Source organism: Eleutherodactylus coqui, chromosome 8, assembly GCF_035609145.1.
Source record: "Eleutherodactylus coqui strain aEleCoq1 chromosome 8, aEleCoq1.hap1, whole genome shotgun sequence".
Taxonomy (NCBI): domain Eukaryota; kingdom Metazoa; phylum Chordata; class Amphibia; order Anura; family Eleutherodactylidae; genus Eleutherodactylus; species Eleutherodactylus coqui.
The window spans coordinates 104,900,601-105,188,958 of NC_089844.1; the positions used below are offsets into that span (position 1 = coordinate 104,900,601).

The 288,358-nt window shown below is 44.4% G+C and overlaps 4 protein-coding genes across 6 annotated transcripts; 2 read left to right on the forward strand and 2 right to left on the reverse strand.

Moving 5' to 3' along the window:
• The first annotated feature begins 24,110 nt into the window (after positions 1-24,110).
• On the forward strand, positions 24,111-149,652 carry ABAT (4-aminobutyrate aminotransferase). The gene is made up of 16 exons (XM_066576158.1): positions 24,111-24,201; positions 65,402-65,521; positions 101,922-102,019; positions 103,043-103,072; positions 111,824-111,941; positions 120,364-120,413; positions 124,306-124,386; positions 124,513-124,605; positions 126,299-126,361; positions 129,926-129,989; positions 132,714-132,862; positions 135,235-135,372; positions 139,241-139,408; positions 142,274-142,420; positions 143,886-143,997; positions 144,981-149,652. Exons 2-16 carry the CDS (start codon positions 65,452-65,454, stop codon positions 145,100-145,102), a joined length of 1,503 nt encoding a protein of 500 aa, XP_066432255.1. The 5' UTR covers positions 24,111-24,201; positions 65,402-65,451; the 3' UTR covers positions 145,103-149,652.
• A 6,606-nt stretch (positions 149,653-156,258) lies between these two features.
• Positions 156,259-160,275, reverse strand: TMEM186 (transmembrane protein 186). The gene is made up of 2 exons (XM_066576161.1): positions 160,263-160,275; positions 156,259-156,999 (listed from the first exon to the last, which is right to left on the reverse strand). Exon 2 carries the CDS (start codon positions 156,986-156,988, stop codon positions 156,284-156,286), a length of 705 nt encoding a protein of 234 aa, XP_066432258.1. The 5' UTR covers positions 156,989-156,999; positions 160,263-160,275; the 3' UTR covers positions 156,259-156,283.
• Positions 160,276-160,412: 137 nt separating this feature from the next.
• On the forward strand, positions 160,413-191,701 carry PMM2 (phosphomannomutase 2). 2 transcript variants are annotated; one of them, XM_066576159.1, is made up of 8 exons: positions 160,413-160,557; positions 162,143-162,254; positions 163,686-163,762; positions 163,849-163,940; positions 164,255-164,354; positions 165,421-165,496; positions 165,644-165,759; positions 189,726-191,701. In XM_066576159.1, the coding sequence occupies exons 1-8, from the start codon at positions 160,495-160,497 to the stop codon at positions 189,828-189,830; spliced, it is 741 nt and encodes a 246-aa protein (XP_066432256.1). In that variant the 5' UTR covers positions 160,413-160,494; the 3' UTR covers positions 189,831-191,701. The 2 variants fall into 2 exon arrangements, with proteins under 2 accessions (XP_066432256.1, XP_066432257.1); XM_066576160.1 differs by having other exon boundaries at positions 160,441-160,553.
• Positions 191,702-192,149: 448 nt separating this feature from the next.
• Positions 192,150-241,269, reverse strand: CARHSP1 (calcium regulated heat stable protein 1). Of its 2 annotated transcripts, XM_066576163.1 has the most exons (5): positions 241,123-241,191; positions 236,521-236,558; positions 206,891-207,091; positions 198,968-199,090; positions 192,150-193,585 (listed from the first exon to the last, which is right to left on the reverse strand). In XM_066576163.1, the coding sequence occupies exons 3-5, from the start codon at positions 207,076-207,078 to the stop codon at positions 193,423-193,425; spliced, it is 474 nt and encodes a 157-aa protein (XP_066432260.1). In that variant the 5' UTR covers positions 207,079-207,091; positions 236,521-236,558; positions 241,123-241,191; the 3' UTR covers positions 192,150-193,422. The 2 variants fall into 2 exon arrangements, with proteins under 2 accessions (XP_066432260.1, XP_066432259.1); XM_066576162.1 differs by lacking the exon at positions 236,521-236,558 and having other exon boundaries at positions 241,123-241,269.
• Between the last annotated feature and the right edge of the window lie 47,089 nt (positions 241,270-288,358).

The following is a 288,358-nucleotide window of genomic DNA, read 5'->3' on the forward strand; positions in this document are numbered from 1 at the left end:
AGAGGTCTCTTAGAATCACTGCCAATGTCACCAGAGTTAGGCCGGCTGAACACGGCCGTGACGGGCTTCGCCGCGGAATATTCCGCGGCGAAGCCCGTCACGGCGCCCCCCCAGAGACCCCATACTTACCAGCGGATCTGGCGTTCCCGCTCCCGCATGACGCTTCCCCGCCCACCGCCGCCGCGTCTTGTGACACGCCCACCGCGTCACATGACGCGGCCGGCCGTATCGTGACGCGCCGGCCGTGTCATATGACGCGGCGGCGGTAGGCGGGGAAGCGTTTTCACGCTATCTTCCGCTGTGCTACAGCGAGAGATAGCGTGAACGGACGGCTTCCATTGACTGCAATGGAAGCCGTCTGCGCGTACACTCGCGGCAAATAGAGCATGCCGCGGGTGAGGACGGGAGATTTCACAGTGCAGAATTCCGCAGTGGAATTCCGCACTGTGTGCCCTGAGCTATTAGGTTCAATAGAACCTAATAGCTGCGGGCAACGCAGCGGATTTTCACCGCGAATTACGTGGCGGAAATCCGTTCGTGGGAAGGAGGCCTTAATGCTGTTGGACTTTTATCTCAGGCACCATTTAAAAATCCCTTGTGTATGTGGAAAAAATTTGCAATATGGGTGACTTGAAACGACAAATACTATAGTGCTGTAAATAATATCACCTGCAGTTCTTCAGCATGTTCACAAAGACTGGATTAAAAATGTAAGATGTGTATACGGTAGAATGGTGCACATTGAACACATCATGTAAAGCACTTTGTGAAACTTTGCCCTCACTTTTTAAACAGGTAAATATAGAGCAAAACTCACACTTCCAGTGTATTTCTAAGTATATTCTAGCCAAGATTGATATATCACATGACCCTTTTCCCATTAGAAAAACCTAAGCTGAAATCAATATGACAGAGTTTAAAAAATGGCCGCCAAAAACATCTCCATCGAAAAATGCAGCCTCCCTCCCAATTAATATTTTCACGCATTAGAAGTCAATTTTCTCATTATTAAACCAGTTAAATGGGTATGTCCAGATGTTTGCCTCACCCCGTACTTATATTTTTTTTATTATTCTCTTTAGCCTCCTGGAATTAAATTAAAAAGTAAACTTATTCTACATGGACATTGGGTGCACTTTTTGCATTGTCCATCATGTTTCTTGTACTAGTTTAACAAGAAAATAATAGCGGGGCCAAGGGGGACGCTTAATAGGAGATTTTGTATTCCTCTGATGGAGCTTTTCTGTATGCCGGTCGTAATTGTAATGATTTATAAGACCTATAAACAAACCAAAGATTTCTGGTCAGTTCAGGAAGAATGAATTACAGTATTCTATTATGTTTGTCACATTTCACAGCCAGGATAATTCAATTTCATTTAATGATAGAAAGTATAACATTTTTTTGTTGTAAATATTTTTATGAGTATTAACAAAATGACAAACTCACAATGTACAATTCAGAAAAGTATTTTTTCTGAGAAACGTCGTGCTTTCTTTTTATTTGAAGTTAGAGTTTATATCAATTAATTTTGTAATCTTTTTTTTCCTGTAAAATGGTGAGAAATAGGAAAAACAATTTCACGGACTATTTTAAAGTGACCCTCCAGTCCAAAAACAAAGATGGCCTTACCAGTTTCTTTAACCGCCTCCGAATTAGTGTGCATCATTAGTCTAAGACACTGTACACCTACTTTGATTGACCAGGGCTGCCCACACGAGTATCACTGGGCAGTTACATCAGCATGTAGTGTCTTAGACAACTGGTGCATACTATTGCTCAAGGTGCATCAGGTAGTCAGAGAAGCTGTTTGTCCATTTTTGTTTCTCGATGACCAGAGGGTTGCTTTAAGGTAGTTTGTTCATATTTAGTTAAAAAAATTGATCCTCTGATTCCCTGTGTATAATGATGTAATGCATGTGTACATTGTGTAATGTATGATGGCGCTATGGCAACGAGAACAAAAACTTTATTTTAGCTTTAAACATATCTCCCTCCCTTAGCATTAGCTACAGCCCCTGTACGTGGATAGGCCTCCTTTTTCAAGTCACTCAGTGCTATGCAGGATGTCTAAAATTGGTGTAAATCAGCTTGGAGTGACATGTACTTTTTGAGGGAAGGCTATGGCTTTTTTATCTTTCTCATCTTATGTATTTTTATTTTATTTAGCTTTCTCTTTAAATTTTACTAAATTAATTATTTTACTATTGGGGCACAGGTTAGCAGGGAACACATTATGTGTTCCCTACTGGCCCCATATGCAGATCTCTGATAAATAGTGATCTAATGGCAACTGCACAGACATGCAGGGAGGAGCCCGCTGATGTCTCCTCTACTTGCCTGTAAGCCCCCACATGCACAGGAAATCCCTATGACATCATTACTGACATCATAAGCTTTTATAACAACCATCTAAATGCATGCTAAATATTAGCACTACTTTCAGTGAGTTTTTTTGCAACAGAGAACTGATTATTTTAGTTAATTATTACACAACAGAGAACTGATAAATCATGGAAATATTCTGTATAATTGACTGTGAGGTGCATGGCTCTCTGGCACTAAACTAAGGTTAATCGAATGATTTCCAACAAGGAGTTAATTAACCCCAGACACACATACAGGAAAGATAGTAACCCCCACACAAGTGACCAGTAAGATGCTCTCTGGAAGCCAAGGTACATGTGGGTATGGGACTTTGCTGAGCCACACCGTCCCATGGTTGGTCACGAAGGCCTTCTGTTCTTAAAATAACAAGGATGTGACATAAAAACTGACCAGTTCTATATAGAGTTTAACATATACTACAAGATCTGTTTTTTCGCAGCTGGAACCTGCACATGAATACATGGCTTGCCAACATGCTTTTGGGGGTATTCACAGTTCTGTATTTATTTAGAATGATTTACTAGATCAATAATTGCTTTTAATGTGCCACGTACTCAGATGATGTATTTTATATAATAATATTTTTATATCATTTTATTTGTAGTAATGTCTTATTAAATATTTTGGATGTAGAAAGTAATAGGTGTGAACGCTGAAGAGAACTTTATATACGAGGAGATTTTATTTTCATCAAGATGGCGCACCTCTGCATTTATACAGAAGGCTGGATGTGCAGTTCCATGGGCACTAGGATTTGGCATAGAGGTCTGGTAGACTGGCTACCAAAGTTCCCGATTTAATGCCTTTGGACTTTTATCTCTTTAAATTCTTTGTATATGCAAAAAAAATATGCAACATTGGTAACTTGAAATGTGAAATCCTGCAGTACTATGAAAAAATATCAACTGCAGTTCTTCAGCATGCCCACAAACACTGGATTAAATATTTAACCATGTGCATCCAGTAGAATGGTGGATACATCGAACACATTGTACAAAACACTTTGTGAAACTTTTGCCCTCAGTTAGGCCTCCTGCACGCAGGCGGGTCAGACCCTGCATGCTGGATTCCCACAGCAGAGTTCGACCTGGTGCCAGGCCTGCTTACCTGTCCGGTGTCTTCTATGTTTTCTCCTGTGCTGTCAATGTGCGCAGTAAGGACACATGTGCAGTTAGGGGATGCCACAGCGTCCTGTGCTGCGAATGTGTCGGCTGGCACATGAGCAGTTGAAAGAACGCTGCGCTGTCACCATAGCGATGACATGGCTCCTGCGGCCATTCCGCAATGATGATTGTGGAATGGCCACAGCGTGGACGGCTTCCATTGAATTCAATGAAAGCCAGCCGTGCATATCCCATGGCAAATCAAAGCATGCTGCGATTTCTTTCCCGCGAGCGGAAAATCACAATCTATTTCCAATCGTGGGGAGGAAATCATGTTTTTCCATAGCATGCTATGGGCTGGATTTGCTGCGAAATCCGGAGGCAGAATCCCGCTCCGGATTTCGCAATGCAAATCCGCCCATGTGCAGGAGGCCTTAATGTCTAAACAAGTAAATATAGGGCAAAACTCACACTTCCAGTGTGTTTCATAGTATATTCTAGCCAGGATTAATATACCACATGACCCTCTTACCATTTGACTAACCTGAACTGAAATCCATATAGCAGAGTTCAAAATGGCCACCAAAAATGGAGCCTCTCTTCAAATTCATACATTGGAAGTCAATTTTCCCATTATTAAACCAATTAAATGGGTATTTCCAAATATTTACCTTACCCCGTACCTATATTTTTTTATTAGTCTCTTCAGCCTCCTGAAATTCAATTAGTAAGTAAAGTTATTTTTTAATTAAAAAGAACTGAACTTTAATTATATTATAGGTGAGGCAACAGCATATTAGAGTGACATCATGAGCTCCGGACATTGCCTTCCACCTTTACTTATAAAAATTATTTTGGTGATATACACAAGAAATATTAATTTCTTTGGACTGAAGGTAACATCATATAAATAAGGAAGCTGTTCACTCTAAGCAGTGGGATATACTGTATCAGTATTAATGTATAATATCGTGGTGGTACTTTAATCTTCATTAGTTAGTTGATCCATTTTTATACTAATTGCTGGAAATAAAGGCTGCCTTTAAAACCCGCTAGACTATTGTTTGGGTTTTAAACTTATATTGGGCATTTATATAGTTTTACACTTATATCGGGCTTTAGAACACAACACCGACTGTGAGTTGAACAAATATTATGGGTAGATTGCAAATAAAGAGGAATATGTACTTGTTATTCTCCTAAGAAAGGGGGGAAATGTTCCTGCAACATCTGAAACTCAGAAAATGTTACATACATAACATAAAATATATTTCCAATAGTCATTGGTGGATATTAGTGTAACAACACCATCAGAGACCCAATTTTGGATTAGACTTAAAACACATACTTTGAGGAAGGCAATGGAAAACCACCCTGCAAAAACAGTCTGCCAAGAAAATGTCACAATGTGACATCACCCTAGGAGTCAGTCAGGACTTGGTGCTTGCACCAGGGGACTTTACCCTTACCTTAAAACACAAGAAAGGAGTTCATTGATTGAAATATTGCTACGCCTCCATGAGAGGTGAGGCCATTGTTTCTTTATTCCATTATTGTGATAAACAGGAGTGTAATTTAACACTGTCCTGGTATATAATTTTCTTGTTTATAGTATTGCTATCGATGAGTGGGATAAGTTGCCTTGCAAGCAGCTAATGGAGGTAAAGAAGTGGAGCATCTTTAGGTGGCATAGTAGTCAACAGAGATGAACCTTCATTGTTTTATACTCAACATGGCCCAAACATCTAATGGCATTGGTTCCTGCTGGTGTCATGATCAGACAGGCCTACCAGAGTACTAGAGGCTCCTACAGTTGTCCCGGACTCTGACAAAATATTGGGCACCGAAAACCAAGCAGGTGACATCCAAATTTGGTGTTGACTTTGAAACATTTATTATAATTCTTATTTCTAAGGGTCCTTTTAGACGAGCCGATTATCATATGAATGAGGGAACAAGTGCATGATGTCATCGCTAGCCAGTTCGTTCTCGTGCAGCCTGTTTAGACAGGCAGATACATCGTTGGCTTGTTCATATGAGAAATCGTTCAGAATCATTGTTTTTCGCATTTGCTGTATAAGCGAATGAGGACTGAACAAGCACTGGTTAAACTGAACAGTAAGTGAACAAGCTAGCAATAATTTTCTGTTTTCATTAGACTCTTTGATAATTGATGATTATCTGTTCAGTTACTCTATGGTACAATGTAATCCACGAGTTTCTGTCTTTGGTGAGTGTGTTGGCCGTTTTTCAGTTCCCTAGAGGAAAAGCTGGAATCTGATGTTCCTCTTGGTTGGGTGAATTGCTACGTATACAGATAAGTGCTGTTGTTTGCTATCTGTTGTATTTTGGTTTCCCTTATTGTTGTTGCTTGCTGGTGTCAGTTCATCTCTCCAGTGGTTCCTATAGGGACAATCAGGGCCCAGGAAGAAGACAGTGGGGCCACCTCTATCGAGGCGATGACTCCCCTTTAGGCAGGGACCCGTCACCTCCCTTCTAGGTTAGGGCCAGGTTTCCTCCCCCCCTGGAGTGGTGCTAATGATCTTCATAGTGTGGTGTTTTCCTATTTTCCTGCAGTGTTTATTATCCTGCGCTGTGCAGAGCATGGGGCTCTTGTGCCACATGAGCTTTACACACTGGCTTTCAGATTTCTGGTGGGGCGTGCACTGCTCTTACGTTCATAGTGTTGCAACTGCAGTAGTGTGAACATCACGCTGCGTCCATGCTGAGCGTGGTGCTCGTGTGCCGCACGGACATGACAGCTAGCTTGAACGTCTGTCAGCTCCCGTTCAACAATTGTCACAATGCGTTTTTGTATGATCTTTAAAAGAATTTTGCTCACGTGAGGTATGAGGGCGATAGTGCAGTAATTGGAACGGGCCACGATTTGGAGCTCTAAATCTTTTCACATAGGTCGGTTAGAATCTTGACTGACACTGGTTTAAGCAGTTTGGCTGGTATGTGATCAATGCCCGGAGCTTTCCTTTTTGGTCGTTTTTTTAGGGCCCATATGGCTTCTTCCTCCAAAATGCCCGGTTCTTGTTCTGCTTGATGTACGTGATCCAACGGGTTGTCTTTTTGATTGCCTGCATACAGCTCTGCTGTATCTTCTTACACCTATGTTTGATTTGATCTTCTTTTTGTAATAACTTGCCATCCCAGTCTTTGATAGTTCCTGCCTTGCATGGTACAAACGGTGCCTGGGTCTGCTTCACATGGGTGAAGAGAGCTCAGGTGTGGCCTTGCTGGTTTACACTTTACAGAGCTCCTATTACTTTCAGTGAACAGTGACTGCTCATGCACGGCCATGGTAGCGAGTGCGACAACTATCCCATTCTTGTAAGCACAGTTTTTGCATGATCTGTTTATATCATAAAACACTATCATTGGATAACCCCTTTAATTACCATGAACCATTACTTATAGGGTTTCATTAAAAAAAAGCAACTTGACCTTTAAAGCTACCCTATCTGAAGACATCATAAACTAGAGGCAGAGACTTTGATTATAGCACTGGATCACTTTTTTATTTCAGTAGTTTCCACAAAACCACTACTTCTGTGCTGCAGCAAAAGCTACAGCTGTAATCCTCAACATTCCTGATCTGCCATGCTCGCAATAATTTACTATTTTTTTTCCTTCACGGTACATAGGAGGAAAGCTGCCAATTGCTAGGGCAAGCCAGCTGCTCATATAATTCAAAGACTATAGAGCATGCATGTAGCACTGAGTAGACATCAGCATTTTTCTCGTGCAGCACCACAGTACAAACTCTAATTTTATGTGAACTGCTGAAAGTGAGAAAGTAAGTGAATCAATGCTATAATCAGGGTTCCTGTCACTGGGTTATACTGTCCTCAGATGAGGCTGCATGAATTTGGTGGAAATTTCCATTTAAATGCTTCGATGGATAACTATAGAAACAGTAACATTTCATTTACCTTCTCCTGGATTAGTGGAGGCATCATTTATTGCAAATTATGGGTATTATATTTTATGCACAATTTATATTGTAAACTAAGCCAACTAAAAGGTAGTATAAAGTTAGAAAATACGGCCTTAGGCTGCATTCAGACGAACGTATATCGGCTCGGTTTTCACGCCGAGCCGATATACGTTGTCCTCGTGTGCAGGGGGGGGGAGGATGGAAGAGCCAGGAGGAGGAACTGAGCTCCCGCCCCCCTCTCTGCCTCCCCTCCACCCCTCTGCACTATTTGCAATGGGGAGAGGCGGGCCGGGGGTGGGGCTAAGCTCCGTTCTCAATGCAGTGGCCAGTCTTGGTAGTACATGCAAAGCTCCCATTTACTTCAGTGGGAATTTGCCTGCAATAACAAGCCTGGTCACTGCAGTGAGATTGGAGCTGTCTGCTTCCTGCAGAATCAGCTCACTGCACAATTGCTTTGTCCTGGTGAATACCACATCTGTGTGGATCCTGGATGGCAGACTGATTAACTATTAATGGCCTATTCTGCGGATAGGCTTTCAATAGTTTACAACTAGAACACCCATTTAAAATTTGACAGCTTTTTTATTTCAGCACAGCTACTGTGATAAACCGGAGCATTTTAAGACTATCTAGTCTAAGGGCGCCTACCCACTTGCGTTGCCGATTTTCACGCGTGAAAAACGTGGCGTTTTCACGTGTTTTTTGCGTGTTTTTCGTGACGTTTTTTGCGTGTTTTTTGCAGCCCTCCATTGACAATCATGGGTGCATTAAGAGAAAAATAAGGAGACATATGCAACTGACAGTTCTTATGTGAAAAAAACCCACGAAACGGAAAAAAAACCCCAGATGGACAAGAACACATTCTATACTAATTGCTCTTGAGAAAAAACGCAAAACATCACAGGAAAAAAAAATCGCAAGTGGCTAGGCACTAGAGATGAGCGAGCACCAAAATGCTCGGGTGCTCGTTACTCGAGTCGAACTTTCAGTGATGCTCGAGAGTTCGTTTCAAGTAACGAACCCCATTGAAGTCAATGGGCGACTCGAGCATTTTTGTATATCGCCGATGCTCACTAAGGTTTTCATTTGTGAAAACCTGGGAAATTCAAGAAAGTGATGGGAACAACACAGAAATGGATAGGGCAGGCGAGGGGCTACATGTTGGGCTGCATCTCAAGTTCCCAGGTCCCACTATTAAGCCACAATAGTGGCAAGAGTGAGACCCCCCCCCCCCCTCCCCGCACTGTCAGCATAAAGATCGTTCTCCTCTGCCACAGCTGTAACAGCTGTGGCAGAGAAGAACGATGTTAGCCCATTGAATTCAATGGAGCCTGCAATACAGCTGGCTCCATTGAAAGCAATGGGCTGCCGGCGATCGCGGGATGAATTGTCGGGAAGGGGTTAAATATATATGCCCTTCCCTGCAATTCATCCAGAAATGTGTAAAAATTAAAAAAATATATACTCACCTTCTCCCGGCAGAACGATGTTAGCCCATTGAATTCAATGGAGCCTGCAATACAGCTGGCTCCATTGAAAGCAATGGGCTGCCGGCGATCGCGGGATGAATTGTCGGGAAGGGGTTAAATATATAAGCCCTTCCCTGGAATTCATCCAGAAATGTGTAAAAATAAAAAATATATATATATACTCACCTGGTCCCGGCAGACGGAGTTCAGCGCGGCCAGCGGCAGTCCTCCTGAACTGCTCTGAACAGCTGTGAGTAGTATTCAGCAGCCGGGGATTTAAAATCCCCGCCTGCTGAATGAGCTGCCTCTAATTGGTCACAGCCTGACCAATCAGAGGCAGATTCCACTCACACACCCATTCATGAATTTATGAATGGGTGAGTGACTGCTGCCTCTCATCTGATTGGTCCCGCTGAGCCAATCAGAGGCAGCAGTCACACACCCATTCATAAATTCATGAATGGGTGTGTGAGTGGAATCTGCCTCTGATTGGTCAGGCTATGACCAATTAGAGGCAGCTCATTCAGCAGGCGGGGATTTTAAATCCCCGGCTGCTGAATACTACTCACAGCTGTTCAGAGCAGTTCAGGAGGACTGCCGCTGGCCGCGCTGAACTCCGTCTGCCGGGACCCGGTGAGTATATATATATATTTTTTTTTTACACATTTCTGGATGAATTGCAGGGAAGGGCTTATATATTTAACCCCTTCCCGACAATTCATCCCGCGATCGCCGGCAGCCCATTGCTTTTAATGGAGCCGGCTGTATTGCCGGCTCCATTGAATTCAATGGGCTAGCATCGTTCTGCCGGGACAAGGTGAGTATATATTTTTTTTTTTTACACATTTCTGGATGAATTGCAGGGAAGGGCTTATATATTTAAGCCCTTCCCGACAATTCATCCCGCGCTTGCCGGCAGGCCATTGCTTTCAATGGAGCCAGCTGTATTGCCGGCTCCATTGAATTCAATGGTCAGTGCTCGTTTAATCGAGACGAGTACCGTGTGGTGCTCGTCTCGAGTAACGAACATCTCGAGCACCCTAATACTCGAATGAGCATCAAGCTCGGACGAGTATGCTCGCTCATCTCTAGTAGGTACCCTTAGTTTGCATTGTCTAATTATAAATCCCCATTGTATTTTTGTGTGCATCATACTTTAATAGTAGAAGACATGGTGCACATCGAGGTCAGCACATTTAGTAATTTATACAAGCATAAACTGGATGATCTGAAACATGTTCTGGGTAAGCTTTTATCGACAAGAACGAATGTAGGCAAATGAATGCATAATCTAAAAGGACAAGTCAAACAAGCACAAGAAAAGGCAAATGAACCAAAAGTCAGAACTATCCATCTATTTGTGGATATTCGAAAATAGGTCACCGAACTTGAGAGCCAAGTCTTGGATGAGTTCAGCAGGCAAAGTGATGGAATTGGAGAACAAGTGGCTGAAAAGATCCAAGAGTTGAAGATGAAACACATGAAGACTGGGACATACAACTGCAAATTAGATGACGCACTTATATCAGTTACATTGCAGAGCAGTCTGAACAATTTGGTACATTGTCTAGCTAAACTGAAGGCAGAGAGTGAGTGGTTTTCAACTTGTAAATATGATAATCGATTGTAACAAGCTGATAATAAAGTGGTTCTTTCTCAAGACCTTAAGGGTTATTTTACAAGGGGCAACAGTTGCCCGGTAATCGGTCAAACAACCGATTACAGGTGACTGTTAACTAGAGATGAACGAGCACCAAAATGCTCGGGTGCTCGTTACTCGAGTCAAACTTTCAGTGATGCTCGAGAGTTTGTCTCGAGTAAGGAACCCCATTGAAGTCAATGGGTGACTCGAGCATTTTTGTATATGACCGATGCTCGCTATGGTTTTCATTTGTGAAAATCTGCAAAACCCAAGAAAGTGATGGAAACGACACAGAAACGGATAGGGCAGGCGAGGAGCTACATGTTGGGCTGCATCTCAAGCTCCCAGGTCCCACTATTAAGACACAATAGCGGCAAGAGTGAGACCCCCCCCCCCCCCCCGCACTGTCAGCCTAAAGATCGTTCTCCTCTTCCACAGCTGTAACAGCTGTGGCAGAGAAGAACGGTGTTAGCCCGTTGAATTCAATGAGGCCGGCAATACAGCCGGCTCCATTGAAAGCAATGGGCTGCCGGCGATATATAAGCCCTTCCCTGCAATTCATCTAGAAATGTATAAAAATTGAATTCAATGGGCTAACATTGTTCTGCCGGCACAAGGTGAGTATATTTTTTTTTTATTTTTACACATTTCTGGATGAATTGCAGGGAAGGGCTTATATATTTAAGCCCTTCCCGACAATTAATCCCGCGATCGCCAGCAGCCCATTGCTTTCAATGGAGCCGGCTGTATTGCCGGCTCCATTGAATTCAATGGGCTAACATCGTTCTGCCGGCACAAGGTGAGTATATATATATTTTTTTTTTACACATTTCTGGATGAATTGCAGGGAAGGGCTTATATATTTAAGCCCTTCCCGACAATTCATCCCGCAATCGCCGGCAGCCCATTACTTTCAATGGAGCCGGCTGTATTGCTGTATTGCCGGCTCCATTGAATTCAATGGTCAGTGCTCGTTTAATCGGGACGAGTACCGCGTGGTGCTTGTCTTGAGTAACGAGCATCTCGAGCACCCTAATACTCGAACGAGCATCAAGCTCGGACGAGTATGCTCTCTCATCTCTACTGTTAACCCGTGTAAACCCTAAACCTGAGAGGGCAAGTGAGCAAGAATCGCTCACTTGTCAGAGAAGCTTGGCTTTTACCTCACCTAAACACCAAGCGACTGTCAGACCATGTTAGCAGGCAGTCATTCATCTCTCAATAGAGGCAGCAGCCAGAAGCTTAAAGGGGTTGTCCTGCGGCAAAATTGTAAATTTTTTCTCTGCCCAGTCCCCCTCCTAAAGCAAACATAATAATCTACCCGTGGAAAGCGATTTTAAAGAGAGTTTCTACTCACCGTTAGATCGTTTCATGAAGTTATAAAAGTTCTTCTTTCAAGATGGCCGCCTTCATTTCCCAAGGTGCACCGCTGGTCTTCTCCCATGGTGCACTGTGGATGTTCTTCTGCTGTCTAAGCTCCATTGCCGATTCCAGCCACCTCATTGGCTGATCGGCACCATGTGACGGGGCGGAGATACGCGATAACGCTGAGAAGGGGGAGGAGCCAGGACGCAGCTCGTGAGAAAGGACCTTACAGAAGGAGATTCCTGTCTGCGCAAGCGCGACTGTATCAGCGACCAGAGAAGCAGTTTGCTCGTCGCCATGGAGACAGGGACGCCAGCACCAGGAGGGGTAAGTGTATAACTTCTGTATGGTCAATATTTAATGCACGATGTACATTACAAAGTGTATTAACATGGCCATACAGAAGTGCATAACCCCACATGCTTCTGTGGGACAACCCCTTTAAGCGTCCGACAGTCGTATTTTATAAAAGTACCCCAAGACAACCTCCTTCATAAAGACATATGTCAAGTAACATTCTTGATAGATTTGCATCCTCTCAGGTCTTGAACAAAACTGGTTTTAAATCTGGAGAGCATTCCTTGGAAGTACAAGTTTGGGTCCTTTTACACAAATTAATATATCATTCAGCGTAAATGCAGTCATCGTCTTAACGATAAATTTGTTCATCATACAGTTTATGCTGCATAAAAACCGACTGATGAAAAGGCCAGTGTAAACAGGCAGTTGATCATCTATGAATGACTGCCTGTTTACGGTGAATGGAGGCGGGCACACCGGAATTATCACCGACTCGCTCCGCCTCCATTCATTAGCGATGATTGTTCCTGTGTAAAAGCACCCCATAGGTCCCATCTAAAAGCACCCTTAGTACGACACGGTACTGGGCTGTTGGTATGTCCTATCCTACTAGAAAAAAGGAAAAAATGAAGGGGGCAAGCCTGTGAGGGGCGGTGTCAAACACTGTGGCCATTTTGAAAGCCGTTATCCTGGAACAAATCAATATTTTCAAACGGGAAGGGGTGCATGTGACACATGTAATAGAGTATTTGATGAGGAATCCAAATCTGTGCTTAAATATGACATACATTTTTTTCTACCAAAGTTTTTAGGAATTTTCTCTTTGTTACAGACACAGAAATGGCTGTGAGATAAAAACGTGAGGAGACGACAGAGATTGTACTAATCTTCAAGGAGCGCACTACCTGCGTCATTGCAGAAGTTTTCAATGGTCAGCATCCTAACAGACCACCCATCTGCTATGGCACAGTTGGTAAATTGCTTGCCAAATTTCACCAAATAGATTCTATGTTGAATCTGCCAAAAAGTGAATGCAACAAAAGTGCCACAGATGAAGCAACAACAATGGCCGTCCTGGTGTCCACCTGTAAGAGCCCACATCATATCACCCGGTGTCTGTAACAGGAGAGTGGGGTGAGTCAAACCAGCATAGGGCGGATACTGGCTACACACAAATCACACTCGTTCAAGATCCAGTTGCTGCATCATCTCAATGAGGATGATCCCGAATGTTATGGAATGGGAGTCACAGCAATTACAACGGGACCCATATTTCACAGAGTCTGTACTGTTAGGATATGAAGCAGACTTCTACGTGGACAGGGAGGTGAACAAACAAAAGTCCAACACAAACCTGCACTGACCAGATGCTTTTAAGATCGTTGGCATATAGAAACTCATGGTATGGTATGGTGTGTGGGGTACAAAGATGGGGGTCCATGTTTTATAAATGACAACCTTACTGCTGTCAGGTATCTGCAATTGTCATGTGACAAGGTGTTCCTGTCGCTGTGCAATGAAGGTGGCATATTTCCATTGTGCCTCCCACATTATAGACTCATAGACTGGTAGAGTTGGAAGGGACCTCCAGGGTCATTGGGTCCAACTCCCTGCTCAGTGAAGGATTCTCTAAATCATCCCAGACAGATATTTGTTCAGCCTCTGTCTGAAGACTTCCATTAAAGAAGAACTCAATACCTCCCGTGGTAACCTGTTCCACTCATTGATCACCCTCACTGTCAGAAAGTTTTTTCTAATATCTTATTTGTGTCTCCTCCCTTTCAGTTTCATCCTGTGAGGGTATATGTATATATTGCCATATGTTTTTTATGCTTTTATACCTGTATGCAAGTTCTATTCAAAGTTAAAATGCGAAAAACTTAAAGGGGTTGTCCCGAGGCAGCAAGTGGGTCTATACACTTCTGTATGGCCATAATAATGCACTTTGTAATGTACATTGTGCATTAATTATGAGCCATACAGAAGTTATAAAAAGTTTTATACTTACCTGCTCCGTTGCTGGCGTCCTCGTCTCCATGGTGCCGACTAATTTTCGCCCTCCGATGGCCAAATTAGCCACGCTTGCGCAGTCCGGGTCTTCTTCTTTTCTGAATGGGGCTCCGTGTAGCTCCGTGTAGCTCCGCCCCGTCACGTGCCGATTCCAGCCAATCAGGAGGCTGGAATCGGCAATGGACCGCACAGAAGCCCTGCGGTCCATGAAGACAGAGGATCCCGGCGGCCATCTTCAGCAGGTAAGTATGAAGACGCCGGACCGCCGGGATTCAGGTAAGCGCTGTGCGGGTGGTTTTTTTAACCCCTGCATCGGGGTTGTCTCGCGCCGAACGGGGGGGGGGTTTAAAAAAAAAAAAAACCGTTTCGGCGCGGGACAACCCCTTTAATCTGTCGCCTTACATCAGATATTCTAAAGGCCTTGCAAGGCGAAGACAAAATGTATCTTGAACACCGCAAGGAAGAACCGGATACGAAGGCCGTGTGCTTGGCTGTTTTCCCAGAAGCGCCGTATCTAGATAACGACTGTTCAACTACATATATGATTATCACTGTTTCAGGCACAAATGCAGACTTTACATATATGGTTATGCGGTGAATTTGAGCCAGTGAGACCATTACCCATTCCTAGTGATGTGACCAAAGGGTATAAGACCCCATGTAATCTGTAATTTAGGCCGCCTGCACACGAGCGGAAATCCCGCCGCGGGATTTTCCGCGGGATTTCCGCCGCTGAAAGTCTGCATAGGAGTGCATTAAAATACGCACTCCTATGCAGACGGCCGCGGCATGTCCTAATTTTCTGCGGGGCACGCAATCACCCGGCCGCCGGCTCCGGTCTGCGCATGCGCCGGCTGTGCGGCAGCCGGCACATGAAAGAGCCGGGGCCGCCAGGCGCGGGTGAGTACGCGCTCGTCCCTGCAGGCGCTCGGGTCGGATCGCGCTGCGAGAATTCTCGCTGCCGGATCCGACCCGCTCGTCTGCAGGCGGCCAAAGTGCGCAGTTATGTCCCCGTGTGAGGAACTATACCAGACCTCCGTGTTTGGTGTCTCTTCTTTACCGCCGGCAGCGGGGCATTGGGGTGGGCCTGATTGGTGCTGTACGCAAAATTTCCCTGACAATCCCATTGCTTCTAGTCTTTCCTTGTGCAAATGAGAATAGGGCTGATCCCTCTGCACTGTGACAGCCCTTTAGATATTTGCAGACAGCTCGTATTAAGTCTCCTCTCAGCCTTCTTTTTTGCAAGCTAAACATTCCCAGATCCTTTAACCGTTCCTCATAGGACATGATTTGGAGATAAATGTTTTCCTAACATGCAACGCAATACCTCCTCCCCTTTTTTTTGGTCTGTTTCTTCTAAATAAGTTGTATCCTTCAAGCCTTGCATTGCAATCATGTGTATCATTCTACCAAGTTTCTGTGATGCCTATGGCATCATATTTCGCTTCCTGTGTTAGGAGCTCCAATTCTCCTTGTTTGTTTCCCATGCTCTGTGCATTTGTGTAAAAACATGCTAGTTTGTGATCGGTGTCTCTTGCTTCTCTACTTGCCTTCTGAATTTTTGGTCTTTGTTCTTTCTTTCCACTTCTAATGGCGAGATTCTCAAATGTATTAATTAGCTGTATATTTTTACCTGGCCTTTCACTTACCTTTCCATGTTGTTCTAGTTTAAAGATCTCCTAATGAGTGAAGCAAGGCGCCTGCCAAATATATGCTTACCTGTTTTTGCAAGGTGCAACATGTCTCTAGCAAGCAGTCCATCATATAGGTAATTCACTCCATGGTCTAGGAATACAAATCTTTGCTGACAGCACCATCAATGTAGCCAGTTGTTCACCTTTAGAATCCTGTTCCATCTTCTTATTCTATGGCCATCCACTGGGAGGATGGATGAGAAAACTTTCTGTACTCCTGGTTCTTTCACCTTTTTTCCTGAGGTCTTCAATGTCTCTGCAGATAGTTGCAAGTTTTTTTTTTTTTCAGTGTCATTTGTCCCTACATGTATTAGTAGGAATGGGTGATGTTCTGTAGGACTGAAGAGTCCTGACAGCCTATCAGACACATCTTTGATTTGTGCACCTGGAAGACAGCACACCCCTGTGAGGTGTCAGGTCTGCAGATAGTGGCCTCTGTTCCTCTCCATAGGGAATCCCCCACAACCAGCACTCGCCTTTTCTTCTTCACAACAGCACTTCTTTTTCTCCATTCAAGAGGACTCTGTGTGCTTACTACACAGTTCTTTGTGGGTAAAGTCATTTCTTGCTGTACATCTTTCTCCTCTGCTCTGTTCTTTGTGGGTAGAGTCATTTCTTGCTGTACCTCTTTCTTCTTCTGGTCAGGAGCCAGTACCAGGTACCCCTGCGGGAGAACCTCGTACTGTTTCCCGAGCAGTATGGGTGCTGACTGACTCCTGATCCTTCTGCTTCTTTGGGTCACATACTTCCATTTCTCTGCTTCTGCAGGTACACTGGACATTTCTTTTCCTTCAACATTTTGAGGACTTTCTTCTACTCTTTCAAGGAAATCCTCACCTTCCTTAATAAGTTTCAATGTAGCTTATTCTCTCCTAAAGACTATGCATCTTTTCCTCCAGTAGAGGCACAAGCTTGCATTTCTGGCAGGTGAAGTTTAGCTTTTCCTCTGGTAGATCTGTAAACATATAGCATACATTGCAGCTCACCATATGGATCCTCTCCTTTACCATGTTGTCAATTGATGTCCACTTCCAAACTTCTAAAAGTCAAGAATTGTAGTGAATATATATAACTTGTAAAATACTACTAAGTGTACAATTTCAGAATGCACAAGGAATATGCAAATGACCTTCCTGCAGCTACAATCTCTGGTTTGGTGATGTCCTGCGAGCAGCTAGACCCAGCTAATCCCAGCAATCTTCCAGTTTAGAGTGATTATTTGCTCTTCCCAGAATGCATAGAGAATATGCAAATGATTTTCCTGCAGCTCCAATCTCTGGTTTGGGTGTCATGACCAGGGGAAGTGCCCCCCCCCCCTCCCCTGTGCTCGCTGTGACCATCAGCTTTTGTGAATGGTGGATATATACACACTGAATAGCCACTTTATTAGAGACACCTGCCCTTTCACAGTTAAAGCTTTCCTGTATAGAAAGTAGACATCTGACATCGGTGATAGATTAGCTGGGGCCAGTATATTTTTAAAATGCTAAACTTTAGGAGTTTTCTCATACAACAGTGTGAAGAGTATACAAAGAAAAAACATCCAGCAATTGGGATACTGTGGATGTAAACCACTCATCAGCCAAAGAAGTCAGAGGAGAATGTCAAGAATAGCTCTGATGAACAGGCGGTACATAGTCAAGGAAATTGCAGATGAATAAAACATTGGTGCTCCAAATAATGTGCTCGAATACACAACTTGTCATTCTTTAGCACAGATGAGCTCTAACAGCAAGTAACCAATTTGAGGGCCACTGCTGTTTAAGAAAAGCTGAAAGGCCCATAGCTCAATCCTCCCAAGCCTAGAGAACCAAAATGTATACGAATCTGCTCTAGAGTAACTGGAGGCACAATCACCCCAGATCTTCATCTAAGACCCAAAGCCCAATCCTCCCAAGCCCAGAGAAAGTAATAAATTCAAAGCAAAAAAAATGGCAGCAAAGCAGCCCTGATGGTGGACTAGCTGCCCCAATTACATTGGACCTCTGCGTCACTGGGCTTACATCCAGTGGAGGTGGGAAGCATACCGACGTCACAGGTGGCAGCACCAGTTAGTGACACTGTTTCTGATGCTACGGGGGCTCGCCCTTCGGACCTATTGCTGGCTGGGGGCGTACTCTATTGACCAGCTCATATAACGGGTGTTAGAGGGCTATTTACTCTCATCGACCGCATTAAACTACCGATGCAAGTGAATGTACATATGGAGGGGCACTGTCAGGTGTTCACTCCTATAAGATTTTAACCAAGGGCACATTCTGAAGGCGTGGGATGTTGCCCTCCAGTGCTTGAGTGGGTTGACACTTCCCCGACTTCGGGTCAGCCAATGGATGCACCATCTGGACTGTGTATATGCAATATGGCATCCTTGTTTCCTTGACAACTTCCACCTCATTGGCCTAATGGAGTGAGAGGTGTGGCATACAGGTCAGCCTACTGGGAGGTCTTAGATAGAGCTGAGCTTTCCTCAGTTCAATCATACAGCAGGCATTCCACCATCAGGGCTGCTTTGCTGCCACTTTTATACCTGCACATACATCTATTTAAGGCAGTGGCTTGGCTGACTACTAACAGCCAGGCTCCTGCTCTAACTGCCATAAGCATAGAAACTTCAAGTCCTGGCAGTTTAACCTCTTACATGCCAATAGTATGTAATCAATAGCAACTGCAGCATGTACGCAGATGACCAGGGGAGGGGGCACTTTTTGTCATCCATCGGCACCCACCAATGTGACTGCAATGTACCAATGGGTCCCATGGCCGGAGGCCTGACAAGGTCGTCCATGTCTGCCATGTAGGTTCCACCTCCTACAGAGTCTAATATACTGCTGTCATAGGCTTATTAGACTGCACTACATAAGTAATGCAGTTTACTATTCAAGCGATTAACAGATCGCATCTTTAAGCCCCCTTTCAGGAACTAAAAACAGCGTAAAAAAAGTTTAATATTAATTTAAAAAAGAAAAATTCTGTTAAAAAAAAATTCCTCATGAAAAAACATTTTAAATGGATAAAATGGAAAAAATATTTTGAAAAAGCAATACATAATAGGAATTACTGGGTTTGTAATGATCCAGAAAATATAAATATTTATTTCGCACGGTGAATGCTGTAAAAATAATTTTTAAAAAGTAACACCAGAATTGCTATTTTTCAATCCAAAAGTCATATGTAGCGCAAAATGGTACCAATAAAAACTACAACTCTTCTCGCAAAAAAACAAAATCTAAACAGCTCCGTTGACAGAAACATAAAAATGCTATAATGCAGCAATGCAAATTAAATTGTTTTTCTTCCAAAATGTGTTTTTATTTTATTTAAGTAGTAAAAATTAAAAATAATAATATATACTTGGTATTGCAGTAATCATGCTGATCCACATAAGAAAATTATGGGGTTTTTTTATCGAATGGTGTATGCTGTTAAAAAAAACAATGGCAGAATTTCAAAATGCTCTTTTCATCTCCCCTCCAAAAAATGTAATAAAAGTTACACAACACATTATATTTAACCCAGAGTGCTGCCATTAAAGAAATAGGACTTGTCCCCAAAAAACAAGCCCTCATATGGCTATGTGAACAAGTTATGGCTCTTGCAATGCAACAATGAAAATCCCTTGGTCCTTAGAGCACAAATAGACTGGTCATTAGGAGTTAAAATAAAAACTTGATTTAAATAATAAGTAATTTTCTGATAACACAAATCTCTTAATGCCTATGAAAGGCAATACCAAAATACACCACTAGATGTCACAAAACAATCATATAGTAAAGCAGAAATCCTAAAAATTAGAGTAGCATAAACTCTGCTTAGAGTAGGCTTGCTGTTTTCGTCCTGGACTCCTACAGAATTTTCACACTCCTCTTTGCTGGTCTTATGGACCCTGAGCCATTGAACACAGGGGGCACAGCATATCGTATAATTAGTCTGGTATTAAAAATGTAGTTGGTGCTAGAGTAGCTCTGGTCATAACAGCCAGGTACAATGACTATGGTCTTGCTATATCGGAAGAAGACTGCCTTATTCAGTTGCGTTATTACTTTATGTGTTTGTTTTGATTTCTGTTTATCCTTTAACATACATATTAATATTGCAGGAAAGTAAAGACCTCTTGTACGCTTAAAGGGGTTGTCCCGCGCCGAAACTGGGTTTTTTTTTTTCCAACCCCCCCCCCCCCCCCCCGTTCGGCGTGAGACAACCCCGGTGCAGGGGTTAAAAAGAACACCGCACAGCGCTTACCTGAATCCCCGCGCTCCGGTGACTTCTTACTTACCTGCTGAAGATGGCCGCCGGGATCTTCTCCCTCGGTGGACCGCAGGGCTTCTGTGCGATCCATTGCCGATTCCAGCCTCCTGATTGGCTGGAATCGGCACATGACGGGGTGGAGCTACCAGGAGCCGGTCTCAGGCACGAGCGGCCCCATTCAGAAAACAAGAAGACCGGACTGCGCAAGCGCGTCTAATCCGGCGATTAGACGCTGAAAATTAGACGGCTCCATGGAAACGAGGACACTAGCAACGGAACAGGTAAGTGAAAAACTTCTGATAACTTCTGTATGGCTCATAATTAATGCCCAATGTACATTACAAAGTGCATTAATATGGCCATACAGAAGTGTATAGACCCACTTGCTGCCGCGGGACAACCCCTTTAATAGAGATGAGCGAACGTACTCGGTAAAGCACAACTCGTCCGAGTAATGTGCTTTATCCGAGTACCTCCCCGCTCGTCCTGAAAGATTCGGGGAGCGCCGCTGCTGACAGGTGAGTTGCGGCGGGGAGCAGGGGAGAGCGGGCGGGAGAGAAGGAGAGAGATCTCCCCTCCGTTCCTCCCCGCTCTCCCCTGCAGCTCCCCGCTCCGCGGCGCTCCCCGAATCTTTCAGGACGAGCGGGGAGGTACTCGGATAAAGCACATTACTCGGACGAGTAGTGCTTTACCGAGTACGTTCGCTCATCTCTAATGCTTAACAAATCATTAAATGTATCACTTCTGATAGGGACCTGTAGCTCCCATTGCATGCTGCCTCTTCCAAGTCTTTCAATCTGAAGTTTTATAACCTGCATTGCCAATTTGAGATGTACTCAATAAAATGAGATTGATTAAAAAAAACCTGAGGCTCTGCATTCCATTGATGGAAACCCATAACTGTAAGTGATCCTTTGCTCAGTCAGTAAACTCCTAGTACTTTTATTGTACATTGTTAAACTCCCAAGTTACAGGTGAATATAGCTCTCTGTGGTCACAGCCAGAGTTGGCCTGGGTCTGTAAAGGTACAAGCACATGGAGTGTAAATGCTGGGGATTGTCTACGGCAGAACTGCATGCTGAAAGGGCTGCCATGGATGTTTACCTATTTAATCCTGCCCATGGCAAAGGCTTATTGGATTCCTGTGAAAATAGAATATACATCAATACTGAAGTATTGCACTATATTGTATAAGTGTTTGTAGGTTCAAGTCCCCCATGAGGACTAAAAATAAGAATAACACATTTTTTTTAATCATTAGAAAATTGTTTTCAATGGGGGGGAGACCTTGCATTGCGCTCGCCTGCACCTAGCGCGCAGAGTGATGACCCATTGAAAACAATTGGCGATGCGGGAAAGAAAAAGTCGCTCATGTGTATTCAAAATATTGGGGTTCATACTCCTACGAGATTTGTGCGTCTCACAATGCACAAATCTTGTGTGATTTTCTCGGCTACGTGAAAATGGACTTTTTACGTTTTTCAATACATTATATGGTATGATAAATGGTCCCATTGAAAACTACAACTCCTCTCACAAAAAAACAAGGCGGCATTGCTGGAAAAATAAAAAAGTTATGCTTCGCAGAATGTTCTATTTTTGTGCAGACTCCATATGGACGCTTCCATTAAGATCAATGGAAGCCATCCGATCTGTGGCCCTTCTGCAATTACCATTGCGGAAAGGTCGCAGCATCCGCGTCATCGCCTAGCGACAGCCGCCTGCACATGACGGGGAAATGACAGGTACTCGGAGTCACCAGCCGGGCACTAGGTCGGATTCCAGAGCAGGATCCCACATCCGGAATCCGATCCGGTCGTGTGCAGCCGGCCTTAACCCTTTGCAATCCAATTTTGGATTCAGGGTTTCCTAGGGGGCTTTCTCTTTCTGCCATTTTACAATGGCACCATCTGCTGGCTAGAGCCAGTACTGCTGTATGGGACATGCCGGAGAGGCCCCCGACAATACAGCAGCCAGTAATATACAGTAAGAATACCCTGCCGGACATCTTCCAACATCGGAACTGTACAGCCTTCAATCAGAATGTCTTTAGACATCAGACAGTGGATTGGAAAGGGTGGCCCCAGTTTCCCATGAGCGATAAAATCACTCAAGATTTGTGTGTTGCGAGACGCACAAACTTTGCACGAATATGAACCCCATTCTTTTGAATGGGGTCATACACACATGAGCGACTTTTTCCCGCATCACACTATGATGCAATGCGGGAAACAAATCGGGGCATGCCGTATCTGGTGTGTGCTCTTGCATCGCATCTCCCACTGTTGTCAATGGGGCCGGCGGCAGCAGCATTGCACCATGTGCACGGCGCACACAATGTGATGTGAGGACTCCCATTGAAAACAGTGGGAGAAACTCTACGATCCTCTGCTGCGAATGACAGCTGCAGCGGAGGATCGCTTATTCCCCGGAGTAATGTGAGGCAGTTTTACTATAAAATTCCTTGCATCGGCAGGGAAAATGCATTTTTTCCTCCCCATTTAAAAAAAAAATCACAACTTTTATTTATCCATCAATGTAGCTGTCTGAGGGGGGCATTCAGACGACCGTTTATCAGCTGGGTTTCCACGCCCAGCCGATATACGGCTTCTCTCTCTGCAGGGGGAAGAGGCTGGAAGAGCCGGGAGCAGTGCTCTGAGCTCCCGCCCCCTCTCTGCCTCCTCTCCGCCTCCTCTTCACCTCCTCTTCGCCCCCCTGCACTATTTGCAATGAGAGGAGGTGGAACGGGGGCGGGCAAAGTTTTTAGAATTAGCTTCGCCCCCGTCCCGCCTCTCCTCATTGAAAATAGTGCAGAGGGGTGGAGAGGAGGCAGAGAGGGGGCGGGAGCTCAGAGCACTGCTCCTGGCTCTTCCAGCCTCCTCCCCCTGCAGAGAGAGACTCCGTATATCGGCTGGGCGTGAAAACTCGGCCGATATACGGTCGTCTGAATGCCCCCTGAAGGCTTGTTTTTTGTGGGACAAGTTGAATTTTTCAGTGGTACTATGTAATGTGTGATATAATATACTGAAAAACTTTTAAAAACTTCTAAGTGAAGTAAAATGAAAAAAAAAAAAAGAAATTCCGCCATCTTTGGGAGGAGGGAGGGAGGTTGTCTTGTATCTACAGTGCACACACTGCAGCAAAAAGGACATGATAACTTTATCCTGTACAATTCTGACAAAATTTTATATAGTTTTTTTTTTCTGTACTACTTTAAAAAGCTGAAATATCTTAGACATTCTTTTCTGCCGCCGTGTTCTGACAGCAATCATTTTTTTATTTTTCCGTCCACATGATTGTGCACAGGCTCCTTTCTTTGCAGGACGTCCTGTAGTTTCTACTAGTACCATTTTGGAGTACAAAGGACTTTTTAATCGCTTTTTATGAACTTTTTCTTGGAAACGGGGTGACTGAAAAAATTCAGCTATGACATTGTGCTTTTTTTTCTGACAACAGTCACCATACGGGTGAAATAATACATTACTTCAATCGATCGGACTTCTATGGTTGCACTAATTACTTCTTTTTTATTATAAACATCGGAAAAGTGGGGTAAACTTTTGTGACCTTTTATTTTTTTAAATAGTTAATAAAACTTTTTAACACTGATTTTTACATTTTTTTAGTCCCGGTGGGGGGCCAGAACCTGCAGTAGTTTCATCGCCTCTGCAGTATGATGTGATACTTTAGTATTTACATGATACCACGTTCTGAAATACTACTCGTCCCACACAACAAGCCCTCAGACATCATCCATGTTGATGGATGAATATGAGTTATCTTTTTTTTTTAAGCGGGGAAGATTTAGAAAGAAATGAAATGAAAATAATAAAGGGGGGCCGCGTCTTTAAGGGGTTAAACTCTAATAGTGACGCGCTCCCCCCAAATACGAGCCCGGTTCGCCACCTGCCCCATGTGACTCGCTCTGTCACGTGTCTCGTGACGTCAGGAGGCTGAGGAGGAGAACTAGCGGCTACGGATAACTGCCCGTTAGCGGGGGGCGCTGCTCGGCTTCTCCGGGGGTCTCCGCAGCTGGGAGGTAAGGAGCCCCTCACACCGGCTCACTGGTGACTGGAGTTGCCCCGCACCTGCTCCCGTTACGTGGGATGCCGCGGCCGTGCTGCGGGGCTGTGCGGGCTGAACGTGTCTCCGCCGCGGGGTAGCACCGGGCAGCAGCGTCCTTGACAGCCGTCACACAGGCTGGGATGCTGCAGCTGCTGACGGGGCTCGTACACGGGGCTTACGGGCTTGTCAACCCAATGGACCGGGGAGCCCGCTGATGTGCGGACCGCGTCCCGTGCAGAGCAGGACTCTCCCGGCTGCACCAGGGCCGGCTGCATGGTGGGGTGTGCGGATGCGGCTGTCAGTGCGACCGATCGTGCCTGCCTATGGGGGTACTGCGACATACTGTCATTTGTACTGGTCGTGGGCATCAATGGTGAAACCATGGAGCCCAGTTGTGCATGCCAGTGGGGCACTGGATGGGTACATGTTATGTGTCAATGGAACCTGCATGTGCAGCGTGTCGTTCACCCCCCTCCACTGCCACACATAAAACCTGCAGTATGTCTACTAGGTGTAAACACACTCTTACAGGTTATTGGGGCTGTTCTCCTTGCCAGTGGGGTACATGCCCAGAACTTGCCCTATGCACTGGTTATTTATACTGGCGGGCCCAGCTGTGCTTGGCAGTGGGTAACAAACTAGAACCAGCCAACCTTGTATGAAATGAGGCTTCAATTTGAAGTCACCTTAAAAGGGTGCTATAAGGTGTGCAGAGTCACACCTGACAGGTGCGCTGCTGGAACTCCTGCAACAAATCGGTTTCTGCAGAATGCAAATAGATTTCCACAAGGCCGAATCAGATGAGCGGGGCATCGTGGCAACAAACCCATCACCGGGATTAATCGTGTCGGGAAGGAATTTTTTCCCCATTACATGGTAAAAAATTGGCTTCCACCCTTTATGGATCAACATTGGGGGGTCACTCTGGAACGCAGAGAAGGTGAGTAGAAGGGGAAAAAAATAGACTCAACTGAATGGATATGGTTGGTTTTTTTTTTTTTTTTTTGCCTTACATACATTACTATTAATATAGTGTACCCTTGTGGTTTTGGCCCACGTCCCCTTACACAATCTGATTGTAATGAGGCATGTATGTGTCTTGTGAACTGGTATTAGAATCTAAAGAATCTCATGTAGTGGCATAGCTCTAGGGGTCGCAGTGATCATAATTGCAGCAGGGCACCTAAGTCTGGGAAGCCCACAGGTTTCCTTCACCACTCTGCATCTTGGCACCTTTGTAATCTGCTTGCATGCATGGCACTGGTGGGCTGCGCATGCCAGCGTGTGCAGGCTGCATCCTCCATCTCCTCTACTTTGGGGAAATGCTGTACAAACGGAGGGACTGCCACTATATTTAAGGGAGGAAAACCATGCACATAGGGACCACTATTGCTCCCTGGAGGGGTGAGGGAACAAGACACAGTGGGAGCACTACTACTCCTGGGAGGGGGGTGCAGAGATCTTGACTACACTATGGACTTGGTGCTGAAAGCTTTGTTAGAGACAGATTCCCCTCTAACTTTCCATTTTGGTTTTAATACCACTCAGAACACACAAATGTCTGTTCTTCTGGGAAGCATCCAGCCTGCAGTGTGAGAATCCTCCTTGTACAAGTGGGAGGTATTAGAGTAGTATTGCTGGACAGCGATGGCCAAATCGTTACATACACGTCAGCAGAATGCAGCGTTTCCAGCGTTCTGTCGTCTGTACGAATGCCTGTTACATTGCCCTCTCCTAATACAATAGTGACAAGTGCAAATGAAAGTCATGTCTGTATATTGGAAACATCTGTCCTGTTGCCTGCCAGTAACATCCATGCTGCATAGTTGTGGTGTTTGTTTGTTTTTTGCTGACAGCTGTATGTAAATACATGTATCTGTTTGTATCAATGCTGAAAAAAATGGTTTTGTATCCAACTCGCTTTCATGTTGCTCTGAGCCGAGGCCTGCTGACAACATTTGGCATCTAGTGTTGATGCGTGAGCAACTTTCACAGATTTTACTACAATCCAGTGCTTGAGGACTAGCAGGACATGATAGTTGTACCTTGCTAATATCCCTAATAATTGGCTTTATAACTTGACCTATCTCTACCAAAATAGGTGCATAAATTGTGTATTAGCTGGGGCACAAGTTTTGCGATACAGAGCTCCAAATCCTTCTTCTCTTCACACAACCATCCAGCTTCCATTTTGGACCATATACAGCTAATAATGTAAGCCTAACACCTAACCATACCCTCACTCTAACCCTCCATCCAGGGCAAAACCCACTCCCAATGCTGCTAGGACCTTCCTGCAGGCAGCCAATCGGGACCTTAGGGGCATACCCTAGCTCTAAGCTGTCACTTTTGGTCTTCACCCATTATTCCGGTGGTGACGAGGTACAATAATACCCTAATGGGCATTAGTGCCGATTAGTACTTTTATGCAAAACGATCGCTAAAACTTTAAATCGTTTGAAAGATGTTTGCGTGTAAATGGGCCTTTACTCGTGAAGATTGCGCAGCGCATGAAAATCTGATACTTTCCATGGATGCGCTCTGCCATGGAATTCAGATTCCTGTGCGTGCTCCCCCATAGAAAAGTCAGCTTTTAGTGCCGTGCACCTATTTTACTGGGTGACAATACTGTCTCATAAAGCAGGGGTAGTATAAGAGAAAAAAAAATTCCATCACTCAGCTTTGTCACCTCTTTTAAAAGCACCATCACTTAGTATATGGTGATGTGACTGTTTCACTTTAAAGCACTCCTATTCATAGATCTTTAGAGAGACCTTTACCGGGTCGAGACAGCTGGACCTGGCCCATTCAATGGTGCTGAAAATCATACGGAAGGTGTTTTTTACACTGCATTTTTTTGTATAAGCTCAAACAAGGACTGCTACGTGGAGACCCAGTGTTTGTAATGGACTTCCTTGATTGAATAGAACTAGACAGTTCCTAAATTCCTTTTAGATGTGTCACAGTGCTACGTTGAAGTCGATGAAAGCCATCTGACTCTGTCCACAATGAGCAATGCAGACAGGTCGTGGATTCAGTGTCACCGCCTAGAAACGTCGTGGGAAAAAGCCATTGAAGAAAAATCTGTACTGCGCATGTGACGGGGAGCCGCCAGGTCCATCCGCAGTACAGAAAAGACGGAGCAGGTACGCATGGATGCCGCTGCTTTCTTCTAGTTGACAAGTTTTTATTTGTATTACTTTTCAGATAAGGAAACTAAACACGCTGATTGTACTGAATGTTTAGTCAGACTATTATGAAAAAGGAAGTAGATTTACTCCTCGATTTGCTTGTTTGATAGAATTGATGGTGAATTGCATTCTGCAGCTGGCTATATATTAAAATACATGCAAGCTGCAGAAAGCTAAGCGGTCCAAAAACTTCAACTTACTAAAAGGACTTTGGCCCATAATGCATACAAATCGGTACATTAAAATTGATCCAAAAGCATCTATAGCATTTAAGCTTCTTTTTTTATTCTTCCCCCTTGAAGTTTGAAGTAATTCATTCTTGTAATGTCATCTTGGTTTTTGTATTAAACTTTGACTTACGAAGTATTCCTCGTATTCCAGGAATTCTATGAATAACTTTGACTCTCTTGAGCAAGAGGTTTTATTTGGACACTGTAAAACAATTACTTTCAAAGTAAATAATTTGCACTGTTCTTTTAATTCTGCTGCTCTGGGTATTGCATGTCCACCCATTGATTTGAGCTAGCGATGTAATGCATTTGATCCTGCAAAGTAAATGTAACAGCCTCAGCTTCCTCAATCAATTACCTTTGACTGCTGGGATTTACAGTAGCCAGACCAGTGATAAGCTGATAGTCAGAGGTTCTGTCATTGGGGAGATTGTGGCCCATATGGGAAGTGACTTTATACAAAGCCCATGTTTGGTGAACAAAAGATTGAAAAGTTTGGGTCTATGGCCAGGAAACTCCCCAGATCTCGATCTTATTGAGAACCTGTGGTCAGTCCTCGAAGCAGGTGGACAGACAAACACAGAAACTGTGATACACTCCAAGCACTGATTAGGTAAGAATGGGTTGCCATCAGTCAGAATTTGGCCCAGAAGCTGATCACCAGCCTGCCAGGGCGAATTGCAGAAGTTATGAAAAAAAGAGCCAACGCTATAAATTAATCTTTGCCTAAACATGTCTTTAGCTTATGAAATGCTTATAATTGTACTTCAGTGCATCGTAGGAATATTTGGCTAAACGCTGAAGAGGCAAACTTCTTGTGATAACCAAAATCTGTGTTTGTCAACTTTTTGCCACGACTGTTGCATATCTGACAGTGTAGCAAGTACTGGGCCCAGTTGGTTTCATGTGTGTAGCCATACTGGAACATTAATGTAAGTCTTTGAAATACGCAACTGGCAGCTAACTTTTTGCACTGTTTTCTAGTAAGTTTCTCTTCAGAGACAACACCTTTTATAAAAACCTGTCCCTGGTTCCATTCCGGTCATCCCTAAGGCCACTCTCACACATGCGGTCAGCAGAACGTTGCGATTTCGAGCGTGGCGTCTTGCCGCCATATTTTTACTTTAATTTTTGGGCGCAGGTTCCTGCCTCCGACAGCGGGTTTTGGCGCACCCCATCAGTGTGAGTTTTGAAGTGCACTAAATGTGGTGAAATAGAGCAGACAGCACGCGATTAAGTGAGGCCCTATTGAAATCAATGGGAGTGTTTTAATCACAGTAAAAAGTGCATGTGTGAGAGTGGCCTAACGGCCAAGCTTGCTTGGGGAATCTGTGGCCAGCCAGGCATTTCTTCTACTGAATGGTCACCATGAAATACAGTTCCCCCTACAGTGACCACCAATGAATGGCAATGCATGTGATACCAGGACGACTCCAGTCTATCAGAATAGGAGCCACTTATACAATGTGGCTGTCTGTTCTGGTTTGCAAATCTGCAGGGTTGGTTGTCATAAGACCACCTCTTTAATGTCTGCAGAGCTTGTGTGACTACAGGAGTGGCCTAACTGGCTGACAAAGACTACAGTAATTTTTCTCCTTATGATACGCTCCACATATACTCTGAATAATCCCTACATGAGGAACAGCAGCATGTGACCTCCTGTGATCAGTAATGCGGTACCACGTGTTGGCCGCCTCGTGATCTGCTCTCAGGTAATGTGCTGACCCTTTCCTCTTCACAGCATTTGGCAGTCAGGGGTAAACATGGTGACTTGAGTGACCACGGGCAGATTGTTGGTGCCTGGAGGTCGGGTGCCAGTATTGCTGAAATGGTCATACTTGTTACTGTACCAAGACTGGATGAACAATGGACAGATACAACAGCGAGTTGCGTGTGTTTGATCGTAGAGGACACGCCTGGTATCTCAGCAATGACTTGTCACAGTGGTCCAGCTGACCTAGCAGTACAACAGTGGGGAAGTTAGACAAACTTCCACAATGGCTATTCAGTGTACCTTGTGTTGTCTGGGGTTCAATAGCTGAAGACTTACAAGGGTGCCACTGATGACCCTACATCATCGCCAACAATGCCTCACATGGGCCCAGGAAAAACATAAATGGACACTTGACAGAAGGTTGTGTGGCGTGATGAGTCCTGTTTCTTGCTAAACCATACAGATGGCCAGGTCCACATTTGGCATAAACAGCATGATGCCCTATCCCATGGATGTACCCTTGGGGCTCAACAGGCTGGTAATGGTGGTGTCTTGGTCTGGGGAGCCTAGGCCTATTGGTGATCATGCTGAATGCTACAGGGACCTGTTTGTTGACCGTCTGCACCCATACCTGCAGGAAGTCTGCCACAGCACAGTCTTTCAACAAAACAAAGTACCATGACGTCAAATTCAGAACATGGAAGAACATGATGAATGCTTGGCCCCACCAAGCTTGCTGGACTGTAACCCCATTGAAGAGGTTTGTGATATGCTGGAAATGGCTGTGAGATTTTTTTTTTTTTCCTCTCCTAATTTTACCTGCAAAATATACAACAACTCGTGGAGCTGCTGGAACAGACATGGGTTGAATATGGAGTATGTTTGCCACCTTGTGGAATTTGTTTCCAGACCTTCTGAAAGCTGTGATTGCTCAAAAAGGTGGACCAGCTAATTGAGTAGATGTTCCTAATACAGCGATTGTATATCCACAGTAGGCAGAATAATTATGTTCAGCATTGTGTACATTAGAGATTGGCCCATCTACCATTCCACATTCCACAATCTTACCCTTTTCCAGAAAATCCCTACTAAGACTCCTACCTAAAGGCCCTTTTACACACAACGATCGCTCAAAATTCGCTTAAAAGCCATCTTTTGAGCGATATTCGTGTGTAAATGTGCGCCCATCATGCACTTTTCGTCCATCGCTGACTTCAGGTCCGCATGAAATCATTGTCCCTCAGGATGATGAGACGAACCACATGCTGAGTTCTCCACTGGCAGCATTTATAACCTTCTTTAACAGGCGTTGTCCAGCTGAAGAACAATAGCGATGTATTTAGGGAACAAACCACCCGCTGTTCTCTAAATACATGCATTGAAGTACTAAAGGGCTGATTTAGCTCGTTAGTACCTATGCAAAATTATCACACAAAACTGTCAGTTTCTGACAAATTTTGAGCGATCTGTGGGTGTAAATGCACCTTAAGAGAAGCATGGTATGGGGGCGGGCAAACATTCCGCATTTCCCAGCCAGTGTCATGTTTTGAATGAGAATTCTTCTTTTCTACCTCCAATATTAATTTCTGAGTGGCTCAATCTGTGTCTAATCTAGTTGAGAAACCCTTTTGCAGACCAAGTATCTGCATTACGCGATGTGTGGTAGTAAATTATGCTAGATCTTTTTTTCTAAGGCCATAAGGATCTTTTAGATACAGAGGTTATTTGCTTTTCTTGGCCAAGAACAGAACGATGCTTCAGGCCATGGAGGGGGATTGCGTAGATAATGGAGTCGCTCATCTGTACAAGTGCTCCATTCAGACATTAATCCTTGGCTACACTAAAGTCACTTTTTAATGTAATGGCAAGAAAATGTGCATCAAGAAGAAAGATGAGTGGTCGCCTGCATCCAAAGGCCCATGAACGCTAAGGACGAATGTCCAACTTGACAAATTCAATCCTGTGTCTCCCCCTTGATTTACTGCTTTATAATGTATTGCAACAAGTATATTATAATAGGAGCCTTATATGCATTCATAGCAAGGCACACATCTGTAATCGAGCCTTGCATATACTATACAAATAGGGGGGATTTGAGTTTCCATGATGGCGGTGAATAAATGACATGACCTATTTTTGTTTAATGGAATCAAAAATAAAAAAAATACTAACCCATCGCTCACCTTCATTATCACTCTACTGGTGCAAATTGTCATGCAGAAGTTAACCCTTTCCAATCCAATTTGTATCCTGGTTTTCCTAGGGGGCTTACTCTTTTTCTGCTGTTTTACAATGGCCCTATATGCTGGCTAAAGCCAGTACTGCATGAGGTGACACATTGGATAGGCTCCGACAGCACAATATACAGTAAGGTCCCATGTCCACGGGGAAAATCAGGCCCGCCGCGGATTCTCCTTGCAGAATCCGCAGCGGGTCCCTCCTTTCCCGGGGACATGAGGCCTGAAAATAAGAATAAACTCACCTGTCCTTGACGCCGCGTGTCTCCCCTCCGTCGTGGCCGGATCCTCTTTCTTCGGCCCGGCGCATGTGCTCAGCACGCCGGCAGCGGGCCGGGCACATCCGCCGGGCCAAAGAAAGAGGATCCGGCCGTGACGGAAGGGAGACCTGCAGCGTCCAGGACAGGTGAGTTTAATTATGGTACGGGTGTTCCGCGGAACCGGATGACGTCCGTAGGCTTCAATAGAAGTCTGCGGGAGCCATCCCCGCGGTAGACCCGCCCTAAAATGCAGCATGTCCATTTTTTTTTCTCCCGCACGCGGATCCGCGCCTGAAGGGAAAAATGACATCCGCAGGTATTTAACTACCTGCGGGTGTCCAATGCATCCCTATGTGGCGCGGATCCGCGTGCGGGAAAAACGCTGTGTATTTTAACCCCGTGGACATGAGGCCTAAGAGAACCACGACGGACCTCTTCAAACATCGGAGCTGTACAGCCTTAAATCATAATGTCTTTAGACGTCAGACAGTGGATTGGAAAGGGGTAAGAGCTTTCAATCTTCTCAAAGCTTCCCCCTCAAACACTACTGTTACACTGATCATCAAGAACATTACAATGACCTTCCTAATCTTGTGTAGGCCCCCTTAGTGTCACAGAAAATGCTCTGATATGTAGAAGTTTGCACTCCAAGATCTTGGAAGGCATTCCATAGTATCTGACACAAGGACGTTGGCAATAGATACTGTAGGATGTGATGTAGGTATGTGAATTTTCTTTTTTGTGTTTTGGGGGGGGGATTCTGAGATTGTCATGTTTTTAATGGGCTCTATCTAAATGAAGGAATTTTCTAGGGGAGCATATCGCTGTAGAGTAACTTATTGTGGCTGCGACTCTGGACAAGGAGCAGTTACAGGTTTTGTGGACTGCCGTACTGTCTATGTACCCCTGCGCATAATACCCTGTGGTCTAATTCCGTGACTGTTGCTGTCCTTCTATCCCATGGTGCTAGAAGTCATTTTCCAGGTACCTATTTAGGGATAGAATTGAGCAGCGGCTGTTGTACACTTAAATAAACATTTTAATTTTTTCAACATCGTGGAGTTTTTTTTTTAAGCTTATTCTTTTTGTGAGGTAAGGCGGGGGGCAATTTCTTATATGGACATCTTGTATCTTCTGACACCCAGCAGTGTGATTGGTGTGCTGGCATAGATGGACCTGCTGGACTGTTCATGCTGGTGTTGACACAGTTCTTTTATTTGTTTATAGACAGTCTCTACCAATCTCTTCGAACTAAACCTAAAACCACGTGTGGTCATGTTGGGGATTTACAGACCAGTTTTCTATATTCCCTCCTCTAGGTGAGAACTGTACTTGTGTTGCTGTGTGAACCACCAGCAGCTGATCCAGGTCATAATCAGTTGTAAGCAATAACACAACTTATCCCATAGCTTCCTGTAGGGTTACTTTTCATGTGGCATCAGTTGTGTGATCGGATGTCTCCGCAAGCAGTGTTGCATGCAGCACTTCTTTATCCAGCTATAAACTCCCTACAGGTGCCCATTCAGTTATGTCTGGCTCAGTCAAAAACTCTCTGAAACCAACTTGGTCTCCCTTCACACTGCTGTCAGATTCATTTGAAGCCTCCATTGGCAGGTTTTGATGGCAATCATGGCATTGTGTGCTCAGCACTATTCCCATCCAAATGATCAAAACCACCCTTATAATGGGTTCCATCGTGGTTTCACATCTGCGTTGGAACCTCCTACTGAAGGTTCCGTCACAGATGTGGCTGGGGATACCAGAGGGAAAATGCTGCTTGCTGCGCCTTTTTTTTTTTTTTTTCCAGTGGGTAGACCCCATTAGTCAATATGGTCCACCTGGCGCTATTCGGTTACATCCAGAGACATAACTTGTTGGGCCTAGGGGATTCTCCTTTTCTGCTCTCTGAATGGAGCAGGAAAGCAGAATCCCCTCGGCCGGTATGAAAGCACCCCCAAGTCAGAGGTCCATTGGGCACTAATGGTATGGTGTGACCAATCCAGGGCAGACTTGTAGCTTCTTTTCTCTATAATGGGAGCCACAACCATATTGTTAGCAAAGTCTTATCTATGAATGCACTGCAGCAAATAGTGCCGTACATATTTAGGGTGTTTTTATTGGCTTTCCTAGATCCTGTTGAGCCACTATTTTGTTAATCAGTGAAAGAAGATCCCAGATGACCTCAAGGTCTCGAGTGTTAGGAGCCCTGCCAAACAGCTTGGCATATCTCAGTTTCCTGGAGCGCTGTACGAGGTTGAGAAGGGACAGTAAAGTGGGACAGGGAGGTTAACGGCAGCCTTGTAGTAGACAGTTACATGTCTTGGTATAGTAAGCCAAAATCTGAATAGTGTTGGTACGTTGCTGTTTGACTTTCCCACAGGCCATCACTGTTTATCAGAAACCATGTAGTACTTTAGTTCCTTGGGGTACTTTTACACAAGCTATCGGATGAAGAATCTTGACCAATAGTTGTATCGTGTAAATGTGGGACCCAATGGGGTACTGAGCAGGAAATTGCTCATTAATTTCAGTTAGCAGAAACCAAAATGGCTAGTGAGCAACTTCTTACGGAGTATAAAAAGTCATCTTTGAGTGAGTGCTGTTCAGTGACTCTGCAATTTAAATCAGTTGTGTGGAGGTCGCCTTACTGTAAGTATTTATTTCCCTCTTTTATATAGCACGTGCATATCCCACAGTGCTGGGACTGAGGACAATCTAAAGTCACGTATCTGCCTGAGGATGAGGTGATGGCGGATTTGGGGATTATTCCAAATGCTAGAGTTGGCGTTGGGAAGGAATTTTGGCTTCTACCTCACTGGGTGGGGGTTTGTATGTGTTTTATTTTCTGCCTTTAAATACTATGTTACTATGTGTTGACGTCTGTGTGCAAACTGGAGCACAGCAATGTGAACACGAGGAGAATATACAAACTTGTCTAGCCGTTGAGTTAAAATCCAACAGGCCAGTGCTGCAAGTCCACAGTGCTAACCACTGCGCTGCTGTTAGGGCACAAATGGTTAAAAAATTTGAAATTATGTATCATTTGACATGTGTGCCACTTGGTTGTCACACGACTGTATGTAGCTGATAAATGAAACCTGTGTAAAGGGAGGAGTGGCACATTTGCTGGTTTGGGAATGTGTTGTGGGAGCAGGCTGGTGATCCAGTGTTGACATTGATTTGCAGTGCTGGGGTGCAGGATTTGCATTTACGTACATCTGCATGGAGTTTGTGGGTATTAGTGCGGTATGTCTCCACCAGACGTACAGGTTGGCCGGGCTGACCAACAGGTAACGCCCCAGTGGAGACATACTACAGTATCGTTGGCTCACAGAGCAGCAGCAGGGAGGAGGGGGTTTCACTCCTCACTCTGAACGGCCACTGAATCTCCAGCCTCACTGCTGAGCGATCCAGCGATACTCACTCCTGTGCAGCAGCACAGGAGCGAGTACGCACAGGGAGCAGTGTCGGGCATCAGTTGCCCAATGTTCATAGAGTATAAATGACCCTTTAGTGTAGTATGTCTCCACTCGGGAGCTTTTGTCAGCTTTGAGCGTTGCCTGTAGGTCAGCCTGGCCAACCCATACTTCCGGTGGAGACATACTGCACTAATAGTTTGTTTTCCCTGTCTGCTTGGGATTACTCTCACTACTTGATTTGCCTCTCGGTCTGTACACCTACAAATTGTAAGACCCAATGGGTACAGGGATAATGAGGGCAGTAACACATTCAGTGCTGCAACTACACATTATCATTGCATACTTGCATGTGACACGTCAGACACATGGTCATGTGAGCCTGGCCTCACTGCCACAGATTGTGCAACCTTTTTTGGAGTTTTTCCTTACTTTGTTGAGTGATATTGCACTTCTCTCCTTCTGTATATAAACACTGGCAGATTTGTTGATCTGCTTTGCAAAGCTGTCTTTGGATAGTGGCCAGGCTTCTCAGTTGGCGGAAGTGTTTAGTGAAATCTACACACTATGCTTTTGATTTGAGGATATTGCTATATTTATCTACATGGCAAAATCTATCCATTGCACCAGGTGTAGCTCAGCCAATAGTGTAGTGAGCGCTTGTGCATATCGCGCCATTTAGCCTTGTTCAGAGATGTACGTATCTGTGTGAAGAACCCTTCTTCTGCAGATTGGGGGGTGGCTTTAGCTGGAACCTGAATTAATAAAAACTATTGAGCATCTTGATAGTATGTTGAAATTTTCTGATTACTATGAGACCTAACAGATGGTGACTGGTGGGTGGTCCTGTGTCTAATGCAAACACTTCATCTATTATGCCTGTTTTTATGGGGTTTTTTTTTTTGGTTTTTAATTTATTGACCAAAACAAATTTATAATTGGGCTCCTAAATCCTTACTTGTTAAAAATCTGAGATGAGTAAGCCATGAAAGTCACATGGGTGGAACCACATCTATCCTAGTTGTGGCACCCACTGCTCCTGGCCTGGCTGTATAAGGTGGTCAGGATTATGGAAACAACCAGGTGGTCTTCACTACACTGTAACTCCTATAGACCTCAATGGTAGCTATGTAAAGCGCGTTGCACAACATGCAACTTTTGTTTCCACAACTCTTCCGATACGGAAACAGCATAGCTTGCTCTGCTATACTGTTGGCTGTTGGCATTCCTCCCGCTGACTTCTACAGAAACGGTGTGGCTCAGCTGCTTTTGGCCACTTTATGTATGATCGTAGCATGTCCTATCTTTGGGTGTTCCCTCAGAACACCTTGCATTGACCATCGTTTGCAATGGGGCCAGCATGGTTATTAAATGCTAGGTTTACCTGTTGAAAATGATCAAACACTCTGTGCGATTAGCCGCGGCGGAGGATCACTACTTCCCTGAAATGATGTGAGGCGGTTTTAGCACAAACTCCTCATTCTCAGACATCACACACTGGCTAGTGCGATATCTGGCCATGTTTCAGGTCCCGATATCGCACTCTGCCGTATGAAATTGGCATAAGCCTGGAGCTCTTTCTATGATGAGTTGACAAGCGTAAATTTCTGAGTGATTTGATATGAGAGCACAAGCCAAGAAACAATTTATACAGATATAGGAATATTTTTTTTCTATAAAGTGACTAGTGGGTCCGTTTCACACAACTGTATTATGGGTGCTATTATGTACAGATAAGTGTCCTGACTTCATCCCTGATCCACTGACTCACACACACCATTATAAATTGCATTGGGTCAGGATGCTCCTTCATAATGCCGATGTATAAATCCACCCGCAATACACTTGTGTGTGAAACCAGCCTTAAAGGCTAACTAAACTGTTAAAAAAAAAAAAAGCCTTTTACATGTCAGTGCGATTAGACTTTGATTGATGGGGAGGGTCCAACTATTGAGACACTCTGATCGATGAAGAATGGGCAGATATACTCACTGATCTTGCTCTGATACTGTAATTACTCATATCTGTGTTGCAATCGCTCATAAAGTTTAATTTTTGATCCTTACAACTCCATATATATTTTTTTTGCTCCCTCTTGTCAATGAGTGTATAAAGAAGGGACTCGTACTTTTGGGTTTGGGAAACCTGAACCATGCGGAGATTGAACCTGCAACCTTCAGGTCGTGAGCGAGAGCTTAGGACTGCACTCTGTCTATATAAAAGGCTATTGAAAGCGGCCTTAGGTTGTGTTTACAGATGTGATGGGAGTTGTTCCTGAGATACTCGTGCACAGAACACAGATACTTCATCTGTGTGCTGTCTAATGTGCAGGACACCCAACTTTACATGTCCTAGTCCTGGGAGAGCCTCTCACAAGAATAGCACATGCCGTTTATTTTTTTATTTTTGAAAAACCGCTCTTATACATGAAGCATTCTAATGAATGGGTTCTCTTCTCGTATAAGTAATGTCAATATTGCAATCCAACAGAACTTGTACTGGAAAATCGTCTGTGTAAACTCTTCCTAAGGGCGACTACCCACTAGCGTTTTTTTTTTTTGCTGCAAATTTGCTCCTATTTTTTTTCTTCCAATTGTCAATGGGACTTCCTAATGTTAAAACCGCGTCGCAACGCAACTTTGCGTTTTTAACATTAGAAAGTCCCATTGACAATTGGAAGAAAAAATAGGAGCAAATTTGCAGCAGAAAAAAAACGCTAGTGGGTAGTCGCCCTTAGGCTGGGCTCACACGGCCGTATGTGGGATGGGGTTGCAGAGGCCCCCAGCGGATTCCAGCAGTTTGGGCTGCAGGCATTTCTGCGGCCAGAGAGCACAATGGCCTCTGTCGCAGACTCTGCAGTAAAATAGAACGTGCTGCGTTCTAATTTCCGTGAGCGGGTTACACAATTCCAACCCACTAATGTAAGCGGGATTGTGTAACTCAATGCATCTGATCTGCGCTCAAACGCTCGCGGAATCTGCAGTTCCTATACGGTCGTGTGAGACGGGCCGAACAGTGAATATTCTTTGTAGCTTACCAGGTCCTTACACATTACATAAATCTGAAGTAGTTTGTATTGGCCAACCAAACCTGGTGAACCGTGATGACGAAATCCAAAGAATCCCTTTCAGTTGTGCCAAAACCTTCACCCTTCCCCAAATCTCATATCTGCCATGTTGCTGCATTTAAAAAAAAAATTCTGGATGGTTCGTGACAGTTGGAATCGCTGCAATGTGCTGATTACTGAACTGGGAAACGTCAATTCACCCTCCTAGTAATTACAGATTTCTGTTGAGATTTCCCCAATTGGTTACTATGGTAACTATGTAATGGCTCATCTGAAAAGCTGTCACGGTGATTTAAGAGTATTTGAGCCTTTCCAGCACATTGCTTTGCTCTTTCCACTTTCCCACCCACTAATCAGTTTCTATGACAACTGCTTAAAAGTAACCCAAAAAAAGCGTTTATCCCATAACGTACTGCAGAATTCCTGTGCAGCTTTCCTCCCTTGTACAGATGGCTGGAGTGAGAACTTGAGATTGGTGTCCTGTTGAATTTTTAAGCGTCAAATAGTCTAGGCCCAAACTTTCTTCCTCCAGTCTATAGTACTTGTACTCGGTATTGTATTTCAGAATTTGATCCATTAAAAAAAGAAATGCAGCACTGCTCAAATGTAATCATCTCCAAATTCTGTAAGTCTCATCAACTACTGTAAAAGCACAGCAATTGCGACAAATTGCGTGTACGCTTAATGTCGGGGGGGAAAGTTGCAGGACTGTTTTTGGTTTTTTTTCCATGGTGAAAAGGCTTGTGTTGGTGACTTCCAATAATGGCACATCTTACCCTGACCTGAGAACAAACAAATGTGGCCATGAACGTAATGAATCGGCACCAATTAATAAAACTGGCCATATCTTCCCCTGCCATAATGGCTTATTACTTGGTTTACAGAAGTCAGACCCACTACCAATAAGACTGAGGCAGTTGCATCCTGGGAGATGGTTTCCAGTTTGGGTACTCCCTTTTATGGCCTTGTTCTTACTAGCGTATTTGCAGTGCAAAGGATGATGTGGCAAAATCCACATGTAACGCATCTGTAGTAGGAACGCATTATTGCTAGTTGATTTGCAGATGTTGGGTTTTTGGTGCATTGGCCCTTGCATTATTCTTTAGGCCTACCTAAGGAGCTCTTTGAGCAGAACTTTTTCCAATTCTTCTTCTAAAAGCCCTTCCTGACACTTTCAGAAACTCCTCTGCCTGGACCCATTTTGATGTAATACGTTTTGGCACTGAGGTAAGATAAATGATACACATACAGGACTTTGCAAATCTCAGGAGGCAAGTAACCAATGTATCTAAAATTAAAGGGGTATTACCATGTGACTTTTTTTTTTAATGGAAAATCCATGCGAGGCTTTTTCCAATAAATAAAGGCACTCAAAGCCTGGTTACTGACAAATTTTGCAGATTCAAACCACTTTCGAAGACTTGTCATAGAAATGTAAAGAAATCTAAAAGCCTTGCTAAAGACTCGGGTTTGTCTGTTTTTGCTCTTTGAGTGGTTTTAAGAGGTAGCAAAAGTCCTTAATTTTAATCCAATTTGTAGTGAATTTCTCTGTGGATTATGTTCACTCAGTAGATAACGGCAGAAGACTCTGTGTACAGCAAAAACCTTCATTTGTCCACTACTAGAAAAATTGCTTACAAAAAATGTTAATGGAAAGCCATCATGAAGGAAACTGCTATTGCCCAGAAAGTGTTCATCTCAAGTGATCCAGAGACCACCTTGGATGTCTCAACGCTTTTGGGGAAAATGATGTGAACCGGTCAGGCAAAAGGGGGAAGTTCTAGCACTGTGGTATGTTTGTACTCAGTTAGGCTGCCTGTCCACTGGCATTGCGGTATCCTACGGCGGAGATGCGCCTGCCGGCTCCTGCTCCCGGGCGGCGGTATCCCGCGGTGGATCTCCGCCGTCAGCCTATCGTGGTAAATTCGCAGCATGCTGCGAATTGCCGCCCGCAAGCAGAGATTCGCAATGATTCTCTGCTCGTGGACAGTGGGGAAGCGCTCTCCATAGCAACGCTATGGAGAGCTTTTACTGCGTTCCCCGTGGCCGAATTATCGCTGAGGGGAATGCAATGAAAACCCGCTTGTGGACCAGCAGCCTTAAGGGGGTTTCTTTTCCTCCAAAGAATCTGCAAAATGCATTACTTAAACAGTTACGCTACCTTCACACGGGTGAGCACCATATGGGGCTCTGAATTACGCCCCGATATTGCGCTCCCCACCATGTGAAATTCCCAGGAATGCGAGGAGTTTTCATGTGAAAACAGCCTCATCACTTTGGGGATGAAGGGAACCTCCGCTGCGGCTGTCATAGCAACTGCAGAGGATTGCTGAGTCTCTCCCATTGCTTTGAATGGGGCTGCGATGCAACATCACGCAGCTAGATAGAACATGTCGCGATTTTCTCTGCCATGTGAAGCCGATCTTAATCATGCAATTTAAAGGTGTAGATAACCCTAACCCATATAGTACTAAAGCATGTCTATAACGTGAAATGTACAAATGCCTTAAATGCTTCAATCGCCAAGAATATGATTACCATGGAGCATAGAACAGATGTCTTCCTGTATTGTAATATAGTAATTTTGGTATATAATTTTTTTTTTTTTTTTTTTATTGGAACTTTCCTCCTTTATAGTGTTTGAAGGCTCAGTAGGAGGTTCCAGCACAGCCCTGCCCACTTTAGGGTGATTGATTCCTTTTTTTTTTTTTTAAATTAGGATTCTATTATAGAGCAATATCTTCTATGCTATATGGTCCTCTTCTTCCCAGTCGTTGAAGCATTTACGGTATTCATCAATTTGGCATTTTTTGCAACCTTTTGACTGCGCTCACAAAACGCTGCGTTCGAAATCGTGGCCTTTTACTGTGTTTTGGAATGCACCCCATCATTGTGATACTCTAGTCCACCATCAGGGCTATGAGTGTTTTTTTTTTTTTAACTTTGTTGAGAGTTTGGTTTCTATGAGGAGGCAATACCAGCTGCTCTAGCAAGTATGAATTGGGGGCTTGTCAGAAACCAGAGAGGTGCAAGCACTATCCAATAGCTTAGGGTAGACTACATCTATTCCACCATATTATAGCTTAGTGGTAGATCTTGGTGCTCTGATTTGGGTGCGAATTAGATAGCAGTCAGAAACACTGACTCTTTTATAGAGCACCGTTACTCCCTCCCCTCACTGCAAGTGCACACTTATGTACACCCTATTGCACGTTTTCTACCTTGCACAGCTTTGTGTAAATTACACTAGCTGGCAGGTGGTTTATGAGCCCCTTTATCTTGGGCAGCTATTTAAGTCCTGGATATTTTGCAAATCATTACTTCCTGATGATCCGTGTCATTCACTGGGAAACGCGTTGAAGTTCTAAGTTGAAATAAGCACACAAACTGATGTTATAGCAGGCTCAGCCAATCACAGCCAGCGCTCGATGCACCAATCGCAGCCATTCATCGAATGGCTGTGATTGGTGTATCGAGCGCCTGCTTTAATTGGTTCGGGAGTGCTGGCTCCACTAATCAAAACAATCTCTCGATGGAAGGCGGGGATTTCAATCCGCGTCACTAGCAATAGATGCTTTGGGAATACGCAAAAGTCTTTGTGCTATTCACATCCATGCATGCTGCGGCTATTTTTCTTATAGCAATAGATGCTTTGTCGGCTTCACAAGTGCCTGGCAGCCTGCTGGGAGGTCTGGAGAACAGTGGGGGGAACCCTGATGGCGTCGGCTAGGTGAATGAATTTATTTATTAAACAGTTTTTAAGGTAGTGCAGCTAGAACTTGCGTTTTAGCGCTACCAAAAACATGGTACCAAGTTCTGCCACATTTTTCAGCAACACTGAAATCGCGGCCCATTCATTTCAATGGGCAATGCACAGCTGAAAATGGCCAAAAAAAGAACGTGTTTTGAATGCGCTGTGAACAGCGCCATTGAAATAAATCGTAGCGTTGTACAGAGTTTAGCACAGCACTAAACGCTGTACAAAAACATCTGTAAGGGAGGCCATTAACGCAGAAAAAAAGCCTGTATGAGTGTGGCCTAATTAATGTTTATAAGAGGTGTAGACAATCTTCATAGATTGCATGGTTAAGGCTGCCTTCCACAGGCGATTCTTCACTGCATTTCCCACGGCAATAATCCGTCCGCGGGAAACACAGTGAACTCTTTCCATAGACTTCTATGGGAAGCGCAGACCTACTGTCCACGAGCGGAGAGTCATAGCAATTCTCCGCTCATGGGTTTTAAATCGCAACATGCTGCAATTAGGCTCAACGCAGAGAACAGCCAGCTCTCCCCGGCGGCAGAGATCCACCGCAGGATATCGCTACACCCATGGACAAGAGCCCTAAGGCCTCATGTCCACGAATGTGTCTTGCTACACAATTCAGAGCGGGCGTTCCGCTCTGAATTCCATAGCAATAACCCTCCATAGCAGGCTATGGAAAAATGATTTTTAAATTAAGCAGCATTCTCCATTTTACTGCAGTTCCCGCACGGATTGCTTCCAATGGAGTCAATGAAAGCAGTCCGATCCATGGCCCGTCCGTAATTGAAACTGCGGATTCCGTGGTAAGAAAAAAATTCTGTACAGCGCATGTGCATCGGCTGGCACTTCCGTACAGAACTTTCAAAACACAGAGGCACGCAGGATCGCCGGCACAGGCGGACTCGGTGTGTGTGTGTTAGGGTGCATTCAGACGACCGTGTATCGGCCGGGTTTTCACGCCCAGCCAATATACGGCGTCTCTCTCTGCAAGGGGAGGAGGCTGCAAGAGCCGGGAGGAGGCTGCAAGAGCCGGGAGCAGTGCTCTGAGCTCCCGCCCCCTCTCCATCCCTCTGCACTATTTGTAATGAGAGGAGGTGGAACTGGGGCGGGGCTAAGTTCCGGCAATTGGCTCTGCCCCGTTCCACCTCTCCTCATTGAAAATAGTGCAGGGGGGTGGAGAGGGGACGGGAGCTCAGAGCACTGCTCCCGGCTCTTCCAGCCTCCTTCCTATGCGGAGAGAGACATGAAAACCCAGCCGATATACGGTCGTCTGAATGCACCCTTAGTTATATATTTTCTAGTGAGCTTGCACTCAGTGGTGTGAATTTTAATTTGTTGATAAGATACAGGTTGTTTCAATTATATGGAAAAATACTCCATGGCGACACCAAAAGCTCCTTCCAACTGAAGCATGGTGGAGGAGCGCTTTGCTGCCTCAGGGCCTGGCTTGGACACCTTGCAATTATTGAAGAAGCCATTCTAAAATATAAGAGCAGTAGTCCATGATCTCAAGCTAAAGTGATATTGGGTGATAGCACCAGGCAAGGACCTGAAACACAAGTAATACAATAAAGAATGGTTGAAAAAAGTTTTAGAATGGCTTCCTATGGAGTTGCCATGATATTGTTACCGGCTGCAAGAATTCTCCTGCTGCAGCTCAAGCGTGCTTAGAGAAGATTTCCTGGTTGGTTAGCTACTTAAACTATAACCAGCAACACATTGTAGAAGCCATGTGTATTTTAATCCAGTATTCCCAGTTTGCTTTTAATATCTTTCCTAGTCTAGCCTTTTTTCTTGTCAATGTGGTTTTATTGCTTTGGTTATTTCTAGTCCGGTACCTGCTTCTTGGACAAAGACAGATCCAAAAAATAAAAAAACACACAAGGTTAAAGTGGTTTTATCATTAGAAAAAAATAAATTTTATACTTGCCTATTCTTTCCCAGATAGTCTTCTTGCCACATCTTTTCCTCATTGATCTTCCCTCCAGTCCCCAGGGTCCTCTGACCGCAAGCCAGCCAGATCCTTTTCTTCCTGTGATGTAGCGTCCGTTCTCGGCATTTTGCTTCCTGCAGGTCAGTGTACGCTATGTCACTAGTGATGTAGCGCTCCCTGCCTAGCAAGAAATGCCGGGTCCTTGGCAGCCTGCTTTAGCGTGCTTGCTTGGGGTCCCGCCACTAGTCTTCATATAGTATCTGAACACTTGCGGCAATACCCTGCATTGGCAGTCATGGCAATGGCCCACACCTGCATGCTAAAGCAGGCTGTCAAGGATTGGGTATTGCCTGCTAGGCAGTGAATGCTACATCACTAGTGATGCAGCTCACAATGACCTGCAGGAAGCAGAAGGCTGAGAATAGATGCTACATAACGGGAAGAGGACCTGGCCAGCTTGCAGTGACGTGACCTAGGGGACTGGAAGAGCCAGGAGATCGGGGAGGAGAAGATGTGGTAAGAAGGCTGCCATTCAGATTGCATCTCTTAAAAGTAAGGCCTTGCATATTGCAGCAAGGCAATTCTAAACCACATACTGCATCCATCACAACTTCATGGCTTTACAGAAGAGTCCCCTTTGCACTGAATGGCTGTGATTGGCTGAGCCGCTGCACTCTGGTTCATCAAGTGCCACAGTGATTGGTTCTCATCAGATATCGCTTGCCGGAGGCGGGGTTTACAAACTCAATTACCAGCAAGCTATTCTGTTGGCGCTGATAATCTGCAATGAAGCCTGCTGTAACTGCGGTAGTAACACAGTATAAGATTGAAAGATATGTCTATCCAGTTCAGCCTATTACTCCACCACCACCCCAACAATGTTGATCCAGAGGAAGGCAAAAAGACCAATGAGGTAACATAGTATGTTAGGCTGAATGAAGACAATGTCCATCTAGTTCAGCCTGTTTTATCCTCCCCCTTGTTGGTCCAGAGGAACACAAAAAAACAACCCCAGCAAGCCAATTGACTCCTATGGAGAGAAAAAAATTCCTTCCTGACTCCATAATGGTAGCCAGAGTAATCCCTCAATCAACATCTGAGATCAACAACCCCGCTGGTCACCTAATGTCTATATCCTGTAATATCACAGCACTCTTAAAAGGCTTCAAACACTCACCCCCCCCCCCCCCCCCCCACACACATCACCACGCCCTCAGGCAGAAAGTTCCACAGTCTCACTGCTCTTACAGTAAAGAACCCCCTTCTATTTTGGTCATGAAACCTGCTTTCCTCTAGACGTAGAGGATGTCCTCTTGTTACCGTCACAGTCCTGTGTATAAACAGATCATGGGAGAGGTCCTTGTATTGTCCCCGAATGAATTTATACATAGATATTTGATTGCCTCTTGAGGCCTATTTACACAAGCCGATGATCGCTAAAAAATTGCTAATCGACGATCATTTTAGCGATAATCGGTGCATGTAAATGTGCGCCCATCATCTGGGCACTGTTAGCTGGTTGTTAAATTCAAGCTAACCTAAAAATCATTGTTCACTTTTATCAGTAGTTCTCCACGGGGAGTGCTGATAACATTGTTTCCCCATGAAGAACAAAGGATCTGAGCGCAGATAATAACCTTGGGGTATTAACTGCGTTCAGGGAAGGCTTCATTTGCACACCTAATTAGTATTTAAGTAGCTGAGAAGCTGCTCAAATACCAATGACCAATGATTTGTGCAAAATGATCGCTCAAAGCTGACACTCAAACTGTCATTTGAGCGATCATCGGCCCATGTAAACCAGCCTTAAAGGGGTTGTCCCGCGCCGAAACGGGGTTTTTGTTTTTTTTAACCCCCCCCCCGTTCGGCGCGAGACAACCCCGATGTAGGGGTTAAAAAAACAACCCGCACAGCGCTTACCTGAATCCCGGCGGTCCGGCGTCTTCATACTCACCTGCTGAAGATGGCCGCCGGGATCCTCTGTTGCCGTGGACCGCAGCTCTTCTGTGCGGTCCATTGCCGATTCCAGCCTCCTGATTGGCTGGAATCGGCACGTGACGGGGCGGAGCTACACGGAGCCGGCATTCTGCACCAGCGGCCCCATAGAAGACTGCAGAAGACCCGGACTGCGCAAGCGCGGCTAATTTGGCCATCGGAGGCCGAAAATTAGTCGGCTCCATGGGAACGAGGACGCTAGCAACGGAGCAGGTAAGTATAAAACTTTTTATAACTTCTGTATGGCTCATAATTAATGCACAATGTACATTACAAAGTGCATTAATATGGCCATACAGAAGTGTACAGACCCACTTGCTGCCGCGGGACAACCCCTTTAAGCCATCTTTTTTTTTTTTTCTAGGGTAAATGATCCCAATTTTGATAGCCTCTCTGGGTATTCCAATCCTCCCATTCCGTTTATTAATTTAGTTGTCCTTCTTTGAACCCCCTTAAGCTCTGTAACATCATTTTGAGCAGCGGTGTCCACAACTGTACACGGTATTCCATGTGAGGCCTGACAAATGCCTTATATAGTGACAGAATAATGTTCTTGCCCCTATACCTGTTTTAATGCACCCTAAGACTTTATTTGCTTTTGCAGTAGCTGATTAGCACAGCTGCACCCTGTCCATTAAAGGGGTTGTCCCGCGCCGAAACGTTTTTTTTTTTTTTCACCCCCCCCCCCCCCCCCCAGTTCGGCGCGAGACAACCCCGATGCAGGGGTTAAAAAAGATCATCGGACAGCGCTTACCTGAATCCCCGCGTTTCGGTGACTTCTTACTTACCTGCTGAAGATGGCCGCCGGCATCTTCTCCCTCGGTGGACCGCAGGGCTTCTGTGCGGTCCATTGCCGATTCCAACCTCCTGATTGGCTGGAATCGGCACGTGACGGGGCGGAGCTACACTGAGCTACACGGAGCCCCATTGAGAAAAGCAGAAGACCCGGACTGCGCAAGCGCGTCTAATTTGGCCATTAGACGGCGAAAATTAGACGGCAACCATGGAGACGAGGAGCCAGCAACGGAACAGGTAAGTGAATAACTTTTGATAACTTCTGTATGGCTCATAATTAATGCACAATGTATATTACAAAGTGCATTAATATGGCCATACAGAAGTGTATAACCCCACTTGCTGCCGCGGGACAACCCCTTTAAGGTGCAGCCCATCCCTATGGTAAAGTCTGTAGCCAGCAGTCAAGTCAGCCCAGTTCTCCAGGAACCCAAGCCCCTCCTTACACAAACTCCGGAACCACTTGTTTACCTCCCTAAGATCCTGCTGCCTTTCTAATGTGGCTTGTGGTGCAGGTAGTAGTTTTTCCGAGACAACTACCTTGGAGGTCCTCACCCTAAGCTTGGATCCTAGGTCCTTGAAATTGTTCTTGAGGGCCCTCCATTGACCTCTAATTTGTTCATTGGTGCCAATGTGCACCATGACCGCTGGATCCTCACCAGCCCCTCCCAGTAATCTGTTAATTCGATTCATGATGTATCGAACTCGAGCACCAGGAAGACAACATACCATTGAATCCCCCACCACTAGGATCTGTCTAACCTGCTCTGTGCTCCCTGATGACTCCTCACTGGAGCAGTCATCTCCCTGGCATTCCGAGGGCATGCCGTGCTACTGCGGTGCTGGCTCTGTAATGGCATCCCCCTCATCTGTTTACAAACCCAATTACCAGCAAGCTATTTTCCGTACACCCCCATCAAAATCGGTAATCAGTGCAAAAATACAGGTAATTCCAAAGGGATCATTAACTGTTTAAGCCTAAAAAGTGAAACCCAAACTTTGTTGGCCTTACATTTGTTATAGCTGCTCTCCTGGTTCTTCTCTGGAAGATTTCCAAAATGTATTAACAATTAAAACTAACTACTACTACTTAGTTGAATGTTAAAATAATCCCTCAGCAATGAAACTTTCAGCAGCTATTAATGCTCAGTAAACATCGTCTGTCACTTGGCATTGTCCATACACAGGCTGTATTTACTTTAGTATTTGATATGCTGACATAATAAAGGGCTTTGTAAAGACTGGAGGATATCGCTACAAATCTGTTGCAGATTCTTGGAACAGCAGAGTGTTCTTCTGAATGTGTGAAGTTGTTAATAGATTTTCATTTACTCTCTGTTAGAAGGGAGCATTTAAAGGGATTATGTAAGGAATGGCTCGCACTGTCTTGCTCACCCTGTCCCTGTTGGTACTGTTTAAGAAGAACAGAATGTGCTTGGATCTTGCCGGCTGGAGTCTGGACTACAACAAACCGTTCGGACCAGCGCTCTCAACTCCAGTGCTCAAGTATCCCAAACAGGTCATCAAGTTAAGAACTACTTTAGGACTTTCTTAATATTGGCAGGGCCTCAGAAATTGCCACTGGCGCACTCTATAGGATATCTTTAAATCATGACATGCTGAGGGTACTGAGGACCTTGACGCTCATTTGTACATTTGGTGCATATTTCCTTCCCTGCTCCCCCATCTAATCTCAATTATACCTCCTTGTTGTAGTGTTTAGCTTCCTAATAAATACTACTTTCCTGAAACTAATTTATACTTTTTCAAAAAAATTTTTTAACATATATATTTTTTTAATGGTCTCCATGGCCCACTTTCCCTTTTCTAGTGCAGGGTATACAGATTAGTCTGAGTTTCGGGGATGTAAGGCTAATATCACACAGGCAAGTGCGATATCTGGCCATGATTCACGACCTGATATCACACTTGCGAACCTGCAATTTCACCACAGATGCAAGGTGGTTTTGTGTCAAGAATGTCTCCCTTCCTTTCTGGGAAGTGGCGATCCTCCAGTGTGGCTGACAAACGTGGCTGAGGTTTGCAGAGTTTCTCCCATTGTTCTCAGTGGCAGCTGCCAGCCTTACTGGGGGCAGTATGCGAGGGCATGCCCAAAGATGGGATGTGCCAAGATTTTTTTTTCCTCCAACACACACACACACACACACACACACACACACACACACACACACACACACACACACACACACACACACACACACACACACCATTACGATGCAGGGGGGGAAAAAATCTGTGTGTGTGTGACCCCAGTCGAAAGAATGGGATTCACATTTGTGCGTCATGCAATACACATCTCGCATAACAATCTCGCCTGTGTAAAAAAACTGCCTAAATTATACTTCCCTCCCCTGTCATTCCCCCAAAGGGAGCACTGGAAGCTGCTACTGCAGTGCATTGAGCAGTGGTGACAATGTGGAAATGACAGGGAAGGCAAATGTAACCCCTCCCCAGACTCGGAGATTTTCCTGCTTTCAACCCTTTAGCCTGGCTTATGTGGCTGAAAGTATGTGACAAATTCCCTTTAAGCTTTTGCCCATATAAAGTAATGAAAAATAAGCAATTTATCACTTTTTTTTTTTTTTTTAAATGGGGTTGTACCATTGTAGTGGTGCAAATGCCTGATCGTTCCACTCGGAGCACTCTTGGCAAATGGCTGATTTTTCTGAGGGAAGCGGCAGACAGCCAAAAGCCAAAAAACACACTCAGAACTTTAAGGCCTCATGCCCACAGCACACGTGGATTCTGCATGGGGTATCATGCACGCAGTGTGTGTGTATGTCTTCCTGGTGCTACGTGCAGTGCAAGAGATTTAAAAAATATATATATTAAAAATTTCTTTTCTTTTTTTTTTTAATCTCTTGCACTGCCCGTAGCGGAAAATCTGCAGCCTGTCTACAATGTCAGATGGCTTCCATTGTCTTCAATGAAAGCTGTCTGTGCAGGAACCGCAGTAAAATGGAGCATGCTGTGAGCGGAAACCACAATTTGTTTCCGCTCGTGTGCATGAAGAATCATTTTTCTATAGCACGCTGTGGAGCGTTATCGCAGCAGAATCTAGAGGGCAGACACCTGCTGCGGATTCCGCAGCAAAAATCCACCCATGGACATGAAGCCTTAGTCCAAACTTTTTTTTATTTTTTTTTCCCCCTAATTTTCAAGTCTTGGCTTTTTGCAGTCCATTTTTATTCAGTGGGTTCTAGAACTTGCTAAAATCTTTGGCCTTGTATAGTCTGGTCATAAGCTTTTGATGCTGCCCATTAACAGAAGCGCAGTTTATTGTACATTATTGCTATTTTTTTTCTTTTGCTGAATTACTAGTTATTCATATAGTTAGGCATTTGCAAGCTTTTTCTTCAAAAAAAAGCCTGAATTGGTGTCCTAGTAACTGAACACAAAAGCCCTATAAACAGCTGAAGTGTAACTATGGTGACTAGAAAATGGTGTAATACTGCTATTTTCTATTTCATTCCAGTTCTCCGTTACTTAAACACAACAAATAGAACATACTGCCTTACATGGCTTTTATGAAACTGAAACTAGTAATTTCCTTCAATTCTCTTCTAAATATATACTCTTGTCTGACTGAAGCAGAATGGCAGATGCTAGTATATTCCTATAACATTGTGGTATGTTTTGACCCTTTCTGTTCTCCTCTGCAACTCTGATTAGGTGTTTACAGGTATTGGTGTAATATGTCTCCACCTGAAGTGTGGGTGTGATCGGGCTGAGCTAGAGGTAACAGCCAAGTCACGCCCACAGCCCCCGATTGGCTGTGAGACGCATATGCCTTCACCAAGCTGGTAAGGGTGAGATAGCTCAGTGGAGGCAACAGAAAAGCAGGACACCTGTATCTGGCGTCCTGTTGCCACGGCGATTCGTCACCCCTCTGCGATTTTTCTCGGGGGGGGGGGGTCTGATTAACTCAGAGGGAGCGTCCCTCGTTGGAACACTTTACACTCCACATTCTACATAGATCCCAGCATGTAAGGGGTTAACAGCGGGGGCTCACTGCTCCGATGCAGCAGGACAGCTATTGCTGACAGCCAGCTCTCTGCCGGAGCTCGTCAATGTCAGAGCTGATGGCAAAGCAGGACATCTGTATCTGGTGTCACGTTGCCAAGACAACCTATTGGGCCTCCCCTTTTTTTTTTTTTTTTTTTAAATCATCGTGGGGGTTCAATGATGGAAAAATGGAGGGAGCTCACTCCCTCTATGAAAAGCCTTTACATGCCGCGATCAACATACATTGCGGCATGTAAACGGTTACTGGCGTCCCTATGATGCACCGACCTCTCAGCAGCTCAGTCAAGCTGGGTTCGCCGCAGCCAATCAGGAGCTGTGGGTGTTCTGGGCGTTGCCTCTGACTCAGCCCGGGAACCTCTACACCTCCGGTGTCGCCATATTACACGAATATCGTGTATATATGTGATCTTCACAGCAATTTTCTCAAACTTTGCAAAAGAATACATTTTAACCATGTGAAGCAGAGATTGGAAATAAGTGGTCAACACTTACTGTAGTACCTGCCCTTCTTCTGTAGAAACGTCACATTTCTGCTTTTTATGTAGGTGGTGCAATCCCACTTTTTAACAAACTATTTATTGCAATTGCAGTCTAGAGATGTAACTTTCTGGAAATTTTGAAGCCATGAAAAAAAACTTGTGTTTCTCTCCCCCCCCCCCCCCCCTTCCCTGTTTCTTTCCAGAAAAATGAACTTTTTGGATAAGATTGACGAAAAACTTGGTGTAGAGTAGTTTTTACAAATTGCATGAAGTGCCGTGTATATAAAAGTACTAGCTGATATCCCGAAAGGCTGCCTTCACATCTGCGGCAGGGTTCAGTTTTCTTGCTCCATTACGAGAGAAGGAAAGCGGAATCCCCTGGCTGAACAGATCCGTCCAATTGCAGAACCAAATGGCCCCAAACAGACCCCATTTACTATAATTTGAGTCCATTCAGCTGACTGACATTTTACTGGACAAAGTCTTGTATGTTGGACTTTTTCTTCTGGTTTTGTGCCAGATCTGTGATGGAACCCCTAGCACAAACGTGAGCTCGCTGTACCCGTATCTCTACTACTGATACGTTATCCTACTAGAGCAGCTATACCCGTCTGAAGCTTCATAATGGAGTAATTTATCTAGTGCATTAGACACAGAAGAAAGTACAATTTAGCAGTCTGTCCTCTTGCTTTATTTTGTAGGCTCCTTGGTTTTATGTTGTTGCTCCCCCTTCCCTCTTTATTACAGCCGCATTTGTAATTACAGATAAGATATTGCAGTGACCTACTTTATCTATGTCACTGTTCATGGAACATATCCTGTTTGATCTCCATCTACAAGGCACTAGATGTGTTTCCATATATTGCATTTTCTCTCTCTTCACTAACCTCCTCCCAAGCTTTTATTAGCCATTTGTATTTGCAATCTATAAACTGCAGTGCAAATAGAAAACCAAAGACCGTTTTATTCTGCTGTTTGTACCACTCTGAGGGTTTTCTTCACCCCCCCCCCCCCTCTTTAAAAAAAAAATAAAAATCTAGCTGTGTTTTTTTCTCATTCAATATTTACCCATAGTGGATAAAGAGAGGTAATCTCGATTTCAACTCTTCGGTCCTAAATCATTGTTAGATGCCAGGCTGCAGTGTTTTCTGAATACCTGCTGCATGATTGTGGATCATTCTGTTGTTCCTGGTTAAATGGCCCGGAACGGACTATTTGTTCTGAATACAAAAAGGTTGTTTTCTCCACCGTTTGGGCAGGGATGCGCAACGGGATTGCAGTCTAGTACTGATTAATCTTAATTGACTTCTCTTTCAATTTATTGGTCTGCTGCTGTCACTGCCTATAATTCTTGCTTCTGTTTTTAGATTCAGCAGTGCAGTTTTTGAAAATTCTGAGCTTTTCTATATTTACATTTTAAGCAGCTTTTTGTAATTTGGTACAAGTGTATTTAAAGGATGCATTAAGACTATATGGTTCAGTTCACTCAACACATCTAAAGGCCCATTTAGACCTAACGATTCTCAAAAAAATTGCTCAACGCCGTCTTTTGAGCGAGAATCGTTGGGTCTAAAGGCACGGACATTGTGCAGTTTTCGTGCACAAGTCGTTCATCGTTCAATTCTAGTTTTCTCAAACTGAGTGATGAACTCTTATCAGCGGTGCAGGCTGTTATCATAGTCGGCAGCGCTGATGAGATTCTTACAGCCTGTGTCTTGCTGGTAGTTCACAGCGGGACGCAGCTGTAATCATGGAGAACAATAGAACAATAGAGCTGTTTGCTTATGCAGAACAGCTGTATTGTTCGCCCAGTGAAAGCGGCAGTATCCAGCTCTGCCTATATAGCTCTTAAGTAGCTACTGTAAACTATGCAAAGAAGATTGCTCAAAACTGTCACTCAAACTGTTGTTTGAGCAACTTTTGAGCGATTGTCTGTCAGTGTAAATGGGGTCTTAGACTTTATTCACACAAGCGTATATGCGCAGCTATTTACCCATGTAAATACCCAGGCCATCTGAATGAATGCATTGAATCCAATGCATTCTTTCTGCTGTCTGGCATATTTACGTGAGTAAATATCTGCGTATATAAGCTTGTGTTTAATAAAGCCTAAGCCTTTTTTTTTTTTTTTTGAGTTGAACTCTGCTAAAAGTTCTGTATAGAGTGAACCTGATCCTTGGGCAGTTCTTCCTGGCTGAACCCACGAAAAGAGGGTGGTGGCTCAATGTTTAGCACGTATTCACCTAGAAGTGTGTTTTTGGAGTGAGAGGAATGTAATCTAAGAAAAACAAACGCTTAATGCATCTTGCGGCTCCCCTATTGCCATATTCCACCAGCCAGTCTGACAGGATAGAACCACCATGTGTCCACTATAAATCTTGATCACTGCAGCCAAAAGAGAGCACCAAAACGAGATGTTTTTAGTGATTTCTTGTAATTAGGCCAGGGCCTACATAAGCCAATGTGATCTATTCATGGAACATCAGGGCAGAAAACCTGGAGATGTCACATCATATGGTGCTATGGTAGGTGTCAATTATTTGAGGCTGGTTGGGGTTTAAAGTAAAAAAGGGGGAATAACTTATTGTCACCAGGATAATCCCTTTTACAGTGGGACTCTAGATTTTAGCCAAGCTAGAAAGCTTAAATTTTTAACATGGTATAAAAAGCTTATGAAGAAGATTGTATTATTTATCCAGAATTACTGTATTGTTATGCTGTACCGGTAGTGTTGTATCTTGTCTCCACCACAAGAACGGGTGAAGACAAGATGCACACCCACGACTTGATTGGGTGGCCATCATCTCACCTCCCGCCTAGTGTCACTGACCTCCTTTTGCCACTGCTCTCACTTGTTCCCTTACCGCCTTCTGCACTGTCATTTTCCTCGCTGGCTTCACATATTGCAAGCATTATGCGAGGCTGGCGAGGAGAATGACAGCGGGTGGCCGACTGCACCAGAGCAGTGACTGGAGAAGGCAAAGCGGTGGGGGGCGGTGACACTCAGCCGCTCTTCCTGGCTCCTGCGCTGTCACTCGCCCTCATGGACTGCTCTATATGGTGTAAGGCCTGCTGTCGTAGTCCGCCGCTGAAAGCCACCGCACGGTGCCTGATCAGATCTCCCAGGCGCACAGCTCGTATCAGCAGGTGGAACGTCTGCCACAGCTTGGATGACACTCGTCCACAGTGCCAGCCATGCAGCCAGCTCCCAGCATTTTAACGGCTGAAAAGCGCTCCAGACACATCAGACAGGCCATTAGGGGGCCAGAGAAGCACAGTTGCCGGACAACCCATTTGGAAACTACTTGGGACTAGGTACTCCAGCGGGACTAGGAAGACAACGAGGAACATACTTCTGTGCAGGTGTGTCTGCGGCAGCCAATCCAAAGCTATGGGGCGTTCCCTCTGGTGCCTTCAGCCCAGCTCATGTCGCCAACCATAACTATGGTGGAGACAAGATGCAACCTGCTGTACCATACAGATCAGTGTCCATTGCCTCAGATGTTCTCTATGGAATATCCTGAAATCCTGACCAGTCAGGGATGCTAAAGCTGAGGAACACTGGTCTGAATTACAGTATGTAGATAATATGCTGATTTTTGTCCCTTCTATATCTTTTATAGCTGTGTTTTTTTTATTTTATTTTTTTTGGTTTTTTTTTTCCCCTAACCTTTTAATTTGTCCTTGGTCTCTTGGGGTCATCTTTGTGATCTTTGCCTCTTTGTCAGAATGCCCGGTTCATTAAAACCATAAATCACTGTAAACTAGTTGATCATTGAACACTATGTAGTAATAATAAAACTTAACATTTATTGCATGAGGCCAAAAAACACCTTGTGCAATTTTGTAAGATGAGAGGTCGTAAGGAGTCAAATCTGTTCTAGTTAAAATTTATATATATATTTTTTTTCCCCTTTTGTGGCTTCCCCTCCCCCCCCTATTGCTTATCACACCAACATACTGTATTTAGCAGCCCTTCACTTAAGAGTATTGGTAGTCAACCTGCCTCATTAGGGAAGCCTCAGAGGGATGAACACCGACATGTATATGTATGTGTATTGCATACATTCATACATCGTAACCCTGAGAGTTGAGAAAAGTATCTACTTGTAGCAAATGGTAGGCTAAGGCCTCATGCCCATGGCCAGGTCTAATTCCGCCTGCGAAATCTCGCAGCAGAATCGGACTCTGCGCCCGCCCAGAGACCCTATACTCACCTCTCCGGATCTGCCGCAAGTGTCTCACCCGGCGAGCCAGCGTGCATGTGTTGGACTGTGACATGATTTCCCGCGATACTTCCACTGTGTCCACAGCGGAAGTATCGTGGGACAGGCGGCTTCTATTGACTGCAATGGAAGCCGTCCATGCATTTTTTTTAATTTATTTTTTTTAATCTTCTTTCCTTTCTTTTTGAATATTGCTTTTTGTTGTGTTTTTCTTTAAGTTCCTTGACTGCGTTTTTCAGCTGTACTGAAAACTCAGCCAAAATGTTGCCAGAAACACACAACGCTGCTGAAACTGCAGCAAACGCCTGTGTGAGGGAGGCCTGAAGGTCCTTTTACACTGAAGGTAATCCTTTTAGATTCTCACTGAATCTGATCATTTAGTGTAAAATGCTGGCAGCAACTGAATAAGTTTGTTTGCCTAATATTCATCGTTCATAAATTTCAGTTTTTTTATGTCGCTGAACGACTGCCTGTATACTGTAAATGGAGGCAGGTGGCAGAGTGATATCTGGCTCGCTCCACCTTCATACACTGAGTGATCCTTGATAAAGTGTGAAAGTACAGGAGTGATTAATCGCTGGGATGATGTATAAAAGGCCTTTGAGAGTAAATGGCATTTTGTTTGAGTATTTATTTCCTTAACCCCTTAACGACCAGCCCATAGTGTTTTTACGTCCTGCCCAAGTGGGCTTTATTCTCTGAGGACGTAAAAACATGCGTCCTGCAGAGACTAAAGCCACGTGGGCTCTGGACGTGACAGCTCCATGCTGTCGGTGCCCACAGGTAGCCGACAGCATGGAGCTGTCATCCCGGGATAGCGCCGATCGCAAAAAAATAAATAAAGCAGTGAAAAAAGATAGATATTCAGCTACCCTGATGGATCGGATCCATCAGAGCAGCTGAAAATTCTTACCTGGCTTGTTGGCGGTGGCCCCCGGAGATCTGGTCCTCCCGGACCCGCCGGCGGGCTTCTGCGCATGCGCGTCAGATGATTACGTCAGGCGCATGTGCAGAAGCCCGGGAGCCCCCGGCAAATTCAAAACCTCCCGGCTCCTGAAGATAGCCGGGAACCAAGAGGTGTTACCGGGGACCGCGGTGAGCGGTCCCCGGGCCCGCGATCGCCGCTATCCATTGGATAGCGGCGATCGCGAAAAAGTTTAAAAAAAAGTGCTAGTTTCACCTCCCCTCATGGATCGGATCCATGAGGGGAATCACTGAAGAAGAATTAATTAAAAAACTAACTTTATTAATAATAATTAAAATCAAACTGGACAGAACACAACATATATCTTAGGTTGAGGTATTAGGAAAAACCCTTCACTCCTCTGAACCGAAGTAGGTCCCTCAGCAATGACTTCCACTAGTAATTATTAGGTGTCTCAGTTCTTATGTGCAAATTTATGAAGCACATGAGATGACAATCTTCCTTTATTGATGTGGTATGAGTCATTGAAGTGAGTGAGGTTTAAACCACCTCCTGCTGATAAATAAATAAATTATGGGGTTACCCTCATGATAGGTCCCCAAAATCAGACAGAAGTTCCAGATAGAGAACAAGGTGTTATGTATATTGCTCAGACACAACACTGTGCTTAAATATACTTGAGTTGAGACCCTCCTCCGGAGATATATAAAGAGGAGGATTAAATTGTGAGCACAGTGTTTAAATACTCCCTATATAACACTTTTATTCAGATGTAGTAAATGGTGGTTATTCACCACTCGAGGAGAGGATTAAGTGTCAAAGAAAGGACCAGCTGAGAGAGCCAAAAACTGATATTAATAAGAGTGGGGTAATGGAGAGCCTCCACTTTAAATACCAGTATAGATGTGTAATATAAGGCCCAATTAAGGTTCAGAAGGTCCAGTTAGCAAAGGGTTAAATAGTGCCAAGAAAGAGTGGATAGGAAGAACCAGTGATAAATACAGAGAATGAACTGGTTTTTCTCTCCTAGTTATATATGCTCCTCATTCAAGCAACTCCAAATTATAATCAACCAAAATAGGTAGATCAAAAAGAGGAGAGGGTTAACTAGTATATAGAGAGCCCTTCCACTCAAGAAATATATGGCACCAGTTCAAAACTACTACCCTGAATATTAATACACAATTCAGGGAGTAGTTGCTAACTCTTGCCCCAAACCAGCACTTAAAGGGTTAAAAGTGCCTGAAAGTCTGCAGTGCTAAAGAGTGCTGTTCCTGTAGTACAGATCACTTTAAATACTAATGAGGATGCAGGACTCTGGGTGAAAAAACCCTGTACTTGTACACAGCAGCGCTGTGAATAGGGAGAAGCTAAGTCGGCACCGATGTAGCTGCGACAGAGGGTATTGGGCAGCCGTCTAGTTCTAACACCTGAACTAACTATCTGGAAGGTTACTGACTCACTAAAACCACGTCATCGACGCGTTTCTACAGTGCACTTTGGTGTATGCACTGTTTCATCAGGATGCATTAGTAGGCAACAGAGGGAGCAGCCGTGATATCTGGCGGCATCCCTGTAGTGAGTGCCGCACGTCTGACAAGTGCAGCGCTTATATGTGTGGAGCTCCTCCTTCCCTCTCTTATCCCATCCAATCCCAGCAATTGGCTATGATTTGGACAATCCCCCTTGCTTTCTCACGATACAGGCTGGATAACACACATTATCACAGGTGCTTCAGTATCCGACAGCTCCCTGCTGTCGGGATGTCGGGCATCAGTGTGCAGAGGGGAGGTTCAGCACTGGACAGCTCCCTCCTCCCTACTAGAGCCCTGTAAAGGATTTCACGAGTCTATATGAAGGCAGGGGGTTTCATATGTTCAGATAAAGTTTTATAGCTCTCTTCTGGGGAGAATTAGGAGGGATTATTTTATATGTTTTTAGAGGGATGATTACAGTTAGTTAAAGTATGAAGCAAAGAACGCATACATTTCTCAGATGTTTAATCAAAGACTTGGGGGGGGGGGGGGGGGGGGGGAGTTTTAGGAAAGTGAAGGGGGATTGGTGCCTGGGATGAAATTTCAAATGAAGGAAGTGTATGATAACTGTTCATTCAAGCCTGTGGGTGAACAGGTCTTGAGTCTATGAATCCACATGCATTCCTTCTGTAGGAGTTTCTTATCTATGTCTCCCCTTCTTCCATTGTACCTGATCAATTCAATTCCTTGGAACTTGAGAAGGCTTAGGTCATTGTCGTGATGGTCTCTCATGTGTTTCGCCAGGCTTGTATGTTCCCCTCTTGTACAATCCCGACATGGGCCAAGATCCTCCTCCTAAATTGCTGTTTGGTCTTGCCTATATATTCAAGGGGGCAAGGACAAGTTGCCAAATATACCACTCCGGGTGTCTTGCAATTTATGAAGTCACGGATCTCGTATGACCTCCTAGTGTTGACGCTCTCAAATGTTGGTCCCTTTTTTATGAATCTGCACGCCTTGCAGTCAGAGCAGGGGTATGTGCCCTTGATCTTTTTCGAGGTCAACCAAGTCTCTCTGGGTATTTCAGGGGCCAGATGACTATGTACGAGATGGTCTCGAAGGTTTCTTCCTCTTCGATAAGTAATAGAGGGCTTGTCTCCCAGGCATTCCACAAGGTCCTTGTCCTTTAATAGGATGTACCAATATTTTTGTAAAATTCTGTTTACATTTCTTGATTGGTCGTCATACGTACCAATCAATCTCACAATGTTCTTGGTGACTGGTTTTGGTTTAACAAACAGTAGGCTCTTCCTGTCTCTTTTTTTGGTCTCTACAAGTGCTTCCTGGAGAATGTCATCAGGGTATCCCCTATCCTTGAATCTTTTAGTCATGTCTTCAGCTTGTGTTTCAAATTCACCTTCTTCGGAACAGTTCCTCCTCGCCCTTATAAACTGTCCCTTAGGGATACCTTTTTTTAAAGGACCTGGGTGGTAACTTTCCCAGTGCAGGAGACTGTTTGTTGCCGTTGGTTTTCAGTGAATTGTAGTCTCTAAAGTCCCCATCGGGGTCTTGGAGATGTTCAAATCCAGGAATGTAATTTGTTCCTGCTGAATTTCTGACGTGAGAAATAAGCCAAGGTTGTTCTTGTTAAGAGACTCCACAAATTCTTTGAATTCCGAGACAGTTCCGGACCAGAGTATAAAAATGTCATCTATGAACCTCACCCATAGCTCGACTAGGTTGATCCATTTGAGGTTTTGTTCCTGGAAGACGTGTTTATCCTCCCACCATCCGAGAAATAGACATGCATAGGTTGGGGCACAGGGACTTCCCATCGCGGTCCCCCGCTACCGATGGTAATAGCGCCCGTCAAACAGGAAGAAGTTATGTTCAAGAATGAATTTGAGCAATTCGAGAACAAAGGTATTGTGAGGTCTCATATGAGTTCCCCTCTGGTCCAGGTAGAAACGACTCGCTTCAATTCCATCTTTATGGGAGATGTTGGTATAAAGCGCCTCTACGTCCATACTGGCTAGAAATGTACCACTTGCAATCGTGATGCCCTCTAGACGTTTGAGGGGATCTGTGGTATCACGTATATAAGATGGTAAACTCTCTACGAATGGTCTTAAGATGACATCGATATACTGACTTGCTCCCTGTGTCAGGGAGTCTATCCCCGAAACAATGGGCCTCCCCTTTAGTGGGGTAAGGCCCTTGTGGATTTTGGGGAGCGCGTAGAAAGTCGCCGTCTGGGGTAGAGTTGATCCATGAGGGGAGGTGAAAATACTCACCTAAGTCCTCCCCGATGGTCCGGGACCCGAAGTCTCCCTCTGCGCATGCGCGCCAGATGATTGACATCGGGCGCGTGCACAGAGGGGCTCGAGCCCCGGGAAATTCAAAATCCCTTTGCTCCTGGCTGCCATGTGTAGCCAAGAGCAAAGGGATGTCACTGGGGACATGATCACTGTCATCCAATGGATGACAGTGATCCTGTAAAGTTAAAAAAAAAAGTGTGAAAAAGTAAAAAAAAAAAAGTTAAAGTTTTTTAAAAAGTTAAAGAAAAGTTTAAAAAGCGTACGTTTCACCTCCCCTCACGGATCATATCCGTGAGGGAGGATGAAAGCACGCACATAAGGCCCCCAGATTTATCCGCGGACCTTACCCCAGCTTCTGTGCACACGCCCGTCGCCAAAATGGCGGACGCATGCGCAAAAGCTGTGGATTGCCAGGATAATTGAAAATCTCCCTGCTCCTGGCTACACAACTGAGCCAAGAGCCTGGAGATTTCACGGGGGGCCGCGGTGAGCGGTTCCTGGTCAAGTGTTTGCCGTTATACAATGGATAATGGCGATCACGTAAAAGTTTTTAAAAAAAATTTAAGTTTCATCTCCCCTCACGGATGCAATCGGTGAGAGGAGATGAAACTTTTTACCGGAGGCCTCTGTATTTGCACCCCGACGCGATCCTCATCCGTGAACTTACCCGGATTCTGCACATGCGACCGCCGGCAAAACACCGGACACATGCGCAGGAGTCGGGGAGCCCAGGAAACTTAAAATCTCCTTGCTCCCAGCGACCAACGATCGCTGAGAGCCTGGAGCAGTGACCGGTGGCCTCATTGAGCGGTCCCCAGTCATGTGATTAAAAGGTAGAGATCTACCTTTGGCCGGTCTCACATGACCGGATAGGAATTACGGATTCCGCATGCGTCTGATTTGTGGTAATACGCAGATCAATCGCATTGGATTACACAATTCTGCTCACATTAGTGGGTTGGAATTGTGTAATCCACTCGCAGAAAAGAGAACGCAGCAGGTTCTATTTTACCGTGGATATCCGCAACATAGAGACAAATTGTGCTCCGTGGTTGCGGATATACCCGCAGCCCATACGCAACTACGTTGTATACGGGCTGCGGGTACCCGCATCATCGCTAAGCGACGGTGCGGGAAATACAAACAAAAAAAAAAGGTACTGCACATGACCGCCTGTGTGAGTAGGCAGTTATGCGCAGTACATTACGCGGCCATACGCAGGGTCACAGCCGGGCTCACAGCTGGGATCTGCTGCGGGCCTCCGCAAGCAGATTCCGCCTACGGCTGCGTGAGCCTGGCGCTATTCAGACCGCTACCTGCGATACGTATTTTACAAGAAGCCCCAGGAACGCTCGCCTTCCTGCAGTTCCAGGAGCAGCTTGTTGAGCGCCTTCTATGTGAGACCGGAGCACCTCATCAAGCTTACAGAGACTCATGGAACGCCACTTTTTACACCCCATACCCGCTACTGAGGTCAAGAAATGACCCCCAAAAAGTGTGTGTGTGTGTGTGTGTGTGTGTGTGTGTGTGTGTGTGTGTGTGTGTGTGTGTGTGTGTGTGTGTGTGTGTGTGTGTGTGTGTGTGTGTGTGTGTGTGTGAGAATTTTTAGGGAGTCAATTTTTATTCCGTACAAATGAACAATGGGGCCTGGTATTTATTCAGTTGTGCCCTGAAATCCAACGGATGTTCCCTCCTTTATAGGCCTTGCCATGGGTCCTGTAAGTAAATTAGGGTCACAATGGGTATGTTTCTGAACACGGGACAAACGGGGGTATCCATTTGGGGGTGACCGGCTTCATTCCTATGTGCACTGTACAAAAAAACTGTTTTTAAATTTAAAAAATTGCCCAAAAAATTGAAAATCGTAACTTTTTCCTTCTGCTTTGCTTAAATTCATTCAAATACTGTGGGGTCAAAATACGCAGTACACCCCTAGATGAATTCGTTAAGGGGTCTTGTTTTCAAAATGGGGTCATTTGTGGGGGTTCTTTTATAGTTTTGGCCACTCAATGGCTCAATAAGTGGGCAATGGGGCCTGGAATTTATTCAGTTGTACCCTGAAATCCAACGGGTATTCCTTTCATTGTAGGCCTAGCCATGTGTCCTGTAAGTCTATTAGGGCCACAATGGGTATGTTTCTGAACACGGGACAAACAGGGGTATCCATTTTGGGGTGAAAGTCTTCATTTATATGTGTGCTGTACAAAAAACCCTGTTTTTAAATTGACGCAATAGCCCAAAAAATGAAAATCGTAATTTTTTTCTTACTGCTTTGCTTAGATCTATTCAAAAATTTTAGGGTTAAAATACACAGTACATCCCTAGATAAATTCGTTAAGGGGTCTAGTTTTGAAAATGGGGTAATTTGTGGGGGTTCTCTATGGTTTTGGGCGCTCAAGAACTCTACAAGTGGGCAATGGGGCCTAAAAAGACTTCAAGCAAAATCTATGTTCTGAAAGCCACCGATTACTCCTTTCATTTTGGACTCCGTTGTGCATGCGGACATAAGATTAGGGCCACAATGGGTATATTTCTGAAAACAGCACAAATAGGGGTATCCATTTTGGGGTGCAAGTCTTCCTTCATATGTGTGCTGTACAAAAAAAGCCGTTTTTTTAAAATGACAGAACTGCCAAAAAAACGAAAATCCTAATTGTTTCCTTTTTGCTTTGCTTGAATTTATTCAAAAACTGTGGGGTCAAAATATGCAGTACACCCCTAGATAAATTCCTTAAGGGGTCTAGTTTTCAAAATGGGGTCATTTGTGGGGGTTTTCTATGGTTTTGGGCGCTCAAGAACTCTACATGTGTGCTATGGGGTCTAAAAGGACATCAAGCAAAATTTCTGTTCTGAAAGACACTGACTACTCCTTTCGTTTTGGGCCCCGTTGTGGACTCGGATATAATATTAGGGCCACAATGGGTATATTTCTGAACACGGGAGAAACAGGGGTATCCATTTTGGGGTGTAAATCCTCATTTTCATGTAAACTATAGGAAAAAATATGTCTTTAAAATGATAGAATTGCAAAAATATGAAATTTTACTTTTTCTCCTCTAAATTGAATTAATTCTTGAAAAAAAGCTGTGGGGTCAAAATACTCAAAACACCCCTCAGTGAATACACTAAGGAGTGTAGTTTTTAAAATGGGGTCATTTGTGGGGGTATCTATTATTCTGATACTTATGAGCCTTTCCAATCTTGGCTTGGTGTAGGAAAACAAAGTGTTCTTCAAAATGCTAAAAAGTAATGTTAAATTTGTACGTCTCCTAAATGGTTAAAAAAGCAAGTTTTTCCAATGTGCGCCCAAAATAAAGTAAACGGGTGGAAATATAAATCTTAGCAAAAATTTCTATATTATGTTTGCACAAATTTAAGATATTGCAGTTGGAAATGTGAAAAAATGATGCTTTTTTCAAAATTTTCCCAATTTTGGTGCTTTTAATAAATAAACACAAATTGTATCGTCTTTTTTTTCCGCCTAAATGAAGTGCAACATGTGGCGAAAAAATCCAGAATCGCTTGGATATGCAAAACCTTTCTGGTGTTTTTCCATGTTAAAGTGATACATGTCAGATTTGCAAAATTTGGCCTGGTCATTAAGGCGCAAACAGGCTTGGTCACTAAGGGGTTAATGTTCCATCATACATTCAATGTTTAAAAAAAACCAAAAAAAAAATACCTAGGAGTTCGCAGAATCTGACTGCAATATTGATATATGGGATTATAATATTGGAGCAAAAGAATAATTTATTGCTGAAAACTGAGCCATTGAAGGGTGGTCTAGTACCCTGTTGTACTGCCTCTAGCTTGGATACAAGATGTGATACGGGTGGGCGTGGAGGCTCTAGTACCGTCTTGGGCCCCTCTTGCTTGGATGTAAGATGTGATACAGGTGGATATAGAGGCTGTAGTACTCTGTTGTACTGCCTGTAGCTTGGATACAAGGTGTGATAATGGGTGGGCATGAAGCATACAGGTTCCGTATGGTATCCTGCAGCGGGTATTAGTGTATCTTGATGCCACCAGAAGCTAGGGGTTTGACAGGAGGAATGCCCCTCTCACACCCCTAGCTCCCGATTGGGTCAAGACGTCAAGGTCCTGGAAGGAGGTAAACTGCAGTACAGCGGGAAGCGGCATTGGAAGTGAGCAGCCGTCTGTGTATGTTAGCCGGCGTTCTACTGCAGCGCTGTTGCCGCAGGTCACCGTCTTTTCCGCCGCCCTCCCAGCTGTCCTGCTCTTCATGCTGTCTGTGGCCGGTTCCCCCGCCAATGCCGCTCTGTTCCAGCGCTGTAACTGCAGCTCCCCACCTCTCCCACAGCCTCCCAGTTGTGTGCGGCCGGTGGCTGTAACTGTCACTCCCCCGCCGATAGTGGTTCCCTGCTGTCCAAACGCTTTGTGCGGGGGAACCTTGTGAACAGCAGTAGAGCGGCGGTCTTCTGCTGCTGTGGAAGGTCGACATCTGGCATGTAGTGGAAAGCCGTCGCTGTGTCCTCCCTGCAGCCGAGCAGAACCTTATACACATCTGGGGGATGGGGCAGTAACGGCACTGTCAATCTTGACTCCGTCAGGGCTTCCTGGTGGCGTCAAGATACAATAATACCCCTGCAGCATATCACTACACACTTGCTGTAACTGAGCTTCTATATTGTGCAAACATTTAGGCTGTAGATGTTGGCATCTCAGATCGTCCCATTCATGTTCTATTGGCACTAAATCTGGTGACCCGCTGTCTTCAGTTGCTGAGGATGAGTTTTGTACTGACTGATGGGTTTCTGAACTTGCACAGAGCATTTTAACAGTGAAAGGAGAACTACAGGCTGGTTGAAGACTATGAAATAGTGGCTTTACCTTGAAAAGATGTATTTGCCCATTCCATATGTACTACTAATTTTGTACAAATCTATACAGTATATTAGGAACATACACAAGCGGCACCAGAGCAGGCAGTCAAGGGTGCATGTCCATAGGAAAGAACTTAATGTTTAACTTGTAGAAAGACTGGCAGCATGCAAAACCTAATGGAAATAGATGCTTATTTTTATTTGCCTATTAGTGGTGAAATGTCTCTGAAGTCAACTTTTCTTTTTTTCTTTACAGGACAAATCGGGCATTGGGCTAGTGGTTGCTGACTTCTTCCTGAACAAAAAATGGCTTCTATGCTGCTTAGCAGACACATGGCACAGGCCCTACAGCCGAACTCCAGACTACTTGTACCTTGTAAGTAAGCCTACATTCACCTTGCACAGACTGTGCCATATTTATTATACATATCTAATTCTTCAGTCTTTGGTGGATCATATTAAGTATTAATCTTCACAAATTCAACCATCTTGGGAAAACCCATTTTAACTAAGCTGCTACTAATAGTTCAGCTGTTTTATCTGGGTGGGCTGCTTGGTATCTGACCTCAGGCAAAAGCTGTTGACAGCGCCCATTAAAATCAATGGCCATCTGATTAATCCTCCGAGGTCATCTGAGCTCTCTGGAGTGTAACATACATGTGTTCGGTTAAAACAACACTTCCTCCAGGTTCAATGATAGACTTATTCCAGATTAATAATTAAAATAGTGTTATGTAATGCTCTTCAGATCTCATGGCTTGTCATCCTGCTGCCAAGATCTTTTCTCTTAAACTATTTCTTTGTCTCTTGGTAAATGAGCCGGCTGATGGAGAATACATTATTCCCCTGCATTATTAGATCAGTACTACCTCTCAATAGAACTAATGTGGATTTGTATTTCTACACTGACTTACCTTATTAGTTACTGCAATGTTAACTGTCTGCATTTGGTGTAGTCTTCTTTCTATTGACTGTGCCAACATGTTAGCTAGACCCCTGCACATGACTGGGTTGGATCCAGCATTGGGGATCTCACAGCAGGATGCAGTGTCTTCAACTTGGAGTAGATTTTTAGAGCATAAGCTATGATTTTTAAAACTATAAACAAAATTAGGAAAGGCTCAATTGGAATACAATATGCTACTTTTTGTTTAACCCCTTCAGGATCAGAGATTTTTCATTTTTCTCAGACACCATAAAGCCTCGGGAAGTGATTTGTATACAGAAGGTGTGTGTGTGTGTGTGTGTGTACGTGTGTGTGTGTGTGTGTGTGTGTGTGTGTACGTGTGTGTGTGTGTGTGTGTGTGTGTGTGTGTGTGTACGTGTGTGTGTGTGTGTGTACGTGTGTGTGTGTGTGTGTGTACGTGTGTGTGTGTGTGTGTGTACGTGTGTGTGTGTGTTTGTACGTGTGTGTGTGTGTACGTGTGTGTGTGTGTACGTGTGTGTGTGTGTGTGTGTGTGTGTGTACGTGTGTGTGTGTGTGTGTGTGTGTGTGTGTACGTGTGTGTGTGTGTGTGTGTGTGTGTGTGTGTGTGTGTACGTGTGTGTGTGTGTGTGTGTGTACGTGTGTGTGTGTGTGTGTGTACGTGTGTGTGTGTGTGTGTGTACGTGTGTGTGTGTGTTTGTACGTGTGTGTGTGTGTACGTGTGTGTGTGTGTGTGTGTGTGTGTGTGTGTGTGTGTGTGTACGTGTGTGTGTGTGTGTGTACGTGTGTGTGTGTGTGTGTACGTGTGTGTACCTGTGTGTGTGTACGTGTGTGTACCTGTGTGTGTGTACGTGTGTGTACCTGTGTGTGTGTACGTGTGTGTGTGTGTGTACGTGTGTGTACGTGTGTGTACGTGTGTGTGTACGTGTGTGTACGTGTGTGTGTACGTGTGTGTACGTGTGTGTGTACGTGTGTGTACGTGTGTGTGTACGTGTGTGTGTACGTGTGTGTGTGTGTGTACGTGTGTGTGTGTGTGTGTGTACGTGTGTGTGTGTGTGTGTACGTGTGTGTGTACGTGTACTAAGGAGAACATAACTGACCTCTGTGTGTATACTGAAAGGCTTTAAAGTACATAAGGAAGCTGCCATGGACTGCAGGGATGAAGCATGCTTTTAAGCCTAAGAAGGTGCTGCAACTTCCAGTTTGGAGGTAAAGTTGAATAAAAAAGTTGAGGCCTTGAGGGTAGGCCCTGTCTCATACACACTCAGACAATACGGTCCGGCTACTTGGAGTGACGCCAAAGTCAGTATTTGGGTTTTTGCCCTCATCCAGATCTTCTACCGTGAGGCTCTTTTTGTTCCTGATGATCCGCAACTACGTAGCCGTGAAACGCGTTGAATGAAATAATCAAGCACCTAGCGCTTGAAGTATAAACCTCCAGAGCTTGAATTTTATCTAACATAAATAACACCGTATAGTATCACTGGAAGGTCAAGAACCAAAGTAGATTTGCTTTCAATAGGAAAGTATCTATACAGTATATGAGCGTCTTGAAAATCAAAAACCATATCTATACAGGTCTCTTACAGGTCAGCTTGAATAATTTTACCGTTTAGTACTGCATAGCTTTGGTGACAGGTCACCAGCTCTGACCTGAATTTTGGGACCTTATTCGATATGGTTATTTTTGTCTGTTAGCATGTCTGAGTGTTAAGTGTGGTTTCTCTTCTGCTCAATCAATTGTTCCTACCGTCAAGTGGTAAATGTGCCCATTCGTGTATATGTTTTTAACCAAGTAACCAATAAATAGTTATTTTATTTCTAGTTTATTCTGTGAAGGGCAATTAATAATATTCAAAGACTTTTCTGCCTCTGTGAACTGTCCATATAAAATGGAGGCCTGCATAGCTTTCCATTCACGTGATGGAACAAGGAATGGGAAGCATTTCAAATGGATACGGTAGATCTTCTCGAGAATAGACCTCTTTACTGTATTCACTCTGCCAGATAATGAAAGTGTAGATTATGCATATGATCTATTGTGTAAGGGATACAGAGTAGTAGGCTTTAGTAAAATTAATGCCCAGGTATTTCAGTGGTGCCTCTCGGCAATAATGGTGGAAATTACTTTAATGAAGCAAGATATCATGCCATGGTATTAATGGGTAGAGCTTCCCTTTTTCAATGTGTTTGAAATTTTGGCTACTTATCTAAGATGGCTTTTTCTGTTTAAAATCACAGAGCAATCCCTCCTTTAAGTCTTAGACTTCAGTGAGCTCGATGGCTCACCTGGTGTCGCGCCCCTCCTGCCTTGGCAGCATTAAATGAACCATACTTGATCACTGTGTAAGAGTTGCAGTACCATATTGATAAGCAATTGGCAAGGATTCAAGTGAATATCTACAAATCAAAGTTCAAAAGTGCAATCTGCTAATAACTGCCACATTCCATCAGGTCTTTTCAAGGTTGAGGAACTAGAGATATAGTGGTGGGAATCGGCATGTTTGTAAAGAAAGGGGTCGGAAAAGTTTTACTAACTTTGAAGTTTTATAATTAAGATAAAAACATAAACTTGTAGCGGGGAGTAAAGGCAGCGATTGATAGTTATCCACTCTCCATAAATCCTAAAGAGAATTGCCAAATTTGCAGAATTCCTTACAAAGATTATCCTGTGACCTCCCAGAGGGATTACAATAATCTGTCAATTGTGGGAGAGAAAATAACTGTTGGGGGTAGGCAGGAGAGTTTAAGATTAGAGATGAGCGAACGTACTCGTCCGAGCTTGATGCTCGTTCGAGTATTAGGGTGTTCGAGATGCCCGTTACTCGAGACGAGTACCACGCGATGTTCGAGTTACTTTCACTTTCATCTCTGAGACGTTAGCGCGCTTTTCTGACCAATAGAAAGACAGGGAAGGCATTACAACTTCCTCAGGTGTCACCCGAGTATTTAAATCTGCCCCGCCAGCGGCTCGCCACAGATGCATTCTGACAGAGATCAGGGACAGTGCTGCTGATGCTGCTGCTATAGGGAGAGCGTTAGGAGTTATTTTAGGCTTGAAGAACCCCCAACGGTCCTTCTTAGGGCCACATCTGACCGTGTGCAGTACTGTTGAGGCTGCTGTGAGCAGTGTTGCACTTTTTTTTTTTTTTTTCTATATCGGGCGTGCAGAGCATTGCGTCCTCAGTCTGCAGTAATTGTACATAGTATAGGGCCAGTACTGGTGAGGCAGGGAAAGAGATATACTGTCTATATAGGCAGTGGGCTTTTTCAAACAAATTTGGGAAAAATACTATCTTTGGGCTGCCTGTGACCGTCCTCAGTGTACTGCGTCTCTGCTGGGGGTAGTAGTCCTAATTAATACGCATCTAAGTGTTACAGCAGGCTTGCGCAAAATTGTTTCCTGGCTCTGCGTTGCCTGTTACATCACCGCCGTCATCCCGTCCAGAGGGAAACGGTATACATATATACGCTGCCTACAGTATCTGTCTGCTGTCTCAGCACAGCCTTTAAAAAAACAGAAGCAAAATACTTAAGGCCTACTAGTGGCCTTTGGACACTTGACTGCTTCTGCGCTGTGAATTCCACTAGCTCAGTCATACGCACCTACGTCTCACTACAGGCTTGCGCAAAATACTTTCCTGGCTCTGCTGTGCGTTCCGTAAGCGAAGTCAGCCTCCAACCACAGGCCAATAAGCGGCACATTTAATTACAGCGTTCTGTTTCTGCACTACTGGTAATACAGCATGCTGAGGGGTAGGGGTAGGCCTAGAGGATGCGGGCGAGGGCGCGGAGGCCCAAGTCAGGGTGTGGGCACAGGCCGAGCTCCTGATCCAGGTGTATCGCAGCCGACTGCTGCGGGATTAGGAGAGAGGCACGTTTCTGGCGTCCCCAGGTTAATCTCACAATTTTTGGGTCCACGCGGTAGACCTTTATTAGAAAATGAGCAGTGTGAGCAGGTCCTGTCGTGGATGGCAGAAAGTGCATCCAGCAATCTATCGTCCACCCAGAGTTCTACGCCGTCCACTGCTGCAACTCTGAATCCTCTGGCTGCTGCTCCTCCTTCCTCCCAGCCTCCTCACTCCATTACAATGACACATTCTGAGGAGCAGGCAGACTCCCAGGAACTGTTCTCGGGCCCCTGCCCAGAATGGGCAGCAATGGTTCCTCTCCCACCGGAGGAGTTTGTCGTGACCGATGCCCAAGCTTTGGAAAGTTCCCGGGGTCCGGGGGATGAGGCTTGGGACTTCTGCCAACTGTCTCAAGAGCTTTCAGTGGGTGAGGAGGACGACGACGATGAGACACAGTTGTCTATCACTCAGGTAGTAGAAATTGCAGTAAGTCCGAGGGAGGAGCACACAGAGGATTCGGAGGAAAAGCAGTTGGATGATGAGGTGACTGACCCCACCTGGTTTGCGACGCCTACTGAGGACAGGTCTTCAGAGGGGGAGGCAAGTGCAGCAGCAGGGCAGGTTGGAAGAGGCAGTGCGGTGGCCAGGGGTAGAGGCAGGGCCAGACCAAATAATCCACCAACTGTTTCCCAAAGCGCCCCCTCGTGCCATGCCACCCTGCAGAGGCTGAGGTGCTCAAAGGTGTGGCAGTTTTTCACTGAGTGCAGACGACCGACGAACTGTGGTGTGCAAGGTTTGTCGCGCCAAGATCAGCCGTGGAGCCACCACCACCAGCCTCACCACCACTAGCATGCACAGGCATATGATGGCCAAGCACCCCACAAGGTGGGACGAAGGCCGTTCACCGCCTCTGGTTTGCACCACTGCCTCTCCCCCTGTGCCCCAACCTGCCACTGAGATCCAACCCCCCTCTCAGGACACGGGCACAACCGTCTCCCGGCCTGCACCACACCCTCACCTCCGCTGTCCTCGGCCCCATCCAGCAATGTCTCTCAGCGCACCGTCCAGCCGTCGCTAGTGCAAGTGTTGGAGCGCAAGTGCAAGTACGCAGCCACGCACCCGCACGCTCAAGCGTTAAACGTGCACATAGCCAAATTGATCAGCCTGGAGATGCTGCCGTATAGGCTTGTGGAAACGGAGGCTTTCAAAAACATGATGGCGGCAGCGGCCCCGCGCTACTCGGTTCCCAGTCGCCACTACTTTTCCCGATGTGCCGTCCCAGCCCTGCACGACCACGTCTCCCGCAACATTGTACGCGCCCTCACCAACGCGGTTACTGGCAAGGTCCACTTAACGGACACGTGGACAAGCACAGGTGGGCAGGGCCACTATATCTCCCTGACGGCACATTGGGTGAATTTAGTGGAGGCTGGGACCGAGTCAGAGCCTGGGACCGCTCACGTCCACCCACCCCCGAATTGCGGGCCCCAGCTCGGTGCTGGTATCTGCGGCGGTGTATGCTTCCTCCACTAAACTACCCTCCTCCTCCTACGCAACCTCTGTCTCGAAATCAAGATGTCAGCAGCAGCACGTCGCCAGCAGTCGGTGTCGCGTGGCAGCACAGCGGTGGCCAAGCGTCAGCAGGCCGTGCTGAAACTACTCAGCTTAGGAGAGAAGAGGCACACGGCCCACGAACTGCTGCAGGGTCTGACAGAGCAGACCGACCGCTGGCTTTCGCCGCTGAGCCTCCAACCGGGCATGGTCGTGTGTGACAACGGCCGTAACCTGGTGGCGGCTCTGCAGCTCGGCAGCCTCACGCACGTGCCATGCCTGGCCCACGTCTTTAATTTGGTGGTTCAGCGCTTTCTGAAAAGCTACCCACGCTTGTCAGACCTGCTCAGAAAGGTGCGCCTGCTCAGCGCACATTTCCGCAAGTCCAAGACGGACGCTGCCACCCTGCGCACCCTGCAACATCGGTTTAATCTGCCAGTGCACCGACTGCTGTGCGACGTGCCCACACGGTGGAACTCTACGCTTCACATGTTGGCCAGGCTCTATGAGCAGCGTAGAGCTCTAGTGGAATACCAACTCCAACATGGGCAGCGTAGTGGGAGTCAGCCTCCTCAATTCTTTACACAAGAGTGGGCCTGGTTGGCAGACATCTGCCAGGTCCTTGGAAACTTTGAGGAGTCTACCCAGATGGTGAGCGGCGATGCTGCACTCATTAGCGTCACCATTCCTCTGCTATGCCTCTTGAGAAGTTCCCTGCAAAGCATAAAGGCAGACGCTTTGCGCTCGGAAACAGAGGCGGGGGAAGACAGTATGTTGCTGGATAGTCAGAGCACCCTCCTGTCTATATCTCAGCGCGTGGAGGAGGGGGAGGAGCATGAGGAGGGGGAAGGGACAGCTTGGCCCACTGCTGAAGGTACCCATGCTGCTTGCCTGTCATCCTTTCAGCGTGTATGGCCTGACGAGGAGGAGGACGAGGAGGACGAGGAGGATCCTGAAAGTGATCTTCCGAGTGAGGACAGCCATGTGTTGCGTACAGGTACCCTGGCACACATGGCTGACTTCATGTTAGGATGCCTTTCTTGTGACCCTCGCGTTACACGCATTCTGGCCACTACGGATTACTGGGTGTACACACTGCTCGACCCACGGTATAAGGAGAACCTTTCCACTCTCATACCCGAAGAGGAAAGGGGTTCGAGAGTGATGCTATACCACAGGACCCTGGCGGACAAACTGATGGTAAAATTCCCATCCGACAGCGCTAGTGGCAGAAGGCGCAGTTCCGAGGGCCAGGTAGCAGGGGAGGCGCAGAGATCAGGCAGCATGTACAGCACAGGCAGGGGAACACTCTCCAAGGCCTTTGACAGCTTTATGGCTCCCCAGTCAAGGCTGAGTTGGCGGGAGCACTGTAAAAGGATGGTGAGGGAGTACGTAGCCGATCGCACGACCGTCCTCCGTGACGCCTCTGCCCCCTACAACTACTGGCTGTCGAAGCTGGACACGTGGCCTGAACTCTCGCTGTATGCCCTGGAGGTGCTTGCTTGTCCTGCGGCTAGCGTCTTGTCAGAGAGTGTGTTTAGTGTGGCTGGGGGAATCATCACGGATAAGCTTACCCGCCTGTCAACCGATAGTGCCGACAGGCTTACAATCATAAAGATGAACAAAGCCTGGATTTCCCCAGACTTCTCTTCTCCACCAGCGGACAGCAGCGATACCTAAACTATACGTAGGCTGCACCCGCGGATGGCAGCATTGTTCTCTATCACCAAAAACGGGGACCTTTTAGCTTCATCAATCTGTGTATAATATTCATCCTCCTGCTCCTCCTCCTGAAACCTCACGTAATCACGCTGAACGGGCAATTTTTCTTAGGCCCACAAGGCTCAGTCATATAACTTTTGTAAACAATGTTTATACGTTTCAATTCTCAATTCAATAAAGCGTTGAAACTTGCACCTGAACCAATTTTTATTTTAACTGGGCTGCCTCCAGGCCTAGTTACAAATTAAGCCACATTAACCAAAGCGATTAATGGGATTCACCTGCCCTCTTGGTTGGGCATGGGCAATTTTTCTGAAGTACATTTGTACTGTTGGTACACCAATTTTTTGGGGCCCTCGCCTACATTGTAATCCTAGTAATTTTTAGCCCACCTGCATTAAAGCTGACGTTACCTCAGCTGTGCTGGGCACTGCAATGGGATATATTTATGTACCGCCGGTGGGTTCCAGGGAGCCACCCATGCTGTCGGTCCACACGGAGTTGTAACTCCATGTGTCCACTTCTAAAGAACCCCAGTCTGACTGGGGCATGCAGTGTGGGCCGAAGCTCACCTGCATTAAACCTGATGTTACCTCAGCTGTGATGGGCAATGCAATGGGATATATTTATGTACCGCCGGTGGGTTCCAGGGAGCCACCCATGCTGTGTGTCCACAGGGACTTCACATTAGGGATTTGTACCTGCCAGTGTCTATGTATTAAAAACCCCGGTCAGACTGGGGCATGCAGTGTGGGCCGAAGCCCACCTGCATTTAATTGGACGTTACCTCAGCTGTGATGGGCAATGCAATGGGATATATTTATGTACCGCCGGTGGCTTCCTGGGACCCACCCATGCTGTGGGTGCACATGGAATTCCCATTGCAGAGTTGTACCTGCCTGTGACTATTTATAAAAAACCCCGGTCTGACTGGGGCATGCAGACACCTTGACAGAATGAATAGTGTGGCACATGGGTTCCCCATTGCTATGGCCACGTTTGCAGCTCCTGATGGAGGTGGCACAGGATTGGATTTCTCATTGCTTCTGTACAGCATTATGGGCTATCGCCCTGCCCCTTTTAAAGAGGGTCGCTGCCTGGCCGTGCCAACCCTCTGCAGTGTGTGCCTACGGTTCCTCCTCAAGGCAGACGCACATATAAATAGACATGAGGGTGGTGTGGTTATGAGGCCAGCGTGTGGCATGAGGGCAGCTGAAGGCTGCGCAGGGACACTTTGGTGTGTGCTGTGGACACTGGGTCGTGCGGGGGGGGGGGGGGGGTTGGGCAGCATGTAACCCAGGAGAAGTGGCAGCGGATTGTCATGCAGGCAGTGATTGTGCTTTGTTGGAGGTAGTGTGGTGCTTAGCTAAGGTATGCATTGCTAATGAGGGCTTTTCAGAAGTAAAAGTTGTTGGGAGGGGGGGGGCCACTCTTGCCGCTATTGTGGATTAATAGTGGGACCTGGGAACTTGAGATGCAGCCCAACATGTAGCCCCCACCTGCCCTATCCGTTGCTGTGTCGTTCCCATCACTTTCTTGAATTGCCCAGATTTTCACAAATGAAAACCTTAGCGAGCATCGGCGATATACAAAAATGCTCGAGTCGCCCATTGACTTCAATGGGATTCGTTACTGGAAACGAACCCTCGAGCATCGCGAAAATATCATCTCGAGTAACGAGCACCCGAGCATTTTGGTGCTCGCTCATCTCTATTTAAGATGGACATGGGTAATTAACCTAATTTGGGACTTGTTGGGGCAGATATTTTTTCATTCTATAGGGCACATATCAAGGTATTCCCATAGTCCTTTGCAATGTTTATGCACCTAAGGGTCAGATCTAGGGAAAATTGTAGCGGACATGACTTAAAGAGGATCACTACATTTTTTTATTTTTTTTTTAAACACCACCATGCACAGTCCTTGGGTAGTGCCCCTTAGCAATGTTGAAATTACCAGTGGTGTCAAACTGCATCTCTTAAAGGAACGTTATCTGTCTTTTGCACCCATAACTCAAACTGGGTCAAGTGTTGCTTCGTGTTGGTATTTAGACCTTTTAAATAAGTCACTTAATGTTTATCATTCTTGTTGGCTGTTTAGTCATTCACGACCCTAAAGGCGAGCTCCCTCCATGTTTTTCTGTTTTGCACGGCTTCTTTCAGTTGTGTGATATCCATGCCAGTATCAGCTCTGACAGTATCGGCCATCATGTCCTTTGGCGACCGGGTCTTCTTTTAACAAGGATCTGTCCAAGCATTATAGATTTTTCTAACGACTTTGCCTGCATTACATGGCCAAAATACATGAGCCGGCCATCTTACCCTCCAGTGATTTATATGGGGACTTATACGATTCAGGACTTCTCTGTTTGTTACTCTCGCCATCCAGGGCATACGCAGCAGCATTCGCCGGCACCACAGCTCAAACACATCAATCCTCCTATCGTTTTTTTTTTGATAGGCCAGCTTTCACAACCATACATGGCTATGGGGAATCGGTGGTTTGCACTTTCCTGAGTTTAGTTGCTATACTGATATCCCTAATTTTCCAGATTTTGTCCATGTTTAGCATTGTGCTTTGCCCTAATGCTATCCTACGTTTTATCTCTGGCATAGGTTCTGCAGCCCGTTCAACTTTTGAGCCAGGGAAGATGAAGTCTCGCATGCATTTTACGACTTCATTGCCGCTTTTGAATCCCCCCCCCCCCCCCTTTTTTTTATTTTATTTTTAATTTTTTTTCTTGCAGTTGTCATAATTTTAGCCTTTTTAGGGCACTAGCGATTGGTTTGCTTGCGATGCGAGGGTGAGTGAAAACGCATGATTACGAGACCAATGATTTTCAATGGTTTCATACTCATTTGCGTTGTGTGCACTCAAGCCTCGCAGCGTTAAGAAAAACCTACACTATCGCTCATTGTTTTCAATGGGTCCAGTGGCAGCAGTACTGGCCCCATTTAAAACATAGGGAGTACTTTGCACTCCCCTGACACAGCTGTCAGAGCTATGGCAGAGGTCCGTGATGCTATCCTATTGCTGTCAATGGGGCCAGCGCTGTTGCTGCCCCATTAATGGCAATGGGTTTCAGGCAAACCCTGCAGTGATGATTTTCGGAAAAGGGCTTGAAATATAAGCCCTTTCCTGAAAATCATGGCTAGCTGTAAAAAAAAAAAAAAAAAAAAATTTACTCACCTGCAAGAGCCATCCAGCTCTGGCAGTCATCTTCTGGAGGCTGGAGACTGAAAAATTTCGGCTTCCAGAGTGTGCTGCCTGATTTCAATGAATGACGGCTGAGCGCTTTGACCAATCACAGGCAGCGCTCAGCTGTCATTTACTGACGGCTGGGCGGTGCCTCTAATTGATCACAGTGCTGAACCAAACACAGGCAGCTCTTTCTGGAGGACAGGATTTTTCAATCTTCGGCCTCCAGAAGAGACGACTGCCGGAGCTAGAGAAGAGCCGGACGGCTCTTCTAGGTGAGTAATTTTTCTTACAGCTAGCCATGATTTTCAGGGAAGGGCTTATATTTCAAGCCCTTCTATGAAAATCATTGCTGCGGCTTGTTGCCTGAAGCCCATTGCTTTCAATGGGGCGGCAGCAGCGCTGGCCCCATTGAAATCAATGGGATAGCATTGTGGACCTCTGCCATAGCTGTGACAGCTGTGGCAGGGGATGAAGGAATTCCATGCTATATCAGCTGCTTCAGACCAGCTTCTATTTCTGCAAGCAGAGTTGTATCATCCGCATAATTGAGATTGTTGTTTCTTCCACCTATTTTTCACCTCGATTTCCAATTTGTCTAGGTCCATTTTCCACATGATCACTTCCGCATATAGGTTAAACAAGAAGGATGAGAGGATGCAGCCCTGTTGGACACCTTTTCCGATCCCAAACCAATCTGTGTCTCCATACTGTGTTCTCACAGTGGCTTCTTGATTGGTATAAAGTGATTTTATTACCTTGACTAGATGTGCTGATATGCCCAGCTCTTGTAAGGTGGGCCATAGCTTGTCATGGTAGATGCAGTCGAAGGCCTTGATGACTGAAGCATATGTAGATATTCCTCTGGTATTCTCGAGCTTTTTCCATAGTTAATTTGTCTGCTGTGGTGACTTAGAACAGTAGGCCTTTATGGGAAGGAATACTCTTGTCATGAAGAAAACTTGATGATGAGCAAACCAGGCTAAATAAGAGTACAGAAAAGTAGACAGAAAACAGAGCACCCACTGTGAGGAGAAGCTAGTGGACTTGAGGGGATATAATCTTAGAGCCCCTCAGTGTCTGGGGGGTCTGCTATCTTGATTGTCAGGAGAACTAGATGAGGGTGTTCTTTTCCGTTTAGACTCTATTTGCCATATGTTGGTGGAACCAGTGGAGGTCCTGTGACCTGGCATGGAGATCTCAAGTGGTGCAAGAAGCTTGAAGGTCAACATAATATTGCAGAGTGGCCATTTTTAGTTCCGATTTAAAGCAAAGGGGGAAAACCCATCTATAAGATGCCCCATTGCCTTCTATACTTAAAGGGGTTGTCCCGCGAAAGCAAGTGGGGTTATACACTTCTGTATGGCCATATTAATGCACTTTGTAATGTACATCGTGCATTAAATATGAGCCAAACAGAAGTTATTCACTTACCTGCTCCGTTGCTAGCGTCCTCGTCTCCATGGTGCCGTCTAATTTCAGCGTCTAATCTCCCGATTAGACGCGCTTGCGCAGTCCGGTCTTCTCCCTTCTGAATGGGGCTGCTCGTGCCAGAGAGCTGCTCCTCGTAGCTCCGCCCCGTCACATGTGCCGATTCCAGCCAATCAGGAGGCTGGAATCGGCAATGGAACGCAGAGAGCCCACGGTGCACCATGGGAGAAGACCTGCGGTCCACCGTGGGTGAAGATCCCGGCGGCCATCTTCGCAAGGTAAGTAAGAAGTCACCGGAGCGCAGGGATTCGGGTAAGTACTATCCGGTTTTTTTTTTTAAACCCCTGCATCGGGTTTGTCTCGCGCCAAACGGGGGGGCTATTGGAAAAAAAAACAAACCCGTTTCGGCGCGGGACAACCCCTTTAATACAAGAGGTTTTAAGTGTCTTTGCTTTTGTAATATTATCCAGAAAAGGTCTGGGGGTATCGCTGGATCTGTGCAAAATCTAACTTGTAAAGCCAACGCATTTGCGTCACTATGTTCTTTAGTGCTAATTGCCCTTGTACACAGGTCAACAGTTGTTTAAACAGCTGCATGAGTGCTGATGTTTCGTTAAGGTTGTCTGCACAGAGTGTTTAGACTGAGACATTGCTGGCTTTTTGCTCAGGGCTTCACCTAAATGAAGCGCTGAGCAGGGAGTGTTTACCCACAACGAGAAGCCAGCGACCTTTTTTAATTTTTTTTTTTTTTTCCATCAGCGATATTTAACCTACTACAATGATACAAATCGCATGTATGAGAAGTCCATGTTTTCCTATGGGTTACTTTACACATGCGATGTTTTGTATCATTCAACAACCCGACACATAAACCTCACGGATCTGGCGATATGCCTGCTACTCGCAAGGTTTTGTAGCCCATGTATCTCTATGAAGCCTTTCTCTCTGTTGCATCGCATCAAAATGCAATTTTTGTGCAATGCAACTTTGACAGTAAATCCTACTGTCAAAGCCAAATCAAAGCCCTAGCTGTAGGGGAAAAAAAAAACAAAAAACACATACATCACAGCGCTCACTGCCACTGCCGCAGCTTCTCCCTGGGGCCCGGCACTGTTTCCCTTCATCTTCTGGCCGGGGATTGAAAATCCCTGCCTCCTGAAAGCGCTAGCTGTGATTGGCTGACGCTTAGCCAATCACAGCCAGAGCTTGATGAATGGCTGTTATTGAACCAATCACAGCCAGTGCTTCCAGCAGCCAGGGATTTTTCAACCTCCAGCCAGAAGATGAAGAAGAGAAGCAGTGCTGGGAACCGCAGAGAAGCTGCGGCGGCGCCCCAGACGGTGCAGGAGAGGTGATGTATACTTTAAAAAAAAATTTTCTCCTCTTTCAGCTACAGATTATTTTTGGGGTAGGGCTTATATTTCGAACAGTATTGGTGCTCTCCAGTAGTATTGGTGCTACCCTATATAAGCCCCAGCAATGATAGTGACACCCCATCCCCCAATACTATTAGCACTCCCCCTATACTTGCCCCTTCCTAGTCTTCACCACGCTAGGGCTGCTGCCAGCGGGCGGACGTTTGTGTGCCCGCAGCAGCATTTCCTCTATTCTCCTCTTGTGGAACCCAAGAGGAGAGGTGAGGGGAGATGGGGCTGAAGATCCCAGATGCACACACTGCAGTCAGTGTGTACATCCAGCCTGCGGCACTGTAGAGGGATTACCAGCCAGGAAGCTGCGGCAATCACTAGAATAGTGACCTGACGTCAAAAAGCAGGACAAATGGCTGTCCTGCTAGGGTCCCGGCAGTAAGTAGGACACAAGGTTCCAAAATGGGGCTGTCCCGCCACCCTAATTACGAGTATCTAATTTCTCCTGTAATTGCCTCACATACTGGCGGGTGTCATTGTGTGCCTCTTCCAAACATTCAACTCTCTGGAATTAACTGCATTACACCATGGTCTTAAGTTGCCTCAGACCTACAGGTTTCCTTTTACCTCTGAAACAAGGTACTTAAAGTCTGCTCTAGTGGGTAAATGTTTTATTGAATTATTCCATGCAGGATGGTCTGTGGGCAGTACTTGGGCCCCATGGCCCCCGTCACATAAGGGTTCACAAGAAGAATGCTATGTCTGAGAGATTCGTGTTAGTCAGGAATGTGTTCTGGAGGCTCAGTCTAGTTAAGTGGCTTAGCTGGGAAGACTAAAAATCTCTTCTGAAGGGGTCTCAATGTTTCAGCATGATTAAAGTGGAATAAGCCTCAGGTTAAACTAGTTTTAGCTTACACGCAACTTTCTGTACCTACAGTGAGATCGGGTAAAACTCCAGCACTGTGGCCAAGAGTGAGGCTATGGTCTGCCACTGAAAGTGGAAGTGTGTGCACCTCAGGTGTTGAAGGGACCTGCACATGTAGTCTCCACGCTCAGTCCCTCACACAGTTCCAGGAGGTCTGTTATACGCAGCCCAGACTACTTTTTTTTTTTTTGCCCTCCTCCTCTTGGTGTCTGCAGTACGGGGAAGCCGCCACAGCAGGACTCTCCCACTGTCCGTGCAGGTCCACAGGTGGAGTTTCTGCACTACGGGGTCGCAGGCCTTCCAGAGTAGTGGTCAGCTGGGAAGGATAGGAGTCCAGAGTATTAGATGGGTGTTGCTGGGAGCAGGATGGTCCCCCTGCTTCTTTATTGATTGACTTCCTGTATTTTGTGGCTAGGGTTGCTATTTACCCCCTTTAGGGCTAATGCCCACGGCCAGATTTACACCGCCGTTCACTGCAGCGTTAATGTTCTATTGAATCTAATAGTTCAGTGCACACGCTGCGGAATTCCGCAGCATGAAATTACCCGCGGCATGTCCATTTGCCGCGGAAATACGCGCGGACGGCTTCCATTGTAGTCAATAGAAGCCACCCGTCACGCTATACTTCCGCTGTAGTTCTGCGGACGTATAGCGTGAATATCTGCCCTTCCCACCACCGGCCGCGCCGTGTGACGCCGCGCATGGTATTGTGCGACGTGCGCCGGACGCGTCATGCAGGAGCTACGCAGCGGATCTGGAGGAGAGTATGGGGTCTTTGGGGGGGCGCGGTGACTAACTCCGCTGTGATATTCCGCTTGCGGAGCCTGTCACGGCCGTGGGCATGAGGCCTTACTGAAGCAGTGAAAGGAGGAGCCCTCTCAAACTGTTACATCTTGGTTACATACCCTCCTGCCTAAACATATCTGACCGATGTTTGCAGTGTTTCACCGTTGACCATTTGCATCCCTTCATGAACTTATATACCTCCACAATGATGAGATGTTGTAGCAATCTTGCCCAGAATTAGTTCAAGGAGCATTCTGGAGAGTGCCTATGAATGTTGTGGTCCCCATGTTTGTCCAAAAGGAGCCTAATCGAGCATTGATGGGATTCGTTGAGAGATACATTCACACCAGAGATCTTTCACCTACAAATACCACGGAGCTGTAGGTAGCTATCCAAACGGCACAGATCATACCTTTTTAGATGTCTTCCTTGTGAAATCTATGCCAGATCAAATTACTGCACTGGAGGTGTGGGTCTTGCGTGATGGTTCCGGTCCCATGACCATTGGCGTCTTGGTATAATGCAGCATTAGAGTTGTCAAGCAAATTTTATGTTTGTGTAAATATTTTAAATTATTGCCCAACTTTGTAGCATGTTTAACTTTCTTTTTGGCATTAACTGCAGCAATTCATTGTGGCATAGGTTCGACTAGGTGTTGAAATTATCCCGCAGGAATATTTGCTAAATTGCAGGATGGCTTCTTGCACTTGCCACCATGGTCATCAGTCACATAGTCCAGGAGCAGCAAAGTCCCTTTCAAATGAATAGGATTGTGCTGCAATACCTGGCATAGCCACTATAGAATGCATGGCACTGTGCCTATTATAGACTAAAGTGACAACAGCATTTACGCTGAGGACAGTTCATCAATGGTTTACTCCTTGAAAACCACTAATTTGGTGTGCTATATTTAGGACCTGCAGGATGGCGTAACATCGGAGTATAAAATGCAGGCACTAGAGATGAGCGAACGTACTCGGTAAGGGCGATTTCGCAATCGAGTACTTCACTACTCGGGTGAAAAGTACTCGGGGGTGCTGTGGGTGAGCGGGGGGTTGCAGCGGGGTGTGGGGGGGAGAGAGAGAGGGCTCCCCCCTGTTCCCCGCTGCTACCCCCCCCACTCCCCTCTGCAACCCCCTGCCCCACAGCGCACCCGAGTACTTTTCACCCGAGTAGTGAAGTACTCGAAAATCGCGGTGCTCGATTGCGAAATCGCCCTTACCGAGTACGTTTGCTCATCTCTAGCAGTTATTTTCTTCACTGAAGTGCATTTTATAATGGAGTGTGTATGTATAGTCCTGGAATATCTGGGAATAAACTACTTTTTTTTTTTTTTTTTTTATATTATAAGCTGGATGGGACTACACAATATTTTTCCTGGAACGACCCCTTTAAGTTGCTATCTTGTCAATATCATATGGTTGTTGATTTTTCATACGGAGACCAGTATGACTTTCTTGGGATCGATTGGTTACATTACACTTTTTGGACTGTTTCTGTTTTTATAACAAGCCATGCATTTAGAAGTCAAATTTAACTGCAGAAAATGTAACCTGTCCCCTTTTTAGCATTATTATATTTTACAACCTCCTAACAGAAAGACATTTGCCATATTTCCAATATTTGAACAAGCAAGAGAAGAAAACAAAACCAAGACTGCCTGATGAAGCACACTGAGAACATAGACTAAAGGCTATGGAAACCTTTTGTGCATAAAAAAAAAATCAATATACATTACCAAGTCTCTGCTGAAAAAAAATTATGCACGTATCTAGTTTTAATTCTCATGCATTTATAAAGCCCCATACTTAGTTTGCAGACTTTTTACACAAGTTTTTGGCCGAACATTCCCAGCACTGATCAGTCTCTCTTATGAATGTACATAAGCTCAGTTGAGCCCCTGGTTTCCTGAGAGAACTTGCCTTTTTTTGACATGAAGGCTGCTATCGGTGTGGCTGGATCAGTAATGTAGTGTTCTTAAAAAATAAAATAAAAAACATCAAAGACTACAGTGGAAGTATTTCAAAATTGGTTTTAACCTCAACATCTTAAAGATGAAGAATGCTTGAGGGATGCAGTGTTGTATCTCATGAATAAAAATGAACAGTGTGAATCATCGCACTTTTTACAACTTTTGTTGTGCAGAACAAATGGCAGATTAGTAACCTTGGAAATTCCATTCAGGAAATTAACTTGGAAAGCATAAAGCGGAAAACCTGAGGATAAGGGTGCAGTCCAGGGGAAAGTGGGTAAACAACCACGTCAATGCTAATATGTTGCAATCCTTAACATTCTCGAGCAATCTTTATAGTACGGAATGTCTGCAGGATTGTGCATTTATGAATAAATGCAGTTTAACCCTTTTTTTGTTGTTTTACCTGCTTCCGGACCATTGTTTGTTGCAACGCTAAAGGAAGCCTGCCTGTCCATGGGTGTATTCTCATTCGGTTCCCCGCGGCGATAATCCGACCGCGGGGAACGCAGTGAAAGCTTCCCACCCCCTCTCCCCCCTCCATGCTGCGAATTGCAGCGATTCTCCGCGATGAGCCTATCTGTCAGATAGGTTCACCGCGAGATCCGTCTGCCGGGATATCGCAACGCTTGTGGACAGGCAGCCTTAAAGAGGGCTTGTCTTGAGTACCTGGCTCCCTAAATCACTACTAGCTGTTATCTATTGCAGTGACATGCTCACAAAATGATGCTTTTAGATGCCAGTAAGGAGTCACCGGGGTGGAGAGCTTCTCCTGAACAATCAAGCAGGCCGGTCCCATTTCTGGCTTTGTTGATTTCCTCCAGACTAGGTACATCGAAGCCTCCTTTGGCACATGCGCAGTGTGCAGATTAGCTGAGGCTAGTACATCTGACTTCCTACACTGTAGATAGATTGTCAAACGGCCATAGATACTGCTTGCAGTGCTTTCTATGTGGCCCTTGAGTGGTAATCTTAATGTATAACTAAATAATCCCAGACAGATTTCTATCCAGACTTACGTTTGAAGAAGAACTCTCCACCTCCTGTGGCAACCTGTTCCACTCGTTGATCACTGTCAGAAAGATTGTTTCTAATATCTAATCTGTGTCTTCTCCCTTTCAGTTTCATCCAATGCTTCTAATCTTTCCTTGTGTAAATGAGAATAGGGATGATCCCTCTGCACTGTGACAACCCTTCAGATAGTTATAGACTATTAAGTCTCCTCTCGCCCTCTTTTTTTTTTTTTTTGCAAGCTACAACACTGGATTCCTGGATGGACCCTCCAAATGTATGTTTGAACAGAGCGTTATATAGTATAGGCTACTGCTTAGTCACCTTCACTATTGGTTGACTCTACTAAATCTGCATACTCTGATATATTCATCTAGACCTACCAGTGTGAGCTGCAGGTTAACAAGGGGGTCCTGTTTTGGGGAGCTTTGGTGTAATTTGTAACACCCCCTATCCCCTTTTTTGTGCTGTTTGGTTGGGCAGAGGTGGGAAACAGGCAGTCAACGACTCGTACTACCTGACTCCCATTTTAACCACATAGAAAGCAATGAAAGGTTTTATACTCCAACTCGCTTCTATGGGGAAGACTTCATAGAATTAGAGAGTGGTAGAGTTGGAAGGGACCTCCAAGGTCATCTGGTCCAACTCCCTGCTCAATGCAGGGTTTACTTAATCCTCCCAGACAGATGTCTATCCAGCCTTTGTTTGAACACTTCCATTGAAGGAGAACTCGCCACCTTCTGTGGTAACCTGTTCCACTCATTGATCACCCTCACTGTTAGAAAGTTTTTTTCTAATATCTTTGTGTCTCCTCCATTTCCGTTTCATCCAATTGCTTTTAGTTTTTCCTTGTGCAAATGAGAATAGGGCTGATCCCTCTCGACTGTGACAGCCCTTGGAGTGATTTCTTCACCATACCCAATAATATAGGTGGGCATAAGTAAATCTATATTTGTAACTTATTACCCAAAGTGTGGATAGCTTTTGTTTTACTTTCTAAAATAGTATCACAAAAAACAGAGGTTTTTCCAAGCTTTAGGTGGATTTAGTTGACATCTCTAGGTTTAGATTTTGAGGATGGTTTGTTCTACTTCAGAGTCTGTAGTGGGAAAAAAATATTGCTAGCACTCAACGTTTTCCATTAGAGAAGACCATTAACCCCCCGCTATGTTTAAATACACGTTAAATTAATCTTTTCCTGTTCACCAGGCTATTATGTAGGTTAATGTGATTATATCAAGGAAGAGCAGCCTATTTAAAGTCTTATAGACTTGGTGTAATTGAGAGCTACGTCTCTACTTGGGAAGCAAATCCAGGACCCTGGCACAGATGTAGCAGACTTTAACTTGTTTCACCAAATTAGCATAGACAAATTAGGCCGGTCTCATACAACCTGATTTGGATTGCGGAATCTGCGATTGTCACCTGCGCGGCCGATCTGTGTTATTTCACATCAATTAACAAGAATAGAGTATTGGCGTGTCCGCTCACATGAGCGGACAGTAATCCTGAATTCCGCTCGGAGGTAAAATCGCAGCATGCTTTATTCTTGTGTGGATTCTGCACGGATAGCTTCCATTAAAGTCAATGGAAGCCGTCCGACTCGTGGCCCATCCACAATTAACATTGCGGGTAGGTTGTGGGTACCGGCGGCGTCAGCACGGGGGAAAAAAAATTGAGAAACATCCGTACTGCGAATGTCTGACCGCGAGCCATCCGGACCATCTGCAATACAGATTTAAACACTTCCATGCGGATTGAAGAGATGTTTTACTGCAAACGTGATTGACTGTATACCTCACTCATATCCCAATAAAATATATATTGAACCTTAATCCCTTCCATGCAGTTCTCGTCCGCTGGAATCGGAGCTAGATTCCACTGCCGACTCCCACATGCAGAATCCTGACCATCTGTGAGGTCAGCCTTATCTTCAGTCATTTAAGGCTGGGTTCACGCAGGACGCATTTGCCACGGAAACCATGTCCAGAAGTCAAATCAGAGAAAAGAGTGGCAGCATGAATTGGTGAATAACTTCTAATAGTACATGGCAGGTTAGGCGCCCAATCAAGGAGTACAGAATTGAATTAATCTAATTTATGAAATCTAAGTCAGTCTTGTCTTCTACCCCCCCCCCCCCACACACACACACACACACACCACTTCCTTTTCCCTTCTTCCTACGATGGATTTCTGTGATGCAGATTTTTATCAAGAGTATTTGATCCATCCCTTGAAAGTTCACATAAACCATATAAAACCATATACTAAAGCTACTCTGTGGATTTTCTCTGGCAATGAACACATTTGTACTTTGAGGGATGATGCGGGCAGCATGAAAGCTTGATTTAAAATCTTTTTTCAGTATTACAGAAACTTAAAAACCTATCCCTTTGAGCCCCAGGATATGGCTAGTTTAATACTAACTGGGTGCCCCATTCCAGTGTGGTGTTCCTGCAAAGTTGGCATGTGCTCACAGCATGACGTCTTCAAATATCTGTCCGAAAAGAGTCAGGCTCTGTGCGCACGCCAACATTGCAGGAAAACTGTGCTGGAAGGGGGCACCCAGTGAGTGGGAAACAACTCTCCGGACTCCCTGTTCCCTTATCTTTGAGCAGTGCATTGTAGTTTATGCGGCTCAAAGGTGATGACGGGTTCCCTTTTAATAGGGACTCTTATGGTACACAGAGAGGCTATCAAAATTGGGATTATTTACCCTGGAAAAAAGATGTTTAAGGGGCAGCCAAATAACTATGTATAAATACATTAGGGGACAATACAAGGATCTCTCCCATGATCTATTTATACCCAGGACTACAACGGTAACAAGAGGGCATCTGCTACGGTTAGAAAAAAAAAAAGGTTCCCACGCAGAAGGGTGTTTACTGTAAGAGCAGTGAGACTGTGGAACTCTCTGCCTGAGGACATAGTAATGGCAACATCAATAGAGGAGTTTAAAAGAAGACTAGACTCCTTTTTTAGAGCACTATGACATTACAGGATATGGATATTAAATAACCAAAAGGGTTGTTGATCTCAAATGTTGTTCCAGGGATTATTCCGACTTCCATTATGGAGTCGGAAAGTATTTTTTCCCCCCAAAATAAGGGTAAATTGGCTTCTGCCTCACTACGGTTTTTCGTCTTCCTCTGGATCAACAAGGGGGAAAGGGGGTCAAAATAGGCTGAACTGGATGGATATTTGTCTTTTTTTCAGCCTAGCTTACTATGTTTGCAAAAGAGGATTTTTTTTTTTTGCTAGAAATGCTGTAAATTGCTTTAAACCTTGAGTAGAAGACTACACTGCAAAATAGTTTTTGGGGGTGTTATTTCCTGAGTCACAGGTGATCCTGCAGAGGGAAGCTGGACGTCTTGCTGCTGTAGTATTACATGATAGCCATTCAAGTGAATGGCCATCCTGGAAAAGGACTGCACAAAGCCCACCAGAACAGGGTGTAGAGGGGCGTCCTAAGCAAGGGACCTTGCTTGAAGATGTTAATATAACCTAATGGGTTACACGAACAGGGGTTACCGCCTTAGCATAGCCTCTTTTAGATTACACCAAGCCGAAATCATTAATGCAAAATTGACTCTAAAAATTCCAGAATGTTCCACCAATAAGTAACAGCTTTACCATCTATCTCTGAGGAGCAAATATAAGGGACAACCAATATGGCTGTCCTTTCTGTTACTTTGCAGAAGTCTGCGTCAGTCAAATAGAAAACTGCTAGTGTCTTTGTAAATTCTGAACTTTTGGCTCCTGTTCTAACGTCTGATTTACTAATATGGCCAGTTTTATGTATGTTCATGGTAAGTGTACTGATGTCTGCTAAATAGACTCTGAATTCAGCGCAAGTCGCAGTAAAAGCCTACGCTTGCAATGTGCGCCCTTCTGCCCCTATCAGAAACAGACATTAACACCGGGTTGAGGTGAAGACACCTCTACCTAAGTGGAGCATTGTGCATGCATTGGAAGCCATGTTGGGCAGAGCATTGCACCCAGTGACGTAGGCAAAAGTTTGCACAGCAAAAAGCATGAGATTTCACTGCGCCTTTCACAGTCTACACGGGAAAGCTACGTTCACGCCGTGCCTACCTCGACATGAATAGATTAGCGTACATGATGTCACAATAGAATGTTCCTCAGCCTGAAAACTTACATTTGTTTCAACGATATATCTGGGGTGCTGTAAATGTGAGCGATAGCGCTATGGTGGCAGTTTATGGTCAAAAATCCTGATGACAGGTTCCCTTAAAATATAGGAATATAATATTGAATGTTCATTACAAGGGCCATTGGTACCTAGACGTGTAAGCTTTGTCAAGTCCAAAGCATTTTGCATTATTGCTTTTCGATCATTCTCATACCAGTCTGTTTGTTCTGCAGATTCAGTAAGCTAGGTTAGTAACCTGGCGACATGAATTCTGCTGTTTTGTTCGATCTAGACCATGTCACAACCTTTTGTACAGCAGTAAGAACACTGTACACTGCTCTGCTGTTCATTATTGATTTATAGTTAACCTGGGGCTTGCAAACCTACTTGTAGATTGTGTATGTACACAAATGATTCCATTTAGAAGTGTACCTAGCTTTTCAGGTGAGTTTCAGAATAAACTGCTGTGTATATGAGGAATAACACTATTTGGCCACTGTAGAACTTGTATTCTGCATTTGTATTTTTTTTTTCCTGCTGCAGTTTATCTCTAATTTGTCTTCTCTTCTCTGGTGGGAAAAGATTAGTTGCTTCCATGACTCATTAGTAGACTCTACTACTTAGATCTCTGTAGCACACACAGAAATAACATCATAAAGGACCTTATACAGCAATACTGAGCAGTGTAGATGTGATTTCAGTAACAACTAACCTGTTAGGTATAGTAGCCTCTGTGTGACACTGTCTGCTTCTGTTTCTCTTTCTACTACTTGTGTAACCCTCTCTGCAGGACACACTGTCGGCATCCAATTGTATATTCCCAGCAAGTACTGAGGAAGAGGTTCATTACCTTGAAATGTGTATACATGCTGGTTCTAAATAAAGAATTTTGTGTAATTGCATTATGTCTGGAAGTTGCACCACATACTGAAACTTTTTTTATTAAATCTTCTTCTGTTGAAATGCTTACCCAGTTGGGTACAATGGTATTTGGGTTGAGCTGAACCTTCTATATATGGAAAATCCATCCCTTTTTTTTTTTTCTAAACCCCCCCCCCCCCCCCAAAAAAAAAAATGTTCCTAGCTTACCTTCTTCCAAAAAAAGGAAGCTGCACAAGTGAAGACTTCCCTAAGAACACTGTTGCTTTTTGGTCACATACTAATAAAAGTATAGTTATTCTTCGTTCTGACAACTACACATGCAAGCTGATCAGATACATATCCTCTAACTGCTAGGATGCCCAGCAATCAAGAGAATCACTCATTCGCATTACAGCTACAATAATTTCTGTGGTACTACTGGAGATTGCCAAGCATTTGTACTAGGCTATCCCCAGCAGTCCTGAGTACTAGTGTTTTATGTTGCCACCGGAAGTAAGGGGGGTGACATAATACACCTGTCAACGAATTTACCAACGTCCCCAGCTTCTGATTTGCTAGGGGCGTGGTGCTCGACAGGAGGAGAACGCTGAGGCTGCGATTGGCCTGAAGTCCGGTTCTGACATAGCAGCAGGAGGACATCGGCAACACTGTGAGCGCTGATGGCTGTGGGGGTCCAGAACAGCCTCCGCATGAAGTACCCGCGCCCAGGGCATATTCAAGTGTGCCACGGAACAAGGACTCAACACACTGCCAACGCTGAGGGACTCTCAGCGCAGCGGGCAGCAAACTTCAGAGGGTGACTGTCAAGACTGAGTCGCTGCACGTGAGGAGCTTGCTGCTGGCGGCCGCATTGAAGTGACGAGGCAACCCTTGTCTGTGTCCCCCCGGCCAGCCATCCTTCGATGCCTGCCTAATTCTGTGACCAGCGGGAAGCAGGTGAGCTGACACATGGCAGCCAGTTCTATTGCCATCCCCCATACACTGCCTCCTGCTCGCTTCCCTGACCCTTACTGCTGTATTTTGTCAGCCAATCCGAAGATAGGGGAGTGACAGGGGCATTCACTCCTGGTGACAGCTGTCACACCCTTTAGCTTCCGGTGGCGTCAAGATACGCCAGCACCACAGTCCTGTTCACTTCAATGGGAACTCTGCGGTGGTCCAGTTTGGTATTGCATGCAAAGTGTACAGAGCTGTGCGCTTCTGGCTCTGGACCCTGATGGTCCCATGGTCTCCCACTGATCTGCTATTGATGAGCTATCATGAGGTTAGCACATCAATCTTTAGAGATGGACAACCCATTTAAGTTTTGGACAACCTCATTAACTCTGACTATGCAGGGAATTTGGAGTTCTCATCAGAAAACTGGAACATGGTTCTTATCAATGAAGAAAGATACTTGATGGATTAAATTCGGAGTTTGACAAAGGTTCAGAGGGGGACATTCACTTGGATAGCTACAGTATATTCCCCAATATATGTACTGTATGTACTGCACAGACCCTTTTTCATGTTGCTTGGACCCATGGAGATTTCTGTCACGGTTTTCTATCTATCGTGCAGCTTCAATTTCTTTCCTAGTTTTTGTTGGCTCTTTAAATGGGCAGAAATGGGGTTTTATTCATTTTGTTAATTTGTGTTATATGCAGGAAGTGGAGAATGTATTGGAACTTTATCTGTGTTGCAGCTGGTGGTAGGGGACAGTAACTGGGTCTGATGGATCGAAAGGTGCATCCTGATAGAGTGGGTACATCAGCTGGAACCTGACAGGTTGGATAGAGGTCACTTCATCAGAATATGGCCTGGAAGGTGAAGTAAAGGGGTTGTGTTGTGATGCACTTGGTCTCCGGAAGAGTGCAAGACGGAGCTAGCGATGGAGAGCTAGAAAATCCACGAGAAATTGTAATATGAATATTGTGCAAACAAAGTGTATTGTAAGCAAATGGGGGTGGGCCTATCGGTACCTGAAACACTTCAGTTCTTGTCCTAGAAATCTGTGGAATGAAACTGGAGAGTAGTCATGTCCTCTTGGACCCTCGCCATCTGCTTATAACCTGGTATCCTCTTTAATTCAGAGACTATTTGGTTATTGCAAGAAGCTGCAGTAAGGTCACCTCTTACTGTCCGATACCATGGCTCGCTATGCCTGTGACCACCTCTTCTATAGCCAGTTTGGAGCCAGTAGCTGGTGTAGGCCTTGACTGCCTGCAAGAGTTATGTTGGCCACCCCTACATAGTGTTAGGGAAATTCAGCAGTTTCCTGATATGCTGTCGGGCTCCAAATTATAGCGGTAACCGACTGGTCAGGAGGATGCAGACACACACAGACCATAATGCTATGTGTAACGCATTCTGGTTTATTATGCCATACACACAATCTTGATAGGATTTTACAAAGCGGGTTGCTTTATGTCAAATACGATTTAATAGCCGGTTTCTTAATACATCAGTTTGTTTTTTTTTGTTTTTAATCAATGTGTAACTAAATATAACAGACAAGCAAGGAGACATCATGGAGTCCATCATTTAGGTCATCTTTTAGGCCTGCAGCCTTCACAAATCCCCCATTTGAAACAGTTCATCATGAGAAGAGTCTATATTTGTGGTACATTCTAGGGTTCTACTCCACCCATCAGACTTATTTATTAATTTATTGTTTCTTTGGGGTAGATTCCTACCGTCATGGCTCTTTACAAGCGACTGTTTCAATGATATCGCAGCGGGAGAGACTCCAAATACTTTGCTTGTCTCCGTATTCCACAGAACATCCAAAAATTGCAGATCCTCAAAAGGATAAATAAAAGACAATTACAACAAAGTAAAATAACAGATTACATTATTACTTCTGCTTTTTGTATAGTTAAGCGAAGAGTTTCATCAAGACTCTTTCTGGCGTGCCCAAAACATCCCATACATAGAGATATTATTAAAGGTATATATTGGCACCAACACTATACAAATGGCATGTAATATCACAAGAAAAGACTCAAACTGTAGGTAGCTTGACATCTTTAACCCCTTAATGACATGGCCTATTTTGGCGTTGAGGACCAAGCGATTTTTTTTTTTTCGTATTTTTCCATTTCCATTTTTCAAAAGCCATAACTTTTTTATTTTTCCGTGGACACGGCCGTATAAGGGCTTGTTTTTTGCGTGGCAAGCTGTAGTTTTTAACGGTGCCACTTTTGGGTACGTAGACAATATCGTAAAATTTTTTAAATTTTTTTTTTTTATGATAACATGGAGATAAACCGCATCAATTCTGCCATAGATTTCTTTTTCTTTTTTTTACAGCGTTAATCATGCAGCATAAATGACACACAACGTTTTTTCTGCGGGTCGGTATGGTTACAACGATACCAAAATTGTTGTTTTTTTTTTTTTAGGTTTTTACACTTTTTTGCAATAAAACCCCCTTTTTTTTGGAAATCTTTTTTTTTTTCTTTATAGCTGCATTCAAAGTCCTGTAACTTTTTTTTTTTTTCTATGTACGGAGCTCTATGAGGGTTTATTTTTTGCGAGACGAGCTGTAGTTTTTATTGGTACCATTTTGGTGAATGTACGGCTTTTTTGATCACTTTTATTGCACTTTTTGGGAGGCAAAATGCTAAAAATTAGCATTTTGCCTCTGTTTTTTAGCTTTTTTTTGGACAAATGATGCAGCAGCTACAGAGAACCCAGGAGCCACCCATCCTCGTTCAAGTGTCGACCTCATTGGTGCTTTTGATAGGTGCGTCTTTGCGTGCATCAGCTGGACAATCATGGGGTACAGGGACCGTAGTAGGCAAGTTCTGTTGACTATTTACCATACGTCGTACTGTCCTGCTGCTCCCATTTTTTCTTTTCTTCCTTGCTGGCTTGTAACTGTAAAGTTCTTAGCATACCAATATCCAAATTTTTATCATTGTCCAAGTTTTTGTCTCTGACTTGTGTTGTCAGTATCTTATTTCTTCCACAGCTTGAGGGCCGCTGCCTTTTGCTGTGCTTTCCGTGAGGGCGTTGCCTCTTGCTTCTCCCGTGCAGGAATTGTCATGAACTTTTACCTTAAAAAACTGCCACTTTGTCAGGTAGAAGTAGGGCCTCCATGAGACGCTGCACCATTCTTAATTGGCTGTCCTGCTGAGATAGGAAACTGTCTGGCCTTCCATATTAGGCCGTAATCATGAGTTATGCCAAATGCATACCGGGAATCAGTGTAAATATTTGCCATCTTACCTTTTGCCACTCTACACGTCTCAGTGAGGGCCTTCAGTTCCGCTTCTTGTGCTAAGACATTCGGAGACAGAGCTTATGCTTTTAGGACATCTTGTTGTGTGACCACTGCATATCCGGTGTGGAGTCGTCAATCTTCACCCTGGTACCATCTACAAAAAGCTCAAAATATGCATTGTCAACAGGAGTTTCAGTAACTGATTCAAAGCCTGAAGTTTCTTGTTGCATCAATGCTAAACAATCATGCAGATCTTCTACTTCAAATAGATCAGAATCTTGTTGCAAAAAAATGTAAAATGGCTGATCTGCAATACCTAGATCAGCTAAGCCTCCCCCTCCCCTATTTGAACCAGGGTACTCGATTGGAAGAAGAGTAGCCAGGTTCAAGGTAATACAATGTTGAAAAGAGATGCTAGGAGGCATGAGAAGGGCACATTGTAGCTGGATCTAACAAGCCAGAGATAAGTGCTTATGTTGCACTTGTGAGTATGCTCTGGATGTCACGAGGGGTGAGGACCGACCACTAAGGGGTAGTCCAGAAACCGTAACTTTGTTCCTCTTGTGGAGATCATGGACCATGCGGTAGGTGTCCGGCTGACCTTTTGTGTGTTTTTTCTTGACCGGAAAAAGGAGTGTTTGCTGGAGAATGTATCTCACGCAAAGCCCCCATTGCACCCAAGTCTCCCACTTGTTCTCCAACGCATTTTCCTGTGGGAAACGAAGGGGATGCTGTTTGATCCAGGAGTGTGTATCCTGGTTTCAGATATACCATCATAGGGGGTAAATCCAATTTCCCCATATTTGGCCCACCATTTGTCAGGACCCACGAAAAGATAAGTTTCTGCAGCAGCTGTGAGGACAAACACATGAGCCGGATCCACTAAGAGCAGTTAGTTTGCAAAACTCTTCTGAACTGGCACCTGAGGTCTCAACCCGTACTGATCCATCTGGTGCGAATTTGATGGATGCAGATGGGGCTTGTAAGATGTCAGTGCCCATAACAGAGACATGCGTTACAACAGGGCAGAAAAATCCTCATACATCTATCCACATTTGAAGTGTGAAATCCTTTAAGCAAATTCATTATTAATCTGATCCAGCCTGCAATGTCTAATCAAATTTGGAAAGAAGAAAACTTTTCCTGACTGCCCAATATTCTCCCCACCCCCTTTTGTGGACAAAAGTGATGACTTGAGATGAACGAACGTACTCGTTTCGAGTAATTACTCGATTGAGTACCGCCATTTTCGAGTACTTCAGTACTCGAGTGAAAAGTACTCGGGGTGGCCGGGGGGGCGCCGTGGGTGAGTGGGGGGTAGCAGCGGGGAACAGGGGGGAGCCCTCTCTCTCTCTCCCTCCCCCCCCCCACTCCCCGCTGCAACCCCCCCACTCACCCACGGCGCCACCCGAATTTTTTCGCCCGAGTACGGAAGTACTCAAAAATCGCGGTACTCGGGCGAAAAAGGGGCGTGGCAGAGCACGTTCGCTCATCTCTAGTGATGACCCATTACGTACTTTTACATCATCTAGCTCCACTCTTTTAATTCTGGCTATTCGAATGCTGCTTCGTGCTTTCATTTGAAATTTGTAATCTGCATGTGCAGAGCGGGGAGAAAAACTTTTATCCCCAGTCAATATCTGCATCACACATTTTGCATCACACATTTTACATTCATCACAGCCGGAACACTGGTCATTACCTTCATCCATCCATGCGATCAAGTCTGTCTCGCTCATATAAAAAGAACTATATAATCCTCCACAGTAAGGCTACAGAACATGCTCACAGAGAGTACAATACTAACCACATTAAGGAAGTTATACACACGTCCAACCAATCACTGAACTGACATATACACAGATAACCGCAAGAAAATACCTTAAAATTTATATATTTTCTATTTTTAAGACTGTGAAATTCACTTAATTCATTTCAAGTTTCTTATTCCATTCACGCTTGGCTTCCTTCTGTCTGTGACCCTGAACAAAGAGTGAAGTCTGAGAATGACAGCCCCCACCTTTTCTAAATAACTCTGTTATCTCTCTGTGAAACAGCATAATGGCTATTTCAGCACTGCTACATCAAAAGATATTAGAAAGCAGCCACAATATTCAAACAACTTTAAACCATATTAATCATTAGTAATTACAAGTACATCACAGAAGGGGAAATGTAGAAACATAAAAACAATCATAGAAAACGGCCATATAATTACTAAGGAGTGCATATAGATGCATCCTCTCACCATGCAGGTAGCAGACTACCAGATGAGGGAGCTAATTGCACCTGCGTGGGACACCGATGAGACAGCCACTCACACAGCCTCTTGATATAGAGGGGGGTAGCTGCTTGGTGTATACTCCCACACAGAGTGGAAACAAAGTGGCAGACCATTCTGATACATGTAGTTCACCATGCAGACCAGCAACCTATTAATGATGCCATAATAATTTGGCGTGTTGCCCTGCACTTCAAATAGTAAACTACATTGGTACTGCCACCCTGGGCTCCCCCTGGATTCTTAAAGCCACTCTGCATGTGAATGATAGATAATAAATGCAAGGCATTAGTTGGATTATGGCTAACCATGTCTCTGTTCCTTGCATGTAGTGATTGTTTTTGTTTCTATATTTCCCCTTCTGTGATGCATTTATATTAGTGTAGGGACCCACTACGTGCAAGGAACCGTGACTTGGTGTTATTTGTCAGTAGTGGTGGTTATTTGTCACATAATTGTCCACAGATTCTGCATGAACTTGCTTCATGTCATAGGGGAACACAGACTATAAAAGTCTTCCCTTTCTCTGATAACCCAATACTGCCGAACCTACACTTGCCTTAATCCAACTGTCCATTATCTTTATTATTTCTCTAGCCGTTTTCCATATTGTCTGTTCTTAGTGCACTATAACTCCATCTCTCTTATCCTTTTCCTGACTTTATTTTTCCTCTTTTACAAAAGAGGAATTCCCCAGGAGCTACTATTTTAAAGTTAGTCCTGTTCTACCTAGGCTCCTTGCAACCCAAAGCTTGTACCTATATAGAGGTCAGTAAGGGGATTCCAGGGCTTACTACTGCCCCTTTCCACGCTTTCTGCAAACCTGTTCTAATGCTGGGGGTCTAATGCCTGATACCCCGCCTGCTCCAACAATTTAGTACATCCTTTACCTACTGCATCCTTGCAGTCTTCCATACCTTATCCTCTTTACTAGCAATATTGCCAGTGGCTGGCGGCTTATGTACACAGAGGGTTATTGTTTTTATACATTCATACACCTAAAACAATCCCCTGGCCACTAAAATATACAGTGAAAATGCAGGGGGCCATGTCCAGACTCATTGCGCTGGTGGCAGGGACTTCCTTACTGCTTTGCTAATCTGATAATTCTGTTAACGTGGGACACAGAGATTTATATTTGCATCCTAGAGGTCAGGTTTCACAGATCAGTTCAGCTTATCGCAATCACTCACTCATACGCAAACAATCACGCAATAAGGACAAAACAGAAGCATACTGTGGTTCATTTTGGTTTTTACTCACCCCCCCCCCCCCCTTCCCCCAATTCCAGCCTTTACCCTTCTTCCCTCCGCCTCTACTACTTCTCTTATACCTGTAAGAGGCTTACCAGGGGTTCCTAAACTTATTATTTTTTTCCCCTTTTTATTATGGCTTTCTTGGTTTTTACACTGTGCCATTCAGAGGTTGGTCAAAGGGTTAAATGAGACTTTTCCCATATTTTACAGGCTAACCATAGGACGAAACAAAACCAGAAACAAAAACCCACTATCATGCAACTCTATTACCACCCAGACAGCATATTCAGCCTGTAGATTCTTATGGACTCGAGATATTACAAGGAAGCATGCACACCTACCCTCAGATCTGGAGAAAAATCAACCGGGAAGCACAGATAAGATTGGCAAGATAATGTCTTACCGTACAGCACTGTTTTTCAGTCTGTTGTTCCAGGTTGCTCTCCTCCGTGGTCTGAGAATTGGCGTACAATGATCATCCTTCTGTCACCTCGAGCCCCACGTTGGGCGCCCAGTTTGTTAGCATATCAGGAAACTGTTGAATTTCCCTATCAGGCTCCAAATTATAGCAGTAACTGACTGGTCAGGAAGATGCAGACACACCCAGACCATGATGCTATGTGTAACGCATTCTGGTTTATTATGCCATACGCTCAATCTTTATAAGATTTTACAAAGCGAGTGGCTTTATGCCAAATACAATTCAAAATACAATTAATAGCGGTTTCTTAATACATTAGTTTTTTATCAATGTGTCCTTCTCTCTGCAGATGTTAGCCTTGAGATACATCCTGTAAAGCTCGTTAGTAAGTTTTGGCAAGAAATATTTTAAGATAAGAACACTGTACAGGAAACTTTGTGGTGGTCCAATTAATTTCTCCAGCTGGATTAGTCAAGGTGAAATCTAGCATATGTCTAGGTGAAAGTTGAAAACCATACAAATATATGTATGTGTAACTAAATATTATAACAGACAAGCAAAATACATCATGGAGTCTTTAGGCCATCTTTTATGCCTGCAGCTTTCACAAATGTCTGTTTTTTTTGTTTGTTTTTTTTCATATATTCCATATTATATGGTCATATATTTTCTATTATATATTCTGTTAATGACTAGCAGCACACATTCAGTATCTCGACAAGGCTCTCACTTAATACGTCTTTTTGATGAGCATCTCTGTATCACTTATGACAGTCCTGATTAGTCTATCACTCTATTATATATATCTTATACAAGCCATACAGAAATCTGCATGTAATGAGGCAAGATATATTTAGCAGAGCTAAATATATGCAAGGAGTAGAGGCAAATAATGAGGTTAACTCAAGACGAAGATTGTGTGCTCCCTCTACAAAATATTGCTTTTGCTCTTTTATTTGCTTTTGCTCTTTTATTTGCTTTCTGCTTATATGTAGGTCTTGTGCTCTGTGATAAAGGCTTTATGAAAGAAAACAAGTGTCGTTCTGCATCAGGAGCAGTTGGCTATGGCACAGTGCCTGCAGTGAATGCAGCATTACTTCTGGGCTCCTTCTTGTAACCCTTTCTGCATATTCTGTTACATCACTGGCACATTAGTAGTCCATTCATTGTCTGAACTGTTTGTATGACAATAGCTCCAAGAGTTAATATTCCATGTTTAACTTTTTTTTTAAATATTTTTTGAGGCTTTCAGAGTATTGACCTTGTTTTAAACCAAGAAAATGGCATGTTGATGAAATGGCTTTTATTTCTCATCTGACAGCATTGTTCACATCCGCACATCTTTTACTAACTACATACATCATTATTTTCATTCTTTTGTATATTGGTGTTTAAGTACTTTAATACTGCTTGTAATCCTCCTTGTCAGTGTTCTCAATACAAAGACATGATTTATTAAGACCTAGATTTACTCTTTTGTAGTGGAATGGTTAGAGGAAACAGGTTTCGGTCTGTCCTATGGTACCATAGACTTTATTGGAAAGTGCTTGTACCGCCATCTTTTCACCTGAGGGCCACACGTACTATTCGGTGTCCTGTGTTTCCTAGCAGGAGAGGCTTCCGACTTCATGAGGTTGCCTTAGCTCTAATGGCTGTCTCCCCTTTAAAAGATTGTACCAGAATTGCATGTTCTTTCATATCCACAGGATAACTTGCTGATCGGTGGGGGTCTCACCACAGAGACCTGAGAATGGGGGTCCCTTGTCCTCCTGTTCTCGTACCTACAGTGACATCCCATTGAATGAAGTGCTCACCGCACATGCTCTGTTTTTCTTGGAGGATATACATAGCAGAAGAACTAGGATCAAGGAGATGTTCCTCCAATATAGCAAACAATATAACTAGGTGATGCTGCTGAAAATGGGGAAACTCCTTACTTCACTAGGCAGGTATCCCCAACAATCTCCCTATAATTCCAGGTATGTATATCTCAAATCCTTGGAGAAAACTAATATGAGCCCGTCGGTCTGGAGATCCAAAGGCTTTATTACCAGTTCAGAAAGCCAGGAACATGGGTAACAAAATACTGTATTGTGGTTTGGGGGTAAAGTTCGACGGATGCTACCCCCTTTCTCAAGCAGGTATAAAGGTATTTGCCTGCTTGCCTTTGTTCTTGCCCTTCCAGTGGTGGTCTATCGTAGGTCTGTAAGCTAGTATCACCGCACCAGGTGAATGAATCTGGCATATTTTATTTGGTTGTCTCTCCTGTTTTCAGAGCACTGTCCTACTTATTTTTAATAATATAGATTTTTTAATTTCAACAAGCTGTATCACCGGCAGTCACATTGAAAATGAATGGAACAGCAGCGTGCTTGCATAACTCACTTCATTCAATGTTCTTCTCCCTGCAGGATAACTGCACCACCCCTTGCAATGAGGAACAGGGGCACAGGAACTTTGTTCTTGTTCTGGGTCTCAGTGGTGAGAACCGCACTTCCCCTTCACTCACACCGATTTGGCAAGTTATTCCCTATCCTGTGGATAGGGGATAATATGAGCATTCTTTAAAGGGGGTGTACCAGAATCGCATAAAGGATTGTGATTTACAAAAAAAAGCATGAAATGTATTTTTGAAGAGTGTGCCATATCTCTGGCATGTGTCTGTAGGAATAGCAATAGAAATTATATTGTCAGGTCCACCAGCATATGGAGTTGATGGAGCTCCAACTCGTGCCGTGACTTCTTCCATAGTAGACCATCTACAACTAGGTTTCAGTGAGAAATTCAGTTGTGTGAATTTATAAAGCAAGTAAAAGAAAAGAGTTTGTTTGGCTCACCTTCTCAAAAGGGACCTCCAACTGCCTGATGCTCTAACTAAGAAGGCCAGAGTTTGAGAGTTTTGTGAGAATAAAGTCAAATACCTTAGACCAGAATTACCATAAGTGGCAGTCCTTTATGGATTCCCTAAAGCACACACACATTTTTCCCCCACCTATTCACCCAATAGTCTCAGGTACTAAGTCTATCAATGAACGACTCAGCGCATGGATAGACTGTGCGCCACAACCGTTGGTGCAGAGGACACCAGGTTCCCTTAGGGATAGTCCAAGTGTCATAAACAAATTGGAGGCCTTTCAGTGGCAAGAGCACTGAGTGGATGAGTTGTAGTCTTACATGCCACACCACACGGCGATACAGGCTGTAGTTTATTTACACAAGCACAGTAATTTTGGCAAGAATGTAAAAATTCATTCTGTATTGATTTTTTTTTAATTTATTTATTTATTTATTTATTTTTGCTTAAACATCATTTTGTTAACCAAATCTTTTTGCTGGTTATGGGAGCCCCCAGAGACTACCGTTTCTCCCCAAACTTGGCTAACTTAAGGCCCATTTACACTGGACGATTATTGCTAAAAATTCGCTAATCGGCGATCGTTTTAGCGATAATCGGTGCATGTGAATAGGCGCGGGGCACCCGCATTTTGGGCACTTTTTGGTGATCCTTAAAATCAAGCTCACTTGATTTTAAAGATCACTTTTATCAGTCGTTCTCTGCAGGGGAGTGCCAATAGCATTGTTTTCCCGCGGAGAACAAAGGATCTGAGCACAGATAATAGCCTGGGGCTATTAGCTGTGCTCAGTGAAGGCTTCATTTACATACATAATTGGTATTTAAGTAGCTGAGTACATACTGTAGATGCCATCTTAATATGGGATAAGAAAGCAATTCCTTGAGGGAATCTAATGGTCTTCATAACTATAGTTCGGATCTATTATACTTTTATTAAGGATAGAAATATTCCAACTTGGCATTAACATTATGTCGCTTCTCGTGTGTGTGTGTGTGTGTGTGTGTGTGTGTCGCTTGTATATTGAATGTGTATCTGGGAGGAACATAATGTCATTTTTAAGACAAGGAAGAAGGAAAAAAAAACGGCATTTTTTTCTTTGCTGCAGTTGCGTATATGCATATACTAGGATATGGACCTGCATATGTAACAGCTAGGCAATACGCCCTGTGGATTGTGTAAGACCCTGATTATTTAGCCACATGATCTTTTTTTAAAATGGCATGCATACAGTGGGTCTCTACCATTTTCATTAAGGGTGCATACTATTTTGCCATCCACACATAAATTGGGAATATCCTGTTACACGGTTTGTGATTCGATGGTTGCATTCCTTGAAGTAGTGAATTACTTAATGGGAAGCACTCATAATATTCTAAATGACATACCTGTACGCACTTGTGCAAGGATTCATTTATTCAGTGTGTTGCTTGGACTAAATGTATTGCACATTATTAGGACATACATTTTCATATGGCATTTTATTTCTACAATGGAACACTATTTACCCTCTAATTTGAAAATGGAGTCATACGGTTATTGCTTGGCTGTGGACAATTTATTGGGCACAGGTTACCCTAAGTGCATAGATATATCACGCTGTCATGATATTGCACAATGTTATAACCATTATAGATTCTATAGGATGATCCTCCTAAATTCATGAGGTTTATTTTTAAGTACTAGAGCAATGGGACATAATGGTATTTGCATACATGATCAGTGTTGGTAATGCAAAACATTGACCGGAATGTGGTATAACATGCACGGATCATGATGAATACTATACATATGAGACCATGTATTCTTACTACCATTTGTGGATTGCTTATGCATGGATTTGGCATCCCAGGACAAAGGGCTTTTACAAACGGGTAAAGAAACGTCAAGGAGGATTACCTCACGTGGAGCAGACTCTTGCTAAAGATTATTTTGCATGAAATTAAAGTTTGATCACTAATGGGAATGACTTCTGTTCTTTTCAGGTTGCAGGTATATAAGTCAGGCTGCAGCTAAGAAGAATGTTGATTTTGAGTACGATGCTCCGTTAATGAAGACTGAAGTCCCAGGGCCAAGATCAAGAGTAAGCAAAGAGCACTGATATTTGGGTGATGTGTGAGTTTGGTGAATGACCGTTACCAGGTAGTTTGGAAATGATGGCATGGCCAACTGGTGGGATAGCGATGAAATGTAGATTTTCTTTGCCAATTGATTTTGTTAATTTACTCGAGAATTAAGTGCCAATCCTTTGGCATCACATTAAAGGGCTTTTCCCACCAAACACTTATGTGATTGGTGGATGATCAACTGCTGGGACCCAATGGATCCTGATAGCAGTGATATTCAGTGGTAGTTTCCCTGTCAGAAGTTGCCTTTTATCTAGATCTGTCCAGCTGTAAACTATTGATGGCCTATCCTATGGATAGGTGAATTAATAGTAGATTGGAATGGGTTTGCCACCTACGACCCCCCCCCCCCCCCCAGCGATTAAAATATTCACCAGGTCAATGTGGTTGTACATGGAGTGGATTTCTACAGGAAGCATACAGCTCCGTTTCCACTGCAGTGGCCAGGATTGGTATTGCAGGCACAAAATAACACAGGAAGGCCAAATTGATGTGACTTTTTTTTTTTGTTTTTCACTTTCTCCTGGCAATGTATATAAAAAATGCAGCACACATGCATGTAACATCTGTTTTGAGTCTTTTTTTTGTAATTCTCCCATAGACTTCCATGGGTGATTTTGGTCAGTGAATATCATTCAAAATGTAGGACATACTACAATTTTTTTATTTATTTATTTTTAAGCGCAACATCAGTCCATATTCAGCCATGGACACAACTGGTGGGGTTTTTATATGGACAGCACATTCCAAAAAAAAGCACGCGGACAGAAAATACCCCTGTGAATGGGCCCTTTAAACACTACAAATGTTCTGGATGCAAATTTGTGATGGAAAATACACAGCATATCCACGCCCTGTCTGCATGCCCAAAATAACTAGGGCAACAGTATCACTTTTCTTGTCCTCCGCTTACACTGATGCAAGACTCACTGCTGTTTGTGTACAGTACATAATGTTTTTTTATTTTATTTTTTTTGTAGGAGTTGGTCAAACAGCTGAATGGTATCCAGGTAAGTTACAGTGCAATGTTTTGTTGCTTGAGATTGGAACTTAATGGAGGTAGAGAATTTAAGTATTGCCTAAACCTGTGTAAAATCCAGAAATTATGTGAAGCCTAGACCTTTGATGGGCTACATTCACATGGGTGAGTGAGATATCTGGCCTGATATCGCGCTTTTTTCCCTCTTTCACGGTAATGCACAGCATTTTTGAGTAAAAATCTCTCTTGCTTCTGTGAAATTGTGATCCTCATGCATGTGAAAGGATTACAAGTGGTTTCTTATTGGCTTGAACTGGAAGCATTGAAGTTACATGCACATCGCTAAAAGATACTTTTTATTAATTCACTTTAAAAATGTATAGACATGGGGCACATATAATGCCAGATGGGGAGGTATACATCAGGTATGTGTATACTCACTCCAGGAGCAGAAAAATGTATAACTAAGGGCTCCTTCCCACGGACGGATTTCCGCCGCGTAATATGTAAGTACAATGCTTACGGTGCGGAATTCCACCGCGGAATTCCGCACAGTAAAATCACCCGTCCTCATCCGCGGCATGCTCTATTTGCCGCGGGTGTATGCACGGACGGCTTCCATTGCTGTCAATGGAAGCCGTCCGTCACGCTATCTTCCACTATAGCACAGCGGAAGATAGGGTGAAACTGCTTCCCCGTCTACCGCATCATATGACGCGGCCGGCGCGTCATGTGACGCTGTGGGCGTGTCATGACGCTGCGGCACGTCACGTGCTCTATTGCGCATGCGCGCCGAAGCGTCCTGCGGGACGTAGGGCGCCGCATCCGGAGGTAAGTATTGGGGTCCCTGGGGGGTGCCGTGACGGGCTCTGCCGTGGAATTCCGCGGTGGAGCCCGTCATGGCCGTGTGAAGCCAGCCTAATACTCAGACAAACTCACATTGAACATGAACGTTACAACCATGATGTTTAATGGCAGATAATGAGTATGTAGCAGTGCTTGCTGTTCATACAACATTACCATCCGATAAGTGATACATATATATCATCAAAGACTGCTCTCCTAAGTAATGCCTACGTGGCTTGAATACTTGAAGTGTCGCTAGTCTGATAACCGACATTATCTACGCTTGAGTGGTCGCACACACATAAAGTGCAAAAAACTACTGAAACGCTAGTATATAGTTCAGTAACCTTTTGAAGATGAGCATCACGAATATGCCATTTGCACATGTTATGGAATTTATAGATGCCCAACGTTAGAGGTATTGGCTCTCCAAGTGGACACCTTAAATATATTGGTTTCACTTCAGGCTCGGATGTACTCGACATTCAAGATATTAGGTCTCAAATTATACGTCCTAGATGTCTCCAATTTTTAATCTAATTTCGACGCGTTTCACCGCTGATGTTGGCGGATCATCAGGACAAAAATTTTGGAGCTCCTTGGTAAAACCTAATTATGAGGACTGCTTCCCTAAACTGGTAGTTGGCTCAAATTTAATGAGTGTCTGAGACACAATGCAATAACTAATCTTCTCCATACAACCAAAAACCCTTTTGGTTCAGATTCTTTTAGGGATCAGTGAGCAAACAGTCTGGTAGTAACCATTTGTCTACCAGACAGCAGTAACTCCAAGATTGGAGCCGGTTGTCAATGTGTATCTTTAACCGTCACTGACCATGTATCAACGTGCAGTGTAGCAACACCTTAACATAGTAACTGAAAGTTGTAGCTGGGTCTAGCACTTCAACTTATATGGACAGTGAGCAAGTGGGGGAATTTTGCTCTGCTTAGAATTACATGTGCAGGACTCCCTGACAGGGATTTCCTGGACTGTCATTCTGTGGATACACGCTGTTTATTCAGAATGACACATTGATAACTGGCTCCAATCTTGGAGTTAATGTTATCTGGTAGACAAATGTTTACTACCAGACTGTTCACTGATCCTAAAAGAAGTTAGCTGAACCAAAAGGGTTATTGGTTATATAAAGATTAGTTATGCCATTGTGTCTCAGACACTCATTGAATTTGAGCCAACTACCAGTTTAGGGAACCAGTCCTCATAATTTCCAATGAGCTCCCCAAAAATTTTCCTGATGATCTGCCAACATTAGCGATGAAACGCGTCAAAATTAGAATATTAAAAATTGGAGACATCTAGGACAAATAATTTGGGACCTACTATCTTGAATGTCGAATACAACCGAGCCTGAAGTGAAACCAATATATTTAAGGTGTCCACTTTTGAGATCCAATACCTCTAACGTTGGGCATCTATAAACGCCATAACATCTGCGAATGGCATATTCGTGATGCTCCTCTTCAAAGGGTACTGAACTATACACTGGTGTTTCAGTAATTCACTGTTTCTATGCCTAAGTGGTCACGTAATCTATATTATCAGACTATCGACACTTCAAGTATTCCAGCCACATAGGCATTATTTAGGAGAGCAGTCTTTGAGGATCTATATGTATCCCTTATCGGATGGTAATATCTGCCATTAAACATCGTGGCTAGAACGTTCATGTTCAATGTGAGTTTGTCTGAGTATTATGTTTTCTCGTCCGTATCCTTGGGGGACCCAGCCAGACCATGGGATATAGCCACTGCCACTAGGAGGCGACACTAAGCAAAAGTGTTAGCTCCTCCCACCAGGCTATATCACCTCTGCAGGCACTCAGCTAATTAGTTTTTAGCTTAGTGTCTGCAAGGAGGCAGACAGGTCAGGTCCAGGAGGACTTCATGGCGAGAATACAGGGAGTCGGAGCTTTTCCCTGGCTTTCCTGTCCTCCCGGGGAGGGCGCAGGCAGATGGTGTCTCCGCCACTCTGCGGCGCCCTACCCAGCGAAGAAAAGGTGGCACGACCATGCCTATGTGCATTGGCGTCGTTGCCCGCCAGCAATAGGGTTCCCCCCTCTGGAGCAGCGCCCCTCTCGGACGGCGAGCGCAGGGGGGAACACTGCTGGAACGCGGATGGAGAGAAGGGAGTGTATCCGGAAGAAGGGAACGGAACTTCAAACCTCCCTCCAAGTCTGTGGTCGGCTGCCAGGAACCCCTTCAGAGGACCCCCACCACGTTGGAAGGTCCTGGGGAAAGGAGTTCAGGTGCATTCACTCCTTCTCTTTACCTATCTCCTCCTCTGCCTAGCTCATTGCATATGGGTTTATGCCCTCCCCCCCCCCCCCCTCCCCTCTCCGCCCTCTCTATCCAGAGACACTGCTGAACAAGGGGGGCTGGCTGCTTACCGGCCAAGGCTGGGAGGGGGTGGATGCTCGCCCACAGAAATGTATGGTTGCGGGCGACCGCGGGTGACTGCTGCGGCCGCGGGCGGTGGATCACGGCTGTGGGACAAGGAGCAGGCTGCAGAGTGAGCTGCGGGGTGCCGGCCGCGGGGACGCATTAGTGTGGTGCACCTAGCACTTCCGGTGACGCGTCCGGACTTCCGGGGCAGGCCACGCCCACCCCGGCCGCACGGGACTTTCAGGGAGGCGGCCAGCAAAGATGGCCGCTCCCAGTAGCTCTTGCAAGGAACTACTTGCTAGTGAGCAGCTCCACTTCTTGCCATTGGCACTTACTGCGGCAGGTTTTTTTTGTCTCCAAACTGCAAGCACCTCCTGGCAGTGCGGTTTGTTCTACAATCAGCAAGCACCAGTCGGTCAGCAGTGACGGCAGCTTCCAGTGTTTTTACCACAGAGAAGGCCGCCAGGACCCAGAAGCTCCAGCTGGGCCAGGAGAACCACAGGACGGGGTAAGCCCTGCCAAGGCAGCTCTCCCCTGTGTCTTTTTCCCCCCTGCGGGTACTCGCTCTCAGCAGTACACGGAGACACCCTACCCCTATTCCCACCACTCCCTTGCGGTTATCTATAGGTGTGGATTGCGTCATGTCTGACCCTAGACCAGAGGGTTCCAGTCAGGCTATGGGGAGGGCAAAATAGTATGCGTGCACGTTATGCAACGCTAAGTTCCCAAGTGGTCAGGCGGAATCCCGCTGTGTAGCCTGTAACCCAGTGCGTTCAGCTCCAGGGACCCCGGTGCCCCCCGCCGCCCCTGTAGAGCAGGCAGTCGAGCCTGAATGGGCTAGATCCCTGGCCGCAGCGGTGTCAGGACTAGCTAGCTCGTCGGCAGCGATATTGCGCCGCTTAGAATCCGATTCGAAGGTTTCTTCCCCGGAGCGTTCGCGGGGAAGGTCGCACAAGAGGCGGAGATCCCGCAGCTCTGAAGGGGTTTCTCACAGGTCTTGTCGGTACAGAAGTTCGTCCAGATCTTCTAGGTCGCAACACTCTAGAGTCTTTTCACGCTCCTTTTGGTTCCAGGGAAGCATTCCGGACGTATCATAAGTCAAGGGAAGCTTCTAAGCAGTCTCTGCATACAGGGAGATCGGTTAGATCGGATCCCTCACGGGCCTCATGCTCCTCAACATCTCAACAGACCAAGATCAGCCTCCGCGCGGTTTTTCGGGGGGGGGGGGGGGGGTAGTAGCGGTCTGGAGGAGGAGGAAGCGTTCGTCGTGTCATCACTGTCAGACAAGAGATTATTGGGCCCAAAACCCGACGATCTAATTAAGGTTGCTACGGGCGCAAGAAAGGCGCCACCTAGGAAGAAATCTTTTTTTCGTTCCTTTCGGCAGGTTACATCCCGGCCCACAACAGGACAGTCAAAAAGGGCCCCAGCAGAGCAGAGGAAGAATCCTTCCTTTAAGACCAGGCCAGCCTGGCGAGCTCGCTCCAAGGCACCTAGGAGTGCAAGTACAGGAGTATCATTTTGAGGGGCTTTTCCCCACCCGCTATTCACAGGGTGGGGGGCAGGCTCTTATGGTTCCAGAATGTATGGTTAGCCCGCGTGACCGACGCCTGGGTACAGGAGGTCGTCTCATGAGGGTACGCCATCGAATTTGCAACATTTCCACGGGAGCATTTTGTCAGATCCAGGATACCGAAGGACCCAGGGAAGGCAACACAGCTGCGCCAGGCAATAAAACAACTATTGGCGCAGGGAGTAGTGGTGCTGGTGTGTCAGCACGGAAGGGGTTTTTATTCAAATCTCTTCATAGTTCCCAAGAAGGATAGCAGGGTCAGACCGGTCCTCGACCTACGAAGGTTAAATCATTACGTCAAAGCGAGACATTTCAGGATGGAATCCTTCAAGTCGGTAATAGCATCTATGGAACCGGGGGAGTTCCTGGCGTCAGTGGATATCATGGATGCGTACCTGCATATTCCAATTCGCGACTCTCACCAGCAGTTTTATGCTTCGAGGTCCAGGGGAGCCATTACCAATTTGTAGCGCTACCATTCGGGCTCTCGACATCCCCGAGAGTCTTTACAAAGGTGCTGGCAGCGGTAATGGCACTACTCCATACAAGGGGGGTGATAGCCATCCCTTACCTGGACGACATACTGGTGAAGGCTCCAGACCAGGAAGGCAATCTAGAGAGCCTGAGAATCACTCTTCAGACTTTGGAGGAATTCGGTTGGGTCATAAACCACGAGAAATCCTGTCTAGTACCAACCCAACAGTTGGAATTTCTGGGGATGGTGTTCAACACCAAGAAGCACTAGATTCGCCTGCCGCAAGCGAAAGCAGTAACACTGGTCAACAAGGTGCGCCCGCTACTTCAGGGGAGGCAAACGACCATTGGGTATTGCATGAGAGTACTGGGCATGATGGTAGCCTCCTTCGAGGCCATACCATTCGCACAGTTTCATTCCAGGGAGTTCCAGCATTTCACTCTGGCACACTAGAATAGGTCGCAGTGGACGTTAGACCAGCGAATCTCCATAACACCAAAGGTTCACCTTTCCCTGAGATGGTTGACGAGTCTCAGGAGAATCCAAGGGGGTTGGTCTCTGTTTCCAGGACAGTGGAGGATACTGACCACGGACGCCAGTTGTTACGGCTGGGGCGGAACTTTGGAGGGACACTCCACCCAGGGGAGGTGGTCACAAGAAGAGGCAAGGCTACCGATAAACGTCCTGGAGCTGCGAGCCATCCGGTGAGCACTGCAGTATTTCCATCCACGGCTCAACAGAAAGGATGTGAAAGTCCAGACAGACAATGCCACGGCAGTGGCATACATCAACCGGCAGGGGGGCACAAGAAGTGCGAGAACAATGACGGAGGTATCCGGCATACTCAGCTGGGCGGAGAAACATCTTCGGTCCATATCGGCAGTTCACATCCCGGGGGTAGAAAACTGGGTAGAAGATTTTCTCAGTCGAAAGACAGTTGACCCCGGCGAGTGGCAGCTGCATCCGGAGGTCTTTCAAGCGATATGTCAGCGCTGGGGCACCCCGGACGTGGATATGATGGCTTCCAGACTAAATTACAGGGTTCTCCCTTTTGCGGCACGCTCAAGAGATCCTCAGGCGGTAGCAGTGGACACCCTACTGGTCTCGTGGGCAGGGTTCAGACTACCATACGTGGTTCCCCCTCTTCCACTCATTCCGAGGATATTAAAGAAGATCAAGAGGGAAGGAGGACCAGCAATCCTGGTGGCTCCGGATTGGCCGAGGCGAGCATGGTATCCAGACATAATCGAAATGTTGGCCGACGCTCCGTGGCCAATCCCAGAACGGGAGGACCTACTATCACGAGGACCTACTATCACAAGGACCAATCTTCCACCCGAATCCAAAGTAGTTTCGTTTGACGGCCTGGCTGTTGAGACCACGATATTAAAAAGCCGGGATTCTTGGAAGCAGTTATCCGAACTATGGTCCAAGCCAGGAAGCCGACGACATCGAGAATTTATTATCGCGTATGAAGACGCTTTTTCAGCTGGTGTGAAGACCACCATATACATCTCATGCGTTTTCTCACTAGCAAACATTGTAGCGTTTTTCTACAGGCGGCAGTCCCCTGACTGCTGGGGACCTTTTTTTCTGGGAATTCCCACCCTTTTATTTCCAGGACTGCTTTTGTACGTCCCATGGTCTGGCTGGGTCCCCCAATGATACGGACGAGAAACGAATATTTTTGGTATAACTTACCGTAAAATCTTTCTCGTCACGTTCATTGGGGGACACAGCACCCTCCCAAGGATTAATTTCTTTATAGCAGGGCGGAGCCCTTTGGTCTTGGGTCACGGATGACGAGATATATAGCCAGAAGACTGGTATGTCTTTCCTTGGTTTACGTTAAAGTGTAAATAATTTTTTGGTGTACTCCCACTGGCTGTTCCTACTGCTTGCATACAAACTAATTAGCTGAGTGTCGGCAGGGGTGATATAGCCTGGTGGGAGGAGCTAACACTTTTGCTTAGTGTCGCCTCCTAGTGGCAGTGGCTGTGTCCCCCAATGAACGTGACGAGAAAGAGATTTTACGGTTATACCAAAAATATTCGTTTTCTGCCCCAGGAGTGAGTATACACCTACCTGATGTATACCTCCCCCTCTGGCATTACATGTGCTCCATGTCTATACTGTTTTAATTTGAATTAATAAAGAGGATCTTTTAGCAGGTCTATTCTGTGAAGGGCCAATTGATTATATATAGACTATTACTGCCTCTGTGAATCCCGACATGCACATCGCACAGCTTGTGAGTGTCGTGTAATGTTTTCTTTAAGGTCCCATTGAAAAAAATTGCTGGGGCATTCCAAGGGAACGCTCAAAGAGGACGTACTGTGATTTACACCCACCGCAGCGCGTGAATGAATCCATTCAAAAGCAGGCCTTACAGATGCAATTTTCTTTAGCTTGACTCTTAACAGGACGTGCAAGAAGAAGCGATGAGAGAAAAGTTGCAACATATCCTACTTTTGGGCGATTTTGTTGAAGAATCGCCCATTCTTCCCTATAGGTGCAGAAAAAAAAATCACATCACGTGCATGGAAATGTGAGTTTACTGCAAGTGCAATGTGATTCTTTCTTGCTCTCATAGGGAATAATGGGAGTGTTTCATTTTTTACGTACATGAAAATCAAGTGTAGCGATGCTGTTTTTTTTTATTTTTTTTATCACGAAACGCATCTCACTTGCATGAAAATTGTGAGTTTGCAAGTGTAATCTCATTCAGAGTTTCTTGGACCGACCTTGACCTCATCCAAGTAAATGAACCCTTAGGGCTTATTCAGATGACCGTATATAGGCCGCGTATATTGGCCGATATACAGCATCCCTCTCTGCAGGGGGAGGAGGCTGGAAGAGCAGGGAGCAGTGCACGGAGCTCCTGCCCCCTCTCCGCCCCTTGGCACTATTTGCAATGAGAGGAGGCAGACGGGGTTGGAGCTAAGTTCCGAGTTATCTCCGCCCCGCCCCCTCCCATTGCAAATAGTGCCGAGGGGCGGAGAAGGGGCAGGAGCTCAGTGCACTGCTCCCGGCTCTTCCAGCCTCCTCCCCCTGCAGAGAGGGACGCCGTATATCGGCCGGCGTGAATACCCGGCCGATATACGGTCGTCTGAATAAGCCCTTGAAGGGTGGTTTTGAGTGCAAATCCAGTATGATCCATGGCATAATCTGCTAACCTTGATGAACATCTGTTCCCCAAACTTCAGTCCTCTTGACCCCCCCCCCCCCCCCTTCCCCAAAAGGTCATGTTTTCAGGATTTTTTCAGTATGCACAGGTGATGTGATTGCCAGTGCCTCAGACATTGCCGCAGGTGTGTTCTCTATAGGATAAGCTCAAATCGTGACCTTTTGGGCAGTTTTGAGGACTGGTGGTCGGGAAATACTGGTGTACATCTTGGTATACCAGTGGGCATTTTATCTTGTCAGGGCTAGAATTTTCCACTTTGCAGTATATTTGAATGGTTGATTTACTTTATTTTTCCTAGAATGCAGACGCTGTGCACTTTTTTTGTAATTATGAAGAAAGTCGAGGAAATTATCTTGTTGATGCTGATGGGAACCGAATGTTGGATCTATATTCTCAAATATCTTCCATTCCTATTGGTATGTAGCATCTGGCCTTTTTTAGGTTTTATTTTGTTCTTTTGCTTTTAGTTGTGTTTATGCTAGGCACTGACTAGTGAAGATGGCAGACTCCATGCCAATGGGCCTGAGCAATGTGTGCAGAACTATTTTGCGATTAGACTATAAATACAAAGTAGAAAGATCTTTAGATCATAGATCAAGATGTTACTCTGGCTGATCAGAGAAATCGTGTGGAGGTGATAATGAGGTAAAGTCAGATGTCCTGATAAATTTTGGACGGAACAGACTAGTATCTCTTCTAAATTCTAATTTAAAGCAGTTGCGCAGGAAACGGAAATTTATTCTCCCCTATAGTTCTGAAAAAAAGGAAGAAGGTAATGAAGAAAAATGTTAATTGTGAATAGAAGAGAAATGTAAGCTTCCTGGAAGTCAGGAATTGACTGCCTTTCATAATGGGTTATTTAAATGTTAGTTCTCTGTGCATCATCCTTTTGAGCTGTCTACCCTTGATAACGGAAGCTGAGTTGATGAGGGTGGATTTAGATGGCGGGGTTGTGGATTTCACCACAATCTCTTCTAAAACCCTGTCAAAACCATGGTTTTTTTTGGTTTTTTGTTTGTTTGTTTTTTAGTGCATTTGATACTTTTTACTTTTTTTTCCTGCTTTTAAATTAGATTTTTTAACAAAATCTGCAAAGTCTGAATGCACCTAAAGTTTTCCTAGCATGGTGGCTCAGTGAGCATATCTGTATGAAGTTTCCAGTCTACTCCCACACTCCAAACAATTTCGTAGGAGACCAACTAACCTGTCAGAATGTTTTTGAAGTGTATGGTCAAATAATAAAACTCTTCTTCATACATCTAAACGTCAAATTAAATTGCCTGTTTGTAGCATCTACCCTGCAGTGGTATGGTGAAGTAAGAGGCCTCACAATGTCCATACTATGCACAGCGTGTTGGGAAGAATAGAGGGATGCGCTGTTACCCCACAAATTGTAATATTTTTTTTTTTTCCCATAGTGATGGACAATGTGTAAATTCCTGGCCAGGGTAATTATATATTTGAAGTAAAATACATCCTGCATGATTTTAAATCAGTGGGAGCGATGCCTTCTATTACACTTCCAGGTCCGGCTCAGCTTCACTGGCAGTGGGCCGGAGGATCGGCGGAGATCCCGAGCGTCGGAGTCCCAGTAATGAATGGCTTATGGCCTATCCTGAGGATAGGAAGAGGTTGAAATTGGATGGATCAGGGATCTGAAATTGCGATCTGTTTCTTTGCAAAATGACCGCTCAGAATGTCCTATTCTCACTAACCTTAGGTTAACCCCTTACCAACCTCCTAAAACGGATGGCCTATCTTCAGGACCAATATCTAGTGAGGGTCCACTGCTTGGGATCCCCACCGATCAGAGCTGTAGTTCAACTATTGTGAATGGTGGATCCTGTGTTCTCTATATACAGATGTCCCCTTTCCTACGAGGTCAGCTGGGACTTATCTACTCCCCCTCTCTGCACATGTCAGCCTCCCATAGAAGTCACTATGTCATCTCCTGTCAATTTGTGAAAATGGCCTAAAATCAGCTGTAAAGTATATCTCTAAATGCTGTTGACTGCAGTTCAGGAAAGATGGCCGCCCCCTCCTTCCCACCCCCAATCAAATTACTAACGACCACTTGTCTGTTTGTATGTGAGTGAGTCTCATAGCTCCGCTCCCTGGTGAGGTCATAGCCCTGCCCCTGATGATGTTGTAGCTCCGCCCCTGGCACAGTTATGGTGGGGCCTAACACACTGGGAATACAACTAAGCTGTTATATCAGACATAAGAGCTGAGTTTGTAATGTGCATGTACTGTGGCACAGCAGTGTCTATCACTCACGTATAATGTAGCAGACCTGTTTGTGCCATGCACATGTCTTGTCTGTCAGGCGCATGTCATGTAACAAAGCTGTGTCTGTAACGCCCATGTCATGTAGCGGAGTTGAGTTTGTAACATGCGCATGTACTGTGGCACAGCTGTATCTGTCACGCGCATATAATGTAGCAGAGCTGTGTTTGTACCATGCACATGTCTTGTCTGTCAGGCGCATGTCATGTATCAAAGCTGTGTCTGAGCTATTGTCAGGCGCATGGCATGTAGCACAGCTGTGTGTGTCTCACGCCCATGTACCACACCTGTGTGTGAGATGTGCATGTGGCAAAGCTGTGCGGTGCATTGCACCACCAGAAACACTGGTACTATAGTTTCCTAATAATTGCTATTAGTTTTGTACAAACAGAATAAACAAAATCTAATCAGAAAATAAAAGGCAGATAAGAAAAATGGTGAATCGCACAATTGACTAATTCAAAGCAGAGAAATCTATATTCTACATATCTATCACATTATGTGATTTTTTTTTTTTTTTTTTTAAATAACGCTGCCTTTGCTTTTACAGCATACAGGATATGTGTTCAATGAATGCTGAATGGAAAACCTGCCTTCCCCATCCGCTCTGCTTGGCATTTTACAAATGAGATGATTTGCATTAACTTGAACAAACACTTCAGGATGTCAGCACGGCTCCATAAGAGCTCCGCAGGTTTCCTGCTATCTTTTATATATTGGTTTCTGATGTACTTGAGAGGGCTGCAGAGGGGGGAGATGAATAATAGATTTTAAATGGAGGAACATAACCTTGCCAAAGTGAATGCATCAACACTATTGTCTGGATGAACCATTGCGTCTAAAGCCGGGTCATTTATATTAAGTATGTATGTCTGTTCAACCAACTTTTTTTTATTGCTTCACTGCACCCAAAATGAACAGTACTGGATCAATACAAATGGTCTGAACTAAAAATGTCCTAAAGATGGGTCGTCTTAGGAGCTGTGAACACAAATGACTTCATGGTTAGACTACAACCCCTTTGTAGTCTAACCCGTTAATGACCACCCACACGTCTTTTGACAGCGGCTGTTAATGGGCTTTATTCTGATGCAATGGCCTTTTTGTGGTGGTTGCATCAGAAGCCTACCATAGGAGGGCATAGAATAACAGCCGGGCATTTGCTTAAACAGTGAAGTTTAACACTTTAAATACGCGCAGACAATTCAACTATAGCATGTAAAAGGCTGACATTGAAAGTGGGCTCCCTCTGTCACCCATTGGACCCCTGTGATGTGATCACAGGGTCCCGATTGGTTCCAATGGCCTCTAGGTCTACCAGCTATGGTGTTTGCGTTTGGTGGGCTTAATGCACTACTATACTTTATCATTCTTATCATACAGTGATATATTTAAAATATGGTGATCCTAAAGTCCCCTAGTTGGGACAAAAAGTAGTAAAGAAAAATGAACACCAAAACCCCACCTTCCCGCCTTTTTGTACTATAGAAAAAAATCAGAAATCTGGTATTGCCACGTTCGTAATGACACAGAGAAAGGTTAGTACATTTAATCCACACATACACGCCATGAAAAATAAAAAAAACATGGTGGAAATGGCTAATTTTGCCTATTCCTCCTTACAAAAACTGAATAGAAAGAACAAAATGTCATATGGCTCAAAAAGATTATTCTGCAGATTAATAAAGTTGATTTAAGATGGGCCTCTTTCACTTACCCTGGCTTTGCTTTTAACCGGGTTTTGTGTAACTCACTGTTAAGAAGATAGGTCCCAAACTTTCTCCTCCACACTGCTATTGATTAGGAAGCTTGTTAATCCTTGCTTCCCACTCCAGGCAATGCGATTTCTCTGCACACACTGCAGTACACCTCCTGCATGTTCTCCTCCTCTGACTACCTCCTCACTACTCCCTCTAACTCCTCCTTCACTTCCTGTCTTGATACACTCACTTTCTCTCTGCACCTCCCACTAACAACCTGCCTCACCCTGCTATTTTCCCGCTGTGGACTCTTACACCATTCCCCTCTACCAATCAGGGTTTGGATGACAAGCAGCCAATCAACAGCCAGCAGTTGCCAAGCAGTCGGCTTTAGCTTGTGAAGAAAGGGAAAAAAAACTAGGTTTTTCTGACATACCGCACCTTCAATGTCTCCTAGGAGCACATAGCTAGGTGTTACAGGACAGATGATTGTGTGGCTACCCTGGAGGACCTTCCGGGCCACTACAACTACAACTTAATGACCAACTAATTTTTTTCAAACTGGCTTCATCACGAAGGGTTGCTCAAGCCGCTATACTTTAATCTGTCCCTTTTTGTCTTGCTTAATTGCATGGCTGGAAGTGGGGGACAGATGCATGAGAGTATGAATGCAGGACCAGACTATAGACTGGTTTAGTAGCGTTTGGGACAACATGGACACAGGTTTTCGTAGGAGCTGCTGGCATAAAGCATTAGGACATATATTTTTATTGAATACAGTTTACAGATGGAATATCAGTAGCAGAATTGCTGTAACTATCCACTTGAACCTAATTTTTTTTTTTTCCCCACCCATGTCAACCTGGTAAATGGTACACTTTCCACACCAGTTAAAGCTTCTATATGGTTCTGTTCACACTAGCAATATGGCCTGTATTTATATCTGTAGCTACCATAATTAGCTATGTCATGCAATGGATGCAAAAAGTCACTGATAGACCCCCATTGACTTAGAACTCTGGCAAACTTCATTATACCTACATTTCCACCATTTTGACTGTAAATGAAAAGTGCCGCATGCTGCAACCTGAACTGAACACCTGACAGAGGTCTACAGATTTGATTAGACCCTCAAATAAAAATACCTGCTGCCAAACTACTTTTTGCTAATCTGTTCTTGGCACAAAAAAGGACAAAAGGCATTGCTCACCTGGGCCTCACAGATATATAGGGGCTACATATTGGCATATTTTTCACGCACGTAATATGAAGTACAGTTACTCATGTAACATGCGTATTTAATGTGTATTTTAAACTCTGATGGCCTATAAAGCTGTATTACATATTTTAGACATGCTGCGTTGTTTTTTTGTTTCGTTTTTGTTCGGACTCCACACACGCACCTGATACATTTGGGCATTCAGATATATGTAAATAAATGGGCGTGTAAAATATGCAGCCCCCATACATGTGTATAATAAGTGAGTCCTTATAGTAATCAGATTTATGCTAAATCGTCTGTATAGAACCCAATTTGAGTTTACCCTTGCCCATTCTGACTACAGTGTTGTATATTGCCCATGCCTCCTACAAGTAGATGTGTATACTGGTACTCTCCTCTATTAGCGTCTTATTCACCGGCTAATCAAAAACGACGTAGACCTTGCATACATTGGTCAAAGCTGGCTTATAAAAAGTTAGCCTGCTGCACAGAGATAAGATTCAGGAAGACATTAGCATGAAGAAAGCGCTTCAGAATAAAGCCGAGCGCTCAGATTCCACATAATGTTACAATGACTAGGAATTAAGAGTCGTTCACACTTGAATATTTTGACTTGCTTATTTGTAAGCCCAAACCAGAAGTAATGGCTACAGAGCAAGTATAACTGACTGTAGCACTCTTACATTGTGTACTCTCTCCTGAGTTTCAGCTTAGAAATACTGAAGGAAAATCCAGACAGGTGTGAATGAGGCCTTGAAGGCTCATGTCCACGGGAGGGTTTGAATTACAGGGTTCGTGTGGGGTACCCACGCGGATGATCCGGAGTTCAAGCCGCCCAAAGACAATTATGGGCACCTGCAGCTTAATTAAACAATGCGGATTTGTTTGGACTGGACTGGAAGGTCCGGAAAACCTATCGCAGCATACTCCGTTTTGCTGCGGGTCCCACAGGAACGGCTTCCATTGAAGTCAATAGAAGCTGTCCGATCTGCGGCACATCCAGAACGGTCACTCTGGGTGTGCTGCAGATCCCATGGGAAAGCAGGAGAATTTAAAATCTCCACTGCGCATGTGCTGGGGGCATGCCGGCCACATACACGGAGGAGACGCCAAATGACCCGCATGCATCCGGACTGGTGAGTAATGTCCTCATGCCACCTGTGAACATGAGGCCTAATCTGTTTTTTTCTTTTTTTTTATTCTTTTTGCCCAATTTTGATGTGTTCTCCCTGGTCAATTAATGAGACCTGATGCAACATAAGGTACAGTTTTTTTTTTTTTGTTTTTTTTTGTTTTTTTTTTAACATGGGATAATTACACACTGCAACACAATAACAGATAAGCAGGTAGGCGGCTTATAGTAACTTTAGTGCGCTGAATTCAAATATGATATGTTTTTTTTTTCCCTGCCACGTAAGGTTTTCCAGTTATGGGGAATAATGATATCCCATTGTCGTTGTATTGCATTTTTTGGAAATATGCCTATACAATTAATTCAGTAGGCTTGCCAATAACCTTGCTTAACAAAAAGAATAACAAAAGTGATTGTGCAACTATTTTGCAATCAGCATTACACACCGCGTGCTGACTGAACACTATAAGGGTATGTTTATGTAGCATATGGGTTATGTTTCCACGTGGCGTAAAATTCTGCGAATCATCCACCAGTAAGTTGTAAAAGCCCTTTTAGATGGGACCAAGGTTGGGCAAATTATGCCTTAAACTCGTTCCTGGATATAGTAGCTCTTGTGCTTCTGCACGGGAGCTAGTATCGTTGGCTCTCGGCGGGGAGGCTGCAGGAGATTTCTCTCTCTTCATTGACATAACTTGGCAATAAACGATGGACAATGAGCAGATTAATCAACATTCAGTGTAACTAGCGACCGTTCAGTACTGAACGGCTGCTATGTTAAGTCAATGGAGAGGGGTGGGGGGAGCGAGAGGAGAGAAATTTCCTGCAGCCTCCCCCACCACCCTGCTGGCCGCTCTGCGAGCCAGCAGTGCTAGCTCCCGTACGGGATGAGGACACACAAGGACGAGTGTCAGGCATAGTTTGCCTGACATTCGTCCCGTCTAAATGGACCCTAATTAATGAACTGTGTTTTTACAGGTCATTGGTCAGACTAAATAAAAGAATCCAAATCCTAAGACAAAAACACATGTTTATTATCGCTGCATCTGTAGAACTCCGATCTATCAGTTATACATTATTTAAACCTCACGGTGAACGTCTGGAAAAAAAAAATTAACAACGCCAGAAATGCGCTTTTTTGGTCATTCTGTCTCCAAGAAAAAAAAATTTCAACCAAAAGTGATCAAAAAGCCATATGTATTCCAAAATGGTACTAACGCAAACTACAGGACGTCCTACAAGAAATGAGCCCTTACACAATTATGTGGATCAAAAAATGGTTATTGCATGCAGAAAATCGCGGCAGAAAATAATTTTAAAAAAATTTGAAATTACTTTAGAGAAAAAAATAAAAGTAGTACAGCAAAAAAAAAAAACTACATAAGTGTGGTATCACCGTAATCGTACTAACACATAGACTGAAGTTTTCATGTCATTTTTGTTGCAGTTTGTGGGCAGTAGAAGACACGCTGAAAGATGGCGGAATTTTCTTTTTCTTTTTTTTTTTTTCCCCTCTTACTCAGCTTAGAACTTTTAAAAAGTTTTTTTAGTACATTATATGGTACATTTAAATAGCACCATTGAAAAATACAACTCGTCCCACAAAAAACAAGCCCTCATACAGTGACGTCGATGGATAAATAAAGGAGTTACAATTTTTTAAAACGGGAAAAATGCTTGGTCATTAAGGGGTTAAATAACTTTAAAACGAGAGATGCTAGCTATTATTCAGTTTTACCACTGTAATCAGCTGGTTTTAATTTACAGCAACATATCAATTACTTTGTTACGAAAAATCTTTAAAAATTTGTTGCACACGGTTATCTTCTGAATAATCGCTCGAAAGCCCAAGTGTAAAGAAGTTGTTCTGAGTAGACGCTGCCACCAACAGGGTAATGAGTGATAATTTGGTTAACTGGTCGTTACGTTCCAGCTCACCTAAAAAATAATGTAACCTAGCCGATATTCGCTGGTCAATAGTAGTCTGGTGTAAAGTCAGTTGTTCTAATAGGTCCATTACTGCCAAAGATCCTGTTCAGGGTAATAACTTTTGAACCAATTTATCCCATATATTCCCTAACTTATGATACGTTATAGGGGGATGACAGGAAGAAGTCTAGTCCATCCGCAAAATGCACATTCCATCTGAATTATATTAAGAAATAAAGCTCACAATTCAGATGTCTCTTGTTCCCATCTTCCTGCCACTGACAAGTTCTCCCCTCACTTCTTATCTATGGTATACCCATGTACTATTGAGAGATTAGTCTGACTATGCTCTCTAAAACATTGTCCTAGATCCCTGGCCTGACTCTCGGATAACTCCCCACTAGAGCAAATTCCTCTACCGCCTTCCTCAAGGCATGGACTCCATAAAAACCCTGGTTTACAGCTGCCTGGGCGGCATGAATGGGGCCTACAGAATATTAGGCAGGTGGCTTAAATGTGTTGGTGGCTTACTATATATGTTATGTAATATAGCATTTTATATATTTCAGGTTATAACCATCCAGCCCTAATAAAAGTAATGCAACAGCCACAAAACCTGGTAAGTACAAGAGCATCTTGAACATGTTCATATGACCATATTTTAAGTAAATCCGATATTTCATTATAATGCCTATTCATCAGACATGGCATAATTGAGGGGAAAGGGAAATGATTGCAGTGTGCAAAACATCGTAAAAAATAATGAAAATAAACTAGCATCCATCATGGAGATTAAATGGATTGTCCAATGTTTTTGAGTTGACAGAAGAGGGTTTTATTTTTGCTAAATCTATGCAGTAGCTATCTTATTTGTAAAAACTCCCCTGGGGATGGCTATATTGTCCATATGTGCTTCCTTCCTGCATTGTCCTAATGTACCTGTAGGCTCCCATTGATTGTTTTTGGCCTGTTAATGGTACAGATCAGGAATAATGTGTCCCCCCCCACCCCCACCTCTCCATATGGAATAGCACAGTAAATTTCAGTGTTACCGTATATACCGGCGTATAAGACGACTTTTGAACCCCGAAAAATCTGCTCTGAAGTCGGGGGTCGTCTTATGCGCCAGTAATACAAAAAAAAAAGTGTAAAAAAAAAAATCATTACTCACCTCCCCCGGCGTTCTGTCGCGCCCTGGCAGGATGTCGCTCGCTCCTCGTGCCCGGCGCAGCATTGCTTTCTGAATGCGGGGCTTGAAATCCCCGCTTCCAGAAAGCTAATACACACGCCGTCAGCCGGTACAGCTATTCAATGACAGCATTGAATGGCTGTGATTGGCTAAAACACACGTGGCTTCAGCCAATCACACTATTCAATGACATCATTGAATGGCTGTGATTGGCTGAAGGCGCACGTGTGTTAGCAATCACACCCATTCAATGATGTCATTGAATGGATGTAACTGGCTGACGGCGTGTGTATTAGCTTTCTGGAGGCGGGGATTTCAAGCCCCGCATTCAGAAAGCAATGCTGCGCCGGGGACGAGGAGCGAGCGACATCCTGCCGGAGTGCGACAGAACGCCGGGGGAGGTGAGTAATGATTTTTTTTTTTCTCCATTGTAATACCGGCGTATAAGGTGAAAGTTGGGGGGTCGTCTTATACGCCCCGTCGCCTTATACGCCGGTATATACGGTACTTATACTGCTTTTTTTTTTCAAATTGGTGATGAATGCAACTCGATGGCATCGTTTTTGCCGTATATAATTAAGGTTTCTGTTGGGCAATCCTTTCAACAAAGCCCTGGAATGGACACTATAGAATCCAGTATGATAAGGGCCTGATCAAGACGTGATTGAGTACAGCCTATCGACTAGAGACCAGGGAATGACAGGGTAGATGCATGTAGAGACTACTTTGTGTAAAGTGTTTGCAATTCTACCTTGAGGTCCTCTTACACGGGAGGATTGCTGGACGCAGATGCCTGGCAGGCTATCACAGCTATGATCATTCCTGAGCTTTTACACGGGAATGCTTGGCGCTGAGGGAGCGGAGCTGATCAGGGATCGTTCTAGCTGACCCGCCTCCATTCACAGTAAATGGCAATCGTTCAGAGATGCATGCATAAACTGAACGATGAGAGAACCAATTCTCATTTGCTGTTCAGTAAGGGCATGAAATGATATTGAAAGAGAATTATAACCATAAAAAGAAAAAAAAGATCAGCCCGTTTTAGATGGAAGTCCTAGAACACATTCACAATAATGTCTGATTTTAAAATCACAATAGTTTACAAGCAGGGAAAAAATTGACAGATGTTTGGAAAAGGACAAAGTGAGCTCTCTTTAATTATTGAATTTGTTTTCGGCTTGACTTCTCTGAAACTCGCATGCATTTCAACTAAAACTTCTGAATCTGAGAGAACTTTTAAAAATATTTTCCACAGCATGAAAAAAAAGCACTGCAAGTTCATGTCCCCCTCCTGGGACTAAAAAAAAATTTTTTTAAATTGATGCTGCTTTTTTATGAATCGTTGACCAGCTCGTTGACATATCCTAGACAATAACCATGTGTTGTATAAGGCTAACCTCACATGAGGAAGTGCAATAGCTAGTCATACATCACTGCCCGATATTGCGGACTCCCACATGTGATATATTTTTTTTTTTTTTTTGCCCAGAATGCAAGGCATTTTCTGTAACAAACTTGCTCACATCACTTAGGTGAAGTAGCAATCCACCGCTGTGGCTGATAGTGGAGTTCCTCCCATCGTTTTCAGTGGGGAAAACCTTGCATGGCACATGGTACAATGCTGCCTCTGGCCCCATTGAAAACGATGGAAGATGCGATGCGAGAGCACGCACAAAGATGGGACATGCCGCGATTTGTTTCCCGCATCACATCGTAGTACGATGTGGGAAAGTCGCTCATGTATGAACCCATTCAAAAGAATGGCGTTCATATTCGTGCCTCTCTCACTCGATTCTCTTGCCTGTGTGAAGGCGACCTTACTCTTCACATCGTCTCTTCTATTTTAGTACAATAACAGCTTCTCTTTTATATTAGTTTTCCAAAAGCATAGAAACCAAACGTGTCATCTCTTTTGATAACCATCTCTGTCTGGTGTATTCTAGACAGGATATGAGGAACCAATATGACAGTTTATGCCTTAAATATCCTATTTCTACTGATATCAAATATTGGAGATGACACCTGATAGTAACTTAATTAGCACTTTTCAAATAAGTAATCGAAAAGAATGGAAAAGAGAGGAATAGAGAACTAAGTAGGAAGATGGAGAAGGCAAGTATAAAGAAGTATGGTGTACCCATAATGGTTATCCTTTTAAAGGGTGTTATCCCACAAAAATTATCCCCTTTCCACTGCATAGGTGATGAATGATTGCTGAGGGTCCAACTGGGACATCCAGGGATCACAAGTTCAGCACGACTTGAGTCTGTTTGATGAATGGAGCAGTGGTGCACATATGTTACCAACTCTCCATTCACTGTCTGTTGGCTTCATAGAAATGGATATGAGGTGCGCTCTTTCCAGTGGTCGGACCTTCATGATGAATCATTTATCGCCTATCCTGTGGGTACCTATACTTTTTTAATGTTCAAAATAGGCAATTATAAGCATTTTTACAATAGGTTTTATTAGCCTATTCTGCCCATCTTTCTTACAAAATCCTTCTATGCAGCAGCTAGGTGAAGACAGAGCTGCGAAATCTATTTTCACCTAGCTGCATAACTGAAGAGGGCGCTCCAGATGTGTCTGCAGATGTTCTATAGACACAACTGTTTGCATATAAAAGTTTATTAAAAGCCTTTGTATTATATAGAATTTATTTTTGAGTGACTTGCGTTCCACCATCCATGGGTCTTACTCCTCTCCCTCTCCTGTCTCGCTCATATGCTGCCATTTCTGGGTGCGCTGGAAAGGGAAGCTGTTCTTTCCTACAGACTGGTTTTCTCCCCTTACAACACTCTCTCCCTGACAGACCCCATGCACTGACAGTAACTCTGTGCATCAGGTGTACTATATTTTGTAACCCGATGCACTGAGGAGCGAGCGCTGTGAGGGGAGAAGCAGTCTGCAGAATAGAATTGCTTCTCCTTCACGGCGTGCTCGAAGATGGTGGTATATGAGCTGGATGGAAGAGGAGTAAACACGGGTGGTGGGATACTGGGCGCAGGACTCTTGAAAGAAAATTCTACATAATAGACACTTGTTAATAAACTGGTATATACGAACGGAACAGTGGTCTGCAGCTGTTCTATAGAGAACATCTGGAGCGCCCTCTACTGTTGTGCTGAGGTGAAGACTGATTTCTCAGCCCCATCTTCACCTAGCTGCATCGAAAAGGCTAACTGCAAAAAAAAAAGTTTAGAATCACCAATTCTATACATTTTTTTAAAAATGTAATACTCGAATGAATGTAAAAGGGTTTGTCAAATGAAAATCCTTCAAGTCTGATATCCGCTAAACTGAAGGGTGTAATGTCTTCTAGAGTGCGTTTATAAACAGACCGGCACTGGGTATCCTGCCTCCGGAGAACTTCACAGAGAAGTTGGAGGAGTCCTTGTTATCGGTAAGTGTCTTCCAGTCAGTATAGTGCATTCTCTGGTATTTGTATGGTGAGCGAGTTATCGATGGAGAATGTATTGTTGAGGTTGGTGGGTACATGGCATTATGTTTAACTTTATGTTTTTAATAGATTGGACCAAAAGGATTGACACAAATAATGACCATGTCTTGTGGATCGTGCTCCAATGAAAATGCATTTAAATCAATATTCATGTGGTATAGGGTAAGTAAAGTAAATATTCTGGGATAGAACTCTTAAACCCAATGCTAGAATAAAGCCTACTTGTGTCATCCTATTCATCCTTTTATTTCTCTTTCTTTTACTTTGTAAATCTACTTCCATAAAGTTTACCAACATTCCTTTAAGACCAATCTTTTCATATTTCAGCACTTTTTTTTATATTAGAAGGCACCCTGATAATAAGCTAATCATTGGATTATCTTGCTGCTGTAAGGGCCCATTCACACAGGTGTACGTCGCTGTCTGTGTGCTGTCACTATATATATATAGAGATAGAGAGATAGATATATAATTATATTTAAATTTTTTTTTTTTTTTTTTTTACTGACTGAATACGAACAGCACACACCTTCTAAAGTAAATTGGTATATTCAGACGTGTACTTTTTATGCAGACCGATGTGTGTCTAGATGAAAATTGCAGCATGTCCTATTTTGGCGAAAACAAAATGACAGTTTTTTTTTTTTTTTTTTTTTACAAACAAAAAAAAAATACAAAATAGCCCAAACGGATGTAAAAAAAAAAAAACACACAACAAAAGTGCATGCAAAATACGTACATACTGTAAAAGCAGTCTATTTTTCACGGGCTGACATTGCATAGACCTGTGTGAGCCATAACCCCCAGTGCTCAGCTGTTCTCAATGAGAGAACCTAACAATAAGGGTGGCTTCACAGAAGAGTGTTTTTGTGCGTACATAGGTGCGCATGTATGTACGCGCAAAAACACTCGTGTTTTGAAGGTCCGTGCATTGCCTTCAATGGAGCCGCGGCTGCATTGAAGGCAATGGTCTGCCGGCACCCCTGAATTGTGTTTTAGGGAAGGGCTTATATGTAAAACAAAAATTTTAGTGTTAAAAAAAAAAAAACTTACCAGTCTGCTGCTGCCGTGTCCCCTGTCCCCGTGGGGATGAACACATCTGCCACCTGCTGAATGGGCTGACTCTGCTCTGATTGGCTGAGCACTGTGACCAATCAGAGGCAGCTCTCAGCTATTGAATGGCAGCTGAGAGCTGCCTCTGATTGGTCCCTGTGCTCAGCCCGCAGGGATGAAGAATTCCTTTGCTGCATCTGTCACAGATGTGGCAGGTGCAGCATGAAATTCTTTTTCCTCGCGGGGATGAAGGAAACATCTGCCGCATGCGACAGATGTGTTCTTCATCCCCGCGGGGACATGGCAGCGGCGGACAGGTAAGGTTTGTTTGTTTGTTTTTACACTAAAATTCTTGTTTTTCAGGGAAGAGCTTATATGTAGCCGCGGCTCCATTGAAGGCAATGCGTGCATTCCCTATGGTGCACTCGTCCTATCTTTACAGGCACGCACCTGTAAAACAAGGACATGTGAACACACCATAGGGAATGCACTGGTTCTAATAGAACCCTAAGTGTTCACTTTCCCTGCAGCACCTCTACAGGGAAACAACATTCTTGCAGTACATTGTTTTTAATAGGAACTGTGCAATTCTTTTAAGTCCTTCAGAATGAGACCCTGTCTGTATTTGCTCCCCTCTTCTCAAACTAATAGATAGGGTGCCTGAACAGAAAACCCCTTTTATTAACTCAGAATTCCCTAGTATTTGAAAATTTTATGAAGAAAAGTACCATAATTCCAATATTGTAAGAATAGTACATTTGCCCATAGCACTGATTTTTCACTATTTTATCAAATGTTTCAGAACAAGGAAAGGGGAAACAGCAAGGTAACAAAGGAAGAGTTGGAGTCATGCATGGTGAACCAGGTACAGTAAAGCAAAAATGCATCTTAACCCCTTAGTGACCAAGCCTGTTTACACCTTAATGAACAAAGCCAAATTTTGGCAATCTGACATTTCACCTTAAAATAGATATGTAAAACCTTAAACTGCGTTATTCTAAGTGATTCTGACATTGTTTCTTTGCCACATATTGTACTTCATTTAGGTGGTAAAACTAGACCAATAAAATGTGTTTTTATTAAAAGTGCCAAAATTGGAAAAATGTAGAAAAATTCTCTTTTCACATTTTCAATTGCAATATCTCAAATATGTGCAAACATACTGCACAAATTTACATAAGATATATATTTCTATCTGTTTACTTTATTCTGGACGCACATTTGCAAAACTTTAGTTTTATTTTTTTAACCATTTAGGAGACTTACAAATTTAAGATCTATAGCCAAGATTGCAAAGGGTCATAGGTGCCAGAATGATAGATACCCCCACAAATGACCCCATTTTAAAAACTACACCCATTTTATATATTCACTGAGGAAGGGGTCATGAGTATTTTTGCAAATGTCATTTTAAAGGCAGTATTTTTTTATAGTACACATAAAAATGAGGATATACACCCCAAAATAGATACCCCTGTTTGTCCTGTGCTCAGAAACATACCCATTGTAGCCCCAATCGACTTATAGGACACGTCGCTAGGCCTGTAATGGAGGGAACACCTGTTAGATTGCAGGGCACAACTGAATAAATTCCATGAACAAAGGCCCCATTGCACACTGGTGCATTAAAAAAAATTCACTAAAAATGATCCGCCCCTCCTTTTTGGCATTTCCTAAATCTTAGATAAAAGTAGTAATGTAAACTATGTGTTAATTACGGAGGCCAGTTGGGATGGGCACATGGAGCAATAAAGCCAGGTATCCCTCCTCCTCCCATGATTTTTTGGGGGTATTTCTTGACCTCCGTGGCAGGGATGAAGTGTAAAAAGTGGTGCTATGCGAGCCTTTGTTAGCTTGCTGAGGTGCGGCGGTCTCACACAGAAGGCGTTCAACAAGCTGCTCCTGGAACTGCAGGAAGGCGAGCGTTACCGGGGCTGCTTCTAAATTGAATATTACAGGTAGCAATCTGAATAATGCCAGGCTTACATGGCCGTATGTGGAATCTGCTTGCGGAGGCTCAAAGTGGGTCCCAGCTATGAGCTGGTCGTGGCCCTGCGTACAACCATGTAATGTACAATGCATAACTGCGTACTCGCAGGAGGTCATGCGCAGTACACCTTTTTTGTTTGTTTGTTTGTATTTCCCACGCCATACATCATGTAGTTGGGTATGGGCTGCGGGTATATCTGCGACCATAGAGCACAATGGGCTTTGTTGCGGATATCCGCGGTAAAATAGAACAATACAGCATTCTGTTTTCGGTCAATGGATTACATAATTCCAACCTGCTATTGTGAGCGGAATTGTGTAATCCAATGTATTTGATCCATGAATGAAACACTTGTGGAATCCGCAATTTCAATCCACAATTCCTATCCGCTCTTGTGAGACCGGCCTAATGGTAGATCGCTACCTTTTAATCATGTGACTGGGGACCACTTAACGAGGCCACCTGTCACTGCTCCAGGCTCTTGGTGACCTTTGGTAGCTAGGGGTAAGGAGATTTTAATTTTCCTGGGCTCCCTGGCTCCTGCGCATGTGTCTGGCATTTTGCCAGCGGGTGCATGTGCAGAAGCCAGCGAAGGTCCATGGAGGAGGATAGTGTCGGGATTCAAATGCGGAGGCATCCAGTAGGAAGTTTCATCATCTTTCACTGATTGCATCTTCAATTTAAAAAAAAAACAACTTGTACGTAATTTCCGTTATCCATTGGCTAACGGCGATCACGTGACCGGGGACCGCTCACAGTGCCCCCCCTCTGTGTGACATTTCCAGGCAGGGAGATTTAAAACTTCCTGGGCAATCCTTGACTTTTGCGCATGCATTAGCCACTTTTGGTGACTGGCGCATGCGCAGAAGCCATGGTAAGGTCCACGAATAAAGATCCCATAATGGGACAAATCCGGGGACCTTGGGTATGTAATTTCATCTCCCCTCACAGATACGATCCGTAGTGGGAGATGAAACTTTAACTTTTTAAACTTTTTTTTAATTTCAACTTTTTATATGATCGCTGTTATCCGATGGATAACGGTGATCATGTGACTGGGAACCGCATGCAGCAGTCTCCAGTTACATCTCCCTGCACTCGACTATTTTTCAAAGCCGGGTGCAGGGAGATTTTAGAATTGCTGAGCTCTCCAGCCTTCTGCGCATGCGTGCCACATCGGCGCATGCGCGGAAGCCCGCCACAGGTCTAGATTGCCGTAGGACATCACAGAGGACGGAAGTGAGTATTTTCAGCTGCTCTCATGGATCCAATCCATGAGGGGAGCTGAAACTTTACCTTTTTTCACTTTTCTTCGATTGCTATTATCCATTGGATAATGGAGATCACTTGACCGGTCAACATACCATTGTCCCAGGTGACATCTCCTGCCTCCCGGCTACCTTCCGTGGCTGGGAGCCAGGAGATTTGAAATTTCCCGGGCTTTCTAGCCTTCTGCGTGTGCTCTTAATGTCATAGTATGGCACGCATGCACAGAAGATGTTGTCGGGTCCTTTCTGGACTAGATCGCCGCGGAGGACAGGGGTGAGTACACTCAGCTGCTCTCATGGATCCGAACCATGAGAGTAGCTAAATCTTTAATTTTTTAAAACTTTTTATTTACATTCATGTGATCGGCGTTATCCATTGGATAGAGTCGATCGCATTACCTAAGGTTCCTAGGCCTGGGTGCAACCGAATCCGCTATAGTTACACCAGTGGTAGGACCACTGTTGGGCTGAAGATAAATTTGGCCTCCCTTTTCAATTTTGAATTTCCTTGTGGGCCAAAATTAAGGACTTCATATTACCACCATGCATGTTCATATGCCTAGCTAGTGGAGTGTCTGCTTTCGTTGTTAACAAGCTAAGATGTTCTACATATGTGTCTTAATTCTTGTAAGTTCTTCCTGCGTAAATCTTCAGACAAGGACATTTTGCCACATATATAACCCCTTTACTCCTTCGGTTAATATGTTGTCTGATGGTATATGTCTTATGATCCACCAGGTTGGTAAATATAGTACATTTTGCCTATAGGGCAATATCTGCGTGCCGAAAGAAATTGTTCCGATATGCTGTTTAAAAGGGAATGTGACTCTCTATCTCGCTATCCCACCATTAGCCTCAAAAAGGCCTATAGAAGAACATGAGGACCATAACAAATTCCTGTCTGACAGATACAACCCCCACCCCCACAAAAAAAGGAATAATTAGATGTATTGGAACATAATGTATGGATATATTCCAGTTGAGAAAATAGTGTCCCATTCTCCTCATTAATCCACATTTAAAACTTATCTTGTAAACTGGGACCTCTTCTGTAGGAGACACGAATATATGTTAGTACAAAGTCACTTCTCATGACGTGTGCAATTCAGAAGGGTCCATTTTACCTGTTGTCTGCCTATTGTAAGAATAAAGTTATTTCTTGTCTTTTTAGTTTCCAGGTTGTCCAGACTACAGCATTTTATCGTTTATGGGAAGTTTTCATGGACGAACAATGGGTGAGAACAAAGTGCTTTGTTTCTTTTTTTTTCCACCCCCAACCCCAAAAAAGAAAGAAAAATCGCAAGTATGTAAAATGTATTAGGGAAGTGCACTGGAGTGTTTAGAAGAACAAATAGGCTATGAAAGACAAGTCTCCATCCTGCAGCTCCAGACTGCTGCCTCTCAACTTGGCAAGCTGTCATAATTGGGTCTCTAAAACACATAATTACTTAATTTGGCCAGAAGGTGGCAGCATCACACATCAGTGCTTCTGATTTTCTGAGAAGAGATCGAAGAGGGTTAAATATTCTACATAGGAGGAGGGTGCACGTGGCTAGCCTGCCAATGTATATAGGATATGTGTGATGGTGCATCCACATTATGCACACTATAGCTATATGCCTCCTGTATGTAGGAGTTATTAGGCAGCTATAAAGCAGAAGTGCGCGTCTTAGCACTCATGCACATGCAATGTTATTTCCATATTAAATATTGTATGTAGTACCCACATAAAAATGCATGATTCTTGACACATTTTTTTGATCAAAGCATGTAGGCCCATCCACATCCAGATGACCATGTTTTTGGATGGTTCCTAACGCTTAACCCCTTAATGCTACAGGACATGCCATGGCTTGATAGAATGCCTATCAGACCGCGGTATAATTGAATGCTATGGCATTACATCATACTGCAGGAGTGATCAAAACATCACAAGCATTACATCATACTGCAGGAGTGATCAAAGCATCACAAGTTCTTGTTCCCTCTGTGGACTAAAATAAAAAGTAAAAAACTTTAAAATTTCACAAAAAAAAAAATAAAGTGATAAGTTTATGAAAAAAAGAAAAAAACTTTTGCCATATTTAGAATATCTAAATAATAAAACAAAAATACATATTTGGTATCGCTGCGTTTGTAAAATTCAGATCTTTCATTATTTACCCCCCATAGTGAATGTTCTCAGAAAAATAAATGAACGACGACTAAATTGTGCTTTTTGGTCACCCTTTCTCCAAGAAACAATGTAATAAAAAGCAATCAAAAAGTTGTATGCATTCAAAAATGGTACCAATGGATACTACAGGACGTCCGCACAACATGAGCCCTCTCAACTATGTTGATGGAAAAATTTAACTTACTGCAGTCAGAAGATGGCAGAAAATTATTTTAAAAAATAAATATCTTTTGAAGAAAAAAATAAAAGTAGTACAGCAAAAAAACTGTTATTGTAGTAATCATACTGCCTCATAGAATAAAGTTATCAGATCATTTCTGTTGCAGTGTGCACGCTGTAGAGATGCACCCAAAAATGGCGGAACTTTTGTTGTCTCTCTTTTTCCATTTCTCTTCACTTAGAGTTTTATAACAGTGGTTCAGTACATTATAAGGCACATTAAATAGTACCATTAAAAATACAACTCGTCCTGCAAAAAACAAGCCCTCAGACAGCGACTGATAAATAAGAGTTAGAGATAAGGGGCATGTCCTTAAGGGGTTAAAGATACCTCCTCTATTTGACCAGAGGCTCCGATTGATTCCGGGTAGTAGGATACCAGAGTATATGGTCAAATTAGAAAGACTTGGGAAATATGGGTTTCCTACCTTTAGCAGACACTTTTCTCTTTGGGCCTAAGCCTTCAAATCAATCGAGGGAAAGTAGAATACCAAGCGACATGGTCCAATTTAAGTAGGCTTGGTGCAGATGGGTGAGAGGTGGAGGCAGACATTGCTATACAAATGCAACAGAAAACACAAGGTCATTAAATTGAATGTGCAGGTGTATGTAAACCAAGGCTGTGACAATACAGTACAAGCACATGGCTGCAGCACTCTTACACATTCCGGTAATATCGGAATACAAAATACATAGATCTTGTATATACTAACCACATAACATGAAAGGTTCCTGACATGCTTGTACTGCATTGTTTACATGCACCTGGATTTGCTGACATTGTGTTCTTTGTTGCATTAGACTGCTGTAGGCTGCACTAATGTGAAGCAGATCGTTGCACTGAGTGTTGCTGACATTCTTATTAGACTTAGCAGGGGCAGTCTAGGCCCACCTGCTGCTCTCTAAATATAATTGATTGGCTGAGCAGCGGTCAAAGACCCAATGAAATCCATTGTTTTGCGGAGGTGAGTTTTATTAATTGGCTGAGCTGGGGCATTGACTGGCCAATTCATAAATCTCACCTCCAAAACACGATGGCGGTGACTGGCTGAACAGCTCTTGAGAAGCAATCATAGCCATTGCATTGATTTATTGAGCGCTGCTCAGCCAGTCAGAGCCATCGCTTCCTGGAGGCGGGATTTATGAATCCCATAACCAGTAAGCAATCCTCTGTTGGCGCAGAGGACTGGAAGCAAGTGTGCTGGAGTTTTGGGAGAGCCATGGGAGGACCCAGATTGCGCCTGCTAGGTAATGTATTGCTTTTTCCCCCCCATGTAATGCAGCTAAGGTTTATTTTCGGGTTAAGGCTTATATTTTAAGCACACGCACACTCCCAGCCCTCCAAAAAACTCATCTTATTTTTAGGGAAATAGAGTTTTAAGCAATTCTCTTATATTGTGATACATTTCATGTCTATTCCACATTGTTTAAATTCTTTTAGCTCAACATGAAATTTAAAAAACTTTATAAAAAGTATCGGTCTGTTTTCTTTTATAAAGAAGCAGCCTTTTTCGTTTAACTGCTTTTTTTTTTTTTCTTTACTAATTGATGTTCGTTGTTATAGGTTGCTTGGCTACAACCCATTCTAAAGCTATACACAAATTAGACATTCCTTCTTTTGACTGGCCGATTGCCCCTTTTCCAAGACTAAAGTACCCTCTTGAGAAATTTGTTAAGGAAAACAAAGATGAAGAGGCACACTGTTTGGAAGAGGTAATGTGATCATATCAGTATTTTAAGATTTATAAGCTTGCAATCTGCTTTATGCAGTTGAATGTTAATGTTCTATGGTGGGAGCCACAATAACATAGAGTTGGAAGGGACCTCCAGGGTTATCAGGTCCAACCCCCTGCAGCAATTCGTCATGGCTTCCAATCACAGGTATTGTGGAACACCGAGAGTGCCAAGGAAACTTTCCCCACAGCATTACTTCCACAAGCTTGAGCTGCTGACGCCCGACAGGAATTGTTTATCAGTTCATGTTGTAGAAACTACAGCCTCACCTGCAAAGATCAAGCCTCACACAATTTCATCAGTGGGAAACCAAAAAAGCTGTGGGTCTCAAAATATGAAACCGCTAACCAAGCTTAGTAGAACAGAACTATATAAACTTGGCATTACAATAATCCTACTTAAAGGGGTATTTTGGTTAAGCAAAGTTGCTGCCAAATGAATGCTGATCAAATGTTAAAGTTTGCAGTATGGTTCTGCTTTGGATATTGTCTGTAGACCTATAAGCAATCACCTTCTCCTGGCACTGCAGGGGTGTTTATTCCTAGGTTGCCCTGGATACGTCCTGCAGGCATTCCAGCACTACAGGTCGAGCTTGGTAGGAAAGGTCAGATTCCTGACCAATCGCAAGGCAGCACTTAGTGGGGGCGCACACAGGAAAGAAGTACAGAGCAGGAAATTGTGTAAATGTAATTTAATGCTGCAAGGATGCGGCAGCCATATAGTAACGTGGGGAAACCTCAGAAATGAAAGGACAGGATAAAAGGGCAATGGCTGTGCAATTAATACCCATAAACCTGTTTATAAACATGGTGCAAAGCTCTCTCATGTCTGGAATTTTTGAGAATTCGCTTCACAATTGAACACCCCAGTAATTGAAGAATAAGGATGACATGTGTTTTTTGTTTTTTTTTTCTTCTTTTTTTTTTTTTTTACAGCGATCACTGCAATTAAACGCCAAAAACTTTTTTTTCCCCCGTAATCCACACTTTTTTCTCCACTACATTGTATGGTACATTAAATGGTGCCAATAAAATATCACAAACAAGCCCTTGGTTATGCCAACAAAAAAATAAAGTAGTGGCTATTGAAAGGCGTAGATGAAAATACTAAAAGCGAAATTTTGAAGAAAAGACAAACTAACCCTTGAATTTTTAATTTTTCTACCTCCTAGTGTTTGACATTATCACCTTATTTAAAGAGAATTGATCCCTTTTTATTGTTTCTGTATGTGTCTTAAAGGGGTGGTCTAATTGTAAACCATTGCTGGTCTATTCTCAGGGTAGGTCAACAATAGAGTGGGCAGGGTCTGCTGCATGGGGCCAGTGCCAATCAGCTGTTTGCTGGGCCAGTTCCTGCATTGGACCAATTTCTGTAGGAAGCAGACAGCTCTGTTCCCCCTGCAGCGGTCAAACTAGGTATTGCAGGCCATGTTCTCATTCATTTCAATGGGAACTTAGCTTGCAATACCAAATTGGGCCACAGTAGGGGGAACGGAGCTGTCTGCTTCCTGCAGAAATCTGCTTAGTGCACAAGCTCACCAGCCCTGAGAACAGCTGATCGGAGAGTGTCCCAAGCGGTGGATACCCACAGATCTATTATTGATGACCTATCCAACAGGATGATGACCTCTTAAAAGCAAGCTAATACAACAGTGCTTTTTAACCTGTACCCACATCAGTATTTTTAATGACTGTCGCAAATATACAATAGTTGCTGCCATTTTTAATGAGCAATAGGCAGGCTTAGGAGAAGTTGCACTGATTCTGCCTCACTTCTTCAAGTTAGAGTGTACACAGAAGAAAACATTTAGGAATGTGAGGGGCTGCTGAGCAGGTCACTTGTCTCAGACACGGAAATATCACTGTTTTGTGGGGGGAAAAAAAAAAGTCTAATCCTTGTAAAGTATGGAATTTCGTAAGAATTTTTTTGGCTGAATTGGCGTACTTTTAACTTTTTTTTCCTTACGTGCCAGGCATTGAAATAGCTAATTAGACTGAGTTCCAGGCGTGCTTTAACTGCACAATTAGGCACTGTTTCACGCATCTGCTGGTGTATTTTGCATGCATTTGCGCGTTTCCTTTGACCCTGGGGTCTTTTGGTGTGTAAATGTGCAGGAAAATGAAGCATGCTGGGGTTTTTTTTTTTGCCACCAAAAGGTACAGGAAAGATGCAGGCATGTGAATGAACCCATTGAAATCGATCGGTTCTATTCCCTGCGTATTGCGCACATGAATTTTATGTGTAAATACACCCATGTAAATTTTGGCCTAAGTTGTCTAACACATTTCCACTTGGATATCTAAGTACAGTATGTTTTTGTTAGTTTTTTTTTTCTCCCCTTTTCTGTTTAGGTGGAAGACCTGATTGTAAAATACAGGAAAAAGAAAAAGACTGTTGCTGGGATAGTCGTGGAGCCAATTCAGTCAGAAGGAGGAGACAATCATGCTTCTGATGACTTCTTCAGGAAGCTGAGGACAATCGCAAGAAAAGTAAGGGGAATGTGGCTGACAGTGGCATCTAAACACTTCCAGGAATGTCTTTACCTAGGGCCTCATGTCCACGGCACGCACGTAATCCAGCACTGCCCACTGCCAGTGAGCCATGTGTACTTGCATTTCCCCGGCAGCGGCGTCCGCGCGAATCCCTTCACTTCCCCGGTGCACTGTACTGCGCATGGTCCTCATGGCATGCTGCTGGACATGCGCAGTACAAGTTTGTCTTTTTAATCTCCTGCTTTCCTGCAGATCCGCGGCACTACCGCAGGGTCAGCTGCGGGTGTGTCACAGATCGGATGGCTTCCATTGACTTCAATGGAAGGTGTTTGTGCGGCAACCGCACAACAATGGAGCATGCAAGGATTTGTTTTCCAGACCAAAAGGTTCGCAAATTAAATCCACATGTTTTAATTCATTTGCGGACGCCCATGCATCTCTATGGGCGGCTTGTTTTGCTTGTTCTCCCGCACGGGTGCCCCAAATCAAATTTGCTGGTGGACATTGGACCTTAGGCTTTAAATATTAAAAAATAAACCAAAAAACTGCGCAACTATCACCACATCCTTAAGGTAACTCTCACACATGGTGCCGACAGAACGCCGCGATTTTTATCGCTTTCAAACGTTGCCTACTGCGTTTGATAGCTCTTTTTAACACACCCCATCATTGTGATGGGTGACGAGGTGTGGTTAAAAGCACGAAAACATGCCAAAATACAGCAGACGGCGCTGGAAAATCGCAGCATTCGGGTGCAGGTATGCAAGGCCCTATTGAAATCAATGGAAGCATTGTACCAAGAATGGAACGCTGCTGTAAAAAGTGCATGTGTGAGAGTGGCCTAACAAGTACTATAAAATATTACATTTATTCTGTTGAACAGAAAATGGCTAGTTTTATATACCTCAAAATGGTATCAATAAAAACTACAAGGTCTCAGGAAAAAACAAGCTCTCGTACAACTGACTGAAATAGAAAAATGCCCGGGTCCTGGGGTGTCCTGCCAGTCTTTTGAAAAATGTTTGTTATACCACAACTTTAAAACAGAATAAAACCTGTATTCTACGGATCTATATGAAGGACAAGAAATTTATAAAGATAACCGTATTTATACCGCATACGGAGTGCCATAAATATAAGGCCTCCTTCCCACGAGCGTGACGGGCTCCACCGCGTAATATTACGCAATGAAGCCCGTCACGGCGCCCCCCAGAGCCCCTATACTTACCTGCGGGAGATAGCGTGAAGCCGCTTCCCCGCCCACCGCCGTCGCGTCGTGTGACACGCCCTCCGCATCACGTGACGCGGCCGGCAGTGTCACGTGACGCGCCGGCCGCGTCAAATGACGCGGCGGTAGGTGGGGAAGCGTTTTTTCACGCTATCTCCCGCTGGTTGCAGCGGGAGATAGCGTGAACGGACGGCTTCCATTGACTGCAATGGAAGCCGTCAGCGCGTACAGCCCGTCCTCACCCGCAGCAAATAGAGCATGCTGCGGGTGAGGACGGGAGAAATCGCGGTGCGTAATTCCGTGGGGGAATTACGCATCGTGAGCATTGTGCTATTAGGTTCAATAGAACCTAATAGCAGGGGGCCACGCAGCGGATTTTTGCCGCGAATTTACGCGGCGTAAATCCGTTCGTGGGAAGGAGGCCTAAATCCTAATAAACCAAATGTGAAATTGCATTTTACCATTGCCTCCAGGCAAAAGATGGGTGGTGGTCAACGCATTATATGTACCTGAAATTGGTTTCTATAAAAAATAAATAAATAGAAATAGTTCCACAAAATACAAGGTCTGGTACAGCTAGACTGTCGAAAAAAATAAGTTACGACTGCTAGAACACTAAGGCTGGGTTCACACAGGGCGAAATTTCCGTGCGGACAGTCCGCAGAGCAATTCCGCCCGCGGCTCCTAATCCCAGGATAAGCTAGCCAAGTGGACGAGACTTTGCAAAAATCTCATCCACACGCTGCGGCCAAGTTGCACGAAAACTGACGTGGCACGGTATTGAATTCCACACCATGTAAATACTTTTCTCTTTTCCACAGTGGCCTCTCTCCTCTCTGTGGGGAGAGAAAGCTGCAGCGGAATGCCAACGGCGAAACTGCTCCAAAAACTCGCGGCTAAAGGCCTCGGGTTTTAAAGCTGCACTTTTCTAGCGGAATTCTTGTGGTTTTTTTCGGTGCGGTCATTCTGCAAGAATTCCGTTGGAATTCCGCCCCATGTGACGGCAGCCTAAGGCCTCCCTCACACAAGTGTTTGCAGAAATGCAGCATTTTTCAATGCTGCGTTTACAGTGTTTTCAGCAGCCAAGGAAGCTGAACAAAAAAAAAAACGTCGTCGGGTCCCTGCCGCTGCTTTCTGTAGCTTTGTGCAGGCTTCCCGGCACTTGTAATCCCGATGGACCATCTTTTGCTGGTAACGTAGGTTGAAGACCACACCTCCAGCAGGAGATTGCTCTGATTGGCTGAGCCATTCAATGAATGGCTGTGTTTGGTCAAGCGGCAATTCTGACAGCGGCATTTAAATCCCCCGAAAAACATTCGGGGGAACCGTACACCCCCCAACGTGAGATCGTAAGGAGCCGTGTGGGTGTCATGGCAACCGGGGTCCTTCTGAAAGGCCCCGAAGGCTGCCTTAGACTGCCTATGAAGCCATCTCCATGGGACTGCCTATCAAATCACAGTATTATGTAATGCTATAGCATTATATCCTACTGCAGGATGGATCAAAGCATTACTAGTTCTGGTCCGACCCCAGGGGGCTTTAAAAAAAAAAAAAAAAAAGTAAAATCAATAAAGCTGTTTTTTTCTTTAACACACAATTAATAAAGTATTTTTAAATCACCCCCTTTGCCATACCTATAATAATAAAAAATCTAAATCGTAAAACAAAAGTACATAATTGGTATCGCCGCGTCCGTAAAAGTCCGATCTTTCAAAGTAGCGCATTATTTACCCCACACCGTGAACGTCGTCCGTGGAAAAAAAAAACTCCAGGAATGCACTTTTTCAGTCACACTGTCTCCCAGAACAAATGCAATAAAAAGCGATCAAAAAGTCGTATGTATTCCAAAATAGTACCAAAGTAAACTACAGGACATCTCGCAAAAAATGGGCCCTCGCACAACTACGTCGATGGAAATATAAAAGTTATTGCTTACAGAAGATGGCGGCAGAAAACTTTAATAAATTAAATGGCTTAAAAAAACTATATATCGTACTACTTTTATTTTTTTTTTTAAGTCTGGTACCGTAGTAATCGTACTCACCCATAGATTAAAGTTATGTCCTTTTTGTTGGTTTGTGCGTTGTAGAAACAAGATGGAAAGAAAGATGGCAGAATGTCTTTTTTTTTTTTTTCCATTTAACTCCACTTAAACTTTTTTAAACATCTTTCAGTACATTATATGGTAGATTAAATACAACTCGCCCCGCAAAAAAGAAGCCCTCATACAACGATGTCTATGGATAAATAAAGGAGTTTCTTTTTTTTCTTTTTTTTTTAATCGTAAATAAAGAGAGGGGAAGAGGGCTGCATCATTAATAAGCATATTTAAGCGGGGACTGGCAGCTGTGGAGCCGCACATGAATTTCATGTCGGGAAGGGGCCCTTTTCTTCTTTTTAGATGACCAGATCGAACAATCTGTAGCAGATTCTGCAGTGTGACCACGGCCTTACAACTTTGTGCTGTGCAATTAGAACAAATGAAGCTGTTTTTTTTTATATAGACCCTCAAATCTCATGCTTCAATGTTTTACCATCAAAAAACTATGTTTGATCATATTTTCAGATTCCTTTCCATTAGGCCTTTCTTGTATGTATATTTGGTGGCTCTTTTATTATTCATTTTTTACTTTCCAGCATGGATGTTCTTTTTTGGTGGATGAAGTTCAAACAGGAGGAGGAGCTACTGGTAAATTCTGGGCTCATGAACACTGGGGCATGGATGATCCAGCTGATGTAGTTTCCTTCAGCAAGAAAATGATGACAGGAGGCTTTTTCCACAAGGAAGAATTACGGCCTGATGCAGTAAGTATGCAGTCTTATCCTCCTGTGTCTGCTCTCCTCTTGTTGCTGTTAACAAACATAAAAGCAGCACTCAAAATCCTTTTTAGACTTGTATGTATGCACCTTGAGCCGCTCATGATGTACTAGGTCATTGGCTGTATTGCCTGTTGGTTTTCTTTTCAATCTTGTAGGCCTGCAAGTTCAGAGCTCAGTGAGTGCTTCCTGTGATGCAGGTTTTCCCTTCTCTCGGAAAAATGGTGTATATGTCTCCATCTTCCCTCTCAGAGAAGGAAATGGGCTCAAAAAGGTCTTCAACAATGTATACTATGCTAAGTGTATACCTGCAGTGACCACATATGCCTCTACATTGCTCTGGAGTGGGTTGCATTAAAGGGGTTTTCCAGGAAGAATACTATTGATGACCTATGCTCAGGACTGGTTATCAATAGTTGGGAGCCCGCTTTTAGCAGCACAACACACAAGGATCAGAGCAGAAATTGCTGCCCTGAACCCAGTGTAGTGGCTGGTGCTTGTAACTGCAGGCACAGCTCCCATTGATTTGAATAAGACCGCAGCTTGCAGTTACAGGTGCTGACCACTACACTGAGTTTGCAGCAGTAGCTTCTGCTCTCACACCTGTGTATTGTGGTGTTGACACTGGGTGCCTAATCAGCTGATTAGCTAGGATCTTGACCAGTGGACCCCAGCCGATCCTGAAGATAGGCAATTAATATTTCCCTGGAAAACCCCTTTAAAGACTCATAGGCTCCTATGGTAACATCTAGTATACGTTTCTTTGTAGGATTGTCCTGTATTAAGAACTCATACTTGTCAGTACAGCTGAAAAAAAATGCACAATGGCAGTCTATAGCTCTAGAAGTATTCCCTGCATATACACTGTTCACATCACTCCTTTGGGTTCGGTTCAAAGTCTCTAATATGCTGCAAAATGGAAATGTTTTACCTGAGTTGTGATTTTAGGTATTGACTGTTTTAGAAGTACCCAATGATTTTCTTATCTTGTAGCAGCAGCTTGTGCAATGCAGTCTCTTCTTGGTCTTTTAGACGACTTGATGGAGCCAAGATTCTGTCTTTGTAGGCTTATAGTTCAATTTAGATTCATCCAGAGTAATAAACGCAGGCTACATAATGGCAAATGTCAGCATAACATTGGCGTAGATAAGATAACAGATTGCGCACTGCTTATGTATATGTGAAGCTGAACACATAATCCATCATTTCAGCGGGAAGTTCTTATCCCGTCATGAACATCGCTGCATATTTATAAGTAAAGGGCACCAGAGGTCGTTTCCGGTCCAGAGCCGCAATACATTGATCCCACCTGCAAATAAAATATATACTCTTGTCAAATATGGGCTTCTCAAAGGGGTATGGAAGACCAGGGCCTGGCACCAGAGACCATAGTACTGGTGTATATATCACTGGTTCATGGCCTATGCAAACACTTAGTAGAATTGTGATTGATAACCCAGTAACGGTATTGGGAGAAAACGTTTGCTATATTTCTTAAGTTTACTTTAAGATAACTTTGGTTTTTGGTTCTTTTCCTATATATGGCCACATAAACATGGTTGGTTGCCCATTCAATTACCTCTTAACCCCTTGAGTGGCGGGTTTCCTACCACCCTGTCGTGCCCACCAGGGCAGGTTTTTTAAAATGGTCTAATCATTGAATTTCAACTAATTTTGCAGTTGCGTCTCAAGAGCCATAACTTTTTCATTTTTCCATTGACATGGCCATATAAGGGCTTGTTTTTTGCGGGACAAGTTGTGATTTTTTTAAACGGGGGAGGAAAAAAAATGGGGAAAAAAGAAAAAAAGGGGCCATGTCATTAAGGGGTTAAATAATGCATTAACTTCCTTCTCTGGGTCATTAAGACGCATGGATACCACATGTGTGATTGTATTTTTGATTTTTTTACAAAGTAAAGGGAGACAAGTTTTTTAATTATTTTTTTTATAATTTTTTAACTTTTTTTTTTTTTATTTTTTTTTTGTCCCTTTAGGGGACTTCCACAGGGACCCATCAGGACCCCCTGATCACATTCCGGGGGTCCGATGGTGACAGCCCTTTACATGCTGCAGTGACAGCCCTTTACATGCTGCAGTCACATAGACTGCAGCATGTAAAGGGTTAACACAGCAGAGATCGGAGGTTTTCTCTGATCTCTGCTGTAAGAGCAGGTACCCTAGCTGTCCTCTGACAGCCAAACACCAAGCTCTCCCTGCCACAAAGACCATCGGCTTGCTTCTGACAAGCCGATGGTCTCTATGGCAACCTGTAAACAAACCAGGAGATTGCCGACATACCGGCAATATCTTCTGCTGGTATTTCAAAGCCCTTGCTTTGTTCTCTGTGGGTCTGTGCAGGCAGAGCACACTGTCACATCTTGGGGCATTGTGCTCTGCAGCTCCCATAGTGATACATAGGGCTATGTCACTATGAGCAGTGGAGCTCGTCCCGGAAAATTTCCGGGCGTGCCACTCAAGGGGTCAATAGAGAAGTCCCAGAATTAAGAGCTGTATACGTGTCCACAGATGAGCGGCTCTGGTGGCGCATATCTTGCTGGGAGCAAGGAATGAGAAAAGGTTATATCCATTCTTTTAGAACAGATACGGTCTCCATAGCTATAAGATCGATGCAAATGGGGAGCATTTATATTATACCAGTCTAGGCGAACGTACGAGTCTACCAGACTGCCATTTTTAATTGGACACACAAGAGGATTTAAAATGCCATTTTAGGGTGCCATCTCCACTTCACCATTTCTTTTTTTGCCTGCCTGCTTTTATGTATGAAAACCAAATTGCTTATTGATTGCTGTTCAATTAATTTCTGTACTTCTGTTTCTCGTATCCCATTAGCCATACCGAATTTTCAACACCTGGCTTGGAGACCCGTCCAAAACACTCCTCTTGGCTGAAGTTCTAAATGTCATTAAGCGTGAAGACCTCTTAAACAATGCTGTCCAAGCAGGAAAAGTTCTTTTAGATGGGATTCTAGATTTCCAGGTGACTATTTTATCTTTTCCAGTGGAGAATATCTGGAGTCTTTGAAATATATTTTATATCCTTTTATTTTAATTAAGATGGATAAGAATCAAATCCCTTATTAATGTCCATCTAATCAACCGGTATGTAAGATCCACTCTGAAGACACCAGAGGAGTGTGATCACTTCTAGTCATCCTTGTACAATTCCACTAATATCTAGCTCAACAGGTAAACTACATGGATTTTTAAGTAGCCTGTAGTTACTTTTTGTAAAGTGCTTCTGTTTGTTCAGATCATGGATGCAGCTGAGCCTTGATAATGTTTCTTCTTTTCTTAAGACCTCCTGATCTCTCCCCCCCCCCCCCCCAGGAGATTTATCGCTGCAGCAAGGGATTGCATCTTGCGTGGCCTGCAGCCTCTTCCGCAGCTCATGTTTTACTTCCATTCAGAAGCCTTCATAGTCCATTGAGCTGTAACAAAAACATAGTGCCAGCAGATAATGGCTTATTGATTTGTATACTCTGGCCTGCATTAGATGATGGTTGGCTTCCTTTTATGTGCCTGATACAAGCACACCAACTGCTGTCCTGCCTGCCATGAAGGATGCGTTTACAGGTGCTGCAGTACCTGGGAGTAGAATGAGAGGGACGCTTTGACGGTTTTATAGATTGGGTCTCTTCCACCTGGAAAGAAAGCACAGGTAGAAATACAAGTGCACAAAATAGGGGAACATCTTAGGTTTTACTACTTATATAAAATATACAGGGTGGCCCAAAATGATATATGCGACGTTTGTAAATGTGTTGTAGACTTCAGATGTGAAAGAAGGGTTTATTAAGGCTCATGCAAAGAGCATGAAATAAGAATCCATTTCCAGCATAGGTTATTGCATGCAGGACATGGCAGCAGACTAGTAGAATTTGGAACAGAGTGCCACATTTGTTCTAACTCGCCAACAGTTAATGGAGGTTACACCATATGGACACAGTTTGGGAACCTGGGACAAACTTCTTGTTCATATCCTTGATTGTTTTCAGGAAGTGTGCAGCCTATGCAACTGCATCTTAACAGACTCCTTTGAGTCTGCACCTTTCATGCGCAGCCAGCCATCGCCATGGAGGGCCACCTGGTTGACCGTGCCGCGGAAACCGGAGACAAAAAACTGTGCTTTGTACAAGATCACTTGTACAAGGAAATTCACTTTGGTACATCCATAGCTGCATGTTACAGATCGTATATGTAATTTTGGGCCACCCTGTATGTGAATTAGACTTGCGGACCGTGGCAGCAGCTACTGGAATATATACACCTTGTAGAACTGCACTCACCATTTGGGCAAATGCAAACACCCAGTGTGGTAAATATGGATTTCTTGACCGCTGTAATCCCTAACTAAAAATCTGAAGTTGTAAGTGGAATCATGTGGCACTTCAGACACTTTTCAATACTTTGTGTAAAATAACGTGAAATGTATGTATTTACAGTCCCGCTATCCACATCTTGTGAGCAGAGCCCGGGGCAGAGGCACATTCTGTTCGTTTGACGCTCCAAATGATGCAATTCGAACCAAGTTGATTACGCAAGCAAGAAACAAAGGTAACAAAACCAAGTTGTCTTTATAGTCCTCTTCAATGTGCCCAATTCTTCTTCATCATGGAAGAGGCTTAAAAACAAGTCTGAAACGTGGAGAAGCGGGTAGTTTGTGCAGCAGCAGTGCATGCATTGACATGATGACTACCTACAGGGAGTAGGGCTGCTGCTATGTAAATGGCATACCCTGTTGAATACACTAAAGGCATGTGCACACGTCTCCACTGGGCATGTTGTCATTTATGGCAAAATCCACATGTTGCCCACAGATTTATCATGGATTTTGCTGTATCTCTCACCCTGTGCATTGCACTGGGTAAAATTATGCAGTCAGAATCTGACAAATTGGCTTGTTGCAGATTTAAAATGCCCACCGCGTATCGGTTTTCTTAAAATGTCATCCAATTTTCCAAACTGAATCCACAGTTTGACAATAGCAGAAATGTCCCATTTAAGATTAGAAGAGGTAGCACCGGGTACCTGACAGACGAACCACTGAAGTTTAAAGAAACGCTCCAAAGTAATTTATAATGTTGTGTAGGCCCTGAGGGGGCAACAGCAAAGGGACCCTCTCTTTGTATCCTTGTCATACATTGGCCCCTTGTCGCTGCGCTAGATGTAACACAATATATACTTTTTTTTTTACCAGAGTATGCTTGGGCACAGCTTGCATCAGGCAGTCCACGGACATCCCTTCTGTGCGATACAGTGGACATTGCATGTCCTAATCTCGTCAGGAAAATTGACTAGAATAGGACATAGTGCAATATTCTTTTTTTTCCCAATTAATTGGTTCACATACAGTATATTAAAAAAAAAAACTTTCCTCAATATAGCCTCATTGATTTTAACAGGTCCTAGTTCACAAACCTGGACAGAATTTGAATGCAAAACTCATCTGTGTGAATTGGGCCCTAAACGGTGGGCATGTATACATACGCATAGTACTTTCTTTAGTAGTAAAAGAGTATGTGTTTGTTTCTTTTCAGGTATTGTATTAGGAGGTTGTGGAGATCGGTCCATTCGGTTCAGACCAACCCTGGTTTTCAAAGACCACCATGCACACCTGTTCTTAAACATCTTCAATGACATCTTGGCCGATTTCAAGTGATTTGTATTCCGCTTTGTTGCCTTAGCCCAAAGGGAGGAGGAGGTCACAAAATAAGTTACAATTATTAATCTCTACTACTATATACGCACAGTTCAGGTCTAACTATAATGGATGGAGATTATTTTTGCGCTCAAGCCAAAATCGAGTCTCCATGAAAAGTTCTAATGTGCCACAATAATATATTTTCATAGGAAAAATTATACTTTTTTTTTTTTTTCTTCTAGTGTTCAGGGATGTTGTGTAATACGAACTATTAATTATGGAACACTCAGACTGTGAAATGAATACAAATACTTTGATAATGTCCAATCCGTGTTGTGTTGTCTTGTATTAATGATTGAGGAATTTTTGGGCCCGCTCCCTACACCACGTATCGTCGCCACAATGTGAGCATTTTGTATGTGAGGTAACTTCCCTCCACTACTTGGATTTTAATAGTTAGATTAGGATATATCTGTCTAATAAATACCACCCTACAGCCTGTGGTTTAAGGTAATCTAGGTCTGCTATTAATGTACTGGCTGTATCTGCATGTTATAGTGTACATAGATATTTCTTAGGTTCTAAGTATAATCTGAAGTATTTCTAAAGGCAAGACTGTCTTATGTGGCCACTTGTTTTGGGGGTCTTCTAATAAGACTTTTTTTGTACACAGATGACACTGAGCCATATATACAGATTCATTTAGCGTTCTACCTTACATGTGGAGTTTAGTGAATGGACAGGAGAGTCAATGTTTAGAAACGTTCTCATTTAATACAATCTGAATCGTCACTATTAAGTCAGTTGTGTCCTCCATGTAAACTGCCACTAAAGCAGGACTACCCATGCCACTTCCACATAATGCAGGCAGCCATAGTGTTTGCTGTAGATTACACATTTTCAAGATTTCTTGAGGCTTTAAGGAAGGTTTTCAGGAAAACTACTATTGATGACCTATCCTGAAAATAGGTAATCAATAGTTGATCGGGGCTCTGAGCGGCAGAACCTAATCAGCTGATCAGGTGCCCACTGACAGTGCCAGAGTGAAAGTCGCTGCTCTGACTCCTGTATAGTGGATGGCACTTGTAATTGCAGATGCCGCACCCATTGATTTCAATGTAAGCCACACCTGCAGTTACAAGTGCCAGTTACTACGTAGGAGTTGGAGCAATGACTTCTACTCCAACCCCGGTGTATAACAGCACTATCAGCGGGCGCCCGATCAGCTAATATGTCGGGGTCCTGAGCGGCGGACTCTGGCAATCAACTGTTGATGACCTATTCTTGGGATAGGTCATCAATTATATATTTTTTGGAAAACCTTTATAGTAACCCTGTGTTTGGTTTTGATAAAATGTTGAAAGTGTCTTAAGATGGGCTTACATCAAACGATTACTAATAGCCAAAGTGGTTGTTCTAAGCTTGTATGCAAGTTTGTATGTATGAGTAAGTTACAAATGTTTGTGTGCACCTTTTTAGAAACGTGATCCACTTGTTCCTCTGCTACAGGCGTCTCGCACAACCAGTGTTCTGACCTTACTTGCTCCACGGGCGCTCACATGATGCTGGAGTCTCAAAATTGCAGTCGCAAGATCTTTAAACCTAATTCTATGCTAAGAAGGATATTAATATTTCTGCCTATTTGATTCTATAGAGTATTTAAAGTGTATTTCTTCTATAGCAACCCCGTATGATACAGCTGACTGGTAGAAGTCTGGTGGCTGAGGTAAGGGAGTGAATGGATCCTATTGCTGGTATGTTTTAGTATATGTGCTGTCACTTTCCATTGATGTGGATGAGAGCAGTTGGAGGGATCTGTCCCTACCATCCACTTTATGGTGGACTAACCTGAGAAAGCTTTCTCTGGACTGTTGCAGAAACCAGACTTTTCCCGGTCATACTTTTAAAATAACTTTTTTTTTTTTTTTCTTTTCTTTGCTGGATCTGCATTTAAATACCCACACCCCTGTCTTCAGGTGAAATGATCACAATCAGTAGATTTCAACTAACTTTTTAGGCTGTTTTCTCAGACAAAATTACAAAGTTTATACACAGCAGGTGTGACTGACATCAATGTACTGCAGTGCTATAAAGCAAGCAAGTAATGATGCGTGCCAGCTCTGTTAATGCTTGCTACAGTACATCTGTACTTCAAGGGGCAGTCTGCTTTAGTTAACTCCTTTTTATGTAAACGTAATGGAGGGGAGACCCTGCATGGAAGTCTTCCAGTAACTGCTTTCTGCTCTTGTTAATTAGGCCTTATTCATAATGTGAGTCTTGTGTGATTGCAAGAGGCCCAGGACTCACATGTTGTAATAAACCATTATTTTCAATTTATGTACAAGAGTGGGGGTTTTTTTGTGCTTTTGTTTTTTTAAGAGAAAAAAAACGCAATCCTATGAAGACGGCGGCGATTTGTCTGCGTGAAAACATGCGCAGAAAACAAATCGCGGCATGTTTTATTTCTGTGCGGGTCTCTCGGAGGCCCGCACAGAAATGTCACTACCGACGCGCTGGCTGGGCGACAGCTGGCACATCGCAGAGCAGACTCAGAAGCAGGTGAGCCGCACTGGTCGCTGCAGGGGCGCGGGTTGGATCCCGCTGCGAGAATTCTCGCGGCGGAATCCAACCCAGCCGTCTGCAGGTGGCCTAAGAAATGTGTAAGGGTGGTTCTGCATCTGAAGGCACATTGCTGAGGAACATTTATATAAATGGGAGTTGTCTAAACTGTTACTGCCAACTTGTTTTGGGCATTTTGCACCTCCGGTGGCCAGAACAATTTTCAAACCTTGCATGTAAAAATGAATCCCAGGTTACCACATGGGGTGGGGTGGGGGGTGGAATGTAATAAACCACCACACCCATATTTTCTGAAAGGCTTGACAGGCTGACAACGGTCTACCTTCACGTAACTTTGTTTATGAATTTTAGGTGCATGTATGATGCATTTAAAAAAAAAAATATTCACAATCTCAAGCTGTATTGTTAGTGTGTTAAAACCAAGGTTTTATCTTTAAAACAAGGCTACAATCAGTTCTTTCTGCAATACAGCCTGAGATACAGGCTGTAGAAATAGAAGTGAGTTGCATATTAACTGCAGCCCTTAAATTCAGGCTAATGGCTATTTCTCACGCTGTATTGCAGATGGAGCTTTGGTGGTGGTCTTGTGTTACAGCTAATTATCTTTGCTTTAAGACCAAAATCTAAGCTCTATCTGCAATACAGCCTGAAATAAAGAAAAATGTATAAGTCTCTGGCTGCTAAAGTGCAGTTCAGCAAGGATGTAGGAGATCCTGGACATGGAAAGGGTTAAATTTAGGTAGTTGGTAAAATTTAAAAGGGTTGAACTAAAATTTCAAGTTATCACCTATCCACGGGACTATCATATGCTGACAGGGCTGATCTCTGGGGATTTCACTGCTGAGACCCTTGCTGATCTCAAGAACAGGAGTCCTGTGTCACCTGCCCTCACTGCAGGGTTACTGCACCCCACAGCGAGGAGGAGACTGAATGGGGTGCACCAGCACCACAGAAATTAATGGTGTGCTGATTGCACATGTGCGCCCAGCGCTCCAGTCAGTGAGGTCACTGTGGGAGAAGAAGTGCCCACTCATTAGAAATTCTGGTACTCCCTCTTTTTAAGTTAGTTGAGCTTATACTTTGACATCTTCTGTAGGAGTTTGGTCCTCTGGAGTATTGTGTGGTCCTGCAATAATCTACCAGAACATATGTCACACAGTGCAAAACATGAATTTTCTATTTCCCCAGTGTTCTTTATACAAGACCAGAGAGTGTCTCTAGGCTGCGGTGTGCCCCATTCACTGGTTGTGCTGAATGCAAGACATTGCATAACCAATCCCTGAGAGGATTATCTGCATTTAAGGAAACATGATTACAAATCAAATGAATTACTTGTCTTTGCAAAATCTGCAGTCTGAGCCATATTGTATATCCCAAGATGCAGCACATTCACTAACAGGCCCAATGAATTACATCAAGGAAACAATCAATGTTATCAAATGCCACGATCGTATCTTTTTTTTTTTCTTTCATTGATGCACGTACGCTCTTTATGAAGCCTATTGGCCCACAGTTCATGCACTTTCCATTTAGATGATGGCAAGTCTATACTACTTTTAAACTAGCTTTTCCAAAAACAATGACCTTTTTGATATATTAGTGGTGTAAGGAATAGCAGTAATTGCCAGATGTGTTTAATGGAATACTCTATTCTGCTGACGGATTAATTTGTATGTAGCATGTTCAAGGCTTGTAACGAGTGTGTCCTTTCCAAATAAGTAATTACCATACTTCTTTTGGATAACTTTACTGTATATATCATTTCTACTTAGAAGCTGTTTTCTGTACACCAAATATGTGAAACTTCTACAGTTGACACAAGACTGATTAAACTAGGTGCTTATGAGAAGCAAGTGAGCCGTTTACAGTATTCTAACAGTGCCAAACATCTTAAGACTAACTGCACTTTTGTGTTCATGTCCAGAAATCAGTGGATTTAATTGCTTAATGTGTTAATTAGTAAGAAATAAAATGTATTTGTAAGTTTATCATGGTTGTCCATTTATTTTCAACAAAAACATACTATCAATATTAGCCTTTACATGTTTTGTTTTATTTTATTTTTTTTTAAGGTCCAAAATTCTTTGCTGATTACTACTTTAACCTCTTTCCATCAGCCATACAGATATAGATAGCTATAGATTATATATATATACACACACACACACACACACACACACACACACACACACACACACACACACACACACACACACACCCTGCTTATGCTCTGTGCAGTTAGGAGGTATATAGATGTCCACAGCATATGTGTATTGAATGGGAGACGAGCCTACTCCATACACAGTAGGTATCTGTTGGGGGCAGGAGTCGGCTGTCAAAAGCAGCAGTCTGATTACAGATAATACTGATCATGGTTTACCCTTTAAATGCCCAAACAGCCCCACCGCAATGTGATCATGGAGATGCCCACCGGGTGTCATGGCAGCCTGGGGCCTTCTGAAGGCCCCTAGGGTTGTCATAATTGTTTACCTATTAACCCTTTACTGACCACCCAATTGCCTTTTTATGCCCTGGCTTGCTGGGCTTTAATCCCCAGGTACGTAAAAACATGCTCCCTGCAGGGATTAAAACCCTGCAAGCTCTGGACGTGACCGCTCCATGCTGACTGTTACCAGAGGTAGCAAAGAACCTGGAGCTGTCATTCCAGGCCATGGAAAGCAGCGATCATGTAAAAGTTACCCTTTTTTTTGTGTCACATAACGTCACGAATCCGATCCACAATTGCTACAAAAAATTAAAATCGTAATTTTTTTCCTACTGCTTTGCTTAGATTTATTCAAAAACTGTCAGGTCAAAATATGTGGTACACCCCTAGATGAATTCGTTAAGGGGTATAGCTTTCAAAATGGGGTTATTTTGTAGGGGCTCTCTCTCGTTCTAGCCGCTCAGGGGCTCTACAAGTGGGCAATGGGGCCTAAAATGCCTTCAAGCAAAATGTCTGTTCTGAAAGCCACCGGCTGCTCTTTTTCGGTTTGGGCCACGCTGTGCATACAAATATTAGATTAGGGCAACAACGGATGTGTTTCTGAACACAAGACAAACAGGAGAAAAAATAAATTTCATATTTTTGAAAACTCCTGAAAAGAAACTGTGGGGTCAAAATACTCATGTCACCTCTCAGTGAAAACTTTAAGATGTGTATTTTTTAAAATGGTGTCATTTGTGGTTGCATCTAACCTTTTGACACCTATGGGCCTTTGCAATTTTGACTTGGTGTATGAAAACAAAATGTTCCTCAAAATGTTGTTAATAAATTTGTACATCTCCTAAAGGCCCGTTTACATGGGACAAATGTCGGGCACACTATGCCCGACACTCGTCCCTGTGTGTCCTTGCTCCCATTTATGCTGCATAAATGGACGATGAGCTAAACGCTTATCACTCAGTGTAAATAGCAGCGGTTCATTACTGAACAGCCGCTATGTTAAGTGAATGGAGAGGGGCGGGGGAGTGCAAGGAGAGAAATCTCCTGCAGCCTCCCCGCTGTGAGCCAGCAATACGAGCTCCTGTGCAGCAGCACAAGAGCGAGTATGTGCGGGACGAGAATCTGGTATCGTTTGCCTGATTATGTGCATCCAGAATAAACAGATGGAAATATTTACCTCATCAAAAAATTGTACAGTATGTCTGCACATATTTGAGCTTGCAGTTAAATGTGGGGAAAAAATGTTTTTCAAAATTTTCCTAAGCTTGGCACTTCTAATATACACAAATTCTTCACGCCAGATTTCCAAAATTTGGCCTGGTCATTAAGGTGCAAACAGTCTTGATCACTAAGGGGTTAAGATATGCCTGCAGCACACCTTGAACTTGTGATGGTATTACATTTTACTGTATTTTAACAGACTTCAAATTAAAGAACCATCCAAATGGTAACAATTTTCAGACAAATGGTATTATTGTATCTTAATGCCAACGGAAGCTAGGGGTTTGACAGGGCTTGCATGCAGGAACGCCCCTGTCACACCCCTAGCTCCCAATTGGGTCACTGCTGGAAGGTCCTAGCAGTGTGTGGATTGCTTTTTGCATACCCTGCAGGCTTAGGGTAAAGGTTTGTTTCCCTGTTAGGTTAGCATGAGTAGCTGTAAATGCTGACACGTTACCGCTGTAACATGGCAGCATTTATACATTTAATAATGTACGCCTAAGAATAAAGCAATCCACACGCTGCAGCCATCAGTGTGACTAGAGCAGCCATCCCCCGTTGCATGTAGAGCCTCCGTCATGCCTGCTGCCTCCTGGCAGCCGGATGTCAGGTCTGTGCCGGCTGCCGCCTCCCTGCTGCGTGTCCGCGGGGGGAGGAGAGCGCTTGTTGGCCGCCGCCGCTAAAGCCGCTTCACGGAGCTCACTCCCTGCTGCCAAAGCCGCCCTGCGCTTCATCACTGTGGGGGGGTTCCTCCTTCTGGGGCGCTGGCGGGGAAGTCCCTTGCAGCTGTGGCGATTGGTGTATGCCTTCGGAAGAAATCCTTAATGTGCTTCCAAGACCTGCAGCCCAACCCGCTCTGCAGCCAATCGGGTACAGGGGACGTCACCCCCTGTCAACCTTGCCTCCACTAGGACTTCCTGGTGGCATCAAGATACAATAATACCCAGACAAATAAGTAACAAACACATGCAAAGCGTTTCGGCGCACGTGGGTACCCTTTTCAAGCATTTTGAGGCTTGTCTGAAGATTAATGTTACCATTTGGATAATACCCTTCCTGGGATTTTCTGGACATTGTTCCCATTTTGCATCTTTTGGGCCTTTAGGAATGGGTTTTGTCTCTGTTAATAACCCCTTCCTCTCCATGTAAGTCATTTACTTTCCAATTGTAATTCTTATGAGCGCAGAGATTTTCTTCTTAGTTTGACCATTCTGCATTTTACCCATTTTCTACTGAATGTGGGGTTCTTCTCTTCTGGTTCTCCGAAGTCTTGGATGCCTTGTGGGACGTAAGGATATTGATTACAGAACGTACCAGGACTACAGATGCTAGAGGGTCGGCCCTCCACAAGGGACCTCCCCACTTGCACTAGGTAAGTCTTTTTTTCCTTTTTATCTTTTTCCTTTTGTATTTGAAGGTGCTGTCCTGCCCACACAGTGTTCAAGGCAAGGAAGTCAGCCTAGAACCATGGGTATAGCTACTGCCACTAGGAGGCAGACACCAAGAAAAGTGTGTTAGCTCCTCCTACCACCTATAACCCTTCTCCAGGCACCAAACTAGCCAGTTTTAGCTTGGTGTCTGTAAGAGGCAGACCTTTTTCTTTGGCAAGGGGACTTGATGGCAGGCACTGGACTCTCACTGTTCACCCTCATCGGTGGGGTAGACAGAACTAATCCTCTGTTCACAGCCCAACCCTCAGAAGACAAGGAGGAAAGATCAACAATAGTTTGACCCTAACCCACCAGCCACAATGACCCCCACATTGAAACACTCCTCTCCCTCCCCAAAGGCAGGTAAGCACTGGGGGCGAACACTGCTGGGAACCAAAAGCTGGAGACTCTTCGGCAGAAAGGTAAGTATCCTCTCTGCCGTGGTATCATTCTACTATCATTCTAACAACTCATGTCAGGGCATTCTTTCTGGCTGCCCAGGACAATTTTACATTGCCAAGCAGATCAGCCAGCCTGGGAAGGAAAGTGTTTCTGCAAAGCTTCTCTAGAGCCCGCCAGCCAAGTTCAGGGCTTGCGCTTCAGCTGCTTCAGTAACCTTGCAAAGGACATTATGACTCAAGTTGAGGGCTGCGGCTGCTGCCTCTAAGCAGTCAGTAATTCGCCTTCCTTTTCAGTTCATGGTTTGTCTGTTTTTTTTTTGGTGCCAGCCTGGACACTTTTTTAAATTTCTAAGGCCACTGGGGAAGAAGAGTTTCCTCTGTATAACTCTTTTACAGCTGGATTTGTGCTGTGGGCAGCCCCTACCCAATCATCCACAATGAGGGGGATAACTTTCCCTGTTCAGGGAGACCTGGCTTGGTTACATCTGATGCTTTGATTCGGGAGGTCACCTTTTTTATCCTATGCCATGGATTCTAGAAGCAATGCGGCAATCTGTGGAAGGGGCTGAAAATTCACAGAATCTCCTTCACAGGCGACTGCTTTGGATCAGGCAATAGCGACTCTGTCCTATTGGGGAGTGATTAAGGCCGGTTCCTCCCTCGGAACGCTTGAAGGGTTTGTGGTGTCTAAGAAGGATGGCACTGTCATACCCATTCTTGAGATGACGTTGAATTGCTTTAAGATCTATTACTTCTACGTGGAGTCGTTGAGGTCAGTCATAGTATACATGGAACTGGGACAATTTGTGTTCTCTATAAGCATGAAGAACACTTATCTTCATATCCTAATGGGTCAAGCACACAGTTTCCTCAGCTTTGCCATCTATTCAGATGATTATCTGGTCATGACTCTGCCATTTAGGTTGGCCATGGCCCACTGAGTTTTCATCAAGGTTCTGGCATCCTGTGATGGCCACTATCCCCTTAGAATGGAGGAGAGCCATCCCCTATGTTTACATTTTGGTAAATGCTCTGTCGGCCAATCTGTAGAGTTTTCATGTCACTTTGGACACTTTGTCCCGGTTTGGGTGAATATTAATTACCCCAAGTCCTGCCTCACTATCTCAAAGTCTGATCTTTGATTCGACGGGACATGGGCCCAAGTTTCACTCCCACTGCAGAACATGCATCTCCTTCAGTTGAAGGTGTGCTCACTACAGACCCAGTCCCCTCATGACCATTCACTACGGTAGGAGAGTGCTGGGGCTAATAGTTTCATCATTTTGAAGTCAGACCATTTTGGCAGTCTTATGTGGAGTCTCTCCAGTGGACTCTTCTCTCCGGGTGGAACAATTCAGCAAACTCTCTTGATTGTAAGATCTGACTCCCTCTACAGCTTCAACGCAACACTCGCTCATTGCTGGATTCTCCACAGCTTATTCAGGGATGTTTCTTTTTGACACTGCACTTATCCTCCCAATGAATGCCAGTCTACTCGGTCGTGGAGTACACTACAGAAATTAACAAGGCAGGGCACTTGGAAAGTACACGTGTCAACCTTCCCAATTAAATGTCTTCGAAAGTGCTAAAGGCACAGAAGAATGGCCCGAACGTCTTCTGTTCCTTCATACAATTGATAAATGGACATGTGGATAAATCCCCAAGGAGGGACCCACAGCTTGGCTGTCATAAAAGCAGTGAAGAGTCTGACATGAGCCAAAGACCAACTTCCAATGCACTTGGTGGTTTACATACCAGGTGTGGACAATTTGTTGATAGACTTCCTAAGCAGAACAACAGTCCACCCAGGAGAATGGAAGTTGCACCCCTGACGTGTTCCATGAGCTCTGAGATAGGGTTGTCAGGAAGTTTGTGATTGAATCCAATCTGTGTGTCCAGATCCCAGGACCCTCAACCTCGAGCAGTGGATGTCCTTGTAATACAGTGGACTGAATTTCAGTTCCTATACATCATCCTTTCCTTTCCTCCAATATTGCGACTTCTCAAGAAGGTCAAGATGCAGGGCATGTCTGTGATTCTCATTGTGTGATGCTGGCCCCTCCCTTTTGTAGAGCATCTTTTCTTACAGGGTCCCCGTTTCCACCCAGGTTTTATCCATGCTTCATTTTAATGATGACGGTTGAAGCCTGAGTCCTGAGAGCTCGTGCTTTTGATGAGCCTGTCAGACCTGATGAAGGCCAGGAAACCTTCTTCCGCCTGTGTTTTATCATTGTGTTTGGAAGACGTTCTTCCTCTAGTACGAACGTAACTTCTATACTATGCATTTTCCGCTATCTCTCCTTCTGGCTTACGAGAAGGCTTGGAATGGACACTTCAGGAAGCTAAGGCCATTTTAATGGCCTCTGGCCTTGAAATCTGCTGTCTGTGCCTTTCTAAAAGAAGTCTCTCACACCCCTCCATACTATTCTGTCCCTCCTTGGGACCTTAATCTGGGACTGGATGCATTGGAGGTTCTCCCTTGCGAGCTGTTGGCTCTTGTCCTATAAAGTAGCTTTTCATTGCGATCTCTTCTATCCGCAGGTTTTCTGACCTATTTCTGTCCCATAATGCACTGCGTATGGACAGTGTATCATACGCTGCTTATGATACGCAGAGAAATGAAGCGTGCTGCGATTTATTTCTCCTGCCTAGCGATAGGTAGTGCCCACACGCATGTGTGCATTGATCAATGAAAATCCATTGACTCCATTCACAGCATGTTACGCACAGGATCTATGCATGTGTAATGTGCGGTGACAATAAGTCCACATGAATGAGCCCATAGTCTTAGAGGTCTTGCAGTTCTGAATAAAATATAGCACGTGGTAGTGTATGCTGCCATTTTTTTTTGTCTCTGTCATGGCCTCAAGGAACACAAGAAAATCTGTGCACCGCTGAAGAGAAGCAGCCATAGCAGACTATAACCACAATAGTACAGATACATTATTTGGCCATGCGCATGAGGGTCTGCTTCATCTTACACTAAGTAGAGGTGCACACTTCAGCTACAGATACGGGTTTAGTGCAAGGACAGCATTTCACTGTAAGGTTATATAGAAGGCCAACTATATAGGACAAAGTCTAAAAACAGACAAAACGATTGAAACAGCTCTTTATTCGGTTATTCTAGTTCTCCAAAAACCGCAATGAACTTCTTTCTATCCAAGACATAACCATAGCGAGTAGTGAAGTACAGAATGTCTGGTGTGCTGTATCTTGCAAACTGACGGAGAATTTCTTGCTTGCTGTCTCCTGTTTCTGAAAGCGGTTTTATATCAGCAATTGGAACAAAAATATTTTTTCTGTTTCCCCAAAATGTCAAGTAGGAAACCTTCACGGTTGTTAGGTTGTCATCCACATACACCATCCCAATAAGTCTCTGCAGGTAATAACTAAGACTATACAGCATGATGCCAGCAAAAATAGCAATTCCAGTGCAATAAATAACCGAACCGTCTGTGATTTGCCCTTGTAAATAGTAATAATACACAGGGGGAAGAAACAAGATGGTCAGTGCGGTCTGCAAAAGTTTCAGCCTGGAAACCGTCCTCCAGAACCGAATTGCTGGAAACTTGTAAATCAAGTTAAACTTGGCGCCGTCATCCGTCTTTGTGTTGAGGGGTGAAGTTGTACAAAATAACCTTGTGGTTTCTATCTGCGGATTCTTCGTTGTAGATGGCAGTAACTTGGAAAACTCTCCATGTGGAGAACAAATAATTTGCCCACAGCCAGTAAAGGAGGTCCTACAAGACACTTTCCACAACCGCACTGAAAGCGGTTGGTATAACAATGTGATCCGGAAGGACCCAGTGATGAGCTGTGCCATGATGATGCGGCCTGGTAAAAGACAAGAACATAGAAATCACCAGCCTCACCCAAAGCTATAACAAGCAAACAGAACTTTTTGTATATTCTCTTATAAAGCCTATATTTCTACCCAACACGTGGAAGCTGTGTGTGTGTTGCTGTTAACCCAGATTTTGTACACCGCCTACAGTACCAACTCAGGCCACTGTGCAATGCACGGGGCTGTCTGTTTCTGCAGCAAAACAGCTAGAAGTGGTACAAGCGCTTTAAGAACCAACAGTCTTAACCCTTTGCAATCCAATTTTGGATTAAGGGTTTCCTAGGGGGCTTTCTCTTTCTTCCATTATACAATGGCACCATCTGCTGGCTAGAGCTAGTACTGCTGTATGGGATATGCTGGAGAGGCCCCTGACAACAGAGCGGCCAGCAATATACAGTAAGAATACCCTGCCGGACGTCTTCCGACATCAGAGCTGTACAGCCTTTAATCAGAATGTCTTCAGACGTCAGACAGTGGATTGGAAAGGGTTAATGCAGTTTGGGAGGTTTTGTTAGCGCATGTACAGGTGTAGGTGTTAAGGACAAATTCCACAGAATCTAAGCATTCATTTCCAGCTGTATTTATTTGGTAGTCCGAAATGCTTGCCATTTTTGAAGATAAATCGGATTGTGTTACATTAAGGCGGTCATGCTGTAAACAAATAGGATTATGGCCACTTCTCAGGATCTGGTGTTTTTCTTTTTGTGAGGAGTCTGTAAGTGAGGCATCTGTTCATCCCCCACCTTTAACTTCAAGTTTACAATGGCCCTTTGTGGGGAAAAAGACCCGGTCTAGTCAGCAGAATCCCACCCTGCGCCCAGCCGGCATGCGTGCGCACCATGAGCCGTTGGACATGTGCAGTACAGTTTTTTTTTTTTTAATCTCTGCTTTTAATGCGTCATTGCTTAGCGATGACACGGAATCCGCGACCCTTCCGTGGAAGGGTTGGCTTTAATGGGAGCCATCTGCACCAAAATCGAACATGCTGCAATTTTTTTTCTCCGTGAGTGGAAAAATCACAACTGATTTCTGCTCGTGCAGAAGAAAAAGTGGTTGCTTTTTTTAGACAAAAAAAAATAATACATCACCTGTTCGGCGCTGCCATCTCCGGCCCGCGTCTCCTCCTCAGCTCCGGCACTTGTTTTTACTCTTATGCCAGCCCTTCCTACATTCGAGGTTCAAAATCACCGCCTCGAGGAAAAGCTGACTGTGATTGGGTGAGCCACAGCACTCGAGAGCCATTAATTCCAATACAAGCCCTACCCTGAAAATAAGCCCTAGCTAGACTACATTACTTGGCCGTTGCGGCCCAGGACCCCTTCCGCTGTTCGCCTCCAGGAAGTATTGGCTCTGATTGGCCAGCGAGCGCTGCATTGATTGGCCAACAAGTGCTGCTCTTAACCAATCAATGCAGCGCTCGCTGGCCAATCAGAGCCATTGCTTCCTGGAGGCCAGTTTTATGAACGGCACAACCAGAAAGTGATGTTCTGTCGGCGGCCGAGGACTGCAGGGAGCCTGGCGGGAGGGACCCGGCCCGCACCTGCTAGGTAAGTATTAAGACATCCACCGAAAAAAACCTGCGCCTCTTTTGGGGAAAAATTAATATAAGACAGGATCTTATTTTTCGGGGAAACATGGTAGATAGAACATGCTGCGAGAATTGTTTCTCGCATAGCATCACGTTGCCATGTGGGAAGGGGGAGGAAAAAAATAAATAAAAAAATCGCTCATGTGTATGACCCCACTCAAAAGAATGCAGTTCCTATTGGTGCGTCTCGCAAATCTCGTGCGATTCTTGGCCGTGTGAAGCCGGCCTTGGAGACATGACTAATTTTAACTTTAAAAAACCCAATAAATCGTATTCTCCTTCGTGTTCCAGGGGTCGGAAAGTCTTCGTTTTTCCGCCAGTGAAGCTGCAGGACCTTTTATTTTGCGGGGCGAGTTCTAGTTTTTATAGGAACCAATTTCAGGCACATATTCTATATAGGAAAAAATGTTTTTTTTTTTAGTTTCAACGGTTTTTATTGAAGGTTTTTTTCTCCAAGAGTCAGACAGTAACATACATGCTCTTGTCCCCACGCAGGGGCCTTAAAGGGGTTGTCCCGCGCCGAAACGGGGTTTTTTTTTTTTTTAACCCCCCCCCCCCCCCCCCCCCCCCCCCCCCGTTCGGCGCGAGACAACCCCGATGCAGGGGTTAAAAAAACAACCCGCACAGCGCTTACCTGAATCCCGGCGGTCCGGCGTCTTCATACTTACCTGCTAAAGATGGCCGCCGGGATCCTCTGTCTCCGTGGACCGCAGGGCTTCTGTGCGGTCCATTGCCGATTCCAGCCTCCTGATTGGCTGGAATCGGCACGTGACGGGGCGGAGCTACACGGAGCCAGCATTCTACACGAGCGGCCCCATAGAAGACTGCAGAAGACCCGGACTGCGCAAGCGCGGCTAATTTGGCCATCGGAGGGCGAAAATTAGTCGGCTCCATGGGAACGAGGACGCCAGCAACGGAGCAGGTAAGTATAAAACTTTTTATAACTTCTGTATGGCTCATAATTAATGCACAATGTACATTACAAAGTGCATTAATATGGCCATACAGAAGTGTATAGACCCACTTGCTGCCTCGGGACAACCCCTTTAAGTTAAGCTGTCTGGTATTATTTAGCTTATAATACAATCTTTTACTCTTGCCATATAATATTGGGAGGGGTTAACAGGGGGAACAGCTAAAAATGTATGTTATTTATTTTTGCTGGGAGCAATAAGAAAAGGCTATTTCAGGACTTTTTTGCAATTTATTTTTATGGCATTCACAGAAGGGATACAAAGCGATTTTTGCATGCAAATCGCCTTACATTTGCGGTAAAACGCTCGCCGAGTGCGATATCGGGTTGTCATATAGCGCGTTTTTTTTCGCACCCACATATTACACAATTCTGACACGCTAATGTAACTGCCTGCGAATTACCGCGTATCACGTGATAGTCGTACACCCGCCTAACCTTCTGCGCACAAGCGTTTAAAACATCCCAAACACAGAACCGTGCACACTAGCGGAGGCATTACAGTCTGTGAATATGCAGGGAAGGAGCGCTTGGAGTGTGGAAGTAAACCACCTTATCAGGGAGAAACCCCCACAAACTCCATGCAGAGGTTGTCCTGGGGAGGATTTGAACCAGGACCCCAAGACAACAGTGTAACCACCGTGCAGGTAGCCGGTCCTGTAGGCCCCAGTATACTGGAGGGAAGCACATACCTCCGGCTATAAGGTTAGGTTACACCAACACAATAACCACAGCCAGCACGTACCTGTCAGCGGGCACACACTGTACAGCCCAGAGTGCAGCGCGAAGTACCCACGTGATCCCTCTGTGCGCCAATAGCGCTTATGGGAGTTGTAGTTCCAACCAGGAAGTAGTGATGTGGCCGGACGACGGAAGCCGAGAGCGGACACTTCATTCATAAGGAACTAAGTGGTGGCTGCTGCAATGGCAGGACGAGATGTGCTCTGCCTGTTTGATGTGGATGGCACGCTGACAGCTGCCAGGCAGGTACTTGTGTCCGCGGCTGCAGAGCTGCAACTCTTATCAGTCTAGGCATGCTGAGATTTGTGGTTCTACAGCTGGAAAGTTTGGTTTGCATGTTACCTGCTGTAGGGGTGATTTAATGCTCCTATATACTGATGGCTTTTTAGTATCACCGTTACCAGGGGCGGACCTAGAATTGATGGGCTCCATAGCAGTAACTTTAATGCCCCCACGTTATGGTGTCCGGGCCAGTTCTCCACCTACGTAGTTGCACTTTGGAGGAGGTCCTGCAGGGTAGCAGTTACCACTGGAGCCTTAAAGGGGGACACAGACCCCTCCGCCCCATAGTAATACCCCAGTATTATAAACCGCACATGGTATATAGGGCCCCTAGAGCTTCTAGTTACACCTCTGGCCGCCTCCTGCATATGTTTTTACTACAATGGCGCAAACAAAGTTGGGGCCCCCTCTCTCCAGGGCCCGCAGCAGTCGCACCTTCTGTCTCTATGGTGTGTACACCGCTGATTGGTACCATGTGGGACATTAAGGATGTATGTTGTGGGTTTATGAACTGTATAATACACCGGGCACTGCAAGTCCCAGCATGCCATAAGAGCTGCAAAGTAGTGATGGGCTGCTGGAACTTGCGGCTTTACAACAGCAGTAGGGGGGGGGGGGTGATCACCGCTGTAGGTAGTAAGGAACATCTCAGGCATACAGCTGGAGGCATAGAAAGTTAATTCTTCTACTTTTGCCGCCTCATTTCTGCTGCATTAGGGCACAGCTGTGATGATCTGTTTATTCTGAGTCTACTGTAGTCGGACATCCACCTCCTGGGGGCACCTGCCCACTGGCGAGGGCGATATCAGGCTGTGAATCATGGCCCAACATCGCCCTCGCAATCCATGTGAAACCCCTGGATGCAAGGCGTTTTCATGTGAACACAGCCTCGCATCACTGGAGGGGATTCCCCCTGTCACAACCACGGCAGAGGATCATAGAGTTCTCCATTGCTTTCAATGGGGCCGGTGCTCCTGCCCCATTGAAAACAATGGGCGATATCGCCAAAAGAAAGGACATGCTGTGATTTTTTTTTTTTTCACGCAACATTACGTGAGTTTAAACATTGCAAAGGGGAACGAAACCATTGAGAATCATTGGTTTCATAACTATGTGTTTTTACTCATCACCAGTGTGAAGGGCCCCCTGAGTCACCACTGGTTCTGGCTTCTGCTCTGTTCCTCTGCTGTGCTTTACACTGCGGCTCTGCTTGCTCATCTTAGCTGCTGCGTATAGACATAAGCCCAACAGGAACCTCACATTCCACTGCTGTACACTTGGAGACCGTCTGTGCTCTGCATGCTGATGGTTCCTCTCCGCTATATGGTGTGACGGAGCACTAGCTGGCCCTGTTCACAGATTACAGGGGGGGGGAACCAAGTGAGCAAAAGCATAAAACTTACAGATTTGGAATTGGCGTCTTTCAAACTAGTTGCTGATGACTGAAAAGCCCCATAAAACTACAGAGTCCCTGTCACAGCGCGGAGGCTCTTTGTGAGGGTAATGTCTGGGAAGTTGGGCAATAGCCTCTTTCTGTTTTGTATTTTAGAAGGTCACTCCTGACATGGCAGAATTCTTACAGAATTTAAGAAAAAAGGTGAAGGTTGGAGTTGTCGGAGGGTCGGATTTTGAGAAAATTAAAGAACAGCTGGGAGATGATGGTAAAATGCAACAAAATTGATCAATCTATGTCTCCATCCATCTTAACCCCTTGTCTTCTTGCTATGTGTGGTATGTACACCGAGCGATCCCTGCATTAGAAACAGCTGGGGTGTGACATCCTGTGATCAGTAACGCGGTACCATGTGATGGCGCATCACAATCTGCTCTCAGACAATGCGTTGACCTCCCCTCTCCGCAGCAGAAGGAAACCTTTCGCAGTCACGGGTAAACGAGGTGACTTGAGGGACTGCAGACAGATTGTTGGTGCCCGGAGGTGTGGCACCAGTAATTCCGAAACAGTGGCACTTGTCTGTACCCAAGCCATGGTAGCAAGAGTGTACCAAGACTGGTAGAACCATGGATTAACATCCGACAGAAGATCACACAGCAGCAGGCCACGTGGTTGATCCTAGAGGCGAGCATTGGGTGGTACACCTGATATCTCAGCAATGATGCGCCACAGTGGACCAACCTACCCATCAGTACAATAGTGGGGAAGTAAGAGAGATTTCCACAAAGACCATGTGGTGTACCTCGCGTTGGCTAGGGATCAGTAGTCGAAGACTGACAAGGATGCCCTTGATGACCGCGTGCAACTGTCAACAACGCCGTGCATGGGACTTGGAAAGATGCCACTGGACCTTGGGCACATGGCAGAAAGTTGTCTGAGGTGACGAGTGATTGGCCAAAAAGGTGGGCCAGCCCGTTATTGGGTAGATATTCCTAATGCTTTCTTCTTTTAGCTTTAGGATGAGAGTCTTCAGATCCTGAAGCCAAAAAAAGAAAGTGAGAAGATGAGACTTAACCTGAACATCAAGAGGACAAAGATCATGACCAATGCCATCAAGGAAGTCCTCATAAAGGTCAACAATGAGGAAATTGAAGTGGTTAGTAGTTCCGTATTCCTTGGGTCCCTTAATTGCAGCTCGACAGCTGAGATTGCAACATATGGCTGCAAGACGAGGACATTAAGGGCAGCAGACTAAAGAAAAATTGATGCTTTTTGACTGCGGGGTTTGAGAAAAATTTTATGAATCCCCTAGACAGCTAGGGTGACCAACCAAGCTGTCCTGGATCGTATCACTCCAGAGGTGTCCTTGGAAGGTGAGATCACCAGACAGAGACTGACTTTGGACACGTGAGAAAAAAAGATGCTACTTGGAATGGTCAGTGGTAAAAGGAAACGGCGAAAACAAAAGACTCGTTGGCTGGACACCATTAAGAAGGATGCGGGAAAAGACGTCAGGCAGTTGAAAGCAGACATAGAGAATGGAGAAGCGTGGAGAGTATCCAAGAATCAGACATGACTGAATGGATAGAATTGAAATTCCTAATGCGGTGATGGTTCAGTGTACATAAATAATGTAGGCCTTGTTCTTTGCCCACTACCCACCGTTGTTTTTACTCTGTTACCCAAATTTCAATTTCAGTGGTTGAAAAGTTTGACTATGTGTTTGCTGAAAACGGCCTGGTGGCGTATAAGGATGGAAAGTTTCTTTGCAAACAGGTTAGCGTTATACTTTTTTTTTTTTTCTTACGTTTTTTTTTTTCTGAATGTTATTCTATGACTACTGTATGATTCCTTTGTTGCAGAGCATCCATGCCCACCTGGGAGAGGACTTATTACAAGACATAATCAACTACTGTCTGGCATATATTGCCAAACTGAAACTGCCAAAGAAAAGGTTTGTAAAAGGAAACGTTGGTTTTATTTTGTTTTTATCATTGAAGAATTGATATTCTGTAATACATGTACAGAACCTACTTCATTAGTAATGCTCAGCGTCATGTGCTGCTTCCCTATTATGAAGCAGAGCATAACCGCTCATGGCAAAGGCTCGTCACTTAGCCAATAGAGGGACATCCCAAGCAGTCTCTGTGTTGTCTAATAATAAGGCAAATAGAAAGGTATTGCCCCGATGATACAAGGCTTTACAAACATGAAAAATAAGCAAATATTTGTAACAAATTCTGAACCGCTACCTGTTTTTAATCTCAGGGGGACATTTGTTGAATTTCGAAATGGGATGCTGAACGTCTCACCTATTGGAAGGAACTGCACCCAGGAGGAACGTATTGAGTTCTATGAATTGGATAAAGTAGGTGAAACATTTAGGACAAAAGAAATATAGCATTTTTGAAATAATAAGCACAGGATTTAGAAAAGGTAAAAGATGATTCACTAGTAGTTTAGTGTAGCAGAGAGCTTAAAGGGCCCCTGAGCAGCATGAACTACTGGTGCTCAAAGATGAGGGAACTTGGAGTCCAGGGAGATATGTTTTATACTTATCCAGTCCCCCATAACTGTGCTGTGTCCCCACGAATTCGGCATCACACCGTGTGACTCTTTTGCGCTCTCCTATAGAGAATAGTAGAGTTACATTGTGTGCGCAGTTACGGGGGACCGGGTGAGTATAAAACATACCTCCCCATACTTCTCCTTCCCTCATCTTTAAGCACCATAATGTAGTTTATGCTGCTCACTGAGGCCATTTAAAGGGGTGTTCCAGCTACAAAATAGAAATTGTGAAAATGCTGAAATGTAGGAAGCACAGCTTTTTATCCTGGGATAGCCAGCAAAGTGGACGAAATCTGCAAAAATAGATAGACATAGATTTCCACTATGGTTTCCACAAATCTTTGTTGTGTGTGTGTTTTTTTTTTTTGTTTGTTTTGCTTTTTTTTTTTCTTGCTGCATCTAGTGATTTTTGACTATGTTCATAAACCTTGCATTTGGTAAAAGTTAATCTGACAGCTGGTTAATTTGACTATTCAAAAGACTGATGGAATAATGCCTCTACAGCGCCACCTATTAGAAGGCAGCATTCCTGCAAGTCAATGTCAGACCTATTCACAAGCCTTGTATCAATGATTGAGAATATATTCATAGTCAATGTTATTACTTCTAGTCATTGTTACAAGGCTTGTGAAGAGGTCTGACATTGACTTGCAGGAATGCTGCCTTCTGATAGGTGGCGCTGTAGAGGCATTGTTCAGTCCTACATTTGCATATTCAGATTTCCCAGAGGAGCATGTATGACCTTCTAGGTGCTCTCCCTAAGGAGAAACTATACCCTTCCTGACCCTCAGCTGGTTAAGTCCCGTCTAAGACCAGTTTTATTAGATCACTTTGATGAATGTTGTTCATTTACTTTTCATTCTTAGAAAGAACATTTCAGAGATGATTTTGTTGCAGAGTTGCGGAAGGCGTTTGATGGAAAAGGCCTCACGTTTTCAATAGGTAATTAATGGAAGCACTTACAGTGAAATAATTGAGCAGAATTAATGTCTCCTCACTGTGAGGTGTCAACTGGGCCATAACCTGAAAATTAGTTGTCATTTACATTTTTGCCAACTTTAACCTAAACCATTTGTTTTGTATCCATAGGTGGGCAGATCAGCTTTGATGTGTTTCCCAACGGCTGGGACAAGACATACTGCCTAGGTATTCTTGAAAAGGAGGCATTCTCCCAAATCTACTTCTTTGGAGACAAAACAATGCCAGTGAGTATTCGGTACAGGTTTCTCATGGTCTGATGTCATTATAGGGAGTTGTCTCATCCAGACCACCCTATGTCCTATAAGAGCATTTGGATGTAAGGGGGCTCTAGCTCTGGCAGAACAGGCCCTGCTTTTATATTACCAGGTTGCCTCTTCATGCTGTAATGAGATGAAGCGCTGTTAATTGTGTAGCAAAGTTGTACACCTGTTTCAATTCCACAGCTGCAGAATATGCTGGCGCTATATAAATAAGGCATAATATTTATTATTTGATAAGTGGTAATGTGAAATTTTTTTCAGGAACTGTAATGGGAAAATAAATGATGAAAGCGGCCAGTAGATGGAGACAGGATTACAATGTCTAAATGTCACACTATTTCTATGGCAGTCAAGGCTTTCTTGAAATAAGTATACAATGATTTATTCAGCAAAATCATCCAATCACCTTAAATGCTGAAGATTTTTTTTTACTGGTTGATTTGGAGACTGTAACGAGACATTGACAGGCATCCGGTGAAGTGAATCATAGAATGGTAGAGTTGGAAGGGACCTCCAGGTTCATCTGGTACAACCCCTGCTCAGTGCAGTTATCACTAAATCATCCCAGACAGATGTCTGTCCAGCCTTTGTTTGAACACTTCCACTGAAGGATAACTCACCACCTCCTGTGGTAACCTGTTTCACTCATTGATCACCCTTACTGTCAGAAAGTTTTTTCTAATATCTAATTTGTGTCTCCTCCCTTTCAGTTTCATCCCATTGCTTCTAATCTTTCCTTATACAAATGAGAATAGGGCTGTGTAGAGAGAATTTGTTTACCAAGAAGAAGACTATCAGATTCCGTGTAGTAATCTGAGCTCAGGAGAAATACAAATTAATACCAGTAGTATCAAGTGATTTCTGCTTTAATTTTAAGGTGGTCAAAGATTATATATTATAAATGACATCACAGCAAAAGTTTATACCTCCAAGGTGAATAAGGATATATGATAGGCTTAAAATATAAGTGATTAACATAAGTTACACCTCCTTAAGTGTATCTATTACATACAATAAGACCGTCATAAATTCAGGGAGAAGGAAGGCCTGGGAAGGCACCATACAGTCTAGTCACTTCTCCCTGTGTATGTTATACTATAAACATACATGAGTGATTTAATAGACTGTCTTATCTCCTAATCTTTCTTCCTCAGAAGACATGCAGGCCTATAGAAGAGTTTCGTTTAACCCCTTCACTGCTATATATTCCTAGTCTACAATGCAATATAGAATAATTAACTGATACATTGATCTACAATTTTCTTAACATTCCCCACTTTAGATCAATATGTCAACACAGTAAATACACATATATAATGACTCTACCTACCACAGACCCCCTGGCTACGGCCCGAAGCTTTATTACCAGGAGGCCTGGGTTCACACCAATACTAAGTATGTAATTATTTCATATAAAAGTATTACATTGATGCATATATATATATGTGAAGTCATTCCACTAATTGTACCCCAAATTAGGCCCGCCCCCCAAGAGAAGCTTGGCCTTGATTTATCATGAAATTGATGCTCCTTTCTTCATATATAAATGATTGTCCATCATGATATAAAATCTTACTTATTGAAGTGTCCATCAGTTATTAGAGCGATCCTCCGGTACAATCAGGACACACTGGAATCAAAATGTCACACTTCAAAATCATCAAAGTAAAATGGCGCTTTCTTCGTAGAACTTTTAACCATCACTTGTCATACAGAGGTGGTCACCTGACCCAGTAAGGCATCTTGTTCTTCGTCATCTTGTATATTTTGAAACATAGTTTTGGTGATGGAAGTGTTAATAAGGTTTTGTAACAGTCCTCGAATACATGGAATACAACAACAACCGCAAAGTACTAGAATGGAGGCAAATACTGACATAGAGACTAATGTGGAGTATATGACTTGTGACCAGTGTCCGAACAAGTTTTCCAACCAGTCTGTGAATGGATTGTCTATACCAGAGTTCTCAGCTAGTTCATTTGATAATGCATTTAACCCTTCCAGTGCTCGAGTAACACTACCATCAGGTGCTGTGTTATTAGGAATGAAAGTACAACAATATCCTCCAATCATTTTACAAACTCCTCCTTTTTCTGCTAGTAACATATCAAGAGCCATTCTATTTTGCCATGCAATGAGTGAGGTAGGTCCTAGTTGTTCCGCTAGGCCCTTGATTGCATCTCTTGTATAATTAACAAATCTCTGTTGGTTATAATATATATAATTAATCCAGTCTACATTTTTATTCACTGTTACCCACCATGCAAGAAGAGACTCAAACCCCGCAGCTATCTGATTCCTTGCCTTATACTCGTCCGGTACCCCCCTTGGGACCCCGATGGTGTCAATGTAAACATTGGCGTCAAAGGAACCTTTGGGAGAGGTGTCCCTAGTTCTCCGGACACGGCCCTTGCTGTTGTCCTCGGAGGTCATGAGGTACACAGGCATTATCAGTTGTACCAAAGCACAATCCCCGTTGAGGTCCGTACCTGGCACCTGTTTTAAACGCCTGTCCCCACACAACCACCACACGTCTGCACGTGCTCTCTGTAGCTCAGGCCATATCCCAGAAAATAGCGTGCCCTTTACAGTTATCCTCTCCGCACAGTATCCCTTAGGCAGTCTCCCGTAGTCTGCCTCGGTCCCATTACCAGGTAATGCGAAGCAAGTATAATTCCCAGGATAAGAGACAACGGCAGGTGGTATTTGGTCCCCGCTCACAGGTGGAAACAGCAAACTCAATGTATAACATGGATCACTTATCTGTGGGGTGTAGGTAGAATTGAAAAGCTTAATCATACATTTTAACCCTTCAGGATCAGTAGCATTGCTGAGTGGAAAAGGTATTGTGCCCAAGTGTGGTCTGGCTGTGGCACAAATGATACAATTTTCTTTTCTCAAACTATGTGCAGTGTATCTTAACCATTCCAACCATTTATTCTTTTCCTCATATCCCACTTCTAAAGCTAACTGGTCTTCCATTGTGAGATTTGTAAACCTTATAGTGTCACCGAAATCTTCAACCATTGTGTCACTCTGTGTTTTAGTTACTTCCATATATTTTGTTTTATTTTGAATTACTTGTATAAAGAAATGTCCTATTGGATTTATTCCAGATACCCATGCACCTATAGCAAACAGCCTTTGGTCTTTTAAGATAGGGTTTTGCAGTGTGATTAACAATTGATTACAATCTTTGCTATGTGTGCATGGGGAGTTTACTGCCTTTATTACAGATAATCTTTTCTTTAAACTTTGTGCATCTGTCCTTGACATTGTATAACCCCAATCCTGGGCCGCAGTGGTCCACAAGGCTTGAGACCAACCTGTACATTCAGTTCCAATATCAAGAAAACAAATATATTTGTCTGCCCAGGTAAGTTTCTTTGCTGCAGTGTGATCGCCACAGTTCATCAACTGACACATGTCTACTAGTATGGTGCTTGTCACTCCTTCTATAAACGTTAAATTTAGAGCTCTACCAGTATCCTCCCATTGTGTAGGATCAGGGTAAATATGATGATGACCTCTGACAATTTCAGGGGTGTCATCAATAGCATTCCCCAGACTCACCAATACACCAAAAAGAAATGCTATTCCTGCCATTTTGTCTTTACCGAGGAGGCCTTTGGGGAAAGGGGTGTGGATTTCTTCACCGGTTTGAGACGAGGACCACCTAATGTGGCCCCCCCCTTTGTAGTGGGCTTTTTAAACCAGAACCTCCTCAGCACACTGTCCCTGCCCTGCCTGTGTTACCTTTTTACAGTGAGATTGGTGAATCCAGGTTTGCCGTTCAGCAATCTTTATTGCTGTGGGGGTGGTGAGGAGTACTTGGTAAGGTCCTTCCCACTTTGGGGTCTTCCAGCTCTTTTTCTTTATAACTTTGATTAGGACCCAATCACCTGGTATTATTTTCTCGTCCCATTGTACTGGTTCTTCTGGAACAGAATTGGAAAGAATGATTTCTTTAGATTGCAATAATTTAGCCATGTATTCTGCAAGAGTCCTATCTGCTTCTTCATCCCCCCTTACTATATTAAGTTGAGGTATTTTAAATGGTTTACCATACATTATTTCAAATGGACTTAACCCTTTCCAATCCAATGTCTGACGTCTAAAGACATTATGATTTAAGGCTGTACAGCTCCGATGTTGGAAGACGTCCCTTGGGGTTCTCTTACTGTATATTGCCAGCCTTTCTGCTGTCGGAGCCTATCAAACGTGTTACCTCATGCAGTACTGTCTTTAGCCAGCAGTTAGCGCCGTTGTATAACGGCAGAAAGAGAGTAAGCCCCCTAGGAAAACCAGGATACAAATTGGATTGGAAAGGGTTAAACCTTCCTTAGTGGGGGTAATATGCATACTAAGTACTGCTAGAGGTAAGCAATATATCCAATTCCTTCCCGTCTGCTCCATGGCTTTCTTAAGTTTGTTTTTAAGTATACCATTATGTCTTTCTACCAATCCTGCTGATTGAGGATGGTAGGCACAGTGATGTTTCAACTCTATATTTAATACTTCTCCTAGCTTGGAGATGACTTCGTTCACAAAATGGGCTCCATTGTCACTATAAATCCTCTCTGGTACTCCAAACCTAGGTATTATTTCCCTTAGTAATGCTTTAGCCACTGTGGCTGCATCTGACTGACCCGTGGGAAACACTTCTATCCACTTAGTTAAAGCATCTATAATAACTAGGCAGTATTTCTTACCTTCACATTTGTTTAATTCAATATAATCCATACAAATGTGCTGGAAGGGATACTGAGGTGTCGGAAAATGCCCCCTTTTTGGTCTTATATTCCCTTGTGCATTGTGTTTTGCACAGACAAGACAGGACAAACAAAATTTTTTTGAGTAACTTGTGAAGCCATACGCTGTGAATACTTTAGATATCAGTGCAACCATCCCTCCTGTTGAGACATGGCAGAGACCATGGCTCAATACTGCTGCATATCTGAATAGTGACTTAGGTAGGATGGGTTTATCGTCTGTGGAAACGTATAATCCATCCTTCTGTATGGCTCCTTTGTTTATCCAGTATTGTATCTCATTTTGTGGGGCATGTGTTTGCATATCTTTGAGTATTTGCATGTCTAGGGTTACAGTTTCTGGCATATACATTTGTTGTGTCTGTGAAGCTTCCTTTGCAGCCTCATCTGCTCTTCTGTTCCCTATAGAAATGGGATCTTGGTTGGACGTATGCGCTTGACATTTACAAATTGCTAGTTGTGCGGGTAGTTGTATAGCATCAAGTAATTGTAAAATCAAATCTTTATGGTTTATGTCTTTCCCTGTGGAGGTGACCATCCCCCTGTTTTTCCATTGTTGTGCAAACACGTGTACTGTAGAAAAGGCATATTGGCTATCAGTGTAAATAGTGACCTTCTTACCCTGTGCCCACTGACAGGCCTTAGTCAGAGCTACTAGTTCTGCTGCTTGTGCAGAGTAGTGCTTTGGCAAGGACCCAACTATTACAGTCTGTTCCAGTGTAACCACGGCATATCCGGTGGCGTTAGTGCCATCAGGGTTTTTCCTGGATGACCCATCTACAAAGAGAGTGTATTCAGCATCCATAAGAGGTATATCCTGTAGATCTGGTCTGGGTAAAACATTTTGCGCTATCTCCCCCAGACAGTTATGTGGAGTACCGTCTGAAGAAATAGGCAGTAAGGTAGATGGATTGAGTGTTGTGCATCTCTCAATTGTCAGATGTGGCTGTGAGAGCAGTAGTGTCATACAGGAGAGATGTCTGGAAGGACTAAGATATGAGATCTTGTTTTGCAGGAGAATAACTGCAACAGCGTGTGGTACTTTCAGTGTAAGTGGGTGGAAGAGTACTATAGTGGCAGAAGATTTGATTGCTTCAGCTGCTGCTACTACCGCTTGTACACAGGGGGGGAGCGCACGGGCCACTGGATCTAATCTGCAAGAGTAATATGCTAACGGTCTCTGTTTACCACCGTGTTCCTGAGTTAACACGGAGGTCATATATCCTTCCCTTGAGTCAACAGTTTGCACAAAGGGCTTGCTGTAATTTGGGAGGCCCAAGACAGATGTGCCCACCAGAGTCTGTTTTAATGTAACAAAGGCTTCTTCAGAGGGCGCATCCCACTGGATCTTATCAGCTGCAGCCAGAGGTTCATCATAGATGAGTCTGGTAAGAGGTGCTGTCAGAGATGCATAGTTTGGGATCCAGGCTCTGCAGAAGTTTGTCATTCCCAAAAAAGACATCATTTGTTTTTTTGTTTGTGGTTTTGGGACTTCCAGGATTGCTTTTTTTCTGATGTCGTCTAAATGCCTACCTTCATGGGACAGATTATACCCCAAATATTTAACTGTTTGCTGACAATATTGGAGTTTCTTCCTATTTACTTTATGGCCTTGCTCATAGAGAAACCTCAAGAGTGCAATTGTGTCCTCCCTACAATTCTCCTCACTGTCTGCTGCCAGCAGTATGTCATCAACATACAGTAGCAGCTGACTACCTTTAGGAGGTTGGAACTGGGCTAAGTTTGCTGACATAGCCTGGGAGAAAATTGTAGGAGACTCACAATACCCCTGTGGTACCCTGGTAAAGGTATATCTTTTTCCCCTATACGTGAAAGCAAACCAAAATTGGTGATCAGGGTGTACAGGTATGCTAAAAAAAGCATTACTAATATCCAAAACAGTAAAATGAGTAGATTCTGGTCTGAGGTCATTAAGTAAGGTATGTGGATCTGGTACTGTGGGGGCTCTTGGAATTACGGCCTTATTAACTTGTTGTAAATCCTGCACCATCCTCCATCCCATGGATGGAGGAGCCTTTTTAACTGGGAACAGAGGTGTGTTGCAGGGACTGTCTGGACATGGCACAATGACTCCTGCTTGTAACAGATCTTTGATTATAGGCTCTATGCCAAGTTCAGCTTCTGGTTTAAGGGGGTACTGTCTCTGATGTGGACGGAAGGTAGATCTAGGAGTAATAGTGACTGGTTCTACTCCCTTTATCAATCCAACATCAGCTGGCCCTTTTGACCACAGACTATCAGGCAACTGTTCAAGGTCAGTCTCCTGCACTGTAAGGTTTATGTGTCAGGGTAACAACGATCCTTCTGAAATCAAGGCTTCAGGATGTGCTACCAAAGTAGTTTGGACTATTTTTGCAAATGATTTTAACTTAGGATTTTCCCAGATGCCATCTGACCTCCGGATCCAATCCTTACTTTGTTTACAAGCACGTATAAATTGGCCTAGTTCTTTCCATTCTGCGTTTGGTGGTTTTGAGAGGGATATATGGGGGCTTAGTCCTTTGTATAGTGACTGCATGTGTTCACTAAGGATACATGAGGCTGCGGAAAATCCCTCTGTATCCCAGAATATCTGTTCCACTGTGATGGATGTGGGACTCTCTCTAAACAATTCCTTTTCATACGAGATATCCGGCCCTTGATAGAACCGGTACCACATAGTACAATGAAGATTTAGTTCTGGCTGAAACTCCACCCTGGCGGAAAGCGTTTTTTCACCAGGATGGCATTGCAGTGCTGTAATTACTTGTTTCTCTGCCTCCTTCATTATGTTGTTTACTTCCCACCTACATTGCTCCACTGCTATCTTCAGTGTGTAGTATGTCTGCAGTTCTCCAGGGGCTGTTCTAACTTCAAATTTATTTCCCTTGGGGATAATAGAAATACCTAATTCCGTCATCATATCACGTCCCAATAAATTTACTGGACATATTCGAGACACTATAATCTGACATTTTACAGACTTATTTGTCTCTGGGTCCGTTATGATAACGGGTTCAGAGAGGGATTCCCTGTGGGTCCGGCCATTAACCCCTCTTACCATGATATGACTGTTACTGCATTTTACATCAGGTACATCATTGGGATGTATTAATGTCCTGGTCGCTCCTGAGTCCACCAGGAAAGTAATCATCCGCCCATTCACCTGGAGATCTATCTCAGGCAGAGTAGAAATTGCCAAGAGATCCTCCAAGTGTTGTACATCCACCTCTTCTAGTCATTTTTCCCATGGTGTCCGAGAGTATTCGTTCTCTGGACATCCTCGGGCAATATGACCAGATTTCCCACAATTCCAACACACAATTGAGTCCCTGAACGGCGCCCGACCTCTGCTTCTCCCTCTACCTCTACCTCCACGTCCTCTCGCTGTCCAATGACCTCTCTGACTTTCCTGAACCATCGCATCACATTCTTCCCCCTGTATAAAAACCCTCACTCTCTCACCCTTCTTTCCCTTTTCTTTGTAAAATTTTTCCGCATGTTTTGCATACTCCAAAACATCCTGCAATGATCCTGTTCTAAGGGTAACCATATGCTTCGTTATATAACCTCCTATTTCTTTCTTAAGTCCACTTACAAACGCATTCTTTAACTGCTGATTATATGCAGCATTCGGATCATCTCTCTCTTCCTGATTTCCCTCTGGTGCCTCTAGTCCACTATAGATGTCAAATACTTCCTTCAGTCTATGATAATACTGATCTACATCCTCATCATCTCTCTGAGTACATCTATTTATTTCCACCCAATTCGTCCTTCTAGCCCACCTATTCCTACATCTTTGAATTAAATTGTTTGTTCTTTCTATTAAATCCTGATTATCATGTGGAAGGGGTCTACCATCTCCTCCCCTCCCATTCCAATTGCCTTCTACAGAACTCCAATCTGGCCCTAGAATTCTTCTAGCTGCTCTCTCTATTTCTTCCCCATTCAATTTATAGCTTCTCATTAACCCTCTGAATTGTTCATCAAACTGTCGGGGGTCTATTTTTGGATGCTTAATATGCTCTGTTGCTTTTACAACATCCTTCTCTGTCCATGGTCTGTATACTTCCATGGTGGCAGGATGTTGACCCCCCTGGCCATCATCTAGCCCACCCCGGGGGTTTGGGACATCAATCATAGGGAAGACATCCTTACTCTGTTGCGCTACTCGTTGAATCATTTGTCTCTCACTCCTGCGGGGGCCCTGGGTTACAGGAATCTTGAGATTACTATCATCTAACGAGGAATCTATATGATGATTTGGCAATGGAGGAGCATTAGGTGTAGAATTTTGCCCATATGGGGGTGGTTGTGCACTATCCAAACCCCCATATGCAGCTACAGGGATAGGTGGCACAGTTTGTACAGGGCAGACTAAATGATCATCTTCTTTATCTACTAGAGGCATCATTTCAGTTTTTGCTGCATTGGATCTACTTTTTATCTGAGTATGGCGGGTTTGGGCTTCTTTTAACCAGGCTTCAGCAGCGGATAATCCGTATTTCTGCTGATCTTTAGTTGATTTTGTCCGTATTTTATCACATAATTCTTTACAACTAGTGACTTTCAATTTATTTTTAAATCCATATTTCTTTTCCCACTTGTCACAATATTTGACATAGTCAGGATCTAACTTGTGCATGTACTTCTTATCCCCTTCAAGGACTTCCTGTCGTTGGCAACAACAACATAGACACGCGCAGGAAAATGCCTTACAGTTTGTATTTCCCATTGTTAGTAATTATGTTCTTGGCGCCGATTTACAAGACAAACAACATAAAACAAGCCTCTGGCCACTAAAATATATAGTGAAAACGCAAAGGTCCCTTACCAGAATCGCTGCTTCGCTTTATACACGAAGACCCCCTTTCAGTTTCACCGAGTAGGGCCTGTGAACATCGAACACAATAAGGGACTTGTCCGAAAACAACCTGCACAGCGAGGCTGGTCCTTAATGTGTCCTAGAGGTCAATGCCCACGTATCGGATCCACTCATCTCAATCACTCACACATTCAATATAAGACAGCAATACAAATATTACAATATGTTAGTAGGCGGCCGCCCTCTTTGTATATTCTTAGTTATTCTATAACATAATATCAAGGAAAAAAGAAGTAGTAAGGAAATAATGAGTAAAGTTCCCTCAACACAAAACTTATCACAATGTTGTACTCTTGGCGACACCCATGTGTCGTTAGACGTCATTTAACCCCTTGTTTAACGTGCAGCACGGAGTGATTCTTTCCTGTAGCCTTCTCACAATGGCTATGGTCTCACATAGACTACTGCTATTGCCCCCTTGGCAACCAATTCGTCTATACTTCCTTCTCATTTACTATACACATTTTAAAATTGTCTAAGCAATGAAGAATACAGAAAAGGCAGAAAGATGAAGGAAAAAGGTATACAATCGGTATACTTACTACACGTTATCTGGAAGGCCTCTAAATTCTCAGGCTAGTTCGGAAAAACGTCACTGTTTCGGACAGGATGCCCAACTGGCCTCTAATGACGTCTAAGCAAGACGGAGGTCTTTTAGTGATCGGAGAGTACTTCAGACCCACCTGTTCAGTCAGTGTCCTGTCCCTCTGCAGTGAGAGTTTCCGGCTCGAAGGACCAAAAATGTAGAGAGAATTTGTTTACCAAGAAGAAGACTATCAGATTCCGTGTAGTAATCTGAGCTCAGGAGAAATACAAATTAATACCAGTAGTATCAAGTGATTTCTGCTTTAATTTTAAGGTGGTCAAAGATTATATATTATAAATGACATCACAGCAAAAGTTTATACCTCCAAGGTGAATAAGGATATATGATAGGCTTAAAATATAAGTGATTAACATAAGTTACACCTCCTTAAGTGTATCTATTACATACAATAAGACCGTCATAAATTCAGGGAGAAGGAAGGCCTGGGAAGGCACCATACAGTCTAGTCACTTCTCCCTGTGTATGTTATACTATAAACATACATGAGTGATTTAATAGACTGTCTTATCTCCTAATCTTTCTTCCTCAGAAGACATGCAGGCCTATAGAAGAGTTTCGTTTAACCCCTTCACTGCTATATATTCCTAGTCTACAATGCAATATAGAATAATTAACTGATACATTGATCTACAATTTTCTTAACAGGCTGATCCCTCTGCACTGTGACAGCCCTTCAGATATTTGTAGACCGCTATTAAGTTTCCTTTCAGCCTTATTTTTTGCAAGCTAAACATTCCCAGATCCTTTAACCGTTCCTCATAGGACATGATTTGCAGACCACTCACCATCTTGGTAACTCTTCTCTGAACTTGCTCCAGTTTGTCTACTACTTTTTTAAAGTGGGGTGCCCAGAACTGGACACAGTATTCCAGATGAGAGCTGACTAAGGAAGGGTAGAGGGGGATAATTACCTTGCATGATCTAGACTCTATGCTGGACACAGTATTCCAGAACTGGACACAGTATTCCAGATGAGGGCGGACTAAGGAAGGGTAGAGGGGGATAATTACCTCACGTGATCTAGACTCTATGCTTCTCTTAATACATCCCAGAATTGTGTTTGCCATTTTGGCTGCTGCATCACATTGTTGACTCATGTTCCGTCTATGATCTATTAGTATACTCAAGTCTTTTTCACATGTGCTGCTGCTTAGCTCAATTCCTCCAATTCTGCATGTGCTTTCTTCATTTTTCTTGCCCAGATGTAGGATTTTTGCATTACTCCTTGTTAAATACTATTCTGTTAGTCACTGCACACTGTGCAAGCTTTTCTAGATCTTTTTGAATACTCTCTCTTCCCTAGTGTTAGCTATCCCTCCTAGCTTTGTGTCATCGGCAAATTTGACCAGTTTCCCATCAATTTCCCCCTCCAGATCATTCATAAAAATGTTGAACAACACTGTGACTAGGACAGAGCCTTGTGGTACCCCACTTGATACATTCTTCCACTTGGATGTGCAGCCATTTATGACCACTCTTTAAATACCATCACTCAGCCAGTAGTGAATCTACCTAACAGTTGCCTTGTCGATCCCATATTTGGTCATTTTTTTTCAATAAGTATGGTATGAGATACTTTGTCAAATGTTTTACTAAAGTCAAGATTTACTATATCCACTGCATTTCCCTGATCAACCCAGTCGGTGATTCTGTCATAGAAGGAAATTAGATTAGTCTGGCATGACTTGGTTACAAACCCATGCTAGCTCTGGTTAATTACTCCATTTTTATCTAAGTACTTGCATACATGCTGTTTTAATAATTTGTTCAAAGATCTTTCCCGGTATAGAAGTCAGGCTCACAGGCCTGTAGTTTCCTGGATCTATCTTCTTCCCTTTTTTGAAGATGGGGACATTTGCCCTTTTCCAATCCTTTGGGACTTCTCCTGTTCTCCAGGAATTTTCAAAGATTATGGCAAGTAGTTCAGCAATTACCTCCACTGCTTCCTTTAGTATCCTTTGGGCCTTGAGACTTGAATTCATTTAAGTTAGCTAAGTGTTCCCTCACCATCTCTCTGCTTATAGATAGCCTGCATTCTTTTATTCCCCCAATAGCACAGGGAAGATCAGTTGATGTCCCATCTACTTTCTAAGAGAAAACAGATACAAAATAGGAATTTAAAAGTTTGGCCTTCTCAAAATCATTCTTAACCAATTCCCCATTTTCATCTTGTAAGCATCCAATAGCATCTTTGACTTTTCTTTTGTTTTTGACATTCCCCCCCCAATCCTTTTTTTTTTTTTTATTGCTTTTGGCCTCTGTTGCAAGCCTCAATGTATTATTAGCTTTAGCTTTTCTGACACTTGCCCTACAGTTTCTGCAGACCGCATTATATTCTTTAGATATTTACCCCTCTTTCCATTTGATAAACATATTTCTTTGTTTTTAACATGTGCAAGTTCTGTGCTCATCCATCCTGGTCTCTTTAAATGCTTCCCGTTCTTCCTTCTTTTAGGGATTGTTAACGATTGTGCTTTGAGAATCTCATTTCGCAATATTTCCCAACCTTGTTGGACATTTCTGTCCTTAAGAACATCTAGCCATTGGATTTTTCCTACCCGCTTTCTAAGTTCATTATAATCTACTTTTCTAAAAACCAACCTTGAGGTCTGAGTTTTTTCAGGTCCTCCTCCTCCTCCTTTTTATCCAAAATTCAAGGATAGCATGATCACTGCCTCCTAAGGTCCCAGCCACCCTTATTTCCTCCCTGTTGGTAAGAATTAGGTCCAAGATAATATTCCATAGGGAAGCCATCCTCTAATTAGGTCCAAGATAGCAGATCCCCTGGTTTTCTCTTTTACCTTTTGGAGGATAAAGTTGTTCGCAAGAGCGGATAAGAATTTGTTGGATCAATTACTTTTACCTGAGATTCCCAACAAATGTCTGGATATTCGAAATCTCGCATGATCACTATGTCATGCTTTTTTGAGAGCTTGGCCATCTGATGCAGAAAGAGTTCATCAATATCTTCAGCTTGTCCAGGTGGCCTATAGTAAATGCCAACAATGGTGTCCTTTCTGTTGTTCTCTCCTTGTATTCTTACCAAACAGTTTCTACAGAACTCCCAGCTCTGAAGCTTGAATCTCTGTGGAGATTAATATTTTCCTAACATACAATGCATCACCTCCTCCCCCTTTTTTAGCTGTGTTTCTTATAAATAAGTTGTATTCTTCAAGCCTTGTATTCCAATCATGTGTTCCAATCATGTGTATCATTCTACCAAGTTTCCGTGATGCCTATGACATCATATTTCTCTTCCTGTGGTAGGAGCTCCAATTCTCCTTGTTTGTTTCCCATGCTCTGGGCATTTGTGTAGAAACATATTAGTTTGTGATCGGTGTCTCTTGCTTTTCTACTTTCCTTCTGAATTTTGTGTCTTTTTTTTTTTTTTTTCTCTTTCTTTTCACTTCCAATAGCAAAGTTCTCAAATGGATTAATTAGCTGTATATTTTTACCTGGCCTTTCACTTCCCTTCCCATATTGTTCTAGTTTACAGCTCTCCTAATGAGTAAAGCAAGGCACATTTACTCTTTCTAATGGAATAGTAATTTGATTTTTTTTTTTTTCCACGCTTCCACAGGTGTGAATGTTTGAATGTTTCTTATTGTATTTGTACAAGTTTAGTAAAATAGAAATCACAGAAAATACAATTATAACCACATGGGATTACATACATTAAATTACGGTCCGAAAGCTCCCACATTAAAGCATAACTTTTTATAGATTATATTTTTAATACACAACACCTATACCGACCAACCAAAGTTGTATCACTAGATACAACAGTTGACACAGAGAGCAAATCCACGGACATCATCCAAAATGTACTTTCATTTCTGTAGATTTTCCTATTTACAGTTAGGCGATTCAGTCTCCTGAAATTAATCCATCAGAAGAAAGTTGTATTGCCATAGAGCAGTAGAAAATGGGATCAGATTAGGCACTAACACCTCGTTCACTATTTTCCCCTGGCTACAAATAGAGTAACTGCCTTGAAAAGGGTGACCCTACTTCTCTGTAGCTATCCCTGAGTTGTCTGCTATTGAACCCTATAAAAACAACAACCTTCAGTCACCTTATTAGACTCCCGATGCATTTCCCTATCAATATATGGTCCATTCATCTGATTTAATGGTCTTGAGTTATAACTGTATAATATATAGCACTGACTCCCTAAAGATGGACTGGTGTATACTAGGTAGAGCAATGCACTTTTATATACCCCACTAATGTGTAATGAGCCAATTGGTATAATGAAAAAGAGGTTTGGTACGGTGTTAGCCAGTAGAGCAAAATGTGATTGCTCCCAGCAAGAGAAACCAAGTAATCTTGTAGATATACCTTTTAATGGCTAACAAAAAATACATGATCTAGCGAGCTACCGAATCAATGCTGGGTTCTTCTTCAGGCTTAAATGAAACGGATCTGAAGAGCCATGCATATTTATACACACATTTTTATGAGAAGGCACAGACATGAATGTTATTGTTTTGCACTTAAATTAATACTGCAACAGAAACCCAAACATTTTTAACTAGACACTCATAAGGCAGTGAAGGTTTTCTGGTCCCTGAATTACTGTTAGGATGGAGGGGTGTGGGAGGGGGGTCACCAGACCAGCAGTGTTATACATTTCTCATACCTCCCATTCACACATAAATCCTCGTGAAGAATTTAACCCTCTATTAAAAATGTCAAAGGTGTTATAAATTTATATTCCCAAATTCTTCTATGGCTTTGCGGCTTGAAACCCTCCTTCAGTATCATAACTCTCATAACTTTTATGTCGTGGCCATGACTAGAAAAGTGCTCTGCCACAGGTAATTCTGTCTTTCTCAGTTTAATTGTGTGGAGATGAAATCTTATCCTGGCTTTCCGTTTTTATCCTATTTCTCCAACCTAAAGACCCCTGAATGTCCCAGAGATCTTATAGTCCTGCTGTGTGTTGGGAAGTTGTATCCTGTCCGCAGTCAGTATATGTGAGCAGGTCTTTCAGCTCCTTACATTGCAGGGATTAGTTCCTTTTTGTGTGTCTGAGAACAATGCATTCCTGATTTTATAAAGTTCCTCAAATTTGGAGGTTGCCTGTAACGCTGAAGCAGAGGGTCCCGGAATATGGTTTTTAGACAGTCATCCTTGTGCAGTGTATGGTGGAGTTTCTTTGTTGTTTTCCTTAGTACCTCTAGTTGCGGATTGTAGGTCTAGTTGCGGATTGTAGGTCTAGTTGCGGATTGTAGGTCACTACCAGAGGTACACTATTGTTTCTTTACTTCCCTGCGTATCGGAGTAGTTGATTCCTGGGTATCCAAATCATCTGGTGATTTGCTCATCAATTGAGGTAGGATGGTAGCCCTGATTTAAAAATGTCCTTTTAACCCTTTCCAATCCAATGTCTGACCTGTCCCGACATCATTATTTTCCTCCACAGCTCCGATGTCGGGGCGAGCCCGACACTGCAGTGCAGGGGTGCATCTGCACCCGATCGTCAGACACATCTGGTGTAGATGCACTCCTGCACTGGTCCTCATTGAGGACCCCCGAGGAGAAGGCAGAAATGGTTTTTAACCCTTTCTGTCTTCTCCTTTAAACATTACATAGCGCTCAATTAGCGCTATGTAATGCACGGAGATTCCGGCCGGCGATCATGTGACCGCCGGTGTCACCTGACCCCCAGCTGTCACATGATCGCCGAGCCGGGAGGCTGAAGGGAGAATGCGGAAGTATTACATCCGCATTCCCCCGATGGTGATGTGACGGCAGGCACCCTCCTGAACTCTGTCAGATCAGGAGGATGAAGGGAAACTTTATTTTTTCTCATCCATTCTCCCCAGCTCCAATTTATTTGAAGCTGGGGAGAATGGATGAGAAAAAATAAATAGAGAGGAACATCTATACTATCTTAACCCTTTCCAATCCGTCTGTTGGGTTAGAGCAGATCTGGTTGTATGTGATGGCCTGGCTGTAAATTATCGACTTTTTGATGTGTTTTAGGATGGAAGCTGTCCCATCTTAGGTATGTAAGCCGATCAATCAGTTTTTGGTATAGGGATGTCTGTATTGAGTTGTTTGACATTTTTATGTTGTTATCCCAAAAGTTGATTTCGTTATAAGAGTAGCTTAATGTCAGGTTTATGGTGGGGTGTGTTAGCGCAATTTTCGCTATTCGATATACTGTGGGTGCCATATTAGATAAGAATAATGTTCAGGCCTGGAGAGCTTTTTAAAGACCACACGTCTACATCATGTGTCCCAAAAGAGTCCGTCTTTATTTAGGCGGGTAAAAGTTTAAATAAAGTTTCAACACAGGAAGTTAGGTAATTTAGGATACAGTTACATTATTTAGTGTGCTGATAGGTCATTCTCATAGGGAGGTATTTGTGAGGTAGCTGTGAGATCAATCACCCGGGAGGAGCTTCCCTTGAGCACGCTCTGTTCATTCTTCACTGGTTGTCTGAAGGAGATACTTCCTATGTTTCTCTTACAGTCAGCCATTTCCTGTCCCTCTACACAAAGACATTCCTAGATAAGTTCTCAACTGGCTAGAGCCAGTTTGACCAGTTTATGGACACCAAGCACTGCTCCTTCAATTCTTGTGGAGGTGGGGAGGGCGATGTTCCCTTCCCCTAGAGGTTTAGATTAGAGACACAGTATAGCATCTTCACGCATATTTGGTATTTCAGCCGCACTTAAGCAGCGCTGCTGATTAGAGCCACCTGATTGGCTCTTCGACACCACATGATTACACTGCGTGCACGCGGATTGCCTTAAGCAGCCGTGCACTACACACTACACTTAAGCAGCCGTGCATGAAGAGCCGTGCTAACCCTGACCCTAACCCTAAACCTAACCCCCCGCGGGTCTCGTGAAGTAGCGCTCGTGCACATCTCCAAAGGAGGGCCTGTGCACAGCTGCTTAAGTGTAGTGTGTAGTGCACGGCTGCTTAAGGCAATCCGCGTGCACGCAGTGTAGTCACGTGGTGCCGAAGAGCCAATCGGGTGGCTCTAATCAGCAGCGCTGCTTAAGTGCGGCTGAAATACCAAATATGCCATCTTCACAGTTGATAAAAATACAGACAAAATGACGAACCTCTCAACCATTTCCCACATGTGGAATGCATTGAATCTCTCATGGAATTTTATCATTTCTTGTTCAGTGTTGGTCCAGATGATAATGTCATCCATGTAGCGGAAGTAGGCCAATTGTTTGCTGCAGCAGGAGGCCACAAAGTCACTCTCCAGTTTTGCCAAGGAAAGGTTGGAATATTGCGGTGCCATTTTACTGCCCATGGCAGTTACAGTGATTTGCAGGAATATCTCTTTGCCAAAGAAGAAATAGTTGTGTGTGAGGATGAATCTTGTGAGCTGTAACATGGAATCAGAAGCGACCCCATTGGCCCCAAGGTGTGCCTGGCAGGCGGTCAGTCCCTCTTCATGTGGGATGTTAGAATACAAGGATTCCACATCCATGGTGGGCAAGATGGTGCCTTCCGGGAGGGCGCCTATGGATGATGGTTTGTTCAGTAGGTCTGTGGTGTTTTTCAAGTAGCTGGTTGTGTTTCTCACCAGTGGTTTGAGGACACTTTCTATCCATCCTGAGATTCCTTCAGTGAGGGTTCCCACACCTAAGATAATTGGCCTCCCTGGGGGAAGAATGTTCCAACCCTGGGGTTTGGGGTATCAAGTCCAGAAGTTTTGTGGAGCCCACAGACAGGCTTCTGATGACCCTTCTCAATTACCTGACATATTTTTGAGTCGGATCCCGATCCAGTTTGGTGTAGTATCTGGTGTCTGTCAGCTGTCTGTCTGCTTCTTTCTTGTACAAAAAAAGAAAAAAAAAAGGTCAGCACTACCCAATGGAAATATATCCCAATAGAAATGTATAGGTGCACGTTAAACCATGGCTGCAACATACAGAGGAAGCAGAAACCAAAGATAGCAACAGCACGCAAACTAAATTTACTATCAGAGGTATACATAGCTATAATCAATACTCTAACCACATTAAATAATGCAAGGTTCTTGGTATATAATTTGATCAAATTACATTGGCCAATCTAAATTTATTTTGCGTGCTGTTACCATTTTTGGTTTCTGCTTCTACTTTATGTTGCAGCCATGGTTTAATGTGCACCTCTACATTTCTATTGGGATATATTTCCATTGGTTAGTGCTGACCTTTTTTTTTCTTTTTTGTACAAGAAAGAAGTAGACAGACAGCTGACAGAAACCAGATACTACACCAAACTTTTTACTTTTTTGTACAAATATTATGAAGTTTTAGCTGCCTTCACTTGGTCGTGCACACCTGCTGCCCATTTACCTCCTGTCCCTCCTACTGGACCATACAAATGGTATCCTACCTTCCCTTGTTTTATGTGTAGGCTTAGTCCCAAGAGAGGTAGGAACTCAGCTTTCCCAGGTTGAGATTATACCGCCTGGTTTTAGCGTTGGGAGCCATCTGAAAGCTTGGTCACCTGGACGTTGGTAGATGGGGTAATGTAATTTGATCAAATTATATACCAAGAACCTTGCATTATTTAATGTAGTTAGTAAATTCATACCTATAAATCAATACTCTATCAGAGGTATACATTTTGTATGCTGTTGCCATTTTTGGTTTCTGCTTTCTTGTAGTCCGATGAGGACTACAAGTTCATGAGGACTATAACACCACCCTTATCTGCAGACTTAATGGTGATCACCTTGTTGCTCTTAAGTGCATATATGGCTCTTCTTTCCTGCATATTGATATTAAAGGTTTCCCTTTCCTGCTTGTCCAGTATAGTAGATTGCACCACATGCCTAAAGGAGTCTATATATTTGTCCAAAGTGGGGTTGTGGCCAGGAGGGGGTGTCCAATCAGATTTCTTTTTGGCCCCAAAGTTTCTCCTGTAGGTGTGTGCTTGAAGGTCCTGTGTCCTCTTTGTCATGAAATAACTCTCTCCTGAAATATTCATCCATGTCACTACAGAGTTCTGTTTTGTCAAGCGTTTTAGTGGGACAGAATGAAAGTCCCCTGGAAAGGGCACTGAGCTCCACATTACTGGGGTTGTGAGATTGATAATACAGCAAAGACATTGTGCATAACAAGTATTGTAAGTGTGCAGAGTTAGGTAAATTCAGCTAAGTGTGCAGAGTGGGATTCTTCAGGCAAAGTCCTTTTGGGAATTAAATGTTCCTTCCTGCCTCATTTAAGCCTGAAGAAGAACCCTGCTTTGGTTCGGAAGGTCGCTGGAACATAATGTATTTTTGTTAGCCATTAAAAGGTATCCTATCTACAAGATTACCTGGATTCTCTTGCTAGGAACAATCACATGAGCCAATTGGTGTTACTAACAGAAGGTTGTTAACCAAGAGCTTCTTTAGATGAAATGAGTCCAATACCCTATACACACATTATATCCATTACACATCACAGTCATGATCCAATACATATGTAAATCTCACAACTGATAACCAATACATACCAAATATCCCTCAATGTTACTTCACACAGTACACCATTAGCAGATTACTTCACTATTCATATACCATAATGGCTCTTGTATTTCTGTCCATATGCTGCCCCTGTGTATTGCATTTGTGTATTCCCCCTGTAAAGAATTTAAAAAAAAAAAAGGGGCCAAGAACTTGCAGCATTTTTTTTTTCAATTTTCACACTGTCCATCCACCAGTATGAAAAATCCCTCATTTGCTGTCCGTGGAATGTGTGGATAGCACATGGCCCAAAAATACAGCCATGTGAATGGGCGCTTATAAAGGGGCCTTCTGGGCCTATAATATTGAGGGCCTGTCCCTAGACTAGGTACATGGTTCCACGGCTGACGAGCTTACTGAAGGGCCCCAGGACTCGAGCAAGCGCTACTACCTCACCATTGCTTACTAAGCATACATTTGGTAGTGGCTAGGCTAGCTATTACAGCTAAGTCCCATTAAATTGAATGCAATGCCTAGTAAACAACAGATGGGCTCCTTCAGTCGTCTGATCTGTCCAGGTACCAAAAGTTGAAATGCCATCAATCTGGCCTATCGTAATGTCTCTCAGTTCCAGTCCCTCAACAGGTTTGATTTTCAATATTTGCATAGTATTGACTACCTTTTTATCATCTGCATGTGCAAAAAAATATATAGTAAAATGCACAGATGTATGCATAAAAAAACATTGTACATAGCGCAAATGTGTTGAAGCGTGCGTAAAAACGCATATGAATGAGCCCTAAAGGGTAGTCTGGGGTCTTTCTAATTAATGAACTAGCCTCAGGACAGGCTAACAGTAGTTGATGGGGAAGTTCCACCGCTCAGGACCCACGTCTATCAGCTGATCATGCAGTAGTCTGGACATTGTCATCAGAGGAAGGGGGAGCGCTGGTTCTTCCGTTAAAATCAATGGAAGTGCAGCGCTGCTCTTCCACCTCCTGCTCTTGACATCCTGTCCTTCCCTGTCTGCTGATGACTATCTGGGCCGCTGTACTGGCTAGACCTGGATCAGCTGATGGAGTGGGGTCTCTTGTGGGAAACTGCTATCAATCATTTTAATATTTGGCTTCACACAATCAGTCAGAACATTCAAAACCACTGACAAATAACAGATTATCTTACAATGGCACATGTTGAGGGGGTGGGATGTTTAAGGAGCAGGTGGCACTTCTTAAGGTTAATGCATTGGAAGCAGAATAAGGAACAAATGTACGGATATAAGCAACTTTGAAAAGGCCAAATTGTGATTGCTAAATGACTGGGGCAGAGTAGTGGTTAGTACCTACCAACACTGGTCCAAGGAAAGACAACTGGTGAACCAATGAGAGGGTCTTTGTTGCCCATTGGTATACATGGACACGAAGGCTAGCCTGCCCAATTAGATCCCAGAGGAGTTATTGTAGCATAAATTGCTGAAACTGTGACTGCTGGCTATGTTAGAAAGGTATCAAAACACACAGCGCATCATGGCTTGCTGTGTATGGGGCTGTATAGCTGCAAACTGGTCAGAATGCACATGCTGATGCCTGTTCCCCATCCCGGACGTGTGCGCATCACATCTGGGCAATGTTCTATTCCACTTTATAGCAGTCTGCGCTAATGATAGGCTTGCTTTATAATTACTATTTGTTTCCAACCTCAGAAGTGTATTGGCTACTGCTAAGCATTATAGGGTTTGTAGAGAAGGTTCTTGCTCAGAGGTACTTGGTGGATTTTCACTTAAATCCCACATCCATTGACTACCCTTTTAGCATCTAAATTGTTTCCTGTAATTTCTTAATAACTTTAGCAATGGGAGCTTCATTTTTCTGATGCAGAACCAAAATACTTCTCCCATCCATAGCATACCAGAATTGTGAAAAAGCAGCCCCCGTCTTCATTAGCCGCAGCTCTGCTGCTGTTTGCACCCAGTTTGAGTCTATCAATTCAGTTTTCCTATTGCTTTGCTGTTAGTAATCCACTTACGGATGGAGACAGTCCTAAGCAGCCAATGTGCACATGCTGTACTGGGCGGGACTTCCTCTCCCACACTTCTTTTGCTGCCCTGCAAAGTCCTACCCCAATCTGTTTCAGGGCAGCATCTGAATCACCTTCTCTCTTGCATGTAGTAATTAGCAGTGTCCTCATGTCCCTGTTACTAGAGAAGACAAAAGCCTAATGACAGGCAGTGGACTGTAAACATGCTGAAAGAGTTGCCCCTAGGGGGTCTTTATTTCAAACTTGAGTTTTAGGGTAAAACATAAAAAAAAGTATATTATAAGAATAACACACATTAGATGAGGCCTGAAGCGTTACTATTTAATATATAGTAAGCTGGTTACCAGCAGCCATGGCATTTCGCTGCAAGGCTCTGGTAGGCTCGCGCATAAATAGGACATACCGCAATTTTGTTACCACACGGTTTTTACGCAATCAAAATCACGGCTGTCTTCATGCACGCTATCCTATGACAGAGTGCAACAGCGGAATCTCGCTGCAGAATTTCTGTCCGTGGGCATTGAGCCTAAACTGAATTTACACTTCCTCTAGTGGTAGCTCTAGGTAACCAGCATATTTTAACCCCTTAACTTCCTAAGCAACTTTTCCCCATTTTTTTTTTTTCTTCCTCCCCACTTTCAAAAATCATAATTAGTTTATTTTTTCCAATCGACATAGCCAGCTGAGTGCAGGACAAATTGTATTTTTTAATGGCATCATTTAATGTACCATATAAATTTGTAAAAGTTTTCCAGAACATTATAAGTGGGGTGGAATGGAAATAAATGCAACCAGTGACATTGTTGAAGGTCTTCTTTTCACAACGTACAAAGTCCAGTAAAAATTGCTAACTTTATTTATGGGTCAACACGATTTTGTTGATATTTTACATTTTAGGGTTTTTTTTTTTGTGTACTGTTCGACTGCCTGTCCACGGGCTAATGCTGAAAGACGATTTTTTAGGTTGGACTGAATGTAAAGATCAGCTTGCAGTGCATGATGGCTGCGCATTTAGACACAACGATTATCGCTCAAATGATTGCTTTTTAAGCAATCATTCCTCCGTGTAAATGGGTCTTTTCTCTGGACTGGTCCCTTGTTTCCTCGGGGTGTAATTTGCATACAGGGCATATTGCCCTGGTGCCCTCTTCTGCCTGTGACTACGTGAAGCCTCCTGCGTTTGCACTGTGGTGGACTTTAAGAATGAGAGTCAGTCATACTTCAGTGTAAATCACATCCTAATACTTACGTCTATAATGGCAACAAGTGCTCAAAATGTCACTGACTGTTAATCATTTTACTTTTATAATGGTGATTTGGAACAGGGTGGTCTTAGCATGGGCAGAAGATGAGATTTGGAGAGGTTTTCATTTGCTGAACGATATCCTGGTCCCATCTCTTACCCTCAGGCCGCCTGCACACGGGCGGAAATCCCACAGCGGTATTTCCCGCGGGATTTCCGCCACTGAAGGCCTGCATAGGAGTGCATTACAATACGCACTCCTATGCAGACGGCCGCGCGAAATCTTGCAGGGCAAACAAGCCGCGGCATGTCCTATTTCTGTGCGGGGGCTCGCAGAGCCTCGCACAGAAATGTCACTCATCTGGCCGCCGGCTCCGGTCTGCGCATGTGCCGGTTGCCTGGCAGCCGGCACATGAAAGAGCCGAAGCCGCCAGGCGCGGGTGAGTACGCGCTGGTCCCTGCAGGCTCTCGGGTCGGGTCCCGCGGCAAGTATTCTCGCCGCCGGATCCGACCCGCTCGTCTGCAGGCGGCCTTACTGTGAAAGTCAAAACTGTGCTCTACAGTGCAGTCGGCGCAGAAAAATTGTCCCTAAAATAAAGGAATAGTGTTACCCGATAATAGGTACAAGAATAGTGTGAAAGATCTGTCTTGAGAGGCAGCGGGCCGAAGAAAGAACAAACATGGGAATACAGGGACTCTGACCAACTGGTTGATTTATTTATACATTGATGCTGGTTTTATACAAATATAGTGAACTTAATTGTAAATGATGATCTTCCAATTGCCTTCTATACAGGCTCTTGCTTCTAGTTATACATAACTAGGACATTGAACAATAATTGACTATAGGGCTGTCTTGTAATACTAGTCCAAAACCAAATACAATTGATGAATACAGTGGCTGGAGCGAGAAAGTATGAATCACGTGCTGTCACAATATTAACTCCTATCTACCTTTTGTTCTCAGGGTGGTAATGACTACGAAATCTACACAGACCCAAGAACAATTGGTCATTGTGTGACATCACCTGAAGACACACGAAGAATTTGCACAGAGTTGTTCTTGCAGTAAACAATTCTACTTGAATTGATTAGGGCTGAGATATCAATACTGTACTGGGATGGGAAACTGGCCTTTAGTGGTTTAATATGAATGAATGGTGAGAGATTCAACACTGTATTATTGAACATCTATGCATTTTAGAGATTGAAATTACAGTAAACTTGCAGTAATCTGGAGTATCAGAGACTTTAGAAAGTGGTATTTAATAACCTGTCCATAGTTCACCACTAGGTTAAAATTGTTAGAAGAGCTGAAGAGAACTGTATATAGTGGGGCTATCTTCAGCTGCCGAAAGAAGCCAAAAACCATTAACCAAGCAGAAGCGCTCTAAAGTGAAAGTGCAGTTACTCTTTAGGGCCTCATTCAGACGAGCGGGTCTATTAGAACTATTAGTTTCCTATGATGTGTTCATAGGTCAGGGTTTTACAGGCATGCAAACGTGTGCACCTGCAAAAGGCAGGGCATACATGCACCATAGGTCCGTGTAAATATTCCCCATAGGGAGTCCCCTCAGCACTGTCAGTGTTCAGTAATGATGGCACTCCCCTCAGGGAGTAAAAAAAAAAAAAAAAAAAGCTGTGGCAGAGGATCAAGATGTTCTCCCATTGCTTTCAATGGGGCTGCCGGCAACCTGTGCAGTAATTTTCGGGGAAGGGCTTTAAATATAAGCCCTTCCCTGTAATCCCTAGCATGGGTGGAAAAAATATATTATATACACATATACTCACCTCACCGCTGCTGTCGGGGCTTGGTGCCTCTGCACTGCTCTGAAACTCAGCAAGCAGGGATTTTAAATCTGTGCCCGCTGACAAAGGCCTGTGTCTGATTGGCTGAGCGCTCAGCCAATCACAGGCAGCACTCTGCCATTAATAATTCAATGAATGGTTGAACGCTCAGCCAATCACAGGCAGCGCTGGGCCATTCATAATTCAATAAATAGGAGAGTGCTGCCAGTGATTGGCTGAGCGCTCAGTCAATCAGACAGGCCTTTCAGCAGTCGGGAATTTTAAATCCGTGCCTGCTGAAACCGCTTCAGTGTAGTGCAGGCAGACCAAGCGGCTAGATGTTGAGAGTAGCGGCAGCACCATTGAAAGCAATTGGCACAAAGCTTCAGTCATGCATTTTTCTGCACATCCTTGCAGCGCTGCGTTTTGCGCAGCACGGATTCATGGAAAGCAACGCTTGTTTAAACGAGGCCTAAGGCTGTTTAAGTAGTTGCCCAAGATAAGGGTATGTTCCCATGGGACTGATTCACTGTAGAGTTTCTGCAGTGAATTGGCATGAAATTTGTAGCGGGCCAAATGCTGCAAATTTCATCCCTTGCATAACAATTGACATGCAGCCGATGTAAAATCTGCCCAGATCTTTTTTTTTTTTTGCTCCCCATGGCATGTGGATAAGATTTGTTACTCTGATCAGTGTGAAAGATCTGGTAATACCTCTAAGGATATGGAAATGCTGCAGAGAGACCATAAACCAGAGTAGAGTGTTTGTATGACATTAGAAAATCTGTCTGTCTTGATCCATAGACAACACCAAAGGATAGATGCACTTTTGATCATTTTCCTTTATCTTGTACTAATCTCAGGTTGCAGCCTGTATTACATTACATTCTTGTGTCTGAGCCATGTTCTTGAACCTTTGACTCTGCACATTCTGCTGGCTTGCTAAGTTATACTGTTTCTAAAAAGACAAATACAGCAGCATATGATCTATTAGATGAATGAGGTAACCACTGCGATTCTGCGGATTTGTGTACTACTGTTACAGTATATCGCTTTATACAGGGCTTTACATAGCGTTGATTTATAATTAAGTGTATGTATTTGTACAACATTAAACTTTTTACCACAGTTATAATAAATGTAAGTTCAAATACACAGTCTGGGAATGTATAGTCTATAGACAGATATCTATCTCGATCGATCCATCCATCTATATATTTTTTTTTTCTTACTACAGAGCATTAGTCAAAGTACAACTAATAAAGTGGGTAATGAATACTTCACCTCCATTGCAGAAACTGCATGCAGCAGCTATTACCAGTGGCAAGAACAAGAATTAGTTACATTTGATTTGAGGTGTGGGCTTGGACCGAAAATCTGAAAGTTTGCATAACTATTTGCATACAAAAATTACCTGCATGTGCTATAAATTGCCACCTGTATTTGGTCATTAGCAAGGACAATACTGAAGTGGTTTATTATACACAAGAACATGCTCGGCCGTGCCTAGTAATCAGGTGAGAATCTGCAGAGTGGTAAGACACCTGTAAGACAACGAACAGCACTTTAGACATTTCTGCTAAATAAAACATCCAACTCGTCATATTTTTTCAGACCTTTATTACATGACATGTAATTTATTGAAGGCAAAATTATATTGTAAAATAGTTCGATATTCCTGTATTTTTAAAAATCTACATCGGAATAGCCCAAACTGTAATCCTCTTTAACACGGGCCAATAATTCGGTCAGATTCCCGCATCCAGTGAGAAGCTGAGCAATTATCATTCAGTATAAATGCACGCCCCGACTGAACAACAGTTTGTTTGCTGCATGCAAAAACTGACTGCCGAATGAGAAGCAAAGTGGACGGAGCAGCCCGTGTAAACAGGCAGTGGTTCACTTATAAACTGCCTGTTTATTGTGAATGGAGGCAGGTGGGCCAAAACAATCCCTGGCCGATCCACGTCCCTTCACTGAGCAATGGTCATTCTACTGTAAAGCACAGAAGAGATTATTACTGGGATGACCTGTTCGGCATGCGTCTGACAGATTGTCCCGTGTAAAAGGGCTCCAAGTCATTAATGCATTAATTTTTTTTTTGTGCGGAACACACAAAGGTGTGAGGGCAAAAGCCACAAGTGTGCCGCTATGTTAGCTCTACCCCTGAAATGCCACTGTCTACATATCTGTACACATACCAAACTTCAAGAAATGAACCATCTTGATTGAAGCTGAACAGTAAAATGCTGGTATTTTAATTCACGGCATCATAGGGGGACACATTACATCCCCAGAGAGGACTAGAAGATATACTCGTGCGTTGCACAGCGATTTTATGAATAGCAGTCCTGGAACACACAATGGGTCACAAAACTGAGCTGAGCACCGCACCGTTATGGAAGCGGTCAAAAAAAAAAAAAGCTGTCTTGCCTGTAGCAACCAATCACAGCGCAGCTTTCATTTTACCCCAGCAGTATAAAAAAATGAAAGCTGAGCAGTGATTAATTTTTGTTGCCAATAACAATCAAAGTCATTGAATTTTCGATTTTTAGTTACACCAGTATTAGTCGCCAGGTGCCTAAAGAACGCTCATACAAAATTTAACTCAAATCTGACCAGAACTGTGGATTGGTATACGACACAAAAAAAAAAAAAAACAGATTAAGCATTTTATATTATACAGGGTAACACCACAACTATGGAAAATAAGGCAGCGTGTTGTGAAATAAAGATGTAGAATCCAGTGCGTCCACAGTGGGAATGTTTATTGGTGCTAGCTACAGTATATGGGGTAGTAAAGAATGCATGTTATTAAACCATGGTTAAAAAAAAAACAAGACAAAAAACACCAACATGATCCTGCATCTACGGATCTAAGAAGTGATGATGTGTCCGGACCAAGTCTCGTGCTTTGTTCCTGGAGCTAAGTGTGTGATCATAAGTTCCACCGCCTGTTTTTTCTCATGCTTTGGAGGAATGGTGCAGACTTTGTAAGTGACTTCATCACCTTCTACAAGGACATATTCCCCTTCAATACTGTCAAGGTGAACAGAAAAAGATACATAAATCAAGTTTTAGAATCAAAGTATTCTTAAAATACAGCTACCCTTTGTACTTTTCCCCTTTTTGTTCCATTTCTGGGTTTGGCTTATAAGGAAGACTTGTACGTCTGTGTATTGGAACCAAATCCTTGTTTTAACTTGCATATACTGATGGAAAGTACTGATTAAACTACAGCAGTGTGAAAGTGGTTTTTGTGGATTTTGGTGCAAATTTTCTGCTGATAAAAAAAGTCTTCACCATTTTCTGCTACCTGAACAGAAAAAAAAAATGATACTAGTATGGTGGTAGAGCCCTATGCAAACAGGGGCATCTTTGACAGTAGTTGTGTACATATATACATTCAGTTATTTAACCCCTTGAGTGGCGGGTTTCCTATTACCCTGTCAGACCCACCAGGGCAGGTTTTTTAAATGGTCTCATCATTTAATTTCAACTAATTTTGCAGTCCCATTCCAAGAGCCATAACTTTTTCTTTTTTCCATTGACACGGCCATATGAGGGCTTGTTTTTTGCGGGACAAGTTGTACTTTTTGATGGCATTATTTTGGGGTATATATAATGTATTGCATAACTTTTGAAAAAAAATTTGTAGGGAGATTGGGGGGAAAAAAAAGGAATTCTGCCATTTGTTTTTTGGATTTCATTGTTACGGCGTTCAGCGTGCAGAATAAATAGTGTGATAACATTCTCTGAGTCAACACGATTCCGGCGATACCAAGTTTATACCGTTTTTTAATGATTTGCTATTTTTGTACATTTAAAACATTTATTTATTTTTTCTTAAAGGTTTGCTTTTATGTCTCCACATTCCAAGAGCCGTATTAATTTTATTTTTCCCTTACCAGAGCCCCAGAAGGCCTTGTTTTTTGCGGGATGAACTCCAGTCTTCATTTATCTAATTAATGTAAAATTTCGATCGCTTTTTATTTCATTTTCTTTCTAGTAGCAAGATTAACAAAATCTGTAATTCTGGCATGTTTATTTTTATTTTTCACTGCATTCTCTGAGCAGTATAAATAATGTATTAAAGTAATTCTACAGGCCAGCACGATTACGCCAATACCAAATTGTAATAGTTTATTTTTTTCATGACTTTTTCACACTTTAAAAAAAAAAAAAAAGTAATAAACGTTTAAAATCACGCTCCTTTTGCCATATCTATAATTTAAAAAAAAAATCTAAATCATAAAAGAAAAATACATATTTGGTATCGCCACGTCCGTAAAAGTCAGATCTATCAAAGTAGTGCATTATTTACCCCACGTGGTGAACGTAGTCCGAAAAAAAAAAAATAACACCACAAATGCACTTCTTCAGTCACCCTGTATCCCAGAAAAAAATGCAATAAAAAGCGATCAAAAAGTCGTATGTATTCCCAATTAGCAGTAACATGAACTACAGGACATCTCGCAAAAAATAAGCCGTTGCTCAAGAACGTTGATGGAAAAATAAAAAAAAGTTATTGCGCGCAGAAGATGCGGCAGAAAATAATTTGAAAAAATTAAATGTCTTTTAAAAAAAATACAAGTACTACAGCAGAAAAAAAAAAAAAGCTATACACACTTGGTATCGTAGTAATCGTACTGACCTATAGAATAAAGTTATGTCATTTTTGTTGCAGTTTGTGCCGTAGAAACAAAATTGCACTGAAAGATGGTGGAATGTCTTTTTCATTTTACTCCACTTAGAATTTTGTAAAAGTTTTCAGTACATTATGTGGTATATTAAATAGCACCATTGAAAAATACAACTTGCCCCGCAAAAAACGAGCCCTCATACAGCGACGTCGATGAATAAATAAAGGAGTTATGATTTTTTAAACGGGGTGGGGGTGGGAGAAAAAAAAAGAAAAAAGGGGCCGTGTCATTAAGGGGTTAAATAATGTACTAACTTTAGAGATGAGCGAACGTACTCGTTTCGAGTAATTACTCGATCAAGCACCGCGATTTTTGTGTACTTCAGTACTCGGGTGAAAAGATCCGGGGGGTAGCAGCGGGGAACGGGGGGAGCCCTCTCTCTCTCCCCCCCAGTCCCCCCCGCTGCAACCCCCCACTCACCCACGGCGCCCCCCGAATCTTTTCGCCCGAGTACGGAAGTACTCGAAAATCGCGGTACTCGGGCGAAAAAGGGGCGTGGCCAAGTACGCTCGCTCATCTCTAACTAACTTCCTTCTCTGGGTCATTACGACGCAGCGATACCACATGTGTAATTTTTTTTTATTTTTACAAAGTAAAGGGGGAAAAAAGTGTTTTTATTTTAATAATTTTATTTTTTTGTACTTTACCTTTTTTATTTTTACTTTTGACCATTTAGGGGACTTCCACAGAGACCCATCAGGACCCCCTGATCACATTCTGGGGGTCCGATGGGGATAGCCCTTTACATGCTGCAGTCGCATAGACTGCAGTATTTAAAGGGTTAACAGCAGAGATCGGAGGTTTTCTCTGATCTCTGCTGTAAGAACTGGTGCCTGGCTGTCCTCCAACAGCCAAGCACCAGCTCTCCCTGCCACAGAGACCATCGGCTGGCTTCCGACAAGCCGATGGTCTCTATGGTATCCTGTAAACAAAAGCAGTGCAGGACTTTGAATTTAGAAGCGCGAGATTGCCGGCAGATCGGCAATATCTTCCTGCTTCTGTTTTTCAAAGTCCTGCACTGTTCTGTGTGGGTCTGTGCAGGCAGAGCACAATGCCACAGCGTACGGGCTATATCGCTATGGGCAGTGGAGCTCGTTCCGGAAAATTTCCGGGCGTGCCACTCAAGGGGTTGATGCAGATCACCATCTCCAACAAATAGTTATGCCACTAAAATTAGCTAAAAATACTTTTGAATATACTACATTACGAAGTTCATACATAGGTGGAAAGCTAGAATGTCTCCAGTTAGCACAACAGGTTTATCGGTTTTTGGGCCAGTTACTACACCTAGAATGTACATTTATTGGCAGTTAAATTAGACTAAACTCATCATTATATCTGCAATTAACAGCTCTGGGTATTTTTAACCCCTTTCCGCTATAGGACGTGCATTTACGTCCTGCAGCGTTGGGGTGTGTATGAAAGGAGATCGTGTGACGATTTCCCTTCATACAACGAGGGTGCTGGCTGTTTCTTACAGCAGACACATGGTGGCAACATCTCCAATATGCCGCGCGGCTAACAGCAGCATTTAACCTATTAAGGACCAAGCACTGTAAATTTACAGTGCTTCGTCCCAGGCTTAAAGCCCAGCCGTATGTAAAATTACGGCGGGGATTAAAGCCTCCTGCTTCTGCAGCCAATCAGAAGCAGGACGGGTTGTCAGCTGTTGGTCACAGCTGATAACCCAGAGGGGGTGAAGTGGGTTTAACCCTTTCTGCCTCCTTTATTTAGTAGACAGTGTGTGAGGGTATATGTATATATTGCCATATGTTTTTTTTATGCTTTTATACCTGTATGCAAGTTCTATGCAATTCTAAAATGAGAAAAACTTAATATGTCGCCTTACATCAGATATTCCAAAGGTTTGCAAGGCTGAGAGAGATGTGTCCAGAAATTCAGAGATGATACAGAACCGGACACAAAGGCCGCGTACTTGGCTGTTTTCCCAGAGGCGCCATATCAAGATAACGACTGTTTAACTACGTATATGATTATCACTGTCTCAGGCAGCTGCGGACTTTACATATATGGTTATGCGGTGGATTTGAGCCAATGAGACTATTACCCATTCCTAGTGACGTGACCAAAAAGTATAAGATCTCATGTAATCTGTAATAAAGTGCGCAGTTATTTTCCCGTGTGAGGAGCTATACCAGACTTCCGTGTGTGGTGTTTCTTCTTTACCACCGGCAGCGGGACATTGGGGTGGGCCTGATTGGTGCTGTACGCAAAAATTTCCCTGACAAGTGCTCAATGAGCGCTATGCACTACAAAGTGAAAGTGGAAACCTTTCTTCCAGTACGTGAGCCGGCAGTCAGTGACGTCCAGGTGACCTCTGGCACAGCAGAGCTACAGGGTCCCAGCAGACACTGACCAGCTCTGCCAGTGACTAATGTCACTGCAGGGGATGTTTTTTTCTGGGGCTCCAATGGATGCCTCAGCTACAGTGGAAAAATGTCAAAGATAAAAAAAAAACAAAAAAACGTGAATGTCCCCCTAGAGGTCTTATATGACATCGTGGGTGACAGAGTAAAAAGAATAATTACATTAAATAGTAACATAGTTCGTAAGGCCGAATGAAGACAATGTCCATCTAGTCCGGCCTGTTTATCCTCCTGTGTTGTTGTTGATCCAGAGGAAGGCAAAAAAAACCCCAAGAGCAGAAGCCAATTAGCCCTTTTGGGGAAAAAATTCCTTCCTGACTCCCTAATGGCAATCAGACTGTTCCCTGGTCAACCCCTAATAGTTCCTACCTACCTGTAAACCCGGATTAACAATTAACCTAAGATTAATAAGCTATAATATCCTTCCTCTCCAGAAAGACATCAAGTCCCCTTTTAAACTCTTCTAAAAAAAATTACAGAATAGTATACATTAGAAAGAAAATACGCCAAAGCCGACGACAACCAAGACCATCACTATATGTGCTCTATAATCCAAAACCATACATATATATCAAAATGAGGAATCCATCCCCATACTTTATTTTAGCGTAAGTATACGAATTTAAAAAAAAAACAAAAAACTAAATGTTAAAAAAATATATATATAAATTTTTTTTAGCTCCCCCCTCCCCCATTAAAACTAAGAAAAATGAAAAAAAGGTCAGTGAAAAATATATTTAAAAAATAGCAGCAAAAATAATTTTGTTACATAAGGAAAAAAAAATAGGGCAGTAAAACAACCACATGGATAAAATCCCTAAAAAGTGTCTGGTCCTTAAGGTACAAAAGGCCTATGTCCTTGAAGGGTTAAAGAGTAACTGGGATTGAGAGTACTGGTCTACTACCAATTTGTGCTATTTAATTTTACTTTAAACTCATTTATAAGGATATGCATCTATAAAATCTCAATGCCATCCACATCGGGGAAAGGGGAAGGAAAATGGCAACAATTGCCAGTAAAATAAATGGAGGTTTATGACTTTATAAATAGTTAATGTGGATCCATCATTAGACAAATATAGTGGCCTCCTGCTTCGCATCCCTACAGGATTTTAAGTAGAGCCTTCAATCTTAGCAAGCCCACCCCTATTAATGAATGGTAATGCAATAACTGGCACCGAAGTGGAATAAGCCTTAGAATCAAATTACCCATCGCGCTTTTAGAAGGTAAAAGAACAACCATGACGTCAAGTACAAGAGTCTATAATGTGCGCGGATGCCAAGATGATCCAAGTCCTGCATTTCCAATAGAGAAAGGTTACTCCACTTACTCAGAAATGTGTACAAAGATATCCGGCCCTCCATCTTCAGGTGTGACGAAGCCATGTCCTTTGGAACGGCAGAAGGATTTACATACTCCTTTGTATACTGGTCCTTCAGAAGCTCGTACAGTTCTGTGGGAAGAAAGAAGCATGAAGGATGGCAGAACAACATTTTTTACATTAACAGCTTAAAACTATGAAAACCAAATCAGTGAGGTGCCATTTATATCCATTGTACAGTGTATTATAAGCAGAAGCTAAAACCCACATGTAAATAAAACCTGATGAACATTTCTAGTATCAATTCCTTAAAGAGATTTTCAAGTTAGGGGGATGGGTGAGAGGAAGAAACAGGGTAATTGGGGTTCATTTTGCTTTCTTCTGGATCAACATTGGGGGTTAATAGGCTGAGTTGGATGGACGCATGTCTTTTTTCGGCCTTATATACTATTAAACATGTCATACTCAGTGCGCAGGTCTACCGCCAGTCCACTTCTGCGCCTGTCCTCAGCATTGCTGTGTTTACACTGGCTGCAGAGGTCTTGAGCCGTATACCAGTGAGGCAAGTGATTAGCCGTAGTGTTCATGTGTGTGTATATAGTAGCTGCAGCATTGGGTTCTATAAACACAGATCAGCAGGGGAGCGCTGCTGCGAGTAAAACCTGGTTTTAAAAATGGCAGGAAACTAACTTAAAAGACCCCTTTGAGATCTTTAAGTAAAAAGAAACACTTCAGCCTTAAAGGGTTTTTTCAGGCAGCGCCCATATCAGTACTGGGATACACTGGGGTAGGAGCAAATCTTTGCTCTCATTTGTCTATGCGGACTGTGTTTAAATATCATTAGATATAAATCACTGGTGTTTCAAACGTGCCTTTCAATTAAAGAATAAAGAGGTCCATTTAATATATAAAAACACAACAACAACTGTTCTTGACACTGCGATCTAGACACTGGCAACATCTGGGTTGTGGAATTCATAAAAAAATCTAATTCAGTACAGAGGTGTGTAATGCCTATATGAGACAGAGGGCAAGTATGCCATTTGATAAGGAAGGGTGTAGATTTAAAAAAGAAAAAAAAAAAGGCTCTATTTTTGACTTGCTCCCTCTCAGGCTATGTGGCCGGCAGAGAATCAAGCTGTGTCTTGTTTACAGTCAGAGAAAGTACCTGGAGAAAATACAAGAGTGAGAGCTGCAGTATGTGCAGCTCTCACTTCATCATCTATTTCCTGAGATACACCTGTTAACAATGACTTATCTCATAGGTCTTTTGCTTCTGAAGTGCCTCCCTGCAAGGGAGACACTTGCTGGAAAACGTTAGGCCAAGCTCACACGAGTGCAAGTTTACAATGTATTATGCACATGTGATATGCGGTAATTTACAGGCAAATACATTTACCTTACTCTGTTTCACTCACATTTGCGTATAAGCATTGTTTAATACGCAAGTGCACAAAAAAGCAAGCAGCATGTTCTATTGCCGCATATTACGTGTGAGGGAGAGCCCATTGTGCTCTATGGGCACGTAATCAACACCACCCATACATATATACGTGCCATTGTGAAGCGACAGCATGGGAATCTCTAAACAAAACATGACTACACAGTTTTGAGCTCTGGAGTGGAAAAAAAAACTCCAACTGCTATAATGAAACTGAACAGCTATATTTTTTGATACATTTAGAATTTAAAAAAAAAGCAACCAAAAAGGTGTTCAAATAGATATTTGCAAGGAGGTTATTTTTAGGTTATTACGCCAATGTAATCTCCAAAAGGTTTGAGATGTGTCATTTCCTAGACAACACATCCTGCTTCCTCACACAGCGATGGCAGACTATCACAGATTGATTACATGTGCCAGGGAAGAATATACTACAAAGACTGAGGCGCTGACAGCTGGCGTTCACCGGATGCCAAGAATGAAGAGTGAAATGGGCAGACCTAGTGGCAGAACCATGGTTACAGTCATCTATACAGCAAGCTTCTTAATAGTCCCCAGCCTTGGACTACAATTCTAGAAGTCATCCATCATTTCACACAATGACCAGAGTTCACTTATTAAATACAAAGTAGTAATTCAGTATATCATGAGGTGCATAGTACCAACACTGTGACCAGTCTATGAAAATAAATCACCATATAACACTGCACTTTCTTCCATCTGAGGATTATCAACCTGCCTAACTTCCTCCATATATAAATCTCTATCCACAGAACAGACGTTAACCCTCTAGTTACAAGATGCTGGGAAAAGGGCCAGTAAAGTATGGCTCTACAACCAACAACCTGGAGTAGACATTCAAGTTAGCTTGGAAAAGATATTGCAGAAATCATGCTTATAGATCAACCAAAAAGAACAGGCAGCACATCACATTAGTTGGGTGATAGATCTAGGTCTCTAGGACAATGAGCTTTGTCAGCAGAAAGCAAAACAAGGATCAAAAGGGGTAGAATAAATAGCAGGCACATTTTGGCAGCAGCGAAAAGGAAAGTTTAAAGTCTCTGATCAATTAGGACATGAATGTAGCCAACAGACCATGGGAATGGCACCAGAAGGGGTTGTTTTTTTTTTTTTAAAACCATATAGTTTTGGGTCCCCCAACATTCTGCAGGGTTACTGAAGCTGCTCGGATGTCCTTGGCTGGTGCAATGGCAGCGGCCTACTCACCACCTAGAGCCGCGCCTTTCCTGGTCGCTTACTCTGGTGTCATTTCTGCCTGGGACCTGCTGGCTCGTGATTCCCTAAGTGCTGCCCGCTCTTTCCAGCTCTAGTAGTTGGCTATATCAGTGCCTGGACTCCCTGCTCAGGTGTGAGAGACTTGACGGTGGTCAGTCTGTGGCTCTGGAGGAGGCCTCATCTCACTGTCATGGCCATTTTAACCCTTTCCAATCCAATTTGTATCCCAGTTTTCCTAGGGATACAAATTGCTTACTCTTTTTCTGCTGTTACACAACCGAGTTATCTGCTGGCTAAAGCCAGTACTGCATGAGGTGACACGTTGGATAGGCTCCGACAGCAGAGAGGCTGGCAATATACAGTAAGAGAACCCCGACGGGCGTCTTCCAACATCGGAGCTGTACAGCCTTAAATCATAATGTGGATTGGAAAGGGTTAAACCCACCACAGAAGCAGCAGACAGAACACTCTGCAGCCTGCAGGCCTTTGCACAGTTGGCTTGTTACCGGGGGCCCCAACTTGCTGTGCTATCTTGCTGCTATAATCTTCAATGACTCCCAGGAGCACATTTACCAGGGACGTCTCAGTCTTTACTTACTATAGAGCTGTGAGAGTGACACCCCACTTAAGGTACCCCCTCTACTACAACCACCACATTGGGGGTTTGCCTCTGGGCAGCCCCAACACCCACCTCCCCTACAGGATTACAATAATAGGGCTGAACTCTGATAGCAGTTAATAAAATGACATGGCGACCCTTAATTTTTTGGGACCTTTATCCTGAAGGTCTGCATTTTTCTAGAAAGTGGACGATTCTGGTTCTTTCCAGAACTGACAAGAAATCCTGAAACAGTTCTGATTTCAACCAATTCAAGAGACTAACAACCAAAAACGTCATGCAGAAACTGGCAAATAATTCCAGTAAAGTACACGCTTATGCCGGCTTAGGGCAAAGTTACAACGGAGCAGTCCTTTCCACCACTGTGTAATCACTTTCAATTTGCTTATCAACATTCAATATACAGAGAACCCTTATTATGCCTGCATAGCCATAAACTATGACTGCCACTGGGTAATCCTATGGCTGTTAATTTTATACTAGTCACCCCAACCAGATTATGCATGCAATGTATGAAAATAAATGATTGCCTAATCCTTTAATTTGACTTGGTGCTGACACATGTGTGGTTGAGTTATGTCTGGGTGCAATGTCTAGACATTATGCTCCGCCCCAACTGTGACATGCGATACCTTTCCGAATATGCCATAAAATGTCAAACATCCTCCAACAAATTCCATACATGAAAAGATGCCAAAATAGGGGGAAACAAATCAAACGTTTCCCAAACCAGATATATTTCGTATACCATTCTCCCTGGATATGATAAATCCAGACCCAAGTACCTCTCCTCCACTCTCCAAACAGGTCATCTGCAACTGCCTCACTCAAGTCAACTCATCTGCAAAGTGTCAAAACTACAGAACTTTATTAAAATAGCAAAAGATATTTTAACAAAAACTTCACTTGGCTGTCTCAGAGTTTACTAAACAATCACAAGAGATGGGCCAAATAATTTGCGAAGTGGAAAATAAAAAAACTAAAAATTGTAGAGACGCTAGATGCAGATAAATCAAATTTTTGCTTCACGGTCCTCAATCCTGGTCTTAAAAGATTAGATGATCTGGAAAATCTCTCTGATTAGGCCAATTACAAATATGGGGTCTTATTTTTTTTTCTGGCCACATTCACCATGTGGGGTAAATAATGCATTACTTTTATAGATCAGACTTTTACGGACGGAGGGATACCAAATATCTTTGTTTTATTTCGATTTTTTTTTAAACTTTTTTTCCCCAATAATTAGTAAAACTTTTTAAAAACTTAATTTACTTTTTATTTTAGTCCCCAGAGGGAAACAGAACTTGTGATGCTTTGATCGCTCCTGCAGTATGATGTAATGCCATAGCATTACCTTATACTGCGATCTGACAAGCATTCTACAAAGCTATGCCATTGACATATCTTCATCGGAATTCTGCTACGAAAGCACTGGGGCCTTTAAAAAGGCCCCTGGCTACCATGACACCCAAACAGCAACCCGCATCCTCATTGCGGGGAGGGGGGGGGGGGGGATACAGAACCCCTGAACATCGGTCTGGGGATTTAAATGCCACTGTCAGAATTGACGGTGGAATTTAAAGGATAAACCGCTCCAATCAGCCGCATGGCTCACCGGAGCTGTTGCAGACAGGTGTTGGCTGTAAGATACAGCCGGTAGCCGCGATGTATGGAGCGATATCGCCCCGCGTTTCCCCCTCAATACATATCCCGCAGCAGCAGGACGTAACTGTACGTCCTGTAGCGTTAAGGGGTTAAAGAACATCAATAGGATGCGTATACTCCTCTATCTCGACTGAAAGGTTTCCCTAAAAGTTATTTTAGGGATTATTTTATCATACCTTATATAAAAAGTTTCACTGTAATATCCTTAATGTGTCTAAAATTGTTCTATACTTAGTTGGAGGGTGAAATACTATGATGGGGAAGGGGTGGGATATTGAAAGTGGCATGGATTGACCCTAACATTTTGAGTCATGTAGAGTTTAAAGTTGTGGGCATACTACTCCTTTTATGTAGACCATTTCAATGTATCTCATGGCTGTTTTAGCTATAACTTGGTTATACACAATAATATGTCGGGCCTATTCAGGAATATCATGTTCCTACATAAGAGAGATGGTTGACTGTCCATCACAAATTAAAAAAAAAAAAAAAATATATATATATATATATATATATCTCATGGTCACCCACCAAGCACAGATTTTTCCCATACTGGCCAGCTTACAAAGCCCACAATTAGGCCTCCCTCACACAGGGCGTTTGCAAAACGCTGCCTTTTCAGGCCAGCTGAAAACGCTGCCCATTCATTTCAATGGGAGGCTCAGCTGAAAATGCCCAAAGATAGAACATGCAGCGCTTTTCAAAAGCAGCGTTTTCAGCCCTGTGTGAGCAGCCCCATTGAAATGAATGGGAGCCTTGTACAGCATTTAGAACAGGGCTGAAAACGCTGCTGAAAGCGCCCGGTGTGAGGGAGGCCTTAGGGTCTATAGAAGCTGCTCTAGTTTATCCACTTGCTTTGCAGTCTCTCTTCCTGCCCATTCTTTAAAAATAAAAAAATAAAAAATTTAAGTTTTTTTAATCCCATCGTGGCGTAGGCTTACATTTAAATGTAATCTGCAGTCAGATCCTTGTCTCTTCTCTCCCTATATTTCCGCCATGGAAGGATATTAATCAATTTAATTAGTGTAATGTTAATAATCTTACTACTTTTAAGGATTTTTTGATATATGGTGAAGCGATTTCACCAAGTTCTTCTTATTACCAACTACAAACCACCACCTAAGGAATGGTGGAGAAAACTTTAGGTCTATCATTTTTTCTCCCCTCTCACTAACTCTTCAAATAAAATACAGCTGAGCCCCATGAAAACCATCTGTAAACTTTCTCTTTATCTTCAGATATCCTTTACCACTTATATAGTATTTTGAATAATACTGTAAATAAAACCTAACTAACATTTATGACAAGAACACTGGCACCATTGCTGTGAATTCTTAAGTAAGAACAGCTGGCAGGTCGCATCAATTGAAATATCAATAAAAAGTACTCCATAGAGCCTATATGGTGCTGACGAGAATTCATGCTAGGTGCCCTGCAATCCCAGACTAGTGTTTCTGGGATTGGGTGAGGTAGGTATACATCTTCATATATGGTGGGCATGCCCCATTGCTCAATCCTTCTGGAAGGGGACTCTTTTAAATACCTCCGCTATAGGTCGTTCATATGGACTAGATCCCTTTATTCTCTTATCGGGGGACAAGCCAGCTGGCATCCATAGTGCCACCTTCAAACGGCTACAATAGAAGCTCGTATTCATATTGCACAGCAGTGCCGCTGTTAGCGCAATTTTCGCTATTCTATATACTGTGGGTGCCATATTAGATTTGATTAATGTACAGGCCCGGAGACCCCCCCCAATGAACACACATCTACATTGTGTACACCAAAAAGGATCTAACCTTTATTTAGGCGGGTAAACGTTTATATAAGGTTTCACATACAGGAAGTTGCGTCATTCAGGGTCCAGTTACGGCATTTTGTGTGCTAATAAGTCATTCGCATAGGGAGGTATTTGTGAGGTAGCTGTGAGATCATTCACCGGGAGGAGCTTCCATTGAGCATCCTCTATTCATTCTTGACTTGCTGTCCAAAGGAGATACTTCCTCTTTCTCTCCAGCCATCTACTGTTCTTTAACAGAAAGACATTCCTTTTTGCCTTGAGGCTGTAACTTGAGCCTTGGACAAGTTTTCTGCTGCTGGTCAAAACTGGTTTTACCTGTTTTTGGACATAATACACTGCTCCTTCAATTCTTGAGGAGGTTGGGGAGGGTGGCGATGTTCCCTTCCCCAGAGGTTTAGATTAGAGACACAAATAGCATCCCAATTTTAGAATCTTCACAGCTGACAACAGAAAATACACACAAAATGGCAAACCACTCAGCCATCTCCCACACCGCTGACAACACTTACCATTTGAACCACTGATAATTCGCAAAAAATGCTGTATGAGAAAAACTTATGGCCATCCAATTAGATCCAGTCATTACTTTTAAAAAGCTTTGGGATCCATGGAACTTAGCTTCGGCCTGTTCCTCCCATTGCAAACAGTGGCGAGGGGCGCAGAGGGGGCGGGAGCTAAGTGCACTGCTCCCGGCCGGCTTCCTCCCCCTGCAGGGAGGGACAGCGCATATCGGCCAGACGTGAAAACCCGGCCGATATACGCACGTCTGAATAAGCCTGTAGAAATTTTCTTTCATTTTTTTCTACATTCCAAAAGCAGTTTTCAGTGTTGTAGCTGCTTAATGTATTTGCTAGATTCCTAAAGATTGTTTTTTGATCCAATGATGTACAGCAATTGCTACATTTGGAGTCAGCAAAGAATTTTTCCTTAACTATGAGGCAAATGGCAACTATATACAACTTTTTTTTTTTTAATGGACTTAAGGGCTTAGCTCCTTTAGCCTTAAATTACTGCTTATTTTGTAATACTCCCACTTAATATGAGCAATTAGAGATAATATCAAGTTCATTTTGGCATTTAAGAAGCACACTGACCTGCAGCCATAGAAAAAGAATAACCATTATTGAAATAAACATCTTTCAAAAAGATAATGAGAATATTCAGACTCACGCGGAATAGGTTCTCGTACGTCTAGTTGGAAGTGGACTGGGTATAAGGTGTCTCATAGGAGATGGAGAGCGATCTCTTATTCGTCGAGGCCCTGGTAAATTAAGGGTCTTTGGAGACTCTGGAGATTGAGGAGATACTGGCAACTGGCTGGATGTGCTGGTAACAGGCAAGGTTGAGTCAGATGACATTTCTGCTCCTTATCTGAAAACACATAGAACAAAGATAAAACATACGCATGGGCTTCATTCAATACACTCTCAAAAAGGTTACACATACAAAGGATCCATCCTGTAATTCACTGCCAGCAGGAGCTAATAAAATAAACATTCTGACTACTACATGCATCATTCATAGCGGAGATACAGAAACACAAGAAAACATAGCTGCTCTTATTTAGCTTCGTTTAGAAAGTGCGATTACTTGCATTTTCAAGAACTGCTCTCGATATGTTAACCGGCATTCATTCTTTACACACCTTTTTTTTTTGTTTTACTTATTAGCGAAATTTTCTCTGCAAGGCCAAATGCTTCTTTTCAAGTATTAGCATGAAAAAAATGGTCACCGATAAAACAAAAAGTTGCCATGGTAACTTAACAGCGTTATGAGAATCATTTAATAATGATCTTCAGATTAGATGAAAAGGCCACAATATCTTTTTCTCCCCTCTCTTCTCATTAAAGAGAAGCATCAAGCCTGGGTTCACATGTCCTACTTTAACAAAGGAAAAATCTGGAGTGGCAGATCCAAAAACACGTGTCAGACGTGAATGGCCGCCAACAGACCCCATTCGCCATAATGGAGTCTTGGCCAGCCTTCACATGCCCTCCAGGATTCTACATGACAAATTGTGCAGCACGCCACACTTATTTGTGCCGCAGGCTATTAACGGAGTCTCCAGTGCAATTGTAGACATAGAAGGGGAAAAAAAAAAAAAAAACAACTACGGCCAGATGTTAGGCAGTCATATAATAGTTCAGCTGTAAAGACTGTGTGATGTGGTTTTCTATTTAGCCCATTATATACATTAAGGCCCTTTTACACAAGTCAATGATCATAACCGAATGTCCATTCACACGATCATTCACCGGAATTAACAGGGGAGCAGTCAACCAACAAAACGTGCAAAAGCTTGTTTGTTGCCTGATCACATCTTTTGTGCTGCAGTAAATATAAAGTTCAGCAGCACATCTCACGCTTGCGACAGGGCTTAATAAAATGTCTGTAAAAGATACAACATTCTGCAATACTGGAGTATTGCAGTATAATGTACAGGCAATCAGATGAATGCTCGCTCAAGTACTCAGGAGGCTGCTGAAAAAATAGTGACTAAAAGTTATTTACCAAGTTAAAAATATTACATTTTAAAAAGCCCTTTCCCAGTCCTTACATCAAATAAAAATCTGTATCTCCAGGTCCATAAAAAAGTCTAATTTATTGAGATCACATTATTCAGCCCACATAGCAATGACCAAAAAGTGGGATTGACAAGGCAACTGTTAAATGGACTCACAGCTGGCTGAGTGATCATAAATGACTGCACATCCAAGTGGAAGAATACGTCAAGTGGGGTACCACAAGGCTCTGTCCTAGGCCCAGTGTTGTTCAATATTTTAATTAACGATCAGGAGGCGGGAATTGATGGGAAACTTATCAAATTTGCCGATGACATAAAGCTAGGAGGGGTTATCTAACACTGGGAAAGAGAGAGAGAGAGAGAGAGAGAGAGAGTGTATTTCAAAAGAGCTAAAAAAGCTTGAACAGTGGGCGGCGACTAACAGAATGGTATTTAACAAGGAGAATGCAAAGACCTATATCTGGGCAAGAAAAATGAAAAAAAAAATAAGGAGGAATTGGGCTAAGCAGTAGCACATGTGAAAAAGACTTGGGTATGCTAACAGATCATAGACTGAACATGAGTCAACAATGTGATGCAGCAGCCGATAAGGCAAACACAATTCTGTGTTGTATTAAGAGAAGCATAGAGTCTAGATCCTGTGGGATCATTATCCCCTCTACTCTTCCTTAGTCAGACCTCATCTGGAATACTGTGTCCAGTTCTGGGCACCCCACTTCATAAAAAGATATAGATATAGACAAACTGGAGCAAGTTCAGAAAAGAGTTAGGCTGCCTGTCCACGGGCGGGTTTTCATTGAGTTCCCCGCAGCGATAATCCGGCCGCGGGGAACGAAGTGAAAGCTCTCCATAGCCTTGCTATGGAGAGCGCTTCCCCCCTGTCCACGAGCGGAGAATCATTGCGATTCTCCGCTCGCGGGCGGCAATTTGTAGCATGCTGTGAATTTACCACGATTCTCCACGGTCAGCCTATCTGTCAGATAGGCTGACAGCAGAGATCCGTCTGCCGGCTCCTGCCCCCTTTGACAGGCAGCCTTACGAGGATGGTGAGCAGTCTGCAAATCATGTCCTATGAGAAACGGTTAAAGGATCTGTGACTGTTTAGCTTGCAAAAAAGGCGGCTGAGAGGAGACTTAATAGCTGTCTACAAATATCTGAAGGGCTGTCACAATGCAGAGGATTCAGCCTTAAACTTTTTTGCACAAATGAGTAAAAATGCAAGATACTAAGCGCACAATTTGATCCAATTTGTGTGAGCCCACCCGATACATCAAAGTGAACCTTAATGGATGGGTACCTAGCTCTACAGACACCCCTCTTTCTGCTAAAAAAGCCTCCGCATGAATGGGGAAGCTGGGTACCTGGGTTATATACTATCACTGAACCACCTGGGACAGATGGGAAAACTGAGTGCAACCCAAGTGCAGGCAGCCGCTGCTACACAAATGCATTGTGTATAAAGAGGTGTCTATAGAGCTATGTGGCCCATGCAATAAAGTTCGCCTAGACATGGCGGGTAGGCTCACACGAATGTGATCAAATTGCGCGCTAAGAACGTTATTTTAATTTGGTTAGAATAACCAATTATTCATTTTTATGCATATATTAAGAGTGCATGAGTAGTGCTAATGCATGCGTTTGATATTCGGAAAATTGAGTAGGAGGTTTGGCTTACAGACTGTACAGCCCCGCATAGAGGCCCAACGCTTGCAGCCTTGTCACAGAGTCAGAACACAAATCCTTATATAGCTATATTGCCGCAAAATAAAAAAAAGTTAGGATTTTTGAAAAGGTACGGGTGGAGTTTGCGATTAAAACAAATAAATAAAAGCTGCGGCAGGAAGAGGTTAACGGGGTTTCCCAGGGAAGGAAAAACCTTTCAGGATAGTTCAATATGACCAGCTGGAGTTCGTCGCTCGGGATCCTGACCGATCTGCTAATTACGGTACTGTCAGCGGGCAGAGGAAGTCTCTGCTCCGACCACTGTGAAGTGTCCGGGGCTTATGTCAATTTTATAGAAAGCCACACTTACAGTCACAAGCCCCGGCCACTTCACAGAGGTCAGAGCACAGACTCTCGCTGCTTCCGCTCCGACCTCTGTGTAACTGCGGCACTATCAGCGGGCGCACAATCAGCCAATCAGTCAGGGGGCCCGAGCGATGGACCCCAGCCGATCAGCTATTGTCCCTGGAAAACATCTGTACTATAGCTATTCCTTGTGGTTTTCCATTTTTAATAGACCATGAAGTACAATCTGCTCGGGCAGGTTCATAGGAACAATCCAGGGGCTGCATTGTGTGACAACCTCATGTCTTTATTTTGGCCTCCAGCACAAAATAGCGTGACACGCTGCAGTATTTGGTCAGGTAGAATTTTGGAGGGTATCAAAATATACTGTAAACTGCTAGTCTGACATACAGTATATCTTTGTGAGTTTATTTGGCACAGGAAGCCTGTTCAGAAAAAGCTGCTGTGTAATCACTGGGCATCTCATTGAATGGAAGGTTTTAATCATCACACAGAGTTGGTGGCGGGAACAGGAGATGCTCCATAACAAAAGTCTCTTAATCCTCTCTCGGAAGTAACAGTAGACCTGTCCAGAATGTAAAACGAGACCAACTTTGATAAATGCTGATTGGGAGCTTTCACGAATGTAGCAAAGTTCACCAGTCAATTAAACTAATGACTGTGGATTATTGGATCCAACGCAACAAATAAAGCATCTCTTCTACAGGGTGCTATAGCGTGTCACATGAAGTGCCATGCAGTAGAGAATAGAATACAACTGCACATGGAAACATCTTTCCCAGTAAAAGGAGCAGTATCGTTACATGAGATGCGGATTGTCATCCGATTTGACAAATCTGTGCCCAAATTTCCGGTGAATGACACTTCTAAATGGCTTAAATTACCAGAAAGGAAGGCGGCGGACAGCGCAGTGTGGTGGCATTTTCTATAGTTAATAAATGTCACCACAACCTTCATGCAGACAGCTAAAGCTTCCGCACAGGGCTTCTCAGACTACAACCACAATATGCATATCCTGTACCCATCAGTTTTAGTCCATGGTTTGATTAATCTTCTACATTTTAAATCCAAACTGAAGGCATGAAAACTATGAAGGAACACATAGATTTAAGCAGTAAACAAAACAACCAGAATGTTTTCGATTTTTATTTTATTGTATTTAGTAGCCCTCTTTTGCTTTGACGACAGCTTTGTAGACCGTTTTGCATTCACTCAATCAGCTTCATAAAAGGTACCTGGAATGGTTTTCCAACAGTCTTGAAGGAGTTCCCAGAGGTTCTAGGTACTTGTTGGCTGCTTTTCCTTCATTTTGCAGTCCAACTCATCCCAAACCATTTCAATTAGGTTTAGCCTGGGCGATTGTGAAGACCATGATATCTGATGCAGCACTCTATCACCCTCACATCCAAGCACAGAGGTCTCATTTTTGCCTAAGGCCTCCTTAATACAGGCGACAAAGTCGTGCGATTTTCTGCGACATTCTGCGATTGATGCGACATGCTGCAAACCGCATGTATGTGATGCGCCCCCCCCCCCCCCGCTGTTAACCCCTTCCCTGCCGCGATCTAAGAAGATGGCGACAAGGAAAGGGTTCACAGAGGGAGCGCGCCCCCTCTGTGACTCCAGCCGGCTCTCATGATAACATCGCAAGAGCCCGTCTGGTTGCTATGGCAACAGGACGCCAGATACCAGCGTCCTGTACTGCCATAGCCTGTGATCGCTATAGTAAGCGATAAGGTATGGCAGAGAGAAGTTCTGCTATGCCTTATTGTAGCGATCTGCAGTCCTCAGAGGGACACAGATTGTGTAAAAATAAGAGCAAAATAAAGTACAAAAAAGTTAAAAACCCTTTTTATGCTTTTTCTCATATTAGCATAAATAAAAAATTAAAAATCCCACATATTTGGTATTGACGCGTCCGTAACAATGTGTACAATAAATTGAACACGCTTTTTTTCCTGCACGGCAAAAAGCGTTAAAAAGAATGCTAAAAAACTGAGGCAAAATGCTAAAAAAAAAGCAATAAAAGTGATTTAAAAAAAAAACGTGTGTACCCCAAAATGGTACCAATAAAAACTACAGCTCGTCACGCAAAATATAAACCCTCAGAGAGCTCCATCCATGGAAAAATAAAAACGTTATAGCACTTTGAATGCAGTGAGTTTAGAAAAAAAAAAATTCCAAAAAAAGGGTTTTTATTGTGGAAAAACCTAAAATATAAGAATTTTGATATCGTAACCGTACCGTCCCACAGAAAAAAAATGTAGTGTGCCATATATGCTGCATAATTAACGCTTAAAAAAAAAAAATCTGACAGAATTGATGTTTTCTCTCCCTACGATCATAAAAAAAAAAAAATAATAAAAGTTTTACAATGTAGTCTATGTAACCAGAAGTGGTACCAATAAAAACTACAGTTCGCCACGCAAAAAACAAGCCTTTATACGCCCGCGTCGACGGAAAAATAAAAAAGTTAATGCTTTTGAAAAATGGAGATGAAAAAATACCAAAAATCGTTTGGTCCTCAACGCCAAAATAGGCCATGTCCGTAAAGGGGTTGTCCCGCGGCAGCAAGTGGGGGTATACACTTCTGTATGGCCATACTAATGCACTTTGTAATGTACATCGTGCATTAATTATGAGCCATACAGAAGTTATTCACTTACCTGCTCCGTTGCTGGCGTTCTCGTCTCCATGGTGCCGTCTAACGCTGTCTCCTCCTTCCATTAGACGCGCTTGCGCTGTGCGGTCTTTTGCTCTGTTTAATGGAGCCGCTCCGGCGTGCTCGCGCTGGAGAGCTGGTCTGCGCATGCACCACTGAAGGTGCTGCTTGGCCCAGGCAAGTCTTTTTATTTAATTTTGTAGTCTTAGTGGCTTTCTTACGGACACTCTAAAACCTGCAGATAGAAGTCTTTCCGTCACAGGAAATAGAGACTTGTATGTTTTTTACTGCATTATGCTGTGCTTGAAGATATTATACCGTGCGGTGCTGATCACTCAAAAACATGTCATCAGTAGAGATGAGCGAACGTACTCGTCTGAGCTTGATACTCGTTCGAGTATTAGCGTGTTCGAGATGCTCGTTACTCGTAACGAGTACCACGCGATGTTCGGGTTACTTTCACTTTCCTCTCTGAGACGTTAGCGCGCTTTTCTGGCCAATTGAAAGACAGGGAAGGCATTACAACTTCCCCCTGCGACGTTCAAGCCCTATACCACCCCCCTGCAGTGAGTGGCTGGCGAGATCAGGTGTCACCCGAGTATAAAAATCGTCCCCTCCCGCGGCTCGCCTCAGATGCGTTGTGAGATAGCTGAGGGACAGTGCTGTTGGTGCCGGAGCTGCTATAGGGAGAGTGTTAGGAGTTAGTGTAGGCTTCAAGAACCCCAACAGTCCTTCTTAGGGCCACATCTAACAGTGTGCAGTACTGTGGAGGCAGCTTTTAGCAGTGTTGCACTTTTTTTTTTTTTTTGGTATATCGGCCGTGCAGAGCATTGCGCCCTGCAGTAATACTCCAGGGATAGAATTGTGTAGGCAGGGCCAGAAGACATATTATAGATTGAATATACGCAGTGGTCCTTTTCAAAAAAATATTTGAAAAAAATCTATTTGGCCTGCCTGTCACTGTGCTCAGTGTTCTGGGTCCGTGTCTGCTGGGGGTAGTAGTTCTACAAATAAATACGCAGCCAGCTAAGTGTTACAGCAGGCTTGCGCCAAATTATTTCCTGGCGTTCCGTAAACGAAGTCAGCCTCCAACCACAGGCCAATAAGCGGCACATTTAATTACAGCGTTCTATTTCTGCACTACTGCTAATACACCATGCTGAGGGGTAGGGGTAGGCCTATAGGACGTGGACGCGGGCAAGGACGCGGAGGCCCAAATCAGGGTGTGGGCACAGGCCGAGCCAGTGCGGTGGCCAGGGGTAGAGGCAGGGCCAGACCGAATAATCCACCAACTGGTTCCCAAAGCGCCCCCTCGCGCCATGCCACCCTGCAGAGGTCAAGGTGCTCTACGGTGTGGCAGTTTTTCACAGAGACGCCTGACGACCGACGAACAGTGGTGTGCAACCTTTGTCGCGCCAAGATCAGCCGGGGATCCACCACCACCAGCATGCGCAGGCATATGATGGCCAAGCACCCCACAAGGTGGGACGATGCCCGTTCACCACCTCCGGTTTGCACCACTGCCTCTCCCCCTGTGCCCCAACCTGCCACTGAGATCCAACCCCCCTCTGAGGACACAGGCACTACCGTCTCCTGGCCTGCACCCACACCCTCACCTCCGCTGTCCTCGGCCCCATCCAGCAATGTCTCTCAGCGTAGCGTCCAGACGTCGCTAGCGCCACAGTTTGAGCGCAAGCGCAAGTACGACGCCACTCACCCGCACGCTCAAGCGTTAAATGTGCACATTGCAAAATTGATCAGCCTAGAGATGCTGCCGTATAGGCTTGTGGAAACGGAGGCTTTCAAAAGCATGATGGCGGCGGCCCCGCGCTACTCGGTTCCCAGTCGCCACTACTTTTCCCGATGTGCCGTCCCAGGCCTGCACGACCACATCTCCCGCAACATTGTACGCGCCCTCACCAACGTGGTTACTGCCAAGGTCCACTTAACAACAGACACGTGGACAAGCACAGGCGGGCAGGGCCACTATATCTCCCTGACGGCACATTGGGTGAATTTAGTGGAGGCTGGGACAGAGTCAGACCCTGGGACCGCTCACGTCCTACCCACCCCCCGAATTGCGTGCCCCAGCTCGGTGGTGGTATCTGCGGGGGTGTATGCTTCCTCCACTAAACCCTCCTCCTCCTCCTCCTACGCAACCTCTGTCTCGCAATCAAGATGTGTCAGCAGCAGCAGCACGTCGCCGGCAGTCGGTGTCACGCGGCGTGGCAGCACAGCGGTGGGCAAGCGTCAGCAGGCCGTGCTGAAACTACTCAGCTTAGGAGAGAAGAGGCACACGGCCCACGAACTGCTGCAGGGTCTGACAGAGCAGACCGACCGCTGGCTTGCGCCGCTGAGCCTCCAACCGGGCATGGTCGTGTGTGACAACGGCCGTAAGCTGGTGGCGGCTCTGCAGCTCGGCAGCCTCACGCACGTGCCATGCCTGGCCCATGTCTTTAATTTGGTGGTTCAGCGCTTTCTGAAAAGCTACCCCCACTTGTCATACCTGCTCGGAAAGGTGCGCCAGCTCTGCGCACATTTCCGCAAATCCCACACGCACGCTGCCACCCTGCGGACCCTGCAACATCGGTTTAATCTGCCAGTGCACCGACTGCTGTGCGACGTGCCCACACAGTGGAACTCTACGCTCCACATGTTGGCCAGGCTCTATGAGCAGCGTAGAGCTATAGTGGAATACCAACTCCAACTTGCGCGGCGTAGTGGGAGTCAGCCTCCTCAATTATTTACAGAAGAGTGGGCCTGGTTGACAGCCATCTGCCAGGTCCTTGGAAAATTTGAGGAGTCTACCCAGATGGTGAGCGGGGATGCTGCAATCATTAGCGTCACCATTCCTCTGCTATGCCTCGAGAAGTTCCCTGCAAAGCATAAAGGCAGACGCTTTGCAATCGGAAACGGAGGCGGGGGAAAACAGTATGTCGCTGGATAGTCAGAGCAACCTCATGTCTATATCTTAGCGCGTTGAGGAGGAGGGGGAGGAGCATGAGGAGGAGGGGGAAGAGACAGCTTGGCCCACTGCTGAGGGTACAGATGCAGCTTGCCTGTCATCCTTTCAGCGTGTATGGCCGGAGGAGGAGGAGGAGGAGGAGGATGATCCTGAAAGTGATCTTCCGAGTGAGGACAGCCATGTGTTGCGTACAGGTACCCTGGCACACATGGCTGACTTCATGTTAGGATGCCTTTCTCGTGACCCTCGCGTTACACGCATTCTGGCCACTACGGATTACTGGGTGTACACACTGCTCGATCCACGGTATAAGGAGAGCCTTTCCACTCTCATTCCCGAAGAGGAAAGGGGTTCGAGAATGATGCTATACCACAGGGCGCTGGTGGACAAACTGATGGTAAACTTCCCATCCGACAGCGCATTTCCGCGGCCCATGTAGCAGGGAAGGCGCAGAGATCAGGCAGCATGTACAGCGCAGGCAGGGGAACACTCTCTAAGACCTTTGACAGCTTTATGGCTCCCCAGCAAGACTGTGTCACCGCTCCCCAGTCAAGGCCGAGTTGGCGGGAGCACTGTAAAAGGATGGTGAGGGAGTACGTAGCCGATCGCACGACTGTCCTCCGTGACGCCTCTGCTCCCTACAACTACTGGGTGTTGAAGCTGGACACGTGGCCTGAACTCGCGCTGTATGATCCTGCAGCAGTTCGTGGGCCGTGTGCCTCTTCTCTCATTAAGATGAACAAAGCCTGGATTTCCCCAGACGTCTCTTCTCCACCAGCGGACAGCAGCGATACCTAAGCAACACGTAGGCTGCACCCGCGGATGGAAGCATCGTTCTCTATCACCATCCAAAACGGGGACCTTTTTGCTTCATCAATCTGTGTATAATATTCCTCCTCCTGCTCCTCCTCCTGAAACCTCACATAATCACGCCGAACGGGCAATTTTTCTTAGGCCCACAAGGCTCAGTCATATAATTTTTCTAAACAATTTTTATACGTTTCAATGCTCATTAAAGCGTTGAAACTTTCACCTGAACCAATTTTTTATTTTAACTGGGCTGCCTCCAGGCCTAGTTACAAATTAAGCCACATTAACCAAAGCGATTAATGGGTTTCACCTGCCCTCTTGGTTGGGCATGGGCAATTTTTCAGAGGTACATTAGTACTGTTGATACAGCAATTTTTGTGGGCCCTCGCCTACAGTGTAATCAAATTAATTTTTAGCCCATCTGCATTACAGCTGACGTTACATCAGCTGTGTTGGGCACTGCAATGGGATATATTTATGTACCGCCGCTGGCTTCCTGGCACCCACCCATGCTGTGGGTCCACAGGGAGTTGTAAATGCATCTGTTTCCACTTCTAAAGAACCCCAGTCTGACTGGGGCATGCAGTGTGGGCCGAAGCACACCTGCATTAAGCACATTACTACCTCAGCTGTGTTGGGCAATGCAATGGGATATTTTTATGTACCGCCGGTGGGTTCCAAGGAGCCACCCATGCTGTGGGTGCACACGGAATTCCCATTGCGGAGTTGTACCTGCCTGTGACTATATATAAAAAAACTCGGTCTGACTGGGGCATGCAGACACCTTGACAGAATGAATAGTGTGTGGCACATAGGTTCCCCATTGCTATGCCCACGTGTGCAGCTCCTGATGGCGGTGGCACAGAATTATATTTCTCATTGCTTCTGTACAGCATTGTGGGCTATCGCCCCGCCCCTTTTAAAGAAGGTCGCTGCCTAGCCGTGCCAACACTCTGCAGTGTGTGCCTGCGGTTCCTCCTCATGGCAGACGCACTTATAAATAGACATGAGGGTGGTGTGGCATGAGTGCAGCTGAAGGCTGCGCAGGGACACTTTGGTGTGCACTGTGGACACTGGGTCGTGCGGGGGGGTTGGGCAGCATGTAACCCAGGAGAAGTGGCAGCGGAGTGTCATGCAGGCAGTGATTGTGCTTTGTTGGAGGTAGTGTGGTGCTTAGCTAAGGTATACATTGCTAATGAGGGCTTTTCAGAAGTACAAGTTGTTGGGGGGGGGGGGCCCACTCTTGCTGCTATTGTGGCTTAATAGTGGGACCTGGGAACTTGAGATGCAGCCCAACATGTAGCCCCACGCCTGCCCTATCCGTTGCTGTGTCGTTCCCATCACTTTCTTGAATTGCCCAGATTTTCACAAATGAAAACCTTAGCGAGCATTGGCGATATACAAAAATGCTCGGGTCGCCCATTGACTTCAATGGGGTTCGTTACTCGAGCATCGCGAAAAATTCGTCTCGAGTAACGAGCACCCGAGCATTTTGGTGCTCGCTCATCTCTAGTCATCAGATTTTGTGGTGGCCTTTGGTTTGTCATCCTCCGGATTCCAAGTGCCTTTTGCTGGTATAGGACAAGGGGTGTCAAACTCATTTTTACCACATCAGCATTATGGTTGCCTTCAAAAGGGCCCTTTAAGGGCTCATTCACATGGGCGTATTTCTGTTCTGTATTTCGAGCATTTTTTTAAACACATATGGATAGCTTAAACACCATAGATTTGCATTGGAGTATTCAAACATACGTTTATCATGCATATATTTTATGCACATGAAAAAAAAAGGCCTATTAAAGTCAACGGGATCACTTAAATACACACTGAATATGCATGATAAATACGTATTTGCTGCATATTTATGCATGAAGGCAGGAGACGTCCATGGGACATACTTACGGATAATTTTTTTAGCACACGTGAAAAATGAAGTGAAAAAAATATATAGCGCAAGAAAGTCGAAATACAAAGTCAATACGCAGTTTCGGTCCATGAAAACACGGAAGCTAACTGTAGGGTTCACATGAGTGCTGCAGCACATTCAATCAAAATGATCAGCAGGGATTCCTAGCAGTGGACTTCCATTAATCACATATTGACACTCTATCCTGAGGCTAAGCCATCAATTTTTAAAGCCCAAATAATCCCTTTAATTAAAAATTAATCATTATAGAACTAAAAGCAAACAAATCAGGAAAGGGAAGTGGAAGTGTACTGGGTAGTGAAGCACAAGAGCGGATAAACAATGGCTTGTATCTCATTACTAGCAAACATTTAATTGAGGTCCTAACATTTAGTTTTGCTGCTCATTAACAGAAACATTAGTGTGAATTAAAGCATTTATTATCAAATTTAGAGAGTCTTATTTGATTTCCAGTTCACATACCACAAGCTACAATAATGTTACTTGGTAAAAGCAGCTGTGAGAGAGGCCTCAGGAGTTGTGCCTGGACTCACTTTAATAGGACGGTCGGAGATTGCCAACACTTTGCCAGCTCCTGCAGTTCTCATTGCAGTCAATGTGTAACCAACACTATCAAAACTCATGGATGCGCCAGGGCTTAGATCTCTGGATCAGTGGAGGCTCCAGCAGTCAGACCCTCACCGACAGGCAAGTTATCCTCTATCCACTGGTACGCATGTACATAATGCGTGTATCTCTTTAGTGCGGCCCGCCGCTAATTACGGCTGTTTGAGCATGATCACTCAGACAGTTGTGAATTTGCTTAAGGTCAGGCTCAGAGTGGTCATAACGGGCTGCACATCCAATTGGAAGAGTGCTTCAAGTGGGGTACTGCAAGGCTCTATCCTTGCCCAATGTTGTTTAACATTTTTATAAATTATCTAGATGAGGGAATTCAGCGGGGAAACTGATCAAATATGCAGACACAAAGGTAAACGGACGGAATTAGGCAAAACAGCAGCACATGTGAAAAAAGGAAAAATACTTGGGTATACTAATAGAGCACAGACGGAACATGTCTGGGGAGGGGCGGGGCAGGGCTAATTCTCGCCACTTAGCCCCGCCCCTGTTCCACCTCCTTTCATTGCAAATAGTGCAGAGGGGCGGAGAGGAGGCAGAGAGGGGGTGGGAGCTCAGTTCCTGCTCCTGGCTCTTCCATCCCCCCCACCCCTGCAGATAAGGACGACGTATATCAGCTCGGCGTGAAAACCGAGCTGATATACGTTCGTGTGAATGCAGCCTTAGTCAGACCTTACCGAATACTGTGTCCAGTTCTGGGCACCCCACTTTATATATTAAAAAAAAAAAAAAAAAAATGGAGCAGGTTGAAGAGAGCTACTAGGATAACAAGTGCTCTGCACACCATGCCCTGTGAGGAACGATTAAAGGATCTGGGAATGTTTAGCTTGCAAAAAAAAAAAAAAAACACAACCGAGAGGAGACATAATAGCTGTCTACAAATATCTGAAGGACTGTCACACTGCAGAGGGATCAGCCCTATTCTCATATGTACAAGGAAAGACTAGAAGCAATGGGATGAAACAAAAAGGTAGGAGATTAGATGTTAGAAAAATGTTGCGTTGAGCAGGGTTGGTTGGACCCGACAACCCTTTTCACTTTTTTTTTTTTTTAAACTTTCATGCGATCGCCGTTATCTTTAGGATAACGGGGGGGGGGGGGGCGCATATCGCGGCTCCCAATGACAGCTCCAGGTTGTCATGTCCACAGCCCCCGTGGCTTTAATTACCAGGTCGAGTGTGTTTTTACGGCCCTGGGGATTAAAGCCCACAAAGCCAAGACGTGCTCATCAACGTGCAATTTACCCATGGATGCCAGGCTTTTTTTTTTTTTTTAAACCGCCTCCCATAACTTCAGGTAAAGTAACGATCCTCCGACACGGCTGAGGATTGACGAGGGTCACGCCTACATCGCAGGCTGTGTGATGCGTTTTTCAACCCCATTGAAAACAGATCCCCCAGCCTTTATGCAATGATGAATGTGGAAGGGCTGTGGGTCAGACGGCTTCTACTGACTTCAATGGAAGCCGCCTGCACGGAATCCGGCACAAAATAGAACATGCTGCGATTTTCCCCACAAGCGGGGGGGAAAAAAAATAAATGAATAAAATCACAATTTATTTCCGCTCGTGGGCTTGAAATCCCGCTTTTAAATTGCATGCTTATGGCAGTTATTCGCTGTGGAATCCAGAAGCGGACGCCAGCTCCGGAGTCTGCAATGCAAATCCGGCCGTGTGCATTGGGCCTTAAGAGTGTGATTACATGTCGCTTATTTGCTGCAGATTTTGTCGCAGATTTCACCTTTTCAAATTGGAAAGGGTAAAAACTGCTGCAGATCTGCATCAAAGTCTACAGCAATTTAGTGACATGTGAACGCTCCCTCAGGGAAGACTGAAATGGACATACTTATGCACACAATACACAGAGAATAGAACCCATTCATTTCAATGGGTTCATTGTCCTTTTTTGTTTTGCTTGTGTGAGAAAAAAAAAAAAATGCAGCATGCTCTATTATAGTGCGCATTACAGGCCCCATAGAGGTCTAAAGGGGGTGCGCAAATGTGAACCCAATACCCAAGCAATTTCAAAATACTCTGCTATTTCGCAGGAAAAAGAACCCTCACAAAACTGTTTAGGATAAATACTCTTAAATTGGGGCAGCCTGTGTCCCACGCCCATGTGGTATATCCCAACCAGTGCAAAAAGTACAGTACAGTATAGAGCAGTACAATTCTGTATCCCCTAAGTCACATGTGTCAAACACAAGGCCCGCTGCCTCATGTTATGTGGCCCACGGCGTGCCGATGCCCCTCACCACTGCAGCGATTACCAGCTGGGGTGCCGCAGCTCCCTGCTGGTAATCATGCCGTTAGCGCTGATCCCAGCGCACTCTGACGTCAGTGTGCAGCCGGGATCCTCCTCCCCTGAGTCCCCTGCTCATCAGTTCCGCAGGAGAGGACTTGGGGAGGAAGCATGCCGAGCGCACACACTGATGTCAGTGTGCATCCGGGCTCAGCGCGAGCAGAGGGGGAGCGGCGCTAACAGGAAGGAGGAGGCAAGTATATGGGTTGGGGGGGGGGGGCACTTATTATTATTACTAAGGGAGGGCTTATTATTATTACTAGGGGTGGGGGCTTATTATTACTACTGAGGGGGGTTAATGTTGCTATGGGGGTATTACTACTGAGGGGGTTAATATTACTAACTGGGCCACTGTGGGGGGTCGTTATTTTTACTGGGGCCACTACCAGGGTCACTATTAGGACTCGTTCCCACGGGTGTAATCGTATTTCGGTCGCACAAATATGCTGCGTATTTGCGCAATCGAAGAGAAAAAAAAAGGCTTATGCCTGCATATTTGGGTACGCAGAAAAGAACGCAGATGGGCCCACTGAAATGGTGCGCAAATAGGCAGTGAAAACATAGGTTTCCTGCGCATTCACCACGTGTTTGCACGGCCCATTCACTTCAATGGCCTATCGGGGTGTGTAGTATGCAACAAAATAGGTCATGCTGTGTGAAAATATACATCATGTGAATGAGCTCATTGAAATCCATGGCTTCTATCCACTGCATATTATGTATGCAAATACGCTTGTGTGAATAGGCCCTTACTATATGGTCTTACAATCGGCCCTTTGAAGGTCACCATAAGCCTGATGTGGCCCTCGGTGAAAATGAGTTTGACACCCCTGCTCTAAGTCAACAACTGGTACACTGCAGCCCTGTGGCACCAGCACTGGTTTACTCTGGCATATGCCACTTACAAACAAAGTTTACACAATGCAGTAAAGAATAAAACAAGTCTGTATTCAGGAAGCTCAGGGTGGAGGAGGAAGGGTGGAAAGCTTTTTTTTCCCCCTCTCTTCTTGGGAATTTCAACCTTGTAAAAAAAATCTAAATAAAAAATAAAATTCATGGCGCAGTCAAAGAACATGCTGACGTACGATGTTGTATGGAACAGACTGTCACATTCACAGCCCTGAAGACTCAGCCAAAATATCACAGTATTCCTTGGTAGGTCAATGTATGCACAGAGCTTGCTAGTCTTTACATCAGGCACTGGACAGTATGGCTGGGCGATTAATTTAACTAGCCGGGGCCGATTCTGTCAAAAATAGCTAATAGCCCACCCTGTGGGCTGGGTCTGCAGGACGCTGAGGGGTTAACCTGCTGATGAGCCAGCAGACGGTGCAGGAATGAAGAGCAGAGCCGATTGGCAGCGGCTCGGTCAGTCAGTGCTATAAGCTTGAGTCCTGCACCGTCGCCCAGCTCATCAGCATCCAATGCAGAACAGCACTGCAATAGGGGAATCGTCTGCATGTAAGGCGGTGCCTGGGGTGGTGATCACTAAGGGGGCAAAAGACTATAAATTGGCATGGGTACTTCAGGGGTGGGCGGGATAATTGTGGGGAGTGGAACCACCATTCTTCATGTAAATAGAACTAAAGTTTGTCCCCCATTTTTTTTTTGCATAAGGGGATAGCATACACAGCAATTCCTTGACAAGTACTTCATCAGAATTGCCCCATTCAACTCTGATATCCAGTATGCAGGAGAATACATAATTATTTTGTGTCTTTAACTCCTTCCTGCCCAAGGATGAACATTTATTGTCTTGGTTGGGAAGGGATTCCCACAAATTGACGTACACGTACGTTCTATAGATGGTACCTGCTCAGAAACTGAGCCTACACCATCCGCATTGGGCTGTGACTGACAGTCTGCCTCTTGTTGACCACAGCATGTAAAGGGTCCATAAAGGAAGAGTGCTCTCTCTACGACGTCATCGGCCTTCCGCGGTTACAAAGGCCCTCAGGTTGCCACGGCAACTCAGACGCCAGACAATGGTGTCTGGGTCTGCTATAGCCTATGATCACTATTATTAGAGATAATGCATTTCAGTACGGAAGTGCTGCACTGTATTATGCTAATGATCACAGGTTCAAATGCCCCACAGGGACCTAAAAATATAATAAAATAAAAACCATAAATAAATAAAAAAAATAAAAAGAAGAAAACACTTTTTTTTACACTTTCGCCTCTTGTTTTATAAAAATGTGAAAACCCATGTTTGGCATTGTCACATCTAACACAGAAAAAAAAAAAATCATGTTATTTATGCTACATGACTAAGGCCGGATACACATCTGTGTCGAAACCTTCGGCTGGAAGTGTCGTCGCAGACCTGACTGAAGATACCAGAAGAAAAAGCTCTGCATGCAGTGCATTTTCTGCCATCTATAATTTAGGCAAACTGACTGGATAACAGGAGAACCCCATTATAGTCAATGGGATCCGTCTAGCGCTGTTCGGTTCCATTCAGACAGAACCAATCGGCCGCGTGGGTTCCCCTTTTCTGCTCCCCGAACGAAGCAGGAAAGTGGAATCCACAGCACTTTTTTCTCCTTGCTCTACAAGAAAAATTGAAGAAAAGTTATGTAATACATTATATGTACCTGAATTATTTTACCTATGAAACCTATAGCTCGCCACACAACAAACAAGATCTCATACAGCCATGTCAGCAGAAAAATAAACTTATGGCTTTGGAAAATCGTTGTATCCTAAGAGCTCATTTGCAGGAGTTCACAGCGATGTACGCCCGCGTAATACACAGTGATTTTATGGATCTATTCATATTAACATATAGACATTGCGTGTAAATATGCGTGTGGAAAAGATTGCAGCATGCTCCATTTCACCGTGAAGGACGTGCGTACAGCCCTGTTCTTTATGGGTAGCGTATTCAATCTTGTACATACGCAATACATTACATATGTGTGGCATTGCATATGTGACGCTGCTCCCATATGGGACAAGAGGGGAAATTTAAAAAAAAAAAAGTGTCTTCGTATTTATAGCAGAAGAGAAAGTAGATAAAGGAAAAAAGCTTTTAAAATTAAAAAAAATATATATAAAAATAATAAGAAAAAAAAAATAGATTTATTTTCAATAGATCACTGGAGAGGCAGGGACTGATGTTGGACGAGAGTGTCCAACTTACAAACTGCATCATAGCTCATCCTGGAGATATTCAACGAGGTGAACATTGGGCTTCTCTGTAAGTCACTTTACACCAATCCAAAACTACAACATGTTTTTACTGCCTCTACGTTCTGCACAGGAGCACAACCATGCTGCAACAGGAGCGGGCCTTCCGCCAAACAAAAATCTGGAAGGTGTACAATTCACATGACGGAATTTTGCATTCAGTGGGAAAATGCGCAATAGTCTACAGTGCCGATTGCTTCCGCACATAAAGGAAGTTCACACGAATTTGCCCAGGTGACAAGGACTGAACTCATCCATTTCCATAGCCAGGTCAGCCATCTATGATCCAGTACTGTTACCATGACACAATGTTTTACCGTGTGAGATAAATAAAGCGACATTTAGATAATTTGGGCTTTTCAAGACACGGCAATGCCAATTATATTCCTCCCCCCATCCCTACCCCAACAAAACAAAAAGAGGGAGGTTTCATTTTTTCCCCCGTTATTCTTTTATTTTGACTTTTTTTTTTTTTTAATTCCTTCTTTCATTCATTCTTGGACTCCTACATTGCAGCAGCTTTAGTCCTCTGCCATATATTTTTTCTATCGACCAGGATTAAGCATTGAAAATTTACTCTGCTTGGTCCTTGAGGAGTTAATCTATTCACCTTGACTGGGTTATCCCTCTGCACACATTTGCATTGCGGAATGCGGAGAGGACGTCCGCCTCCGAATTGCACAGCAAATGCCGCTCATAGCATGCTATGGCAAAACGCGATTTCCTCTACACGAACGGAGATAGAGTGTGATTTTTCACTTGCAGAGAAGAAATTGCAGCATGCTACAATTCATGGAGGCTTCCGTGTGGACGGCTTCTATTGAAGTCAATGGAAGCATTCTGCCTCGCGGGCCTTCTGCAATCATCATTGCAGAAAGGTCACGGGATCCACACCATCGCCTAGCACGGCATGATCTATACTGTGCATGTGCGCTGGCCGCACTTCTGCAATATAGATCCGGACAGGTACACAGGGTGGTGATGGGGGACCGGCCAGGCACAGGGTCGGATTCCGCTGCAGGATCAGACCCGGCCATGTGCAGGCGGCCTAAGACTGATGGTAAATCATATGACTACTCAAACACAACAATAATCAGCGGTAGGGATAATGTTTCTAAGCAGCAATAACATGGGTAATGACTTGACTGTATAACTTAGTTTCTGTCTATGTAATGCTTCCTGATTGAATTTCCACATATCAAGTCTATAAAATCGCCTCTCACTAAATGTCGTCTGACGCTGGTTTGACATCTTACCATTTATTATTGCTCTCCGTCACTTCAATTCCATTGCAGTATACAAAGCTACCTATTCCATCTCCTTTACCTAGCGTAGCTGCATTGCCAACAATTGTGAGAACTGGCATCTCTGTAGTCTATTTTTTTGCCCAGTTGTCGGCAATCAGTTATATCTTCATCCGACCTGCTTAAATATGCAAGCAGATAGGTCCTGATTAGCAGTTAGGCTTATGGGAGGGAAACAATTGGTTCCACTACACTGAAGTTTTCCATCTGATAACCCATTGAAGTTCTGTTCTACATTTTTCTTATTAAAAAGGCTATCACAATTACAAGCAAGAATATTTGCCAACGGAAAATGTCTGTAGGAGGGAAACAAAAACGCAGTTTTCAATCATTGCATTGCCTGAACAGGAAATATATTATATAGTAATCTTGGTCAGATATGAAATATAAAAAAAGCCTACAGGCGTTTTCTTGCACCACACTTTGACCCCTTTGCATGACCTTCGGTGGATGATTTTGGTGTCATTAGATTTGTGACATCCTCACCACCGTCGTAAAGTTATGACATATCAGTTTGATACATTGAGTGACCCGTCAGGCCAGGGCAAAGTTCCTGTGTTACGTCTAGTGGCGCCGTTGTGCTTCAGCCAACTACGCCTCTAGGGAGGGTCAGGCATTGCTAAGCGACATTCATATCAAGTGCTTACTAGCTTGACTGTTGCCATGTCCCCAAAACGTGGAAGACCAATCCGTGGACGGCGAACAGTTCAAGCCTAATCGTCTCGACAGCTCTTGAATCACTTTCAACCATTTCCCCAAAACATTTTATGTTCCCATAGCGAAGATCAAATCAATCTAGTGAGGTAAACGGACTATACGGCCATTTTTATTCTGTGAGCTAAATATGCCCCATAAACTACTGCTAGAACTAAAGTAGGCGCTATGAAGAGAAGCCATTTCATACTTCATGTCCCCCTCAACAGTGCAAGTATGAAGGATGTGTGGGCATTGTCATGTGCTGTATGCAAATGATCTGTAATCCGTCCGACTGACGGCCTTCCACCTCTTAACAGTCCTGCCTTCCGATCAGTAACCTAGTCTGTCCACTTGTCTAATGATTGAATTCTACAGTTCCCTTGAAGCATAACTGCACTTTCAACTAAGTTTTGACAGGTCCCTATGATGTGTCAAAAGTTTTGATCAGTTGGGGTTGCACTGCCAAGACCCCCATTGATTGCTAGAATGAGGGAGCTGAGTGCTGTGCCCACTCGGCGTGTCCGCTTTTTGGCACCTGAAAACAGCCGCATAGACGTATATAGCCAAAAAGCAGTACACCCCGTTGAGGAAACAACATTTGGGTGCGCTGTAGCCTCACTGACCAATACATTTGCCATGTCAAGAGTTAGTTGAAAATGCAGCTACTGTTTAAGCATGTAGAGGTCAAAAGGAGTAGCTGTGGTTTACTGAGCGAAAACAGCCTGTACCTCTATGAGCTGAAAGACCGCTCATCAGACAGACCACTCTTCATTTACATACAGTGCAGAGTTCATGAAAACAAACATATGTCCTTCCTGTCTGCACTTCCTGGGGAACATGAGGGATCATCCAGAATCCTCAGAATGCCTACCTAATTTGGGCAGCAGTTTATGGGGCATATTTGGCAGACTTCCTTGCAAAGAGTAATACAAACTGAAAAGTTTAAAAGGAGTCTAACAACTATATTGACATGGGGGTCATTCGCTGTTGATAAATTATATAATGGTTTTGAGTTATTGCCATCTGTATTATCCCGAATTCAAACCTCAACTAAAAGAAGGCCATCATTTGAATGGTATTTCGCAGTCAAAAGGAATAGACCCTAAAAAAAAGACAGACAAAGCTTCCATTAGAGGTTTCTGCTCTCTATGGTCCACTGCTTTTCGATATTTTTACATTTCTGAACACAACTAACCCAATACATGTTGGGAGCTAGATAAAGCTTTCCATTTTTATAGATGCCCTTTCTATTGAGCAGGGCAAAAATATACACACAATGGCACAGGGTGGGATATATCAGGCAGCAAGTGAATACTTAGTTCTTGAAGTTGATGAGTTGGAAGCAAGAAGAATGGTAAATGTAAGGATTTGAGGGCCACTGTAAATTGAAAAATGTAATTCAACAAGCCAAGCTGTCGGTCGCACCGGCTTTCATACACATCACTAAGAGGGCTTCACGACTGTCCATTTAATAAGCTCCACAGCAGAACTGCGAGATCACTGAAAGGTTACTGGCAGGATTCATTGACGCACCTGTTCTTTCCTATACAGGAGTAATAAGAATTTTATGTCCCACTCAACCTGGTCAACGTCCATTAAGCTTGATAGACTAGGATTTGCATGCCAGCCAACATAACTATTGAAAATAAATAGCTCCTTCAATCGGGAATCCAATCTACGAATGACAGTTTGTGGCCCAATGATCAAGTTAAAGATAATTAAGGAATGTGATTGAAATACAGATCAAAAACAGATCACATCCAGAACCAGGCTCGCATAAGTTGGCCTTACAGTGGCTGACAATAAAGCAAGTGGACTTTGTACAATACTTATCTTATCACAAGCTACCAACTGCTATACAGAGCAATCACTGAGGAGTTTATTTACTTTCCTTCATATTTTCTGCTGCAGAAATGTCTAAAATCTACAACAGTTTTCGCCATAGAAAACCCATTAAATATCTGCAGGGGGAACCTGGCCCGGTTATGACTCTAGACAGACGCAGCTCACTGGAGCTCTGGGCCATACTTCCCCTTCAGGCACCGCATAACAACTTGTGGCTTTGTTACTTACCTCACCTGATGGGGAGCAACACCGGCAAATCCCGCAAGCTAGCGGCGGGTACCCTGGTGAAGGACTGCAGCAGTATATAGCACTCTCTCCCCGAGACGGCCACAGAGAGGGAGCACATGTCAGTGCCTCACATGGCGGCACGGCCTGCAACAGAGGAGCTGGGACCTTCCCCTGCATCCTGCCCTGTCTCCATTCCTCCTTCACTGGCTGAAAACTGTGCTTGCAGCCATAACTACTAAACTGGATACGGAGGGCTACCTGCAGAGATTCCAGCCTTTTCCAATGCTACTACATCTGACTGATTTTACACAGCTAGAGGCTGCCCAAGAAACCCTGTGATGGCGGCTCTCAGACCAGGAAACCTTGTTAGACCAACAGGACCAGCATTTACAAGCTTTATATAATATTCTGGATGGTGCAGAAAGCTGCCAGCGGCGTAATACAAGAATCCAAGGTCTGCTGGAGACAATACCTCCCTCAGAATTAATGCCTATATTATATTCTCTCTTTTACACTATGATGGGAAGCCTCCGGATGCAGAGATGGAAATAGGGCTCATTGCTCCCTGGGTTCCTATAACCAGGACGAGTCTAAGTCTTGTCATGCAATCTACAGAGTACATTTTTTTCAGACGGAGGGGGATTATCTGGCAAGCTTGGCTCTAGAAAGTAGTCACATACGAGTATCAGGGGTCCGAGCTTTAACTCTTGGCAGATCTTTCTCAGACCACTCTTGCTAATCGCAGAACCATGCACCCGTGCTGGATGCTCTATGGGATAAAGACGTCCAGTACTCTTAGGGCCACCCTTTTTAACTCCAGATATACTTCAAAAATGTTGTATATTATGTCAGATGCCCAGCTGGTTTACCCATGTCACACAGGCTTTGCACCTTCCTGCTATTGAAATACCAGTGTGGCTGTTTATGCCTCCACTGCCGCAGGGGCAACCAACCCACAGATGAGGCTTGTCGGGGGCTCCTCCACATGCGCCATCTTTTCCTGCTGAAGGGCAAGATCTTCACTTTTATTCATGTGAGGTCTCTACTTTCCACTGGGTTTATGACTATATAGAAGCCATTTAAATATTGTGGCTAACTGACTTTAGCTTAATGAGGGCACCCAGTTTTCTTCATTTCTGGGGCCATTTGACGACATCAGTTTCGTCTTACAGCACCATCACAAATGGAACTTCTGCCTTCATTTAACTTTCCAAAGGACTCCATATATTACCTTTTTAACATTGAACTCCAATGCTTCTCATGGTCTTCATTGCTATGAGGGTCCACATTCCCTCAATGAAGCATTAGCTTCCCTTCAGATTTCTCACGGTCATCGCCTTGTTTTTCTATGGATGAGCACACATCTACATGTTGATGTGTTATATTGTCTGTACTAGCAAATCCAAGAACATGGCAACAAATGCAACACATGACACTTCTTAATGATGATCTACTCACTGGTTGATATGCTGAGACATTACTGGCCTCTATAGTTTAATGTGGGTTTTTTAATTTAATAGATAGCCCGGAGCTAATCAGCGGCTTGGGTCCATGCGACTTTATAGTTAGGATGTCCTTGTCATGTTTCAATAATATGTGTAAAGATCTGTGGCTAAGCTAGTGATCTGTGACTCATGTGATTGAAGAGGCTTGAGAGGGGCCCTGAACAATGTGTTCTTGTAACGAGATGGTCAAGGTTTCTGTGTTAGAGTAAGCAATTTCAAGGTAAATTACTTTATCATATCACTCAAACTCTTTAACCCTTTCCAATCCACTGTCTGACCTCTGAAGACATTATGATTTAAGGCTGTACAGCTCCGATGTTGGAAGACGTCCGTCGGGGTTCTCTTACTGTATATTGCCAGCCTCTCTGCTGTCGGAGCCTATCCAATGTGTCACCTCATGCAGTACTGGCTTTAGCCAGCATATAGTGCCATTGTATAACGGCAGAAAAAGAGTAAGCCCCCCTAGGAAAACCAGGGTACAAATTGGATTGGAAAGGGTTAATCAAAAACAGGGGGAAAACACCCGTGGATTAGAAATGCAAAAAAGGCAAATGCTAATCCTCCAATTTCTATACCCTGAATATCTGGATTATTGCGAATGGCATTAGCAAGATGCTCCATAGCGATAACCTATAATAATGGGGATAGAGGGCAGCCTTGTCTGGTCCCATTATGAAGGGGCAGGAATTCTGAAACCACTCCATTAACTCTCACCCTAGCTGTAGGTGTGCTATACAAAGAAAAGATCCGCTGTAGCATCAGAGGACCTATGCCCAGGTGACGCAGGACACTTCTCAAGAATGACTAGTTGACCCCGTCATATGCCTTTTCAGTCTCAGATACTAAATGGGCAGGGAGTTTCTTCTTTTGTATATAATGCAACAATAGCAGAGATTTGCGTTTCTAGCTTTTTGGCGCTTGACAAAGCCAACTTGGCGATCTGAAATGCATTTGGGTAGCAGGGGTGCCAGACAACGCTAGCAGCTTAGAAAAGATTTTGATATTAATCAGCAAGATAGGCTGTAATTAGGACAATGAGGAGGATCGCTCCCAAGTTTGGAGAGAACAGTTATATGTGCCACTAATGATGGAGGCGTGAAGACATTGGAATCAGAACTGTGAAAGTTTAGGTAGAGGTTTTATAAAATGTATTAAAATCATCCAGTCATCAGATTTGAAGTCATCCTCAACTTCCGACTTGTCAAAAGGCAATTCCAAGGGCTCATGCCCACGACTGGATTTGTAGCGCGGTTCCTGCAGCGTACATCCGCAGCTATTCGGTTCTATTGAACCCAATAGCTTTTCCGACAGCCAATGCTGACATGCAGAATTTTACAGCGGATTTATGCAAGCGGTAAAATAAAAAAAATAAAAAAACGCAGCATGTTCTATTTTTCACGGATTTACACCGCGGGAGGTCTCCATTAATATAGTATTAATAGAGACCACAGGAAAATGTGTATTTTTCCGCAATCACCAGCGGGCGTGTTTTATTCACCACCGCGATACTCCTGTGGCGTAAATCCGTGGGCATATCCCATGATGGTCGTAGGCATGAGCCATAAACATTCTACATCATTCTGCTGAAGTGCGAGTATGGGGGTGATGCACGAGTCTATTAATTGAGATCAAACACTGGCATTCACGTCATGCAGGGGGGCATTTTTAATTGGTAAACAGACGCATAGTATTGCTTAATTTCCTCTATTTGCAATGGATTCTGAATGTGAGCGTTATTACGTCCCTTTAGCCTGGGGTGCCACATTTCCCTGTGGAATTTCCCTGTGGCAAATCCGCCTGTGGCCGCTAATCCCGGGGTTTGCCAGCTATGTGGACGAGATTTGTCAAAATTCTCATCCACACGGGGCAGCAAATCTGTTGCAGCAAAGCCGGCGGTGCGGATTCCCGCGACACAGGTTCTTTTTTTTTTCCTGCTGCAGCCGCACTCTCCTCTATGGGAGAGCCTGCCGCAACAATAAAGCATGCTGCGAAGCCGCTCTAAAACGCGCGGCTAAGTGCTGCAGGTTTTGGAGCTGCGCTTTCCCAGCAGAAATCTCGTGTATTTTCGTGGCAGCCAAAGGCTGGGTTCACACTGGGCGGATTTGCTGCGAAAATTCCGTCCAGAATTTCGCCGTGGCAGACCCACCTGCAGACGCTAATCCCAGGATTAACCAGCCATGTGGACAAGATTCAGAAATATCGTCCAGACAGGAGGGAGAATCCGCTCCGGCAAAGCCTACAGAAGCCAGCGCTGCATCGCAGATTCGCGGGCCGCAGCATGTTCATTTTATTTCTTCTTCCGCTGCGGCCGCGCTTTCCTTTATGGTAGAAAAATTCCTTTAAGAATGCGCGGCCAGGCCACTTTAAAACCCGCAGCTTAGTGCCGCAGATTTGAAGCAGCGCTTTTCCCGGCGGAAATCTTGCGTTTTTCGCTGCGGCCAAACCGCGAGATTTCCGCCAGGATTCTGGCGTGTGATCCCAGCCTTACTGTAGCAATGTATGCCGTTGGCACCCTTGGGTGTATGAAACCTAGCCAAAGACCTCCCACATTTGCTTGTAATAACTGTTCCCGATACCTGCCTCCCACCTGTGTGTACCGCGCTAACTATTTAAGTTTCTTTTATTTCTCCAACAAGATTGCCGGATTAAGAGGACGCTTGTAGAGATACTCCAACTCTATAATCTTTTGAGATAATTTCGTAATCTGAAAGGCCTGCTCCTTTTTAAGATGAAACCCATGTTATTGGGAAATCCCCGTCAAAACACATTTGTGGGTTTGCCACTGAGTTGGCAACGGAATAGAGTCTTTATGTATTACTAGAAAATCAGAGATGCCCTTACGTAGAGTGATTGTCATTAGGCTTCCACTACCAGGAGCAGGGGGTACCACACTAAGGAAATCTAAGTACATGTAAACTGGCGAATAATTGGACCATATAGAGGAGCCCTTTCAGAAAGTCTACAGAAGTTACCAAAGGGCCACTATTGCTGTAGCCTGTGGAGCAACAAAAACTACAGAAGGTCAAAGGTAGGGGGGGGGGGGGGAGAAACCCCCCCCCCCCACCAAGTAGGTTGGAATCTATATTCCATCATGGGACCCGCTAGAAGGGCAACAAACTGTGAGGGACCAAGTGGGACTAACTGAAATCCACCCATGTTCACATCACCACCTGCAGACCGCTATTTGCAATGAGAGGAGGTGGAACGGGGGTGGGGCTAAATTCCAGGAATTAGCTTCGCCCCGTCCCGCCTCTCCTCATTGAAAATAGTGCAAGGGGGTGGAGAGGAGGCAGAGAGGGGGCGGAAGCTTAGAGCACTGCTCCCGGTCGTGTGAATGCACCCTAAGGCTGCTCTCACCGGCCGCTTTTTGCCGAGGTTTCGAGCATCGTTTAACTGAATGCCTGTGCCAGAGTGGCCTGTGTCGTCCTTCTGTATGCTATACTGTCTTGTTTCTTGTGTTCCATTTCTTCCTAGTATTTTGAGGATATTCTGATGCAATCCTTTGAATATACTGCTTTGTTTTTTGGTATAACTCCTTACCTCTTATTATCCTGGGCCGATAAATCTTGTCTAAGTAGGGCTTGACACATATGCTTGTGATTCTCAATTGTCCTATATACTAATTGTAATGCTGAACTATTGCCCATTAAATCAATGTGCATTTTGTCTGGTCTCTTATTAGACCTTATGGAATGGTATGCGACCCGTTACATTATACTTTTATGCGTTTTTGTTCGTTAATTAAAATTCAATTTTAAAAAAATGGCGTAAAAATATCGTCAGCAGATGGAAAGTTACTGCAAAATTGCATATGTGTGCTGATTTTTTCTAAAGCCCTTTTGTTACGCATCCTTACTTTTGTTGCAGCTTTTCAGTCATGGCACTTGTGAATGTTGCCTTAAAAATTATTAAAATTTAAATTTGATGGGGAAATACAAAAAAAATCTCAATTCAAAGCTATATGACAGTCACTATCGTTCTCTGTGGCCTGCCGGCTGGAAATGCTGGCAGATTGACATCTAACCAACATGGGATCACGTTGGATATCAACAAACGCATAATGACCAAGCATGTGGTTACCCAAAGACCATGCCTTCTGTTAGGCAATGGTCTGAACATAGAGATTAACTAATAGTAAGACCCAGAAATGAGTAGAGGATATAAAATAATGAATCCCCACAATGGGAGATCCCTCTTCATTGTCCATAAGTTTGAGCAGTGACTAAACCAAAGGGTATGGTCTATGGCCCCTTTCACACTAATTTTTTGGCCTCCATTGAGCCTTTCATTGAGCGCCCATTCACACCTGCGTTAGGAATTTCCACATCACTTCAGTTTTTTTTGCAGCAGAGCAAAGGAATTAAAATGGAAATAAACGGATCCATTATTTCCTATTGATTTCAATGGGCTTTCAAAAAGATGGAAAGCTTTCTGTTCGCTTCTGTTACTTTAATAACAGGGCTGAAAGCTTCCAAGTTCTGCAATTTATAATCATCAAATCCCTTGCTTACTTTCAGCGGGGTCGGTACTACAAGAAACTATAGAAACTTGGCTGTAAAAATGGGTCCAAATCTCCCTGTCTATATGCTGTGGGCAGGAATATTCAGACAGCAATGAAGTATATAAATTATAACCAGTGGAAAATCTAGATGAACGGAAATCTACGATATCCCATTTTTCTGAGTGCAGATCTTTGTTTTCTATTATCTGTATATGACTATTTTGCCTTTGCGGAAGAAAAGAGCATTTGCAGATATGCTTTACAACAGAACTCATGGGCAAATCACACAGTGGACAAGAGATAGCTAACTGATTGCTATTGGAGACTATTCTAGGCATGCTGTGTGACTTGTGCAGAGGTCAGTGTGCAGTAAGGAGGAGGAGGTGAGCTGTAACCATGACCTATTTTGAATGGTGGATACTGTATTATCTGTGTTTACCTGGCATTATAATCCTGCCTGTGATGATTAGATGACTGCTGAATGGTTTGCTCCACAGAACAGGAAGTATCTTACTACATTTAAGTTTCGTGCTCAGTGTAAAAAAAAAATAAAAAAAAAAGTAGGATTTTAGTTATTTTTTTAATCTAGATTGGGACATCAAAATAAAGAGAAAAAAAAACAAAACAAAATTTTAAAGATTTTTAACTTAAAACATTTATACAATAAAACTCAATTTTTGATGGCAGTCCCTTTAAAGCGATCCTCTGGTCAGGACAAACAGATGGCTAAACCCCTTTTCTACCAATAATACACAATGTGCATTAGGTAGTCTTAAGGCCCATTTACACGCAACGATTTTCGCTCAAAATTCGTTCAAATTAGGGATTATAAGCGATAATCGTTGCGTGTAAACGCTGCCATTGTTCAATCTTCGGCTGAACACCGATTTTGAGGTGAGCCTAAAATCCATCGTTCAGCAGAAAGAAATAACAGGGACCACCTGCTGTGTACTGCACAGGATTCGGAGATTACATTGTATTCTGCCGACAGACCATACGAGAACAAAGGAGCTGTGTGCAGAGCTCAGACCACATGCAGTGCTCTGCAAACAGCTACTGGAGGCCCTTTTACATGCAAATGAAGCCAATAATGGACTGTAATGTTCAATATTACATACTTTATGCAAAATGATCACAAACTATCAATCTTCCAATGGTTTGAAAGATTGTCTTTGCATGTACATGGGTCTTAAGACACTACATGCTGCTCTTATTGGCTAGGGCAACTTACATGGGCAGCATTAGTCAATCAAAGCAGGTGTAGTGCCTTAGACAAATGATACAAGTGTGTATCAGGTAGTCAATAAAGCAGTTCTGCCATCTATTTGTCCAGGGTTGCTTTAAGAAGTAGATTAGTATTCATAAGGATTTGAACTCGCCTGTTTGTAAGCACTTTACCTGTTTAGTCTAGAACAGGGGTGTACAACTCCAGTCCTCAAAGGCCTCAACAGGTCCTATTTTCAGTATATCCTATAGAGAGAACACCTGTGGCAATGTCTGAGGCACTAACAATAACTACATCACCTGTGCAAAACTGAGAAAATCCTGAAAACATACCCGGTTGGGCTCCCCTGATCTAGCATTATAGGGACCCTAGAGATGACAGTAATGAGCCCCATACCTTGGTGTTCGTTTACTATTATCGGTGATAGTGTTACATCAGCTAGAGAGAAGAAAAAATAGAATTAGAGCTACCTGGATACCAAGGCTACTGGGACTGTAGTAGAGTAATCCTGGGGAAAATGAAACAAGATGGGAGTGAATAAAACACACTCTTTACTTTCACCGATACTTTCTGCTTCCGATAGCTACTCTACACAGTCAGCAAATTCCCCATCATGTAAATGCAGCATAGAGCTCACCAATACACAAAAGCTGATGATCCTGATAAGATAAAGTTGCATGTACAGGTTCAGCCTTCCCCTGTAACTAATGAAGTGTAAACTCCAAGGACATTTTTGCAGCACAGGACCCTGAACAGATTTATTTTCCATCTATATATCAGCATTCTGTTTCCACTTCTTATCTAGTTTTTAGCTGGTTGAGGAGCGATTAATTATAGGACAGTAGATTTACTGATTCCAGATGTCCGTCACTTATGGGGAGATGTTTAGTACATTCTGTGCACTTAGACAGAGAGGCTGTTGTGCCCAGTGAGGGATGAGCCATATTATTCATGAGGAGCCACCTGACCCTCCCCCCCCCACCCCTACCCAATGTGAATGACACTTTTCTAGCTATTACCATGCATACTAACACAAGTGAATTATATGGGAGCTCTGCCTGCAGTATCAAACCACAATATGGATAGAGCCATCTGCTTCTAGGTCTGTCCATACTGACAGCGGGCCCAGTGATCAGCGAGGATCCTGAACGGTGGACCTCCGCCAATCAACTATTGATGACCTACTCTGAAGATAGTAAAAGTCCCGGACAGCCCCTTTAAGTACAATAAATACAAGGTGACTTAAGATTTAATGTAGCAATGTAATGTAAAACAACATCTCAAGGGCCTTCTGTCTTGCAGGATAGGCTGTATATAAGCAAACTGCCGCTGTACATCATTAGTTAGAAAGTCCCACACGGCTACATTTCTGAAGAGTAAGCCGATCACAGGCAGCTAAGGGTCCCTTTGCTTCACAAGTCATCATGACATTTCATAAAATGCTACAGCAGATGCCTTACAAATAAAGCAAGGTCACACTTTTTGCAGGTTCTTATTTCCTCTCCTTCCAGAGTAGTATAACTCGTCCCCTTTCAGTTACATGAAACAAATTAACAAGAAGATTTTGTTTGCAGAATGAAGGGGGATGACATTCTCTGTAAATGTCAAAGACGGCAAGTGATTATGTCAGTCGTTGACAAGCCAATCCAAGGACTTTCTCTGCGTTGGCTCCAAGCTTGCAGTTCCTATATGTGTACATCAGTGATCCTGTAAACAGCTGTCCTCAGTGGGCCGGAGCAGCCAACCACAACAAGCTACAAACATGGCAGATGTGTTTTCACAGTAGGGCAAACGAGAATCAATGTGCTGACTGCTGAGAAAAATACTGCTGACAACATACTGATACATTGTACGTCACTCCTGGAGTGCTGCTTGTATATGGAAACAGTGGTAAAACAAACTGTACACAATGTTTTACATGAGAATAGTCCCAGATACTTTGAAATCAGTGTATGGTTAAGATAGCAGTGCTGAGGTTTCCTTACTTGTACAGTTTTTCAGCAGTGGAAAATCCACACCATTAGGCCCAAAGCACACAGGCGTATTCACATTGCGGAATCCGGAGTGGGCGTCTGCCTCCGGATTCGGCAGAAGATATTGCCCATAGACATGCTATGTAAAAATCGCTTTTCCAGGTCCATTAGCGAAAAGCAGTTGCGATTTTCTGCTCGCGGAGGGAAAATCGCAGCATGTCCTATTTTAGCGCGGATTCATATATGTGTAAGATTTGTGTGTCTCAAAACACACAAATCTCACACAATTTTCTTGTCCGTGTGAAGGAGGCCTCATGTTGATGTGGCCCTCGGTGAAAATGAGTTTGACACCCCTGAGTAATTACTGAAAATTGTAGTTATGCCACAAACTGCTTTAATGCTGGCATTACATCATACTGCAATCTGACAGGCAGTCTATCAGGCCTCCCCACGGGGATGGCTTGATAGGCATACTGCCAAGACAGCCCTGGAGCCTGTCAGAAGTGTTTGGCTACTGTGGCTAGTGCTGTCAGATGCCCGGACAGCAGCCACATTAAACAACTGGTATGTCCATCAGCTGTTCTGTAGGGCTTCCGCAGACTGGCGATTTTGAACGCGCAAAAGTGGCTCGTGCAAACGATAGGGAATAAAAAGCATTGATTTTGACGGGTTCCCTCACATTAGGTGTTTTTGTGCTCAATTTTCACGCACACAAAGATATATGTGACATACTCTATTTTTGTGCACATTTGTACATCGAAGCATAGGAGTGTATGCGGGTGCGCAATTGTGTACCCCGTCTGCATAAACTCATATTGAACTGCGCAATTATGCAATGGTAAACGATAACATCGAGGTCTGACAGGCCGCACAGTCGGTTCAATCACGGCGCGGGTGCGACCCTCACCGATGTAAACTGGCACAGCAGCGTAGAGAAGTACAGTAGAATGTGCAGATATGTGCCTGATATCGCTCTCTTTATCACACTATCATGCGTGTATCTACGCCTACGCTCGTCTGTAGGAGCCCTTAGGCTGTATTCACTCGGCCTAAAAAAAAAATCATGCGAGTCGTGTTCGATTGCACGCCGCATAGAACTTGCGCGTTGCATTAATCCATTGCTTCATTCGCTTTTCGTTAATTTTATGGAGGCATGAAAATCATCGTAGGCTCGTTCACATTGACTGTTTAAGGGCTCCCACACATTCGCGGTTTTTTTACGCTGCGTTTTTTTAACGCGATTATCAATGCAACTTACTAATGTTTAAAACGCATTGCACAAAAGTTTCAAAGCAGGATATCATTAAATGGGTTAACCAATCACATTCAGCGCCGGCTTTCATTGGCTGATGCAGCACTGAATTAACCAATCAGTGCATTAGCTTGCTGGAGGCGGGGGAATTCAAGTCCCGCTTCAGAAAGAAATGCTGTGTCAGCGTGGAGTAGGACGCGGCAGCCTACAACAGCGCCGCAGACCATCGTGAGGATCAGAACGGCGGCGGTAGGGGGGGGAATTGATGTTTCTTTATTTTTTACATGCAGTGTAGTTAGTTTCCCCATTAAAATGGATTGCAAAGCCATTTATCCGGAACCCATTAATGGCGCTTCAATTCATTTCAATGGGGAAAAGTGATTTGACATCTGAGTGTTTTGGCTTAAGAGCGCCGTCACACAACCGATTACACTCGTAAGTCAGGGCACCACTGTATGTCCTATTGGCGATAAATCTGGTGACCGGGCAGCCACGGATGTGTGACATTGTTGTGGAGACATCCCTGTGACCCCCTCACTGTATGCGGCAGATCATAATCATGGAAGCCGGATAGACCCCATTATAAAAATTGGGGTATATTTGGTGCTGTTCGCTTCCATCATAATTCTCGCCGTGGGACCCGACCCGAGCGCCTGCAGAGAGCAGAGCGTACTCACCCGCGCCGGCGGCTCCGGCTGTTTGATTTGCCGGCGCATGCGCAGACCGGAGTCGGCGGCCGGGCAGTGACGTTTCTGTGCGGGGCTCTGCGAGCCCCGCAGAGAACTAGAGCATGCCGTGGTTTGTTTGCCGCGTGAGATTTTGCGCGGACAAACCGCGGCCATCTGCCTAGGATTGTGTTCGCTAACGCAATCCTATGGCAGCTTCCAAGGGCGAAAATTCAGCGGGAAATCCCCCCAGTCTGCAGGCGGCCATAGTCTTGTCCCGGTAACCGAGGTACCCTAAAACTAGATGTGAATGCAGCTATAACTGTTAGGCTGGGTTCACACAGGGCGGATTTGCCGCGGACTGCCGTTGCATATCCGCACTGCGGCAAAACCGCTGCGTTTGCAGTGCAATGCAGCACAAGTGAGATTTGCCAAAAAGCTGTTCTCACAGGACGTATTTTTTCCGCACAGCCGCAGTGCGGAAATGCAACTGCGTCGCGGTTTTAAAAGATGCAGCATGTTCATTCTTTGGTCTTTTCCGCAGCGTTTTTTTGTCCATAGACCTCTATGGACGCAGCCAAAACCGCACCAAATACGCGGCAAAAAGTAAAAAAGCGCTGCGGAAAAACACGCTTGCGGATTTTTCCGCACGAAAATCAGCAGCAAAATCCGCAAGCCCAAATTAACCTTTGAAGCGGTTTTGCTACAGAAGCAGTTCTGCGGCAAAACCGCAACGGAAAAACCGCGGCAAACCAGCCCTGTGTGAACCCAGCCTTACTCTTCAGCACTGCCATTCGCTGCTCTCCACTAATGATGGAAATCTTACTTCCTGCTAGTCAGAGTAGCAAAACAAAACATTACAATAAAGTTACTTCTGCCCTTCCCCAAAATACAATCAAAGGAAAGTAAATAGAGACATAAGAAGTGACATGAGGCTAGGAATAGTACACTGCAATACTCCTGCTGCAGCCCCAGTATAACGGACTGCAGCATCCATCACCTGTACTGCACCATCCAGGCACGAACATGTCCGCCCGGCCACTACGGAGCACTGCAGAGAGTGATGGCAGAGCTCCCCTAACTTCTCCCCGGCTACCTGCAGGCATAAGCCGGATTACAGCCTCCTCTCTGGCTGAACGTCCCACAGAAGCAGATATGGTGCGCCGGGAGGGCATTACTCACCTCACGGCAGGCGGCAACCCGCGGCAGCGCCGAAATGCTCACAAGCAAACTGTCCCTGTGGGCTGTTCCTGTCCTCCTCCCCCTGTGACATCAGCTGTCCTCCCGGCCGAGCAGCATGCCGGCTCCCCCTCCTCTGACGAGTACTACGCCGCCTCACATCATACTTCAGCTATTCCCTGTGCCGCGGGGATGGCTGAGGTGAAAAAGGCGGGAAGCGGCTGAAGTAAAGCTGGAGCTGCTGCCGCCCGTCCTGCCCGCAGTGCTGCCATGTATCCCGCAGAGCCCACATAGTCTAGAGTCCCTCAGCAGCCCTTAGGGTCCACAGTGGTCATGCTCACACAGAGGGCGCCTTCATACGGGCATGTGACGCAGCGCTACACATTTGCGCTATGAACAAGGCTTTTTTTGCGCACATATTGGCGTATTTTGCTGTCTTTTTTCCGCACGGGACACAACGATCCTAAATTGTTACTTAACCTTATAAGTTTCAGATGTGTTCTTTTCCCCACAGAATTGCGCAGGCTATTGCGTATCGCGCACCCCCTGTAGACTTCTATGGAGACCTTAAGGCCGCCTGCACACGAGCGGGTCGGATCTGGCAGCGAGAATTCTCGCCGCGGGACCCGACCCGAGCGCCTGCAGAGACGAGCGCGTACTCACCCGCGCATGGCTGCCCCGGCTCTCATGTGCCGGCTGCCGCGCAGCCGGCGCATGCGCAGACCGGAGCCGGCGGCTGGGTGAGTGCGTGCCCCGCACAAAAATAGGACATGCTGCGGTTTGTTTGCCGCGCAAGATTTCGCGCGGCCAAACCGCGGCCGTCTGCATAGGAGTGCGTATTGTAATGCACTCCTATGCAAACTTTCAGTGGCGGAAATCCCGCGGCGGGATTTCCGCCCGTGTGCAGGCGGCCTTATTGCGCACAATAGTAGAGCATGCTGCATTTTTTTCTGCAAAAAACAGAAATGTAAAAGGATTCAATGAAGTCCATGGGTTCTGTTCTCTAGGTATTGCGCACGCACAAATTGTCCGCACACAAAAAAACCCGCGTGAAGGGGCCCTTCACACAAACGCAGCGTATTGCGCACGCAGTTCATTGATTTCAATGTTTTTTTTTCACATGTGCGCGAACGTAGCACATATTAAACTAATTTAACTCAATCGCCCAATCTTGCATGTTCTTTTGCGCGCACAGTAAGGCCTCATGCCCACGGCCAGGTCGGATTTCGACTGCAAAATCTTGAAGCGGAATCAGACCCTGCGACCCCTGGAGACCCTATACTCACCTTTCCGGATCCGCCACGAGTGTCTCGCCCTGGCACGCATGTGCGGTGCTGGGTTGTGACGCAGATTCCTGCGATACTCCGCAGTGCCCACAGCGCAGAATATCGCAGAATGGACGGCTTCCATTGACTGCAATGGAAGCTGTCCGTGCGATTTTCTGCACAGTATAGAATATGCTGCGATTCTCCCCCGCAAGCGAAAAATTGCAGTTGATTTCCACTTGTGGTCAGGGGAGAATTGTTTAATATAGCATGTCTATGGACGGACATTGCTGAGAATTGTTTGCGGCGGGCATCTGGCCGTAATTCCGCAGCGATGATCCATGCGGGGGCATTAGCCCTAAGACGCACAGGCTCATACGAAAAAACAATGCTCATTGGACAAATTTGCAGTGCAAACACTCTTAAGGCTTATGCCCACGGCTGGATTTCTGCGGCGTTGTCCCGCAGCTGTTAGGTTCTATTGAACTTAATAGCTCAATGTCCACGCTGCATAATTCCGCAGCGTGAAAGAAAACGCGGCATGCTCTATTTGCTGCGGGAATACGTGCGTCCTGCTTCTATTGTAGTCAAAGGTGCCGGCCGTCACGCTATACTTCCGCTGTAGCACAGCTGAAGTATGGAGTAAATACGCGTCATCCGACGCATCACGCGCTGTACTGCGCATTCGTGCCAACCCGCCAGGCTGGACACGTACAGAGTCGGATCCAGAGTGGTGAGTATAGGGGTTTTGGGGGGTGCCGTGGCGGACTTTGGACTCTGACTCGAAGAAGGGCTCCTGCACTTGCTTCCTCACAAGTGATCACCTGCATCGGGAACTCTCTGCCGTCCACTCTTCACCTTTTCCCCACCACTGCTTTCACTAAGTCTCCTCACGCGCATCTGCTTTGCTCTCCATCCATAAACTAACTACTGTTTAACTGACTTTCCGTGCAGGACTTTAACTTTGCTTTCTCGCTCTTCCAATCATGGGCTCCCTCTCACCTGTAACACCACTGTCTGCTAGCCAAACCTAAAATTCTTCTTTTGGTGGAGACTGGCCAATGAGAATTAGGACTGCCATCCGGGTCCTTCCCACTGGTCTCCGCAGTTCTGGCAGGCTTCCTTGCAGTTCTCAGCACAGACACACATCGCTTGTAAACCCCGCCTCCAGCAAGGTGATTGCTCTGATTATTTCTCGAGCGCCACTTCTCAGCCAATCACTGCAGCACTCGATGAACCAATCGCAGCCATTCAATGTGATGGTGGCTCCTGCTAGGTAAGTATGATAAGACATCCCCCAAAAATAAGACCCTGTACCTCTTTTAGGGTAAAAATTAATATAAGACAGGGTCTTATTTTCGGGGAAACACAGTAGTAGAGAAAAGCATTATTGCTCTCAGTATGAGAAACAAAAGAATGTTCTTCTTTACGCCTAATGTTACTCTTCAGTGCGGCAGCAGTGCTGAGTTCATCAGCAAACACTTTACCCTTTAAGTGGCCCCATAGGAAAAATGTTGCCAGTGTAAGGTCCATTGATCTTGGTGGCCACAGATCCTTCAAGATGATCCTGTCCCCAAATTTCCTCTATGCTCTGATTGGATGTGTGACAGGTTGCCCCAACTTGCTGAAAGTACTCACTCCGCAGCTCCTCATCAGATGCCTCACAAAGTCTGTGAATTTTGACAGGTGATGTTCAGTGTTGATGGTGTCATTGTGAATAGGGCTGATGATGTGGTGGCAAAACTACACACTGACTTTTACGGGATTTAGTGCTTTTCCGTGAATTTCATGCAGGTTAGTTGTGGCCCCAGTCCGTATGCTTCGGCTATTCACATAGCCACAAAGAAGGAACCACTCTTCATCTCTGAACAACGTAATGTCCAATAGTTTCTGATGCTGGCCTAACTTTTGCTGGAACCACTCCCCACAGTAGGGTTTCAACTTTACTTGTTTAATGTTGCATGTTGCTAAGGACTTCCCAGTTTCAACACCAAAAAAAGGAATGGAGCAAACTTACCCTCACATTCTGGGTACTGTTGTATCTTGTCTCCACCAGAATAATGGGTGGAAACATGCTTTGGCAGTCCTCAGTTGAAGGACACACCTCCAGCATCTGATTGGCTGGCACAGATGTGCCCTCCAGAGCTGGACCTCCTGCCTGATCTTTCCGGAACCCACACACATGGAACTGGAAGTGGGGCCGGCCCTGCAGAGAGAACGGGGAGAATAGCGGTGTTGGGGGTGGCAGCGCCGACAAGCCAGCACAGCAGGGCCCTTAACAGCCCCGTTTGAGGGCAGCTCACCTCCGCGCGCCTGCGCTGTTAGTCTGTACACCACTGTGCTGTAGTGCCGCAGTGAAGGCCAGGTGACAGCTGTCACTCACCCCGGTGCTGTGCGTTGTCCTGTCGGCGCTCCAGCACTATCAGTGTGGCAGCCGCCGTGTGCTGTAGTGCTGCCCATCAGTGTCTCCGCCGATGCCAAAGCCGCCATCGGTGGCTCACGTCTCCGTCGCTGTGTACTGCTGCAACCTTGTTCACTGTACTGCTCTGTGGCCGGGTCAATCGCCGCTGTGTTCCGGGTGTCAGGCGGCGCAAAGTCTCAGGCCACCACACAGCCTTCCCATAGGGATGGGAAGAAATCAATAGACTACAGTAGTCCATCAGCCATTTGGAAGCTAGGAGCGTGACAGAGGGTGTCAACTGCAGCTAAGGCTAGTCAGCCCATAGCTTCCGGTGGAGACAAGATACAACAGTACCCACATTCTGGACTGTGGCTGCTGACATCTTCGTCTGCCCTCCCTGATATGCATCCAACAAAGTTTCTGTCATTTCCAGTTTGTCAGTTTGATTGCCAGTTACCAGATAGCTGTCTTGTTGGGTACAGTGCCACGTTGAAACTTACACACAGTTACGCACTCAAATATTCATAGTGCCACCTGTGTAACCTGTGTAGGAGTTGATTCATTTCTTTAGTTCTGTAATACAGTCATTGTATCTTTCAAAGAATACAAAAATGATTACCATTTAATCTACCTTGAATATATCAACTCATCAGTGCGTAGGATGAAAAAGGTGATATTTGAAAAACTAAAAGTCTTCACCATATACAAAAGGCTGAAGAAAAGCTGACTCATTATCAGTCACTGTTTACAGAGTGTTCTTACCTCATAACATCTGTCACAAATATCTCGAGCCGCATATATTATATTATGGAAGTTTATCTTACTTTCTCGAACAGTTGTAGGGAACGCTTTCATTTCATGCAGCCTCACCTACAGCTGTCTTCTGCCCCCTAGCTGCCACAGCTGACTAAATGCACTTGGACTTTTAGTTTTGTGCAAAATTATAGCTGTAGTAGAATTTTAGTTGTCATTCAATGATTGCAATAACTCTGTTGTGTTTTCTAAAGTTCTATAATTGACTTCAAGGGTTCATTCACAAGCGCATATTTTGCATGCGCAATCGTGTCATGCAAAAAAAGGGCAGAAAAGCAGAATGCCCTATTTTCTGTGCATTTGTGCAGTAAAAGAACACAGAATTAGGCCATGTCAATGGCTGGGAGTATCAGTGCATAATTTTATGTTCGTGCAATTGCGCATGACTTGCACGTGTAAAAAGTACAGTAAAGACACAGTTGCGCGCACAAATACGCAACTTTTATTATGCAAAACATGCGTGGAAATATACTTCCTCTCATGATAAGGCCTAGTGCACACGGCCGTGACGGGATCCGCAAGCGGAATTCCGCAGCGGGACAATCAGGGCCCAGAAAGAAGACTGTGGGGCCGCCTTTTTCGAGACTATGACCCTGCTTTAGACAGGGCTCCGTCATCTCCCTGCTATGTTAGGGCCAGGCTTCCTTCTCTCTCCCTGTAGTGGTGCTACCGTCCCGCATAGCGTGGTGTGCAGCTTTTTCCTACTGAGTGTATGTTCCCTGTTGCGGTGCTGAGTGTAGTACTTTTGTATTGCACGGGCTTTACATCTTGGCTACGTATTTTAGTTGTGGTGTGGGCTGCTCTTCGGTGCATTAGTCTATCTGCTAAAGTAGTCGTGAGCATCATCCTGTGTCCATGTGGAGCTTGGTGCCTGTGAGCTGCACGGACGTGACAAAACCTCAAAAAGGATTTTGAATAATTTTGATATGGATGATAAGTCAATATGCCCAGTAGCAAGGCTGAACCTCTCAAACCATATCAGTTTAGAATATATGATTCCTCCAGAAACTTAGTAGGAGCAACAACTCCTACTACTGATAGCTTCAGTATATTCTCAATGCTATATTGGGGTCTCACCAAGAACTACAGCCCTCCTAGAGGAAAATAGGAAATGACAAAGCTGCAGAGAAGGTGGAGTTTAAAACCCCAATTGTCAGCTGTCCAACTATAGAGTCTGCTAATCTTCTACTCCCTACAGACCCTAGCTATCTCAAAGGTTGCATTTAGAAGGAGCTGACAACCACGTTGATTATCCAGCCCTAACTTGCTAGATAATAGCACCAGGAGGCTAATGATTCCTAACTTAAGGCCCATTTACACGGGATGAATGTCGGGCAAGAGATGCCCGACACTCATCCCTGCACATCCTCGTTCCCGTGCTGCTGCACAACAGCGAGTATAGCTGGCTCTCTGACAGAGCGGCCAGAAGTAGGCCAGGATGGCAGGAGGAGATTTTGCTCCTCGCTCTCCACCGCCCCTCTCCATTCACTAAACATAGCGGCTGTTCAGTACTGAACAGCTGCTATTTACACAGAACGCTCATCGTTCAGCTCATTGTCCATCGTTTATGCTGAATAAACAATGAACGATGATCAGTCAGTGTAAATAGCAGGCATTTAGTACTGAGCGGCCGCTGTCTTAAGTAAATGGAGAGGAGCTGGGGAGAGATGAGGAGTTAAATCTCCTCCCGCCGCCCTGCTGTGTACCAATGATACTCGCTCCTGTGCAGCAGCACGGGAGCAAGTTTGTACGGGGACAAGCGTCAGGCATTGTTTGCTCAACATTCGTCCCGTGTAAATGAGCCTTTAGAGGTTATCTCAATGTCCAAAATAATTAAATTAGAAAATAAATTATGTAAAAGCCAGGCTGAAGGTTGACTGCTGGCAATGAAGTGAAATGGAAAGCAACTGAAGGGTAAAATAGGGTGTTCGAACCTTATCAATAAATGTGGTTTAGTGGGCTTTATGACATTGTGACTTCATTAAAGACAATATCAACCATCAACTTTGAAAAAGTCCATCACCCTTGGTGAGATTTGAACCTACAACTCCAGCGCAGTGCTAACAACTGAGCTATCAAACTTGTTCTTTCACTATCAGAGAAAAAAAAGAGTAAGAACAATAAACACAAAGAGAACATAAAAAGCCAATACAGATATCAACTTACAACTCCAGCCGCAGTTTTTGTGCTTTTTAGCGCACCTCATTACTAGAGATGAGCGAACGTACTCGGTAAAGCACTACTTGTCCGAGTAATGTGCTTTATCCGAGTACCTCCCCGCTCGTCCTGAAAGATTCGGGGAGCGCCGCTGCTGACAGGTGAGTTGCGGCGGGGAGCAGGGGAGAGCGGGCGGGAGAGAAGGAGAGAGAGATCTCCCCTCCGTTCCTCCCCGCTCTCCCCTGCAGCTCCCCGCTCCGCGGCGCTCCCCAAATCTTTCAGGACGAGCGGGGAGATACTCGGATAAAGCACATTACTCGGACGAGTAGTGCTTTACCGAGTACGTTCGCTCATCTCTACTCATTACCTATTACAATGATGGGGTGCGTTTTCTGAACGCATGTGTGAGAGCAGCCTTATAAACATTTTATTTTCATTTTGTTGTTCTAACAACATAACAGTAAAATGGAAATGAAAACGCTAATGTAAAAAGGACGCTCTGTGGTTCCAGGATTACAATGCGTTTGTATATGCATATTTCACATGTCTACAAACATACAAAGACAAGTATAAAAATATTTAAACAGGGATGTATAAATATGTACACACAAAAATATGCTATTACAAATAAACCTACATGGGCTGCAGTGTGATATGACAGCGGGTGATCTGTGGCTGCTGTGCTTTGCCTGTCATCTCAGCATTGCAGCCAAAGAGGTGATAATGATGAGTGCAGTAGGGTACAGATTACTGTGCTGTCAATGCAAGTGCCGTGTGTAGCACTTTGTGCAGCCGCTGCTCTCAGAGTATTTTGGCATGGTATTGTGTCAAAATCTGTCATGAGTCCCAGCCCTGCTTCCTCAGCCCCTTTATATGCTGTTGTTGGCAGTCATCAGCTGTATGACTCGGCTGATGGCTTGTAACACCTACAGTGTTATGAAGTTGTCTTATAGAATATATATACATCTTTTTTGCAGTATGGCAATTTCGAGTTTTGCTATGGGGCCCCATGGGTTCTATGTATGCCCCTGGACCCAATTCAATATTTAAATTGACCCTCCAGTTTCAGGACAAAACTATGTCCTGGTACCAGAGAGGATGGGGGTATATTACTTGCACTTGTTGATTGCTGCTGTCCTCCACTTTTAGTCCTGTTTTTTGGCCATCCAAAAGTTATCTAGCTAATTGCACACTGTGCACTGTTGTCTAATTGTCAGTGCTAATAATGTGAGCAGCACTGGCCAATCATAGACCAGGTATAGTGCATTGGTAGTTCTAATCTAATGATTGCATCGGCCATCTTGGACAGCCAAAAATGGGATGCAAGAATGGCAGATCGGACAGACGAATATCAACTACAGGTAATATACTACCCACCCTCTCCAGACCTGGGTTAGACTTTTATCCCAAGACTAGAAGACCACTTTAATATAAATTGACCAATATTTGGCAACATGTGGATTTTTTCACAGTTCATGTAACAAATAGATTTTTTCCAACCCTTTATAACAACTTGTCTTGAATAAAATGCACAGTAAATACTGATGCCTTTTCTCAGTAATTATAAGCTTTATATTATATTTAAATGTCATATTACAAAGGTATTACAAAGTAGTACATCTAAAGACAGAATAACACCCATCTGTGTGGATGCTGTTGCAGCATTCAAAGAGCAGGCCCTCAGCCGAGGAGACAGCGGGGTAGAGATGTTAACCTTCTCACCATCTCCTCCCTAAGGGTAGCTCAAGACCCGACCTCGTTACTGCTGGGGGAGATCACGGGAACAGTAAACATGGTCACCTGTAGTCCAACTTGTGGCTCGTGACGCCAACGTTCCGTCCTCTGCGGTGGATTCCTCCAATGTCAATTCTGGGAAATAAAGTAGTCCACGCATAAAGTATACTTTTCTGAACAGGACCCGAGAACGTTCAGTTCTGCTAGTTTACTTAACAAGTATCAATGACAACAGTCCAACAATTCTTACAGTGGTGATGCAGGGAGGATTCACAGGATATTTGTATCTCTACAGTCCCAGTTATCTGTAGGCATTAACTCTTCCTGTAACACTCTTTCTCCTGCCAGTCACTCACACTTCTCTTGCTTGTCAGCAGTTCCTTTCTTCTTCTCTGGATTCATGCGGTTTCCACGCGTTTCTCCCAGTCCAGGTACATTTACTTCTTTTAGAGATGGAGGCTAAGGGGAGTTTCTCTGCAAGGCTAAGCCCAGGCGAGAACAGACCACCTCTCGGACTCCTCCATTTCTAATTTTCCAGCTCTTCTCTCTCAGGAACTCACCCTCTGCACTGCACTCTCTATTCTCGTTTGCTCTTCTCCTCCTTTTCCCTTCTCTGCTTTCCTCTCAACTAATCATATGACCACTCTTCTATACCACACCAGACAAAACAAAACATTTTTCAGACATGACCCAGACATTAACCCATTCATGCCTGCAGCCATCCAGTACACATAAACCAGATGCTTTGCACAAACAAGACAGTGACATGAGACAAACATAGAACATTCCGGATGAGACCCCATTAATCCTGGGCCACTGCACTGTCCAATTGTGACTACTTGCCAAATCACATAGAATGATGAAAGTTCATTTAGCATAGTTTACGGAGATGCTGCAAAAGAGAAATGACTGTTTGCATAGTGTGACAGAATAGTAGGAGTCATTTTGGATAGGAGTAGAGATGAGCAAGCACCAAAATGCTCAGGTGCTTGTTGCTCGAGTCGAACTTTTGTAATGCTCGAAAGCTTGTTTCGAGTAACGAATCCCATTGAAGTCAATGAGAGACTCGAGCATTTTTCACGGTGACTGATGCTCCGCATAGGGGAGGTTGTGTGAATCACCTGGAAACATCAGAAAGTGATGGAAACTCCAAAAAAATGGATAGGGAACGGCAGGGGCAGCATGCATGGGTGCATCTCAGGCTTCCAGGTCACACTATTAAGTCAAATTGTGGGCAAGAGCCTGGTGGTCACCCCCCTAACAATTTCGTTGGGACAGAACATAATCAGCAAGGCACATGCGCTGGCACATCTTAGCTAAGCACCACACTAGGTGCAACGAAGGCCAATCACTGCGCAGGGTTCAGCTGTCCTCATGCCACACGCTCGCTTGATAGCCACACCACCCTCATGTCTATTTATAAGTGTGTCTTCGATGAAGAGGAACCAGAGACACACACTGCAGAGGGTTGGCAGGGCCTGGCAGTGACCCTCTTTGAAATTGTGAGCAATAGGCCACAATGCTGATGAGAATTGCTAATAAATTAACGTACGATCATAATTCCAATCCCGTGCCACCTCCATCACAAAATTGTCAGGAGCCACAAATGTGGACATAAAGGGGACTCAGATGCCAGTACTTCTACACTTCTCCACAATACAGCAACGCATACTAAAACCAAAGATTGGTTTGAAGCAGGAGGTGTCACCCAAGTAGCCACCACAGGTATATAGTGACCCTGTGAAAGTCTCATTAAATCAGTTAAGCTTCTAGTAAGCACTTCAATCCAGTATCTCGGATAACTGTGGTAAGTTGTAACACGAGAGATAATACATGGCGACCAGCGCTGACCCCCAGGGATGCTTGCGTTTATCAGACCTAAACTAATCCGGCTGTTTACCACTCAGGGCATCATACGTCAGCGGACATCCAAAAACAGGCAGTGTACAATGAGTTGACCTGTTATACAGCCGGGATGCTTGCGAAAGCTTAGTGCGCACTACTAGGCACAACAAATGTGGGTATAAAGCTAGTACTTCTAAGCATCTACCAAATTCAGCAAACCTTTCTAAAATAAAAGATTTCTTTTAAGCAGGAGGTGTCGCAAAAGTTGCCACCACAGGTAAACAGTGACCCTGTGAAAGTCTCATTAAATCAGTTACGCTTCTTTTGATTGGTCCAAACCAGTGTCTCAGATAACTGTGCTAACACGAGAGCTAATACATGGCGACCAGCACTGACCCCCAGGGATGCGTGTGTCTATCAGACCCAAACCAAACAGGCTGTTTACGACTCAGAGTATTTAAAGCGGACTCGGATGCTAATACTTTTGTGAAAGTCTCATTAAATCTGTTACGGTTCCTTTCATCACTCCAAAGACTGCATGAAACATGAGGAAATTGGAATGGGCAAAGCAGGACAATTCATTCTGTGTATGTGTCAGATAGCTGAACACCGCGCTGGGAAACCTTTGTGTACCCAGAGTATAGGCGAACCACTGAAACATTTGTGTACCAAGAGTATAGGCGAACCCCTGAAACATTTGTGTATCAAGAGTATAGGCGAACCCCTGAAACATTTGTGTGCCAAGAGTATAGGCGAACCTCTGAAACATTTGTGTACCAAGAGTATAGGCGAACCCCTGAAACATTTGTGTACCAAGAGTAAAGGCGAACCCCTGAAACATTTGCTTTACCAAGAGTATAGGCGAACCCCTGAAACATTTGCTTTACCAAGAGTAAAGGCGAACCCCTGAAACATTTGCTTTACCAAGAGTATAAGTGAACCCCTGAAACATTTGTGTACCAAGAGTATAGGCGAACCCCTGAAACATTTGCTTTACCAAGAGTATAAGCGAACCCCTGAAACGTTTGTGTACCAAAAGTAAAGGCGAACCTCTGAAACATTTGCTTTACCAAGAGTATAGGTGATACCCTGAAATATTTGTGTACCAAGAGTAAAGGGGTACCCCTGAAATATTTGTGTACCAAGAGTATGGGTGAACCCCTGAAACATTTGTGTACCAAGAGTATAGGCGACCCCCTGAAACATTTGTGTACCAAGAGCAAGGGCGAACCCCTGAAACATTTGCTTTGCCAAGAGTATAGACAACCCCCGGAAAAATTTGTGTACCAACAGTATAGGCGAATCCCTGAAACATTTGTGTACCAAGAGTATAGGCAAACCTCTGAAACATTTGTGTACCAAGAGTATAGGCGAAGACCGAAAAAATTAGTTTGCTAAGAGTATAGGCAAAGGCCTGAAAAATTTGTGTACCAAGAGTATCGGTGTACCCCTGAAAAATTTGTGTACCAAGTGTAAAGGCGAACCCCTGAAACATTTGCTTTACCAAGAGTATGGGCGACCCCCTGAAACATTTGTGTACCAAGAGTAAAGGCGAACCCCTGAAACATTTGCTTTACCAAGAGTATGGGCGACCCCCTGAAACATTTGTGTACCAAGAGTAAAGGCGAACCCCTGAAACATTTGCTTTGCCAAGAGTATAGATGACCCCCTGAAAAATTTGTGTACCAAGAGTATAAGCGAACCCCTGAAACATTTGTGTGCCAAACGTATAGGCGAACCCCTGAACCATTTGTATACCAAGATTTTAGCAAACCCCTGAAACATTTGTGTACCAAGAGTATAGGCGAACTTCTGAAACATTTGTGTACCAAGAGTATAGGCGAACCCCTGAAACATTTGTGTACCAAGAGTAAAGGTGAACCCCTGAAACATTTATGTACCAAGAGTATAGGCGAACCTCTGAAACATTTGTGTACCAAGAGTATAGGTGAACCCCTGAAACATTTGTGTACCAAAAGTAAAGGCGAACCCCTGAAACATTTATGTAACAAAAGTATAGGCGAACCCCTGAAACATTTGTGTACCAAGAGTATACGCAAACCCCTGAAACATTTATGTACCAAGAGTATACGCGAACCCATGAAACATTTGCTTTGCCAAGAGTATAGGCGAACTCCTGAAACATTTGTGTACCAAGAGTATAGGCGAACCCATGAAACATTTGCTTTACCAAGACTATAGGCGACCCCCTGAAACATTTGCTTTACCAAGAGTATAGGCGAACCCCTGAAACATTTGCTTTACCAAGAGTAAAGGCGAACCCCTGAAACATTTGCTTTACCAAGAGTATAAGTGAACCCCTGAAACATTTGTGTACCAAGAGTATAGGCGAACCCCTGAAACATTTGCTTTACCAAGAGTATAGGCGAACCCCTGAAACGTTTGTGTACCAAAAGTAAAGGCGAACCCCTGAAACATTTGCTTTACCAAGAGTATAGGTGATACCCTGAAATATTTGTGTACCAAGAGTAAAGGGGTACCCCTGAAATATTTGTGTACCAAGAGTATAGGCGAACCCCTGAAACATTTGTGTACCAAGAGTATGGGTGAACCCCTGAAACATTTGTGTACCAAGAGTATAGGCGACCCCCTGAAACATTTGTGTACCAAGAGCAAGGGTGAACCCCTGAAACATTTGCTTTGCCAAGAGTATAGACAACCCCCTGAAAAATTTGTGTACCAAGAGTATAGGCGAATCCCTGAAACATTTGTGTACCAAGAGTATAGGCAAACCTCTGAAACATTTGTGTACCAAGAGTATAGGCGAAGACCGAAAAAATTAGTTTGCTAAGAGTATAGGCAAAGGCCTGAAAAATTTGTGTACCAAGAGTATCGGTGTACCCCTGAAAAATTTGTGTACCAAGTGTAAAGGCGAACCCCTGAAACATTTGCTTTACCAAGAGTATGGGCGACCCCCTGAAACATTTGTGTACCAAGAGTAAAGGCGAACCCCTGAAACATTTGCTTTACCAAGAGTATGGGCGACCCCCTGAAACATTTGTGTACCAAGAGTAAAGGCGAACCCCTGAAACATTTGCTTTGCCAAGAGTATAGATGACCCCCTGAAAAATTTGTGTACCAAGAGTATAAGCGAACCCCTGAAACATTTGTGTGCCAAACGTATAGGCGAACCCCTGAACCATTTGTATACCAAGATTTTAGCAAACCCCTGAAACATTTGTGTACCAAGAGTATAGGCGAACTTCTGAAACATTTGTGTACCAAGAGTATAGGCGAACCCCTGAAACATTTGTGTACCAAGAGTAAAGGTGAACCCCTGAAACATTTATGTACCAAGAGTATAGGCCAACCCCTGAAGCATTTGTGCACCAAGAGTATAGGCGAACCCCTGAAACATTTGTGTACCAAGAGTATAGGCGAACCTCTGAAACATTTGTGTACCAAGAGTATAGGTGAACCCCTGAAACATTTGTGTACCAAAAGTAAAGGCGAACCCCTGAAACATTTATGTAACAAAAGTATAGGCGAACCCCTGAAACATTTGTGTACCAAGAGTATACGCAAACCCCTGAAACATTTATGTACCAAGAGTATACGCGAACCCATGAAACATTTGCTTTGCCAAGAGTATAGGCGAACTCCTGAAACATTTGTGTACCAAGAGTATAGGCGAACCCATGAAACATTTGCTTTACCAAGAGTATAGGCGACCCCCGGAAACATTTGTGTACCAAGAGTATAGGTGAACCCCTGAAACATTTGTGTACCAAGAGTATAGGTGAACCCCTGAAACATTTGCTTTACCAAGAGTATAGGTGACCCCCTGAAACATCTGTGTACCAAGAGTATAGATGAAGCCCGGAAAAATTAGTTTGCTAAGAGTATAGACGAAGGCCTGAAAAATTTGTGTACCATGATTACAGGTGTACCACAGAAAATTTTGTTTTAACAGAGCCTTTTGGCCCTCTGAAAAACTGGCTGTTCAGCGTGATGACATGCTGGTTTAGGAGGAGGAGGAAGATCAGAGAGGGATAGACCAAGCTACTTCTCCCCTTTTTTGTGGTGATAGAGGGTGCATGGTTCTTCTGTTCCAGCTTAAAGAATCTTTATGTTCTGCTACTTTCCAACGGCGGAGAAGAGAAGTCAGGGAAAATCCAACCTTTGTTCATCTTAATGAGTGTAAGCCTGTCACGCTTATCCGTGATGATCCCCCCAGCAGCACTAAACACCCTCTCTGATAAGACGCTAGCGGCAGGGCAGGCCAGCGCCTCCAAGGCGTACAGCGCAAGTTTGTGCCACGTGTCCAGCTTTGACATCTAATAGTTGTATGGAGCAGAGGGATCACGGAGGACATTGGTGCAGTTGGCTATGTACTCCCTGACGATCTTTTTACAGTGTTCCCTCCGACTCAGCCTACACTGGGGAGTGGTGACACAGTCTAGCTGGGGAGCCATAAAACTGTCAAAGGCCTTGGAAAGTGTTCCCCTGCCTGCGCTGGACATGCTGCCTGATCCCCGTGCCTCCCCTGCTAGTTGGCCCACTGAAGTACGTCCTCTACCGCTAGCGTTGTCAGATGGGTACTTTAGCATCAGCTTTTCCACCAGGGCCTTGTGGTATTGCATCACTCTTGTACTCCTTTCCTCTTCGGGAATGAGAGTGGAAAGGTTTTCATTATACCGTGAGTTGAGAAGGGTGACACCCAGTAATCCGTGTTGGCCAGAATGCGTCTAACACGAGGGTCACGGGAAAGGCAGCTTAACATGAAGTCAGCCATGTGTGCCAGAGTCCCAGTACACAACACATCGCTGTCCTCACTAGGAGGATAACTCTCAGCCTCCTCCTCCTCTTCAGTCCATAGACGCTGAACAGATGTGAGGGAAGTTGCATGGGTACCCTCTGCAGTGTGGGCAGCAGTCTCTTCCTCCTCCTCCTCCTCCAATATGCACTGAGAAACAGACGTGAGGGTGGTCTGGCTATCAAGCAACATATTGTCATCCCCCATCTCCTGTTCTAACTGCAAAGCAACGGCCTTTATGCTTAGCAGTGAACTTCTCAGCAGGCAAAGCAGCGGGATGGTTATGCTGATAATGGCCACATCGCCCCTCACCATTTGTGTAGACTCCTCAAAGTTCCCTAGGACCTAACAGATGTCTGCCATCCATGCCCACTCCTCTGTGAAGAACTGCGGTGGCTGACTACCACTCCACGGGCCATGTTGCAACTGGTTCTCCACATTGGCTCTACGCTGCTCGTACAGCCTGGCCAACATGTTCAACATAGAATTCCAGTGCGTGGGCAGGTCGCACAACAGTTGATGCACTGGCAGCTAGAAGCGATGTTGCAGTGTCCTGAGGGTGGCAGCATCTGTGGTGGACCTCCTGAAATGTGCGCACACGCGACACCCCTTGCAGAGCAGGTCAGACAAATGGGGGTAGTGTTTCAGAAAGCGCTGAACCACCAGATTGAACACGTGGGCCAGACATGGCATGTGTGTGAGTCTGTCAAGCTGCGGAGCTACCATCAGGTTACGCCCATTGTCTGACATGATCATGCCTGGTTGGAGGTTCAGCGGGGAATGCCACAGATCGGTCTGCTCCGTCAAACCCTGTAACAGCTCTTGCTTGGTGTGCCTCTTGTCTCCCAAGCTGAGTAGTTTCAGCACGGCCTGCTGATGCTTCCCCACCACAGTGCTGCAGCGCCTCGAGCTACTGACTGCAGGCGACATGCTCACATGTGGTAATTGAGAGGAGGAGGTGGTGGAGGAGGAGGAGGGGTGGTGTTTGAAGGAGGTGGCATAATACACCGGAGAAACTATCACCAAGGTAGGACCTGCTATACTTGGTGTTGGTGGCACGTGAGCGGACCCAGGGTCAGATTCGGTCCCAGCCTCCACTAAGTTCACCCAATGTGCCATCAGGGAGATTTAGTGTCCCTGCCCGCCAGCACTTGTCCACGTGTCCATCGCTAAGTGGACCTTTCCAGTAACGGCGTTGGTGAGGGCATGGTTTATGTTCCGTGAGACGTGCTGGTGTAGGGCGGAGACGGCGCTCAGGGAAAAATAGTGGCGACTGGAGACCGAGTACTGAGTGACCGCCGCCGCCATCAGGTTGCGGAAAGCCTCCATATCTACTAACCTGTATGGCAGCATCTCCAGGCTGAGTAGTTTTGCAATATGCACGTTTAAAGATTCTGCATGCGGGTGGGTGGCCGCGTATTTCCACTTTCCTTCCAATGCTTGGGTTGCTACGCTGGGACACATTGGTGGAGGCAGTGGAGGACCGTGGAGGTGAGGCTGTGGGTGCAGACTGGGAGGCGCTCGTGCCTGCATCCTGGGAGGGGGATTGCATCTCTGTGCCTGGTTGTGACACTAGGAAAGAGGCAGTGGTGTGACCCGCAGGCAGTGAATGGCCTTCATTCCACCTCATAGGGTGCTTAGCCATCATGTGACTGCACATGCTGGTGGTGGTCAGGCTGGTAGTGGTGGCTCCTCTGCTGATCTTGGTGCAGCACAGATTGCACACCACTGTTCATCGGTTGTCCGCGCTCTCAATAAAAAACCTCCAGACCTTCGAACTCCTAGCACTCTGCGCGGAGGCTTGCTGCGAGGCGGTGCTGTGGGGAACAGTTGGTGGATTGCTTGCTCTGGCCCTGCTTCTCCCCCTGGCCACCCCACTGCCTCTTCCAACCTGTTCTGCTGCTGCACTTGCCTTCCCCTCTGAAGTCCTGTCTTCAGTAGGCTTAGCAAGCCAGGTGGGGTCAGTCACCTCATCGTCCCATCCACTAGCTCTTCCTCTGAATCCTCTGTCTACTCCTCCCTCAGACTTACCGCCCTAACAACAACCTCACTGACAGACAACTGTGTCTCATCCTCATCATCTGCAAATAGCTCTTGAGACAGTAATTGGAAGTCCCCACCCTCATCACCCTGAGTCTGTGAAAGTTCCAAATCTTGTGCATCGGGCACGACAAACTCCTCACATGGCTGTGGAACCTCTTTTTCAGACTCAGGGCAGGGACCCGAGAAGAGTTCTTGGGTGTATGCCTGTTCATAATCTCTCCTTTTCCTGGAGGGACCAGGCTGGGAGGAAGGAGGAGCAGCCTGAGGATTCAGAGGTGCAGTGCCTTGGCTGGCGTGAGTGGATTGCATGGAAGACTGGGTGTTGGATAAAGTACTGGAGGCATTATCCGTTATCCACGTCAGCACCTGATCACACTGTTGTGCTTTTAATAATGGTCTACCACGCGGACTTGCAAAATGTGAGATGAAGCTGGAGAGGGGAGATACGCGGCACTCTACTAATCCCTTAGCAGCAGGCACTCTTTCACCCCGCCAAGGACCTTGGCCTATGCCCACACCCTCATTCGGACGGCCACGTCCTCGACCTCAACCCTTACCCCTAGTCTTCATCATGTAGGATAAAGGATAAAGCAGGGCCAGAACAAATTAAACCACTGTATACCGCTGATACCTTGGGCTAATTCACCGCCCACAGAGACTGGTAGATTTGAAAGGGCTCTGAGCAGGGCCAGAAAAAATTAAACCACTGTATAATGCTGTTAGCTTGGGCTAATTAACCACCCACAGAGACTGGTAGATATGAGAGGCTCTATGCAGTGCCAGAAAAAATGTAACCACTGTATACTGCTGATACCTAGGCCTAATTCACCGCCCACAGAGATTTGTAGATTTGAGAGGCTTTGAGCAGGGCCAGAAAAAATGTAACCAGTGTATAGCGCTGATGCGTAGGCCTAATTCACCGCCAACAGAGACTTGTAGATTTGAGAGGCTCTATGCAGTGCCAGAAAAAATTTAACCAGTGTATAGTGCTGATACCTAGGGCTAATTCACCACACACAGAGACTGGTAGATTTGAGAGGCTTTGAGCAGTGCCAGAAAAAAATGTAACCAGTGTATAGCGCTGATACCTAGGGCTTATTCACCGCCCACAGAGACTGGCAGATAAAGTACGCTCCAACACAGCACCAACACACGGGTATATAGCGGACACTTTGAGCCCACAAAAAACTAAAAATGAAAGAAACAATAGGAATTTTGTAAATTCCTATGTACTCTGTATACACACCCTGGCAGTACACAGCATAAAACCTCTTACAGTGGGCAGAATACAGCCAGGATGCTTGAAAAAAAAAATTGAGCGCACTACTGGTCCCAGCCAGCCAAAATGCTAATGCACACAATGAGAGGAGTAGTCCTAATAAGGACTGTTGGGTTCTAATAGTCAGGATCCCTGCCTAACTGCAACCTAATCCTTACACTAACACTTTCCCTATCTCAGCAGCTCTATCCCTAAACTATGCCAGCATGCGTCTGAGGCGAGCCACGGGCGGCAACAGCTTTAATACTCGGCGGTCACCTGATCCCACCAGCCACTCACTGCTGTAGACGTGCAGAGGGTTGGCACGTCACAGCAGGAAGTGGTAAAGCCTTCCCCGCTTGTTTATTGGATAAAAAATGGCGCTAAACATGCGGAGAAGGGACATGAAATTTACTCGAGCACCGCGTGGTGTTCGTCTCGAGTAGCAAGCATCTTGAGTAGTCTAATACTCGATCCAAAAATGACCATTCCTGCTACTAAGAAACAAGCGGGAACCTTATTGGGAATTATCGGTTATTATCAATTTATTCCCAGTTTTTCGGATGTAGTGGTCCCCTTAGTGGTTGACAAAAGGGAAAGATTCCAGGTTAATCAAATGAAGTCCGGAGGCTGAAATTAACTTTCAGACCCTGAAACTTTTTCTCTGTATTCTAAACTGGTATTGATGACCCCAGACTTTAGGAAAGAGTTTATAGTGCAAACAGATGCCTCCAGTACCCGACATGGAGCAGTTTTATCCTAGGTCACTAATGAAGTAGAGCATCCAGTGTTATATATAAGTCATAAACCAAACAGACATGAGAGAAATTAAGCCATTGTGGAGAAAGAGTGCCTGGCTATTAAATGGACTCTCCAGGCCTTGAAGTATTAACTGTAAGGTAAAAACTTTAAGCTGATTACACACCATGTGCCCCTAAAATGTATGGGCAAAAAGAACAGTCATGTAACAATGTGGTTCTTAGCTCTTCAACCTTACAACTCCTTGCTGGAATACTTAGTAAGATGCAAGAGAACGCAGATGCGCTATCTTGAGCCTATGAGTGTGCTGTGGTAAGTGCTCAGGCCGAGTGACCTGAGAAGAGGGGGTTAGTGGGGGAATGTGACAGGATGGTAGGAGTCGTTGTGGATAGGAGGTATATTTCTCCCAGGCTCCAGTCATTCTGTGAGGCAGCAGGCTCACCTGGTAGCTAACTAATTAGTTGTTCCAATGGGAGGATGGATGTGAAAGGGCAGAGGAAATGTGTAGAATCTGTCTGCTGGAGGTGCACACACCCTAAGTTGTGGGATCTGCTAAACTGGGTCAAAATCTGTGTGAGTGCAGGACTAATATCTGGACTTGTGCTGTTAGTAATTATAGGCTGGGAGGATTAGGCTATCAGTCGGTAGTGAGGGACATTTCATGTTGAATTACAGCCAAACAGACAGACCTTTATATGTATTTTTACCTGGCGCAAATAATATATGTATTGTTGCACCTCAAGCCAAGGAACAATAAACATACATTTTGAGTTTGGAAGACCTGTGTTAAGACTGCTTGCATAACCCATGGTGTATATCCTGGGTCACAATAGCCTTGTGCAACACGTGACAAGAAAAACTATGTCAAAACTACCTGGATTTGAAAAGCTTTTAGGATGGTTTAACACAGTATTTAATTTTTTTTTTCTTTAAAGCCACATTTTTAGTGACATTTTTCCAATGTTTTTGAGGTTGCATTTCTTGCAGCAATAAGAGCTGAGGCTACATTTTACATAGGCTACATACCATAATATGAAACCTTTTTCACGCTCACTGTATGTTCATTTCCTCAGTACCATTTTCTTACAATTGCAGCAGACTGTAGGTTTGGCACGGAAAGAATGTATGAAAAAAAACACGCAAAAATGCCTCTAAAAACAAGTACTAATTCGGTTATTGTTAGCTTTTTTATATGCATTTCTAAGGTTCAAAAACTGTGTGTAAAAAAAAAAGCCTTACAGAATTCTTGCCCAATGTGGTCACACACAACAGATTTCCAAAGTGTTACTTGGTCATTAAGGCCCAAACAAGCTCTTTTACTAAGGGGTTAATATTTTATTGCTATGAAAAGATAGATGCTTGACAGGTGAAGCTTTGCCATGTTCCTTAAAGAGAACCTGTCACCAGGTTCGCGCTGCCTGAATCTCGGGAGGGCATGCCCCCCTGACTCCGAGTGTCATTCTAAGCAGATCTTCAAAGTATGTTTTTTCGAAAACACTGCAACATTTCACAATACATTGCTGAACTGTAAGTTTCTGTCACGAGTTCATGCTTTTGATTGTTGGTAGTAATTTGGATAGAAGGGAACCCCCTTTTGGAGTTTTGACTGGTTATCTTTAGACATTAAAACAGCTTGTCTTCAAATTACATCATGTATTTGAAGTCTTAGTAGCCTCGGTCAATACTAATGAAGTTTTTATAGAAAGACTTTGATCCAGCCCTTTTATAGACTTCCACTGACGACAGGGATGTGATAAGGATATGTCATTAATGTTTTAGGTTGGAATGTCTCTTTGATTTTCGAAAAAGGACCCCAATAGTACTTGGAAACCAAACTTTTTTTTCCCTTCCAGCTAAAAGAGGATCTTTTGTGTTAAATTTGGTATTACAGAAGGAGAAGAGGCATTCCCCATATCAGAATTTCTAGTATATATGTGTTGTAGTAGTGCAGTACACAAGATGGCCTGCAGAAGGCTTGAGAGCAGGCTTGATGGACTGACAATCTGGGGAAGCTGTAGGGTGTGATTGGAGGAATTATAGCCTCCAGCCACACTGCTGCAAGAGGGAACAGACAGCTCAGAAGAAGGAGCTGAGGGGGCTGCAAGCCCGAGGTCCAGTGCGGGCCAAGTTATAAAGTCCCCAAGTCTGACAGGGACGACGTCCCTAGACTCACATCATAGTTGTGAAATACCTCACTTCGGGAAGAGACTGCCCTTTCTGTGAGACCCCATAGAGGAGCATATGTGTTGCTGCCCTGAAAATAGGTCTAGAGAGAACCTTGGAACAGAATATTGTTGATATCCTGGTTTTGAGTGATAATAAAAAGGACATAAATTCATCAGAAACTGGCCTGGATGTGATTTTCCTGAGGTGTTGCCACCCATCTTAGGGAGAAAAGATGGCAGTTCACGTATGAATAACCCCCAAGTTGCCACAGTATATAAGCAAATCATGGCCTTCTCCCCTTTAGTCACCTTTGCAACTCTAGTTATTCATGTCCCTTATTATTTTATCGCCCTCTGCACACTTTCCAACTTCCGAGCGAAATTAAGATAATAACTATTTATTTATAGTAATTGGTTAATTTTTATAGATAATTCTTACCTCTATGATTAGAATATTTCAATCATTTTGTCTTTTATTAATAACACTAATTACATTCTTTTAAACAGGATAATTTGTTTTGTACTATGAAGTTAATGTTGCCAACATCATTGTAAAATATTGACAGGCATGATAATAATTTGGTTCGTTACCTTCATTACCAGCACAGTTTCCATGACACAGATTTATGAAAAACTTTTTTCTGAGAGGTTTTGATGTTTTTTTTTCTAATTACTTTGATACCAGCAGATGTGAAATCAGAGTGACACATTACTCACAGAGACAATAATCAGAACTCATAATAGTATTTTATCGTTCAGCATTCTTTTAGGTTTACAATTATTGTCAGAAGAAGCGTAAAATTGAGCAATTCTGGTAAGTTCGTATTAAAACAGAGCCTTAAACTTTTACACAGAGCCACAAGATGGCAGCATAACTGTACTTACCAATACAAAGACATATCAGTATTAGTCTTTTTTTTTAAAGAAACGTTTATTGGGTATTCTCATACACTATAATACAAACATGCATAGGAAGAGATATAGGCAGTGTTTTTTTGTAAATTTCAATAATCAGAACTCTTGTACTCCTCCTGTCCTTTGTAATTACATATTTCCCCCCAAAACAAAACCCAAGATTCCCAACCTGGGAAATAGTAACTAAAACATAAAAACAAAGGTTTCATCCATGGCACGACCGTCATCACAGCAAACATTCAATATCCCTGCGCATAATTTCCCTTTGGCCAAGAAGCTGGCCAAATATGCCTGATGCAGCATTAGGGCAGTCAACCCACCAGCTCCATATCTTAGCAAATATGGCGTACAGCCTCGGGCCATACATGTCAACTTATATAGAGGGATGACCCCATTCACTTCACAGTGTCAAGCAACCCTAGTAGGATGTTTCCAGTTAAGCAATATAACTTTTTTAGCATAAAAGAAGAGCAATTTATATAAAGTCGGTGTGTCAACCGGAATGTCCTCTACACGGCCAAAGGGATAAATTTTAGGACGCAGGATGCGCGGGACCTCTAGCTGTACTTCCATAAACTCAAGGACCTCTCTCCAATAGGTATGCAAAACACGGCATTCCCAAACCATATGCATGATTGTGCCCACACTCATGAAGCATCTTGGGTAGTCTGCATTGGAGATTAGGCCCATGGTACATAAACGGGTGGGAGTATAGTACATTCTATGTAGGAACTTGACTTGGATCAACCTGTCTCTTGCACTGATCAAGGGTGGCCCTGAGCGGGCCAAAAGGCCATCCCGGTCTTCCGAGTCTAGGTCCAGTATGTCCAAGCCCCACTTTTCAAGAGCTTCGTCCCTCAGCGAGGCAAGACCCCTTGTCAGTTGTCTATAAAAACAGGAGAGAGGCTTCAGAATATTGGCCATCTGTGCCAGCTCCTAGTCGGGTCAGTGCGAGGGGTATATTCAGGCCTCCAAATTGGGCTTCGAGTTATTGGACTATTGAGTTCCCCAAGAAAGTGTTTGTCAGTCCTAAGTTTTGGTTTTAGAAGAAGATTAATAAATTTTATTTTATTTCAAGTCTATACTGTGAATGTCTATTGAAGCGGAATTAACCAAAATGGTTTCTTTTACTAAAACAATAACAGAGATTGCCTGTATAAAAACAAGCACATTTTACAAATTATTAATTTTTTATTTAATTCCGACCTGCTTAATGGGATGCTGTTTTGTACATAGATGATGGTTCGTAAATGCAATCCAAAAGAGTAATAAACTGAAAATAATTGCTACTGCTACACCTATGACCTGATATTTACTTATGGGTAGCCATTGTGTATACTCGGTTCGGAGGGGCCTGAAATCACTGTTGTGCCTAGAGCTTAGAACACTGTTAACCTGGCCCTAAGTAGTCTCCTCCCAGACTGAAGACAATTAGAAAATGCCAGGGGAAAAAAGGGGGAAATGCATAATAAACCTTATCTAATGGCCAGAAATCCTGTTACAGGCAGTTACCAAGTTAGGAACATCCGACTTATGTACGTCTCATAATTACAACTAGAAAGCTCGGCTAATAGGGTTCGTTCACACAAGTGTATTTGTGCATTAGATGCATGAGCCCTTCTGCGTTTTTTTGTGTAAAAATACGCACTGTATTTGCAAGTACAAAAACCCGTAGATGTGGGCAATATATGTGGGGATAAGGGACTGAAATGTGCTTGCAACAATGTGGAAAAGCCCTCTGCACAGAGCCCAGCCCAAAGCAGACTGTGCTACATTGGGTGCTCATGCTAAAGAGGAGTGCTCACCTTTTCGGGTCTGGTTCGTAGTACCATATGTCCTTTACAGGAAGTTGGCTCTTGTTAGATGTGCATATGAGGTGTTCCCACCTGTTCTTCCAGTTCTGGTACCTTGCAGGAAGTTGGCTATTGTCACAGCCGTACCCTTGTAAGTACTGTATCGTGTACTGCCCTGCAAGATGCCACGGAATCACAAATCTGATGCAATCAAGACAACTTATAAAAATAAAGATAGAATAATGGAGCATGTGAAAGGCCATACCCTAATGAATGCTGCGACCTTGAAAGTGTGGTTGCACTTTAAGTAGTCTGAAGTTTAGTACACAATATCTAATCCTCCAAGAAAATAACATAATACACTGGCCAAGCTGCAATGTAAATATCATTCTGACTTTACAGCTTGTTGTTATCAAAATAGTTTTCGAAAGGAAGCAGGAAGCACAAGAGCAAGCCAGAAACAGTTCATTTGCATAATTATAAGCTAATGGAAAAATGCACTTGTCATCAGTGTTTAAAGCTAAAACTTGGCATCGCTCTATTTATTAATGGATAGTTTCACTACAATAAAAACAATACTTTGTAATGGCTGCAGTAACATGAGTATGCATTTACAAAGGAAAGAAAGTTCCTTCTCTTCTTTTTCTTCAGTTAACAGAAAATGAACTATTGTTTAAACTTGGCATCATTCTTTTTGTGAACCCCTTAACACCACAGGGAGTACACTTACACTCTGGGTGTGCAGGGTTTATATGGAGTGGGATCATGAGCCAATCCTGCTCCATACAAGACATGTGTCAGCTCTCTGTGACAGCCATTACCGGCCTGCAACAGCCACGACCAGCACTAAAGCTAATTGCGGTTGTTAACCTTCTAAATGCTCTGATAATTGTTTGGGGGTCTCAAATGAAATCGTGGCATTCAGTTACCATTGCAGCCGGGGGCCTTCTGAAGACCCCCAGGGCTGACTTGGATAAATGTCTATGCTTGCCAAAATGTGGTATAATGTAATACTCTGGTATTACATTATACTGTGCAAGCGATCAAATAAAAATAAGTAAAAAAAAAAGTTTTTTGTAATTTTTGGGAAAAAAAAAGGAATTACGTTTACAAAAAAAAACCTTTGCCGTATTAAAGATAAAAAGAGGCATATTTGGTATTGCCGTGCCCATAAATGTCTGATGTATCAAAGTCATACGTTATTTATCCTACACGTAGAACAGCATCAGAAAAAATAATAATGCTAGAATTGCGCACTTCTGGTCATGCCATCTCCAATAGAAATGACTAAAAAGTGATCAAAAACTTACAAGAACTCCAAAATGATTGAAAGTACAGGACATACTGCAAAAAAAATGAGTAATGGCTGATAGAAGATGGCGGTGGAAAATAATTTTATTTTTTTCCAAAGATATTTTATTTTTTAAAAAAAAGTAAAACTACATAAATTTGTTATAATAGTAATCATACTGACCATGGAATAAAGTTATCAAGATATTTTTGCCTCAGTGTGTATTCCGTGAAAACAAGACCCCTCCAAAGATGGTGATAGTGCATTTTTTTTACCATTTCACTTTGAAATTTTTACAGTAAATTATATTGTACATTAAAAGGTACCTCTGAAAATCACAACTTGCCGCACAAAAAATAAGCCCTTATGTAGCTATTAGAGATGAGCGAACGTGCTTGGCCCCGCCCCTTTTTCGCCCGAGTACCGCGATTTTCGAGTACTTCCGTACTCGGGCGAAAAAATTCGGGGGGCGCCGTGGCGGCGCGGGGGGTTGCGGCGGGGAGTGGGGGGGAGAGGAAGAGAGAGAGGGCTCCCCCCTGTTCCCCGCTGCTACCCCCCGCACCGCCGCGCCTCTCCCCGCCCCCCGGCGCCCCCCGTATCTTTACGCGCGAGTACAGAAGTACTCGAAAATGGCGGGACTCGGGTGCGTAAGTACTCATTACGAGTACGTTCGCTCATCTCTAGTAGCTATGCAAATGGAAAAATCAAAAGAGTTTTGATTTTTTGAAAGTAGGGAGGTAAAAACTAAAATGAAAAAGGTCTTTATTAGAGATGAGCGAACGTACTCGTCCGAGCTTGATACTCGTTCGAGTATTAGCGTGTTCGAGATGCTCGTTACTCGTAACGAGTACCACGCGATGTTCGGGTTACTTTCACTTTCATCTCTGAGACGTTAGCGCGCTTTTCTGGCCAATTGAAAGACAGGGAAGGCATTACAACTTCCCCCTACGATGTTCAAGCCCTATACCACCCCCCCTGCAGTAAGTGGCTGGCGAGATCAGGTGTCACCCGAGTATAAAAATCGGCCCCTCCCGCGGCTCGCCACAGATGCATTCTGACAGAGATCAGGGACAGTGCTATCTTGTTGGAGCTGCTATAGGGAGAGTGTTAGGAGTATTTTAGGCTTCAAGAGCCCCAACGGTCCTTCTTAGGGCCACATCTAACCGTGTGCAGTACTGTGGAGGCTGCTTTTTGCAGTGTTGCACTTTTTTTTTTTTGGTATATCGGCCGTGCAGAGCATTGCGCCCTGCAGTAATACTGATATTCAATATTGATTGAATATAGGCAGTGGGCCTTTGCAAAAAAATTTGGGGAAAAAAATCTATTTGGGCTGCCTGTGACTGTCCTCAGTGTTCTGGGTCTGTGCTGGGTGTAGTAGTTCTCCAAATTCATACGCAGCCAGCTAAGTGTTACAGCAGGCTTGCGCAAAATTATTTCCTGGCTCTGTCTGGGCTGTGAAATCACCGCTGTATTGCAGTTCACAGTGCAACACTCTGCAGTTCTTTGACATACTCCAGGGCCAGAAGCGCTTAGGCAGGGACAGAAGACATATTGACTATTGATTGAATATAGGCAGTGGGCCTTTGCAAAAAAATTTGGGGAGAAAAAATCTATTTGGGCTGCCTGTGAGTGTCCTCAGTGTTCTGGGTCTCTGCTGGGTGTAGTAGTTCTCCAAATTCATACGCAGCCAGCTAAGTGTTACAGCAGGCTTGCGCAAAATTATTTCCTGGCTCTGTCTGGGCTGTGAAATCACCGCTGTATTGCAGTTCACAGTGCAACACTCTGTAGTTCTTTGACATACTCCAGGGCCAGAAGCGCTTAGGCAGGGACAGAAGACATATTGATTGAATATAGGCAGTGGGCCTTTGCAAAAAAATTTGGGGAAAAAAATCTATTTGGGCTGCCTGTGACTGTCCTCAGTGTTCTGGGTCTGTGCTGGGTGTAGTAGTTCTCCAAATTCATACGCAGCCAGCTAAGTGTTACAGCAGGCTTGCGCAAAATTATTTCCTGGCATTCCGTAAGCGAAGTCAGCCTCCAACCACAGGCCAATAAGCGGCACATTTAATTACAGCGTTCTGTTTCTGCACTACTGGTAATACACCATGCTGAGGGGTAGGCCTAGAGGACGTGGACGCAGGCGAGGACGCGGAGGCCCAAGTCAGGGTGTGGGCACAGGCCGAGCCAGTGCGGTGGCCCGGGGTAGAGGCAGGGCCAGACCGAATAATCCACCAACTGTTTCCCAAAGCGCCCCTTCGCGCCATGCCACCCTGCAGAGGTCAAGGTGCTCTACGGTGTGGCAGTTTTTCACAGAGACGCCTGACGACCGACGAACAGTGGTGTGCAACCTTTGTCGCGCCAAGATCAGCTGGGGAGGCACCACCACCAGCATGCGCAGGCATATGATGGCCAAGCACCCCACAAGGTGGGACGAAGGCCGTTCACCGCCTCCAGTTTGCACCACTGCCTCTCCCCTTGTGCCCCAACCTGCCACTGAGATCCAACCCCCCTCTGAGGACACAGGCACTACCGTCTCCTGGCCTGCACCCACACCTTCACCTCCGCTGTCCTCGGCCCCATCCACCAATGTCTCGCAGCGCAGCGTCCAGACATCGCTCGCGCCACTGTTTCAGCGCGAGCGCAAGTACGCCGCCACGCACCCACACGCTAAAGCGTTAAACGTGCACATTGCCAAATTGATCAGCCTGGAGATGCTGCCGTATAGGCTTGTGGAAATGGAGGCTTTCAAAAGCATGATGGCGGCGGCGGCCCCGCGCTACTTGGTTCCCAGTCGCCACTACTTTTCCCGATGTGCCGTCCCAGGCCTGCACGACCACGCCTCCCGCAACATTGTACGCGCCTTCACCAACGCGGTTACTGCCAAGGTCCACTTAACAACAGACACGTGGACAAGCACAGGCGGGCAGGGCCACTATATCTCCCTGACGGCACATTGGGTGAATTTAGTGGAGGCTGGGACAGAGTCAGAGCCTGGGACCGCTCACGTCCTACCCACCCCCAGAATTGCGTGCCCCAGCTCGGTGGTGGTATCTGCGGCGGTGTATGCTTCCTTCACTAAACCACCCTCCTCCTCCTCCTACGCAACCTCTGTCTCGCAATCAAGATGTGTCAGCAGCAGCACGTCGCCAGCAGTCGGTGTCGCGCGGCGTGGCAGCACAGCGGTGGGCAAGCGTCAGCAGGCCGTGCTGAAACTACTCAGCTTAGGAGAGAAGAGTCAGACGGCCCACGAACTGCTGCAGGGTCTGACAGAGCAGACCGACCGCTGGCTTGCGCCGCTGAGCCTCCAACCGGGCATGGTCGTGTGTGACAACGGCCGTAACCTGGTGGCGGCTCTGCAGCTCGGCAGCCTCACGCACGTGCCATGCCTGGCCCATGTCTTTAATTTGGTGGTTCAGCGCTTTCTGAAAAGCTACCCACACTTGTCATACCTGCTCGGAAAGGTGCGCCGGGTCAGCGCACATTTCCGCAACCCCAAGACGGACGCTGCCACCCTGCGGACCCTGCAATATCGGTTTCATCTGCTAGTGCACCGATTGCTGTGCGACGTGCCCACACAGTGGAACTCTATGCTCCACATGTTGGCCAGGCTCTATGAGCAGCGTAGAGCTATTGTGGAATACCAACTCCAACATGGGCGGCGCAGTGGGAGTCAGCCTCCTCAATTATTTACAGAAGAGTGGGCCTGGTTGGCAGCCATCTGCCAGGTCCTTGGAAGCTTTGAGGAGTCTACCCAGATGCTGAGCGGGGATGCTGCAATCATTAGCGTCACCATTCCTCTGCTATGCCTCTTGAGAAGTTCCCTGCAAAGCATAAAGGCAGACGCTTTGCACTCGGAAACGGAGGCGGGGGAAGACAGTATGTCGCTGGATAGTCAGAGCACCCTCATGTCTATATCTCAGCGCATTGAGGAGGAGGAGGAGGGGGAGGAGCATGAGGAGGAGGGGGAAGAGACAGCTTGGCCCACTGCTGAGGGTACAGATGCTGCTTGCCTGTCATCCTTTCAGCGTGTATGGCCAGAGGAGGAGGAGGAGGAGGAGGATCCTGAAAGTGATCTTCCGAGTGAGGACAGCCATGTGTTGCGTACAGGTACCCTGGCACACATGACTGACTTCATGTTAGGATGCCTTTCTCGTGACCCTCGCGTTACGCGCATTCTGGCCACTACGGATTACTGGGTGTACACACTGCTCGACCCACGGTATAAGGAGAGCCTTTCCACTCTCATTCCCGAAGAGGAAAGCGGTTTGAGAATGATGCTATACCACAGGGCGCTGGTGGACAAACTGATGGTAAACTTCCCATCCGACAGCGCTAGTGGCCGAAGGCGCATTTCCACGGCCCAGGTAGCAGGGGAGGCGCAGAGATCAGGCAGCATATACAGCGCAGGCAGGGGACCATTATCCAAGGCCTTTGCCAGCTTTCTGGCTCCCCAGCAAGACTGTGTCACCGGTCCCCAGTCAAGGCTGAGTTGGCGGGAGCACTGTAAAAGGATGGCGAGGGAGTACGTAGCCGATCACACGACCGTCCTCCGTGACGCCTCTGCCCCCAACAACTACTGGGTGTCGAAGCTGGACACGTGGCCTGAACTCGTGCTGTATGCCCTGGAGGTGCTTGCTTGTCCTGCGGCTAGCGTCTTGTCAGAGAGTGTGTTTAGTGTGGCTGGGGGAATCATCACGGATAAGTGTACCCACCTGTCAACCGACAGTGCCGACAGGCTTACACTCATCAAGATGAACAAAGCCTGGATTTCCCCAGACTTCTCTTCTCCACCAGCGGACAGCAGCGATACCTAAACAATACGTAGGCTGCACCTGCGGATGGAAGCATCGTTCTCTATCACCATCCAAAACGGGGACCTTTTTGCTCCATCAATCTGTGTATAATATTCCTCCTCCTGCTCCTCCTCCTGAAACCTCACATAATCACACCGAACGGGCAATTTTTCTTAGGCCCACAAGGCTCAGTCATATAATTTTTGTAAACAATTTTTATACGTTTCAATGCTCATTAAAGCGTTGAAACTTTCACCTCAACCAATTTTTATTTTTACTGGGCTGCCTCCAGGCCTAGTTACCAATTAAGCCACATTAACCAAAGCGATTAATGGGTTTCACCTGCCCTCTTGGTTGGGCATGGGCAATTTTTCTGAGGTACATTAGTACTGTTGGTACACCAATTCTTTGGGGCCCTCGCCTACAGTGTAATCAAATTAATTTTTAGCCCACCTGCATTACAGCTGACGTTACATCAGCTGTGTTGGGCACTGCAATGGGATATATTTATGTACCGCCGGTGGGTTCCAGGGAGCCACCCATGCTGTGGGTCCACAGGGAGTTGTAACTGCATGTGTCCACTTCTAAAGAACCCCAGTCTGACTGGGGCATGCAGTGTGGGCCGAAGCCCACCTGCATTAAACATGACATTACCTCAGCTGTGATGGGCAATGTAATGGGATATATTTATGTACCGCCGGTGGCTTCCTGGCACCCACCCATGCTGTGGGTCCACAGAGAGTTGTAACTGCATATGTCCACTTGTAAAGAACCCCAGTCTGACTGGGGCATGCAGTGTGGGCCGAAGCCCACCTGCATTAAATATGACATTACCTCAACTGTGATGGGCAATGCAATGGGATATATTTATGTACCGCTGGTGGCTTCCTGGCACCCACCCATGCTGTGGGTCCACAGGGAGTTGTAACTGCATGTGTCCACTTCTAAAGAACCCCAGTCTAACTGGGGCATGCAGTGTGGGCCGAAGCCCACCTGCATTTAATCTGACGTTAGCTCTGCTGTCCAGGGCACTGCAATGGGATACATTTATGTACAGCTGGTGGGTTCCAGGGAGCCACCCATGCTGTAGGTGCACACGGAATTCCCATTGCGGAGTTGTACCTGCCTGTGACTATTTATAAAAAAACGCGGTCTGACTGGGGCATGCAGACACCTTGACAGAATGAATAGTGTGTGGCACATAGGTTCCCCATTGCTATGCCCACGTGTGCAGCTCCAGATGGAGGTGGCACAGGATTGGATTTCTCATTGCTTCTGTACAGCATTGTGGACTATCGCCCCGCCCCTTTTAAAGAGGGTCACTGCCTAGCCGTGCCAACCCTTTGCAGTGTGTGCCTGCGGTTCCTCTGGAAGACGCACTTATAAATAGACATGAGGGTGGCGTGGCATGAGGGTAGCTGAAGGCTGGGCAGGGACAGTTTGGTGTGCGCTGTGGACACTGGGTCGTGGGGGGGGGGGTTGGGCAGCATGTTACCCAGGAGAAGTGGCAGCGGAGTGTCATGCAGGCAGTAATTGTGCTTTGTTGGAGGTAGTGTGGTGCTTAGCTAAGGTATGCATTGCTAATGAGGGCTTTTCAGAAGTAAAAGTTGTTGGGAGGGGGGGGCCCACTCTTGCCGCTATTGTGGCTTAATAGTGGGACCTGGGAACTTGAGATGCAGCCCAACATGTAGCCCCTCGCCTGCCCTATCTGTTGCTGTGTCGTTCCCATCACTTTCTTGAATTGCCCAGATTTTCACAAACGAAAACCTTAGCGAGCATCGGCGATATACAAAAATGCTCGGGTCGCCCATTGACTTCAATGGGGTTCGTTATTCGAAACGAACCCTCGAGCATCGCGAAAAGTTCGTCTCGAGTAACGAGCACCCGAGCATTTTGGTGCTCGCTCATCTGTAGTCTTTATCCTTAATCCATTAAGGACTAGGCACTGTAAATTTATGGCGCCTGGTCCTGGGCTTAAAGCCCGCCGTAAGTAAAATTACAGTGGCGCTTTAAGTCTCCTGCCTCTGCAATTAGTCAGAGACAGGAACGGGTTATCATCTGTTAGTAACAGCTGATAACCCGTAGAATAAGGCAGGAGGGGTTTTTAACCCTTCCTGCCTTCTGCTCCCCCAAGTACACAGTGCTCAATGAGCACTGTGTACTGGAAGTGAAAGTAACTTGTACATTTTACATCGAGTGCCCGGGGGTCATGTGACCGCCTGCGTTCCCTGCTACAGCAGAGCTGGAGGGTCAGACTAGACCCTGAATAGCTCTGCCAGTGACTAATGTCACTACAGGGGTTGCTTACCTCTGTAACTTGGGCTCCTATGGATGCCCTAGCTACAGTGGGAAAGTGTAAAATAAATAAAAAAAATGAATGTCACCCACAGGTCTTATATGACATCATGGGGGACACAGATAATAAAAAACATAATTACATACATAAGTAAAACAAAATTCCAGAATAAAACAACAATATATACATAAGAAAGAAAATAACACAAAGCCGATGCCAACCAAAGCCGTCGCCGTATGCACCCTGTAAACCGAAACCATACATACTATATATCAAAACGTCCAAAATAAATAGAGGAACCCATTCACATAATTTATTTTAGCATAAATATACTAAATAAAAGAAATTACTATAAATGTTGAAAAAAATCTTTTTTTTAGCATTTTATCCCCAATAAAAAAATCACCCTATATGTCACGAAAAAAAAACACAGCAAAAATAATTTTGATAGCTAAAGGAAAAAAATAGGGTAGTAAAACCACCACATGGGTAAAATCCCTAAAAAGTGTCTGGTACTTAAGATACAAAACAGCCTGGTCCCTAAGGGGTTAAATGGATTTTGTCATTAGGACAAAACCCTGCCCCCCAGCTGGGCCCTGTGTAAAATAAAAAATGAGAATATACTCACCTCTCCTGGAGTCCCAGGACGCAGCTGACAGTCCCTAGTATTTGGCAGAGAATTCCGGGTAGTCGGACCATTGTAGCCAATCAGAAGTTGCAGCGTCTGTGCTCCTGGCATCAGCACTCATACCCTGGGTGGCACGATGCCACGAGTTTTTGGACATGACGCTGCAGACTCTAATTAGTTGATAATATAGCTTTGCTTCACTTACAATGTTTTTTACTGTTATCTAACTTATTAGTAGCAGCAAGTAAAGAAAATAGTTTACAGCATTTGTCTCTTCACAGACATTTGTGGCATATCCTAATACTATGCTCTCAATGTTTAACTGGCTGGATTCTGCAACTTGCCTTTTCTGTTTTCTACAACAAAGTGACAACAGTGCTAAAAAAGTACCGGGCCACTTTGTCCCATGTTGGTTTTGCTTAGCTTTTTCTGGATAGCCAGATGTAAGACCATTATAGTCAATAGTTACATGTTGGTAATGTCTGTGATGAAATAACTAAACACTGTGACAAGGGAGTAGGCATGGCTGCCTCCCCTGCCAATCAGCGCCTATCACAATGTCTGCCACTCAAATATCAATAGTGCTTACGCAAATGCCAACACTCGAAGGCGGACCGGTTTTCTGTTGCATTGAAGAGATCAGGAGTAGTAAGTTGCGTGTGGGAGCTTTTTGGTGGCTTCTTGCAGCATGTAATTTTCAGCAATTCAGTGACTGATCACCATCACCAAAATAGCCCCCCACACCCGCTCTTTGTCGCTCCTGTGTGCTCAGAACACTGCCAGTTGGGGCTTGGGCTGAAAAAAAGGGAATAATCTGAGACATGCTGGTTGCTAGAGATGTGCTGTCTGCCAAACCCAAACAAAAGGATGAAATTGTTAGATTGGTTGCTATTAGAGATGAGCGAGCACCAAAATGCTCGGGTGCTCGTTACTCAGAACGAAATTATCGCGATGCTCGAGGGTTCGTTTCGAGTAACGAACCCCATTGAAGTCAATGGGCGACCCGAGCATTTTTGTATATCGCCGATGCTCGCTAAGGTTTTCATTTGTGAAAATCGGGGCAATTCAAGAAAGTGATGGGAACGACACAGCAACGGATAGGGCAGGCGAGGGGCTACATGTTGGGCTGCATCTCAAGTTCCCAGGTCCCACTATTAAGCCACAATAGCGGCAAGAGTGGGCCCCCCCCCCAACAACTTTTACTTCTGAAAAGCCCTCATTAGCAATGCATACCTTAGCTAAGCACCACACTACCTCCAACAAAGCACAATCACTGCCTGCATGACACTCCGCTGCCACTTCTCCTGGGTTACATGCTGCCCAACCCCCCCCCCCCCCCCCCCCGCACGACACAGTGTCCACAGTGCACACCAAAGTGTCCCTGCGCAGGCTTCAGCTGCACTCATGCCACACCACCCTCATGTCTATTTATAAGTGCGTCTGCCAGAGGAACCGCAGGCACACACTGCAGAGGGTTGGCACGGCTAGGCAGCGACCCTCTTTAAAAGGGGCAGGGCGATAGCCCACAATGCTGTACAGAAGCAATGAGAAATATAATCCTGTGCCACCACCATCAGGAGCTGCACACGTGGGCATAGCAATGGGGAACCTATGTGCCACACACTATTCATTCTGTCAAGGTGTCTGCATGCCCCAGTCAGACCGCAGTTTTTTATGAATAGTCACAGGCAGGTACAACTCCGCAATGGGAATTCCGTGTGCACCCACAGCATGGGTGGCTCCCTGGAACCCACCGGCTGTACATAAATGTATCCCATTGCAGTGCCCATCACAGCAGAGGTAACGTCCGATTAAATGCAGGTGGGCTTCGGCCCACACTGCATGCCCCAGTCAGACTGGGGTTCTTTAGAAGTGGACACATGCAGTTACAACTCCGTGTGGACCGACAGCATGGGTGGGTGCCAGGAAGCCACCGGCGGTACATAAATATATCCCATTGCATTGCCCATCACAGCTGAGGTAATGTCATGTTTAATGCAGGTGGGCTTCGGCCCACACTGCATGCCCCAGTCAGACTGGGGTTCTTTAGAAGTAGACACATGCAGTTACAACTCCCTGTGGACCCACAGCATGGGTGGGTGCCAGGAAGCCACCGGCGGTACATAAATATATCCCATTGCATTGCCCATCACAGCTGATGTAACGTCAGCTTTAATGCAGGTGGGCAAAAAATTAATTTGATTACACTGTAGGCGAGGGCCCCAAAAAATTGGTCTACCAACAGTACTAATGTACCTCAGAAAAATTGCCCATGCCCAACCAAGAGGGCAGGTGAAACCCATTAATCGCTTTGGTTAATGTGGCTTAATTGGTAACTAGGCCTGGAGGCATCCCAGTTAAAATAAAAATTGGTTCAGGTGAAAGTTTCAACGCTTTAATGAGCATTGAAACGTATAAAAATTGTTTACAAAAATTATATGACTGAGCCTTGTGGGCCTAAGAAAAATTGCCCATTCGGCGTGATTACGTGAGGTTTCAGGAGGAGGAGCAGGGGGAGGAGGATGAATATTATACACAGATTGATGAAGCTAAAAGGTCCACGTTTTGGATGGTGATATAGAACAATGCTTCCATCCGCGGGTGCAGCCTACGTATTGTTTAGGCATCGCTGCTGTCTGCTGGTGGAGAAGAGAAGTCTGGGGAAATCCAGGCTTTGTTCATCTTGATGAGTGTAAGCCTGTCGGCACTGTCGGTTGACAGGCGGGTACGCTTATCTGTGATGATTCCCCCAGCCGCACTAAACACCCTCTCTGACAAGACGCTAGCCGCAGGACAAGCAAGCACCTCCAGGGCATACAGCGCGAGTTCAGGCCACGTGTCCAGCTTCGACACCCAGTAGTTGTAGGGGGCAGAGGCGTCACGGAGGATGGTCGTGCGATCGGCTACATACTCCCTCACCATCCTTTTACAGTGCTCCCGCCGACTCAGCCTTGACTGGGGAGCGGTGACACAGTCTTGCTGGGGAGCCAGAAAGCTGTCAAAGGCCTTAGAGAGTGTTCCCCTGCCTGTGCTGTACATGCTGCCTGATCTCTGCGCCTCCCCTGCTACCTGGCCCTCGGAACTGCGCCTTCGGCCACTAGCGCTGTCGGATGGGAATTTTACCATCAGTTTGTCCGCCAGGGTCCTGTGGTATAGCATCACTCTCGAACCCCTTTCCTCTTCGGGTATGAGAGTGGAAAGGTTCTCCTTATACCGTGGGTCGAGCAGTGTGTACACCCAGTAATCCGTAGTGGCCAGAATGCGCGTAACGCGAGGGTCACGAGAAAGGCATCCTAACATGAAGTCAGCCATGTGTGCCAGGGTACCTGTACACAACACATGGCTGTCCTCACTAGGAAGATCACTTTCAGGATCCTCCTCCTCCTCCTCAGGCCATACACGCTGAAAGGATGACAGGCAAGCAGCATGGGTACCCCCAGCAGTGGGCTAAGCTGCCTCTTCCCCCTCCTCCTCATCCTCCTCATGCTCCTCCTCCTCCTGCTCAACGCGCTGAGATATAGACAGGAGGGTGCTCTGAGTATCGAGTGACATACTGTCTTCCCCCGCCTGTTTCCGAGCGCAAAGCGTCTGCCTTTATGCTTTGCAGGGAACTTCTCAAGAGGCATAGCAGAGGAATGGTGATGCTAATGATTGCAGCATCGCCGCTCACCATCTGGGTAGACTCCTCAAAGTTTCCAAGGACCTGGCAGATGTCTGCCAACCAGGCCCACTCTTCTGTAAAGAATTGAGGAGGCTGACTCCCACTGCGCCGCCCATGTTGGAGTTTGTATTCCACTATAGCTCTACGCTGCTCATAGAGCCTGGCCAACATGTGGAGCGTAGAGTTCCACCGTGTGGGCACGTCGCACAGCAGTCGGTGCACTGGCAGATGAAACCGATGTTGCAGGGTGCGCAGGGTGGCAGCGTCCGTGTGGGACTTGCGGAAATGTGCGCAGAGCCGGCGCACCTTTCCGAGCAGGTCTGACAAGCGTGGGTAGCTTTTCAGAAAGCGCTGAACCACCAAATTAAAGACGTGGGCCAGGCATGGCACGTGCGTGAGGCTGCCGAGCTGCAGAGCCGCCACAGGTTACGGCCGTTGTCACACACGACCATGCCCGGTTGGAGGCTCAGCGGCACAAGCCAGCGGTCGGTCTGCTCTGTCAGACCCTGCAGCAGTTCGTGGGCCGTGTGCCTCTTATCTCCTAAGCTGAGTAGTTTCAGCATGGCCTGCTGACGCTTGCCCACCGCTGTGCTGCCGTGCCGCGCGACACCGACTGCTGGCGACGTGCTGCTGCTGACACATCTTGATTGCGAGACAGAGGTTGCGTAGGAGGAGGAGGAGGGTGGTTTAGTGGAGGAAGCATACACCGCCGCAGATACCACCACCGAGCTGGGGCCCGCAATTCTGGGGGTGGGTAGGACGTGAGCGGTCCCAGGCTCTGACTCTGTCCCAGCCTCCACTAAATTCACCCAATGTGCCGTCAGGGAGATATAGTGGCCCTGCCCGCCTGTGCTTGTCCACGTGTCCGTTGTTAAGTGGACCTTGGCAGTAACCGCGTTGGTGAGGGCGCGTACAATGTTGCGGGAGACGTGGTCGTGCAGGGCTGGGACGGCACATCGGGAAAAGTAGTGGCGACTGGGAACTGAGTAGCGCGGGGCCGCCGCCGCCATCATACTTTTGAAAGCCTCCGTTTCCACAACCCTATACGGCAGCATCTCCAGGCTGATAAATTTGGCTATGTGCACGTTTAACGCTTGAGCATGCGGGTGCGTGGCGGCGTACTTGCGCTTGCGCTCCAACACTTGCGTTAGCCACGGCTGGACGGTGCGCTGACAGACATTGGTGGATGGGTCCGAGGACAGCGGAGGTGAGGGTGTGGGTGCAGGCCAGGAGACGGTAGTGCCTGTGCCCTGAGAGGGGGGTTGGATCTCAGTGGCAGGTTGGGGCACAGGGGGAGAGGCAGCGGTGCAAACCGGAGGCGGTGAACGGCCTTCGTCCCACCTTGTGGGGTGCTTGGCCATCATATGTCTGCGCATGCTGGTGGTGGTGAGGCTGGTGGTGGTGGCTCCCCGGCTGATCTTGGCGCGACAAAGGTTGCACACCACTGTTCGTCGGTCGTCTGCACTCTCAGTGAAAAACTGCCAGACCTTTGAGCACCTCGGCCTCTGCAGGGTGGCATGGCGCGAGGGGGCGCTTTGGGAAACAGTTGGTGGATTATTCGGTCTGGCCCTGCCTCTACCCCTGGACACCGCACTGCCTCTTGCAACCTGCCCTGCTGCTGCCCGTGCCTCCCCCTCTGAAGACCTGTCCTCAGTAGGCGTAGCAAACCAGGTGGGGTCAGTCACCTCATCGTCCTGCTGCTCTTCCTCCGAATCCTCTGTGCGCTCCTCCCTCGGACTTACTGCCCTTACTACTACCTCACTGATAGACAACTGTGTCTCATCGTCATCGTCCTCCTCACCCACTGAAAGGTCTTGAGACAGTTGCCGGAAGTCCCCAGCCTCATCCCCCGGACCCCGGGAACTTTCCAAAGGTTGGGCATCGGTCACGACAAACTCCTCCAGTGGGAGAGGATTCGGAACCCTTGCTGCCCATTCTGGGTAGGGGCCCGGGAACAGTTCCTGGGAGTCTGCCTGCTCCTCAGAATGTGTCATTGTAATGGAGTGAGGAGGCTGGGAGGAAGGAGGAGCAGCAGCCAGAGGATTCAGAGTTGCAGCAGTGGACGGCGCAGAACTCTGGGTGTTCGATAGATTGCTGGATGCACTTTCTGCCATCCACGACAGGACCTGCTCACACTGTTCATTTTCTAATAAAGGTCTACCGCGTGGACCCATTAATTGTGAGATGAATGTGGGGACGCCAGAAACGTGCCTCTCTCCTAATCCCGCAGCAGTCGGCTGCGATACACCTGGATCAGGAGCTCGGCCTGTGCCCACACCCTGACTTGGGCCTCCGCGTCCTCGCCCGCGTCCACGTCCTCTAGGCCTACCCCTACCCCTCAGCATGGTGTATTACCAGTAGTGCAGAAAGAGAACGCTGTAATTAAATGTGCCGCTTATTGGCCTGTGGTTGGAGGCTGACTTCGCTTACGGAACGCCAGGAAATAATTTTGCGCAAGCCTGCTGTAACACTTAGCTGGCTGCGTATGAATTAGGAGGACAACTACACCCAGCACAGACCCAGTACACTGAGGACAGTCACAGGCAGCCCAAATAGATTTTTTTTCCCAAATGTTTTTGGAAAGGCCCACTGCCTATATTCAATAAATATATGTCTTCTGTCCCTGCCTCACCGCTACTGGCCCTGGAGTATGTAAAATAACTGCAGACTGTTGCACTGTGGACAGGAATACAGCGGTGATGTAACAGCCAACACAGAGCCAGGAAATAATTTTGCGCAAGCCTGCTGTAACACTTAGCTGGCTGCGTATGAATTAGGAGGACAACTACACCCAGGACAGACCCAGTACACTGAGGACAGTCACAGGCAGCCCAAATAGATTTTTTTTCCCAAATGTTTTTGGAAAGGCCCACTGCCTATATTCAATAAATATATGTCTTCTGTCCCTGCCTCACCACTACTGGCCCTGGAGTATGTATAATTACTGCAGGGCGCAATGCTCTGCACGGCCGATATACGAAAAAAAAAAAAAAGTGCAACACTGCAAAAAGCAGCCTCCACACTGCTGCACACGGTTAGATGTGGCCCTAAGAAGGACCGTTGGGGTTCTTGAAGCCTAAAATACTCCTAACACTCTCCCTATAGCAGCTCCGGCACCAACAGCACTTTCCCTCCTCTATGTCAGAATAAATCTGTGCCGAGCCGCGGGAGGGGCCGATTTTTATACTCGGGTGACACCTGATCTCGCCAGCCACTCACTGCAGGGGGGTGGTATAGGGCTTGAACGTCGCAGGGGGAAGTTGTAATGCCTTCCCTGTCTTTCTATTGGCCAGAAAAGCGCGCTAACGTCTCAGAGATGAAAGTGAAAGTAACTCGAACATCGCGTGGTATTCGTCACGAGTAACGAGCATCCTGAACACGCTAATACTCGAACGCGTATCAAGCTCGGACGAGTACGTTCGCTCATCTCTAGTTGCTGTAAGTATGAGGTCACATAATTTCGCTGCTTAGTTCAAAACTGGATTGGCATTATGCTAACAGCAGAGGAAAAGCAGCTTGGTAGTAATAAAGTGTATTGACAAGTCCTCTAAGTCTTATTAAATGGCTTTTTGAAGTTATTCTTTAATATGCTGGCCATGTGGAGAAATAACGTATGGTATGCTCACCTGTCCCACCCCTGCAGCCTTAGCACCGCATCTCCACTAACCCTACCAGCGCTCTGTTTACAGGCTGCAGTCAACCTTGTTAACTGGTTCTCACAGGCTGCTGCAGCAAATCACACCCCTCAGTGGTATAAAAATGTATTAGGCAAAACATTTATAGGTGTGTGCTGTGACTTTAACTTTACGATGTGGTTTATTATATATGTGCGCTGCGGAATATGTTGGCGCTATATAAATAAAGATTATTATTATTATTTGTACATACGTATTATCAGCTAATAGAGAAAATACAAGACCGTTCCTACTTTCTCCACCTGTGGGCAACCTGTTAAGATCAGTCAAAGAGCACATCAGGTAATCCTGAAAGAACTGGGAAAGAACCCAGGAAACAGACCCCATTTTATTAGTAATTAAGTTGCAGTTTTTGTAACTGCTTCATTGGCAGTTGTGGGGAATACAGGGGCGGTGTTAAGAATGAATTTATTCATCACACATTGTGTGTCATACATCTAAACTTTTCCAGATCTTATTAAGTAATCAAGGACCTTTATACATTCCTGTACTTACGTCAATACTAAAGAGGAAGTAAAACGATACAGTTATAAAAAGTTATTTAAGAGTTGTGTACATAATGATAAAATACATTTTCAATCTACTTGTCTGTGACTGACCTAGTCTCCTGGAGCAAACCAAAAATATGAAAAAGAAACATGCAATGTACTACTAGATAGATTGGGAGATATACATTATTACAAATAGTATTAATCTTGACCCCCCCCCCCCCCAAACTTGTGTGGCATCTGCTGATGCCACACATAGTCCAGAAGAATAAATAACTTACTAGGGTTCAGACAGCCCAGCTTACTGGCATAGCTGCTGCTTCATGTATAATTCAACCTTTGTGGTCACAAAGCTGCTAACTACAAAACAGGCAGTAGTCTGCAAAAGCTACCAGGAAAAAGGAAGAAAAAAGGATAGGCACTAAGTTAGTCTACATGGTTGCATACAGCTTATCTCCTTTTTCTGTGCTTTATTCTGGCTGTGCTTCCTCTTTTCTGGTCTTTCACATTTCTTGGCCAATCTGGCATTCCTTCACAGAGCCTGACAACTCTCCGTAACTCCAAAGGAGGGATCAACTGTTCAGTGCCTACTGTCCATGTTTGCTGACTGTCATCCCTTGATAAGGGTTAGTCCTTTCCTGCCAAGGCAACAGTGTCCTCCAGCCACCTACATAAGTATCACTTGACATTATCTGTTGCATAAATCCAATAGCGATCAATTAGGAAATTGTCTCCATTGCTTCCCCCACCCCCAAATTTGCCCTGATCGATCCTGTCCGGAAACACTGACCAACCCTACCTCCTCCAGATATCTGGACAGTAGAGTAGATTACCAGTCCAGGCCTATGGACAATGTTGCCCCTGATACATCTCTCCCCACCAAAGTCAATATCTTTTACCTACCTTCTCAATGGCACTCTAGGCATCCTCCTACTTCTCGTCCTGTCACTGCAGCAACATCACATTGACTTGTATGTCGCTGAGCTGCAACTCCCAAAACAGCAGATGGCTAGTGATGCTGCTATGCTGGTGGATTGCTGAGATGCCTTGGTTCCTTTGTACCAGGACTTCTCCTTTAATGGGGCCGAATTATTACATTTTCTGAATTATTGGACAATCACAGTAAAGTACATAAGATTTACTTGTTGGTGTAGAGAGCTTTGAAAAATACAGTTCAAAATAAAATGCAAATAATTAATGTAACACTAGCATTTTGTTTTTTTTTTATCAGGAAGTTATATTCGGTAATTTATTCTCTTTGCTTAGTTGTTTTCTGTTTTTTCATGGGAATAAATTATATTCCATAAGATTTCAACAATTTGCTCCAAATTGGTTATAAGGAGAAGCTTCATGCATGATAATGTATTTGAACTGACTGGTGTTATCCGTTAGTTTCCAATACTCTTCTGATTTATTCAAAGGAATACAATCGCTTTTATGGACAAATGTTACATCACAAAATAGGTGTACACAAAGAGTTATTGTGCTCATACAGGATTGGGTAATACAATAATATGGTAATTCACATGTTAGTAAAGTATCAAAAGTGAAAGAATCTGCAGCAGGTATAATCTTCTGTAAGGGAGCAGCTTATCCTATCAGAATACACAACTGCTCTGTGAGAAGCATGTGTGGGAGGCAGATGCAAGGGTCTATATATACACGTGTTTGCCTAGGCTGATTTAAGAAACACATATTATTATTATTACTACAACAGGTTCTTCCAGATTATCATTGTGCAAAACACACAAGAGTTTGCAAACATCCTGAATAAGATTTGTATCTTAATGTCTTTGAACACTGGTTTCCAACAACCACATCTACCCATTAATAGTATCCATTAAATATGCAGTCCATCTTAGAGGAATTGTATCCAATGTTTGTATCTGTAATATTTATTTCACGTGCATCTATTTGCTGTAAAACACTATTTCTTACAGAATTTTTCTTTTGGTGTTTTTGTCAAAAATGCTGTGAGCAGATGTTAATTAAAGTTTATAGTAAAATATATTATGCTCTAGTATTTACTTTTGTAGTGTTTTGGGGGATGGTTGTTTCTTTTTTTTACAAATGCATCATCCTCAGGATATGGCATATTTTCTGACATTTTTCCCACAAACCTCTCTATAGGACTGCCTCTGATTGGCCACAGTACTTAGCCAATCAGAGGCAGCCCTTTCAGCCGGCGGGGATAAAATCCCCGCCTGCTGAAAGCACTTCAGAGCAGTGCAGGGAGAAGACCCGGCTGGATGCGCCTGAGCACCGGCAGCTGCGGAGAGGTGAGTATATATATATATTATTTTTTTTTACACATTTTAGGGATGATTTTCACTGAAGGGCTTATATTTAAAACCCTTTAAAGGCTTATATTTAAAGCCGGCTCCATCGAATTCAATGGGATAGCATAGCGGTCCTCTGCCACAGCTGTGGCAGAGGATCGTGATCTTCTCTGTATGTCAATGGGGCCGCCGCTGCTGCCGCCGACCCCATTGACCAAAGGTCAAACCCCTGGATGTGACAGCATCATGGGGTTTCACATTCAAGGAATCCCCTGCTGCAGCTGTCACAGCCGCAGCAAGGGATAGCGTGCAAGGCACTTTATCTGCGCATAAATGCTGCCAGGTGTAGTTTTTTTCAGCGTGACGCCCGCTTCGGTCACACAAATTTTTTTACGCATGCATTTTTGCGCACATAAATTCGCACATAAAAACACCCATCTGACTGAGCCATTAAAGCAGTTGTATAGCATTATACTACAAGCAGATCAACTGGGATTTGACACCTGACACTCCCCCAATCTGCTGATGTGAGTGAAAGAACCGTTGTACATCGGAAGAAGCACACCATTCATTTCTGCAGTGATCCACAATGGTACTACATACAGATCTGCACCACTGAAGTAGGTAGAGAGCTGCAATACCATTCCAGGCCACAGCAAAGTAGATGGTGTTAAACTGCTTCCAGTGTGCACTGCAGTTTTGAAAACTGTTAATTTGTCATTCATGACTTATGCTCAGGATACTGTAGGTCATCAATATGATAATGCTGTAAAATAATATATGCTTTAAATTTCTTTGTGGGTCCCACATTTACTTCCTGCTGATTTTTTATGGCAGAAGTGGTAATGTGTTAGTGTATTATTGTATCTTGATGCCACCAGCAAGTGCTGGTGGCATCAAGATTGACAGGGGGGGGATGATGCCCCCTGATGCTGATTGGCTGGACAGTGGGCTGAGCTGCAGGTCCTGGCAGCCCAGTAACATAGAGCATACAGCTGCATTAATTTACCATTCAGACAGCAGCCCCAGCTGTATTGGCGCATCTGGCAGTGCAAGCGCCCTTCCTGGCCCCTCTGCTGCAGAAGGAGGCACCCTCCCAGTTTGTGAAAGCGCAGAGCAAGGTCAGGAGCAGGGAGGCCACACCAGCGTGAAGCGCCTTTCCCGGCGGCTGTTAGTATGGCCCATAAACTACTACAGCTATGTAAACCAAGACCATCAGGGGACCAAGAGATTTATTTTCAAAAAGTTTTTATCAGACGCCTGCAAGACAGAGTATATTGTACATCTTCATTTTGTATTAGGTATAGTTCAAGCAGCGTTACAAGAAAATACCTTCCCGGTATCATACAAACTTGAAATTTGGCACGGCCATTCTTAGGTCCTAAATAGGAAAAGTAAAAGGGTCACAACTTGATTATTCAATGCTAAGTGCAAAAGTATTAGCACCCCTATGTAATGTACCTAATCTAATTCTCTTACTTACTGGTGTCATACAAACTTGAAATTTGGCACAACCATTCTTTAGGTCCTTAATAGGAAAAGTAAAGGGGTCACAACATTATAATTCAGTGCTATGTGCAAAAGTAAGTGCACTCCTATGTAACATACCCAATCTAATTCTCTAACTTTTCAGTGTTGTACAAACCTGAAATTTGGCATTACCATTCTTTAGGTCCTAAATAGGAAAAGTAAAGGGGTCACAACTTGATTATTCAATGCACCCCTGTGAAATGTACCTAATCTAATTCTCTAACTTTTCAGTGTTGTACAAACTTGAAATTCAGCACAACCATTCCTTAGGTCCTAAATAGGAAAAGTAAAGTAAAGGAGTTGCATCTTTATTATTCAGTGCTAAGTGCAAAAGTAAGTGCACCTTATTTAACACAGCGGCCGTTCAGTAATGAATAGCTGCTCTTTACACTGAACGATCATTGTTTAGAATTTTAAGCTGCACTAGTTTCGGGCATCGTTTGCCCGACAGCCGTCCCATCTAAATGGGGCTTAAGAGCACCCCTGTGTAATGTACCTAATCTAATTCTTTAACTTCTCCGTGTTGTACAAACTTGAAATTTGGCACGACCACTCTATAGGTGCTAAATAGAAAAAGTAAGGGGGTTACAACTCGATTATTCAATGCTAAGTGCAAAAGTAAGTGACCCCCTATGTTATGTAACTTCCTGTTATTGTCCAAGCGTGAAATTTGACACAAGCATTCTTCAGGTCGTAAATAGGAAAAGTAAAGGGGATGCAACTTGATCATACAATTATAAGTGCAAAAGTAAGTGACTCCTTATGTAATATAACTAATGACACACATCTGAACCGAACAAACATGAAATTTATAACGACCATTCTTTACATCCTAATAGGAAAAGTAAAGAGGTTGCAACTTCAATATTTAATTCTAAGCATGAAAAACTTTGAAAATCTGCCATACATGACATAGTTCTTTTCTCAGAAACCATAAAAGCCTAGGCAAATGATTTGTATACTGAGGAGAATCTACCTCACCTCTCTTTGTATATACTAAGGAGAATCTACCATTCCTCTATGTGTAAATACTGAGGAGACTGTAACTGACCTCTATGTACATATACTGAAAGGCTGTAAAGTACATAAGGAAGTGGTCATCGACTGCAAGGATGGAGCATGTTTTTAAAGGGGTTCTGTCATTAGAAAAAATAATTCTATACTTACCTATTCCTCCTCCCTCAGTTTACTTACCAGATCTTCACCTCACCTATCTCCTCCTGTCTCCTGTAGGTCGGGGGGGGGGGGGGGGGGCTCACCTCACCTCCAGATGGCTGATTCCTCTCCTTCCTGTGAGGTTACATACATTGCCGGCAGTCTTCTTCCTGGCAGCCAATGTACATTACGTCACAGTTCACAGGTCAGCAGGGGGAGTGCTGCTCTACTTCAGAGACTGCTCATGTGAGCTGTCTCTGCAATAGATCAGAATTCCTTCCTAGGCAGTGAACGCTACAGCACAGTGACCTGACCTTCACTGACCCAGCCGGAAGGAATGTGAGGAATGCTAGCTTCATAACAAGCCAGCCAGCATGGATGCGGTGAGGTGACCCCGGTGGCACTGCAGAAGCTCAGCTATGAGAAGATGTGTTAAGGAGACTGATGGGGAAGAAACAGTTGAGTATAGAATTTTTTTTTTATGACAAAACCCCTTTAAGGCTAAGAGAGGGCTGCAACCTCCAGTCTAGGTTTAAATTTAAGTAAAAAGGGGCATTACCTTTAAGGGTAAAAAGTGAGGAGAGTGGGAGGGGTGGCACATTCTACAGAGGAACATCTGTACATGCAGTCTGAGGAGAATCTAACGCTCCTCTATGTGTATACATATTTTATTCCTCTGTTCCTCTGAAGTAACCACGACTTCATAAAATTTTCCTGTGCGAACAACAGATAAACACCTCGACCAATTTAACTTGGGTGAAGCCGGGTATATCAGCTAGTATGATATATTGTGCTGTTAATACACATACACAGAGATTCACAAATGGCTTGATTTGACAATTATTTGTAATGCAGCAATTACCAAATAGAAACCATAACAGTCATAATTACTGAACAAAGGGAAGATGAGGAAGCGAAGGAAGGAAGAGGATTGATAAGGTTGTGGACTAACCTGACGACAGTAAAATGACAAATTATAAAGAAGGGAGTGCACCTTAAGTAATCCAAGCGTCATGACATTGGGTTGTTCTTACTGTTGACCATGGCTATCAAGTATCATAGAAGGAAGCATAGCAGTTAAAAGTGGATATAAAAAGTTTACACACCACTGTTGAAATACCAGGTTTTTATCATGTTAAAAAATTCAATAAAGATGAATCATTGCGATTTATTTCCACCTTCAGGGCGCCCACCCACTGGCGATTTTTTTCCCTGCGAAATTCGCAGCATTTTTTTCTCTGCAGGGGTCGCGATTTTAACATTACAAGTCCCATAGACCCCTGCAGAGAAAAAAATGCTGCGAATTTCGCAGGGAAAAAAAATCGCCAGTGGGTGGGCGCCCTCAATGCCACCCATTTTGTGTACAGTTCCTTTGAAAACAAGCTGAAATCTTTCAGGGTGGAAAAATAAAAAATTACAAGTCTAAAATAATGGTGCAGATAATTGTAGCCTATATATTTCATGTCCTTTCTGCTGGTTGAGCAGTTAACGGTTTCTCTCT

Bases quoted from the DNA above. Each gene is read 5' to 3' on its own strand.
- ABAT (XM_066576158.1), top strand. From the start codon at position 65,452: ATGGCTTCTATGCTGCTTAGCAGACACATGGCACAGGCCCTACAGCCG. The intron at 65,522-101,921 runs GTAAGTAAGCCT...TGTTCTTTTCAG, and splicing joins CTCCAGACTACTTGTACCTT to GTTGCAGGTATATAAGTCAG. The intron at 129,990-132,713 runs GTGAGAACAAAG...TCGTTGTTATAG, and splicing joins TTTTCATGGACGAACAATGG to GTTGCTTGGCTACAACCCAT.
- TMEM186 (XM_066576161.1), bottom strand. From the start codon at position 156,988: ATGGCACAGCTCATCACTGGGTCCTTCCGGATCACATTGTTATACCAA.
- PMM2 (XM_066576159.1), top strand. From the start codon at position 160,495: ATGGCAGGACGAGATGTGCTCTGCCTGTTTGATGTGGATGGCACGCTG. The intron at 163,763-163,848 runs GTTAGCGTTATA...CCTTTGTTGCAG, and splicing joins GAAAGTTTCTTTGCAAACAG to AGCATCCATGCCCACCTGGG. The intron at 164,355-165,420 runs GTAGGTGAAACA...TTTCATTCTTAG, and splicing joins AGTTCTATGAATTGGATAAA to AAAGAACATTTCAGAGATGA.
- CARHSP1 (XM_066576162.1), bottom strand. From the start codon at position 207,078: ATGTCATCTGACTCAACCTTGCCTGTTACCAGCACATCCAGCCAGTTG. The intron at 199,091-206,890 runs GTGAGTCTGAAT...TTCTTCCCACAG, and splicing joins CGTACGAGAACCTATTCCGC to AACTGTACGAGCTTCTGAAG. The intron at 193,586-198,967 runs GTAAGTGGAGTA...TCACCTTGACAG, and splicing joins ATCTTTGTACACATTTCTGA to TATTGAAGGGGAATATGTCC.